The 288,358-nt window shown below is 44.0% G+C and overlaps 1 protein-coding gene across 1 annotated transcript; it reads right to left on the bottom strand.

Moving 5' to 3' along the window:
- Positions 1-85,254: 85,254 nt before the first annotated feature.
- On the bottom strand, positions 85,255-276,242 carry LOC126212810 (actin-binding Rho-activating protein-like). The gene is made up of 5 exons (XM_049940218.1): positions 276,040-276,242; positions 218,327-218,502; positions 148,897-149,047; positions 95,798-95,890; positions 85,255-86,673 (listed from the first exon to the last, which is right to left on the bottom strand). The coding sequence occupies exons 1-5, from the start codon at positions 276,085-276,087 to the stop codon at positions 86,590-86,592; spliced, it is 552 nt and encodes a 183-aa protein (XP_049796175.1). The 5' UTR covers positions 276,088-276,242; the 3' UTR covers positions 85,255-86,589.
- Positions 276,243-288,358: the final 12,116 nt, after the last annotated feature.

Here is a 288,358-nt window from a genome sequence, read left to right as displayed (position 1 = left end):
TGGACTGCAGTACCAAATGTCACACTGAAAACAAACCCTGTCCTGTATTTTTGTGTTATTACGCTATGTATATTTGGGTTTTTTCTGTCTTTACGTGTTTAGCTAATATGATTTATGTTGTAGAATTTTTCTAATACTCAGCTACACGAACTATGATTTTGCATACTGTTATCCTCAAATATAATTTGCATTAATAATATGTTATTTACTTTATAAAGATGTTAGACATTATTAATTCTGTTCTGTTTTAATGCTCATGTGTGAAGTTGAGGTTTCAATAATTATTCTGATCTTTTATGTATTTACTTATGTCATAATTGCTGTAACACTGATGTATATGTTTATTTCCATTCTTTTGTAAAGCCCCTATTACTACAAATGTTATCTGTATTATTATGTTTTTAATGATGTATTTTGTACCATTGTTATTGTATTCTTATGTTATAAAATTGTAATTGACACCAGGTCATCATATTATTAACTTGTAAGTTACATTTCACTGCACACGTTTCTGTTGGTCATAGTATATGGACAATATGTGAGAAGTAGGGACTGTTAGTGTTTGCACGTGTGTTAATATTTCAGCAAGGGACTGGATGACAGCATTGCTGGTCCTAAGGACAATTCCAAAAACTTTGTGAGTGCACAAGTGGTGGTTATGGACTTGCTATATTATCCGCAAGACTCTTCAATGGTGATTGTGCACCTGCACAGTCACAACAGATGGCTGCTGGCCATTTCTACAAGGACTACAGTGGGTCTACACCTTTGCTGACTCACCAGTACCATTATTTCTACAAGGACTGCAGTGGGTCTGCACCTCTGGTGGCCCACCAATACCGTAATCTCTACCAGGACTACAGTGGGTCTGCTCTGTGATGACCTACCTACCAATACTCTTTAAAACTTCGACTGACTCCGCTGTAGGTTTGCTCTGTTGTGGCCCATTACCTGTCAGCATGTCAAGAGTCAGCATTGTCTTTCCATTGGAAGGACAAGACTACTTCTTCAAGATTGCATGGAAATCCACTACTTCCATGTGCATTTTCTTTTACTGCTCAGACTTTGAGAAAAACACTGCAATGTTACTGTGATGAATGATCAGGACTGTCTTCATGGACTGTGAGAAAATTTTAGCTTTTGACCAACATTGTATCAATAAGTGGGTGCATTTGATATCTTCGTTATTGTAATTATGAAAAATTTTATCAAATCATTATTGGCCACTGCCCACAACAATTTGTCAAATTTTTTGTGGGGAGCATGGGGGCTATGTAAGTAGGCTGTTTATGTTTTCTTATTGGCAACGTTACGTAGCGCTCTGTATGAAAATCACTGGCTGTGCTGTGTGCAGTCTGTGGCTAGTTTGCATTGTTGTCTGCCATTGTAGAGTTGGGCAGCTGGATGTGAACAGCGCGTAGCGTTGCACAGTTGGAGGTGAGCCGCCAGCAGTGGTGGATGTGGGGAGAGAGGTGGCGGAGTTTTGAAATTTGTAAGACTGGATGTCATGAACTGCTATATATATTATGACTATTAAGGTAAATACATCATTTGTTCTCTATCAAAATCTTTCATTTGCTAACTATGCCTATCAGTAGTTAGTGCCTTCCGTAGTTTGAATCTTTTATTTAGCTGGCAGTAGTGGCGCTAGCTGTATTCCAGTAGTTCGAGTAACCAAGATTTTTGTGAGGTAAGCGATTTGTGAAACGCATAGGTTAATGTTAGTCAGGGCCATTTTTTTTGTAGGGATTTTTGAAAGTCAGATTGCGTTGCGCTAAAAATATTGTGTGTCAGTTTAATCACAGTCTTGTACAATTTTTCGAAAGGGGACGTTTCAACTGTAGTTCCTTCTCTAGATTGTCGCACAGATGACAAAATGGTAGATATAGAAATAGATGACAGAGGGATAGAAAAACAAAATCGCCCAAAACAGGAAAGGCCGCTGGACCTGATGGGATACCAGTTCGATTTTACACGCGAAGGGACATGACCCCCTTCTTGCAGCGGTGTACCGTAGGTCTCTAGAAGAGCGTAGCGTTCCAAAAGATTGGAAAAGGGCTTAGGTCATCCCCGTTTTCAAGAAGGGACGTCGAACAGATGTGCAGAACTATAGACCTATATCTCTAACGCCAATCAGTTGTAGAGTTTTGGAACACGTATTATGTTCGAGTTTAATGACTTTTCTGGAGACTAGATATCTACTCTGTAGGAATCAGTATGGGTATCGAAAAAGACGATCGTGTGAAACCCAGCTTGCGCTATTCGTCCACGAGACTCAGAGGGCCATAGACACGGGTTCCCAGGTAGATGCCGTGTTTCTTGACTTCCGCAAGGCGTTTGATATAGTTCCCCACAGTCGTTTAATGAACAAAGTAAGAGCATATGGACTATCAGACCAATTGAGTGATTGGATTGAAGAGTTCCTAGACAATAGAATGCAGCATGTCATTCTCAATGGAGAGAAGTCTTCCGAAGTAAGAGTGATTTCAGGTGTGCCGCAGGGGAGTGTCGTAGGACCGTTGCTATTCACAATATATATAAATGACCTTGTGAATAACATCGGAAGTTCTCTGAGGCTTTTTGCGGATGATGCTGTAGTATATCAAGAGATTGTAACAATGGAAAATTGTACTGAAATGCAGGAGGATCTGCAATGAATTGACGCATGGTGCAGGGAATGGCAATTGAATCTCAATGTAGACAAGTGTAATGTGCTGCGAATACATAGAAAGAAAGATCCTTTATCATTTAGCTACAATAAAGCAGGTCAGCAACTGGAAGCAGTTAATTCCATAAATTATATGGGAGTAGACATTAGGAGTGATTTAAAATGGAATGATCAGATAAAGTTGATCGTCGGTAAAGCAGATGCCAGAATGAGATTCATTGGAGGAATCCTAAGGAAATGCAATCCGAAAACAAAGGAAGTAGGTTACAGTACACTTGTTCGCCCACTGCTTGAATACTGCTCACCGGTGTGGGATCCGTACCAGATAGGGTTGATAGAAGGGATAGAGAAGATCCAACGGAGAGCAGCGCGCTTCGTTACAGGATCGTTTAGTAATCGCGAAAGCGTTACGGAGATGACAGATAAACTCCAGTGAAAGACTCTGCAGGAGAGACGCTCAGTAGCTCGTTACGGGCCTTCGTTGAAGTTTCGAGAACATACATTCACCGAGGAGTCAAGCAGTATATTGCTCCCTCCTACGTATATCTCGCGAAGAGACCATGAGGATAAAATCAGAGAGATTAGAGCCCACACAGAGGCATATCGACAATCTTTCTTTCCACGAACAATACGAGACTGGAATAGAAGGGAGAACCGATAGACGTACTCGAAGTACCCTCCGCCACACACCGTCAGGTGGCTTGCGGAGTATGGATGTAGATGTATATGTAGATGTATCTTAAAACTACTTCCCCATAAACCGTTTTTAACAAATTTGCTTAAAACTTGAGTGTATAGTTGTACAAAAGTTTGTAGTTTAACCTGCTGGGAGGCCCATGCGTGTCCAGTGATGTGAAAAAATTGTGGTGATGGCTCGCGGGATTTACAGTAGCCACACGTATATCAAACCCATGCAATAATGGCAATGACCAGCAGAACTACAGGCACAGGCGCAACGCTTGAAAGGACCACTCGGCTTGAATAATTCTGAGTGTGCCATTCAGAAATGTGTGCGGTCGTAAGTGGAGTGAGGAACGAACGCAGTTTCGTGACAACCGACAAGCAACAAAGTTGTATTCCTATCACTTACGGTTAGGCATGCGTTAACGAGGTGCGAAGCGTTCGATATCTTTGTAGGGCTTTTCTTTTATTACGACACTGTTGACACCTTACTGCAAAACCTGAGTAAGCGAGATGGATCACTGCAACAAGAGAGGCTGGAAAAGAATCTGACAATCTTGATACTGTCGTAGAGCTTAGTCCCGATTACGAGGGAAACCACATTAGGAGGTTCAAAAAAATCCGATTTTTTTTATTGCGTAAATCGTTAGCTTAACTATCCAAGAATACGCTGTCAAAATTTCAACGCTAAATACGAATTCATTTAGATTTTATGAGCATAGAACCGAGTAAAACGTGAGAAAATCAGTTGTGGCGACATTGTATGATATGATTTCCATGGATGAAAAACCTCTACACGAGTGTTGCCCAGGGGGAGAAGACAGTTAGTGCGAGTGGCAGAACCAAAAAATGGTTCAGATGGCTCTGAGCACTACGGAACTTAACATATATGGTCATCAGTCCCCTAGAACTTAGAACTAGTTACTAACCTAAGGACATCACACACATCCATGCTCGGGGCAGGATTCGAACCTGCGACCGTAGCGGTCACGCGGTCCAGACCGAAGCGCCTAGAACCGCACGGCCACACCGGCCGGCTTGCAGAAGCGAACAGCCCTTGGAATGGAACACGAACCGCACCCTACTCCGTTGCACCCCGACGTACAGAAGGAAATTCTTCCAATGTATGAAGATTTATCAAGGGGTGAATTACTGGAGAGTTGTATAGGTGGTCACACACAAAATGCGAACGAAAGTTTCAATTCCACTATTTGGCGATTAGCTCCCAAACACTTGCACTCCGGACTAAAAGTCGTTGAATTGGCATCGTATTTGGCAGCAGGCTTATTCGATGCAGGAAATTCATCCCTTCTGATGGTCATGAACGAGGCGGGAATTGTAGTGGGCACGCAAAGCTTCAACTGTGCCGAACAAATGGATAACCAGCGCGTGAGCCGGCAGAATCGACGTAGTGCGTTGGAAACGAAGGAAAGTGGGAAAACTCGGAAAGCACTGCTGCAAGCGCAAAACGAAGCCCAAGAGGAAGAAGCAGAGTTGCTATACGGTGAAGGAATCGCAGATTACTCGGTAAGCATTTTACATTATTGTTAACTTGCTTGAATTTCTAGTTTCCGAGAATTTATTTTTCAAACGCATTTATCTCAAAATGACTGTTTTCACATTTTCGTGCAGTCTAACTCAAAAAATGCAGAACCGATCATTATGAAAATTGATAGACTGATTCTTTATAAAATACGAATTATATGAAACAACTTGTGAGATAATATATTGATTATAATGGCATTTTTCTTTGCATAATTAGAGAAAAAATCGTGAAAATCGAAGTAAATTGCTTCAGCGCCTGCAAAATTTTTAATTTTCACCTGCATTGAGGTTCATATTCTTAGGAAATAAGTTATTAATGAAAAATCAAAACTTTTTCGATTTCAGATAAAATCGGAATGGCTACACTGCACGCAATTGTAGATCTATATACACAACCTTCAGCGGTCATCACAGCGTAGCTTTGTTATTTTTTGCCGAAATTATTCAAAAAAATTCACAAAAACTGTTTGAAACATGAATGAAATGATATCAAAATTTGATTAAATTCTAATTCTTCCCAGCCAAAAGAATTCCCAAAAAAATAGTCTCAAACAGCCTCCTAGCCTCCTAAGGTGCCCCCCCCCCCTCCCTCGTTTAATGCGGCTACCTCCTCATCATCGACAGAAGAAAAAAATACAGAATCTATATCTACGTGGATACTCTGCAAATCACATTTAAATGCCCGGCAGAGGGTTCATCGGAGCACCTTCACAATTCCCTATTATTGCAATCTCGTACAGCGCGCGGAGAGAATGAACACCTATATCTTTCCGCACGAGCTCTGATTTCCCTTATTTTATGGTGGTGGTCGCTCCTCCCTATGTAGGTCGGAGTCAACAAAATATTTTCGCATTCGGAGGAGAAAATTGTTGATTGGAATTTCGTGAGAAGATTCCGTCGCAACGAAAAACGCCTTTCTTTTTAACGATTTCCAGCCCAAATCCTGTATCATTTCTGTGACACTCTCTCCCATATTTCGCGATAATACAAAACGTGCTGCACTTCTTTGAACTTTTTCGATGTTCTCCGTCAGTCCTGTCTGGTAAGGATCCCTCACCGCGCAGCAGTATTCTAAAAGAGGACAGACAATCGTAGTGTAGGCAGTCTCCTTTGTAGGTCTGTTACATTTTCTAAGTGTCCTGCCAATAAAACGCAGTCTTTGGTTAGCCTTCCCCACAACATTTTCCACGTGTTCCTTCCTATTTAAGTTGTTCGTAATTGTAATACCTAGGTATTTAGTAGAATTCACGGCTTTTAGATAAGACTGATTTATCGTGTAGCCGAAGTTTAACGAGTTCCTTTCAATACTCATGTGGATGACCTCACACTTTTCGTTATTTAGGGTCAACTGATACTTTTCGCGCCATTCAGATATCTTTTCTAAATCGTTTCGCAATTTGTTTTGATCTTCTGATTTTATTAGTCGATAAACGACAGCTTCATCTGCAAACAACCGAAGACGGCTGCTCAGATTGTGTCCCAAATTGTTTATGTAGATAAGGAACAGCAAAGGGCCTATAACAGTACCTTGGGGAGCGCCGGAAATCACTTCTGGCTGACAACACGGCAATAGACTAAGTAATGAAAGCGGGAGGGTCAAAAAATCAAGTGCAGCAGTATGCGGTCACGGGCGCCCACCGGCTATTCCAGCAGAACGGATCCACATTCGCCGTGGCCCGTCAGTAGCGTAAATAACAGAGCCGTCTGAATCGATCCACGCTTACTTTTTTTTTATTCCACAAAATCAGTAACAAAAATGGCTACAATGACATGACATAAATAAGGTGACAGACAATTGCAGTCACGAAAATTCAGCATTCAAAGAATAAGTCTTTAGCAGTAGCACAATTTATTTGGCACCTTCACTGTCACCTTCAACTGGTGGCAGTTCAGCACGCACATTTTCTTCTTCTGCAGCCTGAGGTTCCTCATCATCATTTACCACACCCAAGTTAATCATTCAGTAAATCCTGTCTACCGCAGAAATCAGCAGGTGCGCTGTCTCGCGTCAGTCGATAGATTACGCGTCTCGGCGTTTGTGTTTGCCTAAGGGTGTACTGGCCACTAAATCAGTTTTTCGCTAGTTGGTGTGGCTTCTTTTGGCTTACGCGGTAGGGCTTTTGGCACCACCGAGACAGTGATTCTGAATATATGCTGGTGTAGATAACTAGTATCAGTTCCCATGGGCTAATCATTTTACGAGAGCCGTTCAGTACGTAATGCCTCACATTTTTTTAAAAAAAAAAAAAAAAGCTATTAGTGTACGTAGACAAACGTACTTGTTGGTGCTTCACATTTGATGTTTGTTCAGTGTTCCGTTCAGGCAGAACTGTATTACACCGTCAAAACGGCGTCTACATACGATCCACGTTGCAAGCAGTTTGCTACAGTACTGGCCATTACAATTGCTACGCCACGAAGATGACGTGCTACACACGCGAAATTTAACCGACAGGAAGAAGTTGCTGTGATATGCAAATGATTAGCTTTTCAGAGCATTCACACAAGGTTGGCCCCGGTGGCGACACCTACAACGTGCTGACATGAGGAAAGTTTCTAACCGATTCTTATACACAAACAGCAATTGACCGGCGTTGCCTGGTGAAACGTAGTTGTGATGCCTCGTGTAAGGAGGAGAAATGCATACCATCACGTTTCCGACTTTCATAAAGGTCGGATTGTAACCTATCACGATTGCGGTTTATCGCATCGCGACATTGCTGCTCGCGTTGGTCGAGATCCAATGACTGTTAGCAGAATGTGGAATCGGTGGGTTCTGGAGGGTAATACGGGACGCCGTGCTGGATCCCAACTGCCTCGTATCACTAGCAGTCGAGATGACAGGCATCTTAACCGCATGGCTGTAACGGATCGTGTAGCCACGTCTCGATCCCTGAGTCAACAGATGGGGACGTTTGCAAGACAACAACCATCTGCACGAACAGTTCGACGACGTTTGCAGCAGCACGGACTATCAGCTCGGAGACCTTGGCTGCGGTTACCCTTTCGGATGAATACAGGTTCTGTTTACAGCATCGTGATGGTCGCATCCTTGTTGGGCGACATCGCGGAGAACGCACATTAGAAGCGTTTATTCGTCATCGCCATACTGGCGTATCACCCGGTGTGATGGTATGGGGTGCCATTGATTACACGTCTCGGTCACCTCTTCTTCGCACTGACGGTACTTTGAACAGTGGACATTTCAGACGTGTTACGACCCGTGGCTCTATCCTTCATTCGATCCCTGCGAAACCCTACATTTCAGCAGGACAATGCACGACCGCGTGTTGCAGGTCCTGTACGGGCCTTTCTGGATACAGAAAATGTTCGACTGCTGCCGTGGCCAGCACATTGTCCAGATCTCTCACCAATTGAAAACGTCTGGCCAATGGTAGCCGACCAACCGGCTCGTCACAATACGGCAGTCACTATTCTTCACGAACTGTGGTATCCTGTTGAAGCTGCATGGGCAGCTGTACCTGTACACGCCATCCGAGCTCTGTTTGACTCAATGCCCAGGCCTACCCTTTATTACGGCCAGAGGTGATTGTTCTGGGTACTGATTTCTCAGGATCTGTGCACCCAAATTGCGTGCAAATGTAATCACATGTCAGTTGTAGTATAATATATTTGTCCAATGAATACCCATTTATCACCTGCGTTTCTTCTTGGTGTGGCAATTTAACGGCGAGTAGTGTATTATGGAATTCTTGTGTTCGGAATAAGAAACCGTGGTGAACGTCGATAAACGTTTGTGTGCAGTGTATTTCGTCGCTGTAGTTAATAGGAGTGCAGTTGGGCCATGGATAAAAAAAGTTACATCCTCAGGAAGTGCAGAAACAGAGCTCCACGATCAGCCACGCTCGGGACGTCCTGTCGCAGCCACTGCTCCACACGTACTGAATCGTACGGATGCCGTTATTCGTGCCGCCCAGCTCATCACTACTCAACAATCGGCGGTACAGTTGTCGGTCAGCATCGGAAGTCTGCAATGATGGAGACTCTCGGATATTCAAAGAGGTACTCACGATGAGGTCCACGAATGCTCACAGCGGACCACAAGATTCAAAGAAAGGCCTGGCACCCTCGGACTTCCATCTCTTTGGGCCGCTTAAAGATTCTCTGCTTTGAAGATTACGAGAGTCTCAGTCACGCAGTGAAAACATGGCTACACATACAGCTTTTACCAGCAGGGAATACTATCTCTCCAGGACGTTGGCCTACGGCTGTAGAACGTGATGGAGACTACGTAGAAAAATAGGACGTGGATCAGACAGGTTGATGTATGTTGTCACCAAATTCTGACTTTTAACAATGAATATTTTGTGAGAAAAAAATGTGGGGCATTACTTATTGAACGACCCCCGTACGTCTCCCGATTCACTAGGGATTGCTACTATAGCTAAACTATTGAAGTAACATGCGTCATCCCGTGGACTGTGAGCTTGGATTCAGCACGAAAATCCGTATGTTGTTTAAAGTGCAGTGCGTGCTTGTCTCTCAGTGGGAGCAAATAACTATTTACAATATTTAGATGATGAAGTAAGCCCTCGGGTTTGGAATGTTTTCCACAAGTGCTGTTTTCAAATGAGCAAAGTTTCAATAATATGAATTGTATATATTTGCTACATCGCAATACCTCTGATTGAGCGTACTCTAATTGCATTGATCATTTTCATATTCGACATTGTTGTTGTTGTGGTCTTCAGTCCTGAGACTGGTTTGATGCAGGTCTCCCTGCTACTCTATCCTGTGCAAGCTTCTTCATCTCCCAGTACCTACTGCAGCCTACATCCTTCTGACTCTGCTTCATGTATTCATCTCTCGGTCTCCCTCTACGATTTTTACCCTCCACACTGCCCTCCAATACTAAATTGGTGATCCCTTGATGCCTCAGAACATGTCCTACCAACCGAACCCTTCTTCTAACCAAGTTGTGCCACAAACTCCTCTTCTCCCCAATCCTATTCAGTACCTCCTCATTAGTTCTGTGATCTACCCATCTAATCTTCAGCATTCTTCTGTAGCACCACATTTCGAAAGATTCTATTCTCTTCTCCAAACTATTTATCGTCCACGTTTCACTTCCATACATGGCTACACTCCATACAAATATTTTCAGAAACGACTTCCTGACACTTAAATCTATACTCGATGTTAACAAATTTCTCCTCTTCAGAAACGCTTTCCTTGCTATTGCCAGTCTACATTTTATATCCTCTCTACTTCGACCGTCATCAGTTATTTTGCTCCCCAAATAGCAAAACTCCTTTACTACTTTAAATGTCTCATTTCCTAATCTAATTCCTTCAGCATCACCTGACTTAATTCGACTACATTCCATTATCCTCGTTTTGCTTTTGTTGATGTTCATCTTATATCCTCCTTTCAAGACACTGTCCATTCCGTTCAACTGCTCTTCCAAGTCCTTTGCTGTCTATGACAGAATTACAATGTCGTCGGCGAACCTCAAAGTTTTTGATCTTATATCCTCCTTTCAAGACACTGTCCATTCCGTTCAACTGCTCTTCCAAGTCCTTTGCTGTCTCTGACAGAATTACAATGTCGTCGGCGAACCTTTCATGTCCCTCGACTCTTGTAACTGCCATCTGGTTTCTGTACACATTGTAAATAGCCTTTCGCTCCCTGTATTTTACCCCTGCCGCCTTCGGAATTTTAAAGAGATTATTCCAGTCAACATTGTCAAAAGCTTTCTCTAAGTCTACAAATGCTAGAAACGTAGGTTTACCTTTTCTTAATCTAGCTTCTAAAATAAGTCGTAGGGTCAGTATTGCCTCCCGTTTTCCATATTTCTACGGAATCCAAACTGATCTTCCCCGAGGGTGGCTTCTACCAGTTTTTCCATTCGTCTGTAAAGAATTCGCGTTAGTATTTTGCAACTGTGACTTATTAAACTGGTAGTTCGGTAATTTTCACATCTGTCGACACCTGCTTTCTTTGGGATTGGAATTATTATATTCTTCTTGAAGTCTGAGGGTATTTCGCTTGTCTCATACATTTTGCTCACCAGATGGCAGAGTTTTGTCAGGACTGGCTCTCCGAGGGTTTTCAGTAGTTCTAATGGAATGTTGTCTACTCCCGGGGCCTTGTTTCGACTTAGGTCTTTCAGTGCTCTATTAAACTCATCACGCAGTATCATATCTCCCATTTCATCTTCATCTACATCCTCTTCCATTTCTATGACATTGCCATCATGACATAATAAAATAAAAATACATTTCAAAGTTGTAACATCCACGAGATAAATTTTAGCTACAGTGCGACGAGAGGAAATTATGTCTCTAACAGTTATAAACATTATCTATCCGACATATAGAAAAACAGTGAAATAAAACAAAGCGATGATAAATATTAATTATTTATACAACATTTTATGATGTAATTGGACATATCGATGTGTATCATACAAAGGCAATGATAATTATAAATTCCTTTAATGATCTGCGTTTGTCTTCCTTTGTTATTACCTTTGTTTGTTTCGCTTTTGTAGGTTGCGGACGCAAGACGCATATCAAACTGAGGTCTGTTTAGAAATTGTAATTATTTGTTAATTATTACTTGAGAATAAAGTTCATTATTGTTATAAATATGAGTGAATTATTATTTGTAACTTTAATTAATATTAAGCACTATCTGTGTTAATTATTTCTTGCCACTGCAAGGAGCGCAGCCATTGATGATAGCGATTTGTATCGCATTTTTATCTGTGTTTCTTACGAAAGTATCAAAGGTTTGCTTGACGAAAATTAGTCTAAATAGTCCACAATATAAGAGTAAAGTTTAATAAGCATTAATTCAAATACTTATTCCGTTAAAAGGAAATATACTCTAACAATAGAAAGTCTCTATCAATTGTCTGCCGCCATCTTAACAATTATCTCAGCGGCAATTTCAAATTACGCAACTCTGCAGACATAAATGCGGAAGGTAATAAAAATGTGTAAAGATAAATGTGCACCGGTGGTCCTGAACTCATTTTAATGAAAATAACGCGAATCAGATTGGTTCTTTAAAAACAATGCTCATCCGTATAACAAACTTTTCTTGCTGATGTATGGAGCCGAAATTAATTACGCACGAGTTGCGAATAATATTGTTTCAGGTAACATACGTCAGTGTTGTGCGCGGCTGATACTCGGTGGTTTTAAAGATCATTTTGCTGAAGACAACTGTTTCCATCATAATCAACAGTTGTATAGAATTTGTTGTATGAACTGTGATTTAGTGACTCTTACACAGCTTACAGACAACACTTTAACACAACGTTAACTTGGATTTCTTTAGCAACTTGACCAAATCTTCAGCCGGGAGAAAAATTATTTTGTAATTACTCACTGTAATGAAATAACATTATCATTTTCATTTACAAATTAGTTAAATACCAAACCACTGAATAACACAGCGAACGCCACGGCTGCTTGAAGTGCAGTGCGTGCATGTCTCTCAGTGGGAGCAAATAAGTTCAAAAATGGCTCTGCGCACTATGGGACTTAACATCTGTGGTCATCAATCCCCTAGAACTTAGAACTACTTAAACCTAACTAACCTAAGGACATCACACACATCCATGCTTGAGGCAGGATTCGAACCTGCGACCGAAGCTGTCGCGCGGTTCCGGACTGAAGCGCCTAGAACCGCATGGCCACCGCGGCCGGCAGCAAATAAGTATTTACAATATTTAGATGATGAGGTTAAGCCCTCGGATTTGGAATGTTTTCCACAAGTGCTGTTTTCAAATGAGCAAAGTTACAATAATATGAATTACATATATCTGCTATTTCTCAATACCTCAGTTTGAGCGTACTCTAATTGCACCGAGCATTTTCATACATGACATAATAAAATAAAAACACGTTTCAAAGTTGGGAGGCACGCTCAGAGAGAAGGGGTAGACTGCCAGATGAAATACATAAAAACATAATGAAACACAAATACATGCAGGTGGAGGTCCAGAATCCTACATTAAATACAATAAACATTTTCACATATATTTCTCAGTAGTAGCTAGAGCAGGAGCTGTCGTGATACATTCTCTCTCGTTATCTTAGTTCTGCTTATAGGTTCACGTGAAACTAACGAGAAATGCGTGCCTCACTATCCTCCTTATACCTTAAGGCGCGTCAGGAATTCCGATATTACTTCTGCTTATGCTATGACACGATCTTCTTGACAACCTTTGCCTGTCTCCAGTGCTTTAATACTGGGCGACATATTCATTGGTTATTTGTATCATTACGTGTTTTGTTTCCTTGAGCCAGTACTTTTTGTTACCGTAAGTCCTCATTGACGACCTCTGCGGTGATTTATTCAACCTACTGTAACGCCTACAATGCCTCTCGGTGTTAATACACCAAAATAGCTCCCAAATTAGCTCCCATGCCCTCGAAATATAAATCCAAAAAATGTCCCAAGCTCCTCCACAAGTAGTAATTTACGAAATAGAAATAAGAGACAAATAGAGGGAAATCTACAGTAGAAAAATAATAGAAAAAGAAAAGAATTTTAATCATAAATTTTGGAAGCATGGGAGGGGGAAAAAACGATAGAAATGGTTAAATTATTAGTTATTCTTATATATGAGAAAATCAATGTTATAGTCACAGAACGTAGGTCTTGAACACCAAAGATAGCGTTTACTAAAGTATAAATACACATACAATGCAATTATGATGGTTCAAATGGCTCTGAGCACTATGGAACTTAACATCTATGGTCATCAGTCCCCTAGAACTTAGAACTACTTAAACCTAACTAACCTAAGGACATTACACAACACCCAGTCATCACGAGGCAGAGAAAATCCCTGACCCCGCCGGGAATCGAACCCAGGAATCCGGGGGCGGGAAGCGAGAACGTTACCGCACCACCACGAGCTGCGGACGCAATTATGATACTCCAGTCTCTATCCTCTAGTCTGTTCGAAGTCAATTAGGACGTACAGCTTTAGGAAGCAACAATAGGAGCTTTATTAAACCAGGGCGCAAGAATGAATCGCGACGAGATTGTTTTTTGGGAAGCATTAATTTCAGATCAGAATTAGAACTTTTTTGGGAAGCATTAATTTCAGATCAGAATTAGAACTTTTGTCATATTAGAGGAACGGGGAGGTGATCAATAATCTCTCTGACTTTAACGTCACTTCGTGTGAAGATTTAAATATTTTACGGAATTAACGACTTTCGGACAGATTCAGACTTCGTATTGTGATAGTGGAAAAGCTTTACTTTACGCGACTAGTAATCTTAGTTCGTGACAGTTTATGGATATTAAACGGGAACAATCGTTTTATCGAAAGTGGCAGAACATTGTTTAGTATCTCTGATATTGACGGGATTCCAGATTAGATATTTATTAAAAGAACCCCTTTGAATGCGATCGTGTGAATGAACTGATTTATTAATAATTATTGTTAAATAAAATAACGTGTTAATCTGAAACTGACTATTCGTCTAGAACTTTACTTCGATTTAGGTTCATAAATAATCAGGTTACGTGAGTTTCACCAAGAATAAACTGCAGACTAGTAACTGAAACAAGTGAACGAGAATCTCTTGAAAGCACTAGTATTAATTTACTTATGGTTTTTTCCTTCAGAACTGGGAAGACAATACGTGTAGTGACTCATTGGGGTTAATTTAAGAACTAGCCGGGATAAAACAAAACCCCTCAATACCAGTCAATGTATAGATAAATTAACATACCTACTTTCGTGCAAGATACGGAAGTCGGGATAGAAAAAAGGGTCGCTACACTACCTGCAATACCCTACGAGCTGTTACGCTGCGTCGAAGGTTCTCACAGAGGGCTGCAGTTGTTTTTCCAGCGACGAACTTACCTTGAAAGCCGAAAACCGCAAGTCAGCGTGGCAGATATCATAAAAAGTAGCTTGAAGCGATTATTTTTTCTTCTTCTTCTTCTTCTTTCGATTTCGGCCATCTTTGGACCACGTTCAACAATTCACTTGCCCGGCTTTTTGATCTTTTTTCTCTCTTCCCAATATTTCCTCATCATTTTCGAATGGTTCCTCCTCCGCTCTTCCGACCATTTCCTGTTATTATTCTTTAGTTTCGTTTCTTCTGGAAAACACTTAATTTCGTTCACTATTTGTCTAAACTTTTTCCTGTCCCTGATTGACTCACGGGTGACATTAAAATAGGCCAAATCCTTTTTCACCATCTGTATCCATTTATTGTTGGTTTTTTCGTTCCTGTTACTATGTTCAAACACTTTTCTTGTTAGTCTGTTTCCATCCATCCTCGACAGGTGACCATAAAACGTTAGTCTGCGTTTACGCATTGCATCACTCACTTTCTCAATAGTTTTGTATATTTCCTTATTACTCTTTAGCTTGTACTCTTCTCCAATCTTTCTCGGTCCTAATATTTTTCTCAAAATTTTCCTTTCTTTCCTTTCCATGTTTTCTATTTCCCCCTTTTTGTTAAGAGTTAGGCACTCCGATGCATACAGGCATTCTGGTCTAATGACAGTTTTATAATATCTTAATTTAGCTTGAATCGAAATGTTTTTTTTGTTATATATGTCTTTGGTTTTTTGAAAAGCAAATTCCATTTTCCTTGCTCTCGCCTGGTTTGCACTCTTGTCTAAACCATTCACTTGGATTATTTCACCTAAATACTTAAATTTTTCTACTCTCTTAATATTGCCGTATTTAGTAATAAGATTTTTCTTGTTATTTCTATGATTAGACATATACACGGTTTTTTCAAATGAAATCTGCAGTCCAGCTCTGGCCGAAACTTCTTGTAGTTTCTCCAAGTAATTCTGAGCTATTTCTTCGTTTTCTGTAATTATTGCCAGATCATCTGCAAAAGCTAAACAGTCCACTTCTATTTTTTCTTTTTTTGTTCCAATTCTGATGTCATTCTTGGTGCCTTTGAGTTCTTCTTTCCATATTCTCAATATCTTTTCCAGTACGCAGTTGAAGAGGATTGGGGATAAACCATCACCTTGTCTAACACCTGTTTTAATTTCGAACTTCCTTGAAATTTCACCCATAAATTTAACTTTGGCCTTACTGTTTGTTAGCGTCTGTTTGATAATTTGAATTGTTTTCTTATCGACCCCAAATTCTTCCAATACTTTCAGTAGTGTTTCTCTATCTACCGAGTCGTATGCTTTTTTGAAATCTACAAATACTATTGCAAATCTCTGGCCTCTTGAGATTCTGTAACGAATTAGTGTTTTCAGGTTAAATATTTGTTCAACACAGGATCTACCTTGTCTAAAACCTGCTTGATATTCACCTATTTTTTTATCCAGAACTGGCTCCACGATTTGAAGTAATTTCCTTGACAAAATTTTGTATCCTACTGGTAGTAGCGAGATCCCTCTATAATTATTAACATTCATCTTATCCCCCTTTTTGTGTAGTGGGTGTATCAGGGTACACTGCCAGTCTTCAGGAATTCTTTCTTCGTCCCAGATCTTCTTAAACATATGTTCCAAAACTTGTGGGAGGTTGGTATCCATTATTTTTAGGATTTCTGGTACTATGGAGTCTTCACCTGGGGCTTTATTGTTTTTTAGACTGTGTATTATGTGTTTTATTTCTTCAGCGTCTGGAGGTTTTGACTCGGTATTAGTATTTCGGTGGTTTTCAAAACTCATTTTATCTTTGGGGGGTTCACAATTTAGTAGATTCTCGAAATATTTTGCTAATATTTCACAATTAGTCTTGTTTGTCAAACCTAGCTTGTTCTCTTCATCTTTAAAACATAAATTTGGGGATTGGTATTTGGTTAGCTGTTTTCTAAAAGTTTTGTAGAAATCTCTAGAATTATTTCTTTTAAAGTCTTCCTCAATCTGTTCTAGGTTATCCTGAAATTGTCTTCTTTTTTTATTACGGAAAAGCTTAGCTGTTTCTCTTCTCTGGATTTTAAAATTGTCAAGATCTTGAGGATCTTTTGTGGAGTTCCATTTCTGCCACAATTTCTGTCTCTTCTCCAGGTTCTCATCACATTCATTGTCCCACCATGGATGTCTTCTTACTCTTTTCACGAGACAATTTTCTTTTGCTATTTCAACTATTTCGTTTTTGATCTCCTCCCATCCCGCTTCCTTATTTATTGTGGATATGCCATCGCTATCTTTGTGCAATGCTCTTTGAAACCGTTGTTTAATTTCTTCATTTTTTAAAGTTTCTGTGTTATATTTTGGAATTTTGCAAAAGGTTTTCTTCTCTTTTCGAAATGGGAGTGGTCTGAATTTAATCGTAGTCAAATAGTGGTCTGAATCAACATCAAGGCTTTTCAGCACTTTAGTGTTTTGAATTTCTTCTTGACAATGAAGTGAGATAGCCACATGGTCAATTTGGAATTCTCCGAGAAGTGGATTTGGTGATCTCCATGTTTTAGTTTTTCGGCTCAGCTTTTTGAAATGTGTTGTCATTATTTTCAAGTTGAAATGCCTACATACCTCTATAAGCCTTTCTCCATTTTTTGAAGTTCTTTTGTGACCTGGGAAGAGGCCTACTGTTCCATGGTATTTTTTCTCCCTTCCTATTTGTGCGTTAAAATCGCCTACTAACATTTTGATGTTCTTCTTTGAGCACCTATCCAGTTCCATTTCAAGTATCTCCCAAAATTCTTCAACTTTCTCCGGGTTATTTTTGTTGTCCTGGTTTATGGGTGCATGGCAGTTGATTATAGAGTATCCTTTGTTTTTACATTTAATCTCAAGAATGGATAGTCTCTCAGAACTCGAGTAGAAGTTAGTAACTGAATCTAAAATTGAGTGATGTACCAGAAATGCTGTTCCCAGGTATGGCATTTGTTTCATTAAGATTTTACCTGGTTTTCCTTTAAATAAACGATAGTTTTCAAAATCTAAAGCAGTTTCATCTAAAAACCTTGTTTCTTGCAATGCACATATTAAAATTTCTTTCTGGTTCAGCTTTTCAATCAATAATTTCAATTTTCCTACTTTAATTAGAGAGTTTACATTTAGGGTTGCAAACATAGTTGCTTTCTTAAATTTCAGTGTTGAGGGCTGCATACATGTTGGTCGGGGTCCTCCAAAATCCTTTGACACCTTTGCATTGTTTCTACGAACAACGGAGGATTTGCCATTCGGTCTACCTCTTGGAGTAGTGTCTATCTTTGACGACGTTCCCATCATGCTTTGCAGTAATTGTTGGATAATAAATTAGGGGATCGGGTTGCCCCGAATCCGAAATTAAAACCAAGGTAGTAAGCCCTGGAGTTAGCTCTTCCGCTCTCTCTGCCGTTGGGAAAATGTTCCTCTTCCGCCATTGAGACCGTTGGCTGGGTTTCACCTAGTAACCCTAGGCAGGGGCCCTATGACAGGGTGCTACCATCTGGAGCCGGACGGACCCTGGTTTTTTTACGAGGTTGTTACTCCTCCCCCTCCACACTTCCCCATCCTCTTGTTTTTAGATGGGCCCGGGCTTGGGACCGGATTGCGGCGGTGTTCGAATTTTTTTTTTTTTTTTTTTTTTTTTTTTTGAGGACACATATAACTGTGGTGGTAAAATCAGTACGCTATTTTGGTGTGGAAAAGGAATATTGTGCGCGTATTCCGAAGTTTTCTAACTGCGTTATATAGAGGCGCTGGACGCTGCAGCCAAGCGAGGCTCGGCAGAGTCGATGTGGCGCCGCGTGATACCTGTGGCATGTGCTACAGTCAGCAGGCTCCGATATCGCGTCCGTAGCGGGCATACCTCCGGAGCACCAGCAGCTCGCTCGGGCTCGCTACGACGAAACAATAGTCACTCGACTGAGAAACGTTAGAGAATGTATCTGGCTCGTTGGCGCAGAGGTAGAATCAATACCGACTTGTAGTACTCGATGGCTTTTTGTTATCGTTCTACACCGTGGTCCATTTGTAGTGACCGGGCCAAATATCTCACGAAATAAGCGTCAAACGAAAAAACTACAAAGAACGAAACTCGTCTACCTTGAAGGGCGAAACCAGATGGCGCTATGGTGGGCCCGCTAGATGGCGCTGCCATAGGTCAAACGGATATCAACTGCGTTTTTTTTTTAAATAGGAACCCCATTTTTTATTACATATTCGTTTAGTACGTAAAGAAACATGAATGTTTTAGTTGGACCACTTTTTTCGATGTGTGATAGATGGCGCTGTAAATAGTCACAAACGCGGTATCGCGTAACATTCCGTCAGTGCGGACGGTATTTGCTTCGTGATACATTACCCGTGTTAAAATGGACCTTTACCAATTGCGGAAAAGGATCGATATCGTGTTGATCTATAGCTATTGTGATCAAAATGCCCAACGGGCGTGTGCTATGTATGCTGCTCGGTATCCTGGACGACATCATCCAAGTGTCCGGACCGTTCGCCGGATAGCTACGTTATTTAAGGAAGCAGGAAGTGTTTAGCGATATGTGAATCGTCAACCACGACCTGCAACAAATGATGATGCCGAAGTAGGTGTTTTAGCTGCCGTCGCGGCTAATCCGCACATCAGTAGCAAACAAATTGCGCGAGAATCGTGGATCTCAAAAGCGTCGGTGTTGAGAATGCTACATCAACGTCGATTGCTCCCCGTACCATATTTCTATGCACCAGGAATTGCATGGCGACTATTTTGAACGTCGTGTAAGTTCTGCCATTGAGCACAAGAGAAATTACGGGACAATGACAGATGTTTTGCACGCGTTCTATTTAGCGACGAAGCGGCATTCAGCAACAGCGGTAACGTAGACCGGCATAATATGCACTATTGGGCAACGGAAAATCCACGATGGCTGCTACCTTGGTGCATTAATGTATGGTGCGTATGGGGGGAAGAATAATTGGCCCCCATTTTATCGATGGCAATATAAATGGCGCAATGTATGCCGATTTCCTACGTAATGTTCTACCGATGTTACTACAAGATGTTTCACTGCATGACAGAATGGCGATAAACTTCCAACATGATGGATGTCCGGCATATAGCTCGCGTGCGGTTGAAGCGGTTCTGAGTAGCATATTACGTGACAGGTGGATTGGTCGTCGAAGCACCATACCGTGGCCCGCACGTTCACCGGATCTGACGTCCCCGGATTTCTTTCTGTGGGGCAAGTTGAAGGATATTTGCTATTGTGATCCACCGACAACGCCTGACAACATGCGTCACAGCATTTTCAGTGCATGTGCGAACATTACGGAAGGCGAACTACTCGCTGTTGAGAGAAATGTCGTTACACGTATTGCCAAATGCACTGGAGTTGGCGGACATCATTTTGAGCATTTATTGCATTAATGTGATATTTACAGGTAATCACGCTGTAACAGCATGCGTTCTCACACATGATAAGTTCACAAAGTTACATGTATCACATTAGAACAACCGAAATAAAATGTTCAAACGTACCTACGTTCTGTATTTTAATTTAAAAAACCTACCTGTTACCAACTGTTCGTCTAAAATTGTGAGCCATATGTTCCTGACTATTACAGCGCCGTCTATCACAAAGCGAAAAAAGTGGTCCAACTAAAACATTCATATTTCTTTACGTACTACACGAATATGTAATAAAAAATGGGGGTTCCTATTTTTAAAAAAACGCAGTTGATATCCGTTTGACCTATGGCAGCGCCAACCATACCGCCATCTGGTTTCCCCCTTCAAGCTAGACGAGTTTCGTTCTTTGTAGCTTTTTCGTTTCATGCTTATTTCGTGAGATATTTGGCCCGGTCACGATCAATGGACCACACTGTATATGCAAAGCACGCGAAATGCAGGGAGATCTGCAGCGGATAGTCACTTGCTGCAGGGAGTGGCAACTGACCCTTAACATAGACAAATGTAATGTATTGCGAATACATAGAAAGAAGGATCCTTACGCATAGTCACTTTTAGATGTTCGAGTCCTCTTACCGTGATTGCAGCTACAAAATGAATGGCAGTTACCGCCCTACTTTGAGCGAAGCATTACTGAACACTATCGCTAATTGGTATTACTTACATGGTACCGAGCGAGGTGGCGCAGCGGTAGCACACTGGACTCGTGTTGTGGAGGACGACGGTTCAAATCTGCGTCCGACCATCCTGATTTAGCTTTCCCGTGATTTCCCTTTATCGCTTCAGGCAAACGCTGCGATGGTTCCATTGAAGGGCACGGCCGACTTCCTTCCCCATCCGTCCCTAAACGCCGGCCGCGGTGGCAGAGCGGCTCTAGGCGCTCAGTCCGGAACCGCGCGATTGCTGCGGTCGCAGGTTCGAATCCTGCCTCGGGCACGGATGTGTGTGCTGTCCTTAGGTTAGTTAGGTTCAAGTAGTTCTAAGTTGTAGGGGACTGATGACCACAGATGTTAAGTCCCATAGCGCTCAGAGCCATTTTTTTTTTCGTCCCTAAACGGATGGGCCGATGACATCGCTCTTTGACCCCCTCCCCCGAATCAACCAACCAGCCACCTTGCATAGTATCCTGAGTAGAACTTCGCGGTATTTGTATCTCAATATGCGATATCTGCTTACTTTGAAATCTGTATTAGGAGTACGTATACTCGGGCAGGATTTGACTATACTGGTGTATTATATTGTCTCTCTCTGTCTTTCTCATGTAGTTAGGATTTCCACGAAAATGAATATCATAGCGGGCGATCTTGCTAAAACATGGATCTCCGTTAACCACTCCTACTAAAGTGACAGATTAGAGGGGAAACCTGCCGGGAAATGTTAACTGAAATTTCTAGTGCGGCTGGTAGATCTGTGTTTACTCAAAACTACGTCCTTTACGGTTCGGCTTGTTCAGTCACACAACGGAGTCAGATTGCGAAAGAAACTAGAAATACTTTCCTTTATCCAATGAAAGCTATCAGCATTAGCTTGCATACTAGGATTGAGATGGTTGATTGTGCAGAGTGGTTTCAGCTGAGCTCTGAGCAGTGTAATTTTGAACTTACCCTATGTCATCAAAAGTATCCGGACACCTGATTCAAAATGACTTACAAGTTCATGGCGCCGTCCATCGGTAATGCAGGAATTCCATATGGTGTTGGCCCACACTTAGCCTTGCTGACAGCTTCCACTCTCGCAGATATACGTTCAATCAGATACTGGAAGGTTTCTTGGGGAATGGCAGCCCATTCTTCACGGAGTGCTGCACTGAGGAGAGGTATCGATGTCGGTCGGTGAGGCCTGGCACGAAGTCGGCGTTCCAAAACATTCCAATCTTCTATAGGATTCAGGTCAGGACTCTGTGCAGGCAGCCGGCCTGTGTGACCGAGCGGTTGTAGGCGCTTCAGTCTGGAACCGCGCGACCGCTTCGGTCGCAAGTTCGAATCCTCCTTCGGGCATGAATATGTGTGATGTCCTTAGGTTAGTTAGGTTTACGTAGTTCTAAGTGGCTCAGAGCCATTTCAAATGGTTCAAATGGCTCTGAGCACTATGGGACTCAACTACTGTGGTCATCAGTCCCCTAGAACTTAGAACTAATTGAACCTAACTAACCTAAGGACATCACACACATCCATGCCCGAGGCAGGATTCGAACCTGCGACCGTAGCAGCAGCGCGGCTCCGGACTGGAGCGCCTAGAACCGCACGACCACCGCGGCCGGCGAACTTTGTGCAGGCCAGTTCATTACAGTGATGTTATTGTCGTGCACCCACTCCTCCACAGGCCGTGCATTATGAACAGGTGCATGAACATTGTGTTGAAAGATGCAATCGCCATCCCCGAATTCCTTTTCAACAGTAGGAGGCAAGAAGGTGCTTAAAACATCAATTTAGGCCTGTGCTGTGATAGTTCCACGCAAAAGATGCTCGGCCGGCCGGAGTGGCCGAGCGGTTCTAGGCGCTACAGTCTGGAACCGCGCGACCGCTACGGTCGCAGGTTCGAATCCTGCCTCGGGCATGGATGTGTGTGATGTCATTAGGTTAGTTAGGTTTAAGTAGTTCTAACTTCTAGGGGACTGATGACCTCAGAAGTTGCCCCATAGTGCTCAGAACCATTTTTTGAAAAGCAGCTCTCTCCATGAAAAACACGACCACCGCCTGCGAATTTTACTGTTGGCACTACACACGTTGCCGAATGACTTTCACCAGACATTCGCCATACCCATACCCTACCATCGGATCGCCACACTGTGTACCGTGATACGGCACTCCACACAACGTCTTCTCACGGTTCAATCGTCCAATGTTTACGCTCCTTACACCAAGCGATTCGTCGTTTGACATTTACCGCCGTGATGTGTTTCTTATGAGCAGCCACTCGACCATGGTATCCAAGTTTTCTCACCTCCCGCCTAATTGTCATGGTACTTGCAGTGGACCCCGATGCAGTTTGGAATTCCTGTGTGATGGTCTGGATAGATGTCTGCCTATTACGCATTAGGACCCTCTTCAAATGTGCGTGGTCTCTCTCAGTCAACAGACGAGGTCGGCCTGTACGCTTTTATGCTGTACGTGTCTCCTCACGTTTCCGCTTCATATCACATCGGAAACAGTGGACCAAGGGATCTTTAGGAGTCTAGAAATCTCTCGTACAGACGTATGACACAAGTGACATCCAATGACCTGACCACGTTCGAAGTCCGTGAGTTCCACAGAGCTCCCCATTCTGCTCTCTCAAGACGTCCAATGACTAGTGAGGTCGCTGATATACAGTACCTGGCAGTAGGTGGCAGCACAATGCACCTAATATGAAAAAAGTGTGTTTTTCTGAGTGTCCTGATACTCTTGATCACATAGTGTAATATAGCGGGCGCTCTTTCTAATATACTCTTGCTACAGTGACAGATTAGACGGCCAAATCTGCCGGGAACTGGTAACTGAAATTTCTAATGGGGATGGTAGATTTGTGTTTACTCAAAACTACGTCCATTTCCGTTATGCTTCTTCAGTCACACAATGGAGTCAGGTTGCGTCAGAAACTACACTACTGGCCATTAAAATTACTACACCACGATGACGTGCTACAGACGCTAAATTTAACCGACAGGAAGAATATGCTGTGGTATGCAAATGATTAGCTTCTCAGAACATTCACACAAGGTTGACGCCGGTGGTGACACCTATAACGTGCTGACATGAGGAAAGTTTCCAACCGATTTCTCATACACAAACAGCAGTTGACCGGCGTTGCCTGGTGAAACGTTGTTGTGATAACTCGTGTAAGGAGGAGAAATGCGTACCATCACGTTTCCGACTTTGATTAAGGTCGGATTGTAGCCTATCACGATTGCGATTTATCCTATCGCGACATTGCTGCTCGCGTTGGTCGAGATCCAATGACTGTTACCCTAATATGGAATCGGTGGCTTCAGGAGGATAATACGGAACGCCGTGCTGGATCCCAACGGCCTCGTATCACTAGCAGTCGAGATGACAGGCATCTTATCCGCACGGCTGTATCGGATCGTGCAGTCACGTCTCGATCCCTGAGTCAACAGATGGGGACGTTTGCAAGACAACAACCATCTGCACGAACAGTTCGACGACGTTTGCAACAGCATGGACTATCAGCTCGGAGACCGTGGCTACGGTTACCCTTGTCGCTGCATCACAGACAGGAGCGCCTGTGATGGTGTACTCAACGACGAACCTGAGTGCACGAATGGCAAAACGTCATTTTTTCGGATGAATCCAGGTTCTGTTTACAGCATCACGATGGTCGCGTCCGTATTTAGCGACATCCCGGTGATCGCACATCGGAAGCGTGTATTCGCCATCGCCATACTGGCGTATCACCCGGCGTGATGGTATGGGGTGCCATTGGTTACACGTCTCGGTCACCTCTTGTTCGCACTGACGGCACTTTGAACAGTGGACGTTACGTTTCAGATGTGTTACGACCCGTGGCTCTACTCTTCAATCGATCCCTGCGAAACCCTACATTTCAGCAGGATAATGCACGACCGCATGTTGGAGGTCCTGTACGGGCCTTTCTGGACACAGAAAATGTTCGACTGCTGCCCTGGCCAGCACATTCTCCAGATCTCTCACCAATTGAAAAAGTCTGGTCAATGGTGGCCGAGCAACTGGCTCATCACAATACGGCACTCACTACTCTTGATGAACTGTGGTATCGTGTTGAGCTGCATGGACAGCTGTACCTGTACACGCCATCCAAGCTCTGTTTGACTCAATGCCCACGCGTATCAAGGCCGTTATTACGGCCAGAGGTGGTTGTTCTGGGTACTGATTTCTCAGGATCTATGCACCCAAATTGCGTGAAAATGTAATCACATGTCAGTCCTAGTATAATACATTTGCCCAATGAATACCCGTTTATCATCTGTATTTCTTCTTGGTGTAGGAATTTTAATGTCCAGTAGTGTAGAAATATTTTCCTTTATGCAATGAAAGCTATTAGCTTCTGTGCTGGGACTGATATGGCGGATTGTGCAGAGTGGTTTTAGGTTGGTAGTCTAACATTGGACTTAGTTTAACCATTAGGCAATTTCGTAACCGTTTATCTGATAATGGATTTTATGTTTTAACTGTACCTTTCAATAATTTTCTGTCGGGTTGGGATAAAGGGTGTGTTTTAAGAAGGGGGCTAATCTTCCGGTGTATTCCGGTCATTACAGAAATACACACGTGTGCAGATCGTAAACAACAGGCGGACACATGCGTGGCCGGACAGCTGAGCGCCGAGTGACGTCAGAGCGATGGCCGCCGCTTGGGGTTGGAAGTGGTGGGGGAGCCGGCGCGCGTTCGAAGCTCGACGCGCGGGCGGCGATGTGGCGTGGCTCGCCGTTTCTGGCTGAGTTTCTCTTGCTACGAGGATGGAAAGATGTTTACCAGGCAGTCGGTAAATGGTGTAGAAATCTTTAGTGACACGCTTATGGCCTTGTCGCCTGTAAGCTGACGAGACTATGCTTGTCCTTTTTAGTTTCTTGTTGTTCAGAGTGAGTCACTAACTATTGCACTTCTATTTTTACGGCGGAGACAGTGGCAGTTTTGGAAGCACTTAAGTTTGTCTCTAGCACTTCCTTCGCCAAGATATTGATAGTATCTGACTCGCAAAGCTTTCTTAAAAACATTCAGTACAGTCGATGGAACAAAACAACCAACAGTTATATCTTGGATGTGATATCTGGATATATTCGCAGCACACGCACGGGCCGGACGATCCATTTGTTGTGGGTACCTTCCCACTCTGGCATCCTCTATAATGATGAAGTTTATGCATCAGCCAAACAAGCGGCAACCTTAGGCACCGTCCTGGATCTGCACCTTCCTTATACAGACTACTTACGTGAAGTCAAGGATCACGCAAGACAACAATGGCAGGAAATGTGGAACGTTTCTCAACAGACAAAAGGCGGTTATTACGCAGCGCTACAACCTCGGATTCCTTCACAGCCGTGGTTCATGAGGACACATCTGGACCGATCCACGATTTCTACCATCATAAGATTCCGCTTCAATCGTGTCTCTTTCCCACAACATCTACATCGGATCAACGTTTACAGTTCACCAGCATGTGAGTGTGATCCTGAGTCGGAAGCTGATGTCAACCACATCTTATTTATGTGCCCCAAATTTGACCGTGAACGGTTGGTCTTTCTGAAGACATTGCTGAATATGGGCTACCATCTTCCTCAATCAGCTTCTTCTCTCTCGTGTACTAAAGACGTTCGTCTATATAAAGTGACAGTTCACTTCATCAAGAGTACTGGTCACAATCTGCAGGTTTTAATGGTGTACGTAAATTATAAATATGTCTTGCTGATGAAGATATTTCAGAATTGGCGTGAATTGTAAGCCAAGACACTTTTAATTATTTTCCAATTCAATTTTTAAAATATTATGTACAAAACTGTACCAGTTAAGCTTTTTATTCTTGTAAATATGCATTTCTGTATTTGCTTATTCAATTATGTGTACATTGTCACTATGTGTTGCCGATGACTAAATTGAGTACACACTCAAAGGCCAAATAAACAAAAAAAAAACTATTGCCACCAAGAATAACTGCGAATTTATGATAGAAGCTGAAAAGTTTGGGGGACAAATGTTACGTGGGACAGCGGGGACCATAATATGACGTTGGTTTTTTGTTGCTAAGTGGGGTTGCGTCATGATTTTTTTTCATGTTTCTACGATACCTATCTACATCAGTGGTATAAAACGATGGACGCAGTCCAAATAAGGAGGATTTGGTTTTTCATTTTTGCCTTAAGTAATTACACTGTTATGTTTTCTTAATTTAAACAACTTTTATGAACAGTCTTTCATAAAACATCGACAATTAGGAATTTGTATTTGAAATGGAAACAGGAATTTCGCGTCCAATATGTTAATTAGAAACAAGATGACGTGCATTATTCATAGAAAATTATGATGACTTTTTTAATTTCGAGATGTAGGTATTTCAAATTGAACGAGAAAAAAAGTTGATGCTGCAGAGATTGAACCAACACACGAATTATCGCATTTAGTATACAGTCCATTATGTTACCGACTGCGCTACACATTCCATTTGAGATTGTCATCTGCGGTATATACAACGCTGGGAAAACTTCAAAGCGAATTATCTCCGTAAATTTATGAAAAACATTAGGAACAGATTATTTCTCGGCACTTTTTAACCGTGTTTCACTACGAAACAGAAAGCAGCCTCAGCCATTTTCATAATGCACGTTAACAGCGCGACAATCAGAGCACAACGTTGCAGAGACAGTGACTGTAGACGATTTTTGAAATAAAAACACAGCAAAAGCGTGATTAAGAAAAACGTTGAAGGCTGTTAATACATTTCAATATCTTAAAGTTTAGAGAAAGCGTTTGGCAATGTTGACTGGAATACTCTCTTTCAAATTCTGAAGGTGGCAGGGGTAAAATACAGGGAGCGAAAGGCTATTTACAATTTGTACAGAAACCAGATGGCAGTTATAAGAGTCGAGGGACAAGAAAGGGAAGCAGTGGTTGGGAAGGGAGTGAGACAGGGTTGTAGCCTCTCCCCGATGTTATTCAATCTGTATATTGAGCAAGCAGTAACGGAAAAAAAAAATTCGGAGTAGGTATTAAAATCCATGGCGAAGAAATAAAAACTTTGAGGTTTGCTGATGACATTGTAATTCTGTCAGAGACAGCAAAGGACTTGGAAGAGCAGTTGAACGGAATGGATAGTGTCTTGAAAGGAGGATATGAGATGAACATCAACAAAAGCAAAACGAGGATAATGGAATGTAGTCTAATTAAGTCGGGTGATGCTGAGAGAATTAGATTAGGAAATGAGACACTTAAAGTAGTAAAGGAGTTTTGCTATTTGGGGAGCAAAATAACTGATGATGGTCGAAGTAGAGAGGATATAAAATGTAGACTGGCAATGGCAAGGAAAGCTTTTCTGAAGAAGAGAAATTTCTTAACATCGAGTATCGATTTAAGTGTCAGGAAGTCGTTTCTGAAAATATTTGTATGGAGTGTAGCCATGCATGGATGATAAATAGTGTGGACAAGAATAGAAGCTTTCGAAATGTGGTGCTACAGAAGAATGCTGAAGATTAGATGGGTAGTTCACATAACTAATGAGGAGGTATTGTATAGAACTGGGAAGAAGAGAAGTTTGTGGCACAACTTGAGTAGAAGAAGGGATCGGTTGGTAGGACATGTTCTGAGGCATCAAGGGATCACCAATTTAGTATTGGAGGGCAGCGTGGAGGGTAAAAATCGCAGAGGGAGACCAAGAGATGAATACACTAAGCAGTTTCAAAAGGATGTAGGTTGCTGTGGGTACTGGGAGGTGAAGCAGCTTGCACAGGACAGAGTAACATGGAGAGCTGCATCAAACCAGTCTCAGGACTGAAGACCAGAAGAACAACAACAACAAAGTTTTATTTAACGTAAGTTAGTAATAAGGTAACTAATACATAAGTAGGACCTAGTCTCAAGAGAGTAACACCACCATTGTACGTGTGCTACGGCTTCTGACCAACCATCGCGTTTGTGTTTGTTGGGATCAGATTTATTCTTATGATGAACGGATTATAGTGCAGTACGATACGGTAACTGGATTACGGCGTTCACCGGGGAGGTGATGCGTAATAGAGGGAAGGGGCCCTCGTAACGTGGAGTGAACTTTTTAGTTCGTCCCTTTCTTTTACCACGGGATTTCGGAACAATACCAGAGCACCGGGTTTATACCGAGGCAGTGTAGTGCCTTTGTTGCGGCATTCTAGCTGCTTTTGCGTGGTTTTAAAATTGCTGCGTTTAACTTGGTTCCATATGGCTTTGAGACGACGAGCTAGCCTTTTCACTTCGCCTGTGTTGAGGTCAGGGGGAAATTTCTCAATCTCAGATGGTGAGTTCATGGCTCTCAAATAGACTGCTCCGTATGGGGAGTATCCCTTTGCCTCATGGACACGACTATTGTACGTTGAGGCAACAAATCTCACATATCTGTCCCAGTCTAACTGGGTCTTCCCTACACGATACGACAGCATTCGCACAGTAGTTTTGTGCACTTGCTCTAGGTGCCCGTTGGCTTTAGGGTGAAAGGGTGTAGTCCGCCACTTTTTGATTCGTAACATTTCGCAAACTTGTGCAAACAGTGTCGACATAAAATTTGAGGCTTGGTCGGTGAGTGTTGCGCAGGGACTTCCGAAAGGCGGAACTAAGTGATGACAAAGGCGCAAGCAACAGTTTCAGCAGTCATATCCGCAAGTGGAACCCAAATTAAGTATCTTTAAAACTGATCAATAGTAGACAATATACATGGTGTTTCAAAAACGATATACGTATCACAAAGTATTATTTTGTGCAAACTATCGACCGCTGCTCCTCGTCTCGGCAATTCGAGAAACGAATACATAGTCTAGTTTATGTTAATAGCCGCTAGATGTCAGTTGTCTTCTGTTTTGCTTGGTAATCGTCATTTGTTTAAAATGGCTACTCTGCAGCAGAAATCATTTTGCGTTCTCGAGTTTGCGAAATGCAGTTTCGTGATTTCAAAGACGTTACAGGTTGAGGTACCAAATTGATCCTCCGAAAGGGTGGAACATTCGCAGATGGTATCGACAGTTTCTATATGCAGGAGGTGTATGTAAAGGAAAACATAAAAATACGTCGATTTCGTTTCCCAAGACGATCAATGGAAGAGGGAGCAGAGCTCAACTAAACTAAGAAGAAAACCAGAAGCGCAAGAAATAAAAGCAGTTTTGTGGAATACTGAGGGAATAAAAAGTGCTCTCAACCTAACACCAACAGACATTTTGCAAAATTAGGATCTTGTAATTCTAACAGAAACCTTCCTGATAGACAACTGGCAACATAAAGATTTGTACAACGTTCACCTAATGGCAAAGAAGGGAGAAAGAGGACGACCAATGGGAGGAATATCTATCCTGCTGAAACCATGGATAACGCACACCAAAAAAATCGTAAAACAAGAAAATAGTATGCAAGTAGCAGCAGCAAGCATAAATATAATTGCAGCCTATTTTAAACCGCACACAAATGCTGTAGAAATAATTGACGAAATAGTCACACTCATCAAACAATGCGACAGCAAACCCACCATTATTGCAGGCGATCTCAACTACAGAATAGACATGGAGAACTATAAAACAAGACTAGTCATTGAAACCCTATATATATATATATATATATATATATATATATATATATATGCCACAATGGGGAAATCACCATTGATATCGCATTAACAAGAGGAGAAATAAAAGGAAGTATTCAACCAATATGGCATGACTCCATCACTCCCATACGAAAGCACATTCGAATAAAGATAAAAATATATAACGTCACGTCACCGCCAGCAAGAAAGACCCACCAAATCACACAAAGAAAAATAGATATAGAAAAATTAGCCAACCAGCAAGAACAAATAATACAAATAGAAACTTTAATAGAGGAACGAGACCTTGAAAAAGCAACAGACCAAATAGAAGACCTCCTAAAAAATTCAGTGATACAAACAAACCCAAAAACAAGGATGCCAAAAGATGGCTCGATGCTGAATGCTACAGCAAAAGGAACACTGTTCTAAGGACGCTCCACAGATTAAGAAACCAGCACGACGAGGAAACATACAAACTGTACGTAGAAGAGAGGAGGATCTACAAAAAACTAATAGAAGGGAAGAAAAAAGAATACATAGAAAGAAAGGCAAAAAGAGAAGCGGATGAAGCAGAGAAAGATCCATACATAGCAGCAAGACCAAGAAAACTGGCTCACACACCAAATATAGACATGAAGGAATGGGAAGACCACTTCAGTAACATACTGAACAAAAGAGGAATCAAAACACCTCAAATAAACAACATCAGACTAAGGAAAAAGACAATGTATGGGAACCTCTAAATGAAGAAGATGTAAAAGAAGTAATAAAAGCACTGAAGAACAAGAAATCAGCAGGAGCCGATAATAAATACAGTATAACGAACATATAAAAGATGCGAAAGAGGCCCTCCAACACGTATGGCTCAAACTGTTCAACAAATGCCTGGAACTTGGAAGAATTCCGACCCAATGGAGACACTCGACAATAAAAGTTCTCTACAAAGGCAGAGGAGACCCAACGGACCCAAACAAGTACAGAGGCATAGCCCTGGAAATTACTCAGTTCAAGATGTTTTGAAAGATAATTACACAAAAAATCAAAGCCGCTGTGGACAGTCATCTCCCAGAATGACAAATGGGTTTCAGATCTGGAAGATCAACACTTTCAGCAGTCAGGCTTCTTCTAAACAACATTGACGAAGCGCTACAAAAGAAACAAATGTTCCACACAGTGTTCATATAGTTTACCAAAGCCTTTGACCTACTGGAAAGAGATCTCATGGTCCGAAAACCGGAAGACACAATGGGAGAAGACAGTGTATAGGCAAAAATAATCAAGTCACTCCTCGAATACAACTTAACCACAATATCAGACAACCTCTATTTTTCGAACCTCATTCTGCAATCGAACGGATTCCTACAGGGTGACCCAATGAGCCCTTTGCTGTACATTCTTGCCACTGCAGAAGTACTGTGAATTGGAGCAAATGAAGAAGATATGTACGTATATGCATACGCTGACGACATGGCTGTAGGTTCAACAGATAAACAGAAGCTGCAGAAAATCATTGAGAAAATAGACGGTGCAGTGAACACAAACTTGACATAAACATAACAAAGACAGAAATGGTGATTTTTGAGAAAAGGAGGCAAAACACCCAAGAATGCGGAAATCAACGTCAGAGGACAAGAAATAAAAATCTCATCAGACTTGAAATACCAAGGGGTGACATTGCAACCAACAGCCAATAGCTTCACAAAACACATCAGAACGTGCAGCCCAAGGACTAATAGCAATACAGGACATCAAAAACACCCGCCTACTCAGTCTAGAAACAACCAATTTGGCAAAAGGGTTCAAAGCCTGGGTCATTGTTTAAAACGTTTTCAAACTTTTCTTTTAAGTTTTCTTGGGAATACCTCTGGCATTGAGGAATTCAGTATAATAATTTTATTCAATAGCTGAATAGATTCATTCACCGCCAAGCCTTGAGTATCAAGCTTTTTAATACTTGTATGTGGGTAAAATGGATGCTAATCAAAGTAATGTCTTTTTTAATACCGGAATCATTAAAAGTTTCCTTGCATTAGCAAACTGCCAAAGTGTCTGCACGATCGAAGTCGTTTACTACCCCTCTAATGGCCTCGAAATGTTCATTGTAAAACAATACAGCTTCGACCCACGTACCCCAAGGAGTTACCACTGGTTCGGGAGGTAAAGGCACGTTTGGTAGTTTTTCTTTGTAGGTCTTGATGCGAGCAGGAGCCTTTAGAAACACTTTCTTTATGGATGAAATCAGTTTATTTACTTTCACAAACGTGGAAAGTACTTCTTTAGCAAGGCGGTCCTCTCCATGAACAAACCACGTCACATGAATGAAATTGGGATAAAATACTCGGAGGGCTTTTCCTGCTTCGATAATATAGGAAGCATCATCTGAAATAAACACAAACACCCTTTCATCTCCAGAAGATTCTGCATATATTATTCTAATACCCTCATTCACAAATGTGGCGATAGTAGAACGATTTACTTTTTCAAATTCTGTGCAGGCCGCTAAGTTGGAAGAAGAAGGCTCTTCTTTTAAAGCACCAACAATTAAATTTGCAATGTAACGGCCACAAGTGTTTGTAGTTTCGTCAACTGAAATGCAGATAATGCTGTCCTTGATTTCATTGCATATTTCTTCTAGAACATTTACGTAAATTATCGGTATGTAATTTTTACGCAGTGTTGATTCATTTGGTATATTTTGATTTAAGCAATATTTGCGCAGGAAGCCTTTGCGAATAGGGTTTATAAGTTCTGTGAAGAGGAATATTGCTTGCAATGAATGCTTCACATAGATAAATATTACACGGATTTTTATGGCTACCTTTGGACAAATCCCTGCTACTGCAACTTAACTGTTGTCAAAAGTTGTTATCGTGATCCTCTCTTCTGCATTCCTGAGATAACAAGACTTGTCTTGACATGCTGGTCTATTTGAAACTTTTTTTGCACGAAACGTTTTTCTCGCAACTCGACAGTATAAAACAATTCCGTCATATGTAAATGTTCCAGTATGGTCAGCTATCCACGAAACGACATTTATTTTTTCGGGCAGCATAGCGCACAACACGTTACACACTACACGTCGTAAACACGTTCAACTGTGTACAAGTAAATAGAAAGCTAAACTGAGCCGGCCGGAGTGGCCGAGCGGTTCTAGGCGCTACAGTCTGGAACCGCGTGAGCGCTACGGTCGCAGGTTCGAATCCTGCCTCGGGAATGGATGTGTGTGATGCCCTTAGGTTAGTTAGGTTTAAGCAGTTCTAAGTTATAGGGGACTGATGACTTCAGAAGTTATGTCCCATAGTGCTCAGAGCCATTTGAACCATTTTTTGAGCTAAAGTGAAACAATGGAGTGCGACTAAAGGCTTGCGTAATTTCATTTAACTGTTGCCGACGCGTGCGGTACGACAGCGGAGGGGATTAACCGGGGCCGCGGGTGCAGGAGCATTGACTCTGTCTGCCTCTTCCTGTTCCTCTTCTGTAAGGATTTCGCTAGGCAGTGTCCTCTCGCTTAGTGATTGCACGTAGTTCTAGGTCGCGGTCAATCTGTGAGACATCAAAACTAGATCTAGCTAGAGACCGCCCATTTAATTTTTTTAAATATTGTAAACACAGAACGAAAATATACGTACTCACCAGTTTTTAGTTAAAATATGCAATAAACGGTGAAAAGGAGTCCAATACCTAAATGCATATGCCACTCGTTGTTGCAGTTCCTTGGCTACTACCAGTTAGTTACCCATCGGAATCTTGCGATATACACACGAACCATGGACCTTGCCGTTGGTGGGGAGGCTTGCGTGCCTCAACGTTACATAGTCGTACCGTAGGTGCAACCACAACGGAGGGGTATCTGTTGACAGGCGAGACAAACGTGTGGTTCCTGAAGAGGGGCAGCAGCCTTTTTAGTAGTTGCAGGGGCAACAGTCCGGATGATTCACTGAACTGGCCTTGTAACACTAACGAAAATAACCTTGCTGTTCTGGTTCTGCGAACGGCTGAAAGCAAGGAGAACTACAGCCGTAATTTTTCTCGAGGGCATGCAGCTTTACTGTATGATTAAATGATGATGGCGTCCTCTTGGGTAAAATATTCCGGAGGTAAAATAGTCCCCCATTCGGATCTCCGGGCGGGGACTACTCAAGAGGACGTTGTTATCAGGAGAAAGAAAACTGGCGTTCTACGGATCGGAGCGTGGAATGTCAGATCCCTTAATCGGGCAGTTAGGTTAGAAAATTTAAAAAGGGGAATGGATAGGTTAAAGTTAGATATAGTGGGAATTAGTGAAGTTCGGTGGCAGGAGGAACAAGACTTTTGGTCAGGTGAATACAGGGTTATAAATACAAAATCAAATAGGGGTAATGCAGGAGTAGGTTTAATATTGAATAAAAAAAATTGGAGTACGGGTAAGCTACAACAAACAGCATAGTGAACGCATTATTGTGGCCAAGACAGACACAAAGCCCACGCCTACTACAGTACTACAAGTTTATATGCCAACTAGCTCTGCAGATGACGAAGAAATTGATGAAATGTATGATGAGATAAAAGAAATTATTCAGGTAGTGACGGGAGACGAAAATTTAATAGTCATGGGTGACTGGAATTCTAGAGTAAGAAAAGGGAGAGAAGGGAACATAGTAGGTGAATATGGATTGGGGCTAACAAATGAAAGAGGAAGCCGCCTGGTAGAATTTTGTGCAGAGCATATCATAGCTAACACTTGGTTTAAGAATCATGAAAGAAGGTTGTATACATGGAAGAACCCTGGAGATACTAAAAGGTATCAGATAGATTATATAATGGTAGGACGGAGATTTAGGAACCAGGTTTTAAATTGTAAGACATTTCCAGGGGCAGATGTGGACTCTGACCACAATCTATTGGTTATGATGGTCGAAGTAGAGAGGATATAAAATAGACTGGCAATGGCCAGGAAAGCGTTTCTGGAGAAGGAGAATTTGTTACCATTGAGTATAGATTTAAATGTCAGGGAGTCGTTTCTGAAAGTATTTGTATGGAGATTAGGCATGTATGGAAGTGAAACATGGACGATAAATAGCTTAGACAAGAAGAGAATAGAAGCTTTCGAAATGTAGTGCTACAGAAGAATGCTGAAGATTAAATGGGTAGATCACATAACTAATAAGGAGGTATTGAATAGAATTGGGGAGAAGAGGAGCTTGTGGCACAACTTGACTAGAAGAAGGGATCGGTTGGTAGGACATGTTCTGAGACATCGAGGGATCACCAATTTAGTAATGGAGGGCAGCGTGGAGGGTAAAAATCATAGAGGGAGACCAAGAGATGAATACACTAAGGAGATTCAGAAGGATGTAGGCTGCAGTAGGTACTGGGAGATGAAGAAGCTTGCTCAGGATAGAGTAGCATGGAGAGCTGCATCAAACCAGTCTCAGGACTGAAGACCACAACAACAACAACATCAACCCCGATTCCCAGAACTCCTGAAGATAGACGTTGACTGTGGATATTGTATCACAGACACAGCCCCTTTGACTGTTCAGAGATGTCACCAAACCCGCCCAAAGATGTAAACAAACATACACGAGCGGCGCCTGTTAGACAGATGGGGTCCGACAGCCGATCAGTTCCAGTCATTCCACCAGGAAGGAGGTACACGGCCCATGTCGTCTGTAGTTCAACCTTTCCTAGACGATCAATACCGCGGTTCGATCGTGTCCACATTGTGCCAGGAAGAGCTCTCAATAAGGGAAGTGTCCAGGCGCCTAGAAATGAACCAAAGCGATGTCGCTCGGACATGGAGGAGATACAGAGAGACAGGAACTGTCGATGACATGCCTCGCTCAGGCCGCCCAAGGGCTGCTCCTGCAGTGGATGACCAGTACCTACGGATTATGGCTCGAAGGAACCCTGACAGCAACGCCACCATGTTAAATAATGCTTTTCGTGTATCCACAGGACGTCATGTTACGACTCAAACTGAGCGCAATAGGCTGCACGATGCGCAACTTCACTCCCGACGTCCATGGCGAGGTCCATCTTTGCAACCACGATACCGTGCAGCGCGGCACAGATGGGTCCAACAACGTGCCGAATGTACCGCTCAGGATTGGCATCACGTTCTCTTCACCGATGAGTGTCGCATATGCCTTCAACCAGACAATCGCCGGAGACGTGTTTGGAGGAAACCCAGTCTGAACGCCTTAGACACACCGTCCAGCGAGTGCAGCGAGGGGGTGGTTCCCTGGTGTTTTGGGGTGGCGTTATGTGGGGCCGACGTACGCCACTGGTGGTCATGGAAGGAGCCGTAACGGCTGTACGATACGTAAATGCTATCCTCCAACCGATAGTGCAACCGTATCGCCAGCATATTGGCGAGGCATTCGTCTAATGGACGACAATTCGCGTCCCCATCGTGCACATCTTGTGAATGACTTCCTTCGGGATAATGACATCGCTCGACTAGATTGACCACCAAGTTCTCCAGACATGAACCATATCGAACATGCCTGGGATAGATTAAAAAGGGCTGTTTATGGACCACATGACCCATCAACCACTCTGAGAGATCTACTCCAAATCGCCGTTGAGGAGTGGGACTATCTGGACCCACAGTGCCTTGATGAACTTGTGGATAGTATGCCACGACAAACACAGGCATGCATCAGTCCAAGAGGACGTGCTACTGGGTACCGGTGTGTACAGCAATCTGGACCACCACCTCTGAAGGTCTCGCTGTATGGTGGTACAACATGCAACGTGTGGTTTTCACAGACAATAAAAAGGGCAGTAATGATGTTTATATTGATCCCTATTCCAATTTTCTGTACAGGTTCCGAAACTCTCTGAACAGAGGTGATGAAAAACTTTTCTTGATATGTCTATTATATTTTTTTTTCGTAAATGTTTTCGATATGTTGTTATCTACCGATAAAATTAGATATGTACAAGTAAGTAAATGGAAAACAGGTATCATTGTAGCTTATGAAAGTACGTAATGAGTTTCTGAATATGTGTTAGTAAATGAGGAGAGAATAGTTGTCATAATTATTTTCGTAAATGTAATTCAGTGCACTGCTCCAGGGATTTGTGCGCAGCAGCAAGAGGGAAGGAACACAGAGAGACCTAGAACTATGTGTGGCTGATGTAAAAATTTATTTTGTCGTAAAAAGTGCGGTTTCACAACTATAAAGTGGTGTGGCGTTACTTAGCATCCTATTAATTCGTCTCTGAAATTTGTAAAGCGTGGATGCAAGAATTTCCACACTGATGACGCTGCAGGGTTTTGGAGCGATGGATGCGGTAGTAACAATGGCTCCAAAAGGCGCCATATTGGTCGATTACTGTTATCAGTGACGTGTAGAAACAGTGCGATCGTGGTTTGACCACAACTCATCTAAACGACGCACGTGACAACGAACTTCACAACACGACAATGCAAGGCCCTCCAATTAATATTCTTAAAGATTAGAACTGTATGGCAGCTCAGTGCAGTTTTCTGTTACTTGATGTTTTTGTTTATTACTGTGTGTTCAAAAAGTCTCTCCGCAGTGCCGTATGAATGTTCGCCTGCCTGGGTTACTTCCCTTCAAATGGACTCTCCCAACATCCCACTGTTTCGTTTATCTCAGCCAGCGTCAGTAGTATCTTTGGTGTGTGTCGTTACGTGTTGACGTGAACGTTTAAGTTTAGTTTCTTTGTTCGTTTGTTTCGTTTTTGCCACTGTTAAAATGCTAATCATTGAAGAACGTGTGTTTTTAGTCTAACAAGTATTCAAAGCTAGCGGTAAATACACAATTTCAGTTCGTCAAACATTTCAAAAATGGTTCAAATGGCTCTGAGCACTATGGGACTTAACATCGGAGGTCATCAGTCCCCTAGAACTTAGAACTACTTAAACCTAACTAACCTAAGGACATCACACACATCCATGCCCGAGGCAGGATTCGAACCTGCGACCGTAGCAGCAGCGCGTTTCCAGACTGAAGCGCCTAGAACCACTCGGCCACACCGGCCGGCGTCAAACATTTAATTCAGTTTTTCCGGAGACAACAGTCTCACGTCGTGATACTGAACGAGAATTCATTAACAAAGTTCGAAGTAAGGGTTCAGTGACAGATGCACCGAGAAGTGGTCGTCCTAGCATTTTGTCAGAGGATAACATACTCGATATTTCAGATAAAATGTCCACGAGTCCGAACAAGTCAGTAAGAAAACTCGACCAGGATATAGATGTTAGTGTCGCAACGGACCACGAAGCTGTGGGAAAAAAAATTGGAACCTTTACCCATACAAAGTGACAGTCGTGCAAGAACTGAAAAATACTGATCATGGCAATGGTTCAAAAATTTCGTTCAACAATATGGAAGGCATATCCTTAATGAAACGTTTTTCACTGATGAGGAGTGGTTTCATTTATCCCGGTAAATGAACTCGCAAAATTCTCGTATCTGGAGTACAACAAATCCATTGCGTATTCACGAGGAACCAATTTATTCTGTGAAAATATGAGTTTGGATTGCAATTTCTAGACGTCTGATTGTCGGTTCCATATTTTTCGACGAAACAATAAACGCACAACGATACTACAGTGATATTTTGTACCCATTCATAGGAGAACTCGTGTTTAAGTGAAATACTGCACGGTTATTTTCAACAAGATGGTGCAAACGCACATACAGCTCGCTTTTCAACGTCACTGCTTACTGATGTCTTTGGTGATCGTTTAATTTCACAGGGACTTTGGCCTCCACGATCGCCTGACCTAACACCACCTGACTTTTTCTTCTGGGGTGCAGCGAAAGCAACTGTCTATAAAAACCGTCCAAAATCCATCGATGAATTGAAAACTGCAGTATCCACTTTCACTGCTTCTGTTACAGAAGAAATGTTACAGCTTGTGTTTATAAACATGATTAGACGAATTGAATTGTGTATTCAACAACAAAGGGGGCACTTTCAACATTTAATGTGAAAATTTGTAAATAAAAATGAATATTAAATAAATTAATAACTTGTATTTCGCTGAGTTTCATATCGGTATATTCACTGCGACATACGGCACGCGCGGCTAACAACTATACGGCACTGCGGAGAGACTTTTTGAACACCCCGTATATGTCAACAATTCTTAACGACAGTGTTAAATTCGAGTCTCTGTATTTCATCTTTTCACAGACGGTTGCGGGACACGGCTATTCAGTACTGAAATCACACACCTCTCAGTCGTCTAATTTCCAAAATGTGATTTTATTGCGCTACCAATTTCGGCGATATACGTATTACGCCATCCACAGATACTAATCGTTGAATACTGGCCTCTATTTTGATCAGAACCGAGGTTCGAATCTTCCTACATGTCGGTCAAGGGACCTGAAGATGGCGTAATATATCGCCGAAATTAGTACCCCAATAAAATAACAGTTTGGAAATTAGACAGCAGAAAGGTATTTGATTTGACATCCTGTGTTACATTCAATAGAAAGCATTTCGCGCTCCCATATCCTAGGTACTTTGACAATTACTTGAAACGTTTCCTTGAAACCGCAGTATTTCGTAATCTATAAGACTTGAAAACGACGACATTAACATTTCTGAAGTGATTTTGATAATTCACGCAGAGAGAACCGAAGTTTTAATTGAGAGCATTGGTCGATTTGTGATTCACTTCTTTTTGACTTATGTATGCGGAAGCGCCAGAGATGTGAACAGGCAGAATACGGCGCTGCGGTCGGCAACGCATATACAGGGTGTTACAAAAAGGTACGGCCAAACTTTCAGGAAACATTCCCCACACACAAAGGAAGAAAATATGTTATGTGGACATGTGTCCGGGCCGTGCGGTTAAAGGCGCTGCAGTCTGGAACCGCAAGACCGCAACGGTCGCAGGTTCGAATCCTGCCTCGGGCATGGATGTTTGTGATGTCCTTAGGTTAGTTAGGTTTAACTAGTTCTAAGTTCTAGGGGACTAATGACCTCAGCAGTTGAGTCCCATAGTGCTCAGAGCCATTTGAACCATTTGACATGTGTCCGGAAACGCTTACTTTCCATGTTGGAGCTCATTTTATTACTTCTCTTCAAATAACATTAATCATGGAATGGAAACACACAGCAACAGAACGTACCAGCGTGGCTTCAAACACTTTGTTACAGGAAATGTTCAAAATGTCCTCCGTTAGCGAGGATACATGCATCCACCCTCCGTCGCATGGAATCCCTGATGCGCTGATGCAGCCCTGGAGAATGGCGTATTGTATCACAGCCGTCCACAATACGAGCACGAAGAGTCTACATTTGGTACCGGGTTGCGTAGACAAGAGCTTTCAACTGCCCCCATAAATGAAAGTCAAGAGGGTTGAGGTCAGGAGAGCGTGGAGGCCATGGAATTGGTCCGCCTCTACCAATCCATCGGTCACCGAATCTGTTGTTGAGAAGCGTACGAACACTTCGACTGAAATGTGCAGGAGCTCCATCGTGCATGAACCACATGTTGTGTCGTACTTGTAAAGGCACATGTCCTAGCAGCACAGGTAGAGTAACCCGTATGAAATCGTGATAACGTGCTCCATTGAGCTCAGGTTGAAGAACATGGGGCCCAATCGAGACATCACCAACAATGCCTGCCCAAACGTTCACAGAAAATCTGTGTCGATGACGTGATTGCACAATTGGGTGCGGATTCTCGTGAGCCCACACATGTTGATTGTGAAAATTTACAATTTGATCACGTCGGAATGAAGCCTCAGCCGTAAAGAGAACATTTGCACTGAAATGAGGATTGACACATTGTTGGATGAACCATCCGCAGAAGTGTACCCGTGGAGGCCAATGGGCTGCTGATAGTGCCTGCACACGCTGTACACGGTACGGAAACAACTGGTTCTCCCGTAGCACTCTCCATACAGTGACGTGGTCAACGTTACCTTGTACAGCAGCAACTTCTCTGACGCCGACATTAGGGTTATCGTCAACTGCACGAAGAATTGCCTCGTCCCTTGCAGGTGTCCTCGTCGTTCTAGGTCTTCCCCAGTCGCGAGTCATAGGCTGGAATGTTCCGTGCTCCCTAAGACGCCGATCAATTGCTTCGAACGTCTTCCTGTCGGGACACCTCCGTTCTGGAAATCTGTCTCGATGCAAACGTACCGCACCACGGCTATTGCCCCGTGCTAATCCGTCCATCAAATGGGCATCTGCCAACTCCGCATTTGTAAACGTTGCACTGACTGCAAAACCACGTTCGTGATGAACACTAAGCTGTTGATGCTACGTACTGATGTGCTCGATGCTAGTACTGTAGAGCAATGAGTCGCATGTCAACACGAGCACCGAAGTCAACATTACCTTCCTTCAATTGGGCCAACTGGCGGTGAATCGAGGAAGTACAGTACATACTGACGAAACTAAAATGAGCTCTTACATGGAAATTAAGCGTTTCCGGACACATGTCCACATAACATCTTGTCTTTATTTGTGTGTGAGAAATGTTTCCTGAAAGTTTGGCCGTACCGTTTTGTAACACCCTGTATAAGACAAGTGTATGACGCAGTTATTAGATCGGCTACTGGTGCAACAACAAAAGGTTATCAAAATTGAAGTGGTCTTACAGTCGACGCACGAGCGATGGCGAGGCAGAAATGAAGTGGGGATTTTCCCGTACGAGCATTTCACGAGAGTACCGTGAGTATCACATGACTTAATTCCTTTGGCCCCTGTGGGGGCATAGGGCATCCAGAAGAGCTCGCCATCCGTGTCTGTCGTTGGCCATTTGCCTCAATTCTGTCCAGGTCTTGCCAACTGTGGTGTCACCGCCAGACACCACACTTGCTAGGTCAGGGCCGGCCAGAAATTCTGCACGCGTGCGGTGCTCCTGCACATGTGCAACTTCCGGGTCACAGCGTGCACGCCGCAGCCGTCAGCGTCCATGTAGTGCACGTTTCTACGCACAGATGTCGCTTTATCCACTTGCTGGGATACTCTGTACCGGGGCATTCTAGTGCTCTTTCCACAGCTTGCAAGCCAACCATGGGGAGGTATTTCGCGTATTAAACATGATTTCAAATAACATTAAACCAATGCAAGGTTTCCTACAACTAATTCTCGGTGACCTCAGTTACACCCACATAATTTCTGTGTCACTGACCTCTGAACAGAATGATAACTGCAGACCTGTCGATGATCACCTGTACCATTATTGCTACATCTTTCATCAGTTCCGTCTGAAATCTGCATAATAACCGACAATTAGATGAATGTTATGTTTTATCGACTTCAGCTGAGCGTAGCCCTTCACACATTTAAAAAAAAAAAAAAAGACCCTAAATGTAAGTATACAACAATCGGTTTAATGACCAATTTTCCTGATAATAATGTAACATGAAGCAGAATGATGCAATAATGCACAGTTAGTAAACAGTAATTTTTAATTATGAAAGGAATAAAACCAAATACGTTTATCACTGGTCATGAGAAATGATATAGTTAATATCGGGCACAAAAGCACGGCTCATTGACAAACGCAAGCAGTTGCGGGAGATTTTCATCACTGATGCTTGATCGAAACGACTGAGAACATAGATCTTCCGTTCTTTTTTTCACAGCACCCGGCATTTCTCAGTACTTCTCTGTTAAGGTTACGGTCACCAGGGGTAAACGAGACTGGGTATGTTGCGCTCTTGCTTGTACCACAGAAACAGGGAAGAAGAGCCGCCGCCGTTCATTTAGGTCACATGTCAAATAACAGATGTCGCTGTCGCACACGTGCGCACATATGCAGCACTTCCGCACGTCTGCACACTGTGCAGCGTTTGGCCGGCCCTGTGCTAGGTGGTAGCCTTTAAATCGGCCGCGGTCCGTTAGTATACGTCGGACCCGCGTGTCGCAAATATCAGTGATTGCAGACCGAGCGCCGCCACATGGCAGGTCTAGAGAGACTTACTAGCACTCGCCCCAGTTGTACAACCGACATTGGTAGCGATGGTTCACTGACAAAATACGCTCTCATTTGCCGAGACGGTAGTTCAGCATAGCCTTCAGCTACGTCATTTGCTACGACCTAGCAAGGCGCCATTATCAGTTACCATTGGTATTGTGAATCATGTACCGGCAAGACTGACGTTCTTCTTTAACGGATTACAGTTAAGAATTCCACCAGCTACGTCCGTTTCTCTACATTCTAATTTCCTTGTCCTGTTCCAGACCTCACGCCAGCCTGCGTGAGCTAAAACGCGTACCTTTCGGCCTCCTTCTAGTAACACGGTGTTGGCTCTCCTGCCAGCCAAAACACCAACTCTTTTTGCTTCCCCTTCCACTGTCCTCTTCCATGTGCCCATAGGTCTTCCTCTACATCTACATCTACATCTACATGACTACTTCGCAATTCACATTTAAGTGCTTGGCAGAGGGTTCATCGAACCACAATCATACTATCTCTCTACCATTCCTCTCCCGAACAGCGCGCGGGAAAAACGAACACCTAAACCTTTCTGTTCGAGCTCTGATTTCTCTTATTTCATTTTGATGATCATTCCTACCTATGTAGGTTGGGCTCAACAAAATATTTTCGCATTCGGAAGAGAAAGTTGGTGACTTAAATTTCGTAAATAGACCTCGCCGCGACGAAAAACGTCTTTGCTGTAATGACTTCCATCCCAACTCGCATATCGTATCTGCCACACTCTCTCCCCTACTACGTGATAATACAAAACGAGCTGCCCTTTTTTGCACCCTTTCGATGTCCTCCGTCAATCCCACCTGGTAAGGATCCCACACCGCGCAGCAATGTTCTAACAGGGGTCGAACGAGTGTAGTGTAAGCTGTCTCTTTAATGGACTTGTTGCATCTTCCAAGTGTCCTGCCAATGAGACGCAACCTTTGGCTCGCCTTCCCCACAATATTATCTATGTGGTTTTTCCAACTGAAATTGTTCGTAATTTTAACACCCACGTACTTAGTTGAATTGACAGCCTTGAGAATTGTACTATTTATCGAGTAATCGAATTCCAACGGATTTCTTTTGGAACTCGTGTGGATCACCTCACAATTTTCGTTATTTAGCGCCAACTGCCACTGGCCTTGTTCCCTGGGGATTCCATTCCATTGCTTTTTTCTGGATGGTTCTATCTGGTTTTCTCAAGGTGTGCCCCAACCAACCTCACTTTCTCTCTCTTATCTCGTCTTCTATAGGTATCTAGTTTGTTATTTGCCAGAGCTCCTCATCACATATTTTTCCTGGTCACCACATAATCATGATGCGTGGAAGACATCTATTTATGAAGCTTTGCAGCCGGCCGGTATGGCCGTGCGGTTCTAGGCGCTTCAGTCTGGAGCCGTGTAATCGCTACGGTCGCAGGTTCGAATCCTGCCTCGGGCATGGTTGTGTGTGAAGTCCTTAGGTTAGTTAGGTTTAAGTAGTTCTAACTTCTATGGGACTGATGACCACATGTTAAGTCCCATAGTGCTCAGAGCCATTTGAACCATTTTTTATGAAGCTTTGTATCTGGGATATCTTTTTATCCATTTTCCAGCTTTCACTGGTGTACAGAAGGACAGCCTTCACATTTGTATTAAAAATACGGATTTTTGTTTTGTACGTGATATTTCTATTTTTCCATATTGGATACAATTGTATGAAGGCAGCATTTGCCTTTTAATGCGGTTTTTCACATAATCAGCTCCACCATTTTCCTTTACTATACTACCCATAAACAGGAATGAGTTGACAGTCTCCACCGGCTGCTCCCCTAATAACAGTGGCATCTCCATGTTCCCTGAATTTACTCTCATTTCCTTTGTTTTGCATGTATTTATCTTGAGGCCAGCAGTCGCTGCTTCTTCTTTCAGCAAGTTTAGTTTAGGTTGCATATCAGTCAGCCTTTGACCTAATAAAACTATGTCGTCTGCAAAATCCAAATCCTCCAGACGTTTATGGATCCCCCACCTGGCTTCCTCGTCTCCTACCTGCTGTGGCTCTTCTCACAACTGAGTCTACAAAAAGTAGAAAAAGTGTTGGTGATAAAATGCAACCCTGCCGGACACCAGTTGCTACTTTTATAGGCTCTGTCATATTTCTCTTCTGGAGTACGCCACATTTGTAGCCTCATATAGGTCTTTTATGATTCTAAGATCTTCTGTGGTATTACTTCCGCAACACCTGCCAGAGCACTTTATGTTTCGCGGAATTGAAGTCCTTTTGAAAATCAATGAAAGATACATGGTTGCTTGGAATTCTTTGCTTTGCTCTAAAATGATCCTAAGGGAGTTAAAAAGATAAACAGAATTGAGTTGTGCCCTAAAACCGGCCTGTTCTTCTGTGGTATGTCATACTTCCACAACACCTGCCAGAGCACTTTATGTTTCACGGAAGCGAAGCCCTTTTGAAAATCAATGAATGACAGATACATGGTTGTTTGGAATTCTTTGCTTTGCTCTAAAATGATTCTAAGGGAGTTAATAAGATAAACAGAATTGAGTTGTGCCCTAAAACCGGCCTGTTCTTTACGCAGTCGCTTTTCCAGGAGTCCAGTAAAACATCAGATGTCCGAAATCGCTGATGCCGGAAAAGGATCCTGCAAGAATGGGACCAACGACGACTGAAGAGAATCGTTCAACGTGACAGAAGTGCAACCCTTCTCCAAATTGCTGCAGATTTCAATGCTCGTCCATCAGCGTGCAGACGATTCAAAGAAACATCATTGATATGGGCTTTCGGAGCAGAAGGCCCACTCGTGTACCCTTGATGACTGCACGACACAAAGCTTTAAACCTCTCCTGAGCCCATCAACACCGACATTGGACTGTTGATGACAGGAAACATGCTGCCTGGTCGGACGAGTCTCGTTCAAATTGTATCGAGTGGATGGACGTGTACGGGTATGGAGGCAACCTCATGAATCCATGGACACTGCATGTCAGCAGGGGACTGTTCAAGCTGTTGAAAGCTCTGTAATGGTGTGGGGCGTGTGCAGTTGGGGAGTGATTTGGGACTTCCGATACGACTAGATACGACTCTGACAGGTGACACATACGTAAGCATCCTGTCTGATCACCTCATCCATTCAGTTCCAGTGTGCATTCCAACGGACTTGGGCAATTCCAGCAGGACAATGCGACATCCCACACGTCCAGAATTGCTACAGACTGGCTCTGGGAACCCTCTTCTGAGTTTAAACACTTCCGCTGGCCACCAAACTCCCCAACATGAACGTTATGGGGCGTATACGGGATGCCTTACAACGTGCTGCTCACAAGAGTTCTCCACAGACAGCCCTGCAGGATTCATGGTGTCAGTTGCCTCCAGCGCTACTTCAGACGTTAGTCGAGACCATGTCACGTCGTGTTGCGGCACTTTTGCGTGCTTCCAGGGGTCCTACACGATATTAAGCACTTTCTTTGGCTCTTCAGTGTATTTATTGCAGGAGGAAAATACCAGGTGTGTAACAAATTATTATTTCCTGAACTGGAATGTTCGACTGTGGATTGGCGGATGTAATCACGATATCGAAGCATTAAGACAGTGTTCTGTATGCCTTAGTGGGTGTAGCTGAGGATCGAATCCCTATATCCACCAGTCGCTTGGAAACAGGTGGTTGATCACCTCTCTTGTGTTTGAAACAGTCCAAGTAGGGGACTGAGTGGTCAATCGAAACTAGGCGAAGTTGATACCGTTATTTGTTATATATTAACAGCGTCGTTACGCCACTGAGTAAAAGCGAAATTTCTTACTTGCAGTGGGGTCTGGCGGTAACAGTTTCAGGGATATAGTTCTGGCGAGGCCACGGTCACGTCCCGCCACAGCTCGGACTAATGGTAGGAGAGACGAAAGACGGAGTGTAGCGACCGGAGGGGCCCACCTTGTGGCTTGTCGTCAAGGTAAAACAGTAGCTCTAAACCGACATGTTTAATGAAACGATATTAACCGGTGGCGGCTCGTAGATGTACATCCTGGATGTTCACAAATTTTGAAAGTCAGGTAAATATGATGGTGCGAAATTAATAGCATCTGTTGTACAACAGTTATGGTGAAACTTCCTGGCAGATTAAAACTGTGTGCCGGACCGAGACTCGAACTCGGGGCCTTTGCCTTTCGCGGGCAAGTGCTCTACCAACTGAGCTACGCAAGCACGACTCACGCCCCGTCCTCACAGCTTTACTTCTGCCAGTACCTCGTCTCCTACCTTCCAAACTTCGCAGAAGCTCTCCTGCACTTTCCCGCGAAAGGCAAAGATCCTGAGTTCGAGTCTCGGTCCGGCACACAGTTTTAAACTGCCAGGAAGTTTCATATCAGCGCACACTCCGCTGCAGAGCGAAAATTTCATTCTGGAAACATCCCCTAGGCTGTGGCTAAGCCGTGTCTCCGCAGTTGTCCTTTCTTACAGGAGTGCTAGTTCTGTAAGGTATGCAGGAGAGCTTCTGTAAAGTTTGGAAGGTCGGAGACGAGGTACTGGCGGAATTAAAGCTGTGAGGACGGGGCATGACTCGTGCTTGGGTAGCTCAGTTGGTAGAGCACTTGCCCGCGAAAGGCAAAGGTCCCGAGTTCGAGTCTCGGTCCGTCACACAGCTTTAATCTGCAAGGAAATTTCGTATCAGCGCACACTCCGCTGCAGAGTGAAAATTTCATTCTGGAAACATATTTATACAACTTCAGCTGCTGTCAGTAATAACGACAATAACGATAGTAATAATATGCATAACTTGTCTGTAAAAGGCAAGAATCATTTTTGTGAAATTTTGTTGTTTTGTATGTAACTACGTACAGTTTATGGCAGAAATGAAATTACGTTTAAGCTTTCGTTAATCTCCGTTTCGCCTATTTGTGTAAGCGGAAGTTTTTGTGGTTTTTAATTTTTTTGGACAAACGCTAAAGATCCCTAATTTATGTATTATTTAACAAATTAACTTTTGGGCTGAAAATCAGCCATTCATATGTTGCACCCACATAACGACATAAAACTTATTATACACTTCTTTATTAAATGTTCGCTTGTAGTCACGCGTATTTGATTTCGTCAATTTGTCAGGCAACGAATCTGGTCTGGAAGGCTCTAGTTTCCTTTTGGCTAAGTTTTCGTGGTAATTTTCTTTCCTGTTAGCGGTTAACAAAGTTTATGTTGACACTACACAGGAAAGCCGATTCCTGCACAATAGACAGAAAACTCCAAACACAAACTGCCGTTTGCAGAAATGGTTACATTGAAGTAGTGCTATTTACCAGCAAGGTCAGTTGAGTAGAATACAAACGAGGCACTGAGAGCCATTAAGGCCCATGTTATGTTCGAGTATAATGACTTTTCTGGAGACTAGAAATCTACTCTGTAGGAATCAGCATGGGTTTCGAAAAAGACGACCGTGTGGAATCCAGCTCGCGCTATTCGTCCACGAGACTCAGAGGGCCATAGACACGGGTTCACAGGTAGATGTCGTTTTTCTTGACTTCCGCAAGGCATTCGATACAGCTCCCCACAGTCGTTTAATGAACAAAATAAGAGCATAGGGACTATCAGACCAATTGTGTGATTGCATTGAAGAGTTCGTAGTAACAGAACGCAGCATGTCATTCTCAATGGAGAGAAATCTTCCGACGTAACAGTCATTTCAGGTGTGCCGCCGGGGAGTGTCGTAGGACCGTTGCTATTCACAATATATATAAATGACCTTGTGGATAACATCGGAAGTTCTCTGAGGCTTTTTGCGGATGATGCTGTAGTATATTGATAGGTTGTAACAATGGAAATTGGACTGAAATGCAGGAGGATCTGCAACGAATTGATGCATGGTGCAGGGAATGGCAAATGAATCTGAATGTAGACAAGTGTAATGTGCTGCGAATACATAGAAAGATAGATCCCTTATCATTTAGCTACAAAATAGCAGGTCAGCAACTGGAAGCAGTTTTCCATAAATTATCTGGGAGTACGCATTAGGAGTGATTTAAAATGGAATGACCGTATAAAATTAATCGTCGGTAAAGCAGATGCCAGACTGAGATTCATTGGAAGAATCCTAAGGAAATGCAGTCCGAAAACAAAGGAAGTAGGTTACAGCACGCTTGTTCGCCCACTGCTTGAATACTGCTGACTGGTGTGGGATCCGTACCAGATACGATTGGTAGAAGAGATAGAGAAGATCCAACGGAGAGCAGTGCGCTTCGTTACAGGATCATTTAGTAATCGCGAAAGCGTTACAGGGGTGATAGATAAACTCCAGTGGAAGACTCTGCAAGAGAGACGCTCAGTAGTTCGGTACGGGCTTTTGTTGAAATTTCGAGAACATACCTTCAAAAAAAAAAAAAATGGTTCAAATGGCTCTGAGCACTATGGGACTCAACTGCTGTGGTCATAAGTCCCCTAGAACCTAGAACTACTTAAACCTAACTAACCTAAGGACAGCACACAACACCCAGCCATCACGAGGCAGAGAAACATACCTTCACCGAGGAGTCAAGCAGTATACTGCTCCCTCCTACGTATATAGCGCGAAGACACCACGAGGATAAAATCAGAGAGATTAGAGACCACACAGAGGCATACCGACAATCTTTCTTTCCACGAACACTACGAGACTGGAATAGAAGGGATATCCAATAGAGATACTCAAGGTACCCTCCGCCAGGTTGCTTGTGGATTGGTTCAAATGGCTCTGAGCACTATGGGACTCCTCAGGTCATTAGTCCCCTAGAACTTAGAACTAGTTAAACCTAACTAACCTAAGGACATCACGCACATCCATGCCCGAGGCAGGATTCGAACCTGCGACCGTAGCGGTCTCGCGGTTCCAGACTGCAGCGCCTAGAACCGCACGGCCACTTCGGCCGGCGTTTGTGGATTATTGATGTAGATGCAGATGTAGAAGGACACCGTCTTCGACCATCCATATTTGAATAAATATCAGAGAAACCAGTGAGACAGCTTTTCGTCGATGCTCAGATATACGTACAATGTTGGTTTACAGTACAGATAAACCGACCCACCAGAAGGTCGACAGGTGTCAGAAGCACGAATAAAAGCTACAGTCTCGCCGATGATGTGGTTTATGGTTCTCAGTTCCTCAAACGGATTACTCTGTGATAAAATCCAAAGCTTTATGTAACATACCTCATTCAGAATCCCACAAAATTGGTTTTTCTCTCAGTATAACTGTAACATATACTGATGACCGATCTAATGTTAGTATATTGTGTGTGAATTCGCGTATCTGTGGAGTGTGCTACCACCTAGCGGTATTTACGGCGACCGTAAATCGAAGTCGGCTGCAGTGTGCTACCACCTGGTGGCAATGACGTAAACTAGTAGTTGAGTAGTAAGGGCGAGCAGTGCACGCCCCGTAAGGAAATTACGTCAGGCCAGTTGCTCATGCGCAGAAGCCCCTTAAAGCGCGCAATGTTTGCTCACGACCCCAACTTTCAGGTCACAAATTTGAAACAGTTAGTTGAGGTTTTTATAGTAAAATAGAAAAGTATTTGCAGATCAGCGTGTAATTCATTGTTTTTAAACCAAACACATTTCTCTCAGGTGGCAAACTGGTTGACATTCGCACTTTTCTTTTTGATCATTGTTTTCAACGTTTAACAATTTAACTGCCACTTTCTGTGTGTATATTGTCATGCAATTTGTATACGGCTGCTGCGAAAATGGCCCTTGCAAGAAGCTTGTTGAGATATAAGACCTTTTAGTAGACAATCAACAGTTATTGTAGAGCTGTTAAGATACGAATTTGATGTGATTTGTTACGCAGTTTGTAGCTAATTAAACAGCACGAATTCAATCGAAATAAAAAGATCGTGATGATTCTGTAGCACATGGCAAATGGCAATCAGCTGGTAAGCTGAATTATCTGGCACAGTACGATTCTCGTGGGCAAATCGTCTAAATTGTGCATAGATTCACCGTGAAATTCTGGCGAGAAATCGACCAAATTCAATACCGCGTCCAGCCGTGATGAAATGGTCCCAACAACTTGCTGACGGCCTCACGGATATTGGTGATACTGATTGGGTAACCCTGATCTTCCACTGTGCGATTTGCACGTTTGTGGCAAGCTGGAAGAACATCCGGGGATTGTAGTAAAGATATTTTTTACTACGATGAGGACTCTCTCACAGCGACTCTCGAAACACTCCGTGACCAAGCAGCGGATTTCTATTGTCGAGGAAACAAATAATTGGTACAACGTTTCGGTCGTTGCTTACAAAGTCTTCATGACTATGTGGAAAGACAGACTCATGTACCTGTGCCACTTTGAAGTGTATTAAAGCAGTCAATGGAAGTAACTTGGCCTCAAATGGCAATGTGTAATGACTTCTTGTAGTCATCTTGCACAAACAGTGCTCCTATGATTTGAAATGTGTGACGTCAAGTCGTGTTTGGTCTGGTGTAACTTATTTATTTATTTAGCGTATGGCTCATAACATCACAGTAAAAATTACAGAAACAACACGATTTTTAAAAAAATCACATATGTATAAACAGAGCAATAAATAACAGTTTATATATAACGACACCGCCGATTGTAAATTTACACTCACAGAAGAGCAATCACAAGCAGACGTCCAGCTTAGATAATAAATAGTCGATTGCCTCTTGGGTCGCCATTAGGAAGTCCTGTGGGTCACCCTCGTATGCCCTTAGTGGGCATTCCTGCACGATGTGTTCGACCGTCTCTCTCTCAGCGCCACAGTCGCAAACTTATAAAAGTCTTTTTGGAACAAATTGTCGTCATTTGAATTTTTCAGTGTTCTATGATGCAGTGATGAAGGTAGTTTAACATAGTCCACATATTCAAGAGCTATCTGATTATGGGAGAAATGTGATAGCTCTGTAGCTGCGTCCATATTCTGTAACTGCTGTGAAGTGCTGGGCAGAAGGAACTTCCTACTGTATCAGATATTGGCGATTTTTCCCATTCTGTTGTTACCTCATGAACAAGATGGTAGTTGTAAGAGTTGAGGGATGTGAAAGGGAAGCAGTGGTTGGGAAGGAGTGGGACAGTGTTGTAGCCTATCCCAGATGTTATTCAATCTATATATTGAGCAAACAGTAAAGGAAACAGAAGAAAAATTTGGAGTATGAATTAAAATCCATGGAGAAGAAATAAAAACTTTGAGGTTCGCCGATGACATTGTAATTCTGTCAGAGACAGAAAAGCACTTGGAAGAGCAGTTGAACAGGAATGGACAGTGTCTTGAAAGGAGGATATAAGAGGAACATCAATAAAAGCAAAACGAGGATAATGGAATGTAGTCGAATTAAGTCGGGTGATGCTGAGGAAATTAGATTAGGAAATGAGACACTTAGAGTAGTAAAGGAGTTTTGCTATTTGGGGAGCAAAATAACTGATGATGGTCGAAGTAGAGAGGATATAAAATGTAGACTGGCAATGGGAAGGAAAGCGTTTCTGAAGAAGAGAAATTTGTTAACATCGAGTATAGATTTAAGTATCAGGAAGTCGTTCCTGAAAGTATTTGTATACAGTATAGCCATATATGGAAGTGAAACATGGACGATAAATAGTATGGGCAAAAAGATAATAGAAGCTTTCGAAATGTGGTGCTACAGGGGAATGCTGGAGATTAGATGGGTAGATCATGTAACTAATGAGGAGGTACTGAATAGCATCGGGGATAAGACAAATTTGTGGCACAACTTGACAAGAAGAAGGAATCGGATGGTAGGACATGTTCTGAGGCATCAAGGGATCACCGATTTAGTACTGGAGGGCAGCGTGGATGTCTTAGAGGGACACAAAGAAAACTTGGAAACTTGTGGCAAGTCCTATGGAACCAAACTGCTGATGTCATCGGACCCTAAGCTCACAAACTACTTAACGTGACTTAAACTAAATTACGCTAAGGACGACACAGACACCCATCCCGAGGGAGGACTCGAACCTCCGACGGTGGCAGCCGTGCGAACCGTGACAAGGCGCCTAAGACCGCACGGCTACCAGAGACCAAGAGATGAATACACTAAGCAGATTCAGAAGGATGTAGGTTGCAGCAGTTACTTGGAGATGAAGAAGTCTCTGGACTGAAGACAACAACGACAACATTACCCCATACGGTTATGTCTTTATTAAGTTTTAAAGCGCAGAGTATATCTACTGAAGTATAGAGGGTTTTCAGACCCAGAGAAATTATGCTTTCCAAGAAATGACATTCCTATAGACTGATTACATACAAGGGGCCCTTAATAATTAAGGCAACACATTTTTTTTTCCCTGAAAGAATGTTGGTTTCATTCACGATTCCAATACACTATATTATTCCCCACTTTTTTCTCTAGAAAATTCAGTTTTTCAACATAATCTCTATTACACCACCATACTGGGAGGATATGTGTACCGACACGGTACCCCTTTACTGGTCGACGGCCGGCCGCTGTGGCCGAGCGGTTCCAGGCGCTTCAGTCTGGGACCGCGCGACCGCTATGGTCGCAGGTTCGAATCCTGCCTCGGGCATGGATGTGTGTGTTGTCCTTAGGTTGGTTAGGTTTAAGTAGTTCTAAGTTCTAGGGGACTGACGACCTCAGATGTTAAGTCCCTGAACCTTTTGAACTGGTCGACGTCTGAGCCAACATCTTACTACGTTAATAACCCCCCCTCCCCTCCCCATCATCCACGTACCGCATCCTGCAGAGTGCAGTCTTCTCTGGGCCAAACAGATGGAAATTGGTAAGAGCAAAATCCGGGCTGTATGGTGGATGACGAACAACTTTCCAATGAAGTTTTTTGTGAGCTTCTCTCGGATGCTGACTTGTGTAAAGCGTTCCTTTGTCATGGAGAAGTAGAAGTTCGTTTCCAGAACGAAATATTCACTGTGCAGCGGAGTGTGAGCCGATATGAAACTTCCTGGCAGGTTAAAACTGAGTGCTGGACCGAGACTCGAACTCGGGACCTTCGCCTTTCGTGAGCAAGTGGTGTACCTGCTGAGCTACCCAGGCACGACTTACGACCCTTCATCACAGCTTCAGTTCTGCCAGTACCTCGTCTGCTACTAAACTTCACAGAAGCTCTTCTGTGAACCTTGTACTCCGCTGCAGAATGAAAATTTCATTCTGGAAACATCCCCCAGACTGTGACTAAGCCAAGTCTCCGCAATATCGTTTCTTCCAGGAGTGCTAGTCTTGCAGGAGAGCTTCTGCGAGGTTTGGAAGGTAGGAGAGGAGGTACTGGTAAGATTGAAGCTCTGAGGACGGGTCGTGACTCTTGGTGTGTGGCGGAGGGTACTTTCGGTACCACCATCTGATCCCTCTAATTCTGTTCCACTCGCGAATAGTGCGTGGGAAGAATGACTGTCGGTAAGCCTCTGTACTGGCTCTAATTTCTCGAATTTTTCTCTTAGAAAAGTGCTGTCCCGAGATTTCAATAGTAAATCTCTCCGTGATGCACAATGCCTCTATTGTAAGTTTGTTTAGAATCTTCGTAACACTCTCTCTCTCCAGCTAAACGATCCCGTGACGTAACGCGAAGCTTTTCGTTGTATCTTCTCTCTATCTCCACTGACAGGTGGACGGGTGAGTCAGCACTACCAACAGAGACATCCAGTCGAGCGGTGAGGTGTTTATACTGTGATCCACCTTGAATGTGAGTCTCCAACAGTGCAGGAGTCACAGCTGCATGAGGCCAGATGGCACGAGTGAAATCAAAAAATGGTTCAAATGGTTCTAAACACTATGGGACAACATCTGTGATCCTCAGTCCCCTAGAACTTAGAACTACTTAAACCTAACAAACCTAAGGACATCACACACACACACATGGCCGGCCGTAGTAGCAGCGCGGTTCCAGACTGAAGCGCTTAGAACCGCTCGGCCACACCAACCGGCTAGATGGAAATCGGACAGATTTGCGCGACCTCGTTGTGATCATGACAGGCGCCTCGCACAACGACTCACCGTGCTTTTGTTCACTGCCAGGTGTCTGTAAAAATGGTGCAAGCGGTTATGAACATGCGTGATGCCCTGTTTTTCCGACAAAAGAAACTCTCTGCTCGGAACACACCATTACAGACACAATTTTGAAGACTATGTACACTGAAGAGCCAAAGAAACTGGTACACCTGCCTAATATACACTGGACTCACATTTGGGTGGACGACGGTTTAATCCCACGTCCGGCTATCCTGATTTAGGTTTTCCGTGATTTCCCTAAATCGCTCCAGGCAAATGCCGGGATGGTTCCTTTGAAAGGGCACGGCCGACTTCCCCCTCAATCCTTCCCTAATCCGATGAGACCGAAGACTTCGCAGTTTGGTCTTTTTCGCCAAACAACCCAATAAGGTGTAGAGCCCCCACGAGCACGCAGAACTGCTGTAACACGACGCGGTACGGACTCGACTAATATCTGGAGGGTACTGACACCATGAATCCTGCAAGGCTCTCCATAAATCCGTAAGAGTACGAGGGTGTGGAGATCTCTTCTGAACAGCAAGTTGCAAGACATCCCACATATGCTGAATTATGTTCATGTCTTCCCAGTCTGGTGGCCAGCGGAAGTGTTTAAACTCAGAAGAGTGCTCCTGGAAAAACTCTCCAGCAATTCTGTACGTGTGGCGTGTCGCATTGTCCTGCTGGAATTTGCCCAAGTCCGTCGGAATACATAATGGATATGAATGGACGGAGGTGGTGAGACAGAATGCTTACATACGTGTGACCTGTCACAGTCGTATCTAGACGTGTCAGGAGTCCCACATCACTCCAACTGCACACGCCCCACACCATTAAATAGCCTCCACATCCCCTACTGACATGCAGGCACCATGGATTCATGAGGTTATCTCTATACCCGTACACGTCCATACGCTCCATACCATTTGAAACGAGACTCGTCCGACCAGGCGATTTGTCTCCAGTCATCAACAGTCCAATGTCAATGTTGCCGGTCAGGCGGGGCGTAAAGGTTTGTGTCGTGCAGTCATCAAGGGTACACGAGGGTCTTCGATGATGTTCGTCGAATGGTTTGCGCTCTGACACTTGTTCATGGACAGCATTTAAATCTACAGCAATTTGTAGAAGGGTTGTACTTCTGTCACGCTGAGCGATTCTCTTCAGTCCTTTTCTTGCTGGATCTTTTTCCAGCCGCAGCGATGTCGGAGATCTGATGTTTTAGCGCATTCCTGATTTTCACGGGCCACTCGTGAAATGGTCGTACAGAAAAATCCCCACTTCGTCGCTACCTCGGAGATGCTGTGTCCCATCGCTCGTGCGCCGCCTATAACACCACATTCAAACTCTATTTCCATTGTAGCAGCAATAACCGATCTAACAAATGAGGCACACAATTGTTGCCCAAAGACATTCTGGTCATACATAAAGCACACCAGTGGCAAGACGCAACCAATAACTTCACTGCACGATGACAACGGTGAAGTCACTGATGACAGTGCCACTAAAGCAGATTTATTAAACACGGGTTTCCGAAACTCCTTCACCAAAGAAGACGAAGTAAATATTCCTGAATTACAATTAAGAACAACTGCCATGATGAGAAACATAGAAGTAGATATTCTCGGTGTAACGAATCAGCTTAAATCACTTAATAAAGACAAGACCTCCGGTCCAGATTGTATACCAGTCAGGTTCCTCTCAGAGTATGCTGATAAAGTAGCTCCATGTTTAGCAATTATATACAACCACTCGCTCACAGAAAGATCCGTACCTAAAGACTGGAAAACTGCTCAAGTCACACTAACACCCAAAAAGGGAAGTAGGAGTAATCCGCTGAATTACAGCCCTATATCACTAACGTCGATTTGCAGTTGGGTTTTGGAACATATACTGTATTCGAACGTTATGAATTACCTCGAAGAAAACGATTCATTGACACACAGTCAGCACGGTTTCAGAAAATATTGTTCTTGTGAAACACAACTAGCTCTTTATACTCATGAAGTAATAACTGCTATCGACAAGGGATGTCTAATTGATTCCATATTTTTAGATTTCCACATGGCTTTCGACACCGTCCGTTCCTCACAAGCGTCTTCTAACCAAACTGCGTGCCTACGGAGTATCGCCTCAGTTGTGCGACTGGATTCGCGATTTCCTGTCAGAAAGGTCACAGTTCGTAGTAACAGACAGAAAGCCATCGAGTAAAACAGAAGTAATATCCGGCGTTCCCCAAGGAGTGTTATAGGCCCTCTATTGTTTCTGATCTGTATTAACGACATAGGAGCCAATCTGAGTAGCCGTCTTACATTGTTTGCAGATAATGCTGTCATTTACCGTCTTGTAAAGTCATCATATGATCAAAACGACTTGCAAAATGGTTTAGATAAGATATCTGTATGGTGCGAAAAGTGGCAATTGACCCTGAATAAAGAAAAGTTTGAAGTTATTCACATGAGTACTAAAAGAAATCCGCTAAATTTCGATTACGCGATAAGTCACACAAATCTGATGCCTGTAAATTCAACTAAATAATTCGGGATTACAATTAGAAATAACCTAAATTGGAACGATCACATAGATAGTATTGTGGGTATAGCAAACCGAAGACTGCGATTTATTGTCAGAACACTTAGAAGGTGCAACAGGCCTACTAAAGAGACTGCTTACACCACGCTTGTCCGCCCTATTCTGGAGTACTGCTGTGCGGTGTGGGATCCGCATCAGGTGAGACTGAAGGATGACGTTAAAAAAGTACAAAGATGGGCAGCTCGTTTTGTATTATCGCGAAATAGGGGGATAGTGTCACAGACATGATACGTGAATTGGAGTGGCAATCATTAAAAAAAAAAACGTTTTTCGTTGCGACGGCATCTTATCGTGAAATTTCAATCACCAATTTTCTCCTCCGATTGCGAAAACATTCTCTTGGCACCCACCTACATAGGGAGAAATGATCTTAGTGTATATCGCCGCCACCTATCGGAATTTCATGCAGCTATAGGGGCTGAAGTGTGAATGTTTCATGATGACCCGACAAGTAATTCCGCATTTTTCAACAGATTTTCTGCGAGAAAAGTAAGTCATGGATTACTTATAAGCGTTCCTCATACTAACTCGGCAATTGCTAGGAGTAAAATATTTATTCTAGTCGATAAGATAGCTGTCTTGTGTTGTGCAGCAGCAGAATACAAATATAAATATAGGCTTCGCTCCTTTGTCTACAGTTCCGAGTAGAGCTGTGTCCAAAGCTATTCTACAGCTGTCATCTAGCACAAAGCCAGAGGCTGCAAATCCAGAAACAAATAAATAAATAAAAATAGACATAAAATAAAAATCTAGCCCACGTAGCGCTCCGCCCACTACTTAACTGTCTCTCTAAATTCAAGGTTTCAAAGTTACTGTCAGCTACTTGTCAAGCAGAACGTTCATTGCAAAGGTGCATTACAAGCGGTGGTGTAACGTAAACACACGTCTGTTGCAGGTGTAGGCAACTATTTTCTTTGAAACACGGAAATGCAATGAAGTAAACATTAAGCAACAGATACGATATGAACAACGGGTATCTAGCACAAATGAGGTAGCAGCAGCAGTGTTAAAAGGTGGCAGCTTTCCAGCTAATTCACAAAGTTCCATTTAGCCGGAATATCTACAAAAGTATTAAACACTGTAGTAACGGTTCACCATTAATAAAATAGAGCCTGTACAGATTAAGTTCCTATAATTTTCTTCTCTCTTGTTAAGGTATACCTTGAGTAGTTCCATATCCCTGAAGGTTTCTGCATCTCGATAGAGTCTCTAAAGTACGACGCATGGATGAGTGAATGAACAGAGTCGATAGTGTGTTAAACACTGCACACAACCCTACATTGTGCGGTAAGTAATAGCTCTCTGACATTATTCACTACGTGAAAATTTCGCCGCGCGGTCTCTGGCACCTAGACACGGTTCGCGCGGCTCCCCCCCCCCCCCCCCCCACCCCGTCGGAAGGTCGAGTCCTCCCTCTGGCATGTGTGTGTGTGTGTGTGTGTGTGTGTGTGTGCCTATGTGTGTGAGTGTTGTCCTTAGCGTAAGTTACTTTAAGTAGTGTTTAAGCCTAGGGACCGATGACCTCAGCAGTTTGGTCCCACAGGAACTTACCACAAATTTCCAATTTCCAATGAAAATTGTTTGTACATATTTTCTGCATTGAGACTGCGTAGGTAACAGACTAGCTGAATCTGAATTTCATTATCGGCAATAAAAACCGTTAAGGAGTAAAATAATGTAGCGGTAAGATCCTTCACAGGACTTTTCCTGCTGTATTCTACTTGCTGCGCACTTCTCCGGAGATAACAGACTTCACTTACGGCCACAGAAGTTAGCTCCATCAGAGAAGATGGAATGCCAACAAACCTTGTCCTTATATCAACATAGTAAGAGGTGGTTCTAACTGAGCCTTTTGATAAACTTATACACCGGTTGACTATGCCTTTACCCCCTTGTAGCGCTTCGTTCCCTCTTCAAATCAATACAATGCAAATTATACCAATTAGAGGCGCATTGGCAGTTGGAGGACTGAATGGATGGCATATAACTAATCCATTGATGGGAAATCCATACATATTATGGCAGTGGATGTGTGTGTTTGTGTGTGTGTGTGTGTTCCACATGTCCCCGTAAATAACTGGCGTGATTTCAACTAAACTTAGTATATCCTCTGCTGCCAGCAACAATCGCTATGGGCGTAAGGACCACCTTCCTAACATAGATGGAGATATGACGTAATAATGAGATACGTGAAAAAGTTCCGCACTGTACACAACATTTAACTTTAATGCTTCTTTTTTAATAACACTGTTCTCAATATATGTTACAAATGGTGTCCACATACGCCGCTGAATGTACCTACATCATAGTACGACACGTAGATAAAGACATATGGCGTCATAAACACGGCGATGCGTGAAAAATTGCCGTATCAAGCGTGAAGTTTTAATATACACTATGTGATCAAAAGTATCCGGACACCCCCAAAAACATATGTTTTCGTGTTAGGTGCATTGTACTGCCACCTTATGCCAGGAACTCCATATCAGCAACCTCAGTAGTCATTAGACATCGTGAGAGAGCAGAATGGGGCGCTCCGCGGAACTCAAGGACTTCGAACGTGGTCAGGTGACGGTGTCAGTTGTCTCACACGACTGTACGCGAGACTTCCACACTCCTTAAAATCCCTAGGTTCGCTGTTTCCGATGTGATAGTGAAGTAGAAACGTGAAGGGACACGTACAGCACAAAAGCGTACAGGCCGACCTCGTCTGTTGACTGACAGAGACCGCTGACAGTTGAAGAGGGTCGTAATGTGTAATAGGCAGACATCTATCCAGACCATCACACAGGAATTCCAAACTGCATCAGGGTCGACTGCAAGTACTATGACAAGTAGGCGGGAGGTGAGAAAACTTTGGATTGCATGGTCGAGCGGTTGCTCATAAGCCACACGTCACGCTGGTAAATGTCAAACGACGCCTCGCTTGGTGTAAGGAGCGTAAACATTGGACGATTGAACAGTGGAAAGACGTCGTGTGGACTAACGAATCACGGCATACAATGGTGCGATACGCTCATACGATGTATGGCGAATGCCCAGTGAATGTAATCTGCCAGCGTGTAGAGTCAACTGTCAAATTCGGAGGCGGTGGTGTTATGGTGTGGTCGCGTTTTTCATGGAGGGGACTTGCACCCCTTGTTGTTTTGCGTAGCACTGTCACAGCACAGGCCTACACTGATGTAAGCACCTTGTTGCTTCCCACTGTTGAAGAGCAATTCGAGGATCGCGACTGCATCTTTCAACACGATCGAGCACCTGTTGATAATGCCCAGCCTGTGACGGAGTGGTTACACGACAGTACCATTCCTGTAATGCACTGGCCTGCACAGAGTCCTGACCTGAATCCTATAGAATAGCATTGGAATGTTTTGGAACGCCGACTTCGTGCCAGGCCTCAGCGACCGAGATCGATACCTCTCCTCAGTGCAGCACTCCGTGCAGAATGGCTACCATTCCCCAAGAAACCTTCCAGCACCTGAGTGAACGTACGCCTGAGAGAGTGGAAGCTGTCATCAACGCTAAGGGTGGGCCAACACCATACTGAATCCCAGCATTAGCGATGGAGGACGCCACGAACTTGTAGGTCATTTTCAGCCAGGTGTCCGGATACCTTTGATCCCATAGTGTATTTATTCTCCAGCACTCAGACACTCATACAGTCGAGTCAAATTAAGGAAATCTCTGACATCTGGCAGCAGTTCCGACAGTTTTCAACTGTGAAGCGCACGCAGCTGTAGGGAAAAACAGTAAGCTACTATAGAACTACGAAGAGCCGTTGCCATAGAGACGTTTACAAATCGCGTTGTAGAGATACGAAGCAACTGCACTCAAAGTACAGATACTGTCTCGGATCATGTTACTTAATTTGAATAACGTGTTTATACATTTGTACATCATGCATATTTCTTGGTACGATTGTTCCATAATTTTAAAAGGTGTTTTCACGAATATGTGGAAATGAAATTTTTTCGATACTTCACTACACACACAGTTCATATTTTGGTTTAGTTTCAACATAAAAATGACAAAATGAATACCTAGGGAGTGTTGGTGTGTTAGCAGGTAATTCATCAAAAATGACTTGGAGTAAAAATCTCTACTCAGCGAATTAGACGTAATAACTTGTAAGCTGCCAGGACAGCTGGCCACCTCTCTAAAGCCCCCCCCCCCCCTCCGCCCCCTCACTACTTTGGCCCCATTAAGTTGCAGACCAGTAAACCCTCCACTCCATGAATCTTTGAAGAACTGAACTACGATGTATAAAGCACATTCAAAAATCAGATTACTTCACGAATGAGTCAACGTGTTAAATATTCCACATGAAGCAGGTAAAGGACGAAAGCTTAGAAAATGTCTGACATTATTTTTAAAGTTTGATGGAAGTCACTACCAAACACGTCACGAGTATAACGTGGGTAATTTGCGCTCAGTTTTAACCTTCATGCGCTCGCGCTAGAAATAGTCACGCGAGAGCCCGAGAGTTTTCATCAATCTCTTGAGGTTTTCCGTTTTTAAAGGTCATATTTCCATAAAATATCGACATGGGATATCTCACACAATATTGCAAACACATTTTGAATCAAAATTATTTATTTAACAATAAAATATACAATGGAATCCAAAACGGAAGCCAAATACCCAAATGAAATATAAGAACATTTTTTAAATTGTAATTGGGACTATATAATGTAATACTTAAGACTAGAACTATTCAATTTCTTAACTCGTCACAAGAAAAGCTAATTTTGCTTTGAAAGAAGAATTTTTGATTGAAAACGTCACAAACATTTCTGTCAGATGAAAAATGCTGATCAGTCTGTATCCATTTCATTTTCGTTTTGAGGCTGTCAACAATTATTGCACGTGACTGTCGTGGTTGAATGTCGTAGACAGACGTTTCTTCCACGTTCACCGCATTCTCGCTTTGTTTTTATATTCTTTTTTGAGCCACACAAATAACATATTCCTCTCCTTGTAGGGGTTGATACAGCTGGATAAACTACGTAACTCTCTCTGTAATTTTCCAAAAATACTAACAAATCTTTTGGTAAATGCTTCAATTTAGCTCTTTCTTTCATGTTTCCGCTGATCAGTTCCAAAGATAACGCATGTAAGAATTCTCTTGTCGTTTTTTCTTTCATATTACCTGTGTTGAATTGAAAAATGCGTAACGAATTTATTCCTGCCAAGTCAAGTAAGCGCAAAAATATACATGCAGGCCACCTCTGTGTTCTTCTTGATGTTGAAATTCTGGAGCACATGAGGTCTACAGTATCAACTCCACCTTTGGTTGAATTATAGTCTGTGATTTGTATAGGTTTTTTGGTATCTACATCAATGATGTCGGTATCATGCATTGTGGAGAGCACTACTAGAGCTTTCCTTTTTTTTGTAATCATAGAAATCAAAGTTTTGTCATCTTGACAAACGAACATGTAGTCTCCTGCCACTGCATTTCCATTTACTGTCACAAATTCTGGGGGAATTTCTTTTTTATTTTTTCTCATTGTACCTAAAAAAGTGAGGCCTTTGCTAAGGAGGTATTCAACCAACGGGTAACTTGAAAAATAATTATCAGTTGTTACATTTGTATTTGTTCCTTCTATGCATTCAACCAATCTAGCGACCAAGTCGTATGGTTTGTTGGAGAGTACGTTACGGCCTGGCACTTGTTTTCCGCAGTACGCTTCTAAATTATATGTATAAAAAGTGCGCGCATCACACAGTGCATACATTTTTAACCCGTATTTGGCTGATTTTTGAGACATGTACTGGATGAATGAACATCGTCCTCTAAACGCAACCAACATCTCATCAACAGTGACAAATTCCCCTTAACTGAATCATTTTTGGCTGTTAGCAATGAAAGAAGACAAAATTTCTCGTGTAGGAGCAAGTTTGTCCGTTGCTTGACGTTCCAATCTCGTGTTTAGGTCATCAAATCTTATAGCACATAGCAAAAATCTAAATCTATTTAGGCTGAAATTGGCTCGAAAAATTGTCAGACCTGTTCCATTGCTATTGAAGTATTCAGAGAAATTTGCACGGTTTCCTCTTTTGACCGCAATCAAAAACAGAGCACCAAACAATGCTAGAATTTCAGCCATTGTTGTCGGTTTATAATGCCCTTCACGTACTTCAGAGTAACTGCTTCCCTCTGCCTGTGCTTGACATGCCAATTTTTTCCTTTCAATATAAATATTCGTGTACCTTACGATCCCTTCTTCCATTTCGGGAGTTATTATACACTGAAAACTTTCCAGTCGAGTTTCACATTGTCTGACTTGTCCTCTAGGACTTGGTAGAGTTTTGATTATATTTTTTGACTTTGATTTTGTGCTGGTAATATTGGCACTACTAGCCCAAATAGTTTTCATGTCCTTACCTATATAAAATCTGATGTCATTTGTTGGTAGCTCCTGTTGATCTATGTCATTTTCTCCCCCGTTTTCCACATCAATTTCCGACTCACTTTGATGTATATCATCTTCAATCCCTTCTCGTTCATAATCTGGGTCATCGGAAACGCCATCTTCTAGCGATTCCTCATGGCCTTTACCCTCTGCTTCCTCTCTCTCCAATTCAGCCAAGATTCTATGAATGTCATCAGACGTAAGGTTTCGTCGTTCCCTTTAAAAAATAAAAATAATTGTTACTTTTGTCAACAGAAATTTCTTAGAATGACGAAGTGCTACAGTAGAAAGAAAAACAGAATTTGTGAATGGCAAAATTTATAGAAAGTAATGCACATTCACTAGAGAATTGGAAGAGTCTATAAAATTGAGGAATTATAGGGAAATTACAAAAAGAAGTACTTAACATTCCGAAGTAGACGAGTAGAACAAAGTCTCGTAAGCGCTCGCAAGGTGGTAACAGACCGTGTTTGTAAACGCCGTAAGCGCTCGCAAGGGGGTAAACTGACCGCCGAACGTTTTCGGACCTATTTGAACTTGTCCTCAGAGGCAGAGAGGTGCGACTTGGACGAACTTTGAGCAGCATCTGTCGGAAAAAGGTGCAACTAGAGGTCCCTCCCGCCGCCTCGTTACTAGACTGCTGCAACGCTCAATGTTTGACCGGTCACGGCTCGCCTGTTGACGGGGGGACCCAGCCGCTCGTGTCCGGCGCCACACCCCTCGGCTCGGCCACGTACTCGCCCCATGTCTGATGTCCGGATTCCGGACACGCGGATAACCGAGCATGACCGGTCACCACTGACGTCTCACCTCGCCTCGCCCCAGCTCGCTGCAATGTACTGTACAAATCCAACGCCTCTCTCCCTCTCTCTCTCTCCCTCCCTCTCTCTCTCACACACACACACACAATGTATTTATCTCTCTCTCTCTCTTTTAATACAAAAGTAACGTTTCCAAGAACGAGTACGTGACACAGCTAAATTCATAAAGCACTTGGAAAGTAAAATGATATTTCAATACAATCGCCGATAGGAGACGTAGCAATTTTATGTCTGGAAGTGGCACAGTCTTCTCACAAACGAAAGTCAAGGCTCGATTTTTAATCCTTTGTACCTCCTCTTAAAAAATACATATCTGTTATACGAGGTGCGGCTAGAAAAAAACCGGACTGATGCTGGAAAAAACATTTATTTACAATTATTTACAATTTCATGTTATCTCCTTCAATGTACACTCCTCCTCGGTCTCTACACCGCTCCATACGAATTTTCCACTGTTCATAGCGATGCTGCAGATCATTTTCGGTAAGTCCATACATTACTTCCGTCGCTTTTTCTTTTATTGCTTCAACAGTCTCAAATCTAGTTCCTTTCAAAGCTGACTTGACTTTAGGGAAAAGAAAAAAGTCACAGGGGGCCAAATCAGGTGAGTAGGGTGGATGATCTAAGATGGGAATGTTGTGTTTTGCCAAAAACGTCTTCACTGACAACGCACTGTGAGCTGGGGCATTGTCTCGGTGAAGGATCCATGACTTTTTTCTCCACAAATCGTTCCGTTTTCTCCGTACTCGCTCACGTAGGGTAGCCAGGACGCTAATGTAGTAATGCTGATTCACTGTTTGTCCCTCTGGTACCCAATCAATGTGCACAATCCCTTTGATGTCAAAAAAAAAAAAAAAACAATCATCATTGCCTTGAATTTCGATTTTGACATTCGTCCTTTTTTTTGTCGTGGAGAACCAGGAGTTTTCCAATGCATCGATTGGCGTTTAGTTTCGGGATCGTAAGCAAAAAACCACGATTCATCGCAAGTAATAACATTTTGTATGAAGGTGGGATCACTTTCAATGTTTTCCAGGATGTCAGAACAAATCATTCTTCGGCGTTCCTTCTGTTCAATTGTGAGACACTTTGGAACCATTTTTGAACACACTTTGTTCATGTTGAAATTTTCATGAAGAATCTGCCTAACACTTTCCTTGTCAACTCCTGTTAACTCAGACACTGCTCTGATTGTTAAACGGCGATCTTGTCGAACAAGTTTACCGATTTTTTCAATGTTTGCATCAGTTTTTGCTGACAATGGTCTGCCAGTGCGAGTGTCATCACTGGTGTCTTCGCGGCCATCTTTAAATCGTTTAAACCACTCAAACGTGTTCGCGATAAACAATCATCGCCATACACTTGTTGTAACATTACAAATGTTTCACTTGCAGATTTTCCTAGTTTGAAACAAAATTTGATGTTAACACACTGTTCTTTCTGTACACTCAACATTTTCCGACACACAGACAAAACGTCAACTACTTAAAACAGACGCCACGGGCAGACTGAGTGCAGGAGGCAGATGAAACTCGAGCAGTAGGCGGAGCGAGACTCACGTGACAGGCCACGCGACTTTCAGCCTTATTGCATTCGTTTTATTGTTTCACCAGTACTAGTCCGGTTTTTTTCTAGCCGCACCTCGTAGTTCAATTCTTTTATCTTGGCGGTTCGCGCATGCCCGCCCAGACGCGGGACATTGCTGCGTTGCCAGTTGTACGCACCAAGAGAAGCAGCGCCATAGTATAGTATAGTTCGTTAACTTACGTTTAGGGGGGAGCGCGCAGTTTATGAAGTAAAGCCGCCACGGCCGCATTAACCCTCTCGCTGCTACAGAGACGTGCTCCCCGCATTCCGCGATGTGCGCGATATTGTCATCAATGCACTGCTCGCCTGTGCAGACACATGGTGTTTCGACTGCTTTGACACACTTTATCATTCGATTTCACAAAAACGATTTGCCCTCAAAATTTGATTTTTACCCTTCTTCTTGACGGATACCTTCCCCCCATAACTTACTTAATTTTGTTTCGATGTTCAACGCAGTTATTGTGCAGCATTAGATGTAGTAAACCATTGCACGAAATTTTGAAGAGTTTGCAGAGGTAAAAGTCAAAAGCGTATACTTTCCGTAGGGTCGATTTTAGTTGCCACTAGAAATTTCAAAGAATTACATTCAAACGAATAAAATTCATGAAGTAACACACTTGGGTATTGTTTTTAAATAAAGAAAATATTAAGCATCAAACAAGATTTGAACTTAGAATTTTTTGCTTATCATTCAAACATTTTAACCATTACGCTAACACAGCTTGTCATACAACACATCTCCCGAAGGACTTTAAACTATCACGCAAAATACCGTCAAATACTGTTGGTATGACTGTGAATTACTCACGTTTCGTCGAAGTACAGTACGAAATAAACAAATACCGCTGTTCTTTATTGCGAAAAAGCGCTTAGTGAGATTGATACGAACACCTTTCCTTGCTATTGCCTGAATTAGGACGCTTACTGCTTGTTTGCTTTAATTTATTAATAGAATATGAAGCAATTGGTATAAAGAATGCTTTTTCCAAACTTTCTATAAAAGAAAGTCTGCTATCAAGACATTGCTTTTGTTCTATTACTTTATTTATGACTGAACGTTTCTAAAACTGAAGACACTCGTCCGTGCTCTGCACTGCAGTCGAGCTCTGGCAACGTCGTGCTCTGTTCATTGGCTGACTGTGTTTTGTGACGTCAGATGCGCAGAACGAACCTAAACTCGGCCGCCGTCGTAAATGACGCGCACTTTAGTACACATCAATTACGCTAGTTAATTATAAATCTATCGCGTATCATAATGAAACAGTGCTTTTAACTGCAGTAATTACTCACCTGACAGTCAGTGTCACTGACACTGCAAATTTTTTGCAGTTTGTGAAACCAAAAAAGAACTAACTGGATTGTCAGTTCTTTTTTCGCCTTCTAATTCATCTGTGGCCTCTTTAAATGGTCTCAGAAAATGCACAATTTTTCGTGCAAGGTCATTATCATATCATTGCAATCTGTAAGCGCAGTCCTTTTCCGTCAGCAAAGCAGCAACCTCGTTATACTGAGTGTGTAAGGATTCCAGCATAGTGTACAAGCTGTTCCAGCGTGTGCAGACATCTTGTTTCGACGATGATTTCAAAGACGAGCAGAGGCCACTTTTCTTAATGAACCTTACAGTGCATTTCGCAGTATTTATTGTTGATGCGATGTTCGGGGCATGATTTAACAAGAAGTTATCTTCATCGAAATTATGGCTAAGTGCTGTGTTTATACAAGGAGCAGCAGAAGGAATCTTTTCGTGATTTTCCAAAGCCGTTATTACATTAGCAACCTGGTCGGAGACAAAAACAAAACTGTGTAACATGTGCGGAGAAATGTCCTAATCAGCCATCCTCTCTTCAATTTCTTTCATAATATTTACTCCCGTCTCCTTAACGTCAGGGAATATTGTTGTAAATAAAACAATGTTCACAGGAGACCAATCTGTGTTGATGTAATGTGTTGTAAGTGTCAAATAGTGCACCTGATTATGCGAATCAGTCCACATATTAACTGTCCCAGTACTTGTTTTATTAATAACTTCCGCAATAACAGAAGGCATTATGCTGCTTCGCATTGCATCAGCTTCTTCTTTGACATGTCTGCTTATAGTAAAGGGATGTGGCATGACATCTGTCACGTTAACTTCTCCATAATGCGCACCTACATGTATTAATTCTTGGCCTAGTTCTCTGAAACCTTTACGGACAATAGCAATAAAAGGTCTCATATCTTTAGCACACATTGCAACACATTTTGCTGTAATACTATTTTTTATTACTGCCGGTATCCCTGAAGGAGCTGTATCTTTGTGAGGTTTCCTCCAACTGTGTTTCTGTAAATGAGGGGTTCCCGACTGGAAACACAATAATGTTGAGCAGTTTATGCTTGATACGTACCCAGTAGACGCACTGTTTTCGTCTACAACCAACAGAAATGTACTCCATACTTGGCTTTTTAGACCTTCCCGTTCCTTCAATGTGTAAACATTGGTTTCAATCTTAGGTCTTACTGCACTGGCTTCCTCGCGCTGCATGATAACAGAGAGAGACACACCACAAATGAGAAGACCGTACTGGCTGCAGTCTCACGAGGATAATGACACGTGTAATGTGTTTGAAGTTACGTGCTACGTATTCGGTCTCGGCTTCTATGCTCGGTCCCTAGAACTAGTGCGGGCAGCCTATCCAGTTAGGGTGTGCTCGCCCCATCTCGTATTTCGTGCTCGCGTACTCGGTCATGCAGGACTCTACTCGTTACCTTTGTGGAGAAAGTATGGCGCGAAATTGCAAAAAGTCGGTCACTTCACCGCCCGCGCGAGCGCGCGAAGGTTAAGCAAAAGGGAGTTCTCTCAGTATATGAAGGTTTATAGTGCGTTTAAAATTAGTTGCGACTTTTGACGTTTGGCTGAGAGGAGGGGGACGTGACGCCGTTGCCCAGGTAACACCAATGGTGAGCCGGCTTTCCCTACCACGCCGCCGGCGGTTCTGCTGGTAAAGCGCCGCTGTTGCCACACCATGAGTACCACGTTCTGTCGCGCACTAGAAGCATCAATGTTCGTCAGCTGTCCTTGTACAGTCGTATGTACTGGCATTAAAGCGTTCCGTAGTCGTCAGATATTGTGAACTAGTGTTTTGTGTTGTAGTAATGGACGAAACGCCAGACCACTGTTGTGATACATAAAGCTCCAAAAATGCGGTGGACGAATGCGGATATCTTCGAAAGAAATGCTCCAAGAGGTAAAGTCGAATCCAGCATGTATAGGGTGAAGTTACTGGAACATGTACTGCTGCACAAGCGAGAACTTTACGTTACCAGGTCGACGAACAGGCTAACGGTAAAGGGCATAGTTTAATCACGGTTCCTCCGTATTGCGATCCTTTAAATCCGACTGAGAATGTATGGGCCTAGGTGAAAAGTAGTGTGACAAAAGACAGCAGGAAGTTTTTACCCTCACTGAGGTACGAATGCTGACAAAAGAAGACACTCAAAATTTTACACGGCAGGACTGATTTTGAGTTGTCAGCCATTCCATGAAGATAGTTGAGGAGACACTGATAAACGAAGCACTGTAACGAGTTTTGACCTGTTGCTGCCACGTTAAAATCTGCTTCTTTTGTCGAAACAAGTTAGAGCTTATAAAATTCGTCTGTCTAACATTCTAATGCCGTTGAAATTGCGACGGAAGCCTGAAATAGGGTGTTATTGAAAAAAATGGTTCAAATGGCTCTGAGCACTATGGGATTTAACTGCTCTGGTCATCAGTCCCCTGGAACTTAACCTAAGGACATCACACACATCCATGTCCGAAGCAGGATTCGAACCTGCGACCGAACAGACGCGCGGGTCCAGACAGTAGCGCCTAGAACCGCTCGGCCACTACGGACGGCTGTGTTATTTAACCAACAACTGAGTGCGAGTCAGGTCAATAGTTTATTAAATGGCCCATTCTCAATATAAAAATAAACGCGTAACCCGGCCGTTGGTGGCCGAGCGGTTCTAGGCGCTTCAGTCTGGAACCGCGCGACCGATACGGCCGCAGGTTCGAATCCTGCCTCGGGCATGGATGTCTGTGATGTCCTTAGGTTTAAGTAGTTCTAAGTTCTAGGGGACTGATGATCTCAGAAGTTAAGTCTCATAGTGCTCAGAGCCATTTGAACCATTTAAACGTGTAAGTTCTTCACTTATATTGTTACAAAACCCACAGCAGTTCTCGTTTCACCAGCTATCGATGGCCCTTAATAACTACATTATTTGATTGAAAAACTCTATAGTTGCTTGAATATCCCATTAGATATGGAAGTTTCGAGTTTAATCATATGGCATAACTTTCTCGTGTTTGCACGCTATCGTTTGCCAAAATCTTGTTTCTTTATCTTAAACCGTTTATGAAACAGGAGGAATTTAAGAATATTCCGTTCTAGTATTTTTCACTGACGCACGATTTGGTGACGGAGTCCTTTACATACATTCCATTTTCTCGTGACTGGAAACAGACAGTGATGTCGTTCCAAGTTTAAAGAATGATTCAATATCTTATCTACATTTAACGTGGAGCAGTATGTAACTAACAAGCACCAAACACAAATCCATGGCGACACCTGTTCATCACTGCCAGCTAAGAATTTCTAGCAGTAGTTACGTGCTAATGAAATATAACAATAACTGTGGCCCTTAACGAAATGATAGGCGTTTCATCATGAAGCTGACAAATTAAACCTTAAGAGGTACGAGAATGAGAGGTTATTACCAACAGGTTTGTTTAAAAAGTGTTTGAGGAAGACAGCAGCACGCATTTAAGCGAGTTACGGACGCATCCAGCACAAGCTGGCAACTACGCTTCGTACCGAACCGTCAAAAGTAGCAACATAAACACTACTGGCCGTTAAAATTGCTACACCACGAAGATGACGTGCTACAAACGCGAAATTTAACCGACAGGAAGAAGATGCTGTTCGTCGTCGTGCGGTAGCGTTCTCGCTTCCCACGCACGGGTTCCCGGCTTCGATTCCCGGCGGGGTCAGGGATTTTCTCTGCCTCGTGATGACTGGGTGTTGTGTGATGTCCTTAGGTTAGTTAGGTTTAAGTGGTTCTCAGTTCTAGGGGACTGATGACCATAGATGTTGAGTCCCATAGTGCTCAGAGCCATTTGAAGAAGATACTGTGATATGCAAATGATTAGCTTTTCAGAGCATTCACACAAGGTTGGCGCCGGTGGCGACACCTACAACGTGCTGACGTGAGGAAAGTTTCCAACCGATTTTTCATACACAAACAGCAGTTGACCGGCGTTGCCTGGTGAAACGTTGTTGTGATGCCTCGTGTAAGGAGGAGAAATGCGTATCATCACGTTTCCGACTTTGATAATGGTCGGATTGTAGCCTATCGCGATTGCGGTTTATCGTATCGCGACATTGCTGCTCGCGGTGGTCGAGATCCAATGACTGTTAGCAGAATATGGAATCGGTGGGTTCAGGAGGGTAATACGGAACGCCGTGCTGGATCCCAACGGCTTCGTATCACTAGCAGTCGAGATGACAGGCATCTTATCCGCATAGCTGTAACGGATCGTGTAGCCACGTCTCGATCCCTGAGTCAACAGATGGGGACGTTTGCAAGACAACAACCATCTGCACGAACAGTTCGACGACGTTTGCAGCAGCATAGACTATCAGCTCGGAGACCACAGCTGCCGTTACTCTTGACGCTGCATTAAAGACAGGAGTGCCTGTGATGGTGTACTCGACGACGAACCTGGCAGCACGAATGGCAAAACGTCATTGTTTCGGATGAATCCAGATTCTGTTTACAGCATCGTGATGGTCACATCCGTGTTTGGCGACATCGCGGTGAACGCACACTGGAAGCGTGTATTCGTAATCGCCATACTGGTGTACCAACCGGCGTGATAGTATGGGGTGCCATCGGTTACACGTCTCGGTCACCTCTTGTTCGCATTGACGGCACTTTGAACAGTGGACATTACATTTCAGATGTGTTACGACCCGTGGCTCTACCCTCCATTCGATCCCTGCAAAACCCTCCAGATCCCTCACCAATTGAAAACGTCTGGTCAATGGTGACCGAGCAATTGGTTCGTCACAATACGCCAGTCACTACTCTCTGTGGTATCGTGTTTTAGCTGCATGGGCAGCTGTACCTGTATACGCCATCCAAGCTCCGTTTGACTCAATGCCCAGGCGTATCAAGGCCGTTATTACGGCCAGAGGCGATTGTTCTGGATACTGGTTTCTCAGGATCTATGCACCCAAATTGCGTGAAAATGTAATTACATGTCAGTTCTAGTATAATTGTCCAATGAATACCCGTTTATCATCTGCATTTCTTCTTGGTGTAGCAATTTTAATGGTCAGTAGTGTATTTTAAAATGCACTATAGGACGTGATATTTCCTGAGCCATGTGCTGTACATTGCAATTAAATGATCGTGCGACATTGTTGGCCGGGAGGCGCCATATGGAGGAGTTCGACCCCCGGGTGCAAGTGTTATTTCAGGTGACCTCACATCGCTCTACTTACGCATGCTGATGATGTCATGATGATGTGGACAGCACAACACCCAGTCCACATGCAGGGAAAATTCAAACCCGGCCGGGAATCGAAGCCGGGCCTGATGCATGGTATGCAAACACCTTACCACTCAGCTAGGCAGGCGGAAAGGTTGTACACTGATATAAGTTTGCAGGTACATCCCGCCGGGTATGGTATCCTGTCTGCATAATGTGCTGCAAATGCTGCTAGTACCAGAGTAACAACAAATTAAAACGTCGCGCCTCACGCTGAAGTTTTACTGCATAAAATATGGCATGTGGTAAGGTTTTTCCCTTTCATCATTTTGTGAGGGGGCGTCAGCTACAAAAAGTTTCGTAAAGGTTTCAAATTGTTTGTAGAGTTTGTTAGAAGACGCTATGTGCTCTAATTCCCAAATACTGGAGGAATATAGTCTGGGTAATTTGCGCGCTTGTGTTAGGGAGCCTCAAGATACACTCCTGGAAATGGAAAAAAGAACACATTGACACCGGTGTGTCAGACCCACCATACTTGCTCCGGACACTGCGAGAGGGCTGTACAAGCAATGATCACACACACGGCACAGCGGACACACCAGGAACCGCGGTGTTGGCCGTCGAATGGCGCTAGCTGCGCAGCATTTGTGCACCGCCGCCGTCAGTGTCAGCCAGTTTGCCGTGGCATACGGAGCTCCATCGCAGTCTTTAACACTGGTAGCATGCCGCGACAGCGTGGACGTGAACCGTATGTGCAGTTGACGGACTTTGAGCGAGGGCGTATAGTGGGCATGCGGGAGGCCGGGTGGACGTACCGCCGAATTGCTCAACACGTGGGGCGTGAGGTCTCCACAGTACATCGATGTTGTCGCCAGTGGTCGGCGGAAGGTGCACGTGCCCGTCGACCTGGGACCGGACCGCAGCGACGCACGGATGCACGCCAAGACCGTAGGATCCTACGCAGTGCCGTAGGGGACCGCACCGCCACTTCCCAGCAAATTAGGGACACTGTTGCTCCTGGGGTATCGGCGAGGACCATTCCCAACCATGAAGCTGGGCTACGGTCCCGCACACCGTTAGGCCGTCTTCCGCTCACGCCCCAACATCGTGCAGCCCGCCTCCAGTGGTGTCGCGACAGGCGTGAATGGAGGGACGAATGGAGACGTGTCGTCTTCAGCGATGAGAGTCGCTTCTGCCTTGGTGCCAATGATGGTCGTATGCGTGTTTGGCGCCGTGCAGGTGAGCGCCACAATCAGGACTGCATACGACCGAGGCACACAGGGCCAACACCCGGCATCATGGTGTGGGGAGCGATCTCCTACACTGGCCGTACACCACTGGTGATCGTCGAGGGGACACTGAATAGTGCACGGTACATCCAAACCGTCATCGAACCCATTGTTCTACCATTCCTAGACCGGCAAGGGAACTTGCTGTTCCAACAGGACAATGCACGTCCGCATGTATCCCGTGCCACCCAACGTGCTCTAGAAGGTGTAAGTCAACTACCCTGGCCAGCAAGATCTCCGGATCTGTCCCCCATTGAGCATGTTTGGGACTGGATGAAGCGTCGTCTCACGCGGTCTGCACGTCCAGCACGAACGCTGGTCCAACTGAGGCGCCAGGTGGAAATGGCATGGCAAGCCGTTCCACAGGACTACATCCAGCATCTCTACGATCGTCTCCATGGGAGAATAGCAGCCTGCATTGCTGCGAAAGGTGGATATACACTGTACTAGTGCCGACATTGTGCATGCTCTGTTGCCTGTGTCTATGTGCCTGTGGTTCTGTCAGTGTGATCATGTGATGTATCTGACCCCAGGAATGTGTCAATAAAGTTTCCCCTTCCTGGGACAATGAATTCACGGTGTTCTTATTTCAATTTCCAGGAGTGTATATGCGCAATTTCTGACTGTAATACTCGTCTTAATGTAATATTATACCTCTTAATGAGCAGATGGTAACAGCATTTTAAATTCGGCCGATGACTAGTCATTTGCTGAAAGGACGAATGTACAGGGTGGCAGCCAGTCAAGGAATATTTTTGGGAATTCATTAAAAAAATATTTCAAAGGCCCAGTGAAATCCTTATAACTCCTCCCAGAGGAACTGAAGCTGTACCTACGTGACACAAGTTGCCTGTCTTTCAGAACTGAGGTTGTCCTGTCCGGTCAAAGGTGCTGACAAGAGACGCCTTAAGCCCTGCGCTGAAACTGCTAGTGAATTCACGTCATCGGCTTTAGCCAATAGCGTGCGCAGGACACAGGTCACGTGCGTGGACGCTGGAGCATTCTGCAGTGCAGAACACTCTCTCTCTCGTGATCCGGACCTCGAGCAGAGCAGACGCCTTTCTTGGTAAGCAGAGCCTCTTTCCCTGCGCTCCATGACCGGCCACCGACCTCAAGATGAGCCCACTCACCACCTTCCGTTGCCCACTTACTTATTTGTTCGATCTCCTAGACGGGCCTACACCTGGTAACTCCCGACCCTAACGTGCCCCTTCTATACGTACACTGAAATATATTCTCTTTATTTTACCCGATTTCCTGTCATTTAACGGCAGCCACAGGTGCCCACTCAAGTCCTGACATCTATATTATCCTTTCCTTTCTGTGGTTATTAATTACTATTATTATAAAGTGAAACGCAGGAAGGGGATAATATAAGAAATATATACCAGGTGATCAAAAAGCCATTATAAATTTGAAAACTTAATAAACCATGGAATAATGTAGATACAGAGGTAAAAATTGACACACATGCTTGGAATGACATGGGGTTTTCTTGTTGTTGTTGTTGTGGTCTTCAGTTCTGAGACTGGTTTGATGCAGCTCTCCATGCCACTCTATTCTGTGCAAGCTTCTTCATCGCCCAGTACCTACTGCAGCCTAAATCCTTCTGAATCTGCTTAGTGTATTCGTCTCTTGGTCTCTCTCTACGATTTTTACCCTCCACGCTGCCCTGTAATACTAAATTGGTGATCCCTTGAAGCCTCATAACATGTCCTACCAACCGATACGTTCTTCTACTCAAGTTGTGCCACAAACTCCTCTTCTCCCCTATTCTATTCAATACCTCCTCATTAGTTATGTGATTTACCCATCTAATCTTCAGCATTCTTCTGTAGCACAACATTTCGAAAGCTTCTATTCTCTTCTTGTCCAAACTATTTATCGTCCAAGTTTCACTTCCATACATGGCTACACTCCATACAAATACTTTCAGAAACGACTTCCTGACACTTAAATCAATACTCGATGTTAACAAATTTCTCTTCTTCAGAAACTCTTTCCTTGCCATTGCCAGTCTACATTTTGTATCCTCTCTACTTCGACCATCATCAGTTATTTTGCTCCCCAAATAGCAAAAATCCTTTACTATTTTAAGTGTCTCATTTCCTAATCTAATTCCTGCAGCATCACCCGACTTAATTCGACTACATTCCATTAGCCTCGTTTTGCTTTTGTTGATGTTCATCTTATACCCTCCTTTCAAGACACTCTCCATTCCGTTCAACTGCTCTTCCAAGTCCTTTGCTGTCTCTGACAGAATTACAATGTCATCGGCGAACCTCAAAGTTTTTATTTCTTCTCCATGGATTTTAATACCTACTCCGAACTTTTCTTTCGTTTCCTTTACTGCTTGCTCAATACACAGATTGAATAACATCGGGGAGAGGCTACAACCCTGTCTCTCTCCCTTCCCAACCAATGCTTCCCTTTCATGTCCCTCGACTCTTATAACCGCCATCTGGTTTCTGTACAAATTGTAAATAGCCTTTCGCCCCCTGTATTTTACCACTGCCACCTTCAGAATTTGAAAGAGAATATTCCAGTCAACATTGTCAAAAGCTTTCTCTAAGTCTACAAATGCTAGAAACGTAAGGGAAAGGGATAATATAAGAAATATATACCGGGTGACCGAAAAGCCATTATAAATTTGAAAACTTAATAAACCACGGAATAATGTAGATAGAGAGGTAAAAATTGACACACATGCTTGGAATGACATGGGGTTTTATTAGAACAAAAAAAAAGGTCACAAAATGTCCGACAGATGGCGCTGGACAGCAAAACGTTAGTGACTGCGCATGACAATCGTGTATAAAAGGAGCTGTAGTGAGAGAGAGAATCTGTATTCCCACGTCCCACCACGTCTCCATCTCTCCACCCTCCTTACCCTCTCCCAAGGTGGCTTCCGCCAGCTCCCCCTCCCTGGCGATGTTTTCGGCGAAATGTAATGCAGGCCAAATTCACTTACCTAGAATAAATCGTATCTTTGAAAGTATGCCTTTTTTGACGAAATAAAATTAGTGAAGCTTTGCACATTAGTTTATTGAATGACTTAAAATGATGCTTTCTTCTCCGGCTGTGGTGATATATTATATAAAAAAGTAAATTTAAATACACAGCGTAATGGCGGCCAATTGTTGCCAGTCAAAGATGACCGCTGCTCGCTCCGCCAAGAGCACCTACAATAAATCAGACCTTAAGGCAGATATCGATAGTTGACAATATGGCGGCAATTGTGGGGGAAACAAACCAGCGTGCTTGTGTTTCCATAACATATGTGTGTAACATTGTATACATGACGTTCAAGAGAAGCGAAAGCATTTATTACTGCCTGTTATTTATGTTATATGCTGTGAATGTCGTCACAAGTGCTATTCTAGTATTTATTTTCTGGATTCTGTAGTAAGTTCAGCATAATTTAAAGTGTAAACTGTTCTTGCGATGCATTGTAGCTGTTGTAGGCCTATACCAGGATGTAAATCCAATTACGGCAAAACATACGATACCACAACATTTAAGTTTCCCAAAGAAACAGCATTGAGGAACAAATGGATTAAACTAATTCACAGAGATAATTTTGAAGTGAACGATAAAACTGTGGTATGCATTAAGCATTTTGAACCTGAGTTTGTGGTTAGGAAAGACATTTTTCCTGTGGGAAATAGTGAACCAATACGTGTGCCACGAAAAATGTGTGTTTGTTTACAGAAACCTTGATATGGATATTACAGAGTGGGGAGAAAGAGAACTTGAAATGTGACAAGTGCACGAAATTTGACAATCTGGTGAGTCACCTAAATGGTTTCACAGATAACTCTATTGGCACCATTGACAAGATTATAATTTTAGTCAATGTTCTCAAACAAGCACTGAAAGCTGGTAGTGATTTTGATGCTGAAATAGCACCTAAAATAGAATTTGTTTTGAAGCAATTACAACTTGCAATAACAAAGCAAAGTAGGTATTCTCCTGAGCTTTTGATATGGGCGGCAACCATTTGCTTTTCATTTCCTGGTGCCCACCATCACTTGAGAAAAAGAAATGTGTTAACATTCTTATCCTGTCTATTTAAGGCAGTTTCTATGCAAAATGGATCCAAATAAACCTTGTATTGGTCCATCACAGGTAGTTTTTTTGAGGGAAAAAAATAAATTTCTTCAGGAAAGTGACAAGGTAATTTCAGTGATGCTAGATGAAGTATGTTCATTCAAAATTCTCTTATAAGGAAGGAAAGATACTTGGTGTTGCAGAGAATACTTCAGATACTACAACAGCAGGTACAATGCAGGTTTTCATGGCATCATCTTTACATTCTGATTATAAAGAAGTAATAGCTCTCTTTCCTGTAAACATGCCCATGATGGATGAAGATTTGAGAGTCTTGGTTTGTACTGCTAGCTACACCAGCAAAACAGTGCTTGAAAAGCTGCGAAAAGGTGGAAAATGTTCAGTTTGTGAAGAAATGTTACAGAAAGAGGATGAAGTTTTGTTGCAGTGTGAAACCATAGAACTCATTTCCTATTTCAACCAACTGAATCGTGGGGGACTGAAGTGCCCTGCTTCTATAATGATTTCCTTGCGTTGTAATCTATATAAACTTTCTCAGGTTCTGATTAGCAGCACATATGAACCAGAATTTCTCAAACTTGACAATCAAAGAGCCGCAGTACTTGCCTTAGGATCTGAATTGTGACAAAATGCCATTAGTGACGTCAGTGATGTGTGTAAATGTGGCATTCCTTTAAAGACAATAATCAAGAAAAGTATTAAATTGCTTTCAAATATTTTTACTAATAATTACACAATATTATTGAATGAAAAGTGTGTTTCAAAGGTAATTGCTCGAACATGAGTAAAACCAAAAAGAGGAACTCGTGATGACATTGCAGCAAAAATAACAAAACGCAAAGTGGCCAAGCTGAGCAGCAAATAAATCCAACAGGTATTCAAAATCAAACCACTTCTAGCATATTACATAATGACAGTGACTAGAATTAACTACATATTGTTTAATACAATTTTGAGCTTGAGTTACATGCTTCACTTATTGTTGCTATGTAGCTTCTATTTTGCAAATTATTATTAGTGTCCAAAAATGCCATTTACATTCGTTGTGTAGTAGTTGTTTGAATTTGATTTTGAGTTGCATCTCCAAATTTTACTTCGTCATAGTACTTATTATGTAATTTGTGACGTTAGTAACAACTTTTTATTTAAGTTTGAATATAGAAAAATACATAACAATACGACATTTCTTACGCAATTTAGAATCTACTTTCCATTTAGGAAGTTTGTAAATAATTCGTATTAGGGTACCGCTGAAATACTTGGCCTAAGACTGCCGCCATCTTGGTTTCTGTGTTGTGGTCTGATGTATTGTAGGTGGTCTTGGCTCCGCAGACTCTGAAAAAATGCTAAATAACTTATTGCAATTATTAATTAACGAAGAATTGTTTGTGTGCGTTCGTTAAGTAACACAATACACTCACGTCTTGTAAATATATTTCCACTAAGCACAGAATACACACTTGAATTATTCGCTACGTACGAGAACAAATAGAACAAAAGCTACCACTTTACAATAGCAAGCGTACCTTATGTACAGCACAAGAAATGATCTGACTCGAAGTGATTTTAAATATCCTTTTTCTCTTATATATAATGACAAAGATAATAATGTTAGTTTCGAGAACGTTATGCACTACGATCTCATCTTCTATAAATAATGTCTTTTTATTACATTGCAATCAATTAGTCTTTCTTTGAAGCTAATTTAATACATTTTCATAATTAATTTGTCATTTATGTCCATATAATATTATTCAGAGTCCTTTTAATATTTACTTCAAATATATCGGCTTGAATATTTCAAAAGAGACGCTGTACCTCCTGTACATCGTCCTCATATGCCGGATGTAAAAACCTCTTCCCCATTCCCTGCACAGACACATACGTCCACCTGATCGAATTTTTGGGTACGAAAAAATATATTTGTCTATTACCATATCTCATGAGTTTTCTCCGAGTTTTCCGTTCCAGAACAGAGTACAACAGCTCTTAATGAGGATGGTTAATCTGAAATCTCTTGTACCGACTAGGCCGAGAATGTTACTACATCTCAAAAACTCTGCACTTGTGCCCTTCTACGAAATTTACAAAAAATAACAAACATATAATTTTAAAAAGTAACTATTTTATTGGCTTTTTAATCCTTGTACATGACCCCACTTCTTATTATACTTGAATAGTAAATTAAATAGAAAAACATGTACCAAGTTCATATTAGGCTTATAATTCGTTATTTTATTCCACCAAAGTGTTCTTCGCAATGTCCACATAAAATTCACTGTAGCGATCTTCCACTTACTGTGATTTTGTGAAGGCCTCCATCTTTTTCTTTTTCTATGGGCTCTTTACCAGAAGGTTAAAATGGTTCAAATGGCTCTAAGCACTGTGGGACTTAACATCTGAGGTCATCAGTCACCTTGACTTAGAACTACTTACCTAAATAACCTAAGGACATCACACACATCCGCGCCTGAGGCAGGATTCGAACCTGCGACTGTAGCACTCACGCGGTTCCGGACTGAAGCGCCTAGAACCGATATGCCACAGCGGCTGGCCCAGAAGGTTAGCATATATTTCTAGGTAGTTCAACATGCTGGCTTAGGGCAACATCTGAGGTATGCTTGACCAGAGCATTGATAAATGACAATCCCACAGTATAGCTAAGGTTGCTAGAATCTTAAATGAAATGATGTAGTCAACTTATGCTACACTCTTCTGTTTGAATGACGTTTCTATGAAGACAGCTGTCCCCTTGTAGAACTTATTTAATTTAAGGGACCAAAATACTAAATAATACGAAATTACCTGCACTCTCCACCAATTATTTTGGCATCTACGTTCTTAAGAGAGTAGTTCTTACAGGATACTCCTCTCAGTCTTGCTAGCTTTATTATATTTCTCTTATTGCTTTGTGTGATTGATTTTCTTTTCCCTGAAAGAACACATTCATTTTCACCTGAGGACACCATGATGGGTAATCTGCTTTCCAACAGTAGAATTTATACACAGTGATGCAAATTTTATAATGCACTGTCGTGATCATAACTAACAGGGGCCAAGTATTGTCAACTATGAGGCATGATTCTTCCCTCTACTTACAGGTGCAAAAATATATTGCCAACTCAGTACCAAGGTAACATGAAGTATGTAGTTAAAATGGCAAATGCCCAGAACATTTGACCTTCTAAAGAAATACAAAGAATATAACAGCAGTTGGAGACATAAAGAAAGCACAGACATTGGCTGTAAGTGGTCATTGATCTAAATCAATGGGGAAAGTTGAAAATTTGTGTCTGATCGGAATTCGAACCTGGGTCTCTTGCTTATTAGGCAGATGGTCTGACCACTAACATATAACCACAGACCTACCTTTATGGTTTCATAATCTGTGAAGAAGTGAAAATAACCGAAAATGTTAAATTACATTGTATTAAATTTTGAAAATAAAATTTTTGTTGCCTCTGGAAGGTAACGGAGGTAACATGCAACTGTAACTGTACACCAGATACGCTATTTAGTAACAGAGATTTTATCACTGCTAGATGTATCAATAAACTCTATTTGCTTGTTATTCTCTGATAAATATAACATTTTATTGTGTTGAGGAAAATTGACAGGAGAGACTTCTCACCACTTGAAAGACATGGTAAGAACGAAATCAATTATCAGCCAGATTACAGGATATGAACCTCTCGTGCAAGTATGCAAACAAGTCCGAATTGCCTGTGCGAGAATAAATTGTATAATCATCCTCATTGAAGGTGAATTAATTTCACTGGCATAAAAACATCTCCTCAGAAGACTATCCTCCCCTCCTTCCCCCCGCCCAACAGCAAGCACCACCTAATCATTTCCTCACCTCTGCCTCACCAGCATCCTACCCAGCAATGTGACATTTAGGGTATGAGCATTAATGTTCACTTCTAGCCATAACAGGTCATTTATTACTTCTTTGCATTCGCATACCAAAGACCTTTGTGAGATTAAGAGCTAAAATGTGAACTTCACAAAACTGATGGGAATTTGCAGTTATCATCTGCGCCTTTTCTGAAGGTTGTAAGCCTTGGTTAGTGTATATGTCTTGTCAGAAAAAAATTACAATTTTGTCACCACTTTTGTATGTCAGTCGAAGCTCATTTGTTTAAGTTAGGGACAAGAGTGGGCCCAGTACTGGTCCTCAATGAACTGGCAATAAACTAAGTTCCTATAAGTAGACAAATGTATCAGATATCCATTTTTTATGCTTAGTTTGATGTTTGATTTCCATAGTGTGTGGCTATTTGAAACTTCCTGGCAGATTAAAACTTTGTGCTGGACTGAGACTCGAACTCGGGACCTTTGCATTTCGTGGGCAAGCTGTGAGGATGGGTCATGAGTGATGCTTGGGTAGCTCAGTTGGTAGAGCACCTGCCCGCAAAAGGCATAGGTCCCGAGTTCGAGTCTCGGTCGGGCACACAGTTTTAATCTGCCAGGGAGTTTCATATCAGCGCACACTCTGCTGCAGAACGAAAATCTCATTCTGTGTGGCTATTTACCTTCACTGGAAGTACTTATGAGTCAAGGCTGTATTCATTACTCTATGAGTGAACATAATGAAACACATGTAATACTCAAAACTTTTAAATTTATTTATAACGTTTGCAATAAATAATTTTTCATATTGTGATGAAATAAACAGTAGTCTTTTAACATGTCTTAAAGTATGCTTTTACAACTACAGAATATTATTGTCATTTTAATGCAATGGAAGTGACATCACACTTTCAACTTCAGCAATGAATGAAAAATTTTTTCCCGTATGATACTGTCTTTTTTAAGAAAATTGTCACTGAATAATTTTTCAGCAAAAGGAATCTTGATCTTACACAGTTTCATACTGACAATTTGTTCAGTTATTTGATCCGTATGTCAGTATCAAAAGCATATGTCAATTACGGTAAAGTGGAGAAGTTAGTAATCAAAAGACCATTGCTAATAATGACTGTTGTCTGTCACATGAAAATTATAAATGCAAAGAACATTTGCAGAGATCAAAACATTTTCATTACAGTCACTATATGCTAAATATCTGAATAAAACACGAATAATGGGTGTTTGGTTTGATCTGATAAACTGTGAATTCCATTGACCACAGAAATGATACACTCTAGCAGGTGAAACATTTCGAAAAACAAATATATGCAAGAGGTTTTCACACAATTGTTATGTTCTAAATCAAATTAAACTGGAGACTATAAAGTAAGTAAAAACCCTTAAATATATTTTCAGTTGAAAATCAGTAAAAAGAACTTATCACAAACTTGTGAATGTACACACACTAAAGTACACAGGGAATTACAAACCATCATGAAAGAAAACAGTTTACGTTACTTACACATATTGTGTTCTTGTGCTGAAGATGTTCATAAGTCGTGTATTACGTAGAATAAAACTATGAGCTACTGTTAACAATAAGTTGATCAGATCACTGTACAAAAAATTGCCAGACAGGGTTGGCTAGTAACAAATCATTTTGGCTCCTCCTAAACTGTATTTTATTAGTAACTCTTGCACGAAGAATTTTAGTTTCGTCGTCAGCCAGCCACAGATATCTGCTCTGATACTTTGTATGCTCGTTTCTGTAATGTATATTTGAAGATAATCATCACTCTCATTATCAGTACTCTGATTTTGCCACTGGCTGTTGAGCTGTAAGTGGTTCATGTGCTTCAACCAAAGACTCAGTGTCTCGCTTGGAGCACATGAAAGCACCATTACAATCATCATGTCTTTACAACCATTCTCCCATATGTTGTGCTATTCTCTTCATTTCTTGATAGTTTTGGCACTTTGTTGCTTCCAACAGACTATATGCTTTCTTGGCATCCTGTCAGTTTTCTGCCCCAAAATGTTTCTTTCCAATACATTGATTAAAAACATACTGTTTCTCAGTGGGTGACTACAGAGATTCGTCTTCCTTTTCCAGGTAGCTGCTATGAAGTTTCGCATCTCATCGATCTCTTCCGGGACATCCTCATCATTTCTTTCTGTCCAGTATGCCTCATCAGACATTCTCCAGAGGCCACATTCCCATCTCACCCGACCACTGTCTGCCTATGTCCAGGCAGCGTCCAGTTCTCACAGCCATAAAGGAATACGCTCCATGCAGATGTCTTGACAGTTCCTTTTCCATCTCTATAGTAAGTTACACATTCACTAGCGGTTCTCTTCTTTCGCTAAAAGCACATATAGTTGTTGCAATTTTGTTTCTGATTTCGATACTACATCTGTTTTGTGTTCTGTAGTTAAGGGGCATAAACAACAAAATTTATCAACTATCCCAATACAGTTCTCTTCAATTTAGATGTCAGATGCTCTCTTCATTTTTAATTTGCTTAGTATCACAATTTTGTTTTCTCACCATTAATTGTAACACCAAGCATTTTTACAATTGCTGAAAACTTAAAAGTTTATTTTGCTTATGTTTTCCACAGTCAGCTATTGAGGCAGCATAAAGTCCTAATCTTATGCAGTGAATGGGAATTCCATGCACTTTAACTCAAGATAGTTTTTCTGTGAAAATTCTTGCAGCATTTTCGATTAAAGGATTTTCCTAGTTTATACATATATGAATGTATAACTTCTAAAATCATATCAAGAATTCTTATTTTTTTTAACTGCCTGAATGCCAATGTGAGAAAAATTGTATTTATTGTATCTGTAATGTATAAAGATTCAGGAAAATGTTTGCATTCTTATAAATATTTGCAGCTACAGACTATGAGTATAAACTCTCTGTCTCTTATCTCTATGACTCTCACTCCATCCACATACATAACAATTCCATATTATGCAGGCCTTTATGATGAAATGAACGTTAATAAATAAAATGAAAAGGGTACAAGAAATAAGGGGATGATATACAGCATTATACTGCCTACTTTTAACTTCACACACACACACACACACACACATATACATATATACCAGGTGATCAAAAAGTTAGTATAAATTTCAAACGTAATAAACCACAGAAGAATGTAGATAGAGAGGTAAAAATTGGCACCCATGCTTAGAATGACATGGTGTTTTATTAGAACAAAAAAAACAACATTCACAAAATGTCCAACAGATATTGAGAATTTCCTTTAAAAAATATCATCTTTGCTTTGTCTTACTTTGTTATGCTAATTATTGCTATTCTGATCAGATGAAGCGCCATCTGTAAGACATTTTTTGAACTTTTGCATTTTTTTGGTTCTAATAAAACCCCATGCCATTCCAAGCATGTGTGTGAATTTGTACCTCTCTACCTACATTATTCCGTGATTTATTCAGTTTTCAAATTTATACTGACTGTTTGATGACCATATATATATATATATATATATATATATATATATACGCTCATTTAGGCAAAAGCTGAGGTGGTCTCCAACTTCCACCTCAGCCAATCTGATACACAAACATTTAAATTAGTATAAGAAACAGAATGAAGTTCACACCATTCAGAGTTTCACTACACACGACTTCCTTTGGTGATCTAGGTGACTGGCACCTGAAAGAGCATCCATCCACACTGTTACATAGTGAAACAAAATCTGCAAAACCCTGGAAATGGTAGGGAAGAGGAGAATATATATATGAGCCAGCACAAGCCACTTACTGGGGAAACACTTCACAGCATAATGCTGTATGTCACTTTTCTAGCATGAGATTCTCTCTCTCTCTCTCTCTCTCTCTCTCTCTCTCTATATATATATATATATATATATATATATAATATATATATATATATATATATATATATAATCTCATGCTAGACAAGTTACATACAGCCTTCTGCTGTGAAGTGTTTCCCCAGTATGTGGTTTGTGCCGGCTCACACTGTCCCAGAAAGATTTTATGGCCATAGTGCCCAGGTCTATCAAGTGGAGGGAGACATTTTATAAAATCTTCTCGGATCAGGATGGCCGCCTCATTGTGGCATGGCATCGACGGGTGGTGGTGTCAGCAGAGCCTCTGCTGCCTACTCGCCGTCCTGCTTGAGGAAGTGTTCTCGCACCTGCTCCAGGGGCATCAGCAACACTATTGGCACGTCGTCATCCCTCCTCTGCAAATTAAAAAAAAGAAACTTAGGATTTTGGGGCGCATACTGTGACCGAACATAATGAAATACCTCAAAGAGATAAATCTTCTGACTCAAATATGCAGCATGAATGTGGAAAATATCGTTATTGTGAAATACAAAGTAATGAGTATCTCACATTGGCTCAATATTTAAGATATCCAGACGGCTTTTGACATGATTCATCATAAGTGGCTTCTCGCGTAATTGTGCATACATGGAGTATCGTCTCAGTTGTGTGACTAGATTTGCTGTTTCCTGCTGGAAAGGTCACAGTTCCTAGTTACTGATGGGGAGTCATCTTGCGAAACCAGAGTGATGTCTGGGGTTCCCCAAGTCAGTGTTACAGGCACCCTCCTGTTCTTACTCTGTTCACACGATTTAGGCGACAGACTGAGCTGCCAACTGTTTTCTGATAATGCCATCACTTAACGTCAGGTAAAGTCATCAGGAGATCATAACAAGTTTATATAAATACATCACCAGGTGGCATTAGTATACAAATATGTATGTTACACTGTGCCCACAGAAATAGCTAACAATGTGATATTGAAACCAAAAAGTACATAACAAGCATAAAGACATGCATATGGGCAGAAGATCATGAAGTGTCAAGACCCTCATGGGAGTAGTCGACCATACAGCATTATGTACATAGTGGTACCTTTCCTTATTCCTCTGAAACTGGAATTAGCGTGCCAGTTCATTCTTTACTTTTAAAAAGATTCGAGCATTCTATACTATGGAATATTATTGGAATTTTTAAAATACTATGAAGTAAAAATGTCTCTTAATAAAGATATTGTGAAAGTATGAGAAGCTGCAGATGAAATCAGTCATGTTCCATTATAGAATAAAATGTCAAAGGCGAGTTTAAAAGATGTGTATTCCCCTTGTTTAATCTTGTAATGTCTTTTTTTATAGACAGATGACAAATCAAATAAAGCATATACAAAAGTGAAATTATCTAGTTGGAAATAATAGAGAAACAGATTCTCGTGAAACTGTCTAGAAATACTATCGATCAATGAATAGAGCATCATCAGCTGTTGTCATCAATTTATAATGAAATGATCTGATATGCCTGGTACACTTCCAGGCTCTCTGAAGAAATAGAAGTTTCCAGGAATGTCAACGGAGAGGGATATCTGTGTGTGTGTGTGTGTGTGTGTGTGTGTGTGTGTGTGTGTGTGTGTGTATAATGTCACCATGTGGCATTTGTATACAATGCTGGATGTTATGCTGTGCCCACATAAATAACATAACAATGTGATAATGGAACCAGAAAGTGGATAACAAGCATAAATACATAAATAAGAACTAAAAACATTATAAAGAGAAGAGTATACACAATAGTGCATGAAACATGCAAGATACAATTAGCGGCATTACAAAACTTAGCTTATAGGAATTTAACTTACAGACTGAGTTGGTATAGTGATGCTGTTTGAAATCACTTTAAAAAGATGAACAACTTGACAATGAAAGTATGAACTAAAACCTGACCCTGAACCTAAATATACACAATAAAAACAAGTGCATAATAGCAGTACATAAACCATATATGATAAAATTAGGATCACAGAGGAAATCAAACCAGGGAAGAGAGTATGAACTAAAACCTGACCCTGAACCTAAATATACACAATAAAAACAAGTGCATAATAACAGTACATAAACCATATATGATAAAATTAGGATCACAGAGGAAATCAAACCAGGGAAGAGAGTATGAACTAAAACCTGACCCTGAACCTAAATATACACAATAAAAACAAGTGCATAATAGCAGTACATAAACCATATATGATAAAATTAGGATCACAGAGGAAATCAAACCAGGGAAGAGAGTATGAACTAAAACCTGACCCTGAACCTAAATATACACAATAAAAACAAGTGCATAATAACAGTACATAAACCATATATGATAAAATTAGGATCACAGAGGAAATCAAACCAGGGAAGAGAGTATGAACTAAAACCTGACCCTGAACCTAAATATACACAATAAAAACAAGTGCATAATAGCAGTACATAAACCATATATGATAAAATTAGGATCACAGAGGAAATCAAACCAGGGAAGAGAGTATGAACTAAAACCTGACCCTGAACCTAAATATACACAATAAAAACAAGTGCATAATAACAGTACATAAACCATATATGATACAATTAGGATCACAGAGGAAAGCAAACCAGGGAAGAGAAAGAGGGGCAGGAACGAAAAACTGGCCAGGTTCCATTAGGACTCGCGTACTCTGTGAACTTAATTACGTACATATACAGTTCATTCATTCGAAGAATCGACCATCTCGACGACTTTCGGCTGTTATCGATACTGATACTGGCAAGATATCGATCCGAAGTATTCCAACAGTTTCGATAAGGTTTTAATTTTAAGTCAAAAGGCAGATAACAAATGACAAAGGAAATCTTTATTTTTTTGGTTTGATATAATTATAAATTAACGATTTTTGGATTTCTTCTTTTACTTCTACTGTGAAACCTTTGTTCCTGCCAAATTTCAAGGTGCTACCTCAGGAGGAGGTACCCTATCGATTTTAATGAGTGAGTTTGCTTGAGACAAATGGCCGGATCTTTTGATTGAATTGACAAAGCTGCTTCACTTTTTTACGTCACCAGGGGACCATAGACCTTAATATGTGACATAAATTTCAATTTGTTATGTGCACCCATTCCTGAGAAAAAAGGTTTTGAACTACTGGACGGACAGATAGACGAACAGACAGAAAGAAGGCCAAGGGTTCCGTTTATACTTGCTGATGTACAAAATCCTAAAAATGGTAAAATCATAGACCACTCGTAATACAAAATTCAAACAAAGAAACAAAATGTAAATCAAACTGGTGGTTCTGTGTGACAATTTATGACCGCAAAAAAACAGGAGAAACTGGGACCAGGAGACGCATTTTTTCTGCGTAAGTGATGCCACTGGACATTAAGTATATAACACAATTTTATAATACACAATGGCTCAGTAACCACAGTACGCATTTGCGATTAATTTATAACATCATTACAAAACAAAGTTCTAGTACAGCACAATGCATGGGAGCAATAATGAGAAAAAGTTGACAGAACATAAAACCACTAAAAAACTCCAAACAAAGTATATTACTAAACACTGTATAGCTCGGAAAAATGAAGGACCATTCTTTACATGAACAACTTTTCTTAAAAAGATCTGTTGGAAAACATACTCCATTGACATTTATGAAAAACATCTCTTTCTTCAGAAAGCCTGGAAGCCCACCAGACATATCTGATCATTTCATTATAAACTGGTGACGATTGCTGACGATTCTCTATTGACTGTATTTTTATACAGTCTTCACAGGTATTTGTTTCTCTATTATTTTCAACCAAATTAGCTCAGTTTTGTGTATGCTTTATTGGATTTCTCATCTGCCTATACAAATAGACATCACAAGATTTCAACCTCACCTTTGACATTTCACTTTGTAATGAATCGACTGATTTCATTTGTAGCTTCTCTTACTTTCACAATATCTTCATTAAAAGACATTTTTACTTCACAATATTCTAAAAATTTCGAAAATATTTCACAGTATGGAACGCTCCAATCTCTGGGAAAGTAAAGAATTAATTTGCATGTTAGTTCCAGTTTCAAAGGAATAAGGTAGGGTACAGCTATATATATATAGTACTGTATCAGGTAAGCACCATTGGTCAATTAGTACCGTGAGGGTCTTAACACTTCATGCCTGTATGTATGTGCAATAGGACGACATCTATACTCCTCGACGTAGAAACCAGTTCCTCAAATTTGCAACGAATATTTTTAAACCTCTTCACAGCTTGCAATATCATAAAAATTTTAATAAAGCAGGGTGTTTGTAAATGAAATTGGGGTTTTAACGCTTTATAATATTACATTAAACTTACAGTTATAAATGATATGTCAAATGAAAGAGCAACTCGAACGGTTGTGTGTGGCACCAGTGCGCATGCACAGCGCGCAGTGTTTCCGCCGCAATCCAATAGAAAGCGGTAGTGGCGAAGATGGCGACTAGTGAACAGAAAGCGTTTTGTGTTTTGGAGTTTGCAAAGACCGAATCTGTAGTTACTGTGCAACGTGCGTTCCAGCTGAAGTTCGGTTGTGATCCTCCAAGCGATAATAACATACGTAGATGGTATCATCAATTTGAAGATACCGGCTGCCTTTGTAAAAGGAGGAGCACAGGATGACCAAGAGTTAGTGAAGAGACTGTTGAGCAAGTTCACTCATAGCCCAAAGAAATCAGGCCAGAAGGCTAGTCGTGAATTACAACAAGTTCCCATGATGACTGTTTGAAAAGTTTTAAGAAAACGTGTTCAACTACGTCCTTACCGTTTCCAGTTACTACAGGCTCTAAAGCCGGCAGACCATGGATTATGTGTCAACTTCTCAAACGAAATGTTGTTTCATGACGATGGGTCATGTTGTCTTCAGTGATGAATCGACCTTTCACCTTAGTGGATATGTTACTACTCACAATGTGCGCAATGTGCGCATCTGGGGCTCGGAAAATCCTCACGAGTTGGTGCAAATGCAACGAGAGTCCCCTAAAGTTACTGTTTTTTGTGCCGTATCCCGGCGGAAAGTTTATGGGCCTTTCTTTTTTGGTGAACCTACTGTAACTGGCACTTCTTATCTTGATACACTAGACCAATGGCTCTTCCATCAGTTGGAAGAAGATGAGCCAGAGAACTTCATTTTCCAGCAAGATAGTGCGCCACCTCACTGGCATAGCAAAGTACGCGATTGGTTGAACTTCACTGTACCCAAGCGCTGGATAGGCCGCAAGGGGCCCAATGACAGGGCTTGCTTTACATGGCCTCCACGTTCACCTCACCTAACGCCATGCGATTTTTTCCTTTGGGGCTTCATCAAGGATCGTGTGCACATGCCTCCGCTACCAGCAGACCTGCCTGAATTAAGAAACCAGATTGAAGCAGCTGTTGCTACAATCACTGAAGACACACTTATCAATGTTTGGGAATAACTCGGCTATAGACTTGATGCGTGCCGTGTGACAAACGGTGTTGACAATGAACATTTATAAGGTTCTTGGTAAAACTGAGTTGCTCTTTCATTTGACATATCATTTATAGCTGTAAGTTTAATATAATGAATATTATAAAGCGTTAAAACCCTAATAATCATTTATAAGCACCCTGTATATTATTGACAATAGTAAGTAAAGCTTTAATTTACCTCCATTACAAATGCATTTGAAATTATTCAACTTCTTTAAAAGGAAATGTTAATCGTAATTCACACTGCATGGTTGCAAAATTCTGAAACGAATTCTTCATAAAAGAATGGAAAAACTGGCAGAAGCCGAAATCTGAGAAGATCAGTTTGGATTCTTCAGGTACGTAGGAACACACAAGGCGTACTGTCCCTACAACTAACCTTACAAGATAGGTTAAGGAACGGCAAACCTGCTTTTATAGGATTTCGAGACTTAGAGGAAGCTTTACTCTGTTCACTGGAATACATTCTTTTAAATTATGAAGGTATCAGAGGTAAAGTACAGGGAGCGAAAGGCTATTTACAACTTGTAAAATAACCACATGGCAGTTAAAAAGAGTCGAGAGGCATGAAAGTGAACAGTGGTTGAGAAGGGAGTGAGAGCGGGCAGTAGTATATCTTTGAAGTTATTGAAACTGTACATTGAGCAGGTAGCAAAAACACCAGATAAAAATTTGGAGAAGGAATTAAAGTTCAGAGAGAAGAAATAAAAACTTTGAGCTTTGTCGATGACATTGTATTCTGTCAGAGACAGCAAAGGAGTTGGAAGAGCAATTGAACAGATTTGTCAGTGTCTTGAAAAGATGATATAAGATGACCATCAACAAAAGAAAAACATGGATAATAGAACTGGGGAGTAGAGGAATTTGTGGCAACTAATTAAGGCTGACAAGACACATCTTGAGACTTCAAGGGATGACTAGTGCTGGAGGCAAGTGTGGTAGGTAAAAACTGTGGAGAGAAACCAAGAGATGAATGCAGTAGTAAGCAGATTCAGGAGGATCTAGACTGCAGCCGCTTTTCGGAGATGAAGAGACTTGCAGACGACAGAGCAGCACGGAGAGCTGCAACAAATGAGTCTTCGAACCGAAGACCAGGACAGCATGTTACCTAGCAGTAACAGTCATTTCGTAAATAAAACGAAATTCTTTATGATTTAATTGATAATATTTTAGGTCAATAACGTACGAAAGCATCCTGCCTGGTCACCTGCATCCATTCAGTTCAACTGTGCATTCCGACGGACTTGGGCAATTCCAGCAGGACAAGGCGACATCCCACACGTCTATAATTGCTACAAACTGGCGCCAGGGACACTATTCCAGAGTTAAACACTTCCGCCGACCAACAGACTCCTCAGACACGTACATTATTGAGCACATCTGGGATGCCTTGCAACGTGCTGTTCATAAGGCATCTCCAACCCCTCATACTCTTACGTATTTATGGACAGCCCCATAGGATCCATGGTGTCAGTTCCCTCCAGCACTACTTCAGACATTAGTCTACTCCATGCCACATCTTGTTGCGCCACATCTACATGCTTGCAGGGGCCCTACACGATACTAGGTGGGTGTGCCAGTTTCTTTGCCTCTTCATATCTTTCCGTATTTAGCGTTTTGTTACTGCAATAATGGGATCACACGCTAATAACTAAAAAGACAGTCACAATGTAACATCACCCCATCCATACCTCAATATTGGCACTACACATGGTGGCAGGTAACGTTCTCCACCCATTTGCCAAACACAAATCTTTCCATCTGAGTGCACCAGAGTTTATCGTGCCTCGTCAGCCCAAATCACTCGCTTCCAGCCATCCACTGTCCAGTTGTGTCGCTCTTTCTACTACCCAGAGAGTCGCTGAGCACTGAGAAAAAAAAGTATCTCTTCATGGGAAGCTGCTCGACTTCTGAAGTGCAACCGTTCCGCAAATTGGTGCAGCTTTCAATGCCGGGACATCAACAAGTGTCAGCACGCGAGCCATCCAACGAAACATCATCAATGTGCGCTTTCAGAGCCAAAGACCCACTCGTGTACCCTTGATGACTGCATGACACAAAGATTTACGCCTCGCCTCGCCCTGTGATCACCGACATTGGACTGCTGATGACTGGACACAAGTTGCCTGGTCGGACGAGTCTCCTTTCAGATTGTATCGAGTGGACGGACGTGTATGGGTACAGAGACAACAACATGAATCAGGAGGGGTCTGTTCAGGCTGATGGGGGCTCTGTAATGGCGTGGGGCGTGTGCAGTTGGAGTGATATGGGACTCCTGATACGTTTAGAGACTACTCTGACCAGTGATACGTACGTTAGAATTTTGTCTCATCAGCTGCATCCATTCACGTCCACTGTGCATTCCGACAGACTTGGGCAATTCCAACAGGACAATGCGACAGCCCACACGTCAGAATTGTTACAGAGCGGCTTCAGGAACACTCCCTCGAGTTTAAACACTTCCACTGTCCCCTAAACTCAAAAATGGTTCAAATGGCTCTGAGCATTATGGGACTAGAACTTAGAACGGTCGGCTCCACTGAAGTCCCAGACATGAACATTACTGAGCACATCTGGGATGCCTTGCAACGTGCTGTTCAGAAGAGATCTCCATCCCTTCGTACTCTTACGGATTTAAGGACAGTTCCCTCCAGCAATACTTCAGACATTAGTGGAGTCTATGCCACGTCATGTTACGCCACTTCTGCATGCTCGCGGGGGCCCTATACGATATTAGGCAGGTGTACCAGTTTCTTTGGCTCTTTAGTGTATTTTATTTTCACTTTACTGACAGGGCGAATGGTATTGAAGCACATGGTAGGAAGTGACAGTTTCAAGGGAAGTGACCACAGATTTTAAATATTTTTAATTTTGTTGTTGTTCTTGTTGTGGTGTTCAGTCCTGAGACAGGTTTGATGCAGCTCTCCATGCTACTCTATCCTGTGCAAGATACTTAATCTCCCAGAACCTACTGCAACCTACACCCTTCTGAATCTGCTTAGTGTATTCATCTCTTGGTCTGCCTCTACGATTTTTACCCTCCACGCTGCCCTCCAATACTAAATTGGTGATCCCTTGATGCCTCAGAACGTGTCCTACCAACCGATCCCTTCTCCTAGTCAAGTTGTGTCACAAACTCCTCTTCTCCCCAGTTCTATTCAGTACCTCCTCATTAGTTATGTGATCTATCCATCTAATCTTCAGCATTCTTCTGTAGCACCACATTCCGAAAGCTTCTCTTCTTGTCCAAGCTATTTATCGTCCATGTTTCAGTTCCATACATGGCTATACTCCATACAAATACTTTCAGAAACGACTTCCTGACACTTAAATCTATACTCGATGTTAAATTTTTCTTCTTCAGAAACGCTTCCTTGCCATTGCCAGTCTACATTTTATATCCTCTCTACTTCGACCATCGTCAGTTATTTTGCTCCGCAAATAGCAAAACTCCTTTACTACTTTAAGTGTCTCATTTCCTAATCTAATTCCCTCAGCATCACCCAGCTTAAATCGACTACTTTCCATTATCCTCGTTTTGGTTTTGTTGATGTTCATTTTATATCTTCCTTTCAAGACACTATTTATTCCGTTCAACTGCTCTTTCAATTCCTTTGCTGTCTCTGACAGAATTACTATGTCATCAGCAAACCTCTAAGTTTTTATTTCTTCTCCAGGGATTTTAATACCTACTCCAAAATTTTCTTTTGTTTCCTGCACTGCTTGCTCAATATACAGATTGAATAATATCGGTTCTCACGATGAAGGCCTGCTCCTTCCCAATTCAATTCCAGCGATTCTGCTACTTGTAAGGTGGTTCAGTACATTTCAACATTATTTTAGCGTCCACGATGTCCCATCCATAACGGATAAAATTTTTAAGAAAGTAACTGATGCAGAGTGGGAAATACTTTCGTAGTACCACGTGTCGTTATGTGAGCGTAGTATGAAGAGTGTAGAGTGCTCGACGTATCAGAGGGCGTAATGCTCACAATCTCGCCAGGATGAAGAAATAAATAAATAAGAAAAACGTGTGGCTCACCTGAAACAGCGTCTCGCCTTCAAAGTCGACCAGTTTCTGCTTCCGCGCTCTCAGCAGCAGTCCGACCACCTTGTTAGAGATGTAGGTGTAGATCTGCAAGCGAGAAATCCGTCGGTCATCAGTCAGATCACTGAAGAACTTACGAGCCACCCAGCACATTACAGGCATACCACTCAAGGGTTTGAACCTTAGATGTCAAGATAACGCGCGGGACAGAAAATCGACTGAATTCAGTTAGCAGAGGAAAACTGACCAGTAGAGGTGCAAAGTCTATGCGATTCTGCACAGCCTAACCGAGACCATTTGCAGCCATTCATGGACGTCGTGTTCCCAAAGAACGATGTAATGTTGGTGGATGTCCACGTCAGCGGGCCACAGTTGTTCGTGATTACTTTGAAGAACATTCCGGATAACTTGAGCCAATGATTTGGCTACCCAGATCGCTGGACATGAATATCATCGAACGTACATGGGACACAATTGAGAGGCCAGTTCGTGCTCAAAATAATGCACTGGCAACACATTGGACAGCTATAGGGGCAGCGTGCCTCAATACTTCTGCAGAGGACTTGTTGAGTCGATGCCACATCGAGTTACTGCACTATCCTGAAACGGCTCTGAGCACTATGCGACTTAACTTCTGAGGTCATCAGTCGCCTAGGACTTAGAACTAATTAAACCTAAGGTCATCACACACATCCATGTCAGAGGCAGGATTCGAACCTGCGACCGTAGCTGTCGCTCGGCTCCAGACTGTAGCGCCTAGAACGGCACGGCCACTCCGGCCCACTATCCCGAGCAAAAGAGTTACGACAGGGTATTAGGAGCAATACTATGACTTATGTCACGTCACTGTAGGACCATTACTTTTCACTAAATATTAGGGGTTGTGGCACAGGTATATGTATTGTTATCTATAGCACCTTAATATATAACAACTTCAGTGTGTTAGTGTTGTGTCTCTATGTCTAACAGTCTTCCAGAAAATACGTTGTAATTTACTGCCAAATGTTTTGTGCATCACTGTAACTACACCAGGAAGTGGACTCTGCCTGTCAGTATAGACTACTCATTTTTCGTCCACGCTTCCACACTTCAGTGCCTGACCTCCTGCCCAGAGGAAAATAAACTGTAATGGCCTACTTGTACCATATATACACTACTGGCCATTAAAATTGCTGCACCACGGAAATGACGTGCTACAGACGCGAAATTTAACCGACAAGAAGAAGATGCTGTGATATGCAAACGATTAACTTTTGAGAGCATTCACATAAGGTCGGTGCTGGTGGTCACATCTACAATGTGGTGACATGAGGAAAGTTTCCAACCGATTTCTCACACACAAACAGCAGTTGACCGGCGTTGCCTGATGAAACGTTGTTGTGATGCCTCGTGTAAGGAGGAGAAATGCGTACCATCACGTTTCCCACTTTGATAAAGTTCGGATTGTAGCCTATCGCGATTGCGGTATATCGTATCGCGAAATTGCTGCTCGCGTTGGTTGAGATCCAATGACTGTTAGCAGAATATGAAATCGCTGGGTTCAGGAGGGTAATTTGGAACGCCGTGCTGGATCCCAACGGCCTCGTATCACTAGCAGTCGAGATGACAGGCATCTTATCTGCATGGCTGTAAAGGATCGTGCAGCCACGTCTCCATCCCTGAGTCAACAGATGGGGACGTTTGCAAGACAACAACCATCTGCACGAACAGTTCGACGATGTTTGCAGCAGCACGGACTATAAGCTCGGAGACCACGGCTGCGGTTACCCTTGACGCTGCATCACAGACAGGAGCGTCTGCGATTGTGTACTCAACGACGAACCTGGGTGCACGAATGGCAAAACGTCATTTTTTCGGATGAATCCAGGTTCTGTTTACAGCATCATGATGGTCGCATCCGTGTTTGTCAACATCACGGTAAACGCACATTGGAAGCGCGTATTCGTCATCGCCATACTGGCGTATCACCCGGCGTGATGGTATGAGGTGCCATTGGTTACACGTCTCGGTCACCTCTTATTCGCATTGACAGCACTTTGAACAGTGGACGTTACATTTCAGGTGTGTTACGACCCGTGGCTCTACCCGTCATTCGATCCCTGCGAAATCGAACATTTCAGCAGGATAATGCACGACCGCATGTTGCTGGTCCTGTACAGGCCTTTCTGGATACAGAAAATGTTCGACTGCTGTCCTGGCCAGCACATTCTCCAGACGTCTCACCAACTAAAAACGTCTGGTCAATGGTGGCCGAGCAACCGGTTCGTCACAATACGGCAGTCACTACTCCCGATGAACTATGGTATCGTGTCGAAACTGCATGGGCAGCTGTACCTGTACACGCCATCCAAGCTCTGTTTGATTCAATGCCCAGGCCCTTATTACGGCCAGAGTTGGTTGTTCTGACTACTGATTTCTCAGGATCTACGCACCAAAATTCCGTGAAAATGTAATCACATGTCAGTTTTAGTATAATATATTTGTCTAATGAATACCCGTTTATCATCTGCATTTCTTCTTGTTGTAGCAATTTTAATGGCCGGTAGTGTAGTTGGAGGTACCATCCACCTAAAACGCACTACTCATTATAGGTACAATAATTAATCTGCAAATGAAGTAAACACTGTCCTTAGTCATCAGTAACACCATCACCACTTATGCACCTAACAACCTGTGCAAAACACACACAACTGAGGAGAGGTATCGATGTCGGTCGGTGAGGCCTGGCACGATGTCAGCGCTCCAAAACATCCCATTACAGGGATGTTATTGTCCTGTAACCACTCCGCCACAGGACGTGCGTTATGAACGAGTGTACAATCTTGCTCAAAGATACATCCCCGAATTGCTCTTCAACAGTGGGAAGCAAGAAGGTGCTTAAAACATCAATGTAGGCCTGTGCTGTGATAGTGCCACGCAAAACAACAAGCGGTGCAATCCCCTCCATGAAAAACACGACCACACCATAACACCACCGCCTCCGAATTTTACTGTTGGCACTACACACGTTGCCGAATGACGTTCACCGGACATTCGCCATACCCACACCCTGCCATCGGTTCGTCACATTGTGTACCACTATTCGTCACTCCATACAACATTTTTCCCCTGTTAAATCGCTCCTTACACCGAGCGAGGCGTCGTTTGGCATTTACCGGCGTGATGTGTGGCTTATGAGCAGCCGCTCGATCATGAGATCCAAGTTTTCTCACCTCCCGCCTACTTGTCATAGTACTTGCAGTGGATCCTGATGCAGTATGGAATTTCTGTGTAATGGTGTGGATAGATGTCTGCCTATTACACACTACGACCGTCGGCGGTCTCTATCAGTGAGCAGACGAGCTCGGCCTGTACGCTTTTGTGCTGTACGTGACCCTTCACATTTCCTGTTCACTTTCACGTCGGAAACGGTGGACCTAGGAAGGTTTAGGAGTGTGGAAATGTCGCGTACAGACGTATGACACAAACGACACCCAATCACCTGACCACGTTCGCTGTCTGAGAGGTCTGTGCAACGCCCCCTTCTCCTCTCTCACTATGTCTAACGGATACTGTCGTTTATATAGAGTAGCCGGCCGAAGTGGCCGAGCGGTTCTAGGCGCTGCAGTCTGGAATCGCCAGACCGCTACGGTCGCAGGTTCCAATCCTGCCTCGGGCATGGATTTGTGTGATGTCCTTAGGTTAGTTAGGTTTAACTAGTTCTAAGTTCTAGGGGTCTAATGACCTCAGACGTTGAGTCCCATAGTGCCGAGAGCCATTTGAACCATTTTTATATGGAGTACCTGGCAGAAGGTGGCAGCACAATGCACCTAATACGAAAAACGTATATTTTTCAGGGTTGTCCGGTTGTCCGGATACTTTTGATCACACAGTGTTTGTGTGTGTGTGTGTGTGTGTGTGTGTGTGTGTGTGTGTGTGTGTGTGTGTGTGTGCGCGCGCGCTGCATTTCGCTTCAATTTTCTAGCGTATATATACAGGGTTTTGCAAAAAGGTACGGCCAAACTTTCAGGAAACATTCCTCACACACAAAGAAAGAAAATATGTTATGTGGACATGTGTCCGGAAACGCTTACTTTCCATGTTAGGGATCATTTTATTACTTCTCTTCAAATCACATTAATCATGGAATGGAAACACACAGCAACAGAACGTACCAGCGTGACTTCAAACACTTTGTTACAGGAAATGTTCAAAACGTCCTCCGTTAGCGCCGCAGGGAATCCCTGATGCGCTGATGCAGCCCTGGAGAATGGCGTATTGTATCACAGCCGTCCACAATACGAGCACGAAGAGTCTCTACATTTGGTACCGGAGTTGCGTAGACGAGAGCTTTCAAATGCCCCCATAAATGAAAGTCAAGAGGGTTGAGGTCAGGAGAGCGTGGAGGCCACGGAATTGGTCCGCCTCTACCAATCCGTCGGTCACCGAATCTGTTGTTGGGAAGCGTACGAACACTTCGACTGAAATGTGCAGGAGCTCCATCGTGCACGAACCACATGTTGTGTCGTACTTGTAAAGGCACACGTTCTAGCACGACAGGTAGAGTATCCGGTATGAAATCATGATAACGTGCTCCGTTGAGCGTAGGTGCACAAACTAAAATGAGCTCTAACATGGAAATTAAGCGTTTCCGGACACATGTCCACATAACATCTTTTCTTTATTTGTGTGTGAGGAATGTTTCCTGAAAGTTTGGCCGTACCTTTTTGCAAAACCCTAATGGCTCTGAGCACTATTGGACTTAACATCTGTGGTCATCAGTTCCCTAGAACTTAGAACTACTTAAACCTAACTAACCTAAGGACATCACACATATCCGTGCCCGAGGCAGGATTCGTCCCTGAGACCGTAGCGGTCACGCGGTTCCAGACTGAAGCTCCTAGAACCGCACGGCCACACCGGGCGGCTCTTTCCGCTCATGATGCTGTCGTATAGAGAGGGGTTGCAATGCTAGAAAACTGTAGCGAAATACAGGAAGACCTGCAGGGAACGACAGTACGTGCAGGAAGTACCATTTGAGCCTCAACATAAACAAGTGCGATGTATAGCACGTTAGTTTCCAGTCCCGTTATTGTATGATAGTCCATATGTTTTGAGCTACAACACAACACCACCACCACTATTTACTGTCGAAACTACGGTCGTCAGTCGTGTGAAGTGTCAAGCGAAGTTTCTCACTGGATTGACAGGTTCTTTTTTTTTTTTTTTTTTTACATACAATATGAAAAATAAGCTCAGATTTTTTGCAGATGACGTAGTTCTCCGTCATGAATTACTGTTTGAAATAAGCTGTAAAAAAAGGCCAGGCAAATCCTGATGAAATTTAAGAATGGTGCAAAGATAGGCAGTATATAGCTGTGGGTCTTTGGAAACGTAAACAACGTAGTACGCAATGACTGCGGTGTTAACGAGTCACATTTGCTACTGTCAGCTCATACAAAATAGCTGTGTGCAACAATTTGGAAGGACATGACGTGGATATATCCCACAAGCTCAGTTGTAAGTTAAGCAGTTGGCAGACAGTGATTCCTCGATGGCACACTGGTAAGATGCAGTCAGTCTACAAAAGGGGTTGTTTACAGACCATTCGTGCGAACGTACAGGGGATATTGAAATACTAGAATACAAAGAAGGGTAGCACGAATGATGCCAAGTTTGTTTGACCGCGGCGAGGGCATCACCAGGATGCTGAGAAACCGCGTTTCACTCGCGAAGCACCTGCACGGAAATGCTCCTTTGCTACTTCGGTTACATCACGCGCTAAGGTGACTAAAGTCACGGGAGACTGGTTCAAAGTTCGGAGAACACTCGTCGCCTGGGCAGGATGGTGGCAGCTATTTGCACGTAAATACATATCGGTGTGCGTCGGCTTCCGAAAAACATGTCAAAAATGGTTCAAATGGCTCTGAGCACTATGGGACTTAACTACTGAGGTCATCAGTCCCCTAGAACTTAGAACTACTTAGACCTAACTAACCTAAGGACATCACACACATCCATGCCCGAGGCAGGATTCGAACTTGCGACCGTAGCGGTCACGCGGTTCCAAACTGACGCGCTTAGAACCGCACGGCTACTCCGGCCGGCGAAAAAAAAAAAAACATGTTCCAAAGTGCCATCCACTCTGCGCCGAACCAGAATGTCCAAGAAAGGAAGGCATCCCTCCTTTTCAATTTCCATTGTGAACTTTATTTGGTCGTGGAGGGAGTCCAGATGTCTTAAGAAGTCTTGCAAGTTATCTTCACCATGGGGCCAAACTACAAAGGTATCATCACCATACCTCCAGAATACCGTGGGGTTCAAGTCAGCAGATTCAAGCGCCTTCTGCTCGAAGTGCTCCACGAATAAACTGGCCACCAGAGGAGATAAGGGACTACCCATGGCGACTCCGTCCGTCTGTTCAAAAAATTCGATGTTAAATAAGAGGTATGTAGAGGTCAGAACGTGTCTGAATAAAGCTGAAATCTCTTTGTCAAAACTTCTTTCGATAAGTTGTAGAGATTCTGGAAGGGGAACCTTTGTGAATAAGGACACCACATCGAAACTAACTAATACAAGGTGAAAAGGATTTAAACCGACAAACTCTGGGAGGTTGTAGGGGACGTCAAAACATTTTTCCCTAATGTCATTTCTTCCTATGAGGAGTATTTAAACCGGTAGAGGAAGAGTTCTCTGGCGGCAAATTAATTAAACCAACAAACACTTTTCCATTTTTTTTATGACCAAGAGACAACACATTAACATAACCCAATTTCAATTACAGCAGATTTTCATAAATGCCCCCATTGACATGTAAACAAAGGTTACACCGGCGGATCATGTTCTGCCTGACACGGGCAAAAACCCCAGGAGTATCCTGAATTGTTCCTGCTGCTGCTGCTACTATCTGGGCAACCAGATCCTCTTCTGATGCAACAGGAGTTGCGTAAACAAGGTTGGGCATCTCTCCCCACACAATAAAGTCCAGAGGGTACGTATCTGGGGATCGAGCAGGCCACGGTACAGGACCACCTCTGCCAATGCACATTTCTGGGAACCGTCGGTCCAGGAATCGACGTACACGACGACTGGAATGTGCCGGCGCCCCGTCATGTTGGAACGACATACGTTGTCTTGTAGGGAGCGGGACGTCTTCCAGCAATTCTGGCAATGCTCTGGCGAGAAAATTGTAATAGTGCCTGCCATTTCATGGCCTAGATAGCAGATACGGCCCAATTAAACAGTCCCCAACAACACCGACCCACAAATTAACGGAGAACCGCACTTGATGAGCGCTAGTAACCATAGTTAGGTTAGGTTAGTGTTTTTTACGTCCCGTCGACAACGAGGTCATTAGAGACGGAGCGCAAGCTCGGGTTAGGGAAGGATTGGGAAGGAAATCGGCCGTGCCCTTTCAAAGGAACCATCCCGGCATTTGCCCGAAACGATTTACGGAAATCACGGAAAACCTAAATCAGGATGGCTGGAGACGGGATTGAACCGTCGTCCTCCCGAATGCGAGTCCAGTGTCTAACCACTGCGCCACCTCGCTCAGTAGCTAGTAACTGTGGCATGTGGGTTCAAACATGCGAATTGTGCATGTTGAAGACTCCATCACACCCGAACTTTGCTTCATCGGTAAACAACACAGAGGATGGAAATGTAGGATGAATTTCACACTGTTCCAGGTACCGCTGCGAAAACTGTGCTCTGGGGGGATAATCAACTGGTTCCAGGGTGTGGACACGCTGTAAGTGAAATGGACGTAACAATTGCTCTCGAACGACTGTTCTTATATTCGTCTGATTCGTCCCCATGTTACGTGCAATTGCACGAGTGCTGATTGAAGGATCCCGCTCCACGTGCTGCAAGACAGCTTCTTCAAATTGGAGCGTTCTTACCGTGCGACGGCGTCCCTGTCCAGGTAATCTGCTAAATGACCCGGTCTCACACAGACGTTGGTACACAGCAGCAAAGGTCGTATGATGCGGGATACGACGATTAGGATATTGTTGTTGATAAACCCGCTGTGCAGCGCGTCTGTTGTGGTGCGCTACGTAGTACGCACCAACCATACCAGTGTACTCACTCCAGGTGTATCGCTCCACTAGTAAACAGAGACAGTGCACTACTACAGTGGTGGACAGCAGTTGCCTACAACTGAAGAGCGTAATACGGCCTCTAACAATGAGTTGTGGACACCTGTGAGAAGCGACGCTTGTGAGAAACTGGGATGTGGCGACAGTTGTGAGAAATCTTGGATACTGAGGGACCGGCACAGGGTGTGTCGAAAATGCTGCGCCACCACCTGCTGCCGCTCGGTGTGTGTGTGGCTGAGCGCTCGGCTTGTGCCGGCCCGGGCAGCTGCCCAGGGACGTTCACACTGCTCCAGAGCAGCCAGGCTACATTATTTCAGAATTTTTTTGAGCAAGGAAGAGTGGCCTTAGTCAGATTAGAAATCGGAGCTGATTTTGCCCCCACAATATCATGTCAACCATTAGTTGCAGCACAGTTACGCGAAAGCCCTTTTTCATTGGAATTTTTGTTCTGATTAATCTTACAAAGGGCATAATTTTCGATCGACCTCATACTTAACGATGCATTTTACAGAAACTATAGAAACGGAAAATGTTTTCCGTCTTTCAACCTCTCACCCAAAATTTGGTACGATAGGAGTGGCAACCTTTTACCATATATTAAGAGGAGCCAACTAAAGAATTTGGTTCTCAGTAGAAACTGTTTTCTTTAATTATTTCGAAATAAACCTCTATTTTCCCGTACCACGCAGGGAAGTGTACTGAGGTCTAATGTGAGTACTGCTGGCAATTAGCATTAAGGAATGCAATTTATGTATTGAAAGAAGCTGTATTCATCGTCCATTCAAAGAGACATTGTTTCTAAAATTCTCTACACAGAAATGCTGATTGTGACTGTTACAAAAGCTATGACTTTTCGTACTTCATTAGTGAATCTTTTACAATTTGCAAAAGACATTTAGACGACTTTGTGTCGTGTCCAGGGAACACCACAAGGAGGTAGTCTCTCTTCGTCCCCCATTATATTTATTTACAATATTTACAATTTCTACAATAGGGTGATTGGCGTGAACTGAACCCCTTTTCAATATTTACAAGTATTGCTGTAGCTTCAGCCATTTCCTTTTCATTGTAATTTCTGTGCATAAGCCACGCAAGTAAGAAATGATTTTACATTGCCGGCAACTTGGAGTCTTGTAAGGGCCTTAGAAACTATCTCATCTGTCTTAATTGCAGACTTCTTTTCCCAACTAGATTTAAAACTAGTCGGTCAAACTGGTGCCCATGATAGTCTATTCTGTGTCCTCTCTGAGAATTTTTACTAAGGGGTAAAAATTTGGATGAGCAAGTAATGTATTTATCCTCCGATTCCAGCCTGTAACATTGTTGGTTCGGTGACGCCTTCCTGCGCAGTTCCATACATCCCTTGGCATGTCGTCATTATCCAGCCATTGTTCAACAAAATAGTCGTAAAAATCCTGCAGTTTTTCATTTGGCGTTCTCTCCTGAACCCATAGCCACCCATCATCTAACACGTCCAGTGGAATTTGAGCCAGAGCGGAACACAATCTTACGTGAAAACGAATTTCTTCGTTTTCCTTGTAGGCCGCAATTCTGCACTTGCCTCCACAAGCACTGATTGAAATGGTAGTTGCAGCCATTAATACTTGCATCAGGAAACAAATGTGTTACTGATTGGATGACTGCAGCTTCAAAATCCATCATCATAGCTGTAGGACTCCATCCAGGTACGTTGCTCTCAACAGCTATGAAAAAGCGATCGTACGTTTCTCGCTTTTTATTGGGTAGCAAGGCGTACACGGTTGGAACTGTGTTTGTTTCCTCCTCAGAGCTAGAAATATCGGCACGAATAATAATTAACTGTCCAAACTGTTTGCTGGGGCTTTTGAACGTTCCATCGACAAAGAACGAATTGCAGTCTGTTAAACAGGATTTTCCCCTTTCGCTGGCGAACACCAATATCCTATCATTTGGTCCTCTGTCGTCATCTGCAAGTAAAAATTTGCTCCCATCATTCATTAGCATATGATGTTCTTGCTGAAATATTCCTGCAGCATCTGTCGGATCTTGTGTAGATCCCACGCTATCTCTTTATTTTTTTTTTTTTTTCCTGATGCGTTGCAGCGATCGTTTTGCACTGCTGTGTGACGGCGGTGATGTGACGTTGTCGTATCCTTGACTGAACAGCGGCCCTACTTCTTCGGCGAAAACAGAAGAAACTGAAGTGTCCGTTTCTTTTGCACGCCTTTTGGCGTTTGCCACGTGTTTTCGCACTTCATTAACCGCGACGTCCGGAATACATGTATGGCTGCCTTCACCTAAAACTAGTTAGTCTTTCTTTACACTTCTTGTTTACGTTTACGCACCGCCAATAACGTACACCTTCATTGTTGGTGTATTCCGCTAAATCCACAGCAGTACTGAACTGCGGCGCGCAACCTGTTTGGTGCCCCTGTAGACCGCGCGCTACCTGTTCGGGCGAGTCTCCTCACAACTGTCCCTCCTCACAACTGTCCCTCCTCACAAGTGCCCCAACCCATTAACAACTAAAGATCGTATATGGCCTCTAACAACTGAAGAGCGTAATACGGCCTCCACCGGTTTAAATACTCCTCATAGGCAAAAATGACTTTGTTGTTGTTGTTGTTGTGGTCTTCAGTCCTGAGACTGGTTTGATGCAGCTCTCCATGCTACTCTATCCTGTGCAAGCTTCTTCATCTCCCAGTACCTACTGCAACCTACATTCTTCTGAATCTGCTTAGTGTATTCATCTCTTGGTCTCCCTCTACGATTTTTACCCTCCACGCTGCCCTCCAATGTTAAATTTCTGATCCCTTGATGCCTCAAAACATGTCCTACCAACCGATCCCTTCTTCTAGTCAAGTTGTGCCACAAACTTCTCTTCTCCCCAATCCCATTCAATACCTCCTCATTAGTTACGTGATCTACCCACCTTATCTTCAGCATTCTTCTGTAGCACCACATTTCTAAAGCTTCTATTCTCTTCTTGTCCAAACTAGTTATCGTCCATGTTTCACTTCCATACATGACTACACTCCATACAAATACTTTCAGAAACGACTTCCTGACACTTAAATCTATACTCGATATTAACAAATTTCTCTTCTTCAGAAACGATTTCCTTCCCATTGCCAGTCTACATTTTATATCCTCTCTACTTCGACCATCATCAGTTATTTTACTCCCTAAATAGCAAAACTCCTTTACTACTTTAAGTGTCTCATTTCCTAATCTAATCCCCTCAGCATCACCCGATTTAATTTGACAACATTCCATTATCCTTGTTTTGCTTTTGTTGATGTTCATCTTATATCCTCCTTTCAAGACACTGTCCATTCCATTCAACTGCTCTTCCAAGTCCTTTGCTGTCTCTGACAGAATTACAATGTCATCGGCGAACCTCAAAGTTTTTACTTCTTCTCCATGAATTTTAATACCTACTTCGAATTTTTCTTTTGTTTCCTTTACTGCTTGCTCAATATACAGATTGAATAACATCGGGGAGAGGCTACAACCCTGTCTCACTCCTTTCCCAACCACTGCTTCCCTTTCTTGTCCCTCGACTCTTATAACTGCCATCTGGTTTCTGTACAAATTGTAAATAGCCTTTCGCTCCCTGTATTTTACCCCTGCCACCTTCAGAATTTGAAAGAGAGTATTCCAGTTAACATTGTCAAAAGCTTTCTCTAAGTCTACAAATGCTAGAAACGTAGGTTTGCCTTTTCTTTAAGGAAAAATATTTGTGTTGATGTCCCCTACAACCTCCCAGAGTTTGTCGGTTTAAATACTTTTCACCCTGTATATCAGAAGGGTTCATTTTCAATTATTTCAGTTTACTAATTAAATCAGCAGAGTTTCTTATGTGGTGAACACATTTTCCCACAAGAGGCCTCAACAACGATTCCAGGTGTTTGGCAACGTCATAGGTCGGTGAGGCTATGTTACTCACTATGGGACGGAGAGGAACATCTTTCTTGTGGACCTTTGGAAGCCGACGCACACGGATTTGTATTTACGTGCAAATAGCTGCCAGCACCCTGCCCAGTCCACGAGTGTTCTCCGAACTTTGACCCACACAGCGCATATTAGATCGACTGCGGAGTCACGGATGTAACTCGCGCATTGTGCACGTCTCTGCCGTCGACCAACGCCTCTGCCGCATTTGCATCTGTGGCCGCATGCGCATTTGCGCGGCAGTCTTGCGGCTCACTCTGAAGATGGCTGAACGTTATACGGCCGAAATATTAGAAGAAGAAGAAGAAGAAGAAGGAGAATTCTTGCGGCTGCGCACCCGAAACTTAATGGAACTCTCTTTGCGCCGCCAAAACCTGAAGATTTGCTTCGATTCTCTTCTGTTCCGGTTTTCCCACAGTCTATGTTTCACCATCATACAATGCTTTACTCCAGACGTACAGTCTCAGAAATTTATTCCTCAAATTAAGGCAGATATTTGAGATTAGAATATTCTTGGCCAGAAATGCCCTTTATGCCAACTCCACTCTGCGTTTGAAATCCGTCATTGGTTATTTAACTGCCTAAGTACCAGAATTCCTTAACTTCATCTTCTTCGTGACCATCAATCCTGATGTTAAGTTTCTCGCTGTTCTCATTCCTATTACTTCTCATTACCTTTGTCTTTCTTCGATTTACTCACAGTCCATACTCTTTCCTCTTTAGACTATTCATTCCGTTCAGCAGATCATGTAATTCTTCTTCACTTTCACCCAGATTAGAAATGTCATCTGCAAATCGTACCATTGATTTCCTTTCACTCTGAATTTTAATTCCACTACTGAACCTTTCTATTATTTCAATCATGGCTTCCTCGATGTACAGATTGAATAGTAAGGGCGAAAGGCTACATCCTTGTCTTACACCCTTTTCAATACGAGCACTTTGTTCTAGGTCGTCCACTCTTATTTTTCCCTCTTGGCTGTTGTTCATATCGTATATGGACCGTCTCTCCCTATAGCTTACGCCTACTTTTCTCAGAATTTCGAACATCTTGCACCATTTTACATTGTCGAACGCTTTTTGCAGGTCGACAAATCCTATGAACGTGTCTTGCTTTTTCTTTAGTCTTGTTGTTGTGGTCTTCAGTCCTGAGACTGGTTTGATGCAGCTCTCCATGCTATCCTATCCTGTGCAAGCTTCTTCATCTCCCAGTACTTACCGCAACCTACATCCTTCTAAATCTGCTTGGTGTATTCATATCGTGGTCTCCCTCTACGATTTTTACCCTCCACGCTGCCCTCCAACACTAAATTGGTGATCCCTTGATGTCTCAGAACATGTCCTACCAACCGATCCCTTCTTCTAGTCAAGTTGTGCCACAAACTTCTCTTCTCCCCAATCCTATTCAATACCTCCTCATTAGTTATGTGGTCTACCCATCTAATCTTCAGCATTCTTCTGTAGCACCACATTTCGAAAGCTTCTATTCTCTTCTTGTCCAAACTAGTTATCGTCCATGTTTCACTTCCATACATGGCTACACTCCATACAGATACTTTCAGAAACGACTTCCTGACTCTTAAATCTATACTCGATGTTAACAAATTTCTCTTCTTCAGAAACGATTTCCTTACCATTGCCAGTCTACATTTTATATCCTCTCAACTTCGACCATCATCAGTTATTTTGCTCCCCAAATAGCAAAACTCCTTTACTACTTTAAGTGTCTCATTTCCTAATCTAATTCCCTCAGCATCACCCGACTTAATTCGACTACATTCTATTATCCTCGTTTTCCTTTTGTTGATGTTCATCTTATACCATCCTTTCAAGACACTCTCCATGCCGTTGAACTGCTCTTCCAAGTCCTTTGCTGTCTCTGATAGAATTACAATGTTATCGGCGAACCTTGGTTCCATTATTAATCACAACGTCAGAATTGTCTCTCTGGTGCCTTTACCTTTTCTAAAGCCAAACTGATAGTCATCTAGCGCATCTTCAATTTCCTTTTCCATTCTTCTGTAGCAACTTGGACGCATGAGCTGTTAAGCTGATTGTGCGGTAATTCTCGCACTTGTCAGCCCTTGGCGTCTTCAGAATTGTGTGTGGATGATACTTTCCCGAAAGTCAGATGGTATATCGCCAGACTCATACATTCTATACAACAACGTGAATAGCCGTTTTGTTGCCACTTTCCCCAATGATTTTAAAAATTCTGGTGTAAGGTTATCTATCCTTTCTGCCTTATTTGATCGCAAATCCTCCAAAGCTCTTTGGAATTCTCATTCTAATACTGGATCCCCTATCTCTTTTAAATCGACTCCTGTTTCTTCTTCTATCACATCAGACAAATCTTCCCCCTCATACGGGCTTTCGATGTGTGGCAACTGCTGTTTAAATTGCTGCTGTGGATGCAGTACGATGCGCCACAGCTATACTACGAACGCCGGCTGCTGTGGCCGAGCGATTCGCGGCGTTTAGGTGTGAGCTTATTTCCCTGTTGGGATGTAGTTACAGAATTGGATACCTGTTTTGATGGTCAACTAAGGCCACCTGAGTCAGTCGAAATTATTACGTTCTTAAATACAAATACTACGTGCTCGTGTGTTTCTTCTTGAAGTGTTGAAACTTCAGGACACTTCAAGCTCGTTTTGTATTATTGCGGAATAGGGGACCGAATGCCACGGAGATGATAAGCAAGTGGCGGTGACAATCATGAAAACAAAGACTTTTTCGTTGCGACGAGATGTTTTCAAGGAATTTCAATAGCCAACTTTCTCCCACAATTTCGAAAATATTTTATTGAGTCCTACCTACATAGGGACAAATGACCATCGTAATAAAATAAGAGCAACCAGAGATCTTACGGAAAGATTTACGTGTTCGTTATTCCCACTTGCTATTCGACAGAGCAACGGCAGCGGAATTGTGCAAAAGTGGTGCTTTGAAGTCTAACACGTTTGCTTTGCAGCGTAGTCATGTAGATGATGATACATATGAACTGATCCGAACGCCTGCTAAAGTGTATACATTAAAGGAGAATAACTTCAGATGATGAAGCGATTTAAAAAAAAAATGTTGTTCTTTCATTGCTTTTGTTGAAAGTGTAATGAAACATGTAGAAAAATGTTTTGTGAAATTTATTCGTCTAAAAGTAGGTATTAAATATATTAGAGAAACACCAGTAATCTTCAGATTCGTTAAAGAACAGAACTCGCACGTACAAAACAGCCTCGAACGTGTGATTACCTTACAAGTGAGTTAATGCGTTAAATATCTGACGTTAAGCATGTAAGCCAGAAAAAGTTTAGAAAAGCTTTGAAATTACACTACTGGCTATTAAAATTGCTACACCAAGAAGAAATGCAGATGATAAACGGGTATTCATTGGACAAATAAATTATACTAGAACTGACATGTGATTACATTTTCACGCAATTTGGGTGCATAGATCCTGAGAAATCAGTACCCAGAACAACCACCTCTGGCCGTAACAACGGCCTCGATACGCCTGGGCATTGAGTCAAACAGAGCTTGGATGGCGTGTACAGGTACAGCTGCCCATGCAGCTTCAACACGATACCACAGTTCATCAAGAGTAGTGACTGGCGTATTGTGACGAGCCAGTTGCTCTGCCACCATTGACCAGACGTTTTCAGTTGGTGAGGGATCTGGAGAATGTGCTGGCCAGGGCAGCAGTCGAACATTTTCTGTATCCAGAAAGGCCCGTACAGGACCTGCAACACGCGGTCGTGCATTATCCTGCTCAAATGTAGGGTTTCGCAGGGATCGAATGAAGGGTAGAGCCACAGGTCGTAACACATCTTAAATGTAACGTTCGCTGTTCAAAGTGCCGTCAACGCGAACAAGAGGTGACCGAGGCGTGTAACCATTGGCACCCCATACCATCACGCTGGGTGATAACACCAGTATGGCGATGACGAATACACGCTTCCAATGTGCGTTCACCGCGATGTCGCCAAACACGGATGCGACCATCATGATGCTGTAAACAGAACCTGGATTCATCCGAAAAAATGTTTTGCCATTCGTGCACCCAGGTTGTCGTTCAGTACAACATCGCAGGCGATCCTGTCTGTGATGCAGCGTCAAGGGTAACCGCAGCCGTGGTCTCCGAGCTGACAGTCCGTGCTGCTGCAGACGTCGTCGAACTTTTCGTGCAGATGATGGTTGTCTCGCGAACGTCACCATATGTTGACTCAGGGATCGAGACGTGGCTGCACGATCCGTTACAGCCATGTGGATAAGATGCCTGTTTTCTCGCGTGCTAGTGATACGAGGCTGTTGGGATCCAGCACGGCGTTCCGTATTACCCTCCTGAACCCACCGATTCCATATTCTCCTAACAGTCATTGGATCTCGACCAACGCGAGCAGCAATGTCGCTATACGATAAACCGCAATCGTGATAGGCTACAATCCGATCTTTATCAAAGTCGGAAACGTGGTAGATATAAAGTCATCGAGTAAAAGTAATATCCGGCGTTCCCCAAGGAAGGGTTATAGGCCCTCTATGTTTCCTGACCTAGGAGACAATCTGAGTAGCTGTCTTACATTGTTTGCAAATGATACTGTCATTTACCGTCTTGTAATGTCATCAGATGACCAAAACGAATTGCAAAACGATTTCGATAAGATATCTGTATGGTGAGAAAAGGGGCAATTGACCATGAATAAAGAAAAGTGTATTCACATGAGTACTTAAAGAAATCCTCTAAATTTCGATTACGCGATAAGTCACACAAATCTGAAGGCTTGAAATTCAACTAAATACTTAGGGATTACAATTACAAATAACCTAAATTGGAACGATCACATAGATAATGTTGTGCGTAGGGCAAACCAAAGACTGCGATTCGCTGGTAGAACACTTAGAAGGTGCAACAGGTCTACTAAAGAGACTGCTCACACTTGTCCGCCCTATTCTGGAGTATTACTGTGCGGTGTGAGATCCGCATCAGGTGAGACTGACGGATATCGAGAAAAGTACAAAGAAGGTTCAAATGGCTCAAATGGCTCTGAGCACTATGGGACTTAACATCTGAGGTCACCAGCCCCCTAGAACTTAAACCTAACTAACCTAAGCACATCACACACATCCATGCCCGAGGCAGGATTCGAACCTGCGACCGTAGCTGTCGCGCGGTTCCGGACTGAAGCGCCTAGAACCGCTGGGCCACCGCGGCCGGCTACAAAGAAGGGCAGCTCGTTTTGTATGATCGTGAAATAGGGGAGATAGTGCCACAGACATGAGACGTGAATTGGAGTGGGTATCATTAAAACAAAGCCGTTTTTCGTTGCGACGGGATCTTCTCATGAAAGTTTAATCACCAGTTTTCTCCTCCGATTGCGAAAACATTCCCACCTACTTAGGGATAACTGATCATCACGATAAAATAAGAGAAATCAGGGCTCGCACAGAAAAATTTAAGTGTTCATTTTTCCTGCGCGCCGTTCGAGAGCGGAACGGTAGAGAAAAAGCTTGGAAGTGGTTCACTGAACCCTCTGCCAAGCACTTTATTGTGAATAGCAGAGTAATCACGTAGATGTAGATACCCGTAAGCAGGACATCCACGCCAAACCGAATTACTGCTTGCATAGGAGCCAGATGCGGGTCATGGCGTTATTGACTTGTTCCTGCTGTGAAGCTCTTTCTCCTGGATAAATCATCAAATTTTTCTGAAATTACAATCATTTGTTTGTCTATAGATGTCAATGACACTTATCGGTTTCCGTGCTATTCGAATAATTCCTTCATGGTGCGTCATTCTTTATTTTCTTTTTTGTGGTATAGAGTGTATTACACCCGTTAACGAGTAGATTATGACAGCATTTTAAATTTTTAACAGCGTCAATACTTACACGGAACATTGAAAATCAACATTTTTCGCCCCTGAAAGCAGTTAGGTAGGCAGCATGCAACTGTGAAAGTGTCCTGGGTTAGTCGTTTGGTAATACAGATTCGACACGCCTTTCAATAGTGCTGGAAATTATGTACAGCAAAAGGCACTGCACGGTCTACATAATCAACTAGACAAATATGTCGTGTGACTAGGGCCTCCCGTCGGGTAGACCATTCGCCCGGTGCACGTCTTTCGATTTGACGCCACTTCGGCGACTTGCGCGTCGATGGGGATGAAATGACGATGATTAGGACAGCACAGCACCCAGTCCCTGAGCGGAGAAAATATCGAACCCAGCCAGGAATCGAACCCGGGCCCTTAGGATTGAGATTCTGTCGCACTGACAGCTATCGGTGGCGGACGATTATAAGCTAAAATCTTGGAAATTTGTGGTAAGTTCCTATGGGACCAAACTGTTGAGGTCATCGGTACCTACGCTTACACACTACTTAATGTAACTTAAAGTAACTTACGCTAAGAACAACACACACACCCATGCCCGACGGAGGACTCGAACCCCGGACGGAGTGAACCGTGCGAACCGTGGCAAGACGCAAAAGACGACGCAGCTATCCCGCACTATTAAAAGTTAAACATTGAACTTCAAATTCTCAATCGGCATCTTAATTGCTGTTGTGCTACGTGATTTCGAGCATCATTCGAAAACGCATCAAGTGTTTCTCTATTTTATTTTATTGTATGCTTTTAGAAAAATCATATTAGAAAACATTTCACATACAGAGTGTTTGAAAACGAATGACCTGATTTCAGAACTCCATATTTCTTGAGAAAAACATACTACAGACATGGACTGGATTGAAAAGTACAAAATCCTAAAGTTTTAACTATGCGTCTGCTTTTACAAAAGTTACGGCGGCTGGTATCCTGTTCTTCACTTCATGTACGTCGCAAGCTAAAGGGGAGATGAACGCACTGTCCTCCACGTATCCCCACAAGAAGAAATGTCACGGGGTCGTGTCTGGCGGTCTTGGAGGCCAAGAATGCACGGCAGCGTCTCGGTGTCCAGTGCGCCCTATCCAGCGTGAGCTGTTTTGAAATAGTGCAGAGCTGGCTATTTCCACAACTTCAGGAGGACTCCGGTGACTTCATTCTCCAGCAGGATGGAGCTCCACCACACTGGCACAACAACGCGCTTCAGTTTCTCAATGACGCTCTGCCTCAGCGCTGGATACGGAGCAGGGGACCCCGAGACACTGCCCTGCATCATTGACCTCTGACATGACCAGGCATGGCCCCATGCGATTTTTTCTTTTGGGGATGTGTGAAGCTTTACCTCGTGACCTAGAGGAAGTGACGAACAGAATAAAAGTACGAGGGCAGTTCAATAAGTAATGCAACACATTTTTTTTCTGAAACAGGGGTTGTTTTATTCAGCATTGAAATACACCAGGTTATTCCCCAATCTTTTAGCTACACAACACTATTTTTCAACGTAATCTCCATTCAATGCTACGGCCTTACGCCACCTTGAAATGAGGGCCTGTATGCCTGCACGGTACCATTCCACTGGTCGATGTCGGAGCCAACGTCGTACTGCATCAATAACTTCTTCATCATCCGCGTAGTGCGTCCCACGGATTGCGTCCTTCATTGGGCCAAACATATGGAAATCCGACGGTGCGAGATCGGGGCTGTAGGGTGCATGAGGAAGAACAGTCCACTGAAGTTTTGTGAGCTCCTCTCGGGTGCGAAGACTTGTGTGAGGTCTTGCATTGTCATGAAGAAGGAGAAGTTCGTTCTGATTTTTGTGCCTACGAACACGCTGAAGTCGTTTCTCCAATTTCTGAAGAGTAGCACAATACACTTCAGAGTTGATCGTTTGACCGTGGGGAAGGACATCGAACAGAATAACCCCTTCAGCGTCCCAGAAGACTGTAACCGTGACTTTACCGGCTGAGGGTATGGCTTTAAACTTTTTCTTGGTAGGGGAGTGGGTGTGGCGCCATTCCATTGATTGCCGTTTTGTTTCAGGTTCGAAGTGATGAACCCATGTTTCATCGCCTGTAACAATATTTGACAAGAAATTGTCACCCTCAGCCACATGACGAGCAAGCAATTCCGCACAGATGGTTCTCGTTTGCTGTTTATGGTATTCGGTTAGACAACGAGGGACCCAGCCGGAACAAACCTTTGAATATCCCAACTGGTGAACAATTGTGACAGCACTACCGACAGAGATGTCAAGTTGAGCACTGAGTTGTTTGATGGTGATCCGTCGATCATCTCGAACGAGTGTGTTCGCACGCTCCGCTATTGCAGGAGTCACAGCTGTGCACGGCCGGCCCGCACGCGGGAGATCAGACAGTCTCGCTTGACCTTGCGGCGATGATGACACACGCTTTGCCCAACGACTCACCGTGCTTTTGTCCACTGCCAGATCACCGTAGACATTCTGCAAGCGCCTATGAATATCTGAGATGCCCTGGTTTTCCGCCAAAAGAAACTCGATCACTGCCCATTGTTTGCAATGCACATCCGTTACAGACGCCATTTTAACAGCTCCGTACAGCGCTGCCACCTGTCGGAAGTCAATGAAACTATACGAGACGAAGCGGGAATGTTTGAAAATATTCCACAAGAAATTTCCGGTTTTTTCAACCAAAATTGGCCGACAAAAAAAATGTGTTGCATTACTTATTGAACTGCCCTCGTAACTTGAAGAATCTAGCTATCTTCTAGATGTTGTTCCTGGTGCTGCTAATGGACACATGAGCATTTGTAACACCACTTTAGGATTTCGTGAGTATTTTGCAATCCATCCCATGTCACAACATATGTGGTTTCAAAACGTGGTCATTCTTTTTTTAAAGACTCTACACTTTTCAATTTGTTTGTATTTCAAAACCTTTTCCATTGACAGTTAACTGGAGAGCCCAAGAAACTGGTACATCTGTGTAGGACTCCCGTGAGCACGCAGAAGTGCCGCAACACGACGTAGCATGGACTCGACTAATGACCCTAGTAGTGCTGGAGGGAACTGACACCATGAATCCTTCAGGCTGCCCGTTGCAAGGCATCCCAGATACGCTCAATGATGTACGAATGCATGCTTACGCGGCGATGTCCGTTAATAAAACATCCTCGGGTTTCAAGCCGCGTCTAGTGGTTTACTGCCCACGAGCTTAAGGGCAGATATCTCCTCTGCCATTGCCAAGTGGCTTACTGTCGTGTGGTTGTCATTGCCGTGCTTATATAGCCGCGCCGTCACTCGTGAAGTCGCTCGTGACGTCACTGGTGCTCGGTCCCGCACCATGTATGGCAATGTTTTGGCCGCGCGACCGGCGGGCCCGCTTCAACCCTCAACACCGGATCCCACGCTGTACTCAGCTGCAGTCCACGTCTCTATTGAAGGTGTTGTCAGGAATTCTAATCTCTATGGCCTCGTTTATTACGCCATCTCAGAAGTCATAGTCCGTTTAATAATAGATTTCTCATCGAATGGAATTCGGTGTCCGTTTTCCAGAGTATGTTCTGCTACAGCTGACTGTAACACCTTTCATGTTCCATGCGGCGCTCTTTAATAGTGCGAACAGTCTGGCCGACACAGAACTGCCCACATCCATACGGTATCTTGTAAATTCCTGGCGTTCTGAGGCCTAAATCGTCTTCCGCAGATTTCATTAGTTGCCGGATCTTTGCCGGAGGCATGAAGATTGTGTCTATTTTATGCCTCTTCAGGAGCCGACTAGTCTTTCCTGTTGTCGAACCACAGGGGGCCGGGCCGTTTCTACATCCGCCGCAACCCGGCGTCGTCAGGACTGAAGCAATTAGTGCTGGCACTCGGGACGCGTTTCGCAGTCGCTTGGCTGGTTTTATCTCGTCTCTCACCGCCTGTTACAGCGGATGTGTGCCACGACCTGCGACTCGCGACCCTCACAGGTTCTGCTTGCTCACCGCCGTGTTGCAACAGTGTGTTGGCCTGTCTCACCAAGCATCCAGCCCCTCCCCCTCTCCCCCCTCCCCCCTTTCGCACCCCCTCCCCCACACATACACACATTGTCCAAGCGGAAACAAGGGGACATCCCTACAAACGGCTCTACAGCCCTGGAGCCGAGCGACCGCTACGGTCGCAGGTTCGAATCCTGCCTCGGGCACGGATGTGTGTGATGTGCTTAGGTTAGTTAGGTTTAAGCAGTTCTAAGTTCTAGGCGACTGATGACTTCAGAAGTTAAGTCGCATAGTGCTCAGAGCCAAGCCTACAAACGGAACATCCTCACCATCTGGACCTCTCTCACATACTATGCCTGTGGTTGATAATATTCCTCTACTCCGACTTTGCTGCATTTAACAATATTTTTGTCAAAATTATATTGGAACAAATAAGCCCTCGGTCACAAATATTAAGTCAAAATTGACCTGGTTTCGACGCTACTATGAGCGTCGTCTTCAGAATTAGACTAACTGTTCTGAAACATATTAGGTATATAGTACATTAATAAAATTAAAGTTTGTACTGACTGGAAAAGATGCAGTACTTACAAGTCACATATTAAAAAAGATCTGAGCCGGAAAGGCGACGTCATGAACAGTTGTGAGATGGCGAGCCGCTAAGGGCTGCTCGTACTGTGGACAAGGGTTGCAACAAGACCGAGGTGCCCACGTTAGAAAGTGTGGGCGAGTAAACACGGTGTTGCTACGAGCGCCATCTAGTAGCTGCAGAAACAACTAGGCTACTGTACATTCAAAATTAGACTCATGAAATTCTGATGCAGCTGATTCAGGCATAACGTAAGCGTTAATAATAACAGGATGAACTTACATATTTATCTGCTTTAAATAGAGATACATTTTGTAACGTGAAAAACGTTAGTTATGACATACAAGAAAACAGCAAAGATGTGACAGGGCCGGCGGCAGTGGCTGAGCGGTTCTAGGCGCTACAGTCTGGAACCGCGTGACCGCAACGGTCGCAGGTTCGAATCCTGCCTCGGGCATGGATGTGTGTGATGTCCTTAGGTTAGTTAGGTTTAAGTAGTTCGAAGTTCTAGGGGACTGATGACCTCAGCAGTTAAGTCCCGTAGTCCTCAGAGCCATATGAACCATTTTTTATGTGACAGGAAAACAACATTTCGGTAAACTGCATGAGGAAATCTGAATCAAAGATCAAGCAATGGCTTTATACAGTCAAAAAAGTTTTTATTTCGCAGCTGCACTGTTCGTCGAGAATGAGGCCATCATGACGAGAGAGATGTTTGAAAATCTCTAATTCCTCTAAAACATCTAACCTACGCCCCTTCTTTTCGGTATGCAGAATATTGTTATCGCCTGTGGCTTTAGGCACGTGTCCAGTAATTAAGAGATGATCGGCAAAGGATGAATTTAAGGGACTGGTGCCGTTCTTTCTCAAAAGATGTTCTTTATATCTGATGGTGAAAGCGCGTCCGGTTTGCCCTATATAGTAGGACGAGCAGGTATCGCAGATGATCTTATAAACTCCAGAACTTTCTGTCGGGGAGCGAATGGATTTCAAATTATGAATGAAGTTTCTCTTTAGATTATTATTAGTAGAGAAGGCAACATTACAGTTGTATTTGTTGCGAAGTAGCGTCGAAACCAGGTCAATTTTGACTTAATATTTGTGACCGAGGGCTTATTTGTTCCAATATAACTCTGACACGGTCACTGAATCTTAGCAGCTATGTTCAAAATTTTTGTCAAAGTTTTTTGTCCGTTGGCGTGTCGTTCATGTTGTTGTCTTTGTGGTATTCACTGAGGAGACTGGTTTGATGTAGCTCTCCGTGTTAGCCTATGTCAGCATGCTTACTACAAGCGAAGTCCACTTGAACCTTTTTACAGCAGTCATGCCTCGGTCTAACTTTACAATTCTTACCCCCACCACCTTCACACACACACACACAGACACACACACACACACTTCGCTGAATTAGCGAACTAGCAAACCTATAATACCTCAGGAGGTGTCCTATCAACCGACCCCTTCTTTCACTCCATTTGTGCCATAATTTTATTTTTCGCCAATTCTATTGAATATTTCCTCATTACTTAATCGGTGTGCCCGCATCTCGTGGTCGTGCGGTAGCGTTCTCGCTTCCCACGCCCGGGTTCCCGGGTTCGATTGCCGGCGGGGTCAGGGATTTTCTCTGCCTCGTGATGGCTGGGTGTTGTGTGCTGTCCTTAGGTTAGTTAGGTTTAAGTAGTTCTAAGTTCTAGGGGACTTATGACCACAGCAGTTGAGTCCCATAGTGCTCAGAGCCATTTGAACCATTTTTGAACTTAATCGGTGTATCTGTCTAGTCCTCAGTATTCTTCTGTACCACCACATTTGAAAGGCTTCTATTCTTTTCTTGTCTGAAATGCTTATAACATCCACCTATCACTGCTGTACGAGGTTACTCTCCAGACAAATACAATATGTGATCAAAAGTATCCGGACACCTGGCTGAAAATGACTTACAAGTTGGTGGCGCGCACCATCGGTAATGCTGGAATTCAATACGGTGTTGGCACACCCTTAGCGTTGATGACACTCTCGCAGGCATACGTTCAGTTAGGTGCTGGGAGGTTTCTTGGGAAATGGCAGCCCATTCTTCACGGAGTGCTGCACTGAGGAGAGGTATCGATGTCGGTCGGTGAGGCCTGGGTCGAAGTCAGTGCTCCAAAACATCCCAAGGGTGTTCTATAGGGTTCAGGACAGGAATCTGTGCAGGGCAGTCCATTACAGGGATGTCATTGTCGTGTAACCACTCCGCCACAGGCCGCGCATTATGAACAGGTGCTCGATCGTGTTGAATGATGCAATCGCCATCCCCGAATTGTTGTTCAGCGGTGGGAAACAAGAAGGTGCTTCAAACACCAATGTAGGCCTGTGCTGTGATAGTACCACGCAAAACAGCAAGGCGTGCAAGCCCCATTCATGAAAAAGACGACCACACAATAACACCACCGCCTCCGAATTTTACTGTTGGCGTTACACACGCTGCCAGATGACGTTCAGCGGGCATTCGTCATACGCTTACCCTGCCATCGGATCGCCAGATTGTTTAACGTGATTCACCACTCCACTCAACGTTTTTCCAGTGTTCAATCCACTGTTTACGCTCCTTACACCAAGCGAGGCGTCGTTTGGCGTTTACCGGCGTGATGTGTGGCTTATGAGCAGCCGCTCGACCATTAAATCCAAGTTTTCTCACCTCCCGCCTAACTGTCATAGTACTTGCAATGGATCCTGATGCAGTATGGAATTCCTGTGTAATAGTCTGGATAGATGTCTGCCTATTACACATTTCGACCCTCTTCAACTGTCGGCGCTCTCTGTCAGTCAACAGACGAGGTCGGCCTGTACGCTTTTGCGCTGTACGTGCCCCTTCCCGTTTCCATCTCACTATCACATCGGAAACTGTGGACCTAGCGATGTTTAGGAGTTTGGACATCTCGCGTACAGACGTATGACGCAAGTGACACCCAGTGACCTGACCACGTTCGAAGACCGTCAGTACGGCGGAGCGCCCCATTCTGCTCTCTCACGATGTCTAATGACTACTGAGGTCGCTGACATGGAGTACCTGGCAGCAGGTGGCAGCACAATGCACCTAATATGAAAAACATACGTTTTTGGGGATGTTCGGATACTTTTGACCACATAGTGTACCTCGAACAGATCCTTCCTAACATTAACATTTATATTCGATGATAACAAATTTCTCTTCTTCAGAAACGCTTTTCTTGCAGTTGACAGTCTGCATTTTATGTGCTATCTACTTCGGCCATGTCAATTCTTTTGCCACCCAAATAGCAAAACTGATCTGCTACTATTAGTCTCTCATTTCTTAATCTAATTCCCTCAGCATTGCCCCGTTTAATTTGACTGTATTCCATAACCGCGTTTTTACTTTTTTATGTTCATCTTACAATCTCTTTTCCAAAGTCTGTGCACTCCGTTCATCTACTACAAGTCCTTCACCGTAACTGCCGGAATTCAAATGTCATAGGCAAATCTCTAAATTTTTTTGATTCTTGTCCTTCAACTTTAATCCCCTTGCGAATTTTTTGCTTGGTTTCTTTTACTTTTCCTGACTTTCATTTATGGGGGCCTTTGAAAGCTCTCGTCTACGCAACCCCGGTACCAAATGCAGAGACTCTTCGTGCTCGTATTTTGGACGGCTGTGATACAATACGCCATTCTCCAGGGCTGCATCAGCGCATCAGGGATTCCATGCGACGGAGGGTGGATGCACGTATCCTCGCTAACGGAGGACATTTTGAACATTTCCTGTAACAAAGTGTTTGAAGTCACGCTGGTACGTTCTGTTGCTGTGTGTTTCCGTTCCATAATTAATGTGATTTGAAGAGAAGTATGTGAAAAACGGTATCCCATTTGAGTCAATTGATGTTTCAAAGTACTGCACTGAAAAGGTGTTTGAATGTTGTGCAGCTGTGGTTAAATTTAGTGGAGCTAAACTTCTTACTGTTGTTATTTATAGATCCCCAGACTCCGATTTCACAACATTTTTGCTAAAGCTAGAGGAGGTTCTTGGTTCACTTTATAGGAAATACAAAAAGTTAGTTACATGTGGTGACTTCAATATTAATTGTATAAGTGATTGTGCAAGGAAAAGGATGCTGGTAGACCTCCTTAATTCATATAATCTTATGCAAACCGTATTCTTTCCAACGAGAGTGCAAGGGAACAGTAGAACAACCAGACAATATTTTTGTTCATTCATCATTATTAGAAGGGCATTCTGTTAGCAAAAAGGTGAATGGCCTTTCAGATCATGATGCACAAATTTTAAGTCTAAAAGATTTTTGTGCTGCAACACATGTTAAACATAGTTACCAACTTTTTAGGAAAGCTGATCCAGTTGCTGTACAGACTTTTGTAAACCTTATCAAGGAACAAGAGTGGCAAGATGTTTATAGTGCTGATACAGTAGACGATAAATATAATGCTTTCCTCAAGACTTTTCTCGTGCTCTTTGAAAGTTGCTTTCCGTTAGAACGTTCAAAACAGGGTACTAGCACGAACAGGCAGCCTGGGTGGCTGACGAAAGGGATAAGAATATCTTGTAGAACAAAGTGGCAATTATATCAAAACGTTAGAAACAGTCTCAATCTAAATGCAGCAGCCCATTACAAACAGTATTGTAAGGTGCTTAAAAAAGTTATTAGGAAGGCAAAAAGTATGTGGTATGCAGATAGAATAGCTAAGTCTCAGGATAAAATTAAAACCATATGGTCAGTCGTAAAGGAAGTGGCTGGTCTGCAGAGACAGGTCGGGAATATAGAATCAGTGCGTAGTGGGGATGTCCATGTTACTGATAAGTCGCATATATGTACAGTACTTAATAATCACTTTCTGAATATAGCAGGTGAATTAAATAGAAACCTAGTCCCAACAGGGAATCATATAGCGCTCTTAGAAAAAAGTGTTCCGATACTGTTACCTGAAATGCTCCTCCATGATACTGACAAGAGGGAGATTGAGTTAATAATTAAATCACTAAAGACCAAGAACTCTCATGGATATGACGGGGTATCTAGCAGAATACTGAAGTATTGTTCCACGTATGTTAGCTCAGTACTTAGCCATATCTGTAACTTTTCCTTTAGGAGTGGTCGGTTTCCTGACCGATTAAAGTACTCGGTAGTGAAGCCACTTTATAAAAAGGGAGACAGGGATAATGTTGACAATTATAGACCTATTTCTATGCCATCGGTGTTTGCTAAAGTTATCGAGAAGGTTGTATATACAAGGTTACTGCAGCATTTAAATTCACGTAATTTGCTGTCAAATGTACAGTTTGGTTTTAGAAATGGTTTAACAACTGAAAATGCTATATTCTCTTTTCTCTGTGAGGTTTTGGACGGATTAAATAAAAGGTTGCGAACGTTAGGTGTTTTCTTTGATTTAACGAAGGCTTTTGACTGTGTTGACCACAGGATATTACTGCAGAAGTTGGAACATTATGGAGTAAGGGGAGTAGCTTACAATTGGTTCGCCTCCTACTTTAAGAACAGAAAGCAGAAGGTAATCCTCCGCAATATTGAGAGTGGTAATGATGTTCAGTCCCAATGGGGCACTGTTAAATGGGGCGTTCCCCAAGGGTCGGTGCTGGGGCCACTGCTGTTTCTTATTTATATAAATGATATGCCTTCTAGTATTACAGGTGATTCAAAAATATTTCTGTTTGCTGATGACACCACCTTGGTAGTGAAGGATCTTGTGTGTAATATTGAAACATTATCAAATAATGTAGTTCATGATATAAGTTCGTGGCTTGTGGAAAATAATTTGATGCTAAATCACAGTAAGACTCAGTTTTTACAGTTTCTAACTCACAATTCAACAAGAACTGACATTTTAATCAGACAGAATGGGCATATTATAAGCGAGACGGAACAGTTCAAGTTCCTAGGCGTATGGATAGATAGTAAGTTGTTGTGGAAAGCCCATGTTCAGGATCTTGTTCAGAAACTAAATGCCGCTTTATTTACCATTAGAACAGTATCTGAAATAAGTGACATTTCAACACGAAAAGTAGTATACTTCGCATATTTTCATGCGCTTATGTCATATGGTATTATTTTTTGGGGTAATTCTTCTGATTCAAAAAGGGTATTTTTGGCTCAAAAACGGGCTGTTCGAGCTATGTATGGTGTAAGTTCGAAAACCTCTTGTCGACCCCTATTCAATAGTCTGGGAGTTTTGACATTGCCCTCACAGTATGTATTTTCTTTAATGTCGTTTGTTGTTAGCAATATTAGCTTATTCCCAAGAGTTAGCAGCTTTCACTCAGTTAATACTAGGCAGAAATCCAATCTGCATGTGGAATGCACTTCCTTGACTCTTGTGCAGAAAGGAGTGCAGTATTCTGCTGCATCCATTTTCAATAAGCTACCACAAGAACTCAAAAACATTAGCAGTAGCCCAAACACTTTTAAGTCTAAACTGAAGAATTTCCTCATGGCTCACTCCTTCTATTCTGTCGAGGAGCTCCTGGAAGAGCTAAAAAATTAAGCAAATTCCAGTGTTACATTCTTGCATTCTTGATTTTCTTTATTTAAACTAACGACTTGTCGCCTGAATATGTTTCTTATATTTCATTTCATTCTGTTTCTACAATCGTGTTATAATTTCATGTATTGACTCGTTCCATGACCATGGAGACTTCTAAATGTGGTCCCACGGAACAATAAATAAATAAAATAAAATAAAATAAAATGAGCCCTAACAAGGAAAGTAAGCGTTTCCGGACACATGTCCACATAACATATTTTCTTTATTTGTGTGTGAGGAATGTTTCCTGAAAGTTTGGCCGTACCTTTTTGTAACACCCTGTATATACCTGGCGCCGACCGACCACCGGGCTACCCTATTTGAAAGACCGATTCAGAACCACTGCCAAAACCTTTTACGAAAACACACAACAGTCAGATAACGAACTAGTACGAGAACTTGGACACAGGGTGCACTACCTGGCCTCTACCAGATGGCCCGATGATCTACGGGAATAACAAGCCTACACATGTTGTGTATATATTTTTATATAATTTTAATTTCAATAATTTTAATAATTTTAATTTTTTATTTTCAGTTTAGTTTAATTTTAACCTTAATTTTATTTTATTTTAACTATATTTTAAATCTTATTTTATTGTATATTTTTTATTTATTATTATCACTTTTTATATATAAAAAGGTGAATGAATGAGTGTGAGTATGTGTAAACTCTAATATGGATGAGTGTGTACAATGTATATATTGTGTGAATGTGTGAGAGAATGGAAAAAAAAGATGAGAAAAAAAAAGTGTGGTGTCACCGCCAGACACCAGACTTGCTAGGTGGTAGCTTAAATCGGCCGCGGTCCATTAGTACATGTCGGACCCGCGTGTCGCCACTGGCAGTGATCGCAGACCGAGCGCCACCACAAGGCAGGTCTCGAGAGACGTACTAGCACTCGCCCCAGTTGTACGGACGACATTGCTAGCGACTACACTGACGAAGCCTTTCTCTCATTTGCCGAGAGACAGAATAGCCTTCAGCTAAGTTAATGGCTACGACCTAGCAAGGCGCCATTTGTACCATTGCATGTATCTCAAGATAGTCTCACTTGTATCATCAAGAATGCTGTATACCAAAGGACGAGGTAAAAGTTAAGTGTTCTAGTAGCTACGTTCTTTTCTTTATCACATTCATTACGAATCCTGTTCCAGAGTTCGCGCCAGTCGGCGTGTGTGTACGTGCGCCCTTTCGACTACCCGTCACTGTGGACTGGCTGCCTTGTCAGTCCACTACAAAAAGGAAAAAAAAACAATGTAAAAGAAAAAAAAGAAAAAATTAATATATATTTAAAAAGAAAATAAAATAAAAAAATAAAAAAAGCCATCATACAGCCAATGTATTTTTAAATCATTTAAAAGCAGAAAAAAAACATGACAACCAAAAAGCTATTGTTTTAATGTCAATTTTTTATTATTGAAGGCGTAGCCGTATGGCTTGAACTTCTATTTTCAGACTGGGCAATCCTTGATGCCCCAATATATTCTGCAGCGGCACCGCCGGTCAGTACATCAGCGCACCTGATGATGGCAACGTGGTCGGTTGCCGAAATATTGTGTCCTATGCACACTCGTACCAGGCTGTTCGCCCGAGATTTATTCCGTCATAAAATACGCCTGAAGAATTGAAATTGAAGAATCACATCATCGTCATTAGCTACTGACAACAAAGTAGTGTCCGTCTTCTTTCGTACACGGTGAGTCACTAACTACTGCCATCAAGAATAACTCCGAAAGTATGATAATAGCTGAAAAGTTTGGGGGACAAAAGATGCATGGGACAACGGGGACCATAATACGACGTTGTTTTTTTGTTGCCAGGTGCGGTCGCGTCAGAGATATGAAGGTCAACTTTTTTTTTTTTTAAATGGGGTGCTATAGTTTGGTATTTATCTTCTGATACTGGCTATCGAGACGAATCCAATGATGTATAACAGTAAGGTCACTGAAGGTCAACGAAGGTCACAAATGCGGCACGAACGCCCATTTACAGAAGGTGTTGGAAGTGAAGACCATTGGTACCAATGCAGTACTCCACTCTTCTTATCATGGATTGAGTGGTATTCCTTATCACATCGGTACTTATCGAAGCACACACTCTGGCAATTCTCTCTCGCATATCTTCACGCGTAGTTGGAACGCCTTTATAAACAATGTCTTTTACGAAACCCCACAAGTAAAAAGCATAAGTGTCAAGTCTGGCGAACGAGCCGGCCACGACACATTTCCTCCGCATGCAGTCCAACGATTGGGAATTGTCTCTGCAACTGATTTCTAGCCATCAGTGAAAAATGTGCCGGACACCCATCGTGTCGATACCACATTCTGTTCCTTGTTCCTAAACGTATTTCTTCCAGTAACAGCCCTAATGTTTCTTGCAGGAATGTGGTGTACTTCCTACCATTGAGATTTCCTTCGATTAAATAGGGGCCTATAATTCTGTCCTCCAGAATCCCACACCATACATTTACTGACCACGATTTTTGGTGTGCAACTTGCCGCAGCCAACATGGATTTTCGGTTGGACAATAATGCATGTTATGCAAATTAACATTTCCATGGTTCGTGAATGTAGCCTCGCGAATAAATAAAATCAAATTTATAAATGTGTCATCCCTCTGAATCTGAAGTTGAGCCAGTCGGCAGAATTCAGTGCGACGCATACAATCCATACCAGTTAATAATTCTTGGTGGAGACTGATATGGTAGGGATGATATTTACGGCGATGCAGAACACGAACAACACTACTCTGGCTCATGCTAGATTCCCTTGCGATTTGACACAAACTAAGACAAGGGTCTGGAACCACATTCGTAAGAGTAATAATTTCCGTTTCCTCGTTAGTTATTTTCCTTTGCCGGATATGTTTCCGATGCATTAAGGATCCAGTTGTTCTCAATTTATCATACACATATTCAAATGTACGACATGTAAGGTGAGTACGTTGAGGATAGCTTTCAGCGGATAAGTCTCTCTCTCATTGAATTTCGTTGGCATTCTCCGCAGATGAGAAGCATATCGAATTATTCTTGGAAGAAATACATCATTCACATTCGCTTGATTCGACTATACTAATCTTACCGTTCCTATTAGTGTTGTATTGCCAACCCGTCGAATTGTGTTTACATGTGAGTGGCACGTTAGATGGATACGCCGTATTCGGCGGATATTCACTATTTGCACGATATACGAGAAAGAATTGTCAGAGCATGTGCTTCGATAAGTTCTGAAGTGATAAGGCACACCATTCAATCCACGATAAGAAGATTGCAGCACTGCATTGATACCAATGGTCATTACTTCGAACACCTTCTACAAATGGACGACCATGGCACCTTTTTAACCTTCGTTGACCTTCAAAGACCTTACTGTTACACATCATTGGATTCGTCTCGATAGATGCTATCAGAAAATAAGTGCCAAACTATAGCATCCTATTAAAAAAAAAACTAAGTTGACCTTCATGTCTCTGAAGCGACCCCACCTATAGTTCAATTCTTTTATCTTGGCGGCTCGCGCATGCCCGCCCAGACGCGGGAGATTGCTGCGTTGCCACTTGCACACGACGCACGCGCCAAGAGAAGCAGCGCCATAATATAGCATAGTTCGCAAGCTTACGTTTAGGGGGGAGCGCGCAGTTCATGAAGTAAAGCCACCACGGCCGCATTAACCCTTTCGCTGCTGCAAAGACGTGCTCCCTGCATTCCGCGCTGTGGGCGATTTTGTCACTGCACTGCTCGCCTGTGCAGACACATTGTGTTCCGACTGCTTTAACACTCTTTATCATTCGATTCCACAAAAACTATTTGGCTCAAAAATTAGATTTTTACCTATCTTCTTGACTGATACCTTCCCCCCACAAATGACTTAATTTTGTTTCGATGTTCAACGCAGTTATTATGCAGCATTAAATATAGTAAACCATTGCACGAAATTTTGAAGAGTTTGCAGAGGTAAAGTCCATAGAGTATACTTTCCGGATGGTCGATTTTAGTTGCCACAATGTTGAGAATGAAATGTGGACAAGATACCTATATATTTCACTTAATTTAAGTACCACATAAGTGTCGTATGTAATATTCAGAAATATTCCACCTTTCGCGACTGTAACAAAAGTTTTACTTACACTGGGCACGTTTGGCTTTATTTTAAAGCACTTCAATCAATCAAAAGGAAGTAGACAAAATACATTAAACAAAACTGTGGACTTACAAAAACATTAGGACTTGAATATACCGTCTGTCAGTGAAGTGCTCAGAGCTATGTCAAATATAATTTTGTGTGTGGCACACACAAACAGCATTTATTTGCTAAAACACTGATGAGCCAACACAAACGTTGAATAATGTGCTACCGCAGCACAAAACTACGAAAGGTGACTTGGCAATGGAGGACACAAAATACAGTCCTCTTATGATGCTTCAAAAGAGAGAAACGCATCTGGTCTAAATAAGTCGCTTATTACAGTTGCAGAAGAGGGATATATTTCAATACCATTGGTAAAACTGCGACTGTGGAACAAAAACAAGATATAGAACATGAATACCATTGTGTATGTGCCATACCTTTTCACCTTTCACTTTAAAATAAAGCCAAACGCGCCCTGTGTAAATAAAACTTTTATTACAGTCGCGAAAGACGGAATATTTCTCAATATTACATACGACACCTATGTGGTACTTAAATTAAATGAGATATTGTTATACAGTAAATATTATATGAAATTTAGGTATCTTGTCCACATTTCATTCTCAACATTGTGGCAACTAAAATCGACCATACGGAAAGTATACGCTATGGACTTTTACCTCTGCAAACTCTTCAAAATTTCGTGCAATGGTTTACTACATTTAATGCTACACATCAAAATTAAGTCATTTATGGGGGGAAGGTATCAGTCAAGAAGACGTGTAAAAATCAAATTTTTTGGCCAAATAGTTTTTGTGAAATCGAATGATAAGTGTGTCAAAGCAGTGGGAACACCATGTGTCTGCACAGGCGAGAAGTGCAGTGATGACAAAATCGCGCACAGCGCGGAATGCGGGGAGCACGTGTCTGCAGCAGCGAAAAAGTTAATGAAGAGGCAAAGCACTAGAAATTTCATTCAAACGAATAAAAATCGTGAAGTAAGGCACTCCAATATTGTTTTTAAATAAAGAAAATATTAAGCCCCACACAAAGTTTGAACTCGTGACCTTTCACCTGGCAGCCCAACACCTTAACCGTTCCGCTACATCGGCTCATTGAACAGTGTAACTCCATAAGGACTCTAACACCTCACGCAACTACTTAAAAACACCGTTGGTATGACTATGAATTACTCACGCTTCGTCGAAGTACAATAGGAAATAAACAATTAAGGCTGTTCTTTATTGCGAAAAAGCAGTTCGTGAGATTCAAACAACCATCTTTCCTTGCTATCGCCTGAATTAGGAGTCTTATTGCTTGTAAGGTTTAATTAATTAATAGAATATGAAGCAATTGGTATAAAGAATGCTTTTTCCAAACTTTCTATAAAAGAAAGTCTGCTATCAAGACATTGCTTTTGTTCTATTACTGTATTTATGACTGAACGTTTCTAAAACTGAAGAGACTCGTCCGTGCTCTGCACTGCAGTCGAGATCTGGCAACGTCGTTCTCTGTTCATTGGCTGACTGTGTTTTCTGACGTCAGATGCGCAGAACGAACCTAAACTCGGCCGCCAAGATATATGACGCGCACTTTAGTGACAAAAAAAACAACGTCATATTATGGCTCCCATTGTCCCACGCAACATTTGTCCCACAAACTTTTCAGCTATTATCATACTTGCGGAGTTATTCTAGATGGCTATAGTTAGTGACTCACCCTGTATAATGGATGGTCCGCCTGTCATGAAATATAGTGGTCACTTCCGCATTACATAGGATCGTCCCGAAACTTTTGACGAGACGGTGTATTCGAGCTTGTCCTTTGTGTATTTGAATCCTATTTCTGCGCATGGAGAGCTTACTGGAGGTGTTGCTACAACCAGTTGGAGAATGTGTGGTGACTGGTGCACGGTCTAGTCCAGTGCTCGAATCTGAGACTTTTTGAAGGTGGCTGAACTGCTTCAGGGCGTTTACTAGCGGCATGGCACTGATGTCGAATTTAACCCGGTCTCTCGTGTAAAAGCACGGCTGGTGACTCATTTTTAGGCTGATTTGTGTGACAGTGTAGCGGTCCAGAAGCTTAATTCGTGCTCGCGATTTCGCGTTTCTTAGTCAACCTGCGGACCCGAGCGTTGCGTGATTTGTCTCGCACGCCACTCAATGCTAAGTATCTGCAAGGTGCCTCGCGGTGTGCAGCGGAGAGTACTTTGTGTCCCACTCTCTCTTCCATTCGCGACTGTTTCATGCGAAGAAGAACATTCGATGTACTTTCACAAATTTTTTCACTACGCTCATTTGGCGAGACATGTTGTTGTGGTCTTCTTTCCCAAGACTGGTTTGATGGAGCTCCCCATGCTACTCTATCCCATGCATGCCTTTCCAACACCGAACAACTATTGCTGCCTAAATGGCTCTGAGCACTATGCGACTTAACTTCCAAGGTCATCAGTCGCCTAGAACTTAGAACTAATTAAACCTAACTAACCTAAGGACATCACACACATCGGTGCCCGAGGCAGGATTCGAACCTGCGACCGTAGCGGTTGCGCCGTTCCGGACTGCAGCGCCTAGAACCGCACGGCCACTCCGGCCGTCCAAGGGCTGCCCAAATCCTTCTGAATCTGCGTACTGCATTCACCTCTTTGTTTCTCTCTGCAATCCCCTACCCCACACTTCCCTCCAGTACTAAACTGGTGATCCCTTGATGTCTCAGAATGTGCGCAACTAACCAATCAATTCTTCTAGTCAAGTAGTAGCAGAAACTTCCTTCCAACCCAATTCTGTTCAGTACCTTCTCATTAGTTACGTGATCCACCCACCTAAATTTCAGCATTCTTCTGCAGCACCACATTTCAAAAGCTTCTATTCTCATCTCGCCTGAACTGTTAACCATTTACGTTTCACTTTAAAAAAAATGGTTCAAATGGCTCTGAGCACTATGGGACTAAACACCTTAGGTCATCAGTCCCCTAGAACTTAGAACTACTTAAACCTAACTAACCTAAGGACATCACACACATCCATGCCCGAAGGAGGATTCGAACCGGCGACCGTAGCAGTCCCGCGGTTCCGAACTGCAGCGCCTAGAACCGCACGGCCACCGCGGCCGGCCGATTCACTTCAATACATGGCTACACTCCAGACAGATAGCTTCAGAAAAGACTTCCAAACACTTAAATCCATATTAGAGCTTAAAAAATTCTTTTCTTCCTAAATGCTTTTGCTGCCGTTGCCCGTCTCCATTTTACATCCTCTCTACTTTGGCCATCATCAGTTATTTTCCTGCTCAAGTAGCAAAACTCATCTACCACTTTAAGCGTCTCGTTTCCTAATCTGATTCTCTTAGTATCACCTGTTTTAATTCGACTACACTCCATTATCCTTGTTTTGCTTTTGTTGATGTTCATCTTGCATCCTCCTTTCAAGACACTGCGCATTCCGTTCAAGTGCTCTTCCAAGTCCCTGTACCGGATAAAATTAAAATGTCATCGGCAATCCTCAGGGTTTTTATTTCTTCTCGCTGAACTTTAATCTTTTCACCAAATTTTTCTTTGGTTTTATTTACTGTTTGTTCAATGTACAAACTGAATAATATCGGGGAGAGTCTACAAACTTGTTTCACTCCCTTCTCAACCACTGCTTCCCTTTCATACCCCTCGACTGTTGTGACTGCTGTCTGGTTTCTGTACAAGTTGTAAATATCTCCCTGTACGTTACATCTGCTACCTTTAGAATTTCAAAGAGACTATTCCAGTCAAAAGCCAAAAGCTTTCTCTAAGCCTACAAATGCTATAAACATTGGTTTTCCTTTCCTTAACCTATCTTTTAATATAAGTCTTGAATGTTCCTATATTTTCCAGAATGCAAACTGATCATCCTCGAGGTCAGCTTTCACCAGTTTTTCCATTCTTCTGTGAACAATTAGTTTCGTATTTTGCGAATATAACTTATTAAAGTGATAGTTCGATAATACGCAAACCTCTCAGCACCTGCTTTCTTGCGAATTGGAATTATTAAGTTCTTCTTTAAGTCTATGGGTACTTTGCCTGTACCATACATCATGAGTTTTATCATGGTTGCCTCTTCCGAGGCTGTCAGTAGCACTGGTGGAATGTCGTCGACTCCCACAGTCCTGCCGGCCGCTGTGACCGAGCGATTCCAGGCGTTTCAGTCCGGAACCGCGCTGCTGATACGGTGTCAGGTTCGAATCCTGCCTCGGGCATGGATGTGTGTGATGTCTTTAGGTTAGTTAGCTTTAAGCAGTTGTAAGTCTAGGAGACTGATGACCTCAGATGTTAAGTCCCATAGTGCTCAGAGCCATTTGAACCATTTGAACTGAGAGTCCTGTTTCGACTTTCAGTGCTCTGTCGAATTCTTCTCGCAGTATTGTGTAACTTCCATCTCATCTTCATCTACGTCGTGTTCCATTTCTATAACATTGCCTTCGTGTTAATCTCCATCGTTTCTGCTTTCCCTTCCTTGCTTAGGACTGGTTTTCCAACTGCACTCTTGTTATTCATGTGTTTCAAAACATCTACGGGTGTACTGCCGGTCTACAGTGTCCAACGGGCACAATATTTCGGCGATTATACATGTTGCCATCATCAGGTGAACTGACGGACTGAGCTCCTGTGAACGTGCCGGCACGGAGCTCCGTACGCTATGGCTGCTGAGAGGGCGGCCGCAGATTTAAATACCCTCCGCCCGCGGCGCGCTCCCTCCGCCGTCCGCGCCCCGCGCCACGGTCGCGCGGTGGAACAGATTGCAACGGCGTTTGAGATGACGTCGGAGTGTGGCTCTATCCGCCGTGGTCGTCGCAACTATACGTTTGCTCTCGATTAACCCAATCGCTGGTTCCCAAGCCTTGCTAAGATTATAGCCACAGTCTCGGTCTATGTGGTCGTCATTGGTGCGAATTTCGATGGCCTCTCTAACAACGCTGTCCCAGTATCTCGACGTCTGTACCAGAATCCTCGTGCGTTCATACTCCGTAGCGTGATTTTCCGACAAACAATGGTCAGCGACCGCCGACTTGCTCGGATACATCAGTCGAGTGTGCCTCTGGTGTTCACGGCATCGGTCCTCGACGGTACGCATCGTCTGACCAATATACGACTTGCCACATTGACACGGAACCTGGTACACGCCGGCCTTCCTCAAACCGAGGTCATGTTTGGCGCTCCCCACCGGTGCACGAGTTTTATTCGGAGCACAAAACACAGTTCCGACCCGGTGTTTCTTCAAAATGCGGGCGATTTTCTCCTAGAGTGCGCCTGTATATGGAATAAACGCAGTGCCTACCTCCTCCCTCGTGATTTCATCCATCTCCACAGGTTGTGCTATAGTGGTTGGGCGGAGAGCACGTTGAATCTGCCACTCTGAGTAGCCATTTTTTCGAAATACAGTTCTCAGATGTTCCAATTCCTGGGGTAGACTCTCTGCGTCAGAGATAGTGCGCGCCCTATGTACTAGAGTTTTAAGTACCCCATTCCTCTGTGAAGGGTGGTGGCAGCTGTCTGCGTGCAAATACAGATCAGTGTGCGTAGTCTTCCGATACACCCCATGACCTAGGGTGCCGTCAGCCCTTCTCTTGACCAAGACGTCAAGGAAAGCTAATTTACCCTCCGTTTCAGTCTCCATAGTGATGTTGGAGTGTAGGGAGTTTAGATGTGTAAGGAAGTCAAGGAGTTTATCCATACCACGTGGCCAGATGACGAACGTGTCGTCCACGTAACGGAAAAAGGAAGTAGGTTTCCATTCGGATGACGACAGGGCTTCCTCCTCGAAGTTCTCCATGTACAAATTCGCTACCACCGGTGAGAATGCTACCCATGGCGACTCCCTCCGTTTGTTCACAGGAGCTCAGTCGGTCAGTTCACCTGATGATGGCGACATGTATGATCGCCGAAATATTGTGCCCGTTGGACGCTGTAGACCGGCAGTACACCCGTGGATATTTTGATTATCAAATACGCCGGGAGAAACTCAAGAATCACTTCATGCATTTGTTCCTCTTTCCTCCAAAGGCCTATTTCATTTTCCTTCCTCTAATGAAATACGCTTCGAAATCCTTCCATTCCCGCTTAGCCATTTTGCGCTTCTTGTCAATCTCATTTTTAGATGTTTTTGTTTCCTTTCGGCAACTTCATTTGCTGCAGTTTTACATTTTCTCCTTTCATTAATTACATTCAATATCTCCTGTGTTATCCAAGGATTTCTATTAGGCTTCATCTTTTACCTGCTTTGTCCTCTGCTATCTTCAGTATTTCATCTCTCACACTCACCCATTCGTTTTCTGCTGTATTGATTTCCCCCGTTCTAGTCAGTAGTTGCCTAACGCTCCCTTTGAACTCTCAGCATCCTCTGGATCTTTCAGGTTATTCAGGTCACATCACCTTAAATTCCTATATATTTGAAAATTCTTCAGTTTTAATCTACAGCCCATAGCTATCACATTACGGTTCGACTCCACATCTTCAGCTGGAAATGTCTTACGATTTAAAATATGGTTCTGAAATGTCTGTCTTACGATTATATAGTCAAACTGAAACCTTCCAGTGCCTCCACTTCTATTCCACATATATAACCTTCCTTGACGATTCTTAAAACAATTTGATGATTAATTTATGCTCTGTGCAATCTTCCACGAGGCAGCTTCCTCTTTCATTCCTTTCCCCCAGATCGTATTCAGCTACAGCTTTTGCTTTCCATCCTTTTCCTACTATCGAATTCCTATCCCCTATCACAGTTACATTTTCGTCTCTTATCTGATGAACTAATGTGGTGGGTGTTGGCTGTCTTGGCTATAATAATGCGTTCACTATGTTCTTCATAGTAGCTTTCCCACTAATTATTTAACCTAATCCTACATCACCCCTATTTTATTTTGATTTCATAATCCTGTATTGATCCGACCAGAAGTCCTGTTCCTCCTGCCACCGAACTTCACTAATTCCCACTGTATCTAACTTAAAATCCCTCCATTTCCCTTTTTAAATTTTCTAACCTATCTTTGCGATTACATGATCTAAAGCACCACGTTTACATCTACAGAAGGCCAGTTTTGTTTCTTCTGATGAGTAGTACCTGCCTGGAGATCCGAATGGGGGACAGTTTTACCTCAGAAGTATTTTTCCCAAGAGGATCGTTTAACCATACAGTAAAGCCAGCTCGTGCAAGCACTCGTTTTACCGAACCTCCACTATTGTGATGTGATTCAACAAGGCATGAGCAGTGAAAACAAAAGACGGCTAGAGCTAACCATGAATGCCTGTGTGCGTTACACCTGCAACATTCGCCGATACGATCATGTTAGTGCTTCATACTCCCAGCTAGGGTGGCTGCGGCCGGACAAATTGCGCGACTACCACACTCTATGTCTACTCCACCGACTCCTCGAGGCGCAAACACCCCAGTACCTTGCTTCAGAGATTAAAAACCTGTCATGTCATCATAATCGAAACACGAGGTCACTCTTATTTGGTATCCTAACTGTGCCCACTCACAAAACAAAAACTTTTGCAAACTCCTTCTCAGTTGCCGCTGTCCGCCTCTGGAACAAACTGCCCCTTACCTTGCGCAAAATTCAATCTCCTGCTGCTTTTAAGAAGAAGTTGAAGCATTTCCTACTATCATCCTCATAAAGTTCTCCACAAAATTAATGTACAAGTACAATTCCCTCATCTGTCAAATAGCAAAGCTAGCGTCTCCTATGTTGCTCCTGAGATGCCTTCCTCTTCATCTATCTCTATTAGCCACGCAATATTCTTTTCCTTTATATTTCCTTAATTATGTTTCATTCTCTATTCTTCTCCTCCCTTCACCATGAGTCTCCCTCATACTCCCTGCTGCCAGCACTCCTATCTCAAATCTGTCTGTTCAATAATGTGTAATTATAACAGTACTTGTGATCTAAGAATATAAACTCTATATGTATGTATTTTTCCAGGTGTACCTTTCAATTTGTTTATTTCACTTTTTGTACTAGACGTAGTTTAACATGCCTACTAAAACATATGAATGTAAAATAAGTAGAATGCCTGGTTAGATGTAAGAGAGGGTCTGATGGCCCTAATCTTGCCAGGTTAAATAAATCAATAAATAAATAAAAATAAATAAATAAATCTGCACGCCCTCGGACACAATTGTGGCTGTAGTTTCCCCTTGCTTTCAGCCGTTCGCAGTACCAGCACAGCAAGGCCATTTTGGTTGATGTTGCAAGGCCAGATCAGTCAATCATCCGGAGTGTTGTCCCTGCAGCTACTGTAAAGGCTGCTGCCTCTCTTCAGGAACCACACGCTCATCTGGTCTCTCAACTGACACCCTTCCATTGTGATTGCACCTGCGCTACGGCTGTGTGTATTGCTGAGGCACGCAAGCCACCTCACAAACGGCAAGGTGTGTGGTTAATGGGGGGTGGTCGCGAAACATATATGGGGGAAAAATAGTTTGTTGCCCAGCCATTTTGTCCCACATGCATTTCGCGATTCCTCCGTGAACCACGGACCGAGACATATGTGGGAAAAAAGTAATATGTTGCACAATTAGTTTTCTGTCACACACTCCCTGAATTTCGACAGTAACCTTTTCTGTGGCAGCATGTAGCATCTGCCGCCACTGGAGTTTGTTGAGCATCTCTGTACCGCACCAGTGTTCACTAAAAAAAAAAAAAAAAAAAAAAAAAAAAAAAAAAAAAAAAAACCGCGATGAAATGCATTGTTCATCGTTGTCTACGTCTTCTGTTAATCCAACCTAGTAAGGGGGCGAGACTGATCGGCAGTCTGTTTTAGTAAATGGCTAATACGGTGCATGACATGATCTCAGTTGCAGGCTGCTTAGCTAACGACTTTCAGGAACAACAAGAATTTGATTTTCACTATTTCAAATAATTATTGTCCGAAATCAAAAAATTTAAAATGTTGTCGTAATCTGCTCATTAAGCGGTATAATTCTATATCACACGTTTAACACATTAAGGAAAAAATATAGTTGGAAATTGTGTGAATGTCTTGAGGCAGTGTAACTCATGGCGCGCAAATTACCCAGACTATATTCATCCATCACAGCCTATGAGAATGTGAGCACTTAGTGACTTCCAACAAACTTTAAATATAAATTCAGATAGTTTCTAAACTTTCTCTGCCTTACGTGCTTAACGTCAAATATTTTATTAAGTCATTCATATAGAAATAATAGGAGGTCTGAAGCTGTTTCACACGTGATACTTCGATTCTTTAAGGAATCAGGAGTGGGAGGGGTTTACTGGTGTTGAGTGGTAAAAAAATGGTTCAAATGTCTCTGAGCACTATGGGACTTAACATCTATGGTCATCAGTCCCCTAGAACTTAGAACTACTTAAACCAAACTAACCTAAGGACACCACACACATCCATGCCCGAGGCAGGATTCGAACTTGCGACCGTAGCAGTCGCGCGGCTCCGGACTGAGCGCCTAGAACCGCTAGACCACCGCGGCCGGCTGTTGAGTGGTAAATTCGAGGGCGAATTTCTCCGAAGGGTGGAGGAATGTTGAGTGGTACTTAAGATAAGTAAATAAATTAGTGAAATCAAAGTGAAGTAGAAATTAGAAAATAAATGAAAAACTTGGTTTAGTTTAGAGACTTACATACTGGCAAACAGCGGGCAGAGCAGAGGAGACAATGACCGTGAAGTCAGCAAGTTCCACATAAGCGGACGCTGTCGATTCAGCCGTCAGGGCATCGCCCGACCGGCTCACGTGTTTCTCAGTTGTCACATGTGAGCAAAGGCCCTCCCTCGCCTACATTCCAAGAGCCAATGACCGACGTTAAGAAGACTCTTCGAGAAGCTTTTCAACATGACACAAGAGGCAATGACCGTGAAGTCGCTCACCTCCAGTAAACTGAAGTGAATAAATACGCGAGATGCAGTGGGCCCGACAGACGAAGGTTGGTTGGTTGGTTGGTTTTGGGGAAGGAGACCAGACAGCGTGGTCATCGGTCTCATCGGATTAGGGAAGGATGGGGAAGGAAGTCGGCCGTGCCCTTCCAGAGGAACCATCCCGGCATTTGCCTGGAGTGATTTAGGGAAATCACGGAAAACCTAAATCAGGATGGCCGGACGCGGGATTGAACCGTCGTCCTCCCGAATGCGAGTCCAGTGTCTTACCACTGCGCCACCTCGCTCGGTCCCGACAGACGAAGAAAGAAGGGAAGAAAGAAGGGAAGAAGAGCAGTAGTTTTCAGTCAGTTTAGGTGCTGAAGACCGTCATGCAAGAAGAGACTACATCATGCACAGACGCACCAAGTCCGCCGCTGTAATGGAATAGCAATCAGCAGCCTCGGCGCCAGGAGTTAGAAGGTATTTGAAGACTGATTTTTACATACCTGGGTGACTCGTGAGGACGGGAAGGAGATGGCCTCACATTAGCAGTCACCTGTGAGCTGGGATGAAGATCTGACAGCCGAAGACTAGCAAGCGGGAGTCCGTTGTTCGAGTCCAGGACACTGGCCTTCCCCCGCCGCGCCGCTTTGCTGGCCGACGCACAGCACTGACACACGCGGCCGCTTAGAGAAGAGAAAGACTGGGAAGCCACATCCGAGGTACCACCGTCCGATGCACGACTTCGCTCTCAATAATTAAACGGGCCACCTCGCGCTGCGCGTCTCCAGTCAACTGGGCGTGACGGTGACACGAGATACACACCGCCACGCGTAATCAGACGCCGCCACTGCCGCAGCAGAAGGCTTCGCAAACGACACAGCTGCCGCTCTCCGTGCCAGAACATCCAGTAAGCAAACAATTGCACAAAAGTTTCAATAAAAGTTATCTTATGTAAAAATGCTGTTTCATTCTACCTCATACCCGAGCCAAGGAAGAACCCACCCTGCCCTCATGTTGTTGAGAGGGAAAAATTAATTTATTTAGTATTTTCACCCTGACATAATACTTTAGAATGCTCATCCTGACAATTGACTAGCATCAAAAGAGAAAACCCAGTTACATTTAGTGACAGAACTGTTACACTGGTACTCATGGGTCGGTCGAACAAGTGTCTTGTAAGCCACTCCTTTCGTGGATGAGTTACATTTTCTTAAGATACTTCTTATGAATCTCTGTCTGGCATCTGATTTTCCTACTATTTGTATCGTGTGGACGTTCGAATCCAGGCCGCTCCATGCGATCACTCCTAGCTACGGTATGGCAGGTAGTTACTGTTTCTCGTTACTTGCCAACAACAGCATAATGGGACGCCATGGATCTCTTCGCCTATTTACGCAAAGTACGTTGCATTTATCTACGGTCAGGTTCAATTTCCAGTCGCTAAACCAATAGCCGACCCCCTGCAGATCTTCCTACGTCTCGCTGCAGCCCTTCTGGCGTCGCTAGCTTAGTGTAAACAACAGCGTAGACCCTCATTAGCCTCAAGGAGCTTCAGACGCTGTTCACTAAGTGATTTATGCACGCGATAATTCGAAAGTCATGTCCTATTGGATAAATAGGATGAACCAGAACTCCCTCAACAAACTTTTGGAGGTGGCAGTATGTGCCAAAACAAGGAAAAATATCTTACACTTACAAGTTCGTGGTGCCCTCCACCGGTAATATTAGAATTCAGTATGCCTTGATGACAGCTTCCACTCCCTCAGACATGTGTTCAATCAGGTGCTGAAACGTTTCTTGGGGAATGGCAGCCCATTCTTCACGGAGCGCTGCACTGAGGAGAAGTATCGATGTCGGTCGGTGAGGCCAGGCGCACAGTCGGCGTTCCAAAACATCCCAAAGGTGTTCTACAGGATTCAGGTCAGGACTCTGTGCAGGCCAGTCCATTAGAGGGATGTTATTGTCATGTAACCACTCCGCCACAGGCCGTGCATTATGAACAGGTGCTCGATCGTTTTCAAAGATTCAGTCGCAATACCCGAATTGCTTTTCAACAGTTGGAAGCAACAAGGTGCTTAAAACACCATTGTAGGCCTGACCTGTGATAGTGCCACGCAAAATAGCAACGGGTGTAAGACCCTTTCATGAAAAACACGACCACACCATAACAACACCGCCTCCGAATTTTGCTGTCGGCACTACACACGCTGGCAGATGACGTTCACCGGGCATTCGCCATACCAGCATCCTACCAGCGGATCGCCACATTGTGTACCGTGATTCGTCAGTCCACAGAACGTTTTTCCACTGTTCAATCGTCGAGTGTTTCCGCTCCTTACACCAAGCAATGCTTACTTTGGCATTTACCAGCGTGATGTGTGGCTTATGAGCAGCCACTCGACCATGAAATCCAAATTTTCTCGCCTCCCGCCTAACTGTCATAGTGCTTGTAGTGGATCCTGATGTAGTTTGGAATTCCCGTGTGATGAAAGATAACTAACTGAAACCCCCAGCTGCCGACAGGTGTTGTTGATATACCTCGATGTCGACGGCTGAAAATGTGTGCCCCGACCGGGACTCGAACCCGGGATCTCCTGCTTACATGGCAGACGTTCTATCCATCTGAGCCGCCGAGGACACAGATGAATAGCGCGAGTGCAGGGACTTATCCCTTGCACGCTTCCCGTGAGACTCACATTCCCAACTGTCCACAATTCTACATATGTATTGTACCTTATAGACATTTGCCCATCCACTCATTACTCGCGCACGCTTTGGCGATTCCCGTAAGAGTTTGGGCAACCTGTGCGCATTCGCACAGACGAAGGTCAATGGCTGGGTAGCCTTTAACTATATATATGAAGACAGTAACTGTTCTCGAAAGAAGCGTGCAAGGGATAAGTCCCTGCAGTCGCGCTATTCATCTATGTCCTCGGTGGCTCAGATGGATAGAGCGTCTGCCATGTAAGCAGGAGATCCCGGGTTCGAGTCCTGGTCGGGGCACACATTTTCAGCTGTCCACATCGAGGTATATCAACAACACCTGTCGGCAGCTGAGGGTTTCAGTTAGTCATCATTTATTCCACGGAAAAGCTGCACGGTCATCAACAGTATTCTGTTCTTTCGAGAACAGTTACTGTCTTCATATATCCCGTGTGATGGTCTGGATAGATGTCTGCCTATTCCACATTACGACCCTCTTCAACTGTCGGCGGTCTCTGCCAGTCAACAGACGAGGTCGGCCTGTACGCTTTTGTGCTGCCGGCCGGGGTGGCCGAGCGGTTCTCGGCGCTACAATCTGCAACCACGCGACCTCTACGGTCGCGGTTTCGAATCCTGCCTCGGACATGGATGTCTGTGATGTTATTAGGTTTAAGTAGTTATAAGGTCTAGGGGACTGATGACGTCAGATGTTAAGTCCCATAGTCCTCAGTGCCATTTGAACCATTTTGCTTTTGTGCTGTACGTGTCCCTTCACGTTTCCACGTCACTGTCACATCGGAAACAGTGGACCTAGGGATGTTCAGGAGCGTAGAAATCTCGTGTACAGACGTATGACACACGTGACACCGAATCACCTGACCACGTTCGAAGTCCGTGAGTTCCGCGGAGCGCCCCATTCTGCTCCCTCACGATGGTATGGAGTACCTGGCAGTAAGTGGCAGCACAGTGCACCTAATATGAAGAACGTATGGTTTTTGGGGTGTCCGGATACTGTTGATCACATAGTGTAGCTTAACAACTGCAAGTCAGTTTCACAATACAGTAAGATTTTCAATTAAGTTATTACAGTCATTCTCCTCAGTCACGTTCCGCCTTCCAATTCCAAGTCGTTTTTATTTGAACAAATTCTAAATGTGTCTCAGTCAAAAATCTTGCATTTTCGCTTTCGAAACTGTAGTAGTGCAGAGAGCAGAAAAAAAAGAAAAAAAATGGTTCAAATGGCTCTGAGCACTAAGGGACTTAACATCTGAGGTCATCAGTCCCCTAGAACTTAGAACTACGTAAACCTAACTAACCTAAGGACATGACACACATCCATGCCCCAGGCAGGATTCGAACCTGCGACCGTAGCGGTCGCGCCGGTCCAGACTGAAGCGCCTTGAACCGCTCGGCCACATCGGCCGGCCAGAGAGCAGAACAGCGCATTACTCAAGACGACAGCAATACGAGTAAAGAAATATAATTTACAGAGTTTTTGTATTTTCGCACAGGGACCACTTTTGTACTTAATCAGTTTTACAGGACCTTAGTAAGATCGAGTAGATCTGAACGTACTTACCTCTTATTTGTCATTATCACGCACAGGTTTTCATTAGTTTGCGTTTATGGGTATTGCCTTCTTGCTAGTAGACAGATTGTTAAAAACTGGGTCAGGTAAATATACAGATATACGTAATTAACCACCCAGTCAGCACACCACTTGATATAACTGTTCTTTGTTAGACATAAAGATCACACCTTACTTTAGATGTAAACGTTACAGTGTGACAGGAGATTCCTCAGGTTATTCTGAAAAATTGTCAACTGTTTTTTTGTATTTGCCTGGTTCTCCAGAAATGTAAATCATCCGACATAATAGCTTCACGCGAGCATAGGGTCGGAAATTGTCTTTGCTGTACCGGAGATCTTCACTAAAGCGTTCGGCAACCCTTCGGGCACCTCAGCCACGCGTGCAGCCTACACTGCCCCTGCACACATCAGCGTCGCGTACTAGCCCCGTCGCAGTAACAGACGGACACTGCACAGACACACAAACGTGACTAGAAAATAGTGCCGCGAGAATTCCGTCGCCTTCCGCTATAGAGGTCGGCGCTAGAGCTGCACAGGTCAAGTCTTCCACTTTCGACAGTCTCTCCTAACCTCTGGGCGAGTGCTACACATCCCATCGTCTTAGGATGCTGTCGAAGTCCACCGTAGGAAGCGACGCCGGGTTTATACACTCTCATCGTTGTTTCCCTTGGTGCAATCGGACTGTATCCAGGACAGACTTTTATGTTCCTGTGCTAATCCACATACTCTGTGCTAATCTACATACTCTGCAAGCCACCTAATGGTGTGTAGCGGAGAGTACTTTCGCTACCACTACCTGATCCGTCCAACCCTGTTCCACTCGGGAATAGTGGGTGGGAAGAATTATTATCGGTAAGCCTTTGTATTGGCTCTAATTTCTCGAATTTCCTCCTCGTGGAGATGTATGTTTCCTACTGAAAAGTGCTGTCCAGAAATTTCAATAGTAACTCTTCCCGTGATGCCTAAGGTCTCTCTTGTAGCCAGTGGAGTTTGTTTAGCATCTCCGTAACGCTCTCTCGCCAGCTAAACGATCCCGTGACGAAACGCTCAGCTCTTCGTTGGATCTTCTCTATCTCCTCTATCAGTCCTGATAGGGATCCCGGGTGGATGTACTCAAGAATCGGGCAAACAAGCGCCTTATAAGCCACTTCTTTAGCGGATGAGTTACATTTTCTTAAGATTCTTCCGATGAATCAGAGTCTGGTGTCTGCTTTTCCCACTATCTGTTTTATATGGTCATTGCATTTAGGGTCTGGTCTAGATAGTTACGCCTAGATATTTTACGGCAGACGCTGTCTCCAGCTGTTTGTCATCAATAGTGTAACTGTACAGTAGTGGATTTCTTTTCCTACGTATGCGAAATGTGTTACATTTACGTTCAGGGTAAACTGCCAGAACCTGCACCATTCATCAATTCTCTGCAGGTTGTTCTGCAAGTCCTTACTATCTTCTAGCTTTGCTACTTTGGTATAGACATCTGCATCATCTGTGAATAGCCTTAAAGGGCATCCGACGCTTTCTACTAGATTATTTAAATATATTGTAAACAGCAACGTTCCCATCACATTTCCCTGTGGTACTCCGGATATTACCTTTACATACGTCGATTTTGTTCCGTTAAGAGCGAGGTGTTGAGTTATATCTGCAAGAAAGTCTTGAACCCAATCGCAAGTCCGCTCCGATACTCCGTAAGCTCGTATTTTTTTCATTAAACGGCAATGCGGGACGGTGTCTAATTGTACGTAGCATGTTTAGGTTTTTATGTTGGTAACGCGCTCTGTATGAAAATCACTGACTGTGCTGTGTGCAGTCTGTGGCTGGTTGGCATTGTTGGAATATTTGCTATTGTAGTGTTGGGCAGCTGGCTGTGAACAGCGCGTAGCGTCGCGCAGTTGGAGGTGAGCCGCCAGCAGTGGTGGATGTGGGGAGAGAGATATTTTGGATCTGGTAGTCACGAACATACCAGACCTCATCGACGGTGTCAGTGTTCAGACAGGGATTAGTGATCATGATGTTGTCGTTACCACTATGGTTACGAAAGTTAAAAAGTCGGTCAAGAAGACTAGGAGAGTATTCTTAATAGAAATAGCAGATAAGCAGTTATTAGCATCCCACTTAGTAAATGAATCGATTTCATTTACTTCCGGTACGAATGACGTGGAAGAATTATGGGCAAATTTTAAACACATTGTAATCACGCATTGGACAATTATGTGCCGAAAGAGTGGGTTGCGGACGGAAAAGACCCACCGTGGTTTAACAGCACAATTCGGAGAATTCTCAGGAAGCAAAGACTGTTGCACTCGCGGTACAAGAATGATCGGGACAGGCAAAAGTTAGTAGAGATTCGTGCTGCTGTAAAAAGAGCGATGCGCGAAGCATACAACCACTACCACCGTCATACCTTAGCAAAAGATCTTGCTGAAAACCCAAGGAAATTCTGGTCTTACGTAAAATCGGTAAGCGGGTCGAAGTCTTCCATCCAATCACTCACCGATCAGTCTGGCCTGGCAACGGAAGACAGCAAAACGAAAGCTGAAATTTTAAATTTAGCATTTGAGTAATCCTTCACGCAGAAGGATCGTACAAACATAGCGTCGTTCGAGTCTCGTACAGATTCCCGTATGGAGGACATAGTGATAGAAATCCCTGGGGTTGTGAAGCAGCTGAATAGGGTTGAAAATAAATAAATCGCCAGGTCCTGTGCGATTCCAATTCGGTTTTACAGAGAGTACTCTACTGCATTGGCTCCTTACTTAGCTTGCATTGCAGAGCGATATGAAGTGGGGCAAGCATGTAATGGCAATTGTGGGGAAGGCGGATAGTCGTCTTCGGTTCATTGGTAGAATTCTGGGAAGATGTGGTTCATCTGTAAAGGAGACCGCTTATAAAACACTAATATGACCTATTCTTGAGTACTGCTCGAGCATTTGGGATCCTATCAGATCGGATTGAGGGAGGACATAGAAGCAATTCAGAGGCGGGCTGCTAGATTTGTTCTTGGTAGGTTTGATCATCACACGAGTGTTACGGAAATGCTTCAGGAACTCGGGTGGGAGTCTCTAGAGGAAAGGAGGCGTTCTTTTCGTGAATCGCTACTGAGGAAATTTACAGAACCAGCATTTGAGGCTGACTGCAGTACAATTTTACTGCCGCCAACTTATATTTCCTGGAAAGACCACAAAGATAAGAGAGATTAGGGCTTGTACAGAGGCATATAGGCAGTCATTTTTCCCTCGTTCTGTTTGGGAGTGGAACAGGGAGAGAAGATGCTAGTTGTGGTACGAGGTACCCTCCGCCACACACCGTATGGTGCATTGCGGAGTATGTATGTAGATGTAGACAGCAGTGGTGGATGTGGGGAGAGAGATGGCAGAGTTTTGAGAGCGGAGGATCTGGGCGCGTGTATGTCAGAAAAAGGAAATTTGTAAGACTGGATGAGATTTTTGTGAGGTAAGTAATTCATGAAAGGTATAGATTATTGTTAGTCAGCGCCATTCTTTTGTGGGGATTATTGAAAGTCAGATTGCGTTGCGCTAAAAATATTTTGTGTGAGTTTAGTATTGATCAGAATAAGTAAAGAGACAAATGTCTCCGCACATTCAGTTTTGCTCAGCTGCTTGAAAATCAAATAACATAGAGGTTTATCAGAACAGTCATTAATAATTTTTCAGAGGGGACGTTTCAAAATGCCTTACTGAAATCAAGAAATACGGCATCAACTTGAACGCCGTTGTCCGAGTTTCACCGGATCTCTGTTTGTGGAATCCATGTTGATTTGAGATGTTCACTTTCCAAATACGTCATAATTCTAGAGCATAAACTGTGTTCCATAATTCTACAACAGACTGACGTCAACGATATAGGTCTACAATTGAGTCGATCTGTCTTACGCCCTTTCTTAAAAACAGGAACGACCGGCACTTTTTTTCCAGTCGTTAGGCACGTTTCAATTGCTGAAGCGAAGCATGATAACTTACTGCTAGGAGGGGAGTTCTTTCGCATAATAGTATTCAGGATCGCTTCACCGGACTTAGAACAGTTTCCATACCAGCGTATTTGTCTATGAAGATCCTGACTATGTTACTTTGTCAGATTATGCTATTACCATACTGTCAAGTCTTGTCAGGTGTCATGGTCACCTGACCTTCATTTCTTACATATTCCGACCTCATCACCGTATTCTGCGTATCAAGACGTTTCATTCGAGCCCAAACTCGATAGGGTAGAGTCAATTTTACATATTTCCAGTTAATTGATATGCAAATCAAATAAATAAATCGCAAGTGCGCACCGAGATTAAAAAGTCGAGGCTGGCGTACACAAACATTCAAGACTCGACGGCCACAGGAGTTTTTGTTCGGCGGAGGCAACCAGCCCGCTGCAAAGTCCATAGGAGGCTGAGTTAGCACACAGCTGTGCCGGCCAGCCGTCTGCCCAGGGACCAAAACAGTTTTCGCTAGAGAAAAGGCATAATGGCCTGTGTGTTCACCTTAAAAGCAAAACCCACTGTATTGTTTGGGAGAGCCCAGGCATACAGACCTAGTGCGCAGTTTCAGAGTTCTCTCAAGTGGACAGTAAACGCCTAATGCAGGTGCTATATATTTCTGGGCTGGTCGGCTTAGCCATTCTCCCATTTGTAAGAGTAATGCTGACTGGTGGACTATTTCTGACGCAATGAGCTGGAGGAGTGAAGGGAAGACAGCGGATGATATGCCCTTTCGCTTTTTGCTCTGAGAGAAGTTGTTCCGGTGATATTCTTGTAGCGGGAACACGTAGTGGGTGCGATTGCGCTCGTGTGTGTATGCAGAGATCGAGGAACAAAGTCTCTACTCAGTACTGCTCTGAGAGAGCACCTCTGTCGCTAGTGAATCGGAGTGATACACTATATTGAGTTGCTCGCAATTAAGCATTTGTTCACTGTATTGACCACGATACTTAATGTGCGGTGTGAACATAAAAGGTAACCTCCCATTCCGAAAAGAACCCGGAAATTTGTGTATCACTCCATAAATAAAAGTTTCACTTGATTTTCTTAAATTTTGCAATAAATAATATTTTCCGTTCGTTTAATGTTTTTCTTGCACTAACTTTCAATACTCCACACCCATGTATCCCACTCGTTACATAAGAAAATAGAATATTTTTGTGTCTTTTCCTTACAGGAGACCACTCCATAAGATATTTACTGCTCAAAGATTTTCAGGGATTTCTTTTTGGTACGTTAGGAGCGTCTGTCTGACTTCTGTAGTAGTGTGGGGTGGAAATTGCTTCTTACAGGAGCCAAAGGGTGCTTGTCAGATCGCCGGCCGCGGTGGTCGTGCGGTCTAGGCGCTGCAGTCCGGAACCGCGGGACTGCTACGGTCGCAGGTTCGAATCCTGCCTCGGGCATGGATGTGTGTGATGTTATTAGGTTAGTTAGGTTTAAGTAGTTCTAAGTTCTAGGGGACTGATGACCTAAGATGTTAAGTCTCATAGTGCTCAGAGCCATTTGAACCATTTTTTTTGCTTGTCAGATCAATACGTTGTGCAGCTCGCCAACATAACACCCACATACTGACAGTCTTCATACGTGTAAGAAAATGCAATTGCGATTTTGTCGTTATTGGGGAAACAGACGTTTCTTTCCTTGCTCAATGAACTTTTGCAAATTTTGATCACTGATTTCGCTGTGTCGGCGTGAGCGACATACCAGCCTCATTTCGAATTCTAGAGTCGCTTCGTGACCGCTGCACTGTAGTCGAGCAAACTACAGAGTACGGGTACATTTGTCCAGCACACCAATGCGGCTGGAATTCGGCATATGGTTGAGATAGGGTGCGCTGTTACCTCACCTGGAAGAGCTCGCCGAACAAGATGACGGCGCCGCCGCCCTCCAGCGGCTCGCCGTGCTCGCTGATGATGGTGCACAGCTCCAGCATCTCCTTGTGCACCTGCGATGACGCCTTCTTGCCTCGCAGCTCCGTCTTGGACCCAGCCTTCGGCCTGTGGACAGCACATTCGTCTTAAGGAAAAGTACGATACCTCTTGTCCCTGGTTACTGGCAGGTCATCTAGACTAGTACTCCATGAGCAAATAATTACAGCGAAATAGTTCCACAGTCGTTTTAATGAACATCAAGTCACTTGTTACGAGCTGGTCATCTAGACTACTGGCCATTAAAATTGCTACACCACGAATTTTAACCGACAGGAAGAAGATGCTGTGATATGCAAATGATTAGCTTTTCAGAGGATTCACACAAGGTTGGCGCCGGTGGCGACACCTACAATGTGCTGACACGAGGAAAGTTTACAACCGATTTCCCATACACAAACAGCAGTTGACCGGCGTTGCCTGGTGAAACGTTGTTGTGATGCCTCGTGTAAGGAGGAGAAATGCGTACCATCACGTTTCCGACTTTGATAAAGGTCGGATTGTAGCCTATCGCCATTGCGGTTTAACGTATCGCGACATTGCTCCTCGCGTTGGTCGAGATCCAATGTTAGCAGAATATGGAATCGGTGGGTTCAGGAGGGTAATACGGAACGCCGTGCTCGATCCCAACGGCCTCGTATCACTAGCAGTCGAGATGTGAGGCTGTAACGGATCGCGCAGCCACGTCTGGATCCGTGAGTCAACAGATGGGGACGTTTGCAAGACAACAACCATCTGCACGAACAGTTCGACGATGTTTGCAGCAGCACGGACTATCAGCTCGTAGACCGTGACTGCAGTTACCCTTGACGCTGCATCACGGACAGGAGCGCCTGTGATGGTGTACTCGACGACGAACCTGGGTGCACGAATGGCAAAACGTCATTTTTTCGGATGAATCCAGGTTCTGTTTACAGCATCATGATGGTCGCATCCATGTTTGGCGACATCGCGGTGAACGCACATTGGAAGCGTGTATTCGTCATCGTCATACTGGCGTATCACCTGCCGTGATGGTATGGGGTGTCATTGATTACACGTCTCGGTCACCTCTGGTTCGTAGTGATGACACTTTGAACAATGGACGTTACATTTCAGATGTTTTACGACCCGCGACTGTACCCTTTATTCGATTCCTGCGAAACCCGACATTTCGGCAGGATAATGCACGGCCGCATGTCCCTGTACGGGACTTTCTGGATATAAAAAATGTTCGACTGCTGCCCTGGCCAGCACGTTCTCCAAATCTCTCACCAATTGAGAACGTCTGGTCAATGGTGGCCGAGGAACTGGCTCGTCACAATACGCCAGTCACTACTCTTGATGAACTGTGGTATCGTGTTGAAGCTGCACGGGCGGCTGTACCTGTACACGCCATCCAGGCTCTGTTTGACTCAATGCCCAGGCGCACCAAGGCCGTTATTACGGCGAGAGGTGGTTGTTCTGGGTACTGATTTCTCAGGATCTATGCAGCCAAATTGCGTGAAAATGTAATAACATGTCAGTTCTAGTATAATATATTTGTTCAATGAATACCCGTTTATAATCTGCATTTCTTCTTGGTGTAGCAATTTTAATGGCCAGTAGTGTATATCCAGAACACATTAGCATACACTGATGAACCAAAACATTACGATAACCTTCTTCATTGCTAGTTGTCCCTTATTGCAACGAAACACATCACTTATTCCGCTTATGGGGGATCCGACAGTTTGTTGGTAGGCTTGTGGGAGATATGTGGTATTAGATGCATATGCACAGGTCATGTAATTCGCATTAATACTGGGCCCCTGATTTGTGTACCTAGTGGTGGCGCCTGATAGCGACCAAGGTTGCCTCGATACGATTCACATGAGTCGAATTTTGAGTTCACTATAACGCTGTCAAAACAACTGTAGTACGTTTCTGGCTTCGAGACGCAGATAATTACACTTCTGAAAGATGATACCGCCGTCAGGGAAGGCACCAAGCGTGACAGGATGCACGTGGTTTGCAGTTGTCAGCGTTGCTTTGGTTACCACCGCATGTCCCATGGAAGCGCAGGAGAGTGTCTTCCATAGCCCAACACTGCTCCCACCAACCTATGTCAGTGGTGGGCTGCACGTTTAGAAGAGCCATGCACCTTGGTGAGAGGGTTCGTGAAGACGACCAGCGACCTACAGTAACAAAAATGTGATAAACCCGAAGAGGCGACTCGTTTCCATTGATCAATGGTCGAATACTGATGGTCGCGTGCCCCGTGCAATCGTAATTGACGATGTCGTCGAGCCAACATGTTGACATGTGACCATGTAGGGGTGGTCCACTGTGGAGCTCCACGTTCAGTTATGTACGATCAACACTATGCTCCAAAACCCTTGTACATGCACCAGCATTCTGCTATTTCGGCAGCGATGGCACAGTTCAGCATCTGTCCTACTTTACAGACCCCCCCTTCTGTGAAGAGTTGTTTACGTCCAACCATTTAGCACCAAGTGGTAGTTTTACTGTGCTTCTACAGCTTTCCGTAGATGATGATTATTGGTTTGTGGGGCGCTCAACTGCGCAGTTATCAGGGCCCGTACAAATTCCCAACTTTTGCTCAGTCCAATACTGTCACTTTCGTGAATGATGATGAAATGATAACACAAACACCCAGGACGACTTCCCGTAGGTGCTCACGACAGTAGCACGTGAACATTCGACCAGCTTCCCCGTTTTCGTGATACTCGTTCACAGGCTCTGCGTAGTAATAATCTGCCCTTTATCCCAGGCCATATCTTCGCTAGGGTGGTCCCAAGTCCGTGTCTGCTCTGCTTACATACTTTCGCTACCGCATCACGTGCCCACAGGCCACCAGGTGGCATCCAACATCGGGGTGGGCAGTGGTCATAATATTTAGTCTTATCAGAAGAATGAAGCTCGGCATTCCGCTACACTCGATTTGGTGCAGAACGCGATACACCGTCTTGTCACCTGTTGCTCGGAAATCCCTTCCAATACGACTACGTCAGTAAACACCTTCCCACAAAACTGAAAATTGTCTCACACTCGCTCGAAGAACTCGATCTGTCAAGTCACCTGCTCATCTATATTAAGACCATATGAGTATACACTTTGCAATGCAACTGGCACCCGTTTTAGTGAAGAACTCGATCCTTCAAATCACTTGTTACTAGCAGGTGATCTATTATAAGAACACATGAATATAGCGACTAGATTCTTTTAGTACTTTGCTTGCGTTTTTATGCTGTTTATTTCTGCTGTGGGCTTCAGTCCAAACACCAGTTTGATGGAGTTCTCCACGGCACTCTATCCTTTACAATCCTCTTCATCTCTGTATAACTAGTGAAACCTATATTCAGTTAAACCAACTAACTGAATTCAGTCCTTTGTCCCCCCACCCCCCACCCTCCACCCCCCCACCCCCCACTTCCTTCTGTTGTCAGACTGACAGTTCCGTGATGCCTCAGGGAGTGTCCTATGACCCGAGCAGTTCTTTTTGTAAAACTGAGCCATAAACTTAATTTTTCCCCCATTCGAATCGGTATCTCTTCATTAGTTAACCGATCTACCCATCCAGTCTTCGGGATTCTTTTGGAGCACCATATTCCAAAAACTGCTATTCTCCTGTTCTCTGAACTGCTTATCGTCTATTTTTCGCTTCTGTAGTGTGGTACATTCCAGACAAACACCTCCAGGAAACTTTTTCTAACATCTAAATCTGTATTCGATGTTAACGGATTTCTCTGTTTGTGAAATGCTGTTTTTGCTACTGTTGCCTTTCAGAAAATAACAAGACGACGGTATGCGCCATTTATGTCAGTACCCTTAGCTAGTTAGTTGTTTATTCATCCACAGCTGATATATGAAAGGATCAGACATGTCAGCTTAGTTGAGAAAACGAAACAAAATAAAAAAGGAGAAGTGTGATCAGGACTCGTGTAGCGAGGGTTCAGTACACACTTAAGTATATAGGTACTTCATCCATTCCGAAAACAGTGAATTTCGACGATTTTTGCGTGTTATCCATATCGGTACTGGTAAGATATCAAAATATTCAACGTAAATCGGGGTATCTTTTGATTGCGTTTCCGTAGAAGAATAAATTACTTACACATCCAGTTGAGTGTAGACTTTATTAAGTGAGATACATTTAAACTTGATACATCTACTTGTTCCTGATAAATAGTGCTTTTAACAGACGAACACGAAGACATACGAAAAACATATGACAAAAAAGGCTTTTTGGGTGGTACAATCAAAAACTAAAAATTATCGGATTTTTTTTTCCTTTATTTGTGAAAGCCCGCTGCTTGCCAGATTTCATGATTCTAGGTCAACGCGAAGTGTTCCGCAAGTTCTGATGAATGAGTTTGCGAGGATCAAATTACGAGGGTTGGAACTTAAATAGTGGTAACTATTTATTCATAACCGATACAAAAGAGTTACATGTTTGCACCTGTTACTGTCCTTCAAAGTGTTTGGGTTGGGTTGTTTGGGGAAGGAGACCAGACAGCGAGGTCATCGGCTTCATCGGATTAGGGAAGGTTGGGTAAGGAAGTCGGCCGTGCCCTTTCAAAGGAACCATCCCTGCATTTGCCTGGAGCGAGTTAGGGAAATCACGAAAAACCTAAATCAGGATGGCCGGACGCGGGACTGAACCGTCGTCCTTCAAAGTAGTCACCAGCGTTGTGTAGAACCCGTTCCCAGTGATGTGGAAGGCGTAGCAGAGCCTGTTCTGTTGATGGTGCGAATGGAGCGGTCTACTGCCTGTCGAATCTCTGGAACAGTTCTGAGGCGAATGTCACGAAGTGGTTCCTTCATCTTCGGAATAAAATCAAAGTCACAACGACTTAACTCTGGGGAGTACGGTGGATGGTACAGTACTTCCCAGTCTCATGGACCGAACAGAGTAGCCACAGCTTGCGCTGTATGCGCCCGCGCATTGTCGTGCAAAATGATGGGTGGGTTGCGCAGAGAGTGTCACAGATTCTTTCGCAAAGCTGGTCGTAGGTGATGCTCCAAAAACGAACAGTAATACCGTGCATTGACGGTCTGCCGTGGGGGAACGTAATGCGTCAGGATAACAGCATTACAGTCGTAAACGAGAACCACCACAACTTCCACCATACTGAGGCTCTGACGCACTTTCGACTTTCGCGGCGACCCATAATGACGCCTTTCGTTGGACTGGCGTTTCAGTTTTGGCTCGTACGATGTGGCCCACGTCTCATCCAGTGTTACGATACGGCGTAGGAAAGCCTCTCCTTCGCGCTCGTAGCACTCCAAGTGCGTCTGAGCAAAGTCGTAACGGATCCATTTCTGCATTTCCCATCGTGATGCAATTTTTTGGATGGTCCTCAAGGATGCGAAGCAGTCGTACGCGCTAATCCGGTTTTGTGGACGAGCTCACGAATCGTATGGCGTCGATCACTGTCCACTAACGCGGCAACAGCACGCACTTCTTCTTCAGAGACGCTGGGACGACCTGCCCGATGCATGCCTGCCGCAGTTTGCCGACCTTCGCATGAGGCTTTTACCCAACGTGCCACTGTTCTGCACGGCAATGCCGATTCCCCGCACGCCTCTCGAAGACCTCGATGACTCTGTCGTGCTGTACCACCTCTGGCACATCCAATATTGGTCCAACTCGGTTGTTCCTGTTTCGAAAACATGGTGACACCGATACGTTAGACTGCTCGCCCACAAGTGACTGTGTTTCCCTCGATTGTGCGCACGCCGGTGACTTGGGACGGGCGAGTCCATTTGCTCGGAGGTGAGGTAGGTATGTCGACAACGTGTGCTATCAGCGACAATAGTAGATTCCGTCACATAGTGTCTCCACAGCAATGTTGCCACTATTTAAGTTCCAACCTACGTATGTGACATGAATGGCGTGTCTTTCGATTGCATTGACTTGGAAATTTGCATTTATTACAGTGTCAAGACAATGTTGCTGAGAAAAAAAGGGTTTTAATAGTCAGACAGAGTGACAGACGGACAAGAAAGTGATCTCGTAAGGGCTCCGTTTTTTAGGTACTGAGGCACGGAACTCTAAGAGCAAACGCATGCATACAGTAATGTCATCTTATAAAAAATTATTTTACACTATTCATTTGATCGCATCACTGGTCACTGAATACACAACAGTAGAGACTACACTACACTTTACACACTACAATCTGCAGTACACTACACTCTAAAGTACACTACACACACACACACACACACACACACACAAACACACAATACGTTGTCGCTTCCGCAGATATATCAGATCATTCCGTCTGAAAAAGCTAAAGCAGCGCCTCACACCAGTGAATGACGTGATGAGCTCCAGGAAAATGGAAAGAGGTTAGTGTTATCCATCATACATCTTCCGGCATAGGATTTCACAGTATTAATGAAACTATGACAGCTCACTGTAGAATAACGGTTGTTAATTCTTAAGCAATGTTATTTTTTTACTATTCCCTACTTTGTGTCGTGTAAGTAATCCTTGACATCTCAGTATGAGTTATAGAAGAGGTATGCTTTAAGTGACTTCATTAATATTTGGATTTTATTTGTCTCTTTGGTCTACTTGGGCAATTTATTGTATAATTTTATTTCTTAGTAAAATGCCGTTTCGCTTATTTTATTTGTTTACTCTTGGTAAATGTAAGTTTAGTCCGGTTGTCGTTGTTCCATAATCATGACCGCTGCTGTTTGTGAGATAATTGCTGATGTTCTTGATGTGCGCAACAGTTTGGCCGATGCACGAACCATGATACAGTTACAGTCTGCAACTGATCAAACAGGTCTTTACAGGGAGCTCGGTTACTGCTTTTACTTGTTACTCCAATGACTCTTTTCTGGGGTTTAAAGATTGTGTTCATGTTCTGTGCATGGGTTCCCCCCCAAAAGAGATTCCGTAGTTTGTGGTGCAGTGCATACAGATATTGTCTGTCACACAATGGCCGTCCGCGGTGGTCTAGCGGTTCAGGCGCTCAGTCCGGAACCGCGCGACCGCTACGGTCGCAGGTTCGAATCCTGCCTAGGGCATGGATGTGTGTGATGTCCTTAGGTTAGTTAGGTTTAAGTAGTTCTAAGTTCTAGGGGACTGATGACCTCAGATGTTAAGTCCCATAGTGCTCAGAACCATTTGAACCATTTGTTACACAATGATGGTGGGACTCTGAAGGTAGAAGCTACGTGTTGCAGAGAGCATATTCCGACAATGTTGCCCGGCAACATTTCAGCCATGTGAATTGCACCCACAAATGCAATTGCATTACCGACCTCTGTTGCGTAGCAATGCTTGCAACATAATACAGCGACTTTCAAAACGGACTTCACAACTTTCAAAATTCATATAAAATAATTCATAGTATCTACAGAGGTGATTGTAGAGTCAATTTGTAGAGAAATACATAAAGTCTTGTCTCGCGTAGTTCGCTAGTGTCGAATCGCACCGAAAGGAACGCTAGCGGCTTCACTAAACCCGAGCGTGCTAGCCGTGTGTTTTGGTTTGAAGAATCAGAATCGGCGACAACAGTTCAGCGTAATTTCCGTACCACGTACGCTAAAGGTCCTCCTAGTAGCCTTACAATTTATGAGTGGCATAAATGTATTGTAGAAACAGCGTGCTCGGTAATACACTACTGGCCACTAAAATTGCTACATCAAGAAGAAATGCAGATGATAAACGGGTATTCATAGGACATATATATTATACTAGAACTGACATGTGATTACATTTTCACGCAATTTGGGTGCATAGATCCTGAGAAATCAGTACCCAGAACAACCACCACTGGCCGTAATAACGGCCTTGATACGCCTGGGTATTGAGTCAAACAGAGCTCGGATGGCATGTACAGGTACAGCTGCCCATGCAGCTTCAACACGATACCATAGTTTATCAAGAGTAGTGACTGGCGTATTGTGACGAGCCAGTTGCTCGGCCACCATTGACCAGACTTTTCAGTTGGTGAGAGATCTCGAGTATGTGCTGGCCGGGGCAGCAGTCGAACATTTTCTGTATCCAGAAAGGCCCGTACAGGACCTGCAATATGGGGTCGTGCATTATACCGATGAAATGTAGGGTTTCGCAGAGATCGAATGAAGGGTAGAGCCACGGGTCGTAACACATCTGAAATGTAACGCCCACTGTTCGAAGTGCCGTCAATGCCAACAAGAGGTGACCGAGACGTGTAACCAATGGCACCCCTTACCATCACGCCGGGTGATACGCCAGTAAGGCGATGACGAATACACGCTTCAATTGTGCATTCACCGCGATGTCGCCAAACACGGACGCGACCACCGTGATGCTGTAAACAGAACCTGGATTCGTCCGATAAAATGACGTTTTGCCACTCGTGCACCCAGGTTCGTCGTCGAATACACCATCGCAGGCGCTCCTGTCTGTGATGCAGCGTCAAGGGTAACCGCAGCCACGGTCTCCGAGCTGACAGTCCGTGCTGCTGCAAACGTCGTCGAACTGTCCGTGCAGATAATTGTTGTCTTGCAAACGTCCCCATCTGTTGACTCAGGGATCGAGACGTGGCTACACGATCCGTTACAGCTATGCGGATAAGATGCCTATCATCTCGACTGATAGTGATACGAAGCCGTTGGGATCCAGCACGGCGTTCCGTATTACCCTCCTAAACCCACCGATTCCATATTCTGATAACAATCATTGCATCTCGACCAACGCGAGCAGCAGTGTCGCGATACGATAAACCGCAATCGCGATGGGCTACAAGTCGACCTTGAGCAAAGTCGGAAACGTGATGGTACGCATTTCTCCTTCCTACACGAGGCATCACAACAACGTTTCACCAGGCAACGCCGGTCAACTGCTGTTTGTGCATGAGAAATCGGTTGGAAACTTTCTTCATGTCAGCACGTTATAGGCGTCGCCACCGGCGCCAACCTTGTGTGAATGCTCTGAAAAGCTAATCATTTGCATATCACAGCATCTTCCTCCAGTCGGTTAAATTTCGCGTCTGTAGTACGTCATCTTCGTGCTGTCGCAATTTTAATGGCCGGTAGTGTACATGAGAAATCATCAGGTCGTCCAAGCACATCTGATGACGTCGTTGAGCTAGTGCGAGAACGTTCTGTCAACAACCCTATCTGCATATGTTACAACAATTTTTGATACCACAGATCGGTGAGCAGAACGAAATGCTTACTTCATACAAGATGGTGCACCACCCCACCACCTGGATGACGTCTGGAATTTTCTCAGTGGCTGCTTTCTAGGTCAATGGATTGGCCATGCATGATGCGCAACTTCATGTCCCCCACATTGTCCAGATCTTACACCACTCTTTTTTTTTATGGGGATTCATCAAGTCTATCGCGTTTGTACCTCCTGTGCCGGATTCTCTTCCTGAACGTAGAGCAAGAATTCACGCCGCCACTGAGAAAGTTACACCTGCAGTGCTACAGCGAGTTTGGGAAGAAATTGACTTCCGATGGGATGTGTGCAGGATAACCAACGGAAGCCACATGGAATATCTGTAGTTTAAGGTTAAAAAAAATTGATGTGTTTCTCCACAGAATAACACTAAGCCCAGGTCTATATCTCCTTTCAATAAATTCATATGAACTTTTAAACTTGTAAAGTCCTTTTTGAAACACCCTGTATTTCAGAGACAGAAGTGTTTGCACGGGGCCAAACTGTTGCCACAAAATGGTCGAAGTGAGCCAGTGGAATCGAGCGTACTTCTCCTGCTTAATTTAGAAAGGATAAGAGAAATCGGGTTTATTGGATGCCTTCCATCTTATTCGCAAATTTCACTAGAGTGTCTAACACGATTTCGAATATCGAGTACAGGCAATAGGCCAGAGAATTGCTGAAAGCGATATCAGTATGAGAGAGCAACTCGATTGGAATCAACATTCGGTTCTTTTTGGTCCCACTCGTTCGTCCAGAAGTGTAATGTACGTCTCTAGACTGCAGTATTCACCAATAAACTGTTGCTACAAGAAATATGCAGTGTTTTGGTAGAACGAGTGAAGGATTTCACAGGTTTGGTCTTTCGTAAAATCAGTAAAGGGCTCCAAATCGTCTTTTCATTCACTCAGTGATAATACTGGCAAGTGAAGGGAAGGTAACACAGACAAGGCTGAAATGCTGAATTCGGTCTTCGGAAATTGGTACACTGCGCAAGATCGTAACATGGCCCCTCCTTTCAGCCATCATATGAACGCCGAAATGGCATGTAGCGAAGAGCATCAGGACCAGATGAGATACCAATAAAGATGATGTGAAAGCATTAGCGGATACATATGGGGGGGGGGGGCGCACGTGGGGGCTCGGGGCGACCCCCCCCCCCCCCCTCCTGGGCCGGCCGGTTTGTGGCCGAGCGGTTCTACATCTACATCTATACTCCGCGAGCCACCTTACGGTGTGTGGCGGAGGGTACTTATTGTACCACTATCTGATCCCCCCTTCCCTGTTCCATTCACGAATTGTGCGTGGGAAGAACGACTGCTTGTAAGTCTCCGTATTTGCTCTAATTTCTCGGATCTTTTCGTTGTGATCATTACGCGAGATATATGTGGGCGGTAGTAATATGTTGCCCATCTCTTCCCGGAATGTGCTCTCTCGTAATTTCGATAATAAACCTCTCCGTATTGCGTAACGCCTTTCTTGAAGTGTCCGCCACTGGAGCTTGTTCAGCATCTCCGTAACGCTCTCGCGCTGACTAAATGTCCCCATGACGAATCGCGCTGCTTTTCGCTGGATCATGTCTATCTCTTCTATTAATCCAACCTGGTAAGGGTCCCATACTGATGAGCAATACTCAAGAATCGGACGAACAAGCGTTTTGTAAGCTACTTCTTTCGTCGATGAGTCACATTTTCTTAGAATTCTTCCTATGAATCTCAACCTGGCGCCTGCTTTTCCCACTATTTGTTTTATGTGATCATTCCACTTCAGATCGCTCCGGATAGTAACTCCTAAGTATTTTACGGTCGTTACCGCTTCCAATGATTTACCACCTATGGCATAATCGTACTGGAATGGATTTCTGCCCCTATGTATGCGCATTACATTACATTCTAGGTGCTTCAGTCTGGAACCGCCCTACGGCTACGGTCGCAGGTTCGAATCCTGCCTCGAGCATGGATGTCTACATCTACATCTACATCTACATTTATACTCCGCAAGCCACCCAACGGTGTGTGGCGGAGGGCACTTTACGTGCCACTGTCATTACCTCCCTTTCCTGTTCCAGTCGCGTATGGTTCGCGGGAAGAGCGACTGCCGGAAAGCCTCCGTGCGCGCTCGAATCTCTCTAATTTTACATTCGTGATCTCGTCGTGAGGTATAAATAGGGGGAAGCAATATATTCGATACCTCATCCAGAAACGCACCCTCTCGAAACCTGGACAACAAGCTACACAGCGATGCAGAGCGCCTCTCTTGCAGAGTCTGCCACTCGAGTTTGCTAAACATCTCCGTAAAGCTATGACGCTTACCAAATAACCCTCTGACGAAACGCGCCGCTCTTCTTTGGACCTTCTCTATCTCCTCTGTCAACCCGATCTGGTACGGATCCCACTCTGATGAGCAATACTCAAGTATAGGGACACCGTGGTCTAGGGGTTGCCGGCACGGTAGCTCAGCGTGTTCTGTCAGAGAGCCGCTTGGCCTCTGTAATAAAAAACTGAGTGGAAGGATCAACCACCGAACTTGAACAGGATGTCTTGCGACGTCGGCAACGACCTAACACAACGATCAACAAGGAACAAAATGAAAAAAAAGAAAAAAAAAAGAAAAAAAAGGGGTAGCGTCTTTGATTCATAATCAAAACGTCTCCGGTCCCGGGTTCGATCCCCGCTACTGCCTATATTTTGATAAATAATCAGCATTGGCGGCCGAAGACTTCCGGCATAAGAAGTCAGCCTCATTCTGCCAACGGCCTTGTCAAAGAGGGCGGACGAGCGGATAGAGGTTCAGGGCACTCTCTTGTCCTAGGGGTGGGAAATTGCCCCTAAAGGCGGAAGAATCAGCAATGATCAACGACATGAGGATGCAGAAGGCAATGGAAACCACTGCATTAAAGACACGTAACGTGTATCCACAGGACATGTGGCCTGTAATTGAAGAAATGTCATGATGATCTCTCCATTGGCAAAATATTCCGGAATAGTCCCCCATTCGGATCTCCGGGAGGGGACTGCCAAGGGGGAGGTTACCATGAGAAAAAGATTTAATAATCAACGAAAGGATAACGTTCTACGAGTCGAGGCGTGGAATGTCAGAAGCTTGAACGTGGTAGGGAAACTAGAAAATCTGAAAAGGGAAATGCAAAGGCTCAACCTAGATATAGTAGGGGTCAGTGAAGTGAAGTGGAAGGAAGACAAGGATTTCTGGTCAGATGAGTATCGGGTAATATCAACAGCAGCAGAAAATGGTATAACAGGTGTAGGATTCGTTATGAATAGGTAGGTAGGGCAGAGGGTGTGTTACTGTGAACAGTTCAGTGACCGGGTTGTTCTAATCAGAATCGACAGCAGACCAACACCGACAACGATAGTTCAGGTATACATGCCGACGTCGCAAGCTAAAGATGAACAGATAGAGAAAGTGTATGAGGATATTGAAAGGGTAATGCAGTATGTAAAGGGGGACGAAAATCTAATAGTCATGGGCGACTGGAATGCAGTTGTAGGGGAAGGAGTAGCAGAAAAGGTTACAGGAGAATATGGACTTGGGACAAGGAATGAAAGAGGAGAAAGACTAATTGAGTTCTGTAACAAGTTTCAGCTAGTAATAGCGAATACCCTGTTCAAGAATCACAAGAGGAGGAGGTATACTTGGAAAAGGCCGGGAGATACGGGAAGATTTCAATTAGATTACATCATGGTCAGACAGAGATTCCGAAATCAGATACTGGATTGTAAGGCGTACCCAGGAGCAGATATAGACTCAGATCACAATATAGTAGTGATGAAGAGTAGGCTGAAGTTCAAGACATTAGTCAGGAAGAATCAATACGCAAAGAAGTGGGATACGGAAGTACTAAGGAATGACGAGATACGTTTGAACTTCTCTAACGCTATAGATACAGCAATAAGGAATAGCGCAGTAGGCAGTACTGTTGAAGAGGAATGGACATCTCTAAAAAGGACCATCACAGAAGTTGGGAAGGAAAACATAGGTACAAAGAAGGTAGCTGCGAAGAAATCATGGGTAACAGAAGAAATACTTCAGTTGATTGATGAAAGGAGGAAGTACAAACATGTTCCGGGAAAATCAGGAATACAGAAATACAAGTCGCTGAGGAATGAAATAAATAGGAAGTGCAGGGAAGCTAAGACGAAATGGCTGCAGGAAAAATGTGAAGACATCGAAAAAGATATGATTGTCGGAAGGACAGACTCAGCATACAGGAAAGTCAAAACAACCTTTGGTGACATTAAAAGGAACGGTGGTAACATTAAGAGTGCAACGGGAATTCCACTGCTAAATGCAGAGGAGAGAGCAGATAGGTGGAAAGAATACATTGAAAGCCTCTATGAGGGTGAAGAGTTGTCTGATGTGATAGAAGAAGAAACAGGAGTCGATTTAGAAGAGATAGGGGATCCAGTATTAGAATCGGAATGTAAAAGAGCTTTGGAGGACTTACGGTCAAATAAGGCAGAAGGGATAGATAACATTCCTTCAGAATTTCTAAAATCATTGGGGGAAGTGGCAACAAAACGACTATTCACGTTGGTGTGTAGAATATATGAGTCTGGCGATATACCATCTGACTTTCGGAAAAGCATCATCCACACAATTCCGAAGACGGCAAGAGCTGACAAGTGCGAGAATTATCGCACAATCAGCTTAACAGCTCATGCATCGAAGCTGCTTACAAGAATAATATACAGAAGAATGGAAAAGAAAATTGAGAATGCGCTAGGTGACGATCAGTTTGGCTTTAGGAAAAGTAAAGGGACGAGAGAGGCCATTCTGACGTTACGGCTAATAATGGAAGCAAGGCTAAAGAAAAATCAAGACACTTTCATAGGATTTGTCGACCTGGAAAAAGCGTTCGACAATATAAAATGGTGTAAGCTATTCGAGATTATGAAAAAAGTAGGGGTAAGCTATAGGGAGAGACGGGTCATATACAATATGTACAACAACCAAGAGGGAATAATAAGAGTGGACGATCAAGAACGAAGTGCTCGTATTAAGAAGGGTGTAAGACAAGGCTGTAGCCTTTCGCCCCTACTCTTCAATCTGTACATCGAGGAAGCAATGATGGAAATAAAAGAAAGGTTCAGGAGTGGAATTAAAATACAAGATGAAAGGATATCAATGATACGATTCGCTGATGACATTGCTATCCTGAGTGAAAGTGAAGAAGAATTAAATGATCTGCTGAACGGAATGAACAGTCTAATGAGTACACAGTATGGTTTGAGAGTAAATCGGAGAAAGACGAAGGTAATGAGAAGTAGTAGAAATGAGAACAGCGAGAAACTTAACATCAGGATTGATGGTCACGAAGTCAATGAAGTTAAGGAATTCTGCTACCTAGGCAGTAAAATAACTAATGACGGACGGAGCAAGGAGGACATCAAAAGCAGACTCGCTACGGCAAAAAAGGCATTTCTGGCCAAGAGAAGTCTACTAATATCAAATACCGACCTTAATTTGAGGAAGAAATTTCTGAGGATGTACGTCTGGAGTACAGCATTGTATGATAGTGAAACATGGACTGTGGGAAAACCGGAACAGAAGAGAATCGAAGCATTTGAGATGTGGTGCTATAGACGAATGTTGAAAATTAGGTGGACTGATAAGGTAAGGAATGAGGAGGTTGTACGCAGAATCGGAGAGGAAAGGAATATGTGGAAAACACTGATAAGGAGAAGGGACAGGATGATAGGACATCTGCTGAGACATGAGGGAATGACTTCCATGGTACTAGAGGGTGCTGTAGAGGGCAAAAACTGTAGAGGAAGACAGAGATTGGAATACGTCAAGCAAATAATTCAGGACTTAGGTTGCAAGTGCTACTCTGAGATGAAGAGGTTAGCACAGGAAAGGAATTTGTGGCGGGCTGCATCAAACCAGTCAGTAGACTGATGACCAAAAAAAAAAAAAAAAAAGGCCGAACGAGTGTTTTGTAAGCCACCTCCTTTGTTGATGGATTCCCCACTGAATCTCAACCTGGCACCCACCTTACCAACAATTAATTTTATATCATCATTCCACTTCAGATCGTTCCGTACGCATACTCTCAAATATTTTACAGAAGTAACTGCTACGTTTGTTCCGCTATCATATAATCGTACAATAAAGGATCCTTCTTTCTATGTATTCGCAATACATTACATTTTAATGGTCAGTGTGTGATGTCCTTAGGTTAGTTAGGTTTTAGTAGTTCTACGTCCTAGGGGACTGATGACCTCACATGTCTAGTCCCATAGTCCTCAGATCCATTAGAAGCCACCCGCGCCGCCCCCGCCAGTCAGCCCGCACGCTATTCGTTCGTTTATTTCGTCAGTCGACTCAACTGAATCGAGTTCTCGACTAGTCGTACTTTCCTATGTAGCACGCGCGTCCGCGTCATCGTATTTTATACGTTTCTGTCTGGCACATAGATAACTAACACATGTTTGTTGTTGTTGTTGTCCTCAGTCCTGAGACTGGTTTGATGCAGCTCTCCATGCTACTCTATCCTGTGCAAGCTTCTTCATCTCCCAGTACTTACTGCAACCTACATCCTTCTGAATCTGCTTAGTGTATTCATCTCTTGGTCTCCCTCCACGATTTTTACCCTCCACGCTGCCCTCCAATACTAAATTGGTCATCCCTTGATGCCTCAGAACATGTCCTACCAACCGATCCCTTCTTCTAGTCAGGTTGTGCCACAAACTCATCTTCTCCCCAATTCTATTCAATAGCTCCTCATTACTTATGTGATCTATCCATCTAATCTTCAGCATTCTTCTGTAGCACCACATTTCAAAAGTTTCTATTCTCTTCTTGTCTAAACTATTTATCGTCCATGTTTCACTTCCATACATGGCTACACTCCATACAAATACTTTCAGAAACGACTTCCTGACACTTAAATCTATACTACATGTTAACAAATTTCTCTTCTTCAGAAATGATTTCCTTGCCATTGCCAGTCTACATTTTATATCCTCCCTACTTCGACCATCATCAGTTATTTTACTCCCTAAATAGCAAAACTCCTTTACTACTTTAAGTGTCTCATTTCCTAATCTAATCCCCTCAGCATCACCCGATTTAATTTGACTACATTCCATTATCCTCGTTTTGCTTTTGTTGATGTTCATCTTATACCCTCCTTTCAAGACACTGTCCATTCCGTTCAACTGCTATTCCAAGTCCTTTGCTGTCTCTGACGGAATTACAATGTCATCGGCGAACCGCAACGTTTTTATTTCTTCTCCATGGACTTAATACCTACTCCGAATTGAATACCTACTAACACATACCTACGAGAAAAGTTTCGGCCATTCTTGTGATCTCGATACGTTATTCCGTCTGGCATTTGTTCGAGAAAAGTCGCGAATATTCTGCTGTTTTCTTGTACAGAGAACCTTCGATACGGAGCGTTATAAATACGGGCTATTCGCCGAATAGAAAGCTAGTTCACGTTTTGAAGCATAAATATTAAGACTGAAGAATGAACAAGTAAAAAGTCGTAGTCGTGGCAAGTGCAAGTGAGAAGATTAGTCAAGAGTGAGAGTGATCAGTTGATTGTGAGGTATTAACAATAGTAATTCATAGTAATTTCTCGGTAAAAATATTGTTACGAAACTCTTAACAACATTTTTACTAATAACGTAACAATAGTTTCCCATACCTAAACTGGGAAACTACTGATGCGTGTATCACCCAGTAATAGTGACGACTGACATGAAAGAACGTTTTGCTGAAGAACATATTTGTCATTTAAAATTCAACATACAGGGTTATTACAAATGACTGAAGCGATTTCACAGCTCTACAGTAACTTTATTATTTGAGATATTTTCACAATGCCTTGCACACACATACAAAAACTCAAAAAGTTTTTCTAGGCATTCACAAATGTTCGATGTGTGCCCCTTTAGTGATTCGACAGACATCAAGCCGATAATCAAGTTCCTCCCACACTCGGCGCAGCATGTCCCCATCAATGAGTTCGAAAGAATCGTTGATGCGAGCTCGCAGTTCTGGCACGTTTCTTGGTAGAGGAGGTTTAAACACTGAATCTTTCACATAACCCCACAGAAAGAAATCGCATGGGGTTAAGTCGGGAGAGCGTGGAGGCCATGACACGAATTGTTGATCATGATCTCCACCACGACCGATCCATCGGTTTTCCAATCTCCTGTTTAAGAAATGCCGCACATCATGATGGAAGTGCGGTGGAGCACTATCCTGTTGAAAGATGAAGTCGGCGCTGTCAGTCTCCAGTTGTGGCATGAGCCAATTTTCCAGCCTGTCCAGATACACCTGTCCTGTAACGTTTTCTTCGCAGAAGAAAAAGGGGCCGTAAACTTTAAACCGTGAGATTGCACAAAACACGTTAGCTTTTGGTGAACCGCGAATTTGCTGCACGAATGCGTGAGGATTCTCTACCCCCCCCCCCCCCCCCAGATTCGCAAATTGTGTCTGTTCACTTCACCATTAAGAAAAAATGTTGCTTCATCACCGAAAACAAGTTTCGCACTGAACGCATCCTCTTCCACGAGCTGTTGCAACCGCGCCGAAAATTCAAAGCATTTGAATTTGTCATCGGGTGTCAGGGCTTGTAGCAATTGTAAACGGTAAGGCTTCTGCTTTAGCCTTTTCCGTAAGATTTTCCAAACCGTCGGCTGTGGTACGTTTAGCTCCCTGCTTGCTTTATTCGTCGACTTCCGCGGGCTACGCGTGAAACTTGCCCGCACGCGTTCAACCGTTTCTTCGCTCACTGCAGGCCGACCCGTTGATTTCCCCTTACAGAGGCATCCAGAAGCTTTAAACTGCGCATACCATCGCCGAATGGAGTTAGCAGTTGGTGGATCTTTGTTGAACTTCGTCCTGAAGTGTCGTTGCACTGTTATGACTGACCGATGTGAGTGCATTTCAAGCACGACATACGCTTTCTCGGCTCCTGTCGCCATTTTGTCTCACTGCGCTCTGGAGCGCTCTGGCGGCAGAAACCTGAAGTGCGGCTTCAGCCGAACAAAACTTTATAAGTTTTTCTACGTATCTGTAGTGTGTCGTGACCATATGTCAATGAATGGTGCTACAGTGAATTTATGAAATCGCTTCAATCATTTGTAATAGCCCTGTACTTTTGCCCTGACAGCTACTGAAACATGACGGTAATGATGTCGCACATAAATTGAATCAGTGCTTAACTGAACTGCCGTTCTTTGAAGAAGAGTCACTAGAAAGAGACTAATGGGAGAAGTCCTCCAATACAAGCAAACGGGCATAAACGCCCTTAATGATCGTGATTATGTTATGCAAGCTCTGTCTTTTTGTCCTAGATCTGACTATCCTACTTAGCGCATGCTGTACAAAATATCTGCTTGACAACTGCATCTGTTGCTACAGCAGAAAAAAGTTTCTCAACATTGCGGCGTACAAAGACGTGACCGAGGTCGACAGTGAACGAGGTTCGACTTAATGGCTTAGTTCTGACATTGATTCTCCTATTGACGTATGTAATTAACCAATTTGCTAGGTATTCTTCGTTGGTCCGGTGAACTGCGATGAACTGCTGATACATGGGAGTAGGTTCTTTCACACAGTGGTGGATACAGAAAAACCTCAAGGAGGGGGCGCTACAGGTATCTTTACTTTTACCGTAATAAAAACTAATCAAGTCACATGCAAAGTTTAAGAAAGTTATATTGAAACTGATGAAACACGTACAGAAGACGATGCCATCTTGTAAAAGAGTTAAAATTGTGGTTCTCTTCCTTAAATGATAATGCACGACCGCATGTTGCAGGTCCTGTACGGACCTTTCTGGATGCAGAAAATGTTCGAGTGCTGCGCTGGCCAGCACATTCTCCAGATCTCTCACCAACTGAAAACGTCTGGTCAATGGTGGCCGAGCAACTGGCTCGTCACAATAAGCCAGCCACTACTCGTGATGAACTGTGGTATCGTGTCGAAGCTGCACGGGCAGCTGTACCTGTACGCGCCATCCAAGCTCTGTTTGACTCAATGCCCAGGCGTATCGAGGCCGTTATTACGGCCAGAGGTGGTTGTTCTGGGTACTGATTTCTCAGGATCTATGCACCCAAATTGCGTGAAAATGTAATCACATGTCAGTTCTAGTATAATATATTGTCCAATGAATACCTGTTTATCATCTGCATTTCTTCTTGGTGTAGAAATTTTAATGGCCAGTAGTGTATTTCTGTATGTACGCCTGTGTTGGTTACAATACTGGTGTCATCTGCAAAAAGAATTCAGCTTCTTGTATATTAGACGCATTTTCCTTTACATGTACAGGTAGACCTCGAGACACACGCATTCGTTATCCGTGGTTTCGTATATACGTGATTTTAGTTTTTAAACCCGGTGGTGCCATCTGTTAACAGTACGCGGAAGCAGTAAATACATTAGCGCATCTCACCCCGCGTCTTGTGTCGTGCTTGTCGTGATGTGAATTGTCAGTTCACATATTACAGCTTCGATCTTGCACTTTATAGGGTCTGTCGCAAAACGTCGGATAAAAGTAAAGGAAGTGAGCCTGTTCTACATCTACATCTACATGACTACTCTGCAATTCACATTTAAGTGCTTGGCAGAGGGTTCATCGAACCACAATCATACTATCTCTCTACCATTCCACTCCCGAACAGCGCGCAGGAAAAACGAACACCTAAACCTTTCTGTTCGAGCTTTGATTTCTCTTATTTTATTTTGATGATCAGTCCTACCTATGTAGGTTGGCCTCCAAAAAATATTTTCGCATTCGGAAGAGAAAGTTGGTGACTGAAATTTCGTAAATAGATCTCGCCGCGACGAAAAAGTCTTTGCTTTAATGACTCCCATCCCAACTCGCGTATCATATCTGCCACACTCTCTCCCCTACTACGTGATAATACAAAACGAGCTGCCCTTTTTTGCACCCTTTCGATGTCCTCCGTCAATCCCACCTGGCAAGGATCCCAAACCGCACAGCAATATTCTAACAGAGGACGAACGAGTGTAGTGTAAGCTGTCTCTTTAGTGGACTTGTTGCATCTCCTAAGTGTCCTGCCAATGAAACGCAACCTTTGGCTCGCCTTGCCCACAATTTCATCTATGTGGTGTTTGCAACTGAAGTTGTTCGTAATTTTAACACCCAGGTACTTAGTTGAATTGACAGCCTTGAGAATTGTACTATTTATCGAGTAATCGAATTCCATCGGATTTCATTTGGAACTCGTGTGGATCACCTCACACTTTTCGTTATTTAGCGTCAACTGCCACCTGCCACACCATACAGCAATCTTTTCTAAATCGCTTTGTAACTGATACTGGTCTTCGGATGACCTTCCTAGACGGTAAATTACAGCATCATCTGCGAACAACCTTAGAGAACTGCTCAGATTGTCACCCAGGTCATTTATATAGATCAGGAACAGCAGAGGTCCCAGGACGCTTCCCTGGGGAACACCTGATATCACTTCAGTTTTACTCGATGATTTACCGTCTATTACTACGAACTGCGACCATCCTGACAGGAAATCACGAATCCAGTCGCACAACTGAGACGATACCCCATATGCCCGCAGCTTGATTGGAAGTCGCTTGTGAGGAACGGTGTCAAAAGCTTTCCGGAAATCTAGAAATACGGAATCAACTTGAGATCCCCTGTCGATAGCGGCCATTACTTCGTGCGAATAAAGAGCTAGCTGCGTTGCACAAGAACGATGTTTTCTGAAGCCGTGCTGATTACGTATCAATAGATCGTCCCCTTCGAGGTGATTCATAATGTTTGAATACAGTATATGCTCCAAAACCCTACTGCAAACCGACGTCAATGATATAGGTCTGTAGTTCGATGGATTACTCCTAATACCCTTCTTAAAGACTGGTGCGACCCTCCCAATTTTCCAATCCGTAGGTACAGATCTGTCGGTGAGCGAGCGGTTGTATATGATTGCTAAATAGGGAGCTATTGTATCAGCGTAATCTGAAAGCAACCTAATCGGTATACAATCTGGACCTGAAGACTTGCCCGTATCAAGCGATTTGAGTTGCTTCGCAACCCCTAAGGTATCTACTTCTAAGAAACTCATGCTAGCAGCTGTTTGTGTTTCAAATTCTGGAATATTCCATTCGTCTTCCCTGGTGAAGGAATTTCGGAAAACTGCGTTCAATAACTCCGCTTTAGCGGCACAGTCGTCGGTAACAGTACCATCGGCACTGCGCAGCGAAGGTATTGACTGCGTCTTGCCACTTGAGTACTTTACATACGACCAGAATTTCTTCGGATTTTCTACCAAATTTCGAGACAATGTTTCGTTGTGGAACGTATTAAAGGCATCTCGCATTGAAGTCCGTGCCAAATTTTGCGTGTCTGTAAATTTTAGCCAATCTTCGGGATTTCGCGTTCTTCTGAACTTCGCATGCTCTTTCCGTTGCCTCTGTTGAAGGAAAGAAGCGTGTATGAAGGCCGTTTTCGTTAGAAACAATGAGAGAAAATTTGGATCGCTATGAGAAAGGTATTGTTGATGTTCACCGGACTTTGGGACTTAACAATTAGTGAGTACTCTGTGGCAACGCACAATCAATTTAAAAACTGTAGACTTTTCAGTTAACCGTGTCTAGAGTGACCAAATCTTGCTCGGATGCAATGTAAAGATTGAAGGAACAAAAGCTAAGCCACTGAATTGAGCACCGCAACCAACAGCGGATGCCTGTTTCTGCAGCTGCTTCTGAAGCTAAAGGCAAGGGCTTGTAGGCAGATTTAATGAAAGAATACGACGTTCCAGTTTCAAATGGTCCAAATGGCTCTGAGTACTATGTGACTCTTAACATCTGAGGTCATCAGTCCCCTAGAACCTAGAACTACTTAAACATAACTAACCCAAGGACATCACACACATCCATGCCCGAGGCAGGATTCGAACCTGTGACCGTAGCAGGCGCGCGGTTCCAGACTGTAGCGCCTAGAACCGTTCGGCCACTCCGGCCGACCCATTATCTAGTGCAATAATATCAAAAAGGAGTATTTAAACAACATAATTGTAAAATTTTCAAATGTGTGTGAAATCTTATGGGACTTAACTGCTAAGGTCATCAGTCCCTAAGCTTACACACTACGTAACCTAAATGATCCTAAGGACAAACACACACACACATGCCCGAGGGAGGACTCGAACCTCCGCCGGGACCAGCCGCACGGTCCATGACTGCAGCGCCTAGACCGCTCGGCTAATCCCGCGCGGCTATAATTGTAAAAATAGGTATTATACAACTTAAATTAAAAATTTCACCTCATTTGTGCTGTCATTCTCGCGTTAAACATGAGGGTCTCATAGACGTCACCTCATAGAGTACGTTGCGGAAAAGTCACCTTGTGGTTTAAGTGTCAAAATAACGACTTAAACAAATTGTGAAAGAAAATGGCTATACTGCGAAACAGGTGTTCGACCTTGATGAAATGAGAATATTTGGAAATGGAGTCCTAGCTGTACGTTCATATAGTTCGAAACCTGGATTTAAGGCCGATACACCCTTCTTTTCGGAGGAAATGCTGTAGGAGATTGCCAGTTAAAACCCCTTATGATCTACCACTAAAAAATTCTAGGGCACTAAAAGGATTGTGACAAGAGCAGGTTGGTTGTTCGTTGGGAAAATGATTTCAGTGTCTTATTAGGTGTATTAGGTGTTTCAGTGTTAAATTTTAGGTGTATAAATTTTCCATTAAAATGTTTTTCAGAAAGTTGATAACGGTAATCTGTAGTTACAGTGCTAAGGAACTCTGCTATTTAAATTTAATATGTGTGTAAACGAGAACCTGACCCATGTTTTACGTACAAAAAGACTCTCTTTTCTGCTAGTTCGGCACGTGCTGCTATTCCATGGAACATAATTGTCAGGTATAACGAGATTTCCTTGTATGAGGAACAATACTCGACCTAAGGTTGAGCTCTGGGGAACCACATATGTGATTTCTGCCCCATCAGAATAATACCCTGAGGCTACATTGGACGAATTACTGAGTACAAATTCTTGCATTCTTTTGGTTAGACATGACGTTAGCTGTTACTTGGTTAATCCATCACCCCCTTAAGAGGTCAGTCTGGGAGAATATTGCAGTAATAATGATGACGGCAATGCTGTTGCGGTCAAATGTTGTTGTTGTTGTTGTTTTGGTCTTCAGTCCTGAGACTGGTTTAATGCAGCTCTCGATGCTACTCTATCGCGTGCAAGCTTCTTCATCTCCCAGTACCTACTGCAGCCTACATCCTTCTGAATCTGCTTAGTGTATTCATCTCTTGGTCTCCCTCCACGATTTTTACCCTCCACGCTGCCCTCCAATACTAAATTGGTCATCCCTTGATGCCTCAGAACATGTCCTACCAACCGGTCCCTTCTTCTATTCAAGTTGTGCCACAAACTCCTCTTCTCCCCAATTCTGTTCAATACCTCCTCATTAGTTATGTGATCTACCCATCTAATCTCAAGCATTCTTCTGTAGCACCACATTTCAAAAGCTTCTATTCTCTTCTTGTCTAAACTATTTATCGTCCACGTTTCACTTCCATACATGGCTACACTCCATGCAAATACTTTCAGAAACGACTTCCTGACACTTAAATCAATACTCGATGTTAACAAATTTCTCTTCTTCAGGAACGCTTTCCTTGCCATTGCCAGTCTACATTTTATATCCTCTCTACTTCGACCACCATAAGTTCTATTGCTCCCCAAATAGCAAAACTCTTTTACTACTTTGTCTCATATCCTAATCTAATTCCCTCAGCATCACCCGACTTAATTCGACTACATTCCATTACCCTCGTTTGCGGTCAAATGTCAAGATAAAAATATGGCCCGAATAATAGCACCTCGACGGCGTAGCTTGCTGACGGCACTGTGGAATGTTCGCCAAGGGAACGGTGCGTCTGCGCTGCGTCACCAGCGACTGATCTGAATCAGTGGACGGTCGCCAGATGGGCTGGCAGTGGGCCAACGCACACAGCTGTTCCGCGCCAGGACCAACTTCCTGCGCCAACTGGGCTACACTGGCCTCGCAGCCTTCACAGCCGGGGCGACTGCTGAGCTGATGCGAGTCACACGCAAACCGCAAACAACTACGGTGGCAGCAAAGAACTGTACAGCGCACCACGAAAACAAACTGACATTGCTCGTCGGGCATACAACAAGGATCAGTAATCACATAGGAACTTGGGGTCGCAAAGACTATCTGGGGCTGCTACAAGAGGCAAAAAACTAATATAGCCCTGCATATTCAAATACGGGGATAGCCGAGCGGTCTGAGGCGCTGCGGTCATGGACTGTATGGCTCTTCCCGGCGGAGGTTCGAGTCCTCCCTCGGGCATAGGTGCGTGTGTTTGTCCTTAGGATAATCTAGGTTAAGTAGTGTGCAGGCTTAGGGACTGATGACCTTAGCAGTTAAGTCCCATAAGATTTCACACGCATTTGAAAATTTTACAATTATAAGTCTTGTTTAAATACTCCTTGTTGATATTATTGCACTAAATAATGGGCCGGCCAGAGTGGCCGAGCGGTACCAGGCGTTGCAGTATGGAACCGCCCGACTGCTACGGTCGCAGGTTCGAATCCTGCCTCGAGCATGGATGTGTGTGATGTCCTTAGGTTAGTTATGTTGAAGTAGTTCTTAGTTCTAGGGGACTGGTGACCTCAGAAGTTAAGTCCCATAGCGCTCAGAACCATTTTTGAACTAAATAATGTCTGAAGTAGTTTCCTTCTTACTGCACAACATAGTACATTTTTAGCGTTTTTTAAAAAATTTTATTTCTTTTTTTAACATCACACGTAAATGAAATGTTGGAAAATCGAATTTGACATTCTGAAACATTGCAGTATCTCTGTATCAAGTAAATATTCACATAACACTAAATTACTGGGCTTAAATTCACGACCGGATGGTACTGTTGTTGATAATTCTTCCGGGTTACATGGCAGCGGTCCATGGAATTCTTCTATTCCTAACGTTTCGTCTAATACTACGTTGGACATCTTCAGACGTATGTCTGGTCCTGCTGAGTCCTGCCGCCTGGCAAGTCGGGCGTCGGAGAGCGGCCTAAATACCGAGGAAAGTGGGCGTAGTCTAGCTTGCACATAGTAGCAGAGAGAAAACTAGTGAATGATCAAATGTAACTATCGATAATAGTCCGTCATAGATAAAGATCACTTATCGACTCTGTAACGCCATTGTCCATAGCTCGCTTAATTTCAAGACCTCTTCTTTTCTGTTAAAATTATCTTCATGTTTATAAATTTCAATAGCCTCCCTATACAGTCGTGGATAATACGAAAAGAAAGCCTGCAAAATTTACATTCAGTTCTGGGATCTAAATTTTTCTTTGTCATCACTCAGAGCACTTTTGGTTTTAACTGACGCTTAAAGTAATTTATTGGAGAAATACCGACATCCGCAACACAATTGTCCTGAAGACCTTCCTCTGGATCATCGTCCTGTTCGGTAGCAGAACTGTGACCATTGGCTATTGTAAAATCGTCTTTTTGTTCTGTTTCTTTATCTGCATCACTGACATCTTCAACTATATACCGATTAACAATTAATCGACCTTAGGATCGTTAAAACTGACACATTCCTACCAACATGTGTTGTACTAGACTGAAGAAAACAGGTACGTAATTCACGAGGCGCTGTCCATGAGCTCACAACACGTTTCAGAAACCCGTGTCAACGTCAAAAAAAGAAGCAGATAACGCAACCGATAGCAAAACATTATGGGGTTGGCGATATAAGGAAGGTTGTGAGGGTGTAGAAGCAGTCCACTAGAACTGGCCTAGCAGAGCGATAATTTTCACGCTGTCTGGGAGACCACACCTCATGAGTCCCATAAAATTTCACACACATTTGAACATTGTTTTTCAAATACGGCGATATGTAAACAGACAGAATACGGTGCTGTGGTCGGCCGGCCGGCGTGGCCGAGCGGCTCTAGGCGCTACAGTCTGGAACGGCGCGGCCGGTACGGTCGCAGGTTCGAATCCTGCCTCGGGCATGGACGTGTGTGATGTCCTTAGGTTAGTTAGGTTTAAGTAGTTCTAAGTTCTAGGGGACTGATGACCTCAGCAGTTAAGTCCCGTAGTGCTCAGAGCCATTCGAACCATCTGAACCAGCCTATATGAGACAAGTCTCTCCAGCAGCTTTTAGATCGGCTACTGCTGCTACAATGGCTGCTTATTAAGATTTAAGTGAGTTTAAACATGATGCCATAGTCGGCGCACGAGCGATGGGACACTGCATCTCCGAGATAGCAATGAAGTGGGAATTTACTTGTACGACCATTTCGTGAGTGTACCTTGAGTATCAGGAATCCGGTAAAATGTCAAATCTCAGACGTCGCTGCAGTCGGAAAAAGATCCTGCAAGAATGGGACCAACGACGAGTGAAGAGAATCCTTCAACGTTACAGAAGCGCAACCTTTCCGGAAATTGCTGCAGATTTCAATCCACATCTACATCCACACTCCGCAAGCGATCTGACGGTGTGTGGCGGAGGGTACTTTGAGTACCTCCGTCGGTTCCCCCTTCCATTCCTGTCGCGTATTGTTCCTGGAAAGAAGGATTGTCGGTATACCTCTGTGAGGACTCAGCTCTCTCTGATTTTATCCTCATGGTCTTTTCGCGAAATATACGTAGGAGGGAGCAATATGTAAGTAGGCTGTTTAGGTTTTTTTAATGGTAACGCCACGCAGCGCTCTGTATGAAAATCACTGGCTGTGCTGTGTGCAGTCTGTGGCTGGGTGGCATTGTTGGAATTTGCCATTGTAGTGTTGGGCAGTCGGCTGTTAACAGCGCGTAGCGTTGCGCAGTTGGAGGTGAGCCGCCAGCAGTGGTGGATAAGGGGAGAGAAATGGCGGAGTTTTGAAATTTGTAAGACTGGATGTCATGAACTGCTATATATATTATGACTTTTGAACACTATTAAGGTAAATACATTGTTTGTTCTCTACCAAAATCTTCCATTTGCTAACTATGCCTATCAGTAGTTAGTGCCTTTAGTAGTTTGAATCTTTTATTTAGCTGGCAGTAGTGGCGCTCGCTGTATTGCAGTAGTTCGAGTAACGAAGATTTTTGAGAGGTAAGTGATTTGTGAAACGTATAGGTTAATGTTAGTCAGGGCCATTCTTTTGTTGGGGTTATTGAAAGTCAGATTGCGTTGCGCCAAAAACATTGTGTGTCAGTTTAAGCACAGTCATGTATAATTTTTCTAAGGGGACGTTTCAAATATACTGCTTGACTCCTCAGTGAAGGTATGTTCTCGAAACTTCATCAAAAGCCCGTCTCTCCTGCAGAGTCTTCCACTGGAGTTTATCTATCATCTCCGTAACCCTTTCGCGATTACTAGATGATCCTGTAACGAAGCGCGCTGCTCTCCGTTGGATCTTCTCTGTCTCTTGTGTCAATCCTATCTGGTACGGATCCCACACTGCTGAGCAGTATTCGAGCAGTGGGCGAACAAGCGTACTGTAACCTACTTCCTTTGTTTTCGGATTGCATTTCCTTAGGATACTTCCAACGAATCTCAGTGTGGCATCTGCTTTACCGATGATTAATTTTATATGATCATTCCATTTTAAATCACTCTTAATGCCTACTCCCAGATAATTTATGGAATTAACAGTTTCCAGTTGCTGACCTGCTGTATTGATAAAGGATCTTTCTTTCTATGTATTCGCAGCACATTACACTTGTCTACATTGAGATTCAATTGCCATTCCGTGCACCATGCGTCAATTCGTTGCAGATCCTCCTGCATTTCAGTACAATTTTCCATTGTTCCATTGTTACAACCTTGCATCATCCGCAAAAAGCCTCAGTGAACTTCCGATGTTATCCACACGGTCATATATATATATATATATATATATATATATATATATATATATATATATATATATAGTGAATAGCAACGGTCCTACGACACTCCCCTGCGGCAGACCTGAAATCACTCTTACTTCGGAAGATTTCTCTCCATTGAGTATGACATGCTGCGTTTTGTTATCTAGGAACTCTTCAATCCGATCACACAATTGATCTGATAGTCCATATGCTCTTACTTTGTTCATTAAACGACTGTGGGGAGCTGTATCGAACGCCTTGCGGGAGTCAAGAAACACGGCGTCTACCTGGGAACCCGTGTCTATGGCCCACGGAGTTGGGCCATCAACAAGTGTCAGCTTGCAAACCATTCAACGAAACACTGTCGATATGGGCTTTGGGAGCTGGAGGCCCGCTCGTGTGCTCTTAACGTCTGCATGACACAAAGCTATAAGCCACTGCTGGCCTGTCAACACCCCAATTGATAACTGGAAACGTGTTGCCTGGTCGGACGTGTCTCGTATCAGATTGCACCGAGCTGATGGTCATGTACGGGTATGGAGAATCTCATGAATCCGTAGACCGTGAATGTCAGCAGGGTGTAAGACGTATGCGTTGCCGGCGATGGGCGAGGCACGGCAGAGTCTCTGACCAGAGAGTAGTATGTAGTTAGTTGTTGCTTGTCGCGAGTCGGCGTCTGTCGGCTTTAGTCTTCAGTCCGTGCTAGTAAGCAGTAGTCTTGAGTAGTCTTCAGTAGTCTGCGTGAGTCGGCAGTAGTCGGCGCGTGCGTGCGCGTGTCGGCAGTCTGCTCTGGTCGGGACTCTGGAGGATGAGTCTTATTGTAGAAGGTCAAGAAGCAGCCTTGCGCATACCTAGTAATGTATATTAACTGTCATTAATTTCTTTAAAAAAATGCCCCCAATAATAACTTTTATAATATAAAGTAATTTTTTAAAGAAAAGCATTCATTTCAATTTAAAGAATATTTCCAACGCATGATCATTCCTTCCAAGAATCAAAAAAAAATATCGGCCAGCATTGCACGAAGCTGTGCCGAAAAATTCTACATAAGAGCAGATATACACTCCTGGAAATGGAAAAAAGAACACATTGACACCGGTGTGTCAGACCCACCATACTTGCTCCGGACACTGCGAGAGGGCTGTACAAGCAATGATCACACGCACGGCACAGCGGACACACCAGGAACCGCGGTGTTGGCCGTCGAATGGCGCTAGCTGCGCAGCATTTGTGCACCGCCGCCGTCAGTGTCAGCCAGTTTGCCGTGGCATACGGAGCTCCATCGCAGTCTTTAACACTGGTAGCATGCCGCGACAGCGTGGACGTGAACCGTATGTGCAGCTGACGGACTTTGAGCGAGGGCGTATAGTGGGCATGCGGGAGGCCGGGTGGACGTACCGCCGAATTGCTCAACACGTGGGGCGTGAGGTCTCCACAGTACATCGATGTTGTCGCCAGTGGTCGGCGGAAGGTGCACGTGCCCGTCGACCTGGGACCGGACCGCAGCGACGCACGGATGCACGCCAAGACCGTAGGATCCTACGCAGTGCCGTAGGGGACCGCACCGCCACTTCCCAGCAAATTAGGGACACTGTTGCTCCTGGGGTATCGGCGGGGACCATTCGCAACCGTCTCCGTGAAGCTGGGCTACGGTCCCGCACACCGTTAGGCCGTCTTCCGCTCACGCCCCAACATCGTGCAGCCCGCCTCCAGTGGTGTCGCGACAGGCGTGAATGGAGGGACGAATGGAGACGTGTCGTCTTCAGCGATGAGAGTCGCTTCTGCCTTGGTGCCAATGATGGTCGTATGCGTGTTTGGCGCCGTGCAGGTGAGCGCCACAATCAGGACTGCATCGACCGAGGCACACAGGGCCAACACCCGGCATCACGGTGTGGGGAGCGATCTCCTACACTGGCCGTACACCACTGGTGATCGTCGAGGGGACACTGAATAGTGCACGGTACATCCAAACCGTCATCGAACCCATCGTTCTACCATTCCTAGACCGGCAAGGGAACTTGCTGTTCCAACAGGACAATGCACGTCCGCATGTATCCCGTGCCACCCAACGTGCTCTAGAAGGTGTAAGCCAACTACCCTGGCCAGCAAGATCTCCGGATCTGTCCCCCATTGAGCATGTTTGGGACTGGATGAAGCGTCGTCTCACGCGGTCTGCACGTCCAGCACGAACGCTGGTCCAACTGAGGCGCCAGGTGGAAATGGCATGGCAAGCCGTTCCACAGGACTACATCCAGCATCTCTACGATCGTCTCCATGGGAGAATAGCAGCCTGCATTGCTGCGAAAGGTGGATATACACTGTACTAGTGCCGACATTGTGCATGCTCTGTTGCCTGTGTCTATGTGCCTGTGGTTCTGTCAGTGTGATCATGTGATGTATCTGACCCCAGGAATGTGTCAATAAAGTTTCCCCTTCCTGGGACAATGAATTCACGGTGTTCTTATTTCAATTTCCAGGAGTGTATATTCGCAGTTTTTATTGAGGTAAGAATTTCTCCTTTTTTATTCAGAATACAGGGCCGAGGCGCAGTGCTGCTGTCGCCATAAAATTTACCAGGTTACTGAATTTTTTTTATTATTTCCGGATTTACGAATTGAATTTTGTGGTTATATTAAATGTGAATGCATTTCTGCACGGAGCCCGCATCTCGTGGTCGTGCGGTAGCGTTCTCGCTTCCCACGCCCGGGTTCCCGGGTTCGATTCCCAGCGGGGTCAGGGATTTTCTCTGCCTCGTGATGGCTGGGTGTTGTGTGCTGTCCTTAGGTTAGTTAGGTTTAAGTAGTTCTAAGTTCTAGGGGACTGATGACCACAGCAGTTGAGTCCCATAGTGCTCAGAGCCATTTGAACCATTTCTGCACGGAGACTAAAAATGGGAACTAATTTTGTTCAGAGGTTACAATATTAAAAAAAATTCATTTAATTATTATTTTTGTGGGAGTTTACACATGGTTCATATTTTAATTTAAATTTTTGTGCGGAGGTTACACTTGGTCCATGGTTCTTAGTTTCTTATAAACTAGTATTTCTGTGGGGAGGTTACAAGGGGACTGTTAAAGCTGATGCAGGCTCTGAAATGGTGTGCGGCGTGTGCAGGTGGGGTGATATGGGACCCCTTATACATCTGGATACGACTCTGAGAGGTTACATGTAAGAAAGCGTCCTGTCTGATGACTTGTATCAAATAATGTCCATTCTGCATTTGGACAATTTCAGCAGGACAATGCGATACTCCACACATCCAGAACTGCTACAGAGTGGCTGCAGGAGGGCTCTTCTGAGCTTAAACACTTCCGCCGGCCACCAGAGTCCCTCTACATGAAAATTATTGAGCATGAATGAGATTTTCACTCTGCAGTAGAGGTTCGCAGGAGAGCTTCTGTTAAGTTTGGAAGGTAGGAGACGAGGTACTGGCAGAAGTAAAGCTGTGAGGACGGGGCGTGAGTCGTGCTTGGGTAGCTCAGTTGGTAGAGCACTTGCCCGCGAAAGGCAAAGGTCCCGAGTTCGATTCTCGGTCTGGCACACAGTTTTAATCTGCCAGGAAGTTTCATTATTGAGCATGTCTGGGATGCCTTGCAACGAGCCGCTGAGAAGATATTTCCACCTCCTTGTACTCTTAAGGATTTACCGATAGCCCTGCAGGATTCATGGTGTCAGTTCCCTCCAGCACTACTTCATACATCGGTCCATGCCACGCCGGGTTGTGGCACTTCTGCGTGCTCGCGGGGGCGCTACACTGTATCAGAGAGGTGTACCAGCTTCTCTGGCTCTTCAGTGTAAATGGCGTTGCAGTTATTTAATCACATGCTACATATGGTCGCCCACTGCAGAAAATACTCAAAGTTTCCTCCAGATGCGGGCCGGACGTCAGATCTGCATTGAACGGCGTACCCTCTCAGCTATACCTGGTGTATTGAAAGTTTACCGTCTAACCTCCTTGCCTAGAGACGCCAGATGAAAGTTGATGTCGTCAAGCCCTGAATCAAAATTGCGCAACGGATAACTGGGGAGGGCTCACACGCTGATGTGTGGGTCCCTGCATTCTATAGCTTTTATTTTAAATAAATTCCTTTAACTTGACTTCTTTGTGATTTTTAAGGTATGTTAAAGATTGATGACAGTTGATTACCTATTTATTTTAAACATTAGCACTCGACTTTACAGCGACAGCAGCAGTTGTTTCAGTTTACAGATATTACAATTTTATAACTTATAGCTCGGGTATATTATATACTAATCTGCACGCAAATTTCTACAGGTAAGACGGACTTGCGTTGGCCAAATGTATACCACCAAAGTCTCCCAATATTTTACATGGGACATCGACTACGTGAGGAGGATAACGGGCAAACTGGGGACCAGATACTTCAACACAGGGGGTCAAATTTCCGGAATTAAACGAGCACATTCATTTCCTTACACAATCCGAAGCTGGAAATAAAAGAATTAGTACAAATATTCAAATACCTCTCTTCCATGCGTGAACATTGAGACAGACGCACTGAGGGCACGTCTGCTCACTTACCCGTCTTCTGTAACACTCCAAGAATATGGCAGGCACCCGGAGGTCTTCCTGGGCCCCGGTGGAGGCGATGGTCGAACCACTTGGCCGTGGACCAACCTCTCCACCCTAAATCTTGTGACACTGGAAAGTCTTTGACTTTTACCTGCCTGTGCTGTCTCTCTGATCCCCTACCCAGGAGTAAGGTTGGCACTACTATACTACAGAACTACTTCCCAACAAAAGATTTGGCCACGCTTTACGGAAACGTGTGAGGAGGATTAGGAAAGTTCATGTGCAGATTCACATTCACGTACAAGAAATGCATAATACACGACACATATAAATACGTATGATGAAGCCTGACACATTTCTTTCCACCCGTCCACATGGGCTCTGTTGCACCCACGGCCGGCCGCGTCGTGTAATAAAATTGGCTGCGGAGCCGCCTCTGTTTCTATTTCCCGGTGCGAGCGAGCAGCGAAACCTGCTGCTTATAGAGCGGAAACTACTGTACCGTTTCAGTATCTCGAAGACATCCCGCTGCCACCGCAATTCTGCACACTAGAGCCTAAGGTGATGCAGCAGGTGTTTCATGCACAAGGCCCTTCAGAAACCCCCACAGGAAAAAATTGATCGGAGACAGATCGAATGGTCGTGTCGGCCTTGCAACTAATCGTGCAGCGGGCAAAGCTTGCCTACAGATGTGGCATCACTCTTCTGCTGAAATACGCGCGGTCTCCGTCGTGCTGAAAGCGGATGCGGCGACGAATAGGCATGGGAAGATCACGCGGCATGTCTGCCAGAACCTCTAGCAGGAATGCGGGATACGTGTGACCGTCAAGTTAGCTTGAGAGAATTTACGGCCCAATTGGTCTCCGACAACGCCATCCCACATGTTAACGGAAAATTTACGTCGTGACGCACGCACACGTGTAGCATCTGGGTTCACATCCATGCACGTACGAAGGTTGTGAAAGTTCATCACACTGTAGAGCGAGAGAGCACTCTCGCAGGGAAGATGGCAAATGGCTGTGAGCGCTATGGGACTTAACATCGGTGGTCATCAGTCAACTACTTAAACCTAACTAACCTAAGGACATCACACACAGCCATGCCCGAGGCAGGATTCGAACCTGTGACCGTAGCAGTTGCGCGGTTCCGGACTCGAGCGCCTAGAACCGCTCGGCCACTCCGACCGACTGCACTGTAGTTCCTTCTCTACATTGTCGCACAGATTACAAAATGGTAGATATCAAAATAGGTGACAGAGGTATAGAGAAACAATTAAAATCGCTCAAAACAGGAAATGCCGATGGACCTGATGGGATACCAGTTCGATTTTACACAGAGTACGCGAAGGAACTTGCCCCCCTTCTTGCAGCGGTGTACCGTAGGTCTCTAGAAGAGCGTAGCGTTCCAAAGGATTGGAAAAGGGCACAGGTCATACCCGTTTTCAAGAAGGGACGTCGAACAGATGTGCAGAACTATAGACCTATATCTCTAACGTCGATCAGTTGTAGAATTTTGGACCACGTATTATGTTCGAGTATAATGACTTTACTGGAGACTACAAATCTACTCTGTGGGAATAAGCACGGGTATCGAAAAAGTCGATCGTGTGAAACCCAGCTCGCGCTATTCGTCCACGAGACTCTGAGGGCCATAGACACGGGTTCCCAGGTAGATGCCGTGTTTCTTGACTTCCGCAAGGCGTTCGATACAGTTCCCGACAGTCGTTTAATGAACAAAGTAAGAGCATATGGACTATGAGACCAATTGTGTGATTGGATTGAAGAGTTCCTAGAAAACAGAACGCATCATGTCATTCTCAATGGAGAAAAGTCTTCCGAAGTAAGAGTGATTCAGGTGTGCCGCAGGGGAATGTCGTAGGACCGTTGCTATTCACAATATATATAAATGACCTTGTGAATAACATCGGAAGTTCTCTGAGGCTTTTTGCGGATGATGCTGTTGTATATCGAGAGGTTGTAACAATGCAAAATTGAACTGAAATGCAGGAGGATCTGCAACGAATTGACGCATGGTGCAGGGAATGGCAATTGAATCTCAATGTAGACAAGTGTAATGTGCTGCGAATACATAGAAAGAAAGATCCTTTATAATTTAGCTACAATATAGCAGGTCAGCAACTGGAAGCAGTTAATTCCATAAATTATCTGGGAGTACGCATTAGGAGTGATTTAAAATGGAATGATCATATAAAGTTGATCGTCGGTAAAGCAGATGCCAGACTGATTCATTGCAAGAATCCTACGTGAATGCAGTCCGAAAACAAAGGAAGTAGGTTACAGTACGGTTGTTCGCCCACTGCTTGAATACTGCTCACCAGTGTGGGATCCGTACCAGATAGGATTGACACAAGAGACAGAGAAGTTCCAACGGAGAGCAGCGCACTTCGTTACAGGATCATATAGTAATCGCGAAAGCGTTACGGAGATGATAGATAAACTCCAGTGGAAGACTGCGCAAGAGAGACGCTCAGTAGCTCGGTACGGGCTTTTGTTGAAATTTCGAGAACATACCTTCACCGAAGAGTCGAGCAGTATATTGCTCCCGCCTATGTATATCTCGCGAAGAAACCGTGAGGATAAAATCAGAGAGATTAGGGCCCACACAGAGGCATACCGACAATCTTTCTTCCCACGAACGATACGAGACTGGAATAGAAGGGAGAACCGACACAGGTACTCGAGGTACCCTCCGCCACACACCGTCAGGTGGGATGCGGAGTATGGATGTAGATGTATATGTAGATGTATCTTAAAAGTATTTCCCCATAAACTGTTTTAAACAAATTTGCTTAAAACTTGAGTGGATAATTGTACAAAACTTTGTAGCGTAACCCGCTAGGAGGCCCATGCGTGTACAGTGATGTGACTCATCATATGTTACCGCGGTTGCGGACTGAAGCGCCTAGAACCGTTCGGTCACCGCGGCCGGTTAACACGGAAGAGGGCATTCGCTGTGAAGCTTCGGTCTGCAGTGGATTCCTGTAGACAGCACCGTGCAAGTCCTACGCGCTTGTTGTAGTCCTAAGTTGCAATGCCTGGACATGTTGGAATCGAAATGGATGCTGTGCTTCGTGGTGCACAATGCAACCCACAGGAAGGTGGGGGGGGGGGGGGGGGATATCAGTCGTGGGGAAAACACCTCGCCAATTTGTTGACGGCGTACTCTGCATCCTTTCGAGAACGTTTTCTTCCACCGTAACTGTTCCCGTTTTTCGTTGGAGACCACCCTCCGGCTCGTGCACATGGACCGAGTTGTTTTCGCACTGCAGGACGGCGAATACTGTGTGGCACAGCACCTTTGTATCGGGGTATTTCGCACAATACAATCACGTCATCTCTCGGCCATTGCAGTTGCCTGCAGAAATGTTCAAATGTGTGTGAAACTTATGGTACTTAACTGCTAAGGTCATCAGTCCCTAAGCTTACACACTACTTAACCTAAATTATCATAAGGACAAACACACACACCCATGCCCGAGGGAGGACTTGAACCTCCTGCGGGACCAGCCGCACAGTCCACGACTGTAGCGCCTAAGACAGCTCGGCTAATCCCTCGCGGCAGTTGGCTGCACCATAAATCAAATTCATGTTGGCCACTTCGCGGTACGTGTAGTTAGGCAGGTTCCTACTACTACGGCTGTTGATAAAATATCGATATATTTTCCAAAAATATCGAAAAATATCGGCGATATTTTACTCCAAAATATCCATATATCGATATCAAAAGGGCATTATCGAGTGCCGATAGTTTTATTTTAAATTATATTTTTTCGCGGTTTTCGGTAAATATTTGAAGATGTTCTTTTGAAATTGTAGTAGAATGTAATTTTACTAGGGTTGCAACTTTGATAGTCGGAACTGTTTATTTACAAAAAATGATTCAAATGGCTCTGAGCACTATGGGACTTAACTTCTGAGGTCATCAGTCTCCTAGAACTTAGAACTACATAAACCTAACTGACCTAAGGACATCACACACATCCATGCCCGAGGCAGGATTCGAACCTGCGGCCGTAGCGGTCGCCCGGTTCCAGACTGTAGCGCCTAGAACCGCTCGGCCACCCTGCCCGGCGTTTATTGACAGCTCGTTCAAAACCAGTTACGTGTTTCAAAGTTGTTTGACCTTCAAAGTAGTCACCAGCATTGTGTATAACCCATTGCCAGCGATGTGGAAGTCGTAGGATACTCTTAGCAGTACCAGTTGTGTTGACAGTTCGAGCGACGCGGTCTATTCCCCGACGAATTTGTAGCAGTTCTGAAGCGAATGCCGTGAAGTGTTTCCTTCTGTTCAGAAATCCAGTTGACCTCAAGAGGACTTAAGTCAGGGGAGTGCAGGAGGTGGTATAGCACTCAGCAGCCCCATCAGTCAAACAAATCAGTAACAGCTTGCACTGTACGTGCTTGTGCTTGAGCATTGTCCTGCAAAATAAGCCAGCCGTTGCGGCCGAGCGGTTCTAGGCGCTTCAGTCCGGAACTGCGCTGTTGCTACGGTCGCAGGTTCGAATCCTGCCTCGGGCATGGATGTGTGTGATGTCCTTAGGTTAGTTAAAGTAGTTCTAAGTTCTCGGTGACTGATGACCCCAGACGTTAAGTCCCATAGCGCTCAGAGCCATTTGAACCGTTTGAAGCTGGAAAATGATGGTCAGGTCCTGCAGAAAGTGTCATCACTTCTGTCTCTTAGCTGGTCGTAGGTTGTGTTCGAAAAATGAACAGCATAGAGACAGAAGTGATGACAATTTCTGCAGGACCTGACCATCATTTTGCAGGACAATACTCAAGCACGTACAGTGCAAGCTGTTACTGATTTCTTTGACTGATGGGGCTGCTGAGAGCTTTACCACCTACTGCACTCCCCTGACTTCCCTTTTGAGTTCAAATGGAGTTCTAAACTGAAGGAAACACTTCACGGCATTCGCTTCAGAACTGCTACAAATTCGTCGGGCAATAGACCGCGCCGCTCGAACTGTCAGCACAACTGGTACTGCTAAGAGTATCCTACGACTTCCACATCGCTGGCAACGCGTTATACACAATGCTGGTGACTACTTTGAAGGTCAGTAAAGCTTCGAAACATGTATCTATTTTATACGAGCCGTAAATAAATAGTTGCCACTATTAAAGTTCCAACCCTCGTACTTTCACTTACTATTTTTTGAGTTTTCATCCCGTCCAATCTTTATCTGTTTGACTGTGCGAGCAAGTACATGTGGCACCAAAGGAGAAATCCGACTACACTGGGTCCCGGCGGAGATTTGAGTCCTCCCTCGGGCATGGGTGTCTTTGTTTGTCCTTAAGATAATTTAGGTTAAGTAGTGTGTAAGCTTAGGCACTGATAACCTTAGCAATTAAGTCCCATAAGATTTCACACACATTTGAACATTCGATTACACTGGGGAGTGGCGCCGTGAATGGAATAACAACATTTCCGACGACAACAAATGGCACACCAGTTGCGTAAAAAAAAAAAGAAAAAAACCCATCTTGTGTCTTATTTCTTCACATGGGCATTCTTCAAAAAAAGTTGTTGAAAATAATGAACAAAACTTTAAATGTTAAGATTGGTCTTTGCGGTGGGCGTAGGCATAGGAAATGCTGACGTAATCGGCGGTCGGCACTACCAACAGAAACTGCAACGCTTAGCTTCACCACACAATTTTGACACTACATCTGTTAGTTTGCTGGCGTTAGTAGAAATGGAGAAAAAAAGAAACAGGGAGTTCGACATTGATTTGTTCCAGACAAATCCGATATGTGACGAAACCGAACAACAGACCCATGGGACACCTTTTATAGTGCTACACACATGCAGTTACCATCGACAGCAAAGTGGTTATCGGCAAGCATGCATGTGCATCGTTTTCCTTTCAATTCTGGCTCCTAATGCTTCTACGGCGTAAATGGTGATGGCCTCCATGCTCCGCCCGTGTTTGTACAGCAACGTCCTCTCGGGACCGTAGCGCCCTCTCGTGGCGTTTATGGACCCCCGCTTCCTATGTGATTAGTGATCCTTGTTGTGTGCCCGACGGCCTTGCCGCAGTGGATAAACCGGTTCCCGTGAGATCACCGAAGTTAAGCGCTGTCGAGCGTGGCCGGCAATTGGATGGGTGACCATCCAGGCCGCCATGCGCTGTTGCCATTTTTCGGGGTGCACTCAGCCTCGTGATGCCAATTGAGGAGCTACTCGACCGAATAGTAGCGGCTTCGGTCAAGAATACCATCATAACGACCGGGAGAGCAGTCTGCTGACCACACGCCCCTCCTATCCGCATCCTCAACTGAGGATGACACGGCGGTCGGATGGTCCCGATGGGCCACCTGTGGCCTGAAGACGGAGTCTTGTGTGCCCGATGTGCCATGTCAGCATGTAAACTTTTGGTTAACGCATCCTGTGTAATCAACACACACAGGTGGGTTCCAGTGCTCTGGGTAGCAGCCCAGATCGTGTAAGATCTGGGATAGCAGGAACAAATAACAATGTCAGGCACACCGAGAGTTTGAGATGTGCAGATGCAAAAGATGCCAGAAAATGATGTTTTCTGATAGAAATATAATTTACATGTATTTTTGTTGAACATAATGCATTCCCAGTCAATATTCTATGCACACTTACATTACCCGTAGTAATGAAACAATTGGGATGTCGTACTTCAGCTAAGTATCAGCATTTTCATTTTTAACATGTTTTTTGTACGTAACTGTCGTATCTGCTAACTTGCTACATCTAAATTTCCGTATCTTCATTTGGAATGTCAAGCACAAGGCTACTTTAAAGTACACCAATCTACTGAATTTAGTGCATCTCAGTATTTCGAAAATACATGTCTTGTCCAGAGAAAAATTACGTGTTGAAGAGTAAGTGCCATGTGGCTATACACTGAAGAGCCAAGGAAACTGGTACACCTGCCTAATATCGTGTAGAGCCCCCGTGAGCTCGCAGAACTGCCACAACACTACGTGGCCTGGACTCGACTAATGTCTGAAGTAGTGTTGCAGGGAACTGACGCCATGAATCCTGCAGGGCTGTCCATAAATCAGTACAGTACGACGGGGTGGAGATCTCTTCTGAACAGCACGTTGCAAGGCATCCCAGATATGCTCAATAATGATCAAGTCTGGGGAGTGGTGACCAGCGGAAGTGTTTAAACTCAGAAAAGTGTTCCTTGAGCATCGCTGTAGTAATTCTGGGCGTTTGGGGTGTCGCATTGTTCTGCTGGAATTGCCCAAGTTCGTAGGAATGGACAATGGACATAAATGGATGCAGGTGATCATACAGGATGCCTACGTGCGTGTCACCCCTCAGGGTCGTATCGAGACGTATTAGGGGTCCCATATCACTCCAACTGCACATGCACCGCACAATTACAGAGTCTCTACCAGCTTGAAGAGTCCCCTGCTGACATGGGTGGCCATGAATTTAAGAGGTTGTTTCCATGCCCATACACGTCCATCCACTCGATACAATTTGAAACGAGACTCGTCTGACCAGTTTCAAATGGCTCTACGCACTTATGGGACTTAATATCTGAGGTCATCAGTGCCCTATACTTAGAACTACTTAAACCTAACTTACTTAGGGACATCACACACAAAACCGGCCAGTGTGGCCGAGCGGTTCTAGGCGCTTCAGTCTGGAACGGCGCGACCGCTACGGTCACAGGTCCGAATCCTGCCTCGGGCATGGATGTGTGTGATGGTCTTAGGTTAGTTTGCTTTAAGTAGTTCAAATTTCTAGGGGACTGATGACCTCAGATGTTACGTCCCATAGTGCTCAGAGCCATTTGAACCATCACACACGTCCATGCCCGAGGCAGGATTCCAACCTGCGACCGTAGCAGCTGCGGGGTTCTGGCTGAAGTGCCTAGAACCGATCGACCACAGCGGTCGGCGTCTGACCAGGCTACATGTCTCCAGTGATCAACAGTAAAGCTTCAATGTTGACGGGCCCAGGTGATACGTAAAGCTTTCTATCGTGCAGTCACAAGGGTACGTGAGTGGACCCACCGAAAGGCCATATCGATGATGTTTCATTGAATGGTTTGCACACTGACACTTGCTGATTTCCCAGCACTGAAATCTGCAACTATTTGCGGAACGGTTGCACTGCTGTCACGTTGAACGATTCTCTTCAGTCGTCGCTGGTCCCGTTCTTGTAGGATATTTTTCCGGCTGCTGCGATGTCGGAGATTTGATGTTTTACCGGATTCCTGATATTCCCGGTACAGTCATGAAATGATTGTACGGGAAAATCCCCATTTCATCGCTACCTCGGAGATGCTGTGTCCCATAGCTCCTTGACCGCACAACCACGACACATCGGTTCTTGTAGTTTGCTCGATGTTGCATATCTTGCGCTAAGACCGTTCAGTGCTTCTATTTTGCTTCATTTTTCACAGGCCAGAACAGCTTCTCCCTGTTTTCATGGCCATTTTACCACTACATCTGACGGAGGTGTGTTGGGGAGTTGCCGGCCGCTGGTGGCCGAGAGGTTCTAGGCGCTACAGTCTGGAACCGCGATCCGCTACGGTCGCAGGTTCGAATCCTGCCTCGGGTATGGATGTGTCTGAGGTCCTTGGATTAGTTAGGTTTAAGGAGTTCTAAGTTCTAAGGGACTGTTGACCTCAGATGTTAAGTCCCATAGTGCTCAGACAGAGGGATATATATATATACAGGGTGTTACAAAAAGGTACGGCCAAACTTTCAGGAAACATTCCTCACACACAAATAAAGAAAATATGTTATGTGGACATGTGTCCGGAAACGCTTACTTTTCATGTTAGAGCTCATTTTATTACTTCTCTTCAAAGCACATTAATCATGGAATGGAAACACACAGCAACAGAACGTACCAGCGTGACCTCAAACACTTTGTCACACGAAATGTTCAAAATGTCCTACGTTAGCGAGGATACATGCATCCACCCTCCGTCGCACGGAATCCCTGATGCACTGATGCAGCCCTGGAGAATGGCGTATTGTATCACAGCCGTCCACAATACGAGCACGAAGAGTCTCTACATTTGGCACCGGGGTTGCGTAGGCAAGAGCTTTCAAATGCCTCATTAAATGAAAGTCAAGAGGGTTGAGGTCAGGAGAGCGTGGAGGCCACGGAATTGGTCCGCCTCTACCAATCCGTCGGTCACCGAATCTGTTGTTGAGAAGCGTACGAACACTTCGACTGAAATGTCCAGGACCTCCGTCGTGCATGAACCACATGTGACGTACTTGTAAAGGCACATGTTCTAGCAACACAGGTAGAGTATCCCGTATGAAATCATGATAACGTGCTCCATTGAGCGTAGGTGGAAGAAAATGGGGCCCAATCAAGACATCACCAACAATGCCTGCCCAAATGTTCACAGAAAATCTGTGTTGATGTCGTGATTGCACAATTGCGTGCGGATTCTCGTCAGCCCACACTTGTCGATTGTGAAAATTTACAATTTGATCACGTTGGATTGAAGCCTCATCCGTAAACAGAACTGCACGAAGAATTGCCTCGTCCATTGCAGGTGTCCTCGTCGTTCTAGGTCTTCCCCAGTCGCGAGTCATAGGCTGGAATGTTCCGTGCTCCCTAAGGCGCCGATCAATTGCTTCGTACGTCTTCCTGTCGGGCCACCTTCGTTCTGGAAATCTGTCTCGATACAAACGTACCGCACCACGGATATTGCCCCGTGCTAATCCGTACATCAAATGGGCATCTGCCAACTCCGCATATGTAAACATTGCACTGGCTGCAAAACCACCTTCGTGATGAACACTAACCTGTTGATGCTACGTACTGATGTGCTTGATGCTAGTACTGTAGAGCAATGAGTCGCATGTCAACCGAAGCACCGAAGTCAACATTACCTTCCTTCAATTGGGCCAACTAGCGGTGAATTGAGGAAGTACAGTACATACTGACGAAACTAAAATGAGCTCTAACATGGAAATTAAGCGTTTCCGGACACATGTCCACATAACATCTTTTCTTTATTTGTGTGTGAGGAATGTTTCCTGAAAGTTTGGTTCAAATGGCTCTGAGCACTATGGGACTCAACTGCTGTGGTCATAAGTCCCCTAGAACTTAGAACTACTTAAACCTAACTAACCTAAGGACATCACACACATCCATGCCCGAGGCAGGATTCGAACCTGCGACCGTAGCAGTCGCGCGGTTCCGGACTGTAGCGCCTAGAACCGGTCGGCCACACAGGCCGGCACTGCATCAGGATCCACTTCTATGACAGTTAGGCGGGACGTAGATTGAAGAGTGCAAAAACGTTGTGTGAAGTGACGAATCACTGTACACATTGTGGCGGTCCGATGCCAGGGCGTGGGTATGGCAAATGCCCAGAACGCCATCTGCGAGCGTGTGTAGTGGCAACAGTAAAATTCGGAGATGGTGGTGTTATGGTGTCGTTGTTTCATGTAGGGGGTATGGCGAATGCCCGGTGAAGGTCATCTGCCAGCGTGTGTAATGCCAACAGCAAACTTCGGAGGCGGTGGTGTTATGGCGTGGTCGTGTTTTTCAATACGCGGCCTGTGGCAGATTGGTTACACGACAATAAAATCCCTGTAATGGACTGGCTTGCGCAGTCCTGACCTGAATCCTATAGAACAGCTCTGAGATGTTTTGGAACGCCGACTTCGTGCCAGGGCTCACCGACTAACATCGATACCTCTCCGAAATGCAGCACTCCGTGAAGAGTGGGCTGCCATTTCGCAAGAAACCTTCCAGCACCTGACGGAACGAATGCCTACGAGAGTGGAAGCTGTCATCAAGGCTAAGGGTGGGCCAACACCATGCTGAATTCCAGCATTAAGTCATTTTCAGCCAGTGTCCGGATACTTTTTATCACATCGTGTATGTCTTACAGATTGACACAACTTTTTATTTCACGCCAGCAGACACATCTCCCCACAGATCTACTCGAACTTGTCCAGCTGTTTTTTCTATGTTTCTAAACACGCCTCTTACATCCGCCGTTTGTGTGAGGCATCACGTGCTTGCGGTTCTAGATCGGTCTTGGCATCCAACTGATGCACATAAAGATCGAGCTGTTTCGATATCCATTGCGTGTGTGGGTAGCACCAATCGTTACCGTCTTAAAAAAAATAGTACAGCGCCAGTATTTCAATCGCCAACTTCCCTTTGAGACAGAACCAGGAAAACGATTACTACAGTCTTCGTGAAAGATATCGAATTGCGGCAGTTGTGCAATCGGAGGTCTTAGAGACGCTAAGTGGCTGTCATTATCTCGAGCAGCTATCTACACAGACCAGATTGAGCGACGGAATAGAGTGCCCTCTTACCTGACATAAAGCATCCAAAGAAATAATCGCTTGTCTGATATAGATAGGTATTAACAGCCAGGAGTACTGAGAAATGGTTGAAATTGCTGAAATGGAATAAAGCTGTAGGGGCCTACAGGATTCCCACCGGATTCTGTAGAGAATTTACAGCTGAGCCAGCCCCATTTCTTAACCATAACATACCGTACGAACCCGACTGGACGAAAGCACAGGTCACATGCGTTAGCGAGAAAAAAGGCAGAAGTGATCCGGAAGACTACCGTTCAGTATTCTGGTCATTCATTTCTTGTAGAACCTTAAAACACATTTTGAGCTCAAAAGTAATGAGGTATATCGAACCGAATTAATTCCCATATGGTAACCAGCATTGATTACGAAAACATCAGTCGTTGGGAAATTCACCTCGCACTTTTCTACGCCTACATGGCTACTCTGCAAGTCACACTTAAGTGCCTGGCAGAGGATTCATCAAACCACATTCACACTAATTCTCTATTATTTCACTCTCGTCCGCAGCTCGTCGTCGTGCGGTAGCGTACTCGCTTCCCACGCCCGGGTTCCCGGGTTCGATTCCCGGCGGGATCAGGGATTTTCTCTGCCTCGTGATGACTGGGTGTTGTGTGATGTCCTCAGGTTAGTTAGGTGTAAGTAGTTCTAAGTTCTAGGGGACTGATAACCATAGATGTTTAGTTCCATAGTGCTCAGAGCCATTTGAACCATTTCACTCTCGAACAGAGCGCGGAGATAACGAACTACCGTATATAGGGTGATTCACGAAGATATGCAAATATTTAAGTACGTTATTCTATAAGTAAAACTAAAGAAACACGTACGTATAAACATAGGCCTGCAAATGTTTAGTTAGTGAGTTACGATTAATAAAAGGGTTTGCCTGAAATTTAGCAACTTCGCTAATATGAAGCCATCGCAAAACTGTACGAGATTAAGGTAAAGCACGATTTCCATTTATTTTGTTGTTATTGGTCTGGTGAATCTAACAAAACATGTCTCAAGCGTGTATCTGCAGTAGTTTTCCGGAACGTCCAGACAAACAAAGATTGCTACACAAGTAAATCTGTTTAATTTCCATTAAGAATGCAGATATGTTTATGTCATTGTTGGCAACCGTTAGTGAGCTGTTTCAGTCGTGCACTGTACAACTTCCTTAACACTGAGTTTGGGTTTTTTCCTCTTTAACATGAATTCACGTGTGCCGTGGTACTGATAAAAGCAGATTATCTGACACATTCACACTGCTTCAGTTAACGTTATTGCTATCATTTTTCCAAAACTGAATGTCCTACAACTTCCGTTGAAAACTTTGTGCAGGTGTCTGCAATTTGAAAAACAAATTGGGCCAAGTGGTTAATAGATTTTTAAAAAAAGTACGAAATTACATCTTTGCTCCTCCGGATGTTCTGGAAAACTATTACAGATCGTGCTTTAGTTCAACCTCGTACGGTTTTGCGATAGTTTCACATTGGCGAAGTTGTGCTAAATTCAGGCCACAAATCTTTATTACCCATAACTCCGTAACTAGACATTTGTGGACCTATGTTTATATGAACGTCTTTCTTTATTTTTGCTTGTAGAATAACATATTAAAATCTTCGTAAATCACCCTGCATATATCCGTGAGATCTTTGATTTCTCTTATTTTATTATGATGATCGTTTCTCCCTATGTAGGTCGGCGTCAGCCAAATACACTCCTGGAAATTGAAATAAGAACACCGTGAATTCATTGTCCCAGGAAGGGGAAACTTTATTGACACATTCCTGGGGTCAGATACATCACATGATCACACTGACAGAACCACAGGCACATAGACACAGGCAACAGAGCATGCACAATGTCGGCACTAGTACAGTGTATATCCACCTTTCGCAGCAATGCAGGCTGCTATTCTCCCATGGAGACGATCGTAGAGATGCTGGACGTAGTCCTGTGGAACGGCTTGCCATGCCATTTCCACGTGGCGCCTCAGTTGGACCAGCGTTCGTGCTGGACGTGCCGACCGCGTGAGACGACGCTTCATCCAGTCCCAAACATGCTCAATGGGGGACAGATCCGGAGATCTTGCTGGCCAGGGTAGTTGACTTACACCTTCTAGAGCACGTTGGGTGGCACGGGATACATGCGGACGTGCATTGTCCTGTTGGAACAGCAAGTTCCCTTGCCGGTCTAGGAATGGTAGAACGATGGGTTCGATGACGGTTTGGATGTACCGTGCACTATTCAGTGTCCCCTCGACGATCACCAGTGGTGTACGGCCAGTGTAGGAGATCGCTCCGCACACCATGATGCCGGGTGTTGGCCCTGTGTGCCTCGGTCGTATGCAGTCCTGATTGTGGCGCTCACCTGCACGGCGCCAAACACGCATACGACCATCATTGGCACCAAGGCAAAAGCGACTCTCATCGCTGAAGACGACACGTCTCCATTCTTCCCTACATTCACGCCTGTCGCGACACCACTGGAGGCGGGCTGCACGATGTTGGGGCGTGAGCGGAAGACGGCCTAACGGTGTGCGGGACCGTAGCCCAGCTTCATGGAGACGGTTGCGAATGGTCCTCGCCGATACCCCAGGAGCAACAGTGTCCCTAATTTGCTGGGACGTTGCGGTGCGGTCCCCTACGGCACTGCGTAGGATCCTACGGACTTGGCGTGCATCCGTGCGTCGCTGCGGTCCGGTCCCAGGTCGACGGGCACGTGCACCTTCCGCCGACCACTGGCGACAACATCGATGTACTGTGGAGACCTCACGCCCCACGTGTTGAGCAATTCGGCGGTACGTCCACCCGGCCTCCCGCATGCCCACTATACGCCCTCGCTCAAAGTCCGTCAACTGCACATACGGTTCACGTCCACGCTGTCGCGGCATGCTACCAGTGTTAAAGACTGCGATGGAGCTCCGTATGCCACGGCAAACTGGCTGACACTGACGGCGGCGGTGCACAAATGCTGCGCAGCTAGCGCCATTCGACGGCCAACACCGCGGTTCCTGGTGTGTCCGCTGTGCCGTGCGTGTGATCATTGCTTGTACAGCCCTATCGCAGTGTCCGGAGCAAGTATGGTGGGTCTGACACACCGATGTCAATGTGTTCTTTTTTCCATTTCCAGGAGTGTATTTTCGCATCGGAGCACAAACCTGGTGATTGAAATTTCGCGAGAAGACCACAACTCAACGAAAAACCCGTTTGTTTTAATGGTGCCCACCCCAAATCCTATATCATTTCAGTGACACTCCCTCCCCTATTTCGCGATAATACAAAACAAGCTGGTCTTCTTTGAACTTTTTCGATGTACTCCGTCAATCCTACCTGGTAAGAATCCCACACCGCGCAGCAGTACTCCAAAAGAGGACGGAAAAGTGTACTGCAGGCAGTCTCCTTCGTAGATCTGTTACATTTCTTAAGTATTCTGCCAATAAAACGCAGTCTTCACTTCGACTTCCCTAAAACATCTTCTACGTCTTCTTTCTCATTTAAGTTGTTCGTAATTGTAATTCATAGTATTTAGTTGAATTTACGGCCTTTACATTTGATTGGCTTGTAGTGTAACCGAAATTTAACGGATTTCCTTTAGCATGCACGTGGATCATCTCACACTTTTCTTTATTCAGGATCAATTGCCAGTTTTCGCACCAAACTTATTGCCATCATTTTTCCAAAACTGAATGCCCTACAACTTCCGTTGAAAACTTTGTGCACTTGTCTGCAATTTGCAAAATGTTTTGATCTTCCGATGACTTTACTAGATGATAAACGACAGCAGCATCTGCAAACAACCTAAGACGGCTGCTCAGATTGTCTCTTAAATCGTTTATATAGATAAGGAACGAAAGAGGACACAACACTACGTTGGGGAACGCCAGAAATCGCCTCTGTATTACTCGATGACTTTCCGTCAATTACTGCAAACTGTGTCCTCTCTCATAGAAAATCACGAATCCAGTCACGTAACTGAGACGATACTCCATAAGCAAGCAATTTCATTACAAGCCGCTTGCGTGTTACAGTGTAGAAAGCCTTCTGGAAATCTAGATATACGGAATCAATTTGAAATCCCTTGTCAATGCCACTCAAGATTTCGTGTGAGTAAAGAGTTACTTTTGTTTGACAAGAACGTTATTTTTGTGTCAACAGATCGTTTTCTTCAACAGAATTCATAATGTTCGAACACAATATATGTTCCACAATCTTGCTGCAAACCGACGTTAATGATATGGGCCTGTAATTTAGTGTGTTACTGCTATCGTCGTTCTTGAATATTGGTGTGACCTGTGCAATTTTCCAGTCTCTGGGTACAGATTTTTGTCAAGAGATCGGTTGTATGTGATTGGTAAGTATGGAGCTATTGCATCAGCATACTCTGAAAGGAACCTAATTGGAACACAATGTACATCGGAAGACTTGATTTTATTAAGTGTTTTGAGTTGCACATTGCATCGTCAAAGCCATGTGTGAAGGTAAGGTAGATGAAGTATTTCTTGAATTCGAAAAAGTGTTAGGAACAATACCGCAATAATGCTTGTTGTGGAAAGTACGGTCAAATGGGAGATCGACCGAAATTCGTGACTGGATTGCTGATTTCTTGGTAGGCAGGACACAGTATGTTATCTCTTATGCAGAGTCATTGTCAGATGTAGAAGTAACTTCGGGTGTGCCCGAGGGAAGTGTTTTGGGTCCCATGCTGTTCATGTTGTATAGTAATGACCGTGCAGCCAATATTAATAGTAACCTCAGGTGTTTTGCAGATGATGCAGCGTTCTATAGTGAAGTACTGCCTGATAGAAGCTGTATGAATATTCAGTCACATCTTGAGAAGATTTCAGACTGGTGCGAGCATAGATAACTTGTTTTAAATGGCAAGGAATATAAAATTGTGCTGTTAATAGAACGAGAAAACGTAATACACTGTCATTGCAATATCAGTGATTCACAGCTGGAAGCGGTCAACTCGTACAAATACATAGGTATAACAATTTGTAGGGATATGAAATAAGTTGTATAAGAATTATTACATCCCTATTGTTAGCTATGGTGGAGAAACATGGACAATGACAGAAAGGGACTGGAGCAGACTGCAAAGCAGGGGAAATGAAATTTCTCAGAGCAGTTAAGGGAAAAACAAGAATGGACAGAGTAAGGAATGTAGAGATTAGAAAGGACCTCAAACAAGGAAGTATGAGAGAAGAAATAGAAAGAAAGAGATTAAGATGGTATGGGCATGTTAAGAGGATGCATGGGCAGAGACTCCCCAAAATTATGGAAGAACTAAAGATGGATGGGAAAAGACCTAGAGGGCGCCCAAGAACACGGTGGAAAATGGGAGTGAGAATAACTGTAGAAAGGAGATGTGTGACCTGGCAGCAAGTGGGGGAAGAAAAGTGGTGGGAGGACCGAGCCAAATGGAGAGGACTCGTCAGCACCCAGACCCGGCAGTAGCTGGAGCGGGATTCGGATATAGATGGATAACAGATGAAATGGAAATGCTCACATAGGCTCAGTCGCACGTAAAGCAGGCGGTAGACATTGGTTTACTGGCAGAATACTGGGGAAGTGCAGCCAGTCTACAAGGGAGACTGCTTAAAAGTCAGTCGTGAGACCCGTCCAGCATTACTGCTCAAGTGTGTGGGACCCGTACCAAACAGGACTAACACACGTACAGAGAAGGGCAGCACAAATAGTCAAAGGTTTTGTTTTGACTTAAGAGACGGCGCCATGGAGATGCTACGAGTTAGTGATTTTCTAGGGCCCTAGGGCCGCTCTGTAGACACTAGTGTACTAAAATATTTGATATTACAAAACATAATCATCGAAATACGACCACTACTGTCCTACTACGTACAGACAGCGAAGAGGTATGCAGAAACAATAACTTTTGTTTGGTTATATAGAGCAGCAATCAGTCGTGGAATTAAGTTGCTTTAATATGACATTTATAGTCACAACGCAGATCAGATTTCGACCTGTGTCAGGTCGTTATCAATGCTGAAACAAATACAAGAGTATATATTACAATGTGATTTACAAAAGTTATAAGTCCATCACATCGTTCTCTTTTAATGTTAACATTACATACCAGTGCGGAATTGTAGCAGTTGTTCGTGCTCAAGTGAATGCTTACACAGTTCAACCATTACTGTCGTAAAATTATATGTTGGTTTCACGGTACACATCGGTTTTGCCTATGGCGCCCTCTATGAGCTACGCCTGACGTTTACAGTTTTGACGACGTTTATTGTAATATTTATGTTGTATAGTAACTAAGTAGTAACATGAAATTATTATGAGTAAAACTATGTAAAATTACAATTCTTACTTTTTCTCATGTCTGTAATGTGCTAGATGTTTAAAATTACTATAGCACGTAACATGGACAGTTTACGCCTCATGGGCTAAAATTAATTATAAAACTGATACGCAATGAAAACTGTCTACTTGAAAGCAGTGAAAAAATTCGACCCAGGGGGGTCTCAAAGATCAGTCGCAACTTCATGCCATTATGTAGCAGCCACTTGCATAAGATCTAAACTAGTACCACTTTCATAACACTATATTTACATAACACATTGCATTGAATAACACACAAACTCATGAGGGCAACTATTAGCAACAATTAATAGGTCAAACTGTCATTTTTCAAAATAAGTGTTGAAAAGATCACGCTGTATCATATTGTTCTTATTTCTCGGCCACTAAGTGCGACATATTGAAATGATGCTTACAAGCGCTACTAGCGCCAACAAAGTGCATTTTGTAAATAAATTTCACGTTATATCTTTTGTCAAGTAACAACTAATTAAGTTAAGACAGGTCCCAACACGACAAAATATGCAATACTTCCTATAACGTACATTACTTAGCCATATCAGTTTTATAATTAATTTTAGCCCATGAGACACAAACTGTCACTGTTACGTGCTATAGTAATTCTAAACATCTAGCACATTACAGACATGAGAAAAAGTAAGAATTGTAATTTTACATAGTTTTACTTATAATAATTTCATGTTACTACTTAAATATTACGATAAATACACTCCTGGAAATGGAAAAAAGAACACATTGACACCGGTGTGTCAGACCCACCATACTTGCTCCGGACACTGCGAGAGGGCTGTACAAGCAATGATCACACGCACGGCACAGCGGACACACCAGGAACCGCGGTGTTGGCCGTCGAATGGCGCTAGCTGCGCAGCATTTGTGCACCGCCGCCGTCAGTGTCAGCCAGTTTGCCGTGGCATACGGAGCTCCATCGCAGTCTTTAACACTGGTAGCATGCCGCGACAGCGTGGACGTGAACCGTATGTGCAGTTGACGGACTTTGAGCGAGGGCGTATAGTGGGCATGCGGGAGGCCGGGTGGACGTACCGCCGAATTGCTCAACACGTGGGGCGTGAGGTCTCCACAGTACATCGATGTTGTCGCCAGTGGTCGGCGGAAGGTGCACGTGCCCGTCGACCTGGGACCGGACCGTAGCGACGCACGGATGCACGCCAAGACCGTAGGATCCTACGCAGTGCCGTAAGGGACCGCACCGCCACTTCCCAGCAAATTAGGGACACTGTTGCTCCTGGGGTATCGGCGAGGACCATTCGCAACCGTCTCCATGAAGCTGGGCTACGGTCCCGCACACCGTTAGGCCGTCTTCCGCTCACGCCCCAACATCGTGCAGCCCGCCTCCAGTGGTGTCGCGACAGGCGTGAATGGAGGGACGAATGGAGACGTGTCGTCTTCAGCGATGAGAGTCGCTTCTGCCTTGGTGCCAATGATGGTCGTATGCGTGTTTGGCGCCGTGCAGGTGAGCGCCACAATCAGGACTGCATACGACCGAGGCACACAGGGCCAACACCCGGCATCATGGTGTGGGGAGCGATCTCCTACACTGGCCGTACACCACTGGTGATCGTCGAGGGGACACTGAATAGTGCACGGTACATCCAAACCGTCATCGAACCCATCGTTCTACCATTCCTAGACCGGCAAGGGAACTTGCTGTTCCAACAGGACAATGCACGTCCGCATGTATCCCGTGCCACCCAACGTGCTCTAGAAGGTGTAAGTCAACTACCCTGGCCAGCAAGATCTCCGGATCTGTCCCCCATTGAGCATGTTTGGGACTGGATGAAGCGTCGTCTCACGCGGTCTGCACGTCCAGCACGAACGCTGGTCCAACTGAGGCGCCAGGTGGAAATGGCATGGCAAGCCGTTCCACAGGACTACATCCAGCATCTCTACGATCGTCTCCATGGGAGAATAGCAGCCTGCATTGCTGCGAAAGGTGGATATACACTGTACTAGTGCCGACATTGTGCATGCTCTGTTGCCTGTCTATGTGCCTGTGGTTCCGTCAGTGTGATCATGTGATGTATCTGACCCCAGGAATGTGTCAATAAAGTTTCCCCTTCCTGGGACAATGAATTCACGGTGTTCTTATTTCAATTTCCAGGAGTGTATTACAAAAAATGTCGTCTAAACTGTAAACTTCAGGCACAGCTCATAGAGGGCGCCATACGCAAAACCGATGTGTACCGTGAAACCAACATATAATTTTACGACAGTAATGGTTGAACTGTGTAAGCATTCACTTGAGCACGAACAACTGCTGGAATTCCGCACTGGTATGTAATGTTAACATTAAAAGACAAAGATGTGATGGACTTATAACTTTTGTAAATCACATTGTAATATATACTCTTGTATTTGTTTCAGCATTGATAATGACCTGACACAGGTCGAAATCTGATCTGCGTTGTGACTATAAATACCATATTAAAGCAACTTAATCCCACGACTGATTGCTGCTCTATCTAACCCAATATAACCACAGTCGTTGCGTGCACCCACTCCATGGAGGGCAACCTGACCTAATAACTTTTGTTCTTTGGGACCCACAATGCAAAATATGTCTTCTAATGACATGATTATTATGAACATCAGACAGCTGCACTGCTCTTTAGGTGGTTTTTATTTTATAAATCACTCACAGTGAGCCGATTTCGGCATATTGCCATCATCAGATGCTCTAGCATGTAACAGCATTGCTACCTTGTCCTGTCTTTTTTGTAGAATTATTAGTTTCCCCTTAGATGTACGTTGGAGACGTATACCTGATTTTAGTCGATTTTTGTGACGAGAGATAAATCTTGCTGTTGTTGTGGTCTTCAGTCCAGAGACTGGTTTGATGCAGCTCTCCATGCTAATCTATACGGTGCAAGACTCTTCATCCCCCAATAACTACTACAACCTACATCAAGAGAAAACCAGCATGCATAAAAACCGATTAAAGTCAGACATACGTCTTTAGCGTACATCTAAGGAGAAACCAATAATTCTACAAAAAAGACAGGACATGGCAGCAACGTTATTACACGTAAGAGCATCTGATTATGGGAATATGCCGAAATGGGCTCATCATGACTGTACAAATCTTTAACATGGTGCAGCTCTTCAGCAACTGTGAATTGTTCAGAAATTAAGAAAATCAGCCTTCAGTTGCAAGACAAGGCAAGTTTCACATTAAAATACAGCATCAATCTAATGATTTCATAATAAGGAAAATTGTAGTACTTACAAAAATTAAATTATTTTGAGGGCCAAACGTTGGCCATGTCACAGAATAAAATTAAAACAGAATAATTGCATAATTGTAAGATTATCTTTGTCAGTACTAAAAACAATAAGACAAGCGCTAGACACAAGCTGTCTCAAAATTACTTAAAGCAAACGTAAATTGTAAACAAATTGTGACGGTAAGCAGTCCTACAAATGGAGAAACCTACCTATTGGTAAAGTACATTAAACAATTTACCTGAGAACTAGCTTCAAAGTCAGGGCATGAAAATTTTCATTCAAATATTATAATAAGAGGGCGAAGCCCCACTACAGTACCTAATAAATTAGTATGGTAAACACAAGCGTGCAAAGCATAAAATATCTTGAACATAAAACAGGCAAATTAAGAAACACCTTAGCAACTAGGTGTCATTACCAGTATAATACAAAATACATAGAGGCACCATGTACAATCGCACTATAATAAAGGGACAAAGCAGATAGGAAATAGCATCGGTCATTGGAAGCAGACTCCACTAGAGTAAACGTTGAAATCCTTCGAAATAATTTCTATTTTTTACTTACAGCTGATCGTTAAGTAAATTTTCTCTGTCAATAATAAGATGTTTAAAAATTTGCAATTCTTAAAGGGTGTCTAATTTACATCCTTTGACTTCAATACGCAAAAGTTCTGCATCTTTTAGAGGCTTGGGAGCAGGTAAACTAATAAAAATTTACCTTGCAACTGAAGGCTGATTTTTCTTAATTTCTGTTCATCATGAGTGATTTATAAAATAAAAACCATTTAAAGCCAGTGTACATACACACATACATGCATTAATACTTGTTCCATAGATCATGAATACGACATTTCGTGATGATGTGGAATGTGTGAATTTAACATAAATTTTGTTTACATTAAATAATTAATTAATAATAATTTTTCACAGTTTCTAATTCATATCTGAAAATTCACCTATTGAGTAGCAGGAGCTGTCATTTAGAAATTCTTTTAATTTGCTTTCAAATGTTGGTTTGGTATCTGTCACACTTTTAATGCTATTTGGCAAATGACCAAAGATTTTTGTGGAGGCACAATTCACTCCTTTTTGTGCCAAAACGAGATTAAATCCAGAATAGTGAAGATCATCCTTTCTTCTCGTGTTGTATCTACGCACTTCGCTGTTATTTTTGAACTGGGATGGATTAGTAATAACAAATTTCGTAAGTGAATATATGCATTGCGAGTCTGCAAGGTGATCTTTGGTGGACTCCAGCTATTATTCTGATTACACGCTTTTGTACAGTGAATACTTTCTCTCTTAATGACGAATTGTCCCAAAGTATGCTATATGGAAGCAGTGCATGAAAATAGGCATAGTAGGCTAATTTACTGATATGTTTATCACCAAAATTTGCAGTAACTGTAATAGGATAAGTAGCTGAACCTAACCGTTTCGGCTGATCAACGATGTGTTTCTTCCTATTCAATTTCTCATCAATGCTGACTGATATTCATAATAAACATAAAAAGACTCTAAAATAAAAGTTAGAGGAGTGAAATCAGACAAATTGTGGGTCTCGGTGCTAAATAAAGCAAACAGCGTGAATGCTCCCACTGTACAAGCCCCCACCAACACATGCCGCCCAGGATTTAGCTACGTCTGAATGCTGTCGGATGACGTCACGAGCCCGACCAATTCGCGGCTGCGGGTGAACTGTAGGGTGCGTGAGGCTAGCTAAACAAGTACGCAGCGTTTCTTAAAGAAAGCTATTTTCCTGCGACGGCTGTTCTTAATCAACACTTCACTTCTGTATTTATCAGTTAGATTACTTTGCCGCCTTGGGCATTATCAAGCTACATTACTAGATAAATTTTATGTTTGAAGGATGTTATGACCAACAGATCAGCACTGCCGAAGAAGCAGCATGTGATGGCGATATTTAAAATAGGAGTTTCGCACAACCGTAGAATCCCGGGTTCGATTCCCGGCGGGGTCAGGGATTTTTCTCTGCCTGGTGATGACTGGGTGTTGTGTGCTGTCCGTAGGTTAGTTAGGTTTAAGTAGTTCTAAGTTCTACGGGGCCTGATGACCATAGCTGTTAAGTCCCATAGTGCTCAGAGCCATTTGAGCCATTTGAACCAACCGTAGAAGATACGAAGACATCTGTCACCGGTGTGGCGTCCACACGTAGAATGGAGAAAATGCAGAATGTACGTGGGTTTTGTCACAGAGCCAGTGTACATTCATTAAAATACGTTACGTAACCATTGTGGTGTAAAAATACATGGCGTACCGAGTGGCTTAAAATCAAGCGGGATATCTATTTACAGAACGGATTTTCAGCGTGGAGCAGACCGTGTGCCTATACGAGGTGTGGCTAGAAAAAAACCGGACTAGTACTGGTGAAACAATAAAACGAATGCAATAAGGCTGAAAGTCGCGTGGCCTGTCACGTGACTCTCGCTACACCCACTGCTCGAGTTTCATCTGCCTCCTGCACTCAGTCTGCCCGTGGCGTCTGTTTTAAGTAGTTGACGTTTTGTCTGTGTGTCGGAAAATGTCGAGTGTACAGAAAGAACAGCGTGTTAACATCAAATTTTGTTTCAAACTAGGAAAATCTACAAGTGAAACGTTAGTAATGTTACAACAAGTGTACGGCGATGATTGTTTATCGCGAACACAAGTGTTTGAGTGGTTTAAACGATTTAAAGATGGCCGCGAAGACACCAGTGATGACACTCGCACTGGCAGACCATTGTCAGCAAAAACTGATGCAAACATTGAAAAAATCGGTAAACTTGTTCGACAAGATCGCCGTTTAACAATCAGAGCAGTGTCTGAGTTAACAGGAGTTGACAAGGAAAGTGTCGAACAAGTTTACCGATTTTTTCAATGTTTGCATCAGTTTTTGCCGACAATGGTCTGCCAGTGCGAGTGTCATCACTGGTGTCTTCGCGGCCATCTTTAAATCGTTTAAACCACTCAAACACTTGTGTTCGCGGTAAACAATCATCGCCGTACACTTGTTGTAACATTACTAACGTTTCACTTGTAGATTTTCCTAGTTTGAAACAAAATTTGATGTTAACACGCTGTTCTTTCTGTACACTCGACATTTTCCGACACACAGACAAAACGTCAACTACTTAAAACAGACGCCACGGGCAGACTGAGTGCAGGAGGCAGATGAAACTCGAGCAGTGGGTGTAGCGAGAGTCACGTGACAGGCCACGCGACTTTCAGCCTTATTGCATTCGTTTTATTGTTTCACCAGTACTAGTCCGGTTTTTTTCTAGCAACACCTCGTATGAACGTTCCTGCCAGATTAAAACTGTGTGTTGGACCGCAGTCTCGAACCTGGGATCTTAGCCTTGCTCTACTGACTGAGCTATTTTATAACTAAAATCATTTACGGTCCAGAAATACAATGTACTGTAAAGTTCCACAAGTACTTGTGTAAAGCTTAACCACCAATAACACATCCTGCAAATTACGCTGCCTAACCAAAATAAGGGATGCGTTGAAAAAATTCCGCAACATTCGTAATTTCGCGACAATAGTGTGTTGGAGCGAAATGCGGTTGGCAACCCCTCACACGCCTGTGTTTAACGTGTAACAGCCGGAAGTTTGATTGTTGTATGTATGTATGTTATTGTTCAGTGCTGCACTGAGTAGAACGTTGTGTCGCACAGTTTGTGAATTTCGAGATGGCAGAGGAGCAACGCGTCTGCGTTAAATTTTGTGGGAAACTGAAGAAAAGCTTTACATACTCGTAGACTCGCCAAATGATGCGGGAAGCCCACAGCGATGAGTACTTCAGTCGTAATCTTTGTTGCGAATGGATCAGTCGGGTTAAAAATGACCCGACGGAAGTTGAAGACGACTCGTTCAGGCCGGCCGGGGTGGCCGTGCGGTTCAAGGCGCTGCAGTCTGGAACCGCGAGACCGCTACGGTCGCAGGTTCGAATCCTGCCTCGGGCGTGGATGTGTGTGATGTCCTTAGGTTAGTTATATTTAACTAGTTCTAAGTTGTAGGCGACTAATGACCTCAGAAGTTGAGTCCCATAGTACTCAGAGCCATTTGAACCTTTTTTTTGACCCGTTCAGGACGCCCTTCGACGACTACCGACGACGCTCATGTCAGGATAGTCAACGAAACTGCGCGTCCCAATCGAAGTCTGACTGCCAGAGAGATTGCTGAAGAAAGTAACATTTCGGTTGGATCGTGTCATGACATCACAGCATCTTGGAATGTATCGTGTTGCCGCTACGTTCGTCACACGGCTCATGACGCAAGATCAGAAAGACCTTCGCCTCGCAAGCTGTGATGGGCTTTTGAATCGAGCAAATGGGAACGAGATGTTCCTTAAGAGAATCGAAACGGAATCGACACTGTCTTGAAAGGAGGGTATAAGGTGAACATCAACAAAAGCAAAACGAGGATAATGGAATGTAGTCTATTTAAGTCGGGTGATGCTGGGAGAATTAGATTAGGAAATGAGACAAAGTAGTAAAGGAGTTTTGCTATGTGGGAAGCAAAATAACTGATGATGGTCGAAGTAGAGAGGATATAAAATGTAGACTGGCAATGGCGAGGAAAGCGTTTCTGAAGAAGACAAGTTTGTTAACATCGAGTATAGATTTAAGTGTCAGGAAATCATTTCTGAAAGTATTTGTATGGAGTGTGGCCATGTATGGAAGTGAAACATGGACGATAAATAGTTTAGACAAGAAGAGAATATATTTCGAAATATGGTGCTACAGAAGAATGCTGAAGATTAGATGGGTAGATCACATAACTAATGAGGAGGTATTGAACAGAATTGGGGAGAAGAGGAATTTGTGGCACAACTTGACCAGAAGAAGGGATCGGTTGGTAGGACATGTTCAGAGGCATCAAGGGATCACCAATTTAGTACTGGAGGGCAGCGTGGAGGGTAAAAATCGTAGAGGGAGACCAAGAGATCAATACACTAAGCAGATTCAGAAGGATGTAGGCTGCAGTAGGTACTGGGAGATGAAGAAGCTTGCACAGGGTAGAGTAGCATGGAGAGCTGCATCAAACCAGTCTCAGGACTGAAGACCACAACAGCAACAACAACTGGTGATGAGACGAGGCTCTACGGTTATGATGAAGAGACGAAGGTTCAATCTTCAGAATGGATCGAGAAAGGTTCTTCGAGACGAAAACAAGCTTGCCATGTCAGGTCAAATGTCAAAGCCATGCTGTTAGTTTTCTTTCACTTTGAAGGATTAGTTCATCACGAATTCGTGCCACAGGGACAAACGGCTCATCGTTGGCACTATCGTGACATGTTGTGACGCCTGCGACAAAATGTGGGAAGGAAACGACTTAAAACGCAGCAAGACAATTCGTGGCTCTTGCATCAAGGTAACGAGCCAGGACATTCATCCCTGTTGGTTCGTAATTATTTCAACAAAAACCGAAATTACTGTGGTGTCTCATCCTCCAAACTCTCCAGGCCTGGCCCATGCGGATAATTTTTTATTTCCGAAGCTGAAAACCCGTTTGGAAGGATGAAGATTTGCAACGATAGACGAGATAAAGGGAAATTCGCAAGTGGCGCTTCGCGCGATCCAGCAGTGGGGTTAGCAAGACGCTTCCGGAACTGGAAACGCGATGGGGGCATTGTATCAATTTTGGAGGAGAGTTCTTCGAAGGAGACCAAGCACAATACGTAAAAGGTAAGCATAGAAAAATTTTGCGGCCAAAGTTGCGGAATTTTTTGAAGACACCTCGTAAGCGAAGCGTCCGGAAGGGCCTGAGGAAACTAAATGGGACCTTGACAAGTTGAGAGAGTACGTGGTGTTGCTGTAGAGATTACAAAATGGATTCAAATTTAGAAGGGTTGGAACTTAAATAGTGGCAACTATTTATTCACAACCGATACAAAACAGTTACATGTTTGCACCTGTTACTGTCATTCAAAATAGACACCAGCGTTGTGTAGATACCGTTGCCAGAGATGTGGAAGGCGTGGTATACCGCCAGCAGAGCCTCTTCTGTTGATGGTGCGAATAGAGCGGTCTGCTCTGGAGTGAATGCCACGAAGTGGCTACGGTCGCAGGTTCCAATCCAGCCTCGGGCATAGATGTGTGTAGTGTCCTTAGGTTAGTTAGGTTTAGGTAGTTCTAAGTTCTAGGGGAATGATGACCTTAGATGTTAAGTCCCATAGTGCTCAGAGCCATTTGAACCATTTTTGAGCCACGAAGTGGTTCCTTCATCTTCGGAATCAAAGTTACAAGGACTTAATTCGTATTCATGTTTGTTTTTGCAGCATCACTTGCGACCAACTTTGTGAAAGAGGCGGCGACACCTTCTGCACAGCCCCCCCCCCCACCCCCCCACCCCCATCATTTTGCACGACAATGCGTGGACGCATACAGCGAAAGCTGTAGCTGCTCTGTTCGGTCATTGGGACTGAGTTGCACTGTGCTATCCACCACACTCCGCGGATTTAAGTCCTTGTGACTTTGATTTGATTACAATGAAGGAACCACTTCGTGGCATTCGCTTCAGAACTGTTCCAGAGATTCGACAGGCAGTAGATCGCTTCATTCGCACCATCAACAGAACAGGCTCTGCTAACGGTATACTACGCTTTCCACATCGCTGGCAACGGCTTGTACACAACGCTGGCCACTACTCTGAAGGACAGTAATAGGGGCAAACATGTAACTCTTTTGTATCGGTTGTGAATAAGTAGTTGGCACTATTTCTACATATACGACTACGTCATTACTCTGCTATTCACAATAAATTGCCTGGCAGAGGGTTCAATGAACCACCTTCAAGCTGTCTCTCTACTGTTCCACTCTCGAACGGCACACGGGAAAAATGAACACTTAAATTTTTCTGTGCGAGCCCTTATTTCTCTTATTTTATCGTGATGATCATTTCTCCCTATGTAGGTGGGTGCCAACAGAATGTATTCGCAATCGGAGGAGAAAACTGGTGATTGAAATTTCATGAGAAGATCCCGTCGCAACCAAAAACGACTTTGTTTTAATGATTGCCACTCCAATTCACGTATCATGTCTGTGACACTATCTCCCCAATTTCGCGATAATACAAAACGAGCTGCCCTTCTTTGTATTTTTTCGACGTCATCCGTCAGTCTCGCCTGATGCGGATCCCACACCGCACAGCAGTACTCCAGAGTAGGGCGGACAAGCGTGGTGTATGCAGTCTCTTTAGTAGACCTGTTGCACCTTCCAAGTGTTCTGACAATAAATCGCAGTCTTTGGTTTACCATACCCACAATATTATCAATGTGATCGTTCCAATTTAGGTTATTTGTAATTGTAATCCCTAAGTATTTAGTTGAATTTACAGACTTCAGATTTGTATAACTTACTGCGTAATCGAAATTTTGCTGATTTCTTTTAGTACTCTTGTGAATAACTTCACAATTTTTCTTATTCAGGGTCAATTGCCACTTTTCACACCATACAGATATCTTATCTAAATCATTTTGCAAGTCGTTTTGATCATCTGATGACTTTACAAGACGGTAAATGACAACATCATCTGCAAACAATCTAATAGGGCTACTCACATTGTGTCCTATGTCGTTAATATAGATCAGGAACAACAGAGGGCCTATAACACTTCGTTGGGAAACTCCGGATATTAATTCTGTTTTACTCCATGACTTTCTGTCTATTACTACGAACTGTGACCTTTCTGACAGGAAATCACGAATCCAGTCGCACAACTGAGGCGATACTCCGTAGGCACGCAGTTTGGTTAGAAGACGCTTGTGAGGAACGGTGTCGAAAGCCTTCTGGAAATCTAAAAATATGGAATCAATTTGATATCCCCTGTCGATAGCACTTATTACTTCATGAGTATAAAGAGCTAGTTGTGTTTCACAAGAACGATGTTTTCTGAAACCGTGTTGACTATGTGTCAATAAATCGTTTTCTTCGACATACTTCATAATGTTCCAAATCCCTACTGCAAATCGACGTTAGTGATATAGGCCTGTAATTCAGCGGATTACTCCTACTTCCCTTTTTGGTATTGGTGTGACTTGAGCAGTTTTCCAGTCTATAGGTACGGATCTTTCCGTGAGCGAGTGGTTGTATATAATTGCTAAATATGGGGCTAGTTTATCAGCATACTCTGAGAGGAACCTGACTGGTGTACAATCTGGACCGGAAGCTTTGCCTTTATTAAATGATTTAAGCTGCTTCGTTACACCAAGGATATATACTTCTATGTTTCTTCTCATGGCAGTTGTTCTTGATTGCAATTCAGGAACATTTACTTCGTCTTCTTTGGTGAAAGAGTTTCGGAAAATCGTGTTTAATAACTCTGCTTTAGTGGCACTGTCATCAGTGACTTCACCGTTGTTATCACGCAGTGAAGGTATTGATTGCGTCTTGCCACTGGTGTGCTTTATGTATGACGAGAATCTCTTCAGGTTTTCTGCCGGATTTCGAGAGAGAATTTCGTTGTGGAAATTATTAAAAGCATCTCGCATTGAAGTTCGCGCCATATTTCGAACTTCTGTAAAACTTGGCCAATCTTGGGGATTTTGCGTTCTTTTAAATTTGGCATGCTTTTTTCGTTGCTTCTGCAACAACTATCTGACCCGTTTTGTGTACCATAGGGGATCAGTACTATCACTTATTAATTTGTGTGGTATATATCTCTCAACTGCTGTCGATACTATCTCTTTGAAAACATTCCACAACTTTTCTACACTAACATGATCAGATCGGAAGGAGTGAAAACTGTCTCTCGAAAAGGCGTTAAGAGCATTTTTATCAGCTTTTTCAAATAGGTATACTTTGCGTTTCTTTTTGATGGTTGTAGGTGTTAGGGTATTCAGCCTAGCAGCAACTGCCTTGTGCTCGCTAATCCCCGTATTCGTCACAATACTCACTATTTGTCCAGGATTATTTGTTGCTAAAAGGTCAAGTATGCCTTCGCAACCATTTACGCTTCGAGTGGGCTCATGAACTAATTGTTCAAAATAATTTTCTGAGAAAGCATTCAGTACAATTTCGGGTAACGTTTCATGCCTGACGCCGGCTTTAAACGTATAATTTTTCCAGTATATCGAGGGTAGATTAAAGTCACCACCGACTGGTATGAGCGGGGTACTTATTTGAAATGAGACTCAAGTTTTCTTGAACTGTTCAGCAACTATATCTTCTGAGTCGGGGTCGGTAAAACGATCCAGTGAATAGTTTAGTGCGATTGTCAGGTATAACCTCGACCCATACTATTTCACAAGAACTATCTACTTTGGTTAGACACTGGACTCGCATTCGGGAGGACGACGGTTCAATCCCGCGTCCGGCCATCCTGATTTAGGTTTTCCGTGATTTCCCTAAATCGCTCCAGGCAAATGCCGGGATGGTTCCTTTCAAAGGGCACGGCCGATTTCCTTCCCCGTTCTTCCCTAATCCGATGAGACCGATGACCTCGCTGTCTGGTCTCCTTCCCCAAACCAACCAACCAACCAACTATCTACTTCATTTTCGATGCAAGGCAAACTACTTCTGACAGCAATAAATACTCCACCACCAACTGTATTTAATCTATCCTTTCTGAACACTGTTAGATCGTTTGAAAAAATTTCGGTTCTACTTATTTCCGGCTTTAGCCAGTTCTCTGTAGTTACAACTATTTGAGCTTCACTGCTTTCTATTAGGGCCTGGAGCTCTGGTTCTTTCCCAACACAGCTAAGATATTTTACAACTACAATACCAATCGTTCCTACAACTACCTTACTGTGTTTTACCTGCCCATTTTTACACGGACGTCCCTTCTGTGGTTCCCCGAGACCCTCTAACCTAAAAAACCGCCCAGTCCCTTCCACACAGCCCCCGCTACCCGTGTGGCCGCCTCCTGTGTGTAGTTCGTGTGTGTAGTTCCAACCCTCGTATAAAGAACTTGGCCTGGATTCATGCCCTGACTCAGAAGGGAAGGGTGTCACAAAGCCATTCTGTCATCTCCTGAGGTGAGGTGGCCCACAACGTTTGTGAGTGGTTCTCGATATTGGGGATACTGGTACTAGGACAGAGCTTCTGTCTGGACTAGTCCCACACATATTATGTCAGGGCGGATAGGGGGCTTGTAACGCCGGAAATGCATATACTCCTCTATTTCCATCTCCTGTACTATAAATTTTTTTCCTTATTTTGTTACCTGAAGATATGACATTTCTGCGTCTTTATATATTGTAATTGTTTTACTATATATATATATATATATATATATATATATATATATATATATATATATATGCATTTTTGTCGATGTATAACTGGTTTGTTTTGTAAATATTATTTGTATTTTTACGCTGGGTCTCGCCTAGGGAAAACTATGCTATCGAACGATTACATCGATAGGTTGCGTGGAGAACCAAAGCGTTTAGGATCTTGGGTAGTGTTAACTCTGCCGCATGGAGCGCGGGCAGAGCAGTATCTGGCTGGAGTAGGGCAGTGGAGCAGCTGTGTTGTGTGACGCTCCCGGGAGTTGCCGCGCTTTCAGGGTTTGGCAACATGTAATTGCGCTCGACTTGCTATGGTAGTTTCTACACGGTGTCGCGGACTGGGAGCATCAGCTGGCGCACATCAAGAGCCCGTTTCGCCTGGTGACCGTGTCGAGAAGAAGGCGCGCCAACATCCAGCTTCTGCAACAGCGACGGCCGGCAATGAGTGACTGTCGCCACCTCCCCGATCGACGACTGCAAACCTTCAATCAACCAACAAGGAATACTAAAAGCACGTAAAGTTTTAGAACTGTATGGCAGACCTCAGCTTTTCAAACTGTTAAATTTTTTTCACTAAACTACAGCAACGTAGCATGAACCTTTGTTGCTCATTGTCCCAATTGCATTACCAAGCAGCGTCGCTTCCTTTTCCGGAATGAACCCGAGTGTTGTTGAAATTCAAACGCCAGCATAAAGTAATATCATTCCATTTCACTGCTTTAATCTCAAAGTCCAGTTAAAGTATTCATAGCTGGCTACAATATTTAGATTACACAAGGAGAAATTAAGAGCGCGAGTTTTGTTACCATATTTTAGCTTACCTGTGACTGCAGCTCAGCTTGATACGTACTACATTTTACTATTGTTAATTGTTCAGAATCATTTAATTCAAGTTCAAAGTTAAATCTCTTATTTCTAAATTGCGTAGATTCAAGTAGCTTTTGAAATGATTGTTGAGGTAGCCCAAGACTAACCTTATTTTATTGAATTTCGTAGTGCTTCAGAAACAAAGTTTCACTATTAATTTCAGTCACTAAATTAACTTTGAGTTTCCCAGTTTCATTAATTCTTTTGCTAAATTAAGTCAGAGTGTAGCGAAATTTATTAGTTCTGGCAAACATTCAGTTTTCACACAACACGTGTCAACGTTCAGTTGCCACGCTTTTAGTGCTAATTATAAATGCATTAATTTTTCATTTTCAGTTATTATAGTAGTTGTCCATAGGACTGGCGACCGTAATTTTCCACAAATCTCAAATATCTAATTACCGCCAGTTAATTGTTAACATAACGACCGCACATTTACTTTCTTTATTAACTTTACCCCTTTTCAAAATTAATTTCCACCAGTGACGATTGCTTTTCCCAAATTTCCATTCGGTGCACGCGGTTCAATTTTTCACTGTCATTAAGGTCGATAAGTGAGGGGGAGGTTACAGGCTGTTCCTAGCCACTAGAGTATCTTCAAAATCACGCAGACAGTTAATAGCGACACAAATCGTGTGTGTGCGAGCATTGTCCTGTTGAAAAATGATACCGCAATTCTATCATGTGAGAGGTGACACGTGTGGACACAGAATGTCTGTTATGTACCTACCACCGTGCTGTCATAATTCCGTCAATAATAGCCATCTCTGACCTGAAGTCATACCCCATGTTCCCTACGCCATGACAGCAGAAGTAATACCGTTGTGTCTCAGCAGAAGATTCGAGGAATGGGACCTCTCCCCAGGTTGCTGCCACAGTGACCGACGATGGGGTAGAGCAGAACCCGATTCGTCGCCGAACACAGTGCGATGCCACTCGTCAGCAATATTACGAATAAATTAAGTTGGAACGTTCACATAGATAAAATTGCCAGAACACTGAGAAAATGCAGCAGGTCTACTAAAGAGACAGCCTATACTATGTACGTCCTCTTCTGGGTTACTGCTGTGCAGTGTGGGATCTGCATCAGATAGGGCCGATGGATAACTTTAAAAAAAATTCAAAGAATGGCAGCTCGTTTTGTACTATCCCGAAACAGGGGAGAGAGCGCCACGGATGTGATATGTAAACTGGGGTGGCAACCATAAGGGTTTCTTCGTTGCGGGAGGGTATTCTCATAAAATTTCAGTCACCAGCTTTCTTCTCAGAGTGTGAAAATATTGGGTCGGCGCCCAACTACATAGGGAGGAATGATCGTCGCAATAAAATAAGAAAAATCATACCTTGCACGGAAACTGCTAAGCGTTCTTTTTCTCCACACGCTATTCGAGAGTGGAGCGGCAGAGAAATAGTCAAGTTGGTTCGACGAACCCCGTGCCAGGCACTTAATTGTGAACTGTAGACTAACGATGTAGATATAGACGTGGAATATATGCTTCCTGGTGATGGCGCCACTGCAAACGCCTCTGTTTGTCTTGTGGTGTCAACGGCAGTGTGCACATGCGACAGTAATTCCCCAGTTTAGCTGCTGCCAGTCTTCGTCCAATGCTGTTGAATGGCACAGTATGTCGCATTGAGTCCATTACTTGTTCTCAGAGTACAGGCGCATATGTGAATGGGTTACCATGTGCTTGGTGCGCAATACAGCCATCATCCCTTCTCGTGGTCAGGCGTGATCTGATCGAGAAGAACACTGACGACGTGAAGTCACCCTCACATCCCCACGCTTCCAAATTCAGGCAACTGTGACTTTTGGACAATCCATAAATACAGGTACCGTACGATGCGACTGATCAGCCACCTAGAGACCCACAATGACGCCCTTTTCAGATTGTGTCAGATGTGGATACCGCTGCCTCACCATTTCACATTGACTGAGGTGGGACAGTGGATAGCACACTGCGCTCATATTTGCGAGAACAACTCTTCAAATCCGAGACCATCAATCCTGATTTAGGTTCTCTGTGATTCCCCTAAGTTGCTCACTCAAATGCCAGGGAGATTGCTTTGAAAGGGTATGGTCGATTTTCTTCCCCATCCCTTGAATCATTCTGTTGGTTGTGCGCCACCTCTAATCACCCTGACGTCGATGGAACCTTAAATCATAACCTTCCTTCCCCTCTTCCTTCAACATCTGACCCTGTCCACTTTCTTATACGCCGGCCGGAGTGGCCGAGCGGTTCTAGGCGCTATAGTCTGCAACTGCGTGACCGTTACGGTCGCAGGTTGGAATCCTGCCTCCGGCATGGATGTGTGTTGTCCTTAGGTTAGTTAGGTTTAAGTAGTTCTAAGTTCTAGGGGACTGATGACCTCAGAAGTTGTCCCATAGTGCTCAGAGCCATTTGAACCATTCTGAAATTTCTTATATAACCTACTAAGTCTGGTTCCAGCAATGAACATGAACAACCTTAGTACCATCTGGGACTGCTCTGTCACAGAACACTGCCACTACAATCATTTACATACCCACCAATGGTCTGTACATATACATAGTTACATTGACATCTGACCGTGTCTTGTGCGAGCTTCATTTCCTTTATCAGGCAGTGTATTTACACAACTGGCCATTAAAATTGCTACACCACGAAGATGACGTGCTACAAACGCGAAATTTAACCGACAGGAAGAAGATGCTGTGATATGCAAATCATTAGCTTTTCAGAGCATTCACACAAGGTTGGCGCCTTTGGCGACACCTACAACGTGCTGACATGAGGGAAGTTTCCAACCGATTTCTCATACACAAACAGCAGTTGACAGGCGTAGCCTGGTGAAACGTTGTTGTGTTTCCTCGTGTAAGGAGGAGAAATCCGTATCATCACGTTTCCGACTTTGATAAAGGTCGGATTGTAGCCTATCGCGATTGCGGTTTATCGTATCGCGACATTGCTGCTCGCGTTGGTCGAGGTCCAGTGACTGTTAGCAGAATATGGAATCGGTGGGTTCAGGAGGGTAATACGGAACGCCGTGCTGGATCCCAATGGCCTCGTATCACTAGCAGTCGAGATGACAGGCATCTTGTCTGCATGGCTGTAACGGATCGTGCAGCCACATCTCGATCCCTGAGTCAACAAATGGGGACGTTTGCAAGACAACAACGATCTGCACGAACAGTTCAACGACGTTTGCAGCAGCATGGACTATCAGCTCGGAGACCATGGCTTCAGTTATCCTTGACGCTGCATCACAGACAGGGGCGCTTGCAATGGCGTACTCGACGACGAATCTGGGTGCACGAATGGCAAAACGTCCTTTTCTTCGGGTGAATCCAGGTTCTGTTTACAGCATCACGATGGTCGCATCCCTGTTGAGCGACATCGTGGTGAACGCAAATTGGAAGCGTGGATTCGTCATCATCATACTGACGCATCACCCGGCGTGATGGTATGGGGTGTCATTGATTACACGTCTCGGTCACCCCTTGTTCGCATTGACGGCACTTTCAACAGTGGACGTTACATTTCAGACATGTTACGACCCGTGGCTCTACCCTTGAAATGTAGGGTTTCACAGGGATCGAATGAACAGGATAATGCACGACCACATGTTGCAGGTCCTGTATGGGCCTTTCTGGATACAGAAAATGTTCGACTGCTGCCCTGGCCAGCACATTCTCCAGATCTCCCACCGATTGAAAACGTCTGGTCAATGGTGGCCGAGCAACTGGCTGGTCACAATACGCCAGTCACTACTCTTGATGACCTGTGGTATCGTGTTCAAGCTGCATGGGCAGCTGTACCTGTACACGCCATCCAAGCTCTGTTTGACTCAATGCCCAGGCGTATCAAGGCCGTTATTACGGCGAGAGGTGGTTGTTCTGGGTACTCATTTCTCAGGATCTATGCACCAAAATTGCGAGAAAATGTAATCACATGTCAGTCCTAGTATAATATATTTGTCCAATGAATACCTGTTTATGATCTACATTTCTTCTTGGTGTAGCAATTTTAATGGCCAGTAGTGTATATTATGAATTAACTTTTTGGAGAAATTTGATGAAGTACCCTTTTTTTGAAATGGTATTGGCTCGTTCATACACATGATGAGTAGTTTATACAGGTAGCTTATTAAAATCGTATACCTTCTACAGTTTATTTTTGGTGCTTCTTTGCTAGTATTGTACTCCAGTTCATCGTGAGAAAAACTGCACAGCTTCCAAATGCTGGTGTTTGTATTGTTCACAATGTAGCAGAATTTGTGGCCTCATAGCACGCTACATCAGTGGATCTTGTTGCCATAGAAGAGTCTGGAGGTTTTTGAATCAGTAAGTGCAACATAGCAGTGAACATTTGGTACCTCTACAGTGTCTGATCATCCATGAGTACCTCCAGCTGGCCGGCCGCGGTGGCCTTGCGGTTCTGGCGCTGCAGTCCGGAACCGCGGGATTGCTACGGTCGCAGGTTCTAATCCTGCCTCGGGCATGGGTGTGTGTGATGTCCTTAGGTTAGTTAGGTTTAAGTAGTTCTAAGTTCTAGGGGACTTATGACCTAAGATGTTGAGTCCGATAGTGCTGCGAGTCATTGGAACCATTTTTGAAGTACCTCCAGCTGTGTACCAGCAGAAATTGGATCTGTATCAGTGCGCATTGTGTTAGCCATTTAGTAATGTAGATATCGCACGTATTTTTATACGTGGCAGTTTCAAATGTGAAAAAAGTATACATTAAGAGGAGGTTAACACTATACTTTTGCCAGACTGCTGCCGCACAGTACTCACTTGCCGTAGTCGGGGTCGTCGGGCCGAGGCGAGACGCGGCCCTGGAAGTGGTCGGAGAAGGGGTTGGTGGCCTGCGACTCGGCGTGCTCCTGTGCCACGCGGTCGAACAGCTGCACGCGGTCCAGCAGGCGCGGGCTGCTGCTGCGCCGCCGGCGTGGCTCCTCGCCCGGCACACCCTGAGGAAGGACGCCTTTTGTCGCAAAGAAAGCTCAGCACTATAAAATGTGCAGACTGACTCTGAGAGCGCGATCCTGACCCACTGTGTTTCCCCAGCTACAGCACATACAGTGCGTCCGAGGTAAAAGTGGGCCTGTGACAGTAATACACAAAGCCGGTCAGGCAAAAACCATCACTTCATTTAAAACTGTAATATACTTTTGTTGGTTACAATTAGAAATTTTTGACAAAATTGGACAAACTTGTCACAGGGATGCAAATCGCTATTGCTACTTGTAGAACATGCACACTTCCTGTTTACATCAAACTGACCTGTTTCAGACAGTGTAGTCCTTCTTTGTATCTGTTAAAATACATAAAAATAAATGACAATCGGTTTACAATCTTGTGTTTACGATATTTGGGTAGTTTGATAAGTCTGGTAAACATACATGAAAAAATTGAACCATGGTTGGTAAGCTTGATTATTCCAAGGTTTGTATAAAGAATTTCAACAATGTGCAGCACACAGTTCATTATTGAAAGATTTCTGAACTGTTCAGTGAGTCGATTGCAACTGGAAATGAAAAAAAGAAAACAAGTTTCATGCCGTTATTAAACATTTTCATTTGAACTTGGCCTGCCACACAAATCAAAACAGAAGTGGATGAAGTTCATGCGGACTCTGCAACACCTTTGAAGACTACTTAATTTTAGATTAATGAATTTAAATGTGGTCGACCAAGCAGCGAAGACAAAGAATGCTGTGGCCGTCCAGTTGATGTTACCAGAAAGGAAACCAGTGACAAAATCCACAATATGGAAACGCAAGACTGCTGGATACAAATTCGTGAGATTTCTGAAACTGTGAGCATCTCAACTGAGGGAGAACTAACTACAGAAAAGCTGTGTGTGCTCTGTGCGAAGTGGGTGCCACAATGACTCACAACCAACCAAAAGCATATCTGGCACCGTGTTTCAGCACGATTTGTGACTGTTGATGAAACCTGGCTCCATCATTACACACTTGAGTCAAAACCACGTTCAAAACGATGGACAAATGCTGATGAAAATTCATTGAAGAAGGCACAGATTATCTTGTCAGCTGGTACTGTGATGACAAATGTATTTTGGGATTCCCAAGGAATAATCCTCATAGATAACTGTTATGCTTCATTGTTGGATCTTTGTAAATTTTCATCAGCTGAAAAACGACTAAGGTTGGCACGCAACAAAGTTCTCTTTCACCAGGATAACGCAGTATCCCACACATTTGTCATAAAAATGGCGAAAAAGCACGAAATAGCTTCTTATCCACCCTGTTCACCAGACTTAGCTCCAAGTTACTTCTCCCTGCTCCCTAACGTGAAACTCTGGCTTGCTGGGAAGAAATTTTCAGTAAATGGGGAAGTGATACTTGCAATCAACGAGTATTTTTCAGAGCTTAACAGAACCTATTTTTCTGATGAGATGAACAAACCGAAGGAGCACTGGACCAAGTGTATATTCCTCAGAGGGGACTATATTGAGAAGTAAGGTGAGTGACTTGCGACACAAACATTTTTTTTCTTTTTTTTATTGCCAGACTTATCAAACCACTCTCGAATTAGAGAGCTAAAATATATTCTATCTAATTTGTTGTAGTAACCAGTCTTAATGGAACACTATCAGTGTCACTGCCATATGGCAGAGCACTGTCGCTTTACATTAAAATTGAAAAAAAAATAGTGTAATGGGCGTGTTGTGTTTTTTAGTGCCTTTTACACATACCATCGTATTTAAACATACAGTTTTGAAATAATTTGTACATAAAACACACCAGAGGATTACACAAAAAACATAACTGAGGAGTTAGAAAACTTTTAAGATGTGTCGCCTCCTTTTGTGCGAACCCATTGTAAAGGAAGCTGCGTAAATGCTAGGCTATAGTATTATAAACACCGGATGGGAACCCACTATCACGAAACCAGTCAGTTTGAAATAATACAAACAGCAATCGAGAGAGGAACAATAATGATAGCCTTGCAGACAAACAAAAATTAGACGAAGCGAAATGCAGTGTGAGGGGGGGCTATGCGAGAGGCGTTCAGTGAATTCCAAAGTTCTATGTACTGACTTGGCAGAAAATCGCAAGAAATATTGGTCTTATGTCAAAGCGGTAGGTGGATCAAAACAAAATGTCCAGGCACTCTGTGACCAAAATGGTACTGAAGCAGAGGATGACAGACTAAAGGCCGAAATACTAAATGTCTTTTTCCAAAGCTGTTTCACAGAGGAAGACTACACTGTAGTTCCTTCTCTAGATTGTCGCACAGATGACAAAATGGTAGATATCGAAATAGATGACAGAATGATAGAAAATCAATTAAAATCGCTCAAAAGATGAAAGGCCGCTGGTCCTGGTGGGATAGCAGTTCGATTTTACACAGAGTACGCGAAGGAACTTGCCCCCCTTCTTGCAGCGGTGTACCGTAGGTCTCTGGAAGAGCGTAGCGTTCCCAAAAGATTGGAAAAAGGGTACAGGTCATCCCTGTTTTCAAGAAGAGACGTCGAACAGATGTGCAGAACTATAGACCTATATTTCTAACGTCGATCAGTTGTAGAATTTTGGAACACGTATTATGTTCGAGTATAATGACTTTTCTGGAGAGTAGAAATCTACTCTGTAGGAATCAGCATGGGTTTCGAAAAAGACGGTCATGTGAAACCCAGCTCACGCTATTCGTCCACGAGACTCAGAGGGCCATAGACACGGGTTCCCAGGTAGATGCCGTGTTTCTTGACTTCCGCAAGGCGTTCGATACAGTTCCCGACAGTCGTTTAATGAACAAAGTAAGAGCATATGGACTATCAGACCAATTGTGTGATTGGATTGAAGAGTTCCTAGACAACAGAACGCAGCATGTGATTCTCAATAGAGAGAAGTCTTCCGAAGTAAGAGTGATTTCAGGTGTGCCGCAGGGGAGTGTCGTAGGACCGTTGCTATTCACAATATACATAAATGACCTTGTGGATGACATCGGAAGTTCACTGAGGCTTTTTGCGGATGATGCTGTGGTATATCGAGAGGTTGTAACAATGGAAAATTGTACTGGAATGCAGGAGGATCTGCAGCGAATTGACGCGCGGTGAAGGGAATGGCACTTGAATCTCAATGTAGACAAGTGTAACGTGCTGCGAATACATACAAAGAAACATCCTTTATCATTTATCTACAATATAGCAGGTCAGCAACTAGAAGCAGTTAATTCCACAAATTATCTGGGAGTAGGCATTAGGAGTGATTTAAACTGGAATTACCGTATAAAATTAATCGTCAGTAAAGCAGATGCCAGACAGATTCATTGGAAGAATCCTAAGTAAATGCAGTCCGAAAACAAGGGAAGTAGGTTACAGTACACTTGTTCCCCCACTGCTCGAATACTACTCACCGGTGTGGGATCCGTACCAGATAGGGTTGATAGAAGAGATAGAGAAGATCCAACGGAGAGCAGCGCGCTTCGTTACAGGATCATTTAGTAATCGCGAAGGCGTTACGGAGATGACAGATAAACTCCAGTGGAAGACTGCGCAAGAGAGACGCTCAGTAGCTCGGTACGGGCTTTTGTTGAAGTTTCGAGAACATACCTTCACTGAATAGTCAAGCAGTATATTGCTCCCTCCTACGTATATCTCGCGAAGAGACCGTGAGGATAAAATCAGAGAGATTAGAGCCCACACAGAGGTACACCGACAATCTTTCCTTCCACGAAGAATAAGAGACTGGAATAGAAGGGAGAACCCATAGAGGTACCCAACGTACCCTCCGCCACACACCGTCAGGTGGCTTGTGGAGTATAGATGTAGATGTAGTTCCACAAAACTTCATAGTAGATGTAGATACTTTCCACAAACTTCATAGTCTACATGGTGACCATAAAGGCTCTTCATGTTTCCCTAGAAGCGGAAATTTGTTAAACATCATCGCAATGCAATTGCCTCCAAGAAGAGTTGTAGTCACTGGCAGTCTTCCACAAATCGGGACACTCTGATGTAGGTGGAGACGTGTGGTCAGCTGTGTCCCTAATTTGTCATTTCTGTGCAGTGCAGTACAGTTAATCCTCAACTCGCATCGCCGCTGTGGCCTGCAGATGAGAGTTGCACCACGAAACATGCTGCTTCATTAAATAATTTAAGCAAGACAAGAAAAATTTGTGACTGGTAGTTTTGATGAAGTAGATGGATTCGATATAATTTGGCACAATGTCCCCTAGGAGGACATCCAAAAACTCGTGCTTGCTTGCTAAATTTTTCAAGCTCTTTCTCTTGAACAAATCATCCAATTTTTCTGAAATTGCAATCATATTTTTGTCTTTACATGTACATCAGATGTACCGATTTTTTGGCCTTTTTTTTCTTTTACAGAGCTTAATAACACGGAACGAAACAAGGATATTGCAATGCCTGTATTATTCTGAATCAGTATGCGGCGACTACAGCCGTTATGAAATACATACACCGTGTTCGCAGTGGGGATATGGATAACAAGTCAGCTGTAGAATGGAATGACGACAACGAAAATTTTGTGCCGGGCCGGGACTTCTACCCGGACTTCCCGCTTACTATTTGGGCATCCGAGTACGACCCACGGTCAGAGTCAAACGTCCATATCTCGCCAACCATGTATCTACAAATTGTACTAGTGCATTCATTATGTACAGGGTGGTCCATTCATGCTGACCGGGACAAATATTTCACGAAATAAGCGTGAAACGAAAAAACTACAGAGAACGAAACTCGTCTGGCTTGAAGGGGGAAACCAGATGGCGCCATGGTTGGCCCGCTAGATGGCGCTGCCAAAGGTCAAATAGACCTCAACTGCGTTTTTTTAAATAGGAACGCCCATTTTTATTACGTATTCGTGTAGTACGTAGGGAAATATGAATGATTTAGTTGGGCCACTTTTTTCGCTTCGTGATAGATGGCGCTGCAATAGTCATAAACAAATGACTTAGAATTTTAGACGAACAGTTGGTAACAGGTAGGTTTTTTAAATTAAAATACAGAACGTAGGTACGTTTGAACATTTTATTTCGGTTGTTACAATGTGATACATGTACCTTTGTGAACTTATCATTTCTGAGCTCGCATGCTGTTACAGCGTGATTACCTGTAAATACCACATTAATGCAATAAATACTCTCAACATCCATAGTCGTTCCGCTGCCCAGTTACGACGGTGGCATCGGTTCCTCTCCTCCCTTCAAGGAGACCTCATCCCCATCCCCCAGCACACCCGTCCCGAATCCAACTCCACTCCTGATGTTATCCTCTCCTCCCCCAACCTCCTTGGCCGCATAACCGTGGATGTCCTGGAGCCTATTGGTAGCGACCATCTCCCTGTCCTCCTTACCGTTTCAGATGGTCGTCGCCCCCGCCCCGACCCTCGTAATGACCCTCCCCCTAAGTACATCCATGACTATTCCCGTGCCGACTGGAATGCCTACCGGGATACCCTCTCCACCCAGGTCGACAGCCACCCTCTCACCTACCACCACCCCGACAATGTCACCCATGCCGCCTCCTTTCTCCAGCAGACCTTGTCTGAGGCCGTGGAGGCCCACGTCCCTACTGTCGCCATCCAGCCCCACCGTCCTACCTTACCCCCACAGGCCGTCCTCCTCCTCCGAGAATCCCGCCGTCTCTACCGTGCCTTCCTCCGCGCGCATGACCCGGACACACTACGAAGCCACCGGCAACTGCAGCGCCACATTCGTAATTTGCTCGCAGCTAAGAAACACCGGGACTGGCGACAGACATGCACCCGTTTAAATGCTACCCTACCTATCAACTCGTCCAAGTTCTGGTCGGGCTTCCGTCGCCTTACCGGAACCAAACCCTCCCCCTACTATCCTCCATGATGGTCACCCCTTCCCTGACACCCTTGAAGGCCAATCACTTTGCCTCCTACCTCTCTGATGTATTTTCCATCCCCGATGATCCCCAGTTCGATTACTCCCTCTTCCCCGATATCCACGATCGAACTGACCCCTCTGTCCCTCCCCTCGCTCCTGGTTTCCAGTACTTGGACAACATTGCACACACGGAACTCAATGCCCTTATCACTACACAGGATCTCATTGCTACACTCCGCACCAAACGCACCACCGCTCCTGGTCACGATCGTGTCACCTACCGTCACCTTCGTGAAGCTCCTGTCTCTTTCCTCTCCACCCTGGCCAGGCTATACAATGTAGCCCTGTCCACCGGTTACTACCCCGACCTGTGGAAAACCTCCCGTGTCCTCATGTTCCTTAAACCTGGCAAACCGCAATCCGCCGTCTCCTCCCACCGTCCCATCAGCCTTACCTCAGTCTTCAGCAGGGTCCTGGAATCCATCCTCACCCGACGCATCCACCAGCATCTCCGCCAGCACCGCATCCTTCCTGTTACGCAGTGTGGCTTTCGCCGTCCTTCTCTTCCGACGACCTTCTCCTTCACCTCACCCATCTGCTTTCCGACCAGCTTAATTCCCGTCGCTCCGCAATCTTCCTCTCCCTGGACCTCGAACGCGCTTATGACTGCTTCTGGCATTCCGGTCTCCTCTTCAAGCTCCAAACCTTCGCCCTTCCCATTAACTACGTCCATCTGATCGGCTCCTTTCTCTCCCGCCGTCCTTCCTATGTCACCATCCATAACACAGATTCCTACACCTTTTTCCCCTCTGCCGGTGTGCCCCAAGGCTCCGTCCTCTCCCCCCTTCTGTACCTTTTGTACACGGCGGACATGCCGCCGCCGTCACCCCCCGTCCACTTTCTCCAGTTTGCCGATGACACTGCCTTCCTTGCCCTTGCCCCCACCCTACAGCGCTCCCTTCTCCAATCCCATCTTGACCGGTTCACCGCTTGGTGCAACCAGTGGTTGCTCAAGGTCAATCCCTCCAAAACCCAGGCGATCATTGTAGGCAAAACCACCCCTTCCTTCCGCTTCCTTGATTTCTATCTCACCATCTATGGCCGTCCTTTCGCCCTCACTCCCACCCTTAAGTACCTTGGCGTCACCCTCGACCGTCGCCTCTCCTGGACTCCCCACCTCTGTACAATCCAAGCCAAGGCACGCTCCCGACTCAGTCTCCTCGAGCTCCTCTCCGGCCGTACGTGGGGTCTGGACCCCTCCACCATCCTCCACACCTATAAATCCCTCATCCGCCCTATCCTTTGTTACGCCCATCCGGCTTGGATCTCTGCCCCCCCCCTACCTTTTATAAATCCCTCCAAATCCTTGAACACCATGCTCTCCGCCTCGCCTATTGCATCCGTCTCCGCTCCCCCACACAGATCCTGTACGATCTCATCCCCTTCCCCCACCTCCTCCTTTTCCTTGAAAGGATACGGATCCTGTACACCTCCCGTAAACTCGATCCCCCTCACCCACTAGTCTCCCCAATCCTCTCCCACCCCCGCCCGCTGCCGCGCCTGTATTCCCACGTCCCACCCGGTCTCCATCTCTCCACCCTCCTTACCCTCTCCCAAGGTGGCTTCCGTCAGCTCCCCCTCCCTCATGATGTCCTCCTCCCCTCCACCTACCCCTCCTATCAACTTTGACCCTGCCCCACCCCCCACATCCGGTGTCCTTTCCTTTAGGCAATCTCCCTCCCTTCCCTTCTCTTTCCTTTTCCCCTGTCCCCTCCCTTTCCCCCATCCCCTCCCTCCACCCCTCTTCCCCCAGGCTTCCCCTCCCCCTTCCTCCCTCCCCCTATCTCCCCTGCCTGTGGCATCTCTGCTCTCCCCTCTCCCTCTCCCACCCCCCCCTCCCTCCTCTCTTGGCAGGTCCCCGGACTCGCACACGCTCAGTGAACATTCGCGCGCCGGAGATCATCGCCATCTGTGTCTCTTGTGTGTGATGTCGTTTTGTGTCTTTTCGTGTCCGCCGTCACGCTTCTACGTTCACTTGTGCCGTCGGGTTCACCAGTGTTCTGTGCGCCGTGTCAACGTGTTTTCAGTGTCGTTATCGTCGAGTGTGAACGGCTCCGTGTTTTTTGTGTCTCTGTAACCACTATTTTTTGCTCGTCACTATGTTCATTTTAATTCTCCGTTCTTGTACTGTTATTGTCACCTCTATGGCTGAAGAGCGGCGTAGCATGCCGCTGCCAGCCTACCTGATTGTTCAGGTGTTAAAATAACAATAAAGAAAAAAAATAATAAATACTCAAAATGATGTCCGTCAAACTCAATGCACTTGGCAATACGTGTAACGACATTCCTCTCAACAGCGAGTAGTTCGCCTTCCGTAATGTTCGCACATGCATTGACAATGTGCTGACGCATGTTGTCAGGCGTTGTCGGTGGATCACGATAGCAAATATTCTTCAACTTTCCCCACAGAAAAGAAATACGGGGATGTCAGATTCGATGAACTTGCGGGCCATGGCATGGTGCTTCGACGACCAATCCACCTGTCACGAAATAGGCTGTTCAATACCGCTTCAACCGCACGCGAGCTATGTGCGGCACATCCATCATGTTGGAAGTACATCGCCATTCTGTCATTCAGTGAAACATCTTGTAGTAACATCGGTAGAACATTATGTAGGAAATCGGCATACATTGCATCATTTAGATTGCCATCGATAAGATGGTGGCCAATTATCCTTCCTCCCATGTCGCACCACCCATTAACCCGCCAAGGTCGCTGTCGTTCCACTTCTCGCAGCCATCGTGGATATTGCGTTGCCGAATAGTGGATATTATGCCGGTTTACGTTACCGCTGTTGGTGAATGACGCTTCCTCGCTAAATAGAACGCGTGAAAAAAGTCTGTCATTGTCCCGTAATTTCTCTTGTGCCCAGTGGCAGAACTGTACACGACGTTCAAAGTCGTCGCCATGCAATTCCTGGTGCACAGAAATATGGTACGGGTGAAATCAATGTTGATGTAGCATTCTCAACACCGAAGATTTTGAGATTCCCGATTCTCGCGCAATTTGTCTGCTAGTGATGTGCGGCTTAGCCGCGACAGCAGCTAATACACCTAGTTGGGCATCATCATTTGTTGCAGGTCGTGGTTGACGTTTCACATGTGGCGGAACACGTCCTGTTTTCTTAAATAACGTAACTATCCGGCGAACGGTCCGGACACTTGAATGATGTCGTCCAGGATACCGAGCAGCATACATAGCACACGCCCGTTGGGCATTTTGATCACATTAGCTATACATCAACACGATATCGACCATTTCCGTAATTGGTTAAGGTCCATTTTAACACGGGTAATGTAACACGAAGCAAATACGGTCCGCACTGGCGCAATGTTACGTGATACCACGTACTTACACGTTTGTGACTATTACAGCGCCATCTGTCACAGAGCGAAAAAAGTGGTCCAACTAAAAAATTCATATTTCTTTACGTCCTACACGAATATGTAGTAAAAAATGGGGGTTCCTATTTTAAAAAACGCAGTTGACATCCGTTTGACCTATGGCAGCGCCATCTAGCGAGCCAGCCGCAGCGCCATCTGGTTTCCCCCTTCAAGCTAGACGAGTTTCGTTCTTTGTAGTTTTTTCGTTTGACGCTTATTTCGTGAGATATTTGGCTCGGTCACGATCAATGGACCACCCTGTATAGCTGATGGTTTAATGTATAGTTAATGAGATTGACTCTATTGGGTATTTTTTTGTTCCTTCTGCTCTCTTGCATATTATTATGTAAAGGATAATAGTCGTGTACTTTATCATTTTGTAACTCCTGTACTACGCATGTCACGGTGATTTTGCTAAATTTGGGTGAATTGTAGGAACCGATTGGTGGCAGGATAAGGAGCAAGAAAGGTTCGTATGGACGTTTTTTCCGTGGACAGTGCACCCATTTGATGATGGACGTACAAGAACTTTGACAGTGTTGCTTGCCTTCAGTAACTGAAAACACACATGATGACTCAGCAGGTGTGTGCGAATACTCTAGCTGTACTAGTGTTTAAGCTCCACTCCAAAGATTTCAGTGATGTTGTCCATGAGGGAAGTGCGCTCACACGTTTCGGCACTAGGGGGCATCTGCTTCACTACTATTGCAAACTGACTCCGGTGCAGACACGTATCGTTTAGTGCAGTGCACAGAGTGGATGGCCAGGAACACGTCAATGTGGTCTTTACACACAGACAGACAAATGGCAATGATTGCAGGTCTGCCCATCACCGATCCCTTGTATAGTTTAGAACCCTACAGTCGAGGAAGGTGCTTACCACCACTAGTACATGTCTCCCAGCAGGGTAAAGGAGGCCATCTGGTAGCCGTACGACCATTGTTCACGCAGGTGAAGTTTAGCAGATGCCATGTGACCTCTTCATCCATATGAGGCTGCGGGAATGCGTTTCATCCGGCCCACTGAAATGTGTCTCCCAGTGTTAGTGGATTTCGTGACTGTGTGTTTTCGCGCAGTAGCGCTGAGCCGATTTTATCGCTGACAATAGACACTGCGATTACAATGAAATTAGTTTTCCCGTACGACCATTTCACAAGTGTACCGTGAATATCAGGAATCCGGCAAAAGTCGAATCTCCGACATCGCCTCGGCCGGGAAAAGATCCTGCAAGAACGGGACCAAACGACGACTAAAGAGAATCGTTCAACGTGACAGAACTGCAGCCCTTCAGAAAATTGCTGCAGATTTCGATGCTGGGCCTTCAAGAAGTGTCAGTGTGAGCACCATTCAACGAAACGTCATCGATATGGGCCTCTGGTGTCGAAGGCGCACTCGTGTACCATTGATGACTGCAGGACTCAACGCTTTACACCTCACCTGGGCCCGTCATCACGGACATTGGACTGTTGATGACTGGAAACGCATTGCCTGGTCGGACAAGTCTCGTTTCAAATTGCATTGAGCGGATGGACATATACGGGTATGGAGACTGTGGTGTCACCGCTAGACACCACACTTGCTAGGTGGTAGCTTTAAATCGGCCGCGGTCCATTAGTACATGTCGGACCCGCGTGTCGCCACTGTCAGGATCGCAGATCGAGCGCCACCACACGGCAGGTCTCGAGAGACGGACTAGCATTCCCCAGTTGTACGACGACGTTGCTAGCGACTACACTGACGAAGCCTTTCTCTCATTTGCCGAGAGACAGTTAGAATAGCCTTCAGCTAAGTTAATGGCTACGACCTAGCAAGGCGCCATTTGTACCATTGCATGTATCTCGTCTCACTTGTATCATCAAGAATGCTGTATACCAAAGGACGAGATAAAAGTTAAGTGTTCTAGTAGCTACGTTCTTTTCTTTATCACATTCATTACGAATCCTGTTCCAGACTTCGCGCCAGTCGGCGTGTGTGTACGTGTGCCCTTTCGGCTACCCGTCACTGTGGACTGGCTGCCTTGTCGGTCCACTACAGAGACAACCTCATGAATCCATGGACCTGCGTCTCAGCAGGGGACTGTTAAAGCTCGTGGAGGCTCTGTAACGTTGTGGGGCGGGTGCAGTTGGAGTGATACGGGACCCCTGATAAGTCCAGATACGACTCTGACGGGTGACACGTACGTAAACATCCTGTCTGATCACCTGGATCCACTGATGTCCGTTGCGTAATCGGAGGAATCGTGCAATTTCAGCAGGACAATGCAACACCTCACACGCTAACAAAGTGGCTCCAGGAACCTTTTCTGAACTTAAAAACTTCCTCTGGCTACCAAGACCGAGCGAGGTGGCGCAGTGGTTAGCACACTGGACTCGCATTCGGGAGGACGACGGTTCAATCCCGCGTCCGGCCATCATGATTTAGGTTTTCCGTGATTTTTCTAAATCGCTCCAGGGAAATGCCGGGATGGTTCCTTTGAAAGGGCACGGCCGACTTGCTTGCCCGTCCTTCCGTAATCCGATGAGACCGATGACCTCGCTGTCTGGTCTCCTTACCTTAAAAAAAAAAAAACAACCTCTCCAGACGTGAACATTATTGAGCATATCTGGGATGCCTTGCAACGTGCTCCTCAGAAGAGATCTCCGCCCCCTCGTACCCTTACGGATTTGTAGACAGCCCTGCAGGATTCATGGTGTCAGTTCCCTGCAGCACTACTTCAAGACATTAGTCGAGTCCATGCCACGTCGTGTTGCGGCACTTCTGCGTGCTCGCGGGGCCCATACAGGATATTGGACAGGTGTACCAGTTTATCTGGCTGATAGGTGTATAACATTCAGTAATTGCCTTTGCCCTCCCGATCTTCTCAGCAGTTCTTGATTTTTCACTCTAGCCATCTAGAAAGGGGTGGCCACGACTTTGGGATCACAGATTTACTTCAAACTCTGTACAGCTTTAGTAGGCTATAAAAACAACATGTGCAAGTAGTAACGTGCACTACTCAACCAATTCCGAGAACATCGCACGAGAAGTTTCACCCACATATTATGTGGCTTATGTGCCTGTGAGCAGGTGCCGGACATTGGAGTTCGTGGTTGTCAGGTGGTGCCCGCACGGAACGTCACGTAATTATTTGGTGACAGGGTTAGCTGTCCTCTGAAAAAAAAAACTGAATGAATCAATCAGTGACGAACTTGAATGGTTGAATAGGTGCCATCGTACGTCCGCCCCAACGAACAGTCATTAACAAACAAAATAGTGTTTAGCGTTGGAGCATTCTAAGACGCGCCCGCTGTATGAGGCGACAGTTCGGCTCCCGATCAAACTTAATTTTTTATGTGTACTATTGGAAGAAAGAGAATTGTTTTAAAATTGTCAACGACGTGTGCTTCGTGTTTCCCCTTAGAAATTCTGAACATTCCCCGTAAATCCGTGAAACCTGCATTCATTCGATGTAGTGGATGCCGTTTCAATTTATGTTTTCCATGTGTGTATGACAAACACCATCCTGCGACGTGTGGTGTCGCGAGAATATCTGACGAGTAATTGTACATTATTCTCGTGGTCCGGCACACTGTCACTTCCTGTTTTACTGAATAACGTCAGTCGCATCACTGTTTATCGATGTTTTACCTGGGCTTCCCAAACCTGTCCCCCGTGCTTGATAATTTAATTAAAAATAGTAAATGTACACTACTGGCCACTAAAATTGCTACACCACGAAGATGACGTGCTACAGACGCGAAATTTAGCCGATGGGAAGAAGATGCTGTGATATGCAAATGATTAGCTTTTCAGAGCACCTACAACGTGCTGACATGAGGAAAGTTTCCAACCGATTTCTCATACACAAACAGCAGTTGACCGGCGTTGCCTGGTGAAACGTTGTTATGATGCCTCGTGTAAGGAGGAGAAATGAGTACCATCATGGTTCCGATTTTGATAAAGGTCGGATTGTAGGCTATCGCGATTGTGGTTTATCGTATCGCGACATTGCTGCTCGCGTTGGTCGAGATCCAATGACTGTTAGCAGAATATGGAATCGGTGGGTTCAGGGGGGTAATACGGAACGCCGTGCTGGATCCCAACGGCCTCATATCATTAGCAATCGAGATGACAGGCATCTTATCCGCATGGCTGTAACGGATCGTACAGCCACGTCTCGATCCCCGAGTCAACAGATGGGGACGTTTGCAAGACAACAACCATCTGCACGAGTAGTTCAACGACGTTTGCAGCAGCATGGACTATCAGCTCAGAGACAATGGCTGCAGTTACCCTTGACGCTGCATCACAGACCGCCTGCGATGGTGTACTCGACGACGAACCTGGGTGCACGAATGGCAAAATGTCATTTTTTCGGATGAATCCAGGTTCTGTTTACAGCATCATGATGGTCGCATACATATTGGGCGACATCGCGGTGAACGCCCATTGGAAGCGTGTATTCGTCATCGCCATACTGGCGTATCACCTGGCGTGATGGTATGGGGTGCCATTGGTTACACGTTTCGGTCACCCCTTGTTCGCACTGACGGCACTTTGAACAGTGGACGTTACATTTCAGACGTGTTACGACCCGTGGCTCTACCCTTCATTCGATCCCTGGGAAACCCTACATTTCAGGAGGATAATGCACGACCGCATGTTGCAGGTCCTGTACGGGCGTATCTGGATACAGAAAATGTTCGACTGCTGCCCTGGCAAGCACATTCTCCAGATCCCTCACCAATTGAAAACGTCTGGTCAATGGTGGCCGAGCAACTGGCTCGTCACAATACGCCAGTCACTACTCTTGATGAACTGTGGTATCGCGCTGAAGCTGCTTGGGCAGCTGTAGCTGTACATGCCATCCAAGCTCTGTTTGACTCAACGCCCAGGCGTACCAAGGCCGTTATTACGGCCAGAGGTGGTTGTTCTGGGTACTGATTTCTCTATGCACCCAAATTGCGTGAAAATGTAACCACATGTCAGTTCTAGTATAATATATTTGTCCAATGGATACCGGTATATCATCTGCATTTCATCTTGGTGTAGCAATTTTAATGGCCAGTAGTGTAGTAATAACATATGAAATCTATTACAACTTCATGAAAATTCACTAGTTTTTTTTCACTATATTACTTCTCAAATGTCATATAAATTTTATAATGTGACCAGTGATAAAAACATCTAGATCAAAAGTGAGCCTTTGTCAAGATTCGAACCGCTGCCTCCTCGACATTTCTCTTGCAAGGCGCGATCGATGACCACATTTATATATATGAGGGTCATTCAATAAGTAATGTCTGACATTTTTTCCTCAGAATATATTTATTGCTAAGAGTCGAAATTTGGCGACATTATACATCAATACGTCTTGTCCACGTCCCATTTTTCTACATAGTCTCCATCACGTTCTATGGCCGTACGCTAACGTTGAGGACGAGCATATATTACCTGCTGGTAGAAGCTCTTGTCCGGTAGGCGTAGCCATGTATTCACTGCATGACTGACACTCTCGTCGTGTTTAGCGTGTGTTCCCCGTAGAGAATCCTTAAGCTCCAACAATTCAGCTGAAATAGCGTTACTTTCATTCTTGTGGTCCGCTGTGAGGATTCTTGGAACCCATCGTGAGCTACTCTTTGAATATCTGAGAGGCTCGATCATTGCAGACGCACTTCCAATATTGACCGGCAACCGTAGACCAACTGTCGAGTTATGATGCGCCGGTCGGCACGAATAACGGCATCCGTACGATTCAGCACGTGTGGAGCAGTGGCTGTGGCTGCGACAGGACGTCCCGAGCGTGGAGCTCTGTTTCTGCATTTCCTGAGGCTGTAACTTCCTTTAGGTGGCCGAGCGGTTCTAGGCGCTACAGTCTGGAACCGCGCGACCGCTACGGTCGCAGGTTCGAATCCTGCCTCGGGCATGGATGTGTGTGATGTCCTTAGGTTAGTTAGGTTTAAGTAGTTCCAAGATCTAGCGGATTGATGGCCTTAGAAGTTAAGTCCCATAGTGCTCAGAGCCATTTGAACCATTCTTTTTTTTTTTTTTTTGTAACTTTCTTTACCCATCGTCCAACTGTACTCCTATCAACTTCATCATCGCCATACATTGTACACAAATGTTTACGGTTGTTCACCACGATTTCTTTTTCGCACACAAGTATACAATAATAGCACGCTGCTTGTAACGTGAGTCGTATGTAGACGCCATTTTGACGCTGCACTACAGCTGTGCGATATGCCAGAACAGTTCGGAACTTCACTGGCACCCAGAACAAACCTCAAATGTGAAGCACCGACAAGGACGTTTATCTACGTAAATTAATGACTCTTTTTAAAAAAATGTGGGGCATTACTTACTGAACGACTCTCTTATACAGGGTAATTCACAAAGATTGGAAATATTTTAATATATTATTCTGCAAGCAAAACTAAAGAAAAAAGTTCGTATAAACATAGGGCCGCAAATGTTTCGTTACGGAGTTTCGCTAATATGAAACCATCGCAAAACTGTACGAGGTTAAAGTAAAGCACGACTTCCATTTATTTTGTTGTTACTGATCTTGTGAATCTAATAAAACATGTCCTAGACGTGTATCTGCAATAGTGTTCCAGAACATCCAGAGAAGCAAAGATTATTATACAAGTAAATTTGTTTGCTTTCCATTAAGAATGTAGAAACATTTATGATATTGTTGGCAACCGTTAGTGAGTTGTTTCAGTCGCTTGCTAACCTTGAAACGAGTTAGTTTTCTGTATTGTTCAGTGAAAGAACATAATAAGAAAAGTGTATTTAAGTGAAAACACATAGTAACTGTTGTAGTTAGTAAATTATGAAATAGGGATGCCTTTCAAATTTACAACAGAGGAGCACGCCCATATGGTGTCTATTTATGGGAAACGTGATGGTAATGCTATAGCTGCAGTTAACGAATACCGCGTACATTATCCTAGTCGGAGGATTCCAAATGCACGAACCATTAGCGGAGTATTTCGAACTTTACGGGAGACAGGTTCTCCACCTAGCGTTCATAATCAGTACGAGCTCTGTAAGTGAAGACGATGATGAGGACGATATTATGGATGCTATTCAACGTAGCCAGGGTACCAGTACACGATGTACTTCTCAACGATTAGGCATTTCACAATCTACGGTGTGGCATACACTGAAGTAAAATAATCTGTATCCTTACCAAAAACAAAAACTGCATCATTTACATCCGGGAGATCCAGCTCTTGGCTTAGAGTTGTGAAATGGTTAAAGGATCCATTCTTTCAGGAGTGCTAGTTCTGCAAGATTCGGAGGAGAGCTTCTGTAAAGTTTGGAAGCTACGAGACGACGTACTGTTAGAAGTGAAGCTATGAGGACGGGTCGTGAGTCGTGCTTGGGTAGCTCAGATGGTAGAGCACTTGCCCGCGAAAGGAAAAGGCCCCGAGTTCGAGTCTCGGTCCGGCACACAGTTTTAATCTGGCAGGAAGTTTCGTATCAGCGCACACTCCGCTGCAGAGTAAAAATCTCATTCTGTAAGCATGTATGGTCTGAAACAAACTCACATGTGACAGTGCAACGCTATTTCCAGGAGCGATTTATCATGAATGTGTTGTGTGGTATAATCAACACGCACTTTATTAGACCATTCATTTTCCCAGGGCGTCTAACTGGCGAGACGCACTTGTAATGCCTTCAAGAAGAAACGCCCCGCTTGCTGGAAGATGTTCCGCTTGCTACGCGATTGCAAATGTATTTTCAAAATGAGGGCGCTCCTCCACATTTGGCCGGCCGTAGTGGCCGAGCGGTTCTAGGCGCTACAGTTTGGAACCGCGCGATCGCTACGGTCGCCGGTTCCAATCCTGCCTCGTGCATGGAAGTGTGTGCTGTCCTTAGGTTAGTTAGGTTTAAGTAGTTCTAAGTTCTAGGGGACAGATGACCTCAACAGTTGGTGCTCAGAGCCATTTGAACCATTTGAACATCCACATTTCACGAACGCCGTTACTACATATTTAATTGAACATTTTCCCCGGAAATGGATTGGTCGTGGTGTTACACGTCTGGAATTTAAAAAACGAATTGGACCAAGTACTTAATAAGTTAAAAATTTTACAAATTACGTCTCTGTTTTCTGGGTGTTCTGTAAAACTGCTGCAGATACACGTCCGGGACATGGTTTATTAGATTCACTAGATCAGTAACAACAAAATAAGTAGAAATTGTGCTTTGATTTAAACTCGTACAGTTTTACGATGACTTCATCTTAGCGAAGTTGCCAAATTTCAGGCAAAACCTTTTATTAGTCTTAACTCCGTAACCGAACATTATCGGACCTATGTACAGGGTGTTACAAAAAGGTACGGCCAAACTTTCAGGAAACATTCCTCACACACAAAGAAATCACATTAATCATGGAATGGAAACACACAGCAACAGAACGTACCAGCGTGACTTCAAACACTTTGTTACAGGAAATGTTCAAAATGTCCTCCGTTAGTGAGGATACGTGCATCCACCCTCCGTCGCACGGAATCCCTGATGCGCTGATGCAGCCCTGGAGAATGGCGTATTGTATCACAGCCGTCCACAATACGAGCACGAAGAGTCTCTACATTTGGTACCGGAGTTGCGTAGACGAGAGCTTTGAAATGCCCCCATATATGAAAGTCGAGAGGGTTGAGGTCAGGAGAGCGTGGACGCCACGGAATTGGTCCGCCTCTACCAATCCATCGGTCACCGAATCTGTTGTTGAGAAGCGTAGGAACACTTCGACTGAAAAAAATGTGCAGGAGCTCCATCGTGCATGAACCACATGTTGTGTCGCACTTGTAAAGGCACATGTTCTAGCAGCACAGGTAGAGTATCCCGTATGAAATCATGATAACGTGCTCCATTGAGCGTAGGTGGACGAAACTAAAATGAGCTCTAACATGGAAAGTAAGCGTTTCCGGACACATGTCCACATAACATCTTTTCTTTATTTGTGTGTGAGGAACGTTTCCTGAAAGTTTGGCCGTGCCTTTTTGTAACACCCTGTATATCTGAACTTTTTACTTCAGTTTTACTTGTAGAATAACATATTAAAATATTTGCATATTTTTAACTTTGTATATTGACACCCACGATACTGGAGAGCTCTACAGCTCATAGCATTAAAAAGTGAAAGTCGTTCGAGAGTGGTCCACAGCAGACTGACTAAGGACGACACGACATTCATTATTCATTCCATTATTCCACTGTAAGATCGGAATCGCTGCAGGAGATGTACAGCATCAGGCTTCTTCTGACGGGGGACAGCCGTCGATCACGTGGGTACCGTATCCGTGTGAGGTGTAGCCGCAGCTGTCTACTCTCGCACCTTCGCTCCATGACAAATCCCAGCTCAGTGGCTGCTTGGTCTTCCCCAAGGGTAGGTACTCGGGTTTCCGTTTCGTGTTAGGTGTGTATCCACAGTCTGGTTTCCCGAGTTTGAGTTTCTCTGTTTACCTTCTCTGAACTCTCAGTGTCACGCTCTGAAAGATCTATTCTCCCTGCTTGGGTGCATCAAATTATGATGAGGATATCACATTCGTGTAGGGGGTTTCTTTTTTTAATATCCAAATGAATGTTGCGCATGAATTCTATACACAACAAATAAGCGTAAAGGAAAGGAAGGAAAGTTGCTTCTTCTGTGGTGGTGGCTTCTCACCATTTGGAAATGAAATATACTTCGCAGCAAGTTTCAGATGTTGTTGTTGTGGTCTTCAGTCCAGAGACTGGTTTGATGCATCTCTCCATGCTACTCTATCCTGTGCAAGCTTCTTCATCTCCCAGTACCTACTGCAGCCTACATCCTTCAGAATCTGCTAAGTCTATTCATGTCTTGGTCTCCCTCTACGATTTTTACCCTCCACGCTACCCTCCAGTGCTAAATTTGTGATCCCTTGATGCCTCAGAACATGTCCTACCAACCGATCCCTTCTTCTGGTCAAGTTGTACCACAAGCTCCTTTTCTCTCAATACCTCCTCATTAGTTATGTGATCTACCCACCTAACCTTCAGCATTCTTCTGTAGCACCACATTTCGAAAGCTTCTATTCTCTCCTTGTCTAAACTATTTATCGTCCACACAAATAATTTCAGAAACGACTTCCTGACACTTAAGTCTATACTCGATGTTAAAAAATTTCTCTTCTTCAGAAACGCTTTCGTTTCCATTGCCAGTCTACATTTTATATCCTCTACTACTTCGACCATCATCAGTTATTTTGCTCCCCAAATAGCAAAACGCATTTAATACTTTAAGCGTCTCATTTCCTAATCTAATACCCTCCGTATCATCCGATTTAATTCGACTACATTCCATTATCCTCGTTTTGCTTTTGTTGATGTTCACCTTATATCCTCCTTTCAAGAAACTGTCCATTCCGTTCAGCTGCTCTTCCAGGTCCTTTGCTGCCTCTGACAGAATTACAATGTCATCGGCGAACCTCAAAGTTTTTATTTCTTCTCCATGGATTTTAATTCGTACTCCAATTTTTTGTTTTGTTTTCTTCACTGCTTGCTCAATATGCAGATTGAATAACGTCTGGGATAGACTACAACCATGTCTCACTCCCTTCCTAACCACTGCTTCCCTTTCATGCCTCTCGACTCTAATAACTGCCATCTGGTTTCTGTACAAATTGTAAATAGCCTTTCTCGCGCTGTATTTTACCCCTGCCACCTTCAGAATTTGAAAGAGAGTATTCCAGTCAAGATTGTCAAAAGCTTTCTCTAAGTCTACAAATGCTAGAAACGTAGGTTTGCCTTTCCTTAATCTGTTTTCTAAGATAAGTCGTATGGTCAGTATTGCCTCACGTGTTCCAACATTTGTATGGAATCCAAACTGATCTTCGCTGAGGTCGGCTTCTACCAGTTTTTCCATTCGTCTGTAAAGAATTCGTGTTAGTATTTTGCAGTTTCAAATAAAGAAAATAAAAGCAAAGGAAAGTTTTCTCCAAGAAATTCCGTAACATTTCTCATTTGACAATTTACAGACTTCTTGACTGGCGTGTGTACATGTGGCTTTGTCGCGCTTGCGCTCCTCAACTTTGAACAAGAAGAAATACAATGTGGAATGACTCTCAGTTTTGAGGTAAAGTGCACATAAGAAAGTTTTGGAACAACTGTTTTTCAAACTATAATGTTGTTCCTGAATATACTGAAAGGGTACAGTACCAGCCAACATAGGATATGCCTCATTGGGTACAGTAATGCCCGCTGTATAACAACATACTTCGTTGTTCTTGTCAGACCAGAGGTTTTATGGAAACAAAATTTTATGCAATACACTGAAAGCCGATAGCGATGTAGAAAAGAAGGACAAATTGTATGTATATTTAATTATTCATATGTACACTTCCTTGAAAAATAGATCCCTGAATCCAGGTTTGTGATGTTTCAGAAATGAGTGAATGGTTTGTGGTCTGCTGACCGTAGATAGTGGATGTATAATCAGTAATGAACTTTGAGAAAGTCCTCTGGTCACCTTTGGCGGAACCAGAGAAAGTTTCAAATGGCTCTGAGCACTATGGGACTCAACATATTACGTCATCAGTCCCCTAGAACTTGGAACTACTTAAACCTAACTAACCTAAGGGCTTCACACACATCCATGCCCGAGGCAGGATTCGAACCTGCGACCATAGCGGTCACGCGTTTCCAGACTGCAGTGCCTAGAACCGCTCGGCCACACCCGCCGGCTCTTATTGTGTTAAACATTAATTAACGTAAGATTATAGGTCTTAGTGAGTACATTAGGACAGCATTTTAAATTATTAAATTCGGTCAATAGTTACCGAAATACTGAAATCCAAAACTGGTTGTCCCTGAAAGCTGTGAGTTATGTACACTATGTGATCAAAAGTATCCGGAAACCCCCAAAAACATACGTCTTTCATATAAGGTGCACTGAGCTGCCACCTGCTGCCAGGTACTTCATATCAGCGACCTCAGTAGTCATTAGACATCGTGAGAGAGCAGAATGGGGCGCTCCACGGAACTCACTGACTTCGAACGCGGTCGGGTGGTTGGGTATCACTTGTGTCATGCATCTGTACACGAGATTTCCGCACTCCTAAACATCCCTAGGTCCACTCTTTTCGATGTGATAGTGAAGTGGAAACTTGAAGGGACACGTACTGCACAAAAGCGTACAGGCCGACCTCGTCTGTTGACTGACAGAGAGCGCCGACAGTTGAAGAGGGTCGTAATGTGTAATAGGCAGCCATCTATCCAGACCATCACACAGGAATTCCAAACTGCATCAGGGTCCACTGTAAGTACTACGACAGTTAGGCGGGTGGTGAGAAAACTTGGATTTCATGGTCGAGCGGCTGCTCATAAGCCACACATCACGCCGGTAAATGCCAAACGACGCCTCGCTTGGTGTAAGGAGCGTAAACATTGGATTGAACACTGGAAAAACGTTGTGTGGAGTGATGAATCACGTTAAACAATCTGGCGATCCGATGGCAGGGTAAGCGTATGACGAATGCCCGCTGAACGTCATCTGGCAGCGTGTGTGACGCCAATAGTAAAATTCGGAGGCAGTGGTGTTATTGTGTGGTCGTCTTTTTCATGAATGGGGCTTGCACCCCTTGCTGTTTTGCGTGGTACTATCACAGCACAGGCCTACATTGGTGTTCGAAGCACCTTCTTGTTTCCCACCGCTGAACAACAATTCGGGGATGGCGATTGCATCATTCAACACGATCGAGCACCTATTCATAATGCGCGGCCTGTGGCGGAGTGGTTACACGACAATGACATCCCTGTAGTGGACTGCCCTGCACAGAATCCTGACCTGAACCCTATAGAACACCCTTGGGATGTTTTGGAGCACTGACTTCGACCCAGGCCTCACCGACCGACATCGATACCTCTCCTCAGTGCAGCATTCCGTGAAGAATGGGCTGCCATTTCCCAAGAAACCTTCCAGAACCTTATTTAACGTATGCGTGCGAGATTGGAAGCTGTCATCAAGGCTAAGGTTGGGCTAACACCATACTGAATTCCACTATTACCGACGGAGGGTGCCCCGAAATTGTTAGTCATTTTCAGCCAGGTGTCCGGATGCTTTTGATCACATAGTGTATTAATGAGTCACTGTTGGAATCAATCGACTCATACAAATACCTAGGTGTAGCACTTTGCAGTGACACGAAATGAAATGATGACGTAAGTTCAGTCGTGGGTAAAGTAGGTGATAGATTTTGGTTTACTGGAAGAATACCGGGGAAGTGCAGTCAGTTTACAAAGGAGATTGCTTACAAAACACTCGTGCGAGCGGTTCTGGAATATTGAAGTGTTTGGGACCTGTAACAGATACGACTAACAGGGATATTGAATGTACACACAGAAGGGCAGCACGAATGGTCACATGTTTGTTTAATACGTGAGGGAGCGTCACAGAGATACTGAACGAACTAACTGGCAGACTCTTAAAGACAGGCCTATCCCTAGAAAGTCTATTAACGAAGTCAGGTTACCTGCCATTCGGAAAGGGGGGGCCCTCAGCGAGTGCTATGTAGTTTATAAATTATAGATTATACGATTACTCAAGGTATATATACAGCCCTCACATAGGGGCCATGGGGACAGGGTTGGAATAATTACTGCATGCACAGAAGGATTCAAAAACTCATTATTCCCGCGCTCCATACGTGAATTGAACAGGAATAATCCGTAATAACTGGTTCAGTGGGACATACCCTCTGCCACGCTGATCACGGGGTTTGCAGAGCATAGATGTAGATGTAAATGTAGAAGTTTTAATAAGCTCTGCATCATGCATTTAAAACACATCACTGCTGCTGGTTGTCGCCAATAAAAAATGAAGTATTCGAAGTAAACGTCACTGTGTTGCGATGTTGAATTATTCCTTACTTTTGAAGGAACCTGTTAACAATTTACTGAAGATGATATTTAAACACGAACATGGATGAGAATTAAGAGCCGCAAGAACAGATCGGAAACTTTACTGATTCCCTTGAAAAGTCTCGATGAATCGAAGAGATTCCACATGTTTTGTCAGACGGTCTCGCCAACACTCACAAGGGAACCTCCCCATTGCACCCCCCTCAGATTTAGTTATAAGTTGGCACAGTGGATGGGCCATGAAAAACTGGACACAGATCAATCGAGAAAACAGGAAGAAGTTGTGTGGAACTAGGAAAAAAATAAGCATAATGTACAAATGGAGTAGTCCATGCGCAACATAGGCAGCATCAAGGAGAACGTGTACTCGGGAGCGCCGTGGTCCCGTGGTTAGCGTGAGCAGCTGCGGGACGAGAGGTCCTTGGTTCAAGTCGTCCCTAGAGTGAAAATTTTAATTTTTTATTTTCAGACAATCATCAAAGTTCAGGCACTCACACAAAATCAACTTCACTCTCCAAAATTCCAGGACATGTTCAGATTTGCTTGGACATATGCAGGATTTGACGGTCTACACACGGAAAAATTTGAAAACGTTAAAAACATATTTCTTGACAGAGCACAGGGAAAACTGAGCGACTGTGAAACTGTTGCATTCATTTGTTGCAGTTTATGTGACAAACTCTTGTGTTTTCATCACTTTTTTGGGAGTGATTATCACATCCACAAGAAAACCTAAATCGGGCAAGGTAGAAGAATCTTTTTACCCATTCGCCAAGTGTACAAGTTAGGTGGGTCGACAACATATTCCTGTCATGTGACGCACATGCCGTCACCAGTGTCGTATAGAATACATCAGACGTGTTTTCCTGTGGAGGAATCGGTTGACCTATGACCTTGTGATCAAATGTTTTCGGTTCCCATTGGAGAGGCACGTCCTTTCGTGTACTAATCGCACGGTTTTGCGGTGCGGTCGCAAAACACAGACACTAAACTTATTGCAGTGAACAGAGACGTCAGTGAACGAACGGACAGATCACAACTTTACGAGAATAAAGAAAGTAAAATTTTCACTCGAGGGAAGACTTGAACCAAGGACCTCTCGTCCCGCAGCTGCTCACGCTAACCACGGGACCACGGCGCTCCTGAGCCCACACTCTCCTTAATGTTCCCTATCTTGCTCATGGACTACTCAGTTTGTATATTTTGCTTGTTTTTTTCATAGTTCCACACAACTTCTTCCCGTCTTTTCCATTGATCTGTGTTCAGTTTTTCAAGGCCTATCCACTGTGCCAACTTACAACTAAATCTGAGGGGGTGCGATGGGGAGGTTCCCTTGTCAGAAACTCTAAATCACCTCCTCTCTAATCCTCAATAATTCGAGTTGTTTCCGTCAGTTGCGTTTCGTGAATCAAACCATTATGACACTCGATACTCCTTTGTTTACCCAGCTATGCCTAACTCGCTGTAGTACGCGGATCGGTTGTAACAATGACTTCAAAGAAGTCGAAAAAGAAGCGAGTACGGCATGTTGCGAAGAATTTCTGGATTCCGTCATCCACACTGTCGACAATCCTGAAGCTGAAAGATACGATTGCTGAAGATGTTAGCATGAAGAATGGGGCAGCGGGTGAAGACCAAGCCCCTGCCACGCCGTAGCGGAGAAGCGAGGCAACTGTCCCCCGACTGAGGCAGCTGATAGCCGCCGTTTGCAGGGAAGAATGCTAGTACTGGGGTTGTGATCTGACTATATGAGACGCAACAAGAGCAAATTGAAGCACAAATTAAACACATGTTTGTTTAAAAAAATACTGAGTATTCGAGTCTATTTTAAAAGTATACTTGAATGAATGAAGTTTCCTAATTTCCGAAATACGTCTGCATAGAGACGCGAAATTTAAGAATGTAAGGCTCTTTCCTGACAAGGTGGAGCGAGTTTGCACCGAGCTATTTGCATTAGATAATTACATGAAACTTTTAAAGTAGCAGACAGTACGATTTAATTCACATAGTTTTCCTGTCAGGTCCTGTTTGCTTTTTTGCCGACTACTGTGTACATTTTGCACAGTTACTTTTGTTTAGCACAGTATTGTCTACACTCGAATATTGGTATGATTAGTTGTAATAACCCATATCACTTTAAATAACGTAGGAATTTCCATCACACATTAGTTTTTAACACTGATAGCACCAATGAAAGTGTTTGAGTTTGCAACATTTGATCAAATATTTGACCATTTACGAAGTACAATCACCACCCGACAACACAAGTATCTAAACGCAATTATTCGACCTACCTCTGATTCATACTTAATATACAGTATATTTGATTAAAAATCTAAATACCTAACATGTGCCTAGTTCTTCATTCAGTTCAACTTAGTACATTAACCCTGTTAGTATTTTTAGTAATTTATATGCAAATACAATATAAGTACTTGACATGCAACAAAGTACCTTTGTCTGTAATCTAACACTGCAACTTTTTCCCTATGTAGCTTGAAATTTTTGTAGCTCTGAGCACTATGCGACTTAACTTCTGCAGTCATCAGTCGCCTAGAACTAATTAAACCGAAATAACCTAAGGATACAGTAGAAGAAGAATGGGTAGCTCTGAGGGATGAAGTAGTGAAGGCAGCAGAGGATCAAGTAGGTAAAAAGACGAGGGCTAGTAGAAATCCTTGGGTAACAGAAGAAATATTGAATTTAATTGATGAAAGGAGAAAATACAAAAATGCAGTAAATGAAGCAGGCAAAAAGGAATACAAACGTCTCAAAAATGAGATCGACAGGAAGTGCAAAATGGCTAAGCAGGGATGGCTAGAGGACAAATGCAAGGATGTAGAGGCTTGTCTCACTAGGGGTAAGATAGATACTGCCTACAGGAAAGTTAAAGAGACCTTTGGAGAGAAGAGAACCACTTGTATGAATATCAAGAGCTCAGATGGCAACCCAGTTCTAAGCAAAGAAGGGAAGGCAGAAAGGTGGAAGGAGTATATAGAGGGTTTACACAAGGGCGATGTACTTGAGGACAATATTATGGAAATGGAAGAGGATGTAGATGAAGATGAAATGGGAGATAAGATACTGCGTGAAGAGTTTGACAGAGCACTGAAAGACCTGAGTCGAAACAAGGCCCCGGGAATAGACAACATTCCATTAGAACTACTGATGGCCTTGGGAGAGCCAGTCATGACAAAACTCTACCGTCTCGTGAGCAAGATGTATGAGACAGGCGAAATACCCACAGACTTCAAGAAGAATATAATAATTCCAATCCCAAAGAAAGCAGGTGTTGACAGATGTGAACATTACCGAACTATCAGTTTAATAAGTCACAGCAGCAAAATACTAACACGAATTCTTTACAGACGAATGGAAAAACTGGTAGAAGCGGACCTCGGGGAAGATCAGTTTGGATTCCGTAGAAATGTTGGAACACGTGAGGCAATACTAACCTTACGACTTATCTTAGAAGAAAGATTAAGAAAAGGCAAACCTACGTTTCTAGCATTTGTAGACTTAGAGAAAGCTTTTGACAACGTTAACTGCAATACTCTCTTTCAAATTCTGAAGGTGGCAGGGGTAAAATACGGGGAGCGAAAGGCTATTTACAATTTGTACAGAAACCAGATGGCAGTTATAAGAGTCGAGGGGCATGAAAGGGAAGCAGTAGTTGTGAAGGGAGTGAGACAGGGTTGTAGCCTCTCCCCGATGTTATTCAATCTGTATATTGAACAAGCAGTAAAGGAAAAAAAAGAAAACTTCGGAGTAGGTATTGAAATACATGGAGAAGAAGTAAAAACTTTGAGGTTCGCCGATGACATTGTAATTCTATCAGAGACAGCAAAGGACTTGGAAGAGCAGTTGAACGGAATGGACAGTGTCTTGAAAGGAGGATATAAGATCAACATAAACAAAAGCGAAACGAGGATAATGGAATGTAGTCAAATTAAATCGGGTGATGCTGAGGGGATTAGATTAGGAAATGAGACACTTAAAGTAGTAAAGGAGTTTTGCTATTTAGGGAGTAAAATAACTGATGATGGTCGAAGTAGAGAGGATATAAAATGTAGACTGGCAATGGCAAGGAAATCGTTTCTGAAGAAGAGAAATTAGTTAACATCGAGTATAGAGTTAAGTGTCAGGAAGTCGTTTCTGAAAGTATTTGTATGGAGTGTAGCCATGTATGGAAGTGAAACATGGACGATAACCAGTTTGGACAAGAAGAGAATAGAAGCTTTCGAAATGTGGTGCTACAGAAGAATGCTGAAGATAAGGTGGGTAGATCACGTAACTAATGAGGAGGTATTGAATAGGATTGGGGAGAAGAGAAGTTTGTGGCACAACTTGACTAGAAGAAGGGATCGGTTGGTAGGACATGTTTTGAGGCATCAAGAGATCACAAATTTAGCATTAGAGGGCAGCGTGGAGGGTAAAAATCGTAGAGGGAGACCAAGAGATCAATACACTAAGCAGATTCAGAAGGATGTAGGTTGCAGTAGGTACTGGGAGATGAAGAAGTTTGCACAGGAGAGAGTAGCATGGAGAGCTGCATCAAACCAGTCTCAGGACTGAAGACCACAACAACAATAACAACAACAACCTAAGGACATCACACACATCCATGCCCGAGGCAGGATTCGAACCTGCGACCGTAGCGGTCGCTCAGCTCCAGGCTGTAGCGCCTAGAACCGCACGGACACTCCAGCCGGCGCAATTTTTGTAGCAGAAAGTTTATTAGATACAGTATAAGGTGTAAATATAGACAACAGGTTAGGCTATAGAACAATCTGCTGTCACCCACATTTAGTATTTGCATTAATTGGCTTTGCAAACACTATACCCTTTTCAAATGAGTTGGAAATCCAAATACTGTCGGTATAGCATCGTCCTTCAGTTGACGTCTATTTACATAATTTTCCATGCAACAATTGTCTTCAAAATGAAGAGAGCACAGCAAATGATTTGCTGTCGGTTGGAAGTTCTCTCTCCGAGTAGCAACAATCCATTTCCGATTTAGAAAATGATTTGCAAGGGGAAATCTTAACAATAACAAACGCCCATGATGTATTATTTCTCCATGAAAGTACTATATACAAATAATAGAAAGTAACAAACAACCAGAAATGAATGACCTTTGAAATGTAACATTGTTTCCGCCTTCGTCTTTGCTTCCATTCTTACTGTTACAATTAAAAGCGGCACACGAACGAACCATGTTTACGCACTGTTTCCCTGCAAATGGTGGCTTCTATCACGTTCAATGTGGGGACGCGACACTAGCGCCAATGCGCGGTCTAGTTTTTATTTAGTAAGTCTATGGTGAGGGCGGAGGGTACGATGCGGTGTGAGCAACCACGTCTGCTCGATCGTCTATTGCAGACGCTAACTCATAAGGGGAGCGCCCCTACACGCCATCACTGATTCCCTCCAAATTCTTCGTATCTATCAACATCTAAATAGATACTCTGCAAATCACACTTAAATGCCTGGTAGAGGGTTCATCGAACCACCTTCACAATAATTCTCTATTAGTCTACTCTACAACAGCGGGCGGCAAACGAACACCGACATCTTTTCGTGCGCGTTCTGATTTCCCCTATTTTATAACGACACTTTCTCACTAAGTAGGTCGGTATCAACAAAATATTTCCGTATTCGGAGGAGAAAAAAACGGTTCAAATGGCTCTGAGCACTATGGGACTTAACTCCTGAGGTCGTCATGCCCCTAGAACTGAGAACTACTTAAACCTAACTAACCTAAGGACGTCACACACATCCATGACCGAGGCAGGATTCGAACCTGCGACCGTAGCGGTCGCGCGGTTCCAGACTGTAGCGCCTAGAACCGCTCGGCCACCCCGGCCGGCGCGCATTCGGAGGAGAAAGCTGGTCACTGAAATTTCGTGGGAAGATTCCGCCGCATCGAGAAACGCCTTTTTTTTTTTAAATGATGTCCACCCAAAACCTGTACCATGTCACTAACACTCTCTCCCCTATCCTAGGATAGTAGAAAACGTACTGCTCTTCCTTGATCTTTCTCGGTGTACTCCGTTAAACCTAACTGATAAGGATTCCACACGACGCAGCAGTATTGTAAAAGAGGACGGACAAGCGTAGTGTAGGCAGTCTCCTTAGTAGGTATGTTACATTTTCTAAGTGTCCTGCCAATAAAACGCAGTCTTTGGCTACCCTTCCTCCACAACATTTCCTGTATGTTCCTTCCAATTCGAGTTGGTCGACATTGTAATTCCTAGGTATTTAGTTGAATTTATCGCTCTTAGATTTAAATGATTTATCGTGTAACCGAAGTTTAACAGATTCCCTTCAGCAAGCATGTGCATGACCTCACACCTTTCGTTATTACGGTCAGTTGCCAATTTTCGGACCATGCAGATACCTTTTCTAAAGCGTTTTGTAATTTGTTTTGATCGTCTGATGACTTTACTAGACGATAAACGACAGTATTATCTGCAAATAACCTAAGACGGCTGCTCAGATTGTCTTCTAAATCGTTCATATACACTCCTGGAAATGGAAAAAAGAACACATTGACACCGGTGTGTCAGACCCACCATACTTGCTCCGGACACTGCGAGACGGCTGTACAAGCAATGATCACACGCACGGCACAGCGGACACACCAGGAACCGCGGTGTTGGCCGTCGAATGGCGCTAGCTGCGCAGCATTTGTGCACCGCCGCCGTCAGTGTCAGCCAGTTTGCCGTGGCATACGGAGCTCCATCGCAGTCTTTAACACTGGTAGCATGCCGCGACAGCGTGGACGTGAACCGTATGTGCAGTTGACGGACTTTGAGCGAGGGCGTATAGTGGGCATGCGGGAGGCCGGGTGGACGTACCGCCGAATTGCTCAACACGTGGGGCGTGAGGTCTCCACAGTACATCGATGTTGTCGCCAGTGGTCGGCGGAAGGTGCAGGTGCCCGTCGACCTGGGACCGGACCGCAGCGACGCACGGATGCACGCCAAGACCGTAGGATCCTACGCAGTGCCGTAGGGGACCGCACCGCCACTTCCCAGCAAATTAGGGACACTGTTGCTCCTGGGGTATCGGCGAGGACCATTCGCAACCGTCTCCATGAAGCTGGGCTACGGTCCCGCACACCGTTAGGCCGTCTTCCGCTCACGCCCCAACATCGTGCAGCCCGCCTCCAGTGGTGTCGCGACAGGCGTGAATGGAGGGACGAATGGAGACGTGTCGTCTTCAGCGATGAGAGTCGCTTCTGCCTTGGTGCCAATGATGGTCGTATGCGTGTTTGGCGCCGTGCAGGTGAGCGCCACAATCAGGACTGCATACGACCGAGGCACACAGGGCCAACACCCGGCATCATGGTGTGGGGAGCGATCTCCTACACTGGCCGTACACCACTGGTGATCGTCGAGGGGACACTGAATAGTGCACGGTACATCCAAACCGTCATCGAACCCATCGTTCTACCATTCCTAGACCGGCAAGGGAACTTGCTGTTCCAACAGGACAATGCACGTCCGCATGTATCCCGTGCCACCCAACGTGCTCTAGAAGGTGTAAGTCAACTACCCTGGCCAGCAAGATCTCCGGATCTGTCCCCCATTGAGCATGTTTGGGACTGGATGAAGCGTCGTCTCACGCGGTCTGCACGTCCAGCACGAACGCTGGTCCAACTGAGGCGCCAGGTGGAAATGGCATGGCAAGCCGTTCCACAGGACTACATCCAGCATCTCTACGATCGTCTCCATGGGAGAATAGCAGCCTGCATTGCTGCGAAAGGTGGATATACACTGTACTAGTGCCGACATTGTGCATGCTCTGTTGCCTGTGTCTATGTGCCTGTGGTTCTGTCAGTGTGATCATGTGATGTATCTGACCCCAGGAATGTGTCAATAAAGTTTCCCCTTCCTGGGACAATGAATTCACGGTGTTCTTATTTCAATTTCCAGGAGTGTATATTGTGTCCGAACATTATGAATTACTTCGAAGGAAACGGTCTATTGACACACAGTCAACACGAAATTAGAAAACATCGTTCTTGTGAAACACAACCAGCTTTTTATTCGCATGAACTGTTGGGTGCTATTGACAAGCGATTTCAAACTGGTTCCGTATTTCTGGTTTTCCGGAAGGCTTTTGACGCTGTAGACCATCACAGGCGCTCCTGTCCGTATTCAATCATTACGGGATTCTTTTTGCTATTCATCTGCATTAATTCTCAATTTGCTGGCGCTCACAAGGGAACCTCCCAATCGCAGATTTAGTTATAAGTTGCCACAGTGGATAGGCCTTGAAGAACTGAAGACAGATCAATCGAGAAAACAGGAAGAAGTTGTGTGGAACTATGAAAAAATAAGCAAAATATACAAACTGAGTAGTCCATGCGCAAGATAGGTGGCAACATCAAGGACAGGCACAACTCAGGAGCGCCGTGGTCCCGTGGTTAGCGTGAGCAGCTGTGGAACGAGAGGTCCTTAGTTCAAGTCTACCTTTGAGCGAAAAGTTTAATTTTTTATTTTGAGACAATTATCAAAGTTCAGGCACTCACACATAATCAACTTCACTCTCCAAAATTCCAGGACATGTTCAGATTTCCTTGGACATATGCAGGACTTGACGGTCTACAAACGGAAAAATTTGAAAACGTTAAACGCATATGTTTTGACAGAGCACAGGGAAAACTGTGCGACTGTGAAACTGTTGCATTCATTTGTTGCAGTTTATGTGACAAACACTTATGTTTTCATCACTTTTTTGGGAGTGATTATCACGTCCACAAGAAAACCTAAATCGGGCAAGGTACAAGAATCTTTTTACCCATTCGCCAAGTGTGCAAGTTAGGTGGGTCGACAACATATTCCGTCACCAGTGTCATATATATATATATATATATATATATATATATATATATATATATATATATATATATATATATATATATATATGACGTGTTTTCCTGTGCAGGAATCGGTTGATCTATGACCTTGTGATCAAATGTTTTCGGTTCCCATTGGAGAGGCACGTCCTTTCGTCTACTAATCGCACGGTTTTGCGGTGCGGTCGCAAAACACAGACACTAAACTTATTACAGTGAACAGAGACGTCAATGAACGAATGGACAGATCATAACTTTGCGAAAATAAAGAAAAGTTTTTCGCTCGAGGGGAGACTTAAACCAAGGACCTGTCGTTCTGCAGCTGCTCACACTAGCCACGGGACCACGGCGCTCCTGAGCTCAGATTATCCTTGATGTTGCCTATCTTGCTCATGGGCTACTCAGTTTGTATATTTTGCTTATTTTTTCACAGTTCCACACAACTTCTTCCTGTTTTCTGAATTGATCTGTGTTCAGTTTTACAAGGCCTATCCACTGTGTCAACTTATAACTAAATCTGAGGGGGGTGCGATGGGGAGGTTCCCTTGTCAGAAACGGCATATATACGTATAGGCTTGAAATGAATGCCTGTATGGCGCCTCACAACTCTGTACTGAAGAGAGACGCCGTGCGTGTGACGTAGGTGGCGTTGTGCCATCTCATTGGTCAACGCTGAGACGCATGCTCACAAGGGAACCTCCCCATCGCACCCCCCTCAGATTTAGTTATAAGTTGGCACAGTGAATAGGCCTTGAAAAACTGAACACAGATCAATCGAGAAAATAGGAAGAAGTTGTGTGGAACTATGAAAAAATAAGCAAAATATACAAAATGAGTAGTCCATGCGATGATAGGTGGCAATATCAAGGACGACCTGAACTCAGCAGCACCGTGGTCCCGTGGTTAGCGTGTGCAGCTGCGAAACGAGAGGTCCTTGGTTCAAGTCTCCGCTCAAGTGAAAAATTTTTCTTTATTTTAGCAAAGTTATGATCTATCCATTCGTTCATTGACGTCTCTGTTCACTGTAATAAGTTTAGTGACTGTGTTTTGCGACCGCACCGCAAAACCGTGCGATTAGTACACGAAAGGACGTGCCTCTCCAATGGGAACCGAAAACATTTGATCGCAAGGTCATAGGTCAACCGATTCCTCCACAGGAAAACACGTCTGATATATTCTATACGACACTGGTGACGGCATGTGCGTCACATGACAGGAATATGTTGTCAACCCACCTAACTTGTACACTTGGCGAATGGGTAAAAAGATTCTTCTACATTGCCCGATTTAGGTTTTCTTGTGGATGTGAGAATTACTCCCAAAAAAGTGATGAAAACATAGGAGTTCGTCACATAAACTGCAACAAATGAATGCAACAGTTTCACAGTCGCACAATTTTCCCTGTGCTCTGTCAAAACATGTTTTTAACGTTTTCAAATTTTTCCGTGTGTAGACTGTCAAATCCTGCACGTGTCCAAGCAAATCTGAACATGTCCTGGAATTTTGGAGAGCGAATTTGATTATATGTGAGTGCCTGAACTTTGATAATTGTCTGAAAATAAAAAATAAAATCTTACGCTCGAAGGAAGACTTGAACCAAGGACCTCTCGTTCCGCAGCTGCTCACGCTAACCACGGGACCACGGCGCTCATGGTTTCTGATGATCCTTGATGTTGCCTATCTTCGCAAGGACTACTCAGTTTGTATATTTTGCTTATTTTTTTCATAGTTCCACACAACTTCTTCCTGTTTTCTAGATTGATCTGTGTTCAGTTTTTCAAGGCCTATCCACTGTGCCAACTTATAACTAAATCTGATGGGGGTGCGATGGGGAGGTTCCCTTGTCAGAATATCTGACATGCCAGATATTGCTCTGCACGTTCGGAAAGACTCCCGAGCGTGCTATCCCACGCTATTACGTCAGAAACTCGGCACGCTCAACGTTCGGATGCACGGTCCGTGTGCCGACGGCCTTAGGCCCGTATCTTCGCTATTATGACTGCCCATTCGCCTCTCTTCCGCTTACATTCTTTCCTTGCTGCGTCACGCGCCCGCCAACACCAGCAGGTGGCGTTCAACCTCGCCGTGGGTCGTAATGTTTTGGCTTCGTCGGCGCTTGCTACTCGTAACAACCTGGCAAATCGGCAGGCGCTTGCAGCTGACGCTGTGAAGGCGTGACGAACAAGTGCGCGAGACACCTGTTGCACGAGCTTCCCTTTGAGCAGCGCCGACGTGCCTCCACCGCTCCCTGCAGTCAGCCAGGCGTCTCCGTGCTCAGTCACGTACGATGTAGCGAGGCGTCAGAGTCTACAGATACATCTGTTCTCAGCAAACCACTGTCAAGCGGTGGCGAAGCGTCCATTAGGGCTCTCTGACTGAGCCTATTCAAAAAAAAAAAAAAAAAAAAAAAAATCCAAAATAAACCGTCCAAACTGAATTTAATCCGATCTGATCACGTACCCTCACAAATGTATTGAAATATCTTACGTTTGAACTTCGTATATGCTCCCAAAACGTTCATAGGATTTCATATTAACAGAATGTTCCGTCGGTTCTAGGTAGAACAACATTATGATAAATGAAAAGCACCAATTTGCTTTTGAAAAAGAGAAATTTGTTAACATCGGGTATAGATTTAAGTGTCAGGAAGTCGTTTCTGAAAGTATTTGTATGGAGTGTAGCCATCCATGTATGCAAGTGAAACATGGACGATAAATAGTTTAGACAAGAAGAGAATAGAAGCTTTCGAAATGTGGTGCTACAGAAGAATGCTGAAGATTAGGCGGGTAGATCACATAACTAATGAGGAGGTATTGAATAGAATTGGGGAGAACAGGAGTTTGTGGCACAACTTGACAAGAGGAAGGGACCGGTTGGTAGGACATGTTCTGAGGCATCAAGGGATCACAAATTTAGCATTGGAGGGCAGCGTGGAGGGTAAAAATCGTAGAGGGACCCAAGAGATGAATACACTAAGCAGATTCAGAAGGATGTAGGCTGCAGTAGGTACTGGGAGATGAAGAAGCTTGCACAGGATAGAGTAGCATGGACAGCTGCATCAAACCACTCTCAGGACTGAAGACGACAACAACAACAACATTGTAAACCGGTTTTCGGCTTACAAGGCCATCTTCAGACATTTACTGAGTATTATCACCAAAGAAGTTAAATGTTAGCAGACAACATTTGAAGAGAAGTAACACATCTAGACTGATGTAGAAACATACAGTGACATCTTTGCAATGAAAAAGTAAAAACTGAACTGTACATGAATAACAATGGAGTAGACAGGAAAACCTTTAGCACAAAATAGGAATAGCATGCCTACATAACAGTTTCTATTAATAAACAAAACTAATAAAATAAAATAAAATTAGTACTAGACAAGGCTTCATCAGGAGGTATGAAACATGGAGAGCGATACACAACAAATTAAAAGAAGAGACAGTTATCAATGTAAATACAGAATAAGGAATTTAAGCAATATCAATAAGATAAACAGAAATAGATAAAAGCAGGAAAATGGAGGTGTTTGAGGGAACCTACTGTCTAAGAGGGTGGGGGTACTGCATTTTAACACTAACATTATAATCAAAGCAGTGGCTGTGTAACAGTTTTCATTAAAGAAATGAGCAAAGTAAAATATGAACAGTATTTGAGACAACTACAAGGGGTGTTAAACATGGACAGTAATACCAGTTAAAAAAAGGCCTTAACTATTGAAACTACAGTGTATGTGGAATACAAAGACAACTTCAACAAATAAAACAACTTAATGAATACAGGAAAATGGGAATATGTAGGAAGAGAGAGAGTCGGAAGCAATGAACAACAAAGATGGTTATATGAAGTTTAGGAGAGGGGAAGTGTTGAGCTGTGTCTGGTCATTTACGATGAGATCTGGACTGTGAGCAAGATGTTTGTTAATTTCCAGGGCTTCGAGCAGGTTGTGTTTATGGCCTTTGTTCGCTAAGTGAAGTACACGGGACACTGGCTGGTAGTTGTGGCCCTCACTCAGCACATGCTCAGCAAATGCAGAGTCTGAATTCTGCAACCTCAGGATTTGTCGACCTGGAAAAGGCGCTCGTCAATGCAAAACGCTGCAAGATGTTAGACGTTCTGAGAAAAATAGGGGAAATGTAAAGGGATTGATGGGGAATATACTATATGTACAAGAGCCAAGAGGGAATAATAGGAGTGGGCGACCAAGAACAAAGTGCTCAGATTAAAAAGGGTGTAAGACAGGGATGTAGGCTTTCGTCTCTACTGTTCAATCTGTACATCGAAGAAGCAATGATGGAAATAAAAGAAAGACTCAGGAGTGGAACTAAAATTCAAGATGAACGGATATCAGTAATCCGATTTGCTGATGACATTGCTATCCTGATCTGCTGAATGAAATGGACAGTCTAAAGAGTGCAGAATATGGATTGAGAGTAAATCGGAGAAAGTCGATACTAATGAGAAGTAGCAGAAATAAGAACAGCGAGGACATCAGTATTTATGGTCACGAAGTAGATGAAGTAGAGGAACTGCAAAATGCGGAATGGAGCAAGGAGGATATCAAAATCAGACTAGCACTGGCAAAAAAGGGGATTCCTGGCCAAGGGTTGTCTACTAGTGTCAAACAAAGGCCTTAATTAGAGGAAGAAGGACGTACGTATGGAGGACAGCATTCTATGGCGGTGAAACGTGGACTGTACAAAACCGGAACAGAAGAAAATAGCGGCATTTGAGATGTGGTGTTACAGACAAATGTTGAAAGTTAGGTGGATTGATAAACTACGGAATGAGTAGGTTCTGCACAGAATCGGAAAGGAAGTTGTGAAAAAAACTCACAATGAGAAGGGACAGGATGATAGGACATCTGTTAAGACATCTGGGATTGACTTCCATGGTACTAGAGGGAGCTGTAGAGGGCAAAAACTGTAGAGGAAGACAGAGATTGGAATACGTCAAGCAAATAATTGAGGACGTAGGTTGCAAGTGCTACTCTGAGATGAAGAGGTTAGCACAGAAGACGTATTCGTGGTGTCAGAAGACTGATGACTATCATGATCACACTGACAGAACCACAGGCACATAGACACAGGCAACAGAGCATGCACAATGTGGGCACTAGTACAGTGTATATCCACCTTTCGCAGCAATGCAGGCTGCTATTCTCCCATGGAGACGATCGTAGAGATGCTGGATGTAGTCCTGTGGAACGGCTTGCCATACCATTTCCACCTGGCGCCTCAGTTGGACCAGCGTTCGTGCTGGACGTGCAGACCGCGTGAGACGACGCTTCATCCAGTCCCAAACATGCTCAATGGGGGACAGATCCGGAGATCTTGGTGGCCAGGGTAGTTGACTTACACCTTCTAGAGCACGTTGGGTGGCACGGGATACATGCGGACGTGCATTGTCCTGTTGGAACAGCAAGTTCCCTTGCCGGTCTAGGAATGGTAGAACGATGGGTTCGATGACGGTTTGGATGTACCGTGCACTATTCAGTGTCCCCTCGACGATCACCAGTGGTGTACGGCCAGTGTAGGAGATCGCTCCCCACACCATGATGCCGGGTGTTGGCCCTGTGTGCCTCGGTCGTATGCAGTCCTGATTGTGGCGCTCACCTGCACGGCGCCAAACACGCATACGACCATCATTGGCACCGAGGCAGAAGCGACTCTCATCGCTGAAGACGACACGTCTCCATTCGTCCCTCCATTCACGCCTGTCGCGACACCACTGGAGGCGGGCTGCACGATGTTGGGGCGTGAGCGGAAGACGGCCTAACGGTGTGCGGGACCGTAGCCCAGCTTCATGGAGACGGTTGCGAATGGTCCTCGCCGATACCCCAGGAGCAACAGTGTCCCTAATTTGCTGGGAAGTGGCGGTGCGTTCCCCTACGGCACTGCGTACGATCCTACGGTCTTGGCGTGCATCCGTGCGTCGCTGCGGTCCGGTCCCAGGTCGACGGGCACGTGCACCTTCCGCCGACCACTGGCGACAACATCGATGTACTGTGGAGACCTCACGCCCCACGTGTTGAGCAATTCGGCGGTACGTCCACCCGGCCTCCCGCATGCCCACTATACGCCCTCGCTCAAAGTCCGTCAACTGCACATACGGTTCACGTCCACGCTGTCGCGGCATGCTACCAGTGTTAAAGACTGCGATGGAGCTCCGTATGCCACGGCAAACTGGCTGACACTGACGGCGGCGGTGCACAAATGCTGCGCAGCTAGCGCCATTCGACGGCCAACACCGCGGTTCCTGGTGTGTCCGCTGTGCCGTGCGTGTGATCATTGCTTGTACAGCCGTCTCGCAGTGTCCGGAGCAAGTATGGTGGGTCTGACACACCGGTGTCAATGTGTTCTTTTTTTCCATTTCCAGGAGTGTATATATAACATAAGGAACAAGCAGAGATTCATAATGCATGGAAAATAAATGTGAATGCATCATTCGATGTTGTTTCATATTGATAATAAATAGCCTACGTGCTCGTGTTTTCATCGTTCGTCAGATTAAAATTAGGGAGCCTTACTTATTTCAAACGTTGGTGGTTCCGTTGCGTGTCTTTAGGTTTTATTGTCAATAGTATTGGACGTGTTAGTGGTGAAGCCTGGAACATGATTTTTGCAGTTAAACGTACTAAGTAGTGGCACTGATTAGTGAAGCAAATTCTGGTGTGAACTTTCACGTGTCGCCGTCAATTTGACGTGTTATTATATTGTCGAAAGGAAAACTGTAAGTTGTCTAATATTTAAATCATTATCTTGTAACGAGTGGTACTCATGACTACCTCAAACCGCCATGGACGTGTTTATTTCATCACATAGCCCACCGAATTTTTTAACTGAAGACCCTGCATTCTTCTCTCGTCTTTCTTTGGAAGATAAAACTCCTGGTGAAATAACGAAACCCGACGCCAAGTCTGTCTATTAAAAAATCTTATGGAAAATTTGTAAGACGTTTCCAAACACAACGGTGCAATTCAAACCTTTGGTTAAGTGGCAGCGTTGCAAGGAACAAACTTTTTTGTTTTTACTGTGTATTGTGTGGAATGAGTGATGGCGGTTTTGAATGGTGTACGTGGGAAGTAGGCGAAGGCAGCTGTAAAAATTTCCCTTCGAAAGCCAAAAGGCATGAATGTTCCATTTCATGTATCGCAGCAGCTCTTAAATACGATCAGCTAGGTACAGTAAGAAGTGACCATGATCTTTCAGAAGCAACACGCGTTGAATCTTTGAAACATAACGAGAAGGCTGATCGAAACAAAAATATAACGAAGAGACTTATTTCGACTACCTGCTTTTTAGCGTGGCAAGAGTTAGCTTTTCGAGGTCATGAGAAACCTGAGGTGTCAGTAAATAAAGGAAATTTTCCATAACTCTTGGATTTCTTAGCAGAAGTAAACCGTATTAGCATCCGATGGAGTATTTAAAGGCGCTTCCTCTGACAAACAAAATGAATTAATAGTTTGTATCACGGATGTTGTTAAGGAACAAATTTCAAGTGAAGTTAAAAATAGTCCTCTTATATTAGCACAAGTCGACGGAACAACGGATGTCTCAACTTGAAGTCAAGCTGCAATTTTTCGTTTTGCAAATAACGAATAAGGAGAAACACAGGACAGATTTGTAGGGTTTTAGGGCAGTTGTTGCAAGTGCTAAGACAAGTTAAGCAGTTACAATAATAATAAAAACAATTTAGTGTCGCAAACATACGACGGCTGCAGTATAATGGCGTGAAAAATTTTGGTGTCCGTTTTATAGTGAAAGAAGCATATCCTCATGCTGTCTTTATCCACTGCTACGCACATCAGTTGAACCTAGTACTCCTCTATGCTTGCAAAAAAAATTATGCAAGTAAAACTTTTTGTGGCAAATCTACCAGGATTTCACAACGTTTTTTGCACGTTTCAGTAAAAGAAGTAAACTACTGAGGGAAACGCGATTTAAACCACCAAGCTCGTGAAACAAGACGGAGTTTTCATTCATGCGGTGTACAAACCTTTATTCTTCACTATGCATACCTGAAACCAGCATTTAATGATGTGATAAACTTTGAAGGCTGGGATGATAATTCTGTACATCAAGCAGTTGGCCTAAACAGTATGCTGGATGATCAAAGTTTTCTTTCTCTACTGCAGCTGTACAGATCGATTTTCCATCATACAAGTATATTGTATGACATCTTGCAAAATAAAGCTGTGGACATAAGACGCTGTAAGTTCGAAATTGAAAAGCGCATTAAGACTGTTGAAAAATATGTGAGGAAATTATTGTGGAATGCATAGTGGAAGTTAAGAGCCTTACAAATTCGGGCCGGCCAGTGTGGCCGAGCGGTTCTAGGCGCTTCAGTCCGGAACCGCGCGACCGCTACGGTCGCAGGTTCGAATCCTGCCTCGGGCACGGATGTGTGTGATGTCCTTAGGTTGGTTAGGTTTAAGTAGTTCTAAGTTCTAGGGGACTGATGACCTCACATGTTAAGTCCCATAGTGCTCAGAGCCATTTGAACCATTTTAACAAATTCGGCAGGAGTATCTGAAATTAATTTTAACGAAACAGAACCAAGTATTCAAATGTTGAGAAGGCTATCATTCGAAACTAGTAACACAGAAGTAGTACACATGAAACTAAATTCCAGGGCTTTCATGAAACATATTTTACAGAAATTGTAAATGAAGAAAAATTTTCAGGTTGTAATGGGCCAAACAATTTCCCAATATACAGGGTGTTACAAAAAGGTACGGCCAAACTTTCAGGAAACATTCCTCACACACAAAGAAAGAAAATATGTTATGAAGACATGTGTCCGGAAACGCTTACTTTCCATGTTACAGCTCATTTTATTACTTCTCTTCAAATCACATTAATCATGGAATGGAAACACACAGCAACAGAACGTACCAGCGTGACTTCAAACACTTTGTTACAGGAAATGTTCAAAATGTCCTTCGTTAGCGAGGATACATGCATCCACCCTCCGTCGCACGGAATCCCTGATGCGCTGATGCAGCCCTGGAGAATGTCGTATTGTATCACAGCCGTCCACAATACGAGCACGAAGACACTCTACATTTGGTATCGGGGTTGCGTAGACAAGACATTTCAAATGCCCCCATAAATGAAAGTCAAGAGGGTTGAGGTCAGGAGAGTGTGGAGGCCATGGAATTGGTCCGCCTCTACCAATCCATCGGTCACCGAATCTGTTGTTGAGAATCGTACGAACACTTCGACTGAAATGTGCAGGAGCTCTATCGTGCACGAACCACATGTTGTGTCGCACTTGTAAAGGCACATGTTCTAGCAGCACAGGTAGAGTATCCCATATGAAATCATGATAACGTGCTCCATAGAGCGTAGGTGGAAGAACATGGGGCCCAATCAAGACATCACTAACAGTGCCTGATGCTTGATGCTAGTACTGTAGAGCAATGAGTCGCATGTCAACACAAGCACCGAAGTCAACAGTACCTTCCTTCAATTGGGCCAACTGGCGGTGAATCGAGGAAGTACAGTACATACTGACGAAATTAAAATGGGCTCTAACATGGAAATTACGCGTTTCTGGACACATGTCCACATAACATCTTTTCTTTATTTGTGTGTGAGGAATGTTTCCTGAAAGTTTGGCCGTACCTTTCTGTAACACCCTGAATAAAGTTGAAAAACTGCTTAAAATATATTCTTTCTTTCACAGTGAAAAACTGAATAGGGAATCTACGTTTATTTACAGCAGTGAGAATAAAGGTCTAGAGCGTTAGGAGATCCTTAAATCCATTATTAACAGTGGATTAAAAAAATATCTTCTCTGAACGTGTGAAATTACTGTCGTTGATTCTTGCAATTCAAGCAATGAGCGCTTCTTGGAGAAGGCTGAGTACATTAAAAAGCCTTAAAATCTACCTTCGCAACGCAATGACAATTGACAGACTGTCAAACATGGCGATTTTGGCTACAGAGAAGGGATCTTTCAAATCTTCAACCAAATGGCAGGAGTTCATATCTCGTGTTGTCGATGTTTTTCTAAATTCGTAATTCTCAGCCTGCCCTGCAAAAAAAAAAATGCCACACTTCGCCACTGCTGTGAAGTGCATGGCTCTGGGCACTTCCCACACTGGCACATACTACAGTTTCTTACAATTTCATTTGCATATGGAGCTCGGGAAAAGTGATTGTTCAGGCCTGACCAGAGTGGAACCGACATCTGACCACCCTGTTACACAAAACAGATGAGAACATTGTTGCAGCAGCAACGAAAAATAGCATGTCAAATTTGAAATGACGCAAAACCCCTAAGATTGGCGAACTTTTACAGAAGCTTGAAATTTAGCACGAGCTTCAATGTGAGATGCTTTTAATAGCTTCGAAAATGAAATTCTCTCTGGACACCTGGCAGGAAACCCAAAGAGATTCTGGTCGTGTATGAAGTACAGCAGCGGCAAAACGCAATCAATACATTACTGTGTGATGAGAAATGGTGATCTTACTGATAACAATGTCATTACAGCAGAATTACTAAACAGTTCAAAGCAAACTTACGTCTCATTTCAAATAACAGCCCCATTCACACAATTGTAGTTGGTGACTTCAACCTACCCTCGAAATTTCGGCGAGAATACATGTTTGAACTAGGTGGTAGGCGTAAAACGTCGTACATGATCGTACTGAATGCCTTCTCAGAAAATTAGTTTGAACAACTTGTTGAGGAGCCCTCTCGAAGTGTAACTGGTTGCGAAAACATACTTCACATCTTAGAAACAGATAATCATGAACAAATACGGAACACCATGACGATACAGAGTTTCGTGACTGGAAGGTTTTTGCATCTACACTGAAAACCGTGACATCCAAACACACCAAAAATTATAGCAAAATACATATCCAGAATGAGATTTTCACTCTGCAGCGGAGTGTGCGTTGATATGAAACTTCCTGGCAGATTAAAACTGTGCGCCCGACCGAGACTCGAACTCGGGACCTTTGCCTCTCGCAGGCAAGTGCTCTACCATCTGAGCTCCCCAAGCACGACTCACGGCCCGTCCTCACAGGTTTACTTCTGCCAGTACCTCGTCTCCTACCTTCCAAACTTCACAGAAGCTCTCCTGCGAACCTTGAAGAACTAGCACTCCTGAAAGAAAGGATATTGCGGGGACATGGCTTAGCCACAGCGTGGGGGATGTTTCCAGAATGAGATATTCACTCTGCAGCGGAGTGTACGTTGATATGAAATTTCGTGGCAGATTAAAACTGCATTCCAGACCGAGACTCGAACTCGGGACCTTTGCCTTTCGCAGGCAAGTGCTCTAGCAACTGAGCTACCCAAGCACGACTCACGCCCCGCCCTCACAGCTTCAGTTCTGCCTGTACCTCGTCTCCACCTTCCAAACTTCACAGAAGCACAGAGCACTTGCCCGCGAAAGGCAAAGGTCCCGAGTTCGAGTCTGAGTCCGGCACACAGTTTTCATCTGCCAGGAAGTTTCACAATACATATATTTAAAGAAGCAGATCAAAGAGCGCTTGACACATTCCTAAGAGACAGTCTCCACTCCTTCCAAACCTACTGTTAAGCATAGACCAAATGTGGTTTAAAGTCGAAGAAACAGTACCGACCGCAGTTGAGACACACGGAAGCGCCGAAAAAATTAATATACAGGGCTATTACAAATGATTGAAGCGATTTCATAAATTCACTCTAGCTCCATTCATTGACATATGGTCACGACACACTACAGATACGTAGAAACACTCAAAATTTTGTTCGGCTGAAGCCGCACTTCAGGATTCTGCCGCCAGACCGCTCGAGAGCGCAGTGAGACAAAATGGCGACAGGAGCCGAGAAAGCGTATGTCGTGCTTGAAATGCACTCACGTCAGTCAGTCATAACAGTGCAACGACACTTCAGGACGAAGTTCAACAAAGATCCACCAACTGCTAACTCCATTCGGCGATGGTATGCGCAGTTTAAAGGTTCTGGATGCCTCTGTAAGGGGAAATCAACGGGTCGGCCTGCAGTGAGCGAAGAAACGGTTGAACGCGTGCGTGCAAGTTTCACGCGTAGCCCGCGGACATGCTGGAAAATTGGCTCATGCCACAACTGGAGACCGACAGCGCCGACTTCATCTTTCAACAGGATGGTGCTCCACCGCACTTCCATTATGATGTTCGGCATTTCTTAAACAGGAGATTGGAAAAACGATGGATCGGTCGTGGTGGAGATCATGATCAGCAATTCGTGTCGTGGCCTCCACGCTCTCCCGACTTAACCCCGTGCGATTTCTTTCTGTGGGGTTATGTGAAAGATTCAGTGTTTAAACCTCCTCTACCGAGAAACGTGCCAGAACTGCGAGCTCGCATCAACGATGCTTTCGAACTCATCGATGGGGACATGCTGCGTCGAGTGTGGGAGGAACTCGTGCATGTGTGTGCAAAGCATTGTGAAAATATCTCAAATAACAAAGTTATTGTAGAGCTGTGAAATCTCTTCAATCATTTGTAATAACCCTGTAGTAATGAATATTCAAGTATAGAGACATGTTCACAGGCAGAATACGGCGTTGTGGTCGGCAACGTCTGTGTAAGATAGCAACTTTCTGGGGCAGTTGTTACATCAGTTACTGTTGCTACGGCGACGGGTTATCAAGATTTAAGCGGGTCTGAACGGGGTGTTATAGTCGGCTCACGGGCGATGGGACACAGAATCTCCGAGGTGGTGATGAGGTGGGGATTTTCCCGTACCACCATTTCACGAGTGTACCGTGAATATCAGGAATCGGGTAAAACTTCAAATCTCCGACATCGCTGCGACCGAAAAAAGATCCTGCAAGAACGGCACCAACGACGTCTGGAGAGGTCGTTCAACCTGACAGAAGTGCAACCCTTCCGCAAATTTGTGCAGATTTCAATGCTGGAGCATCGACAAGTGTCAGCGAGCGAACCATTCAACGGAACATCATCGATATAGGCTTTCGCAGCCGAAGGCCCACTCGTGTACCGTTGATGACTGCGTGACACAAATCTTTGCGCCCCGTCTGGGCCCGTCAACACCGACATTGGACTGTTGATGACTGGAAAGCATTGCCTGGTCGGACGAGTCTCGTTTCATATTGTATCGAGCGGTTGAACGTGAATCGGTACCGAGACAGCCTCATGAATCCATGGAACCCACATGTCAGCAGGCGACTGTTCAAGCTGGTGGAGGCTCTGTAATGTTGTGGGGCGTGTGCAGTTGGAGTGATATGGGACCCCTGATACGTCTAGGTATGACTGACAGGTGACACGTAAGTAAGCATCCATTCATGTCCATCATGCATTCCGACGGATTTGGGCAAATCCAGCATGTCAATGCGACACCCCATACGTCCAGAATTGCTATAGAGTGGCTCCATGAAGACTCTTGAGTTTAAACACTTCCGCTGGGCACCAAACTCCCCAGACACGAACATGGAATACTTTGCGACGTGCTGTTGATAAGAGATCTCCATCCTCTCGTATTCATACCGATTTATGAACAGCCCTGCAGGATTCATGGTTTCAGTTCCCTCCAGCACTACTTCAGACATTAGTCGATCCCCTGCCACGACGTGTTGCGGCTCTTTTGCGTGCTTGCGAGGGCGCTTCACGACATTAGGCAGGAGTACCAGTTTCTTTGGCCCTTCAGTATATATACCACATAAATTAAGAGGACGGGGTACCGATCCCCCATGGTACACAAAACAGGTCAGGACACTGTTGCAGAAGCAACGAAAAAAGCATGCCGAAAATGAAAGATCGCAGATTCCCCCAGATTACTTGACTTTTACAGACGCTCGAAATCTAGGGCGAAGTTCAATGCGAGATGCTTTTAATACACTCCTGGAAATGGAAAAAAGAACACATTGACACCGGTGTGTCAGACCCACCATACTTGCTCCGGACACTGCGAGACGGCTGTACAAGCAATGATCACACGCACGGCACAGCGGACACACCAGGAACCGCGGTGTTGGCCGTCGAATGGCGCTAGCTGCGCAGCATTTGTGCACCGCCGCCGTCAGTGTCAGCCAGTTTGCCGTGGCATACGGAGCTCCATCGCAGTCTTTAACACTGGTAGCATGCCGCGACAGCGTGGACGTGAACCGTATGTGCAGTTGACGGACTTTGAGCGAGGGCGTATAGTGGGCATGCGGGAGGCCGGGTGGACGTACCGCCGAATTGCTCAACACGTGGGGCGTGAGGTCTCCACAGTACATCGATGTTGTCGCCAGTGGTCGGCGGAAGGTGCACGTGCCCGTCGACCTGGGACCGGACCGCAGCGACGCACGGATGCACGCCGAGACCGTAGGATCCTACGCAGTGCCGTAGGGGACCGCACCGCCACTTCCCAGCAAATTAGGGACACTGTTGCTCCTGGGGTATCGGCGAGGACCATTCGCAACCGTCCCCATGAAGCTGGGCTACGGTCCCGCACACCGTTAGGCCGTCTTCCGCTCACGCCCCAACATCGTGCAGCCCGCCTCCAGTGGTGTCGCGACAGGCGTGAATGGAGGGACGAATGGAGACGTGTCGTCTTCAGCGATGAGAGTCGCTTCTGCCTTGGTGCCAATGATGGTCGTATGCGTGTTTGGCGCCGTGCAGGTGAGCGCCACAATCTGGACTGCATACGACCGAGGCACACAGGGCCAACACCCGGCATCGTGGTGTGGGGAGCGATCTCCTACACTGGCCGTACACCACTGGTGATCGTCGAGGGGACACTGAATAGTGCACGGTACATCCAAACCGTCATCGAACCCATCGTTCTACCATTCCTAGACCGGCAAGGGAACTTGCTGTTCCAACAGGACAATGCACGTCCGCATGTATCCCGTGCCACCCAACGTGCTCTAGAAGGTGTAAGTCAACTACCCTTTCCAGCAAGATCTCCGGATCTGTCCCCCATTGAGCATGTTTGGGACTGGATGAAGCGTCGTCTCACGCGGTCTGCACGTCCAGCAAGAACGCTGGTCCAACTGAGGCGCCAGGTGGAAATGGCATGGCAAGCCGTTCCACAGGACTACATCCAGCATCTCTACGATCGTCTCCATGGGAGAATAGCAGCCTGCATTGCTGCGAAAGGTGGATATACACTGTACTAGTGCCGACATTGTGCATGCTCTGTTGCCTGTGTCTCTGTGCCTGTGGTTCTGTCAGTGTGATCATGTGATGTATCTGACCCCAGGAATGTGTCAATAAAGTGTCCCCTTCCTGGGACAATGAATTCACGGTGTTCTTATTTCAATTTCCAGGAGTGTTTTTTCCACGACGTAACTTTGTTTCGAAATCTGACAGAAAATCCAAAGAGAATGCGGTCGTACGTAAAGTATACCAGCGGCCAGGGGGCGAATCCAAGGAGGGGGTGAGGAGGGGGGCGGAGAGGGAGGGGCAATGGGGGCAATTGCGCCCCCCCCCTCCCTGGTGCGTGACCGATCTTTTTTTTCCGACTGCTTTAGGGGCTGATTACGTCGGCCTATGTAGTATGTTCTACTTGCGGCACCTGAAAGCTTCTTTAAGAACATCGATGAATGAAAACCGCCTACTTGGTCTTGCACTTATGCATATTCATTACCAGATTCCTGTAGACATAGAAAAAGTAATTAAAAGATTTTCAAAAATTGTTCGTAGAAGGATATAAGAATTTAATATGTAAGAGCAGTACTGTGAATATACATATTTAATATTAAATTTCATTTTATTTATACTTTTGCATTTTTATTTTATTTCTTATTTTTTTACAAGAAGAAAGAAAGAAATTTCTTATTGTTAATATTTACATTCATGAGGAAAAACAGTTTTTTATGAGCATAAAATGATGTAATTAATAATATAAGATGATTTCCTGAACACAGTCAAATACGCTATTATAACTTTTCGCAGTCGTATCGTCATTGCTGCGAATAAACACATGCGCGAATTCGATGGCAACATTCTGTCAAATGAAAGCAAATGGTGAACTAATTTCGATGATTTAAGAATGGAAACAAATGAACATTATCATTTTTATAGATCATTTTACATTAGCAGACAAACACAGAGTTTTTCAAGTGCACGTGTCGTATTTGAAGAATATTTTTTAGGTAATACAGTAAGTTATTTCATTAAACACACAGCACGCGCGTATAGAGTATTTGGAATTAATTTTTTTGAAGGCAGGTACCAAAAAAATTGCCCCCCCCCCCCACCGAGATCCAGGATCCGCCCCTGCCAGCGGCAAAGTGCAAAAAATACTTTTGTAAGTAGGCTATTTCGGTTTTTATGTTGGTAACCTCAGCTAGCGAATGATTCAAATGGTTCTGAGCACTATGGGACTCAACATCTGTGGTCATAAGTCCTCTAGAACTTAGAACTACTTAAACCTAACTAACCTAAGGACATCACACACATCCATGCCCGAGGCAGGATTCGAACCTGCGACCGCAGCGGTCGCGCGGTTCCGGACTGAGCGCCTAGAACCGCTAGACCACCGCGGCCGGCCTCAGCTAGCGCTCTGTATGAAAATCACTGGCTGTGCTGTGTGCAGTCTGTGGCTGGTGGGCATTGTTGAAATAGTCGCTATTGTAGTGTTGAGCAGTTGGCTGTTAACAGCGCATAGCGTTGCGCAGTTGGAGGTGAGCCGCCAGCAGTGGCGGATGTGGGGAAGTGAGATGGCGGTGTTTTGAGAGCGGATGATCTGGGCGTGTGTCCATCAGAGACAGTAAATTTGTAAGACTGGATGTCATGAACTGATATATTTATATTATGCCTTTTGAACACTATTAAGGTAAATACATTGTTTGTTCTTTATCAAAATCTTTCACTTGCTAACTATGCCTATCGGTAGTTAGTGCCTTCAGCAGTTAGAATCTTTTATTCAGCTGGCAGTATTGGCGCTGTATTGCAGTAGTTCGAGTAATGAAGATTTTTGTGGGGTAAGTGATTCATGAAAGGTATAGGTTATTGTTAGTCAGGGCCATTCTTTTGTGGGGATTATTGAAAGTCAGAGTGCGTTGCGCTAAAAATATTGTGTGTAAGTTTAGTGTTGAACAGAATAAGTAAAGAGTGAAATGTCTGAGTACGTTCAGTTCTGCTCAGCTATTTGAAAAACAAATAACATAAGGGGTTTACCAGCACAGTAATTCAATAAATTTTTCTAAGGGAACGTTTCACTTTCACTGTGTGTGATAATATTGGTGATGTCACTAAAGCAGAGTTACTAAAGACAGAGTTTTGTAATTCCTGCACCAAAGAAGACGAAGTAATTATCTCAGAATATGAATCAAGAAAAACTGCCAACATGAGGAACAGAAGTCGATAGAAGTAAAATACCAGGTTAAATCAGTTAATAAATGCAAAGCTTTTGGTCCTTACTGTACAGCAGCATGTCTACCTCAGAGTATGCTGATGTAACAGCTCCTTTCATAGTAGTCACGTACAACCACTAGCTCGCCGAAAGATCCGCATTGAAAGACTGGAAAGTTGCACAGGTCATACCAATACCCAAGAAAGTAAATAGGAGCAATCCGGCAAACTACACCCATATCGCTAACGCCGACTTGCGGTAGGATTTTAGAACACATACTGTGCTCGAGCACTCTGAATTACCTAGCAGAAAATGACTTATTGACAAACAGTCAACATGAATTCCGAAAATGTGATTCTTGTGAAACGCAACTAGCTTTTTATCCCAACGAAGTAGTAAGCGATATCGAGGGGGGATTCCGTATTTCTAGATTTCTAGAAGGCTTTATACACCGTATCTCACAACCGACTTCTCATCAAATTGATTGGCTATGGAACATCATCCTAGTTGAGCCATTGGATTCGTGATTTCCTGTCAGAGGGGGCGGAGTCTGTAATAATTGATGGAGGGTCATCGAGTTGGACATAAGTAATATCTGTCGTTCCCCTTTGAAGTGTTACAGTCCATCTGCTCTTTCTGATCTACATAAACGACATAGAAGACAGTATGAGCAGCCCTCTTAGATTATTTGCAGTCGGTATAGTCTCTTACCGTCTCATAAAGCCATCAGAGGATCAAAATGATTTAGACAATGTATCTCAAAAATGAGATCGACGGGAGGTGCAAAATGGCTAAGCAGGGATGACTAGAGAACAACTGCAAGGACGTAGAAGCATATATCACTAGGGGTAAGATAGATACTGCCTACAGGAAAATTAAAGAGACGTTTGGAGGAACGAGAACCACCTCTATGAATATAAAGAGCTCAGATGGAAAACATGTCCTAAGCAAAAAAGGGTAGGCAGAAAGGTTGAAGGAGTATACAGACAGTTTATACAAAGGCGATGTACTTGAGGGCAATATTATGGAAATGGAAGAGGACGTGGATGAAGATGAAATGGGAGATATGATTCTGTGTGAAGAATTTGACAGAGCACTTAAAGACCTATGTCGAAACAAGGCCCCAGGAGAAGACAACATTCCATTAGAACTATTGATAGCCTTGGGAGAGCATCCCGTGACAAAAATCTACCATCTGGTGAGCAAGATGTATGACACAGGCGAAATACCCTCAGATGTCAAGAAGAATATAATAATTCCAATCCCAAAGAAAGCAGTTTTGATAGGTGTGAAAATAACCAAACTATGTCTAATAAGTCATGGCTGCAAGATAGTAACTCGAATTCTTTACAGACGAATGGAAAAACTGGTAGAAGCCAACCTTGGGGAAGATCAGTTTGGATTCCGTAGAAATGTTGGAACACACAAGGCAATAATGACCCTACTTACCTTAAAAGATGGATTAAGGACAGGCAAACCTACGTTTCTGAGATTTGTAGACTTAGAGAAAGCTTTTGACAATGTTGACTAGAATATTCTCTTTCAAATTCTGATGGTGGCAGGGGTCAAATACAGGGAGTGAAAGGCTATTTATTTATAATTTGTACAGCAACCACATGGCATTTATGAGTCGAGGGGTACGAAAGGGAAGCAGTGGTTGGGAAGGGAGTGAGACAGGGTTGTTGCCTATCCGCTATGTTATTCAATCAGTATATTGAGCATGCAGTAAAGAAAAACAAAAGAAAAATTTGGATTAGAAATTAAAATCTATGGAGAAGAAATAAAAACTTTGAGGTTCGCCGAAGACATTGTAATTGTGTCAGAGACAGCAAAGGACTTGGAAGAGCAGCTGAACGGAATGGAAAGTGTCTTGAAAGAAGTTTACAGGAGTAAAACTAGGATAATGGAATGTAGTCAGATTAAGTCGGGTGATGCTGAGGAAATTTGATTAGGAAATGATACACTTAAAGCAGTAGATGAGTTTTGCTATTTGTGGAGCAAAATAGCTGATGATGGTCGAAGTAGGGAGAACATAAAACGTAGACTGGGTATGGCAATGAAAGCGTTTCTGAAGAAGAGAAATTTGTTAACATCGAGTATAAAGTATCAGGAAGTCCTTTCTGAAAATATTTGTGTGTAGTGTAGCCATATATGGAAGTGAAACATGGACGATAAATAGTTTAGACAAAAAGATAATAGAAGCCTTCGAAATGTGGTGCTATAGAAGAATGCTGAAAATTAGGTGGGTAGATCATATAACTAATGAGGAGGTATTGAACAGAATTGGGGAGAAGAGGAGTTTGTAGCACAACTTGACTAGAAGAAGGGATCGGTTGGTAGGACATGTTCTGAGGCATCAAGGAATCACCAATTTAGTGCTGGAGGGCAGCGTGGAGGGTAAAAATCGTAGAGGGAGACCAAGAGATGAATACACTAAGCAGATTGAGAAGGATGTAGGTTGCAGTAGGTACTGGGAGATGAAGAAGCTTGCACAGGATAGAGTAGCATGGAGAGCTGCATCAAACCAGTCTCTGGACTGAAGACTGCAACAACAACGTCTCTATGGTGCGGAAAATGGAAGTTGACTAAATTATGAAAAGTGTGAACTCAGCCACAGGATTACCAAAATGAATCTGCTAAATTTCGGGTACATGATAAATCACGCAGATCTAAAGGCTATATATTCAACTACATATTTAAGAATCACCATTACGAATAAGTTGAAATGATCACATAGATAATGTTGTGGGGACAGCAAACCAAGGACTGCGATTGCTTTTGGCAGAACACTTGAAAATGTAACAAGTCTGCCAGAGAGACTGCTGGCACCACGCTTTTCCACTTTCAAAATGGCTCTGAGCACTATGGGACTTAACTTCTAAGGTCATCAGTCCCCTAGAACTTAGAACTACTTAAACCTAACTAACCTAAGGACACCACACACATCCATGCCCGAGGCAGGATTCGGACCTGCGACCGTAGCGGTCGTGCGGTTCCAGACTGTAGGCCTAGAACCGCTCAGCCACACCGGCCGGCCGCGACATTGAATTCTGCGATTTTTCTTTGTCGCCAATCAGATCACATTTGATTTTAACTAACACTTTAAGTATTTTATTGGAGAAACAGAAAGGTCCTCTTCATGATACTACATTAGCAGAACCGTGATCATTCTCTACTGTACAATCGTCGTCGTTTTCATCTATTTTTTAACTATATCACTGACCTCTTCTTCCACCCATTAATTAACCATTTAATCAAACTTTGGATCGTTAAAACTGACACGTTCCTATGAACACATTTTGTACTCTGCTAAAGATAACAGGTACATAGTTCACGAGGCGGAGTCTAGGAGAACTCAACACATGTCAGTACCATGTGTTAGTAACGAGCAAAGAAGGCGATAATGCAACCAACAACAAAATATTGCCGGCCGGAGTGGCCGTGCGGTTCTAGGCGCTACAGTCTGGAATCGCGAGACCGCTGCGGTCGCAGATTCTAACCCTGCCTCGGGCATGGATGTGTGCGGTGTCCTTAGTTTAGTTAGGTTTATGAAGTTCTAAGGTCGAGGGGACTGATCACATCAGAAGTTAAGTCCCATAGTGTTCAGAGCCAATATTGTAAAGTGGGCAATTTAAGTAGGGTAGGGGGAGTAAAGTACTGGGTGATCAAAAAGTCAGTATAAATTTGAAAACTTAATGAACCACGAAATAATGTAGATAGAGAGGTAAAAATGACACACGTTTGGAATGACATGGGGTTTTATTGTAAAAAAAAAAAAAAAAACACTAGACGCGTGAAAGACCTCTTGCGCGCGTCGTTTGGTGATGATCGTGTGCTCAGCCGCCACTTTCGTCATACTGGGCCTCCCAGGTCCCCAGACCTCAGTCCGTGCGATTATTGGCTTTCGGGTTACCTGAAGTCGCAAGTGTACCGTGATCGCCGGCCCAAGTGGCCGTGCGGTTAAAGGCGCTGCAGTCTGGAACCGCAAGGCCGCTACGGTCGCAGGTTCGAATCCTGCCTCGGGCATGGATGTTTGTGATGTCCTTAGGTTAGTTAGGTTTAACTAGTTCTAAGTTCTAGGGGACTAATGACCTCAGAAGTTGAGTCCCATAGTGCTCAGAGCCATTTTTTTTGTACCGTGATCGACCGAAATCTCTAGGGATACTGAAAGACAACATCCGATGCCAATGCCTCACCATAACTCCGGACACGCTTTACAGTGCTGTTCACAACATTATTGCTCGACTACAGCTATTGTTGAGGAATGATGGTGGACATATTGAGCTTTTCCTGTAAGAAAATCATCTTTGCTTTGTCTTACTTTATTATGCTAATTAGTGCTATTCTGATCAGATGAAGCACCATCTGTCGGACATTTTTGAACGTTCGTATTTTTTTTTTTTTTTTGTTCTAATAAAACCCCATGTCATTCCAAGCATGTGTGTCAATTTCTACTTCTCTATCTACATCATTGCGTGATTTATTCAGTTTTCAAATTTATACTGACTTTTTTGATCACCTGGTAGTATTCCGCCAGAACTGACCTCGGAGAATAACGAGTTCGAAAACTTTCGCGCGGTCTGGGAGACCACATCTCGTGAGTTAACCCTTTCGTGGGCAAAATTATTGAGCAGTTTTTTTTAATGAATGGAGAGCAGACAGCAGTTAACAGATAGGTGTATTTATCATACAGAATATCAAATTTGCTCCAACTGTGAAAGTAAGGTCACACAAAAAGGTGGGAAGTATTCTTCCCACTGCCCTTCCTTGGAGTTAAATGACAAAAACAACTTTTTCAATATATGCCATATTTATTTGATAAATTTACTTCTCTTGTTACAATGGTTGTTCACAATTACTTGCCATGACATTTTCTGAAACATGGGGCTATGCAAAGTGGTATTTGACAATATGTACAAACACAGCGAGTGCTGCTTTCCGCAGCTTTGGTACTACAAAGACGGTACGTCCAGTAGGTTTCTCCTAAAATGGGGTGATGCTCCCCTACAGCCACAAGACGAAAACCCTCAGGTACTTTACCCCTTTTTGCCAGAAAGGTTTTTGTCGACGCCTTTTTTGGGATGAGAAGCCAGTGAACAATTATCTGGCTAGATGGATCCTGTATGTGAGCTGATCATGCTGTACACTTTCTCTTTTACTTATTTTCCACAGGATAAAACTGTTCACTGCAGCAACATCCACCAGGAAATAAAATATTCTATGCCACCATTTTACAGAACGTCTGCCAATAGCATACCTTTCTCGTAATTGATCAAACTTATCGACACCACCCACTATTTTGTTGCCTGCCACAATTTCAGGACGAGAAATCTCTGTGCTAGTACCATCCTTGTTTTGACTTTTCACTGTGGCTGTTTCTCATGGGTCATGAATTGAGGAGAGGAAAGTGACTGGACGGTTATACATCCATTTCACTGCATAAATGGCTCCTTTTGTTTCAAACTGGAATTCTCCTCTTTCCAATTTTCGTTTTCCTTCATAAATTTGGGTAAATCAAAAGTATTTACCTCATACTACAGCTTTGAGGAAAAAAATCACAAAATGTCACGCAAACAGCACTGAAAGGCTCCTCTACAGAGCAACACTCAGCTATACAATGCCTCTGCGCGAAGGTACAGCAAAAACGGCGGGAACTTCCGATTGGGAGTAGTACCCTATACTGATGATTTTCACGGGTTTGCAGCCGGGTTCCATCCTCCTGACGACAACACGATATTTCGGCGGACCATGTGGCCGCCATCTTCAGGTGATGATTGAGTGCACAATCACGCCGGAACTGGAGAGACCTCAGATTCGGCGGCTCCTTTATACCACGGGTACTGGCCGTTGCGCGCGCGCGAGCAACGGAAGAGCTGCCCTCTGTGAGGCGAAGAATTGCAGCAGCGCCAGCGGTGAAAACTGTCAAAAGCGAGGAACCGCAAAATTAAAATGCAGCCGGTCGGAAACCAGACCGTTGTTGTTTTATCTGTGATAAAATAGGATTCCACGTCTTACTTAAAGGAAAACCTTTATCTCTATTCATAATATCATCAGACAGACATTTCAATTGATTCTTTCAATACGCAATCCCAGTAACGGGAAGCCGAGGCAATAATTTGCGTCTCGTTATACAACATATTGTGCCCTTCATTAAGTGTTCAGCAACGGCTGATTTATCCGGCTGGAGCAGACGTGTATGCCATTGATGTTCCACACATCGATCTTGAACTGTACGATCAGTGTGTCCAATGTAGGCCTTTCCGCAGTGACAGGGGATCTTGTATACCCCAGGCTTCCTCAGTCCCAAATCATCTTTAACCGATCCCAGAAGGGATCTAGTTTTGGCCAAAGGCATAAGGACGCTTTTAATATCATACTTCCTGAGGATTCTTGAAATTTTCGAAGAAATACTTCCCACGAAGGGTAAAAAAGCAACTGATTTGGAAGTGTCCACCGTTGGTTCTCGTGGGGGTACAAATTGAAAAGCACGAGTAATTTGGCGATCAGAATACCCATTCTGCCTGAAAACAACCTTAAGGTGATCCAACTCCTGTTTCAAGTTATCGGAATCCGAAGCAGCATAAGCCCTCTAGACCAGTGTGCGTAAAACTCCCAAGCGTTGATGTTGTGGATGACAACTTGTGGCATGGAAGTAGAGGTCCGTATGCATAGGTCTTCGGTATACACTGTGTCCCAAAGTCCCATATTCTTTCTCATGTACTAAGACATCCAAACAAGGTAATTTGCCATATTTTTTTCCCAATTTCCATCGTAAATTTGATTCGTGGATGAAGGCAGTTAAAATGTGATTGTGCACTCAATCATCGCCTGAAGATGGCGGCTAGATGGTCCCGGCTGCAAACCCGTCAAAATCATGAGTATTTGATATGCCGGGAAAATCTACGTTATCACAGTACCCTACACTGTTCACTAGGTGGTAGCACCGTACAGAGGTGGGAACTGTGAATCCCACGGGACTAGTGTATATTTCTATTGTCTATTGTCAAACCACAATTTATGAAAGATGTTTATATTATATTAATAGGATTAAGTAGGAATAATTAATATTTGTCATGTTGGAAATAATTGTGGTAGCAGGGAATATCTGCACCAAAGTATTGTTGATATAACTTTAAAAAGGGTGGGAGAAACCGCGTACGGATACATTTTAAGAAAAGAGCGGGAAAGACCGCGCATTGATACATTTTGTAATGGTAGCAGGGATTGACTGCACCAGAAAGCATTATTGGCGTGAGAGACAGCAATTAAGCGTTCGCAGGAAGTCAGTAGTAAGCGAGAGGTGAAGCGAGTCGGTAGCAGGTCTGAAGCGAGAGGTTGAGAGGAGCGGTGTGCCTGCCAGCCACTAGCTGTGATTTACAAGAGATTATAAACGGATGTACAGAGACATCAGTTAACTATTATGATAAGAGGAACTAATATTATTGAATTAATTTTTTTAGAAACTCAAGACTACTGAAGGTATGTTTGCGCATTGCTAGTTGTAAGATTATTGTAAAAAGTAAGTCCCATTCGAACATTTGTAAAATCATTTCATTCAGAATGTAATCAACTTTTGCCAGCAATATTGCATTCCTAATTATAATCCATCCCAAAAACCATCAACGTAAAACTTTGCAAAATTTTATTGTTGTCACTATAGAAGTTTAACTACGAATTATGTAACTTCAGTCATTGCTATTAAAGAATAACGTCAGCTTTGGTAATAAATAGAGCCACTTATTATGAAAGTCCACCAGCAGCTAATAAGAGTATAGTAAAACACAGTAAGTTCGATGTAGCAGTTAGATGGCGATGCAGTAACAGTAAAAAAAGGTAAGGAACAGTTTTGGGTTATTGCAGGTAACGACTGAGGGCCACGACGACAACACATTCTATGTTTCGTCGAAATAATCAGAAAATCACTTTTAATAAGCAGCATTTAAATTTGTATGCGGAGATTGAGAAAGAGAATAAATTTCAAAGGGAAGATTTCATTATTTATTACTAAGCAAGAGATAGAAATCCTAAGGAAAGGTTTCACAGTTTATCGTAAAAGGGAAGGTTGCGTAATAACAAAAGAGATATAGAGGAGACGGGAAGGTTTCACTAGGAACGTGTTCACTGTAGTGGGAAGTATGTTTCCCACAGCTCACGAAAGGGTTAAGGGGTAATGAACGGAAAGAATGACGACTCACCAAGCGCGCCATGTTCTCCAGCTCCGGGTGGTGTTCGTCGTCGTCCATGACTCGCTCGTCTTCAGCGGCCTCTGGAGACTCCAGCCGCTGCCTCGGCGCAGGTGTGACGCACACTGACACGCTACACTCCCCGCACGGACCTGCAGCAGGTGTACCGCCAGAGTCTGCTGCGCCGTGTCTGTTTTGACCACAGCTGCCGCGAGTTAAATGCGGCGCGGGACGGCTGCCCGAAAAAACACTACCCCCCCCCTTTCCCCTCCGCTCCGCTCTCGCCATGAGGTCTTCCCCCCCCCCCCCCCCCCACGGGTTACTCTAATCTGCCCGCCGTGCTATGGCAGCGCGCACAATGCGAGACTGGGTGCCCCCACTCCACTCCACCGGGCGTCGTCTATAAATACGACGCTCCGCGCCGCTGCAGGCGCAGCCGCCCTAATGAACGGAGAAGCGACGTTGACGCGCCGAGCCGCGAACTTCCGGACGCTTCGCCGGTTAACCAACCGCGCGGACTCTACACTCGCCGACCGCATTTAGCGCGAAAGCGCGCTTCGCGTGCGCCTACGCTTATCCGCCCAAATTAATAACGACCGCCATGTTAGGCGAGGTACGGCGCGGCGGCTAAAGATACCCGCTACTCTCATCGCGACAGCTCGAGCATCGGCTACGTCCGTTGTACGCACGTCTGCAGCCGGGAATCGTGAAATTTGCTGGAACTCCCTGTACTGGTTGATAGGACAGCTTGGCTGTGGAAGTGGAAGGGTAGCCCACAACATAGACAACAGTATTCACAATTACAAGCACCCAAGCTTTAATGATCTTCCAGCAATAAAGGCTCTAAACAAATCTGAATTAAGCAAGGACATATAAACTTGGTTACAAACATATGTTGACCTTCAACCAGTGAATAACACCGATGAAGAATTACCAATCAATAAAACGTAGATAAAGGACTGCTTTACAAGAATGCTTAAATTAAAATCATGAAAGCTAAGTTACAAATTTTATGTTAAGCTTCAACAGGTGAATAACCCAAATAAATAATTCTCATTTAAATGAAACATAGATAGGAAAATGCCTTAAAAATGTGTAAAATCATGAACAGCTGAGTTACAACTTTTCTCACAAACTACTTAGGAATTTACAGCAAATAAACAAGTTTGATCTGGTTAACCAGACACTTTCATAGCATTTGTCGACCCGGAAAAAGCGTTCGACAATATAAAATGGTGCAAGCTGTTCGGGATTCTGAAAAAAGTAGCGGTAAGCTATAGGGAGAGACGGGTCATATACAATATGTACAACAACCAAGAGGGAATAATAAGAGTGGACGATCAAGAACGAAGTGCTCGTATTAAGAAGGGTGTAAGACAAGGCTGTAGCCTTTCGCCCCTACTCTTCAATCTGTACATCGAGGAAGCAGTGATGGAAATAAAAGAAAGGTTCAAGAGTGGAAATAAAATACAAGGCGAAAGGATATCAATGATACGATTCGCTGATGACATTGCTATCCTGAGTGAAAGTGAAGAAGAATTAAATGATCTGCTGAACGGAATGAACAGTCTAATGAGTACACAGTACGGTTTGAGAGTAAATCGGAGAAAGACGAAAGTAATGAGAAGTAGTAGAAATGAGAACAGCGAGAAACTTAACATCAGGATTGATGGTCACAAAGTCAATGAAGTTAAGGAATTCTGCTACCTAGGCAGTAAAATAACCAATGACGGACGGAGCAAGGAGGACATCAAAAGCAGACTCGCTATGGCAAAAAAGGCATTTCTGGCCAAGAGAAGTCTACTAATATCAAATACCGGCCTTAATTTGAGGAAGAAATTTCTGAGGATGTACGTCTGGAGTACAGCATTGTACGGTAGTGAAACATGGACTGTGGGAAAACCGGAACAGAAGAGAATCGAAGCATTTGAGATGTGGTGCTATAGACGAATGTGGAAAATTAGGTGGACTGATAAGGTAAGGAATGAGGAGGTTGTACGCAGAATCGGAGAGGAAAGGAATATGTGGAAAACACTGATAAGGAGAAGGGACAGGATGATAGGACATCTGCTAAGACATGAGGGAATGACTTCCATGGTGCTAGAGGGAGCTGTAGAGGGCAAAAACTGTAGAGGAAGACAGAGATTGGAATACGTCAAGCAAATAATTGAGAACGTAGGTTGCAAGTGCTACCCTGAGATGAAGAGGAAAGGAATTCGTGGCGGGCCGCATCAAACCAGTCAGTAGACTCATGGAAAAAAAAAAAGAGAGAGAGAAGAAGAAGGTAACTGCCAAGTCCAAGCGACTCAGAGCGGACGACCGCCCCACCGCTGGTCATCAACCGACATCGTCACGGCCCAGTGGCCGCCGTGCTGAAACAGACTAACGTTTCGGTAAGTGACCGACAGCAGCACAGGAGTAACAGTGACTGAAAGTCGGCGTACGCCTTACGAAACACGGCACACCCTGAAGCGGGGGCAGGCACAGCTGACTAGCGTCCATACAACCGCGAGTAAATAAATCTCACGCCGCCCGTACTAACGCGGGAAATGATAGCGAGCGACAAGACGTCACGCGCAAAGCAGCAACCGTGCCTACCCCTCGACCACAGAATGTGCCCTGTCTCCTTGTCTATGGCAATACAATTTGTAGCACACAAGAAGCGATTTAACAATGGCATTAGTTGAACGCAAGATCAGTTAACAGTTGGGTCCAGTAAAGATTTACAAGATTGCGATAGAAACAGTGTAGTGTAACGACGTAAGTTTTGTATAAACGATTTTCTTTTGACATATGACCATGTGCAGACTTCGTGACCTACGTCGGTTACAAAACACTTCAAAATTATTTAAATTCTTTTTAGAGTTGTCTCTGAATGGTCCTTGAACGAAACTGTAATTAAAACATCATCATTTGAGCGGTATGCGCAGAATTACGTAACTCAGTCCAATTGGTTTGCGCAAACTTTTTTCGATTTAGATATCGTTTGTTTCTTCTCAGAAATTATATTAATGGAAGTTATCTGCTTTAATAAATATTAAAACCACATTGAATAAACTTTTAAAACTCAAACTCGCGATGGACGTTGTCAAAAATTAATAATGTTGTCAAATACATCAGTAATACATCTTCCTTAATATAATTCTTCATAAATAAATTCTCGGAACACGTATTTTAACTTTTGTAGTATACAATAGTTTATTATCTTCATATATACTACATACAGACGTGAACATGATCCTTGACAAGATAGGACTGACCATTTACAACATGATTAAACTTTCTATGACGTCATTGTTGTAGAAACATTACAAATTCTTATTTTTTCAGTTTTTAGAGGCACGACGCAACAACTCGGTTTCAGGATCTTGTGTTGGTCTCTGGCTGTCGACACGCGACGTATAGTGGCCAGCAATTTTCCCTCTGGTGCCGGCAGTGAAGATGCTGTCTCCGTTCGTTGCGCCGCTCTCTCCGTACATGAAACATAAAAATAAATACAAAACTTTAGATAATTCACAAACATTACAAATATTACAAAATACATAAACAAAACACTAAATTAAACTTATATTCACCTGCAAACTGGGCTGACGCTGGTGGATGGGTGACGCCTCAATTTCGCGTCCCACTACAACAGTCAATCGTCATGGGAGCAACAAGAAAGGAACGATGTTAAGAGAATGTGAATGTACACCAATCATTTCTTTTTCATCACTGCATTTGTGCCTACTTCAATTACTACAACTGCATGCCTTAAAGGCAATGAGGAAAGAAGAAATGGGTATGTCAATGTGTGAAAAGAAGAACGAAATACTCCATATTAATTTACTCTCTAAAATGCGACATCCCTTGCGGCGAAACATTAGTTAATATAGTGTAGCGCGACAATGTCCAAAACATGACTGAAAATGCGTTCACTAAATAGAGATAAGAACATCTATGACTGACATGTCATCTAAAGTCTACGTACGTTTTTAAAATGTTAGAGATAAGGAACTGTGGTAATACAGAATGCTATGGTTGTAACGTACGTTGTTGTTCTACATTGTTTAGCTCTGGTATTTACAGGGTCACAGAGAAAGCATCCTAGGTTTATTTGCTGCTGGTTGTACCCATTTTTCCGAAATGTTGTCTCGAGGTGTTGCAGTTCTGCTGGAAGGCTCTCCCGATCGCAGATCGATCGAGCCCTGTGAACAATTGAGCGCAAAACGCCTTCACGCTGGGAGTTGCGGTGGCAACTGAAGGCATTTCGGTACAAATCGGTGTGTGTAGGTTTTCTGTATACACTGCGTCCCAGCTTGCCGTCATGTTTCCGTTTCACCAGAAGAAACGGTGGGGCACCATCCTGCTCCACTTCCATCGTGAACTGTATGTTGGGGTGCAGCGAGTTGAGGTGTTCGAGAAATTCATTTCAGCTGTCCCGTCCACGTGGCCAAACAACGAACGTGACATCCACGTAGCGGAAGAAACAAGTTGGTTTTTGTTTGCCTCGTTCTACTGCCTTCTCCTCGAAATTCTCCATAAAAAAGTTGGCTACAACCGGTGAAAGCGGGCATCCCATGGAGACACCATCTGTCTGTTCATAATAATTTCCGTCGAACAGGAAGTATGTTGAGGTGAGCACGAACTCGGACAACCTTGTTAGGTTGTTGTCGAATTTCTTGCTTATCGGTTCGATGGACCTCGGATACGTTTTGTATTATCGCGAAATAGGGGATGGCTGGTTCAAATGGCTCTGTGCACTATGGGACTTAACTTCTGAGGTCATCAGTCGCCTAGAACTTAGAAATAATTAAACCTAACTAACCTAAGGACATCACACACATCCATGCCCGAGGCAGGATTCGAACCTGCGACCATAGCGATCGCTCGGTTCCAGACTGTTGCGCCTGGAACCGCACGGCCACTGCGGCCGGCGAAATAGGGGAGAGAGTGTCACTGAAACGATACACCATTTTTTGCTGGACATCACTAAAACAAAGGAGTTTTTCTTTGCGGCGCGAACTTGTTACGAAATTTCAATCAACAACTTCCTCCTCCGAACGCGAAAGTATTTTGTTGACGGTCGCCGACACAGGGAGAAACGATCACCATAATAAAATAAGGGAAATCAGAGCTCGCACGGAAAGATGTAGGTGTTCGTTTTCTCCGCGTGCTCTTCGAGAGTGGAATAATAGAGAATTATTGTGAAGGTGGTTTGATGATCCCTCTGCCAGGCACTTAAGTTCGATTTGCAGAGCATTCATGTAGATGTAGATGTAGATGTAGAGCTCGGTCCTCCAAGTCCGGTGGACCCATAATCCGCCACCTCACTGCACATTCGTCTGTCTGATAGGACGCATGGTCACACAAACGCCAGAAATGGCTTGAAATGTGCGATATGGTTGTTTTCTGCGAGGTTACTTGTTTTGGACAGTCTTGCTGCCTCTCGACCTTTTCCGCCTGCTTGGCTGTGCACCAACACGACCTCAGCTTGTTCTCGACATGAATATCGGACCATTCTGCTGCTTACACTGTACACAGCCAGCAACACACAAGAAAACACACGGCACGTGGTCACCCGTCAGTGCCATGTACTGTGGCAACGATGCTTTCCCATACACTCTTTCATAGGTCTTTTTTTTTTTTCATCATTTAGAGTCAGGAATCCATCAGTGCTGATAGTTGGTTTTATTAAGTTTGATCCTATGTACATATATATCGGCTGAGTCATGTAAGACGTAACACTCGTTTTATTTCGTGAGAGGTCCACATATCGAAACGATCTTTTTGGCAAATAATAACACGCCAAGGGGATCGTACTTCGATGTGCGTTTTCCCATGCACCGATCGAGGTAATGAACCAAGTATGATTTTTTTTTAAATGGAATGATACACTATGAGATCAAAAGTATCCGCGAACCTGAGTGAAAATGACTTACAATGTAAGTAGGCTGTTTAGGTTGTTATGTTGGTAACGCCACATTAAATAAATGGCCTTGTGGATGACATCGGAAGTTCACTGAGGCTTTTTGCAGATGATGCTCTGGTGTATCGAGAGGTTGTAACAATGGAAAATTGTACTGAAATGCAAGAGGATCTGCAACGGATTGACGCATGGTGCAGGGAATGGCAATTGAATCTCAATGTAGACAAGTGTAATGTGCTGCGAATACATAGAAAGAGAGTTCCCTTATCATTAAGCTACAAAATAGCAGCTCGGCAACTGGAAGCAGTTAATTCCATAAATTATCTGGGAGTACGCATTAGGAGTGATTTAAAATGGAATGATCATATAAAGTTGATCGTCGGTAAAGCAGATGTCAGACTGAGATTCATTGGAAGAATTCTAACGAAATGCAATCCGAAAACAAAGGAAGTGGGTTACAGTAGGCTTGTTCGCCCACTGCTTGTATACTGCTCAGCAGTGTGGGATCCGTACCAGATAGGGTCGATAGAAGAGATAGAGAAGATCCAACGGAGAGCAGCGCGCTTCGTTACAGGATCGTTTAGTAATCGCGAAAGCGTTACGGAGATGATAGATAAACTCCAGTGGAAGACTCTGCAGGAGAGACGCTCAGTAGCTCGGTACGGGCTTTTGTCGGAGTTTCGAGAACATACTTTCACCGAGGAGTCAAGCAGTATATTACTCCCTCCTACGTACATCTCGCGAAGAGATCGTGAGGATAAAATCAGAGAGATTAGAGCCCACACAGAACCATACCGACAATCCTTCTTTCCACGAACAATACGAGACTGGAATAGAAGAGAGAACCGATAGAGGTACTCAGGGTACCCTCCGCTACACACCGTCAGGTGGCTTGCGGAGTACGGATGTAGATGTAGATGTAGCGCTCTGTATGAAAATCACTGACTGTGCTGTGTGCAGTCTGTGGCTGGTTTGCATTGTCGAAATATTCGCTATTGTAGTGGTCGGCAGTTGGATGTGAACAGCGCGTAGCGTTGCGCAGTTGGTGGTGAGCCGCCAGCAGTGGTGGATTTGAGCAGAGAGATGGCGGAATTTTAAGAGCGGACGATCTGGACGTGTGTCCGCCAGAAAGAGTAAATTTGTAATACTGGATATCATCAAGTCTGGCGAACGAGCCGGCCACGACACATCTCCTCCGCGTCTAATCCAACGATTTGGGAATTGTCTCTGCAACTCATTTCTAGCCATCAGCGAAAAATGTGCTGGACACCCATCGTGTTGATACCGCCTTCTTTTCCTTGTCCCTAAAGGTATTTCTTCCTTCCAATAACAGACATAATGGTTTTTGCAAGGATATGGTGTACTTCCTACAATTAAGAATTCCTTCGATAAAATAGGGGCCTATAAATCTGTCCTCTAGAATCCCACACCATACATTCACCGACCACGGTTTTCGGTGTGCAGCTTGCCGCAGCCAACATGGATTTTCAGTTGCCCAATAATGCATGTTATGCAAATTAACTTTTCCATGGTTAGTGAATGTAGCCTTGTCAAAACAAAATCAAATTAATAAATGTGTCGCAGGCCGGAGTGGCCAAGTGCTTCAGTCTGGAACCGCGAGACCGCTACGGTCGCAGGTTCGAATCCTGCCTCGGGCATGGGTGTGTGTGATGTCGTTAGGCTAGTTAGGCTTAAGTAGTTCTAAGTTCTAGGGGACTGATGACCTCAGTAGTTAAGTCCCATAGTGCTCAGAGACATTTGAACCAATAAATGTGTTATTCCTCTGAATCTGCAGTGGAGCCCATCGGCAGAATTCAATGTGACGCATACAGTCGGTAACAGTTAATTCTTGGTGGAGACTGATATGGTAGGGATGATATTTATGGCGATGCAGAACACGAACAACACTACTCTGGCCCATGCCAGATTCCCTTGCGATTTTACACGAACTGACGCAAGTATCTCGAACCACAGTGGCAAGAGTAGCAATTTCCGTTTCCTCGTTAATAACTTCCCTTTGCCGAATATGTTTCCGATGCTTTCAATATCCAATTATTCTCAATTCCTCATTCACATATTTAAATGAACGACGTGTAGGGCGAGTATGTTGAGGATAGCTTTCAGCACACAAGTCTCTAGCTCTCACTGAATTTCGTTCGCATTCTCCGTAAATGAGAAGCGTATCGACTTATTCTTCGAAGGAACACATCATTCACATTCGCTTGTTTCGACGATACTAGTCTTACCGTTCCTATTAGTGTTGTATTGCGAAACCGTTCAATGGTGTTTACATGTCAATGGCACGTTAGATAGATAAGCCGCATTCGGCGGATATTAACTATTTGCACGATATACGAGAAAGAATTGTCAGAGCATGTGCTTCGATAAGTGCCGAAGTGATAAGGACTACCTCGCAGTCCATGATAAGAAGATTGCAGCACTGCATTGATACCAATGGTCATTACTTCGAACACCTTCTATAAATGGACGACCATGGCACCTTTTTGACCTTCGTTGACCTTCAAAGACCTTACTGTTACACGTCACTGGATTCGTCTCGATAGCCGCTATCATAAAATAAGTACCAAACAATAGCATCCTATTTAAAAAAAATAAAGTTGACATCGCTGAAGCGATCCCACCTAGCAACAAAAAACCAACGGTAATATTATGGCCCCCGTTATCCCATGCAACATTTGTCCCACAAAATTTTCAGCTACTATCATACTTTTGGAGTTATTCTACGTGGCAATAGTTAGTTTCCGTCAGAGTGTGAAAAAACGTAACATGGCATAGAGAATGTTCCACTGAACAGTTTGGAGACCTGTGGTCGGAGAAGCCATTTTAAGGAGATATTGAAGTAAACTTGTCCACCGCTTTGTCTATCATTACTGTTTTCCAGCTTATTTGCAACTAACATGCTTACAAGTTTACACGTACTGAGCTGTTTATGTATTTGTACAGTTTTCATTTTCTGCAAGGAAACAAGGAAGGCGAGCCTGATTACTAGGAAGTCATGATGCAGCTTTTGCTCACTTTACCAGAGGCCAGATGGCAGTTATGAGAGTCGAGGGGCATGAAAGGGAAGCAGTGGTTGGGAAGGGAGTGAGACAGGGTTGTCGCCTATCGCCGATGTTATTCAGCCTATATATTGAGCAAGCAGTAAAGGAAACAAAAAAGATATTCGGAGTAGGAATTAAATTTTAGAAAGTGTGCTGATACTGAAGGCCATCAACCGCAGTGCATGCGTGACATCGAAGGATAAGATTCTGTCGCACCCTGCCAAATATTCATCATGCACTTCGAACCGCATCACAGGCAGCTACAATTCTGGCAACGTATATGCGACCAATATGTAAGGTAGCTACAACAAATATGCCTATATTCGTCTGTGAAAATGGACTCGATAACCAACCCCGGCTATCAGTAAACGGAATCTAACCTGCATAATACTGTCTGCGTATTGTATGAAACAAAACAAAATTCGGAGTAGGAATTAAAATCCACGGAGAAGAAATAAAAACCTTGACGTTCGCCGATGACATTGTAATCCTGTCAGAGGCAGCAAAGGACCTGGAAGAGCAGCTGAACGGAATGGACAGTGTCTTGAAAGGATGATATAAGATGAACATCAACAAAAGCAAAACGAGGATAATGGAATGTAGTCGAATTAAATCGGGTGATACCGAGGGTATTAGGTTAGGAAATGAGACGCTTAAAGTAGTAAATGAGTTTTGCTATTTGGGGAGTAAAATAACTGTGATGGCCGAAGTAGAGAGGATACAAAATGTAGACTGACAATGGCATGGAAAGCGTTTCTGAAGAAGAGAAATTTGTGAACATCGAGTGTAGATTTAAGTGTCAGGAAGTCTTTTCTGAAAGTATTTGTATGGAGTGTAGCCATGTATGGAAGTGAAACATAGACGATAAATAGTTTAGACAAGAAGAGAATAGAAGCTTTCGAAATGTGGTGCTTCAGAAGAATGCTGAAGAGCCGGCCTCAGTGGCCGAGCGGTTCTAGGCGCTTCAGTCCGGAACCGCGCGACTGCTACCGTCGCAGGTTCGAATCCTGCCTCGGGCATGGATGTGTGTGATGTCCTTAGGTTAGTTAAGTGTAAGTAGTTCTAAGTTGTAGGGGACTGATGACCTCAGATGTTAAGTCCCATAGTGCTCAGAACCATGCTGAAGTTTAGATGGGTAGGCATTACAATAAACTCTCAAAGGTATTGCCAAACTCTGCAAAAAATTAGAAGAGCAATATAAAACAAGCGCAGGGGAAAGTTGGGCTCAAAGATCTTGCCGATTCACGACAACGCCCGGGCCCACACGGCAAATGCCACTCGTGAAGTTCTCGAATCTTTTAAGTGGGAGTTGTTTCCTCATCCGCCGTACAGTCCCGACCCGGCACCGAGCGACTTCCACTTATTCCCAGCAATGAAGAAGTGGTTGGCTGTGCAGCGTTTTGATGACGACGCACAGCTTCAAGAAGAGGTAACCACGTGGTTGAAGGCGCAGGCGGCCGAATTTTACGACGAAGGAATTTCCAAGCTCGTCCATCGCTACGATAAGTGCCTTAATTTAAATGGCAACTATGTAGAAAAGTAGTATTTAAGTGTGGCTTTCATCTGTATATAATAAAAAAAATTCCAGTACTTTATTTATTTTTAATTACAAAGCGTAATGTACTTTGTGGATAGCCCTCGTATTAGGGACGGTATAGCCATCATTGCTGTGCCCCTCTTTGTTTCTCCTCTCCATCATAGCTTCAAATTTTACCATTCTATTTCTCTTCCTCTAACCTTTCTACTTCTTCTATATCTCTTTCAACCCATTCTATCGTCTTATGTTTCTGCTCGATGAGAATAGCTCACAAGCTGCAAGAATATAACGAGAAAATTCCCAACTAGCAATAGGACTGACATTCATAACAGAAAAATATGTTTACTTTCATATACATAGTCATTATTATTATTATTATTATTCTTGATTGTTATAATTATTTTTGATTGTTATAATTATCATTGTACTACTGTTATAATGTCTATTTTTTTTCTTTAACGTTAATACTGTATAAGACGTTATATGTCCTTAATGTTCTGTACAAACCGAAATTCGCCGCGCAGGATTAGCCGAGCGGTCTAAGGCGCTGCAGTCATAGACTGTGCGGCTGGTCCCGGCGGAGGTTCGAGTCCTCCCTCGGGCATCGGTGTGTGTGTTTGTCCTTAGGATAATTTAGGTTAAGTAGTGCGTAAGCTTAGGGACTGATGACCTTAGCAGTAAAGTCCCATACGTTTTCACACACACAAACTGAAATTCGTTCAATCTGAGTATGCCTGGTTAGGTGTAAGAGGGGGCCTGAAGGCCCTAATCTTGCCAGGTAAAATAAATGCATAAATAAATAAATAAATAAAATCTGTGTGGGAAATGTGCTCTGATAATTTAACATCTGTAATACGTTACTGAGAAATTTTGTAGTATATGTTTTGGGGCGGCTCCGCCTCAGTGCCTTTAATTTACGAGCCGCGCCAGCCTTAGGCGGCCCCTTTTACAGTGTCAGACCAGGCGGTAGCCAGACGAACGTAGCCCACGCCACGCATCGGCCGGCAGTTTTCGTGGCCGTCGGCGCAGTATTTCGGGCACGGTGTGGCGTAACGCCGCCGGAGGGAGCTGTCTGGGGTGACCGGCGGTCGGAACCAGTTCCCGCTGCCAGGGGCCGAACGCACGGCCGGTGACGCGTGTTTACAAGGCCCAGGTGCGGGGAGCACGCGACCTGCGGGAGAGTCTCGTTGCACCCTGCTAAAGTCACGCGTGACGTCACTGCGATTTTATTTCTATTTATTTGCACGTCACGTTCCGTAGGACCAAAATAAGGAGCAAATCTCCAAGGTCACGGAATGTGTCACTGCATGAAATTACAACATAAAAGTAAGAACAGATAAAAGTAAAAGTTCATGAACCTGAAAAAAGATAAAAACTGTGTGCCAGTCCGAGACTCGAAGTCGGGAACTTTGCCTTTCACGGGCAAGTGCTCTACCAACTGAGCTACCCAAGCACGACTCACGCCCCGTCCTCACAGCTTTACTTCTGCCAGTACCTCGTCTCCTACCTTCCAAACTTTACAGAAGCTCTCCTGCGGACCTTACAGAACTAGCACTCCTGAAAGAAAGGATTTTGCGGAGACATGGCTTAGCCACAAAATGGTTCAAATGGCTCTGAGCACTATGGGACTCAACTGCTGAGGTTATTAGTCCCCTAGAACTAGTTAAACCTAACTAACCTAAGGACATCACAAACATCCATGCCCGAGGCAGGATTCGAACCCGCGACCGTAGCGGTCTTGCGGTTCCAGACTGCAGCGCCTTTAACCGCACGGCCACTTCGGCCGGCGCTTAGCCACAGCCTGGGGGATGTTTCCAGAATGAG

Source organism: Schistocerca nitens, chromosome 11 (assembly GCF_023898315.1).
Source record: "Schistocerca nitens isolate TAMUIC-IGC-003100 chromosome 11, iqSchNite1.1, whole genome shotgun sequence".
Lineage (NCBI taxonomy): Eukaryota > Metazoa > Arthropoda > Insecta > Orthoptera > Acrididae > Schistocerca > Schistocerca nitens.
This window is presented reverse-complemented; position numbering and strand designations above follow the sequence as displayed.

Bases quoted from the DNA above. Each gene is read 5' to 3' on its own strand.
- LOC126212810 (XM_049940218.1), bottom strand. From the start codon at position 276,087: ATGGACGACGACGAACACCACCCGGAGCTGGAGAACATGGCGCGCTTG. The intron at 218,503-276,039 runs GTGAGTCGTCAT...GTCCTTCCTCAG, and splicing joins TGGAGAACATGGCGCGCTTG to GGTGTGCCGGGCGAGGAGCC. The intron at 149,048-218,326 runs GTGAGTACTGTG...TGCTGTCCACAG, and splicing joins GACGACCCCGACTACGGCAA to GCCGAAGGCTGGGTCCAAGA.